General features: G+C 47.0%; 1 protein-coding gene and 1 pseudogene across 1 annotated transcript; one reads left to right on the top strand and one right to left on the bottom strand.

Annotated features, from left to right (window-relative positions):
- Window positions 1–95,252: 95,252 nt before the first annotated feature.
- LOC147107461 (U2 spliceosomal RNA) lies at window positions 95,253–95,385 on the top strand (annotated as a pseudogene).
- A 957-nt stretch (window positions 95,386–96,342) lies between these two features.
- On the bottom strand, window positions 96,343–224,160 carry ccdc122 (coiled-coil domain containing 122). The gene is made up of 5 exons (XM_086007412.1): window positions 223,976–224,160; window positions 222,841–222,959; window positions 187,030–187,428; window positions 157,203–157,319; window positions 96,343–97,054 (listed from the first exon to the last, which is right to left on the bottom strand). The coding sequence occupies exons 2-5, from the start codon at window positions 222,955–222,957 to the stop codon at window positions 96,905–96,907; spliced, it is 783 nt and encodes a 260-aa protein (XP_085863538.1). The 5' UTR covers window positions 222,958–222,959; window positions 223,976–224,160; the 3' UTR covers window positions 96,343–96,904.
- Window positions 224,161–288,358: the final 64,198 nt, after the last annotated feature.

Genomic DNA, 288,358 nt, shown 5'->3' with positions numbered 1-288,358 from the left:
CTCCAAACTCCAAACTCCAAACTCCAATCTCCTAACTCCTAACTCCAAACTGCAAACTCCAAACTCCTAACTCCAAACTCCAAACTCCAATCTCCTAACCCCTAACTCCAAACTCCAAACTCCGAACTCCAAACTCCAATCTCCAATCTCCTAACTCCTACTACAAACTCCAAACTCCTAACTCCAAACTCCAAACACCAATCTCCTAACTCCAAACTCCAACCTCCAAACTCCAAACTCCAAACTCCAATGTCCAATCTCCTAACTCCTAACTCCAAACTCCAAACTCCAATCTCCTAACTCCAAACTCCAAACTCCAAACTCCTAACTCCTAACTCCAAATTCCTGACTCCAAACTCCAAACTCCAATCTCCTAACTCCTAACTCCAAACTCCAACCTCCTAACTCCAAACTCCAAACTCTAAACTCTAAACTCTAAACTCCTAACTCCAAACTCCAAACTCCAAACTCCTAACTCCAAACACCAACCTCCAAACTCCAATCCCCTAACTCCAAACTCCAAACTCCTAACTCCAAACTCCAAACTCCAAACTCCAATCTCCTAACCCCTAACTCCAAACTCCAAACTCCTAACTCCAAACTCCAAACTCCAATCTCCTAACTCCAAACTCCAAACTCCTAACTCCACACTCCAAACTACAAACTCCAACCTCCAAACTCCTCACTTCTGACTCCAAACTCCTAACTCCAAGCTCCAAACTCCAATCTCCTAACTCCTAACTCCAAACTCCAAACTCCTAACTCCAAACTCCAAACTCCGAACTCCAACTCTTAACTCCAAACTCCTCACTCCTAACTCCAAACTCCAAACTCCTAACTCGTAACTCCTAACTCCAAATTCCAAACTCCTAACTCAAAACTCCAAACTCCAATCTCCTAACTCCTAACTCCAAACTCCAATCTCCTAACTCCATACTCTAAACTCTAAACTCCAATCTCCTAACACCTAACTCCAAACTCCAATCTCCTAACTCCAAACTCTAAACTCTAAACTCCAATCTCCTAACACCTAACTCCAAACTCCAAACTCCTAACTCCTAACTCCAAACTCCAATCTCCTAACTCCAAACTCTAAACTCTAAACTCCAATCTCCTAACTCCAAACTCCAAACTCCAAACTCCTAACTCCAAACTCCAATCTCCAATCTCCTAACTCCTACTACAAACTCCAAACTCCTAAATCCAAACTCCAAACTCCAATCTCCTAACGCCAAACTCCAACCTCCAAACTCCAAACTCCAAACTCCAATGTCCAATCTCCTAACTCCTAACTCCTAACTCCAAACTCCAAACTCCAAACTCCAATCTCCTAACTCCAAACTCCAAACTCCGAACTCCTAACTCGTAACTCCAAACTCCGAACTCCAAACTCCAAACTCCAATCTCCTAACTCCTAACTCCAAACTCCAACCTCCTAACTCCAAACTCCAAACTCCAAACTCTAAACTCTAAACTCCTAACTCCAAACTCCAAACTCCTAACTCCAAACTCCAACCTCCAAACTCCAATCTCCTAACGCCTAACTCCAAACTCCAAACTCCTAACTCCAAACTCCTAACTCCAAACTCCAAACTCCAATCTGCTAACTCCAAACTCCAAACTCCTAACTCCACACACCAAACTACAAACTCCAACCTCCAAACTCCTCACTCCTGACTCCAAACTCCAAACTCCAAACTCCAAACTCCTAACTCAAAACTCCAAACTCCAATCTCCTAACTCCTAACTCCAAACTCCAATCTCCTAACTCCAAACTCTAAACTCTAAACTCCAATCTCCTAACACCTAACTCCACACTCCAAACTCCTAACTCCTAACTCCAAACTCCAATCTCCTATCTCCAAACTCTAAACTCTAAACTCCAATCTCCTAACACCTAACTCCACACTCCAAACTCCTAACTCCTAACTCCAAACTCCAACCTCCTAACTCCAAACTCCAAACTCCAAACACTAAACTCTAAACTCCTAACTCCTAACTCCAAACTCCAACCTCCTAACTCCAAACTCCAAACTCTAAACTCCAAATCTCCTAACTCCAAACTCCAAACTCCAAACTCCTAACTCCTAACTCCAAATTCCTGACTCCAAACTCCAAACTCCAATCTCCTAACTCCAAACTCTAAACTCTAAACTCCAATCTCCTAACTCCTAACTCCAAACTCCTAACTCCAAACTCCAAACTCCGATCTCCAATCTCCTAACTCCTACTACAAACTCCAAACTCCTAACTCCAAACTCCAAACTCCAATCTCCTAACTCCAAACTCCAACCTCCAAACTCCAAACTCCAAACTCCAATGTCCAATCTCCTAACTCCTAACTCCTAACTCCAAACTCCAAACTCCAACCTCCAATCTCCTAACTCCAAACTCCAAACTCCAAAGTCCTAACTCCTAACTCCAAACTCCGAACTCCAAACTCCAAACTCCAATCTCCTAACTCCTAACTCCAAACTCCAACCTCCTAACTCCAAACTCCAAACTCCAAACTCTAAACTCTAAACTCCTCACTCCAAACTCCAAACTCCAAACTCCTAACTCCAAACTCCAACCTCCAAACTCCAATCTCCTAACGCCTAACTCCAAACTCCAAACTCCTAACTCCAAACTCCTAACTCCAAACTCCAAACTCCAATCTCCTAACTCCAAACTCCAAACTCCTAACTCCACACACCAAACTACAAACTCCAACCTCCAAACTCCTCACTCCTGACTCCAAACTCCAAACTCCAAACTCCAAACTCCTAACTCCAAACTCCAAACTCCAAACTCCTAACTCCAAACTCCAAACTCCAAACTCCTAACTCCTAACTCCAAACTCCAAACTCCAAACTCCAATCTCCTAACTCCAAACTCCAAACCCCAAACTCCAATCTCCAGTCTCCTAACTCCTAACTCCAAACTCCAAACTCCAAACTCCTAACTCCTAACTCCAAACTCCAAACTCCAAACTCCAAACTCCAAACTCCAATCTCCTAACTCCTAACTCCAAACTCCAAACTCCAATCTCCAGTCTCCTAACTCCAAACTCCAAACTCTAAACTCTAAACTCCTCACTCCAAACTCCAAACTCCAAACTCCTAACTCCAAACTCCAACCTCCAAACTCCAATCTCCTAACGCCTAACTCCAAACTCCAAACTCCTAACTCCAAACTCCTAACTCCAAACTCCAAACTCCAATCTCCTAACTCCAAACTCCAAACTCCTAACTCCACACACCAAACTACAAACTCCAACCTCCAAACTCCTCACTCCTGACTCCAAACTCCAAACTCCAAACTCCAAACTCCTAACTCCAAACTCCAAACTCCAAATCCTAACTCCAAACTCCAAACTCCAAACTCCAAACTCCAAACTCCTAACTCCTAACTCCAAACTCCAAACTCCAAACTCCAATCTCCTAACTCCAAACTCCAAACTCCTAACTCCAAACTCCTAACTCCAAACTCCAAACTCCAATCTCCTAACTCCAAACTCCAAACTCCTAACTCCAAACTCCAAACCCCAAACTCCAATCTCCAGTCTCCTAACTCCTAACTCCAAACTCCAAACTCCAATCTCCTAACTCCTAACTCCAAACTCCAAACTCCAAACTCCAAACTCCAATCTCCTAACTCCTAACTCCAAACTCCAAACTCCAATCTCCAGTCTCCTAACTCCTAACTCCAAACTCCAAACTCCAATCTCCAGTCTCCTAACTCCTAACTCCAAACTCCAAACTCCTAACTCCAAATTCCAAACTCCAAACTCCTAACTCCTAACTCCAAACTCCTAACTCCAAACTCCAAACTCCAATCTCCTAACTCCAAACTCCAAACTCCTAACTCCAAACCCCAAACTCCAATCTCCAGTCTCCTAACTCCTAACTCCAAACTCCAAACTCCAAACTCCAATCTCCTAACTCCTAACTCCAAACTCCAAACTCCAAACTCCAAACTCCAATCTCCAGTCTCCTAACTCCTAACTCCAAACTCCAAACTCCTAACTCCAAATTCCAAACTCCAATCTCCTAACTCCTAACTCCAAACTCCAAACTCCTAACTCCAAACTCCAAACTCCAAACTCCAATCTCCTAACTCCTAACTCCAAACTCCAACCTCCTAACTCCAAACTCCAAACACTAAACTCTAAACTCCTAACTCCTAACTCCAAACTCCAACCTCCTAACTCCAAACTCCAAACTCTAAACTCCAAACTCCAATCTCCTAAACCTAACTCCAAACTCCAAACTCCAAACTCCAAACTCCAAACTCCTAAACCCTAAGTCCAAACTCCAAACTCCAAACTCCGAACTGCAAACTCCAAACTCCAATCTCCTAACTCCTAACTCCAAACTCCAACCTCCTAACTCCAAACTCCAAACTCCTAACTCCAAACTCCAAACTCCAAACTCCAATCTCCTAACTCCTAACTCCAAACTGCAAACTCCAAACTCCTAACTCCAAACTCCAAACTCCAATCTCCTAACCCCTAACTCCAAACTCCAAACTCCGAACTCCAAACTCCAATCTCCAATCTCCTAACTCCTACTACAAACTCCAAACTCCTAACTCCAAACTCCAAACACCAATCTCCTAACTCCAAACTCCAACCTCCAAACTCCAAACTCCAAACTCCAATGTCCAATCTCCTAACTCCTAACTCCAAACTCCAAACTCCAATCTCCTAACTCCAAACTCCAAACTCCTAACTCCTAACTCCAAATTCCTGACTCCAAACTCCAAACTCCAATCTCCTAACTCCTAACTCCAAACTCCAACCTCCTAACTCCAAACTCCAAACTCCAAACTCTAAACTCTAAACTCTAAACTCCTAACTCCAAACTCCAAACTCCAAACTCCTAACTCCAAACACCAACCTCCAAACTCCAATCTCCTAACTCCAAACTGCAAACTCCTAACTCCAAACTCCAAACTCCAAACTCCAATCTCCTAACCCCTAACTCCAAACTCCAAACTCCTAACTCCAAACTCCAATCTCCTAACTCCAAACTCCAAACTCCTAACTCCACACTCCAAACTACAAACTCCAACCTCCAAACTCCTCACTTCTGACTCCAAACTCCTAACTCCAAACTCCAAACTCCAATCTCCTAACTCCTAACTCCAAACTCCAAACTCCTAACTCCAAACTCCAAACTCCGAACTCCAACTCTTAACTCCAAACTCCTCACTCCTAACTCCAAACTCCAAACTCCTAACTCGTAACTCCTAACTCCAAATTCCAAACTCCTAACTCAAAACTCCAAACTCCAATCTCCTAACTCCTAACTCCAAACTCCAATCTCCTAACTCCATACTCTAAACTCTAAACTCCAATCTCCTAACACCTAACTCCAAACTCCAATCTCCTAACTCCAAACTCTAAACTCTAAACTCCAATCTCCTAACACCTAACTCCAAACTCCAAACTCCTAACTCCTAACTCCAAACTCCAATCTCCTAACTCCAAACTCTAAACTCTAAACTCCAATCTCCTAACTCCTAACTCCAAACTCCTAACTCCAAACTCCAATCTCCAATCTCCTAACTCCTACTACAAACTCCAAACTCCTAAATCCAAACTCCAAACTCCAATCTCCTAACGCCAAACTCCAACCTCCAAACTCCAAACTCCAAACTCCAATGTCCAATCTCCTAACTCCTAACTCCTAACTCCAAACTCCAAACTCCAAACTCCAATCTCCTAACTCCAAACTCCAAACTCCAAACTCCTAACTCGTAACTCCAAACTCCGAACTCCAAACTCCAAACTCCAATCTCCTAACTCCTAACTCCAAACTCCAACCTCCTAACTCCAAACTCCAAACTCCAAACTCTAAACTCTAAACTCCTAACTCCAAACTCCAAACTCCTAACTCCAAACTCCAACCTCCAAACTCCAATCTCCTAACGCCTAACTCCAAACTCCAAACTCCTAACTCCAAACTCCTAACTCCAAACTCCAAACTCCAATCTGCTAACTCCAAACTCCAAACTCCTAACTCCACACACAAAACTACAAACTCCAACCTCCAAACTCCTCACTCCTGACTCCAAACTCCAAACTCCAAACTCCAAACTCCTAACTCAAAACTCCAAACTCCAATCTCCTAACTCCTAACTCCAAACTCCAATCTCCTAACTCCAAACTCTAAACTCTAAACTCCTATCTCCTAACACCTAACTCCACACTCCAAACTCCTAACTCCTAACTCCAAACTCCAATCTCCTATCTCCAAACTCTAAACTCTAAACTCCAATCTCCTAACACCTAACTCCACACTCCAAACTCCTAACTCCTAACTCCAAACTCCAACCTCCTAACTCCAAACTCCAAACTCCAAACACTAAACTCTAAACTCCTAACTCCTAACTCCAAACTCCAACCTCCTAACTCCAAACTCCAAACTCTAAACTCCAAATCTCCTAACTCCAAACTCCAAACTCCAAACTCCTAACTCCTAACTCCAAATTCCTGACTCCAAACTCCAAACTCCAATCTTCTAACTCCAAACTCTAAACTCTAAACTCCAATCTCCTAACTCCTAACTCCAAACTCCTAACTCCAAACTCCAAACTCCGATCTCCAATCTCCTAACTCCTACTACAAACTACAAACTCCTAACTCCAAACTCCAAACTCCAATCTCCTAACTCCAAACTCCAACCTCCAAACTCCAAACTCCAAACTCCAATGTCCAATCTCCTAACTCCTAACTCCTAACTCCAAACTCCAAACTCCAACCTCCAATCTCCTAACTCCAAACTCCAAACTCCAAAGTCCTAACTCCTAACTCCAAACTCCGAACTCCAAACTCCAATCTCCTAACTCCTAACTCCAAACTCCAACCTCCTAACTCCAAACTCCAAACTCTAAACTCTAAACTCCTCACTCCAAACTCCAAACTCCAAACTCCTAACTCCAAACTCCAACCTCCAAACTCCAATCTCCTAACGCCTAACTCCAAACTCCAAACTCCTAACTCCAAACTCCTAACTCCAAACTCCAAACTCCAATCTCCTAACTCCAAACTCCAAACTCCTAACTCCACACACCAAACTACAAACTCCAACCTCCAAACTCCTCACTCCTGACTCCAAACTCCAAACTCCAAACTCCTAACTCCAAACTCCAAACTCCAAACTCCTAACTCCAAACTCCAAACTCCAAACTCCTAACTCCTAACTCCAAACTCCAAACTCCAAACTCCAATCTCCTAACTCCAAACTCCAAACTCCTAACTCCTAACTCCAAACTCCTAACTCCAAACTCCAAACTCCAATCTCCTAACTCCAAACTCCAAACTCCAAACTCCTAACTCCAAACTCCAAACCCCAAACTCCAATCTCCAGTCTCCTAACTCCTAACTCCAAACTCCAAACTCCAATCTCCTAACTCCTAACTCCAAACTCCAAACTCCAAACTCCAAACTCCAATCTCCTAACTCCTAACTCCAAACTCCAAACTCCAATCTCCAGTCTCCTAACTCCTAACTCCAAACTCCAAACTCCAATCTCAAGTCTCCTAACTCCTAACTCCAAACTCCAAACTCCAATCTCCTAACTCCAAACTCCAAACTCCAAACTCCTAACTCCAAACCCCAAACTCCAATCTCCAGTCTCCTAACTCCTAACTCCAAACTCCAAACTCCAATCTCCAGTCTCCTAACTCCTAACTCCAAACTCCAAACTCCAATCTCCAGTCTCCTAACTCCTAACTCCAAACTCCAAACTCCAAACTCCTAACTCCAAATTCCAAACTCCAATCTCCTAACTCCTAACTCCAAACTCCAAACTCCTAACTCCTAACTCCAAACTCCAAACTCCTAACTCCAAACTCCAAACTCGAAACTCCAATCTCCTAACTCCTAACTCCAAACTCCAACCTCCTAACTCCAAACTCCAAACTCCAAACACTAAACTCTAAACTCCTAACTCCTAACTCCAAACTCCAACCTCCTAACTCCAAACTCCAAACTCTAAACTCCAAACTCCAATCTCCTAAACCTAACTCCAAACTCCAAACTCCAAACTCCAACCTCCTAACTCCAAACTCCAAACTCTAAACTCCAAACTCCAATCTCCTAAACCTAACTCCAAACTCCAAACTCCAAACTCCAAACTCCTAAACCCTAACTCCAAACTCCAAACTCCAAACTCCGAACTGCAAACTCCAAACTCCAATCTCCAATCTCCTAACTCCTAACTCCAAACTCCGAACTCCAAACTCCAATCTCCTAACTCCAATCTCCTAACTCCTAACTCCAAACTCCAACCTCCTAACTCCAAACTCCAAACTCCAAACTCTAAACTCTAAACTCCTAACTCCAAGCTCCAAACTCCAAACTCCAAACTCCTAACTCCAAACTCCAAACTCCAAATTCCAATCTCCTAACTCCTAACTCCAAACTGCAAACTCCAAACTCCTAACTCCAAACTCCAAACTCCAATCTCCTAACCACTAACTCCAAACTCCAAACTCCGAACTCCAAACTCCAATCTCCAATCTCCTAACTCCTACTACAAACTCCAAACTCCTAACTCCAAACTCCAAACTCCAATCTCCTAACTCCAAACTCCAACCTCCAATCTCCAAACTCCAAACTCCAATGTCCAATCTCCTAACTCCTAACTCCTAACTCCAAACTCCAAACTCCAAACTCCAAACTCCAATCTCCTAACTCCAAACTCCAAACTCCAAACTCCTAACTCCTAACTCCAAATTCCTGACTCCAAACTCCAAACTCCAATCTCCTAACTCCAAACTCTAAACTCTAAACTCCAATCTCCTAACTCCTAACTCCAAACTCCAAACTCCTAACTCCAAACTCCGATCTCCAATCTCCTAACTCCTACTCCAAACTCCAAACTCCTAACTCCAAACTCCAAACTCCAATCTCCTAACTCCAAACTCCAACCTCCAAACTCCAAACTCCAAACGTCCAATCTCCTAACTCCTAACTCCTAACTCCAAACTCCAAACTCCAACCTCCAATCTTCTAACTCCAAACTCCAAACTCCAAACTCCTAACTCCTAACTCCAAACTCCGAACTCCAAACTCCAAACTCCAATCTCCTAACTCCTAACTCCAAACTCCAACCTCCTAACTCCAAACTCCAAACTCCAAACTCTAAACTCTAAACTCCTCACTCCAAACTCCAAACTCCAAACTCCTAACTCCAAACTCCAACCTCCAAACTCCAATCTCCTAACGCCTAACTCCAAACTCCAAACTCCTAACTCCAAACTCCTAACTCCAAACTCCAAACTCCAATCACCTAACTCCAAACTCCAAACTCCTAACTCCACACACCAAACTACAAACTCCAACCTCCAAACTCCTCACTCCTGACTCCAAACTCCAAACTCCAAACTCCTAACTCCAAACTCCAAACTCCAAACTCCTAACTCCAAACTCCAAACTCCAAACTCCAAACTCCTAACTCCTAACTCCAAACTCCAAACTCCAAACTCCAATCTCCTAACTCCAAACTCCAAACTCCTAACTCCAAACTCCTAACTCCAAACTCCAAACTCCAATCTCCTAACTCCAAACTCCAAACTCCTAACTCCAAACTCCAAACCCCAAACTCCAATCTCCAGTCTCCTAACTCCTAACTCCAAACTCCAAACTCCAATCTCCTAACTCCTAACTCCAAACTCCAAACTCCAAACTCCAAACTCCAATCTCCTAACTCCTAACTCCAAACTCCAAACTCCAATCTCCAGTCTCCTAACTCCTAACTCCTAACTCCAAACTCCAAACTCCAATCTCCAGTCTCCTAACTCCTAACTCCAAACTCCAAACTCCTAACTCCAAATTCCAAACTCCAAACTCCAAACTCCTAACTCCTAACTCCAAACTCCTAACTCCAAACTCCAAACTCCAATCTCCTAACTCCAAACTCCAAACTCCTAACTCCAAACACCAAACTCCAATCTCCAGTCTCCTAACTCCTAACTCCAAACTCCAAACTCCAAACTCCAATCTCCTAACTCCTAACTCCAAACTCCAAACTCCAAACTCCAAACTCCAATCTCCAGTCTCCTAACTCCTAACTCCAAACTCCTAACTCCAAATTCCAAACTCCAATCTCCTAACTCCTAACTCCAAACTCCAAACTCCTAACTCCAAACTCCAAACTCCAAACTCAAATCTCCTAACTCCTAACTCCAAACTCCAACCTCCTAACTCCAAACTCCAAACACTAAACTCTAAACTCCTAACTCCTAACTCCAAACTCCAACCTCCTAACTCCAAACTCCAAACTCTAAACTCCAAACTCCAATCTCCTAAACCTAACTCCAAACTCCAAACTCCAAACTCCAAACTCCTAAACCCTAAGTCCAAACTCCAAACTCCAAACTCCGAACTGCAAACTCCAAACTCCAATCTCCTAACTCCTAACTCCAAACTCCGAACTCCAAACTCCAAACTCCAAACTCCAATCTCCTAACTCCTAACTCCAAACTCCAACCTCCAAACTCCAAACTCCAAACTCCTAACTCCAAACTCCAAACTCCAAACTCCAATCTCCTAACTCCTAACTCCAAACTGCAAACTCCAAACTCCTAACTCCAAACTCCAAACTCCAATCTCCTAACCCCTAACTCCAAACTCCAAACTCCGAACTCCAAACTCCAATCTCCAATCTCCTAACTCCTACTACAAACTCCAAACTCCTAACTCCAAACTCCAAACACCAATCTCCTAACTCCAAACTCCAACCTCCAAACTCCAAACTCCAAACTCCAATGTCCAATCTCCTAACTCCTAACTCCAAACTCCAAACTCCAATCTCCTAACTCCAAACTCCAAACTCCAAACTCCTAACTCCTAACTCCAAATTCCTGACTCCAAACTCCAAACTCCAATCTCCTAACTCCTAACTCCAAACTCCAACCTCCTAACTCCAAACTCCAAACTCTAAACTCTAAACTCTAAACTCCTAACTCCAAACTCCAAACTCCAAACTCCTAACTCCAAACACCAACCTCCAAACTCCAATCTCCTAACTCCTAACTCCAAACTCCAAACTCCTAACTCCAAACTCCAAACTCCAAACTCCAATCTCCTAACCCCTAACTCCAAACTCCAAACTCCTAACTCCAAACTCCAAACTCCAATCTCCTAACTCCAAACTCCAAACTCCTAACTCCACACTCCAAACTACAAACTCCAACCTCCAAACTCCTCACTTCTGACTCCAAACTCCTAACTCCAAACTCCAAACTCCAATCTCCTAACTCCTAACTCCAAACTCCGAACTCCAACTCTTAACTCCAAACTCCTCACTCCTAACTCCAAACTCCAAACTCCTAACTCCTAACTCCTAACTCCAAATTCCAAACTCCTAACTCAAAACTCCAAACTCCAATCTCCTGACTCCTAACTCCAAACTCCAATCTCCTAACTCCATACTCTAAACTCTAAACTCCAATCTCCTAACACCTAACTCCAAACTCCAAACTCCTAACTCCTAACTCCAAACTCCAATCTCCTAACTCCAAACTCTAAACTCTAAACTCCAATCTCCTAACTCCTAACTCCAAACTCCAAACTCCTAACTCCAAACTCCAATCTCCAATCTCCTAACTCCTACTACAAACTCCAAACTCCTAAATCCAAACTCCAAACTCCAATCTCCTAACGCCAAACTCCAACATCCAAACTCCAAACTCCAAACTCCAATGTCCAATCTCCTAACTCCTAACTCCAAACTCCAAACTCCAATCTCCTAACTCCAAACTCCAAACTCCAAACTCCTAACTCCTAACTCCAAACTCCGAACTCCAAACTCCAAACTCCAATCTCCTAACTCCTAACTCCAAACTCCAACCTCCTAACTCCAAACTCCAAACTCCAAACTCTAAACTCTAAACTCCTAACTCCAAACTCCAAACTCCTAACTCCAAACTCCAACCTCCAAACTCCAATCTCCTAACGCCTAACTCCAAACTCCAAACTCCTAACTCCAAACTCCTAACTCCAAACTCCAAACTCCAATCTGCTAACTCCAAACTCCAAACTCCTAACTCCACACACCAAACTACAAACTCCAACCTCCAAACTCCTCACTCCTGACTCCAAACTCCAAACTCCAAACTCCATACTCCTAACTCAAAACTCCAAACTCCAATCTCCTAACTCCTAACTCCAAACTCCAGTCTCCTAACTCCAAACTCTAAACTCTAAACTCCAATCTCCTCACACCTAACTCCACACACCAAACTCCTAACTCCTAACTCCAAACTCCAATCTCCTATCTCCAAACTCTAAACTCTAAACTCCAATCTCCTAACTCCTAACTCCAAACTCCAAACTCCTAACTCCAAACTCCAAACTCCAATCTCCAATCTCCAATCTCCTAACTCCTACTACAAACTCCAAACTCCTAACTCCAAACTCCAAACTCCAATCTCCTAACTCCAAACTCCAACCTCCAAACTCCAAACTCCAAACTCCAATGTCCAATCTCCTAACTCCTAACTCCTAACTCCAAACTCCAAACTCCAATCTCCTAACTCCAAACTCCAAACTCCAAACTCCTAACTCCAAACTCCGAACTCCAAACTCCAAACTCCAATCTCCTAACTCCTAACTCCAAACTCCAACCTCCTAACTCCAAACTCCAAACTCCAAACTCCAAACTCTAAACTCTAAACTCCTCACTCCAAACTCCAAACTCCAAACTCCTAACTCCAAACTCCAAACTCCAATCTCCTAACTCCAAACTCCAAACTCCTAACTGCACACACCAAACTACAAACTCCAACCTCCAAACTCCTCACTCCTGACTCCAAACTCCTAACTCCAAACTCCAAACTCCTAACTCCAAACTCCAAACTCCAAACTCCTAAACCCTAACTCCAAACTCCAAACTCCAAACTCCGAACTGCAAACTCCAATCTCCAATCTCCTAACTCCTAACTCCAAACTCCGAACTCCAAACTCCAAACTCCAAACTCCAATCTCCTAACTCCTAACTCCAAACTCCAACCTCCTAACTCCAAACTCCAAACTCCAAACTCTAAATTCTAAACTCCTAACTCCAAGCTCCAAACTCCAAACTCCTAACTCCAAACTCCAAACTCCAATCTCCTAACTCCTAACTCCAAACTGCAAACTCCAAACTCCTAACTCCAAACTCCAAACTCCAATCTCCTAACCCCTAACTCCAAACTCCAAACTCCGAACTCCAAACTCCAATCTCCAATCTCCTAACTCCTACTACAAACTCCAAACTCCTAACTCCAAACTCCAAACTCCTAACTCCTAACTCCTAACTCCAAACTCCTAACTCCAAACTCCAAACTCCAATCTCCAATCTCCTAACTCCTACTACAAACTCCAAACTCCGAACTCCAAACACCAAATTCCAATCTCCTAACTCCTAACTCCAAACTCCAACCTCCTAACTCCAAACTCCAAACTCCAAACTCTAAACTCTAAACTCCTCACTCCAAACTCCAAACTCCTAACTCCAAACTCCAACCTCCAAACTCCAATCTCCTAACGCCTAACTCCAAACTCCAAACTCCTAACTCCAAACTCCTAACTCCAAACTCCAAACTCCAATCTCCTAACTCCAAACTCCAAACTCCTAACTCCTAACTCCAAACTCCAAACTCCAAACTCCAATCTCCAATCTCCTAACTCCAAACTCCAAACTCCAAACTCCTAACTCCAAACTCCAAACCCCAAACTCCAATCTCCAGTCTCCTAACTCCTAACTCCAAACTCCAAACTCCAATCTCCTAACTCCTAACTCCAAACTCCAAACTCCAAACTCCAAACTCCAAACTCCAATCTCCAGTCTCCTAACTCCTAACTCCAAACTCCAAACTCCAATCTCCTAACTCCTAACTCCAAACTCCAAACTCCTAACTCCAAATTCCAAACTCCAATCTCCTAACTCCTAACTCCAAACTCCAATCTCCTAACTCCAAACTCCAATCTCCTAACTCCTAACTCCAAACTCCAACCTCCTAACTCCAAACTCCAAACTCCAAACTCCAAACTCCTAACTCCAAACTCCTAACTCCAAACTCCAAACTCCAATCTCCTAACTCCAAACTCCTAACTCCACACACCAAACTACAAACTCCAACCTCCAAACTCCTCACTCCTGACTCCAAACTCCAAACTCCAAACTCCAAACTCCTAACTCCAAACTCCTATCTCCTAACTCCAAACTCCAAACTCCAAACTCCAATCTCCTAACTCCAAACTCCAAACTCCTAACTCCAAACTCCTAACTCCAAACTCCAAACTCCAATCTCCTAACTCCAAACTCCAAACTCCAAACTCCTAACTCCAAACCCCAAACTCCAATCTCCAGTCTCCTCACTCCTGACTCCAAACTCCAAACTCCAAACTCCATACTCCTAACTCAAAACTCCAAACTCCAATCTCCTAACTCCTAACTCCAAACTCCAGTCTCCTAACTCCAAACTCTAAACTCTAAACTCCAATCTCCTAACACCTAACTCCACACACCAAACTCCTAACTCCTAACTCCAAACTCCAATCTCCTATCTCCAAACTCTAAACTCTAAACTCTAAACTCCAATCTCCTAACTCGTAACTCCAAACTCCAAACTCCTAACTCCAAACTCCAAACTCCAATCTCCAATCTCCAATCTCCTAACTCCTACTACAAACTCCAAACTCCTAACTCCAAACTCCAAACTCCAATCTCCTAACTCCAAACTCCAACCTCCAAACTCCAAACTCCAAACTCCAATGTCCAATCTCCTAACTCCTAACTCCTAACTCCAAACTCCAAACTCCAATCTCCTAACTCCAAACTCCAAACTCCAAACTCCTAACTCCAAACTCCGAACTCCAAACTCCAAACTCCAATCTCCTAACTCCTAACTCCAAACTCCAACCTCCTAACTCCAAACTCCAAACTCCAAACTCCAAACTCTAAACTCTAAACTCCTCACTCCAAACTCCAAACTCCAAACTCCTAACTCCAAACTCCAAACTCCAATCTCCTAACTCCAAACTCCAAACTCCTAACTCCACACACCAAACTACAAACTCCAACCTCCAAACTCCTCACTCCTGACTCCAAACTCCTAACTCCAAACTCCAAACTCCTAACTCCAAACTCCAAACTCCAAACTCCTAACTCCAAACTCCAAACTCCAAACTCCAAACTCCTAACTCCTAACTCCAAACTCCAAACTCCAAACTCCAATCTCCTAACTCCAAACTCCAAACTCCTAACTCCTAACTCCAAACTCCTAACTCCAAACTCCAAACTCCAATCTCCAATCTCCTAACTCCTACTACAAACTCCAAACTCCGAACTCCAAACTCCAAATTCCAATCTCCTAACTCCTAACTCCAAACTCCAACCTCCTAACTCCAAACTCCAAACTCCAAACTCTAAACTCTAAACTCCTCACTCCAAACTCCAAACTCCAAACTCCTAACTCCAAACTCCAACCTCCAAACTCCAATCTCCTAACGCCTAACTCCAAACTCCAAACTCCTAACTCCAAACTCCTAACTCCAAACTCCAAACTCCAATCTCCTAACTCCAAACTCCAAACTCCTAACTCCTAACTCCAAACTCCAAACTCCAAACTCCAATCTCCAATCTCCTAACTCCAAACTCCAAACTCCAAACTCCTAACTCCAAACTCCAAACCCCAAACTCCAATCTCCAGTCTCCTAACTCCTAACTCCAAACTCCAAACTCCAATCTCCTAACTCCTAACTCCAAACTCCAAACTCCAAACTCCAAACTCCAAACTCCAATCTCCAGTCTCCTAACTCCTAACTCCAAACTCCAAACTCCAATCTCCTAACTCCTAACTCCAAACTCCAAACTCCTAACTCCAAATTCCAAACTCCAATCTCCTAACTCCTAACTCCAAACTCCAAACTCCTAACTCCAAACTCCAAACTCCAAACTCCAATCTCCTAACTCCTAACTCCAAACTCCAACCTCCTAACTCCAAACTCCAAACTCCAAACACTAAACTCTAAACTCCTAACTCCTAACTCCAAACTCCAACCTCCTAACTCCAAACTCCAAACTCTAAACTCCAAACTCCAACCTCCTAAACCTAACTCCAAACTCCAAACTCCAAACTCCAAACTCCAAACTCCAAACTCCTAAACCCTAACTCCAAACTCCAAACTCCAAACTCCGAACTGCAAACTCCAATCTCCAATCTCCTAACTCCTAACTCCAAACTCCGAACTCCAAACTCCAAACTCCAAACTCCAATCTCCTAACTCCTAACTCCAAACTCCAACCTCCTAACTCCAAACTCCAAACTCCAAACTCTAAATTCTAAACTCCTAACTCCAAGCTCCAAACTCCAAACTCCTAACTCCAAACTCCAAACTCCAATCTCCTAACTCCTAACTCCAAACTGCAAACTCCAAACTCCTAACTCCAAACTCCAAACTCCAATCTCCTAACCCCTAACTCCAAACTCCAAACTCCAAACTCCTAACTCCTAACTCCAAACTCCGAACTCCAAACTCCAAACTCCAATCTCCTAACTCCTAACTCCAAACTCCAACCTCCTAACTCCAAACTCCAAACTCCAAACTCCAAACTCCTAACTCCAAACTCCTAACTCCAAACTCCAAACTCCAATCTCCTAACTCCAAACTCCTAACTCCACACACCAAACTACAAACTCCAACCTCCAAACTCCTCACTCCTGACTCCAAACTCCAAACTCCAAACTCCAAACTCCTAACTCCAAACTCCTATCTCCTAACTCCAAACTCCAAACTCCAAACTCCAATCTCCTAACTCCAAACTCCAAACTCCTAACTCCAAACTCCTAACTCCAAACTCCAAACTCCAATCTCCTAACTCCAAACTCCAAACTCCAAACTCCTAACTCCAAACCCCAAACTCCAATCTCCAGTCTCCTCACTCCTGACTCCAAACTCCAAACTCCAAACTCCATACTCCTAACTCAAAACTCCAAACTCCAATCTCCTAACTCCTAACTCCAAACTCCAGTCTCCTAACTCCAAACTCTAAACTCTCAACTCCAATCTCCTAACACCTAACTCCACACACCAAACTCCTAACTCCTAACTCCAAACTCCAATCTCCTATCTCCAAACTCTAAACTCTAAACTCCAATCTCCTAACTCCTAACTCCAAACTCCAAACTCCTAACTCCAAACTCCAAACTCCAATCTCCAATCTCCAATCTCCTAACTCCTACTACAAACTCCAAACTCCTAACTCCAAACTCCAAACTCCAATCTCCTAACTCCAAACTCCAACCTCCAAACTCCAAACTCCAAACTCCAATGTCCAATCTCCTAACTCCTAACTCCTAACTCCAAACTCCAAACTCCAATCTCCTAACTCCAAACTCCAAACTCCAAGCTCCTAACTCCAAACTCCGAACTCCAAACTCCAAACTCCAATCTCCTAACTCCTAACTCCAAACTCCAACCTCCTAACTCCAAACTCCAAACTCCAAACTCCAAACTCCAATCTCCTAACTCCAAACTCCAAACTCCTAACTCCACACACCAAACTACAAACTCCAACCTCCAAACTCCTCACTCCTGACTCCAAACTCCTAACTCCAAACTCCAAACTCCTAACTCCAAACTCCAAACTCCAAACTCCTAACTCCAAACTCCAAACTCCAAACTCCAAACTCCTAACTCCTAACTCCAAACTCCAAACTCCAAACTCCAATCTCCTAACTCCAAACTCCAAACTCCTAACTCCTAACTCCAAACTCCTAACTCCAAACTCCAAACTCCAATCTCCAATCTCCTAACTCCTACTACAAACTCCAAACTCCGAACTCCAAACTCCAAATTCCAATCTCCTAACTCCTAACTCCAAACTCCAACCTCCTAACTCCAAACTCCAAACTCCAAACTCTAAACTCTAAACTCCTCACTCCAAACTCCAAACTCCAAACTCCTAACTCCAAACTCCAACCTCCAAACTCCAATCTCCTAACGCCTAACTCCAAACTCCAAACTCCTAACTCCAAACTCCTAACTCCAAACTCCAAACTCCAATCTCCTAACTCCAAACTCCAAACTCCTAACTCCTAACTCCAAACTCCAAACTCCAAACTCCAATCTCCAATCTCCTAACTCCAAACTCCAAACTCCAAACTCCTAACTCCAAACTCCAAACCCCAAACTCCAATCTCCAGTCTCCTAACTCCTAACTCCAAACTCCAAACTCCAATCTCCTAACTCCTAACTCCAAACTCCAAACTCCAAACTCCAAACTCCAATCTCCAGTCTCCTAACTCCTAACTCCAAACTCCAAACTCCAATCTCCTAACTCCTAACTCCAAACTCCAAACTCCTAACTCCAAATTCCAAACTCCAATCTCCTAACTCCTAACTCCAAACTCCAAACTCCTAACTCCAAACTCCAAACTCCAAACTCCAATCTCCTAACTCCTAACTCCAAACTCCAACTTCCTAACTCCAAACTCCAAACTCCAAACACTAAACTCTAAACTCCTAACTCCTAACTCCAAACTCCAACCTCCTAACTCCAAACTCCAAACTCTAAACTCCAAACTCCAACCTCCTAAACCTAACTCCAAACTCCAAACTCCAAACTCCAAACTCCAAACTCCAAACTCCTAAACCCTAACTCCAAACTGCAAACTCCAATCTCCAATCTCCTAACTCCTAACTCCAAACTCCGAACTCCAAACTCCAAACTCCAAACTCCAATCTCCTAACTCCTAACTCCAAACTCCAACCTCGTAACTCCAAACTCCAAACTCCAAACTCTAAATTCTAAACTCCTAACTCCAAGCTCCAAACTCCAAACTCCTAACTCCAAACTCCAAACTCCAATCTCCTAACTCCTAACTCCAAACTGCAAACTCCAAACTCCTAACTCCAAACTCCAAACTCCAATCTCCTAACCCCTAACTCCAAACTCCAAACTCCGAACTCCAAACTCCAATCTCCAATCTCCTAACTCCTACTACAAACTCCAAACTCCTAACTCCAAACTCCAAACTCCAATCTCCTAACTCCAAACTCCAATGTCCAATCTCCTAACTCCTAACTCCTAACTCCAAACTCCAAACTCCAAACTCCAATCTCCTAACTCCAAACTCCAAACTCCAAACTCCTAACTCCTAACTCCAAATTCCTGACTCCAAACTCCAAACTCCAATCTCCTAACTCCAAACTCTAAACTCTAAACTCCAATCTCCTAACTCCTAACTCCAAACTCCAAACTCCTAACTCCAAACTCCAAACTCCAATCTCCAATCTCCTAACTCCTACTACAAACTCCAAACTCCTAACTCCAAACTCCAAACTCCAATCTCCTAACTCCAAACTCCAACCACCAAACTCCAAACTCCAAACTCCAATGTCCAATCTCCTAACTCCTAACTCCTAACTCCAAACTCCAAACGCCAAACTCCAATCTCCTAACTCCAAACTCCAAACTCCAAACTCCTAACTCCTAACTCCAAACTCCGAACTCCAAACTCCAAACTCCAATCTCCTAACTCCTAACTCCAAACTCCAACCTCCTAACTCCAAACTCCAAACTCCAAACTCCAAACTCCTAACTCCAAACTCCTAACTCCAAACTCCAAACTCCAATCTCCTAACTCCAAACTCCAAACTCCTAACTCCACACACCAAACTACAAACTCCAACCTCCAAACTCCTCACTCCTGACTCCAAACTCCAAACTCCAAACTCCAAACTCCTAACTCCAAACTCCTATCTCCTAACTCCAAACTCCAAACTCCAAACTCCAATCTCCTAACTCCAAACTCCAAACTCCTAACTCCAAACTCCTAACTCCAAACTCCAAACTCCAATCTCCTAACTCCAAACTCCAAACTCCAAACTCCTAACTCCAAACCCCAAACTCCAATCTCCAGTCTCCTAACTCCTAACTCCAAACTCCAAACTCCAAACTCCAAACTCCAAACTCCAAACTCCAATCTCCAGTCTCCTAACTCCTAACTCCAAACTCCAAACTCCAAACTCCAATCTCCTAACTCCTAACTCCAAACTCCAAACTCCTAACTCCAAACTCCAAACTCCAAACTCCAATCTCCTAACTCCTAACTCCAAACTCCAACCTCCTAACTCCAAACTCCAAACACTAAACTCTAAACTCCTAACTCCTAACTCCAAACTCCAACCTCCTAACTCCAAACTCCAAACTCTAAACTCCAAACTCCAATCTCCTAAACCTAACTCCAAACTCCAAACTCCAAACTCCAAACTCCTAAACCCTAACTCCAAACTCCAAACTCCAAACTCCGAACTCCAAACTCCAAATTCCAATCTCCTAACTCCTAACTCCAAACTCCAACCTCCTAACTCCAAACTCCAAACTCCAAACTCTAAACTCTAAACTCCTCACTCCAAACTCCAAACTCCAAACTCCTAACTCCAAACTCCAACCTCCAAACTCCAATCTCCTAACGCCTAACTCCAAACTCCAAACTCCTAACTCCAAACTCCTAACTCCAAACTCCAAACTCCAATCTCCTAACTCCAAACTCCAAACTCCTAACTCCTAACTCCAAACTCCAAACTCCAATCTCCAATCTCCTAACTCCAAACTCCAAACTCCAAACTCCTAACTCCAAACTCCAAACCCCAAACTCCAATCTCCAGTCTCCTAACTCCTAACTCCAAACTCCAAACTCCAATCTCCTAACTCCTAACTCCAAACTCCAAACTCCAAACTCCAAACTCCAATCTCCAGTCTCCTAACTCCTAACTCCAAACTCCAAACTCCAATCTCCTAACTCCAAACTCCAAACTCCAAACTCCTAACTCCAAACCCCAAACTCCAATCTCCAGTCTCCTAACTCCTAACTCCAAACTCCAAACTCCAAACTCCAATCTCCTAACTCCTAACTCCAAACTCCAAACTCCAAACTCCAAACTCCAAACTCCAATCTCCAGTCTCCTAACTCCTAACTCCAAACTCCAAACTCCAAACTCCAATCTCCTAACTCCTAACTCCAAACTCCAAACTCCTAACTCCAAACTCCAAACTCCAAACTCCAATCTCCTAACTCCTAACTCCAAACTCCAACCTCCTAACTCCAAACTCCAAACACTAAACTCTAAACTCCTAACTCCTAACTCCAAACTCCAACCTCCTAACTCCAAACTCCAAACTCTAAACTCCAAACTCCAATCTCCTAAACCTAACTCCAAACTCCAAACTCCAAACTCCAAACTCCTAAACCCTAACTCCAAACTCCAAACTCCAAACTCCGAACTCCAAACTCCAAATTCCAATCTCCTAACTCCTAACTCCAAACTCCAACCTCCTAACTCCAAACTCCAAACTCCAAACTCTAAACTCTAAACTCCTCACTCCAAACTCCAAACTCCAAACTCCTAACTCCAAACTCCAACCTCCAAACTCCAATCTCCTAACGCCTAACTCCAAACTCCAAACTCCTAACTCCAAACTCCTAACTCCAAACTCCAAACTCCAATCTCCTAACTCCAAACTCCAAACTCCTAACTCCTAACTCCAAACTCCAAACTCCAAACTCCAATCTCCAATCTCCTAACTCCAAACTCCAAACTCCAAACTCCTAACTCCAAACTCCAAACCCCAAACTCCAATCTCCAGTCTCCTAACTCCTAACTCCAAACTCCAAACTCCAATCTCCTAACTCCTAACTCCAAACTCCAAACTCCAAACTCCAAACTCCAATCTCCAGTCTCCTAACTCCTAACTCCAAACTCCAAACTCCAATCTCCTAACTCCTAACTCCAAACTCCAAACTCCTAACTCCAAATTCCAAACTCCAATCTCCTAACTCCTAACTCCAAACTCCAAACTCCTAACTCCAAACTCCAAACTCCAAACTCCAATCTCCTAACTCCTAACTCCAAACTCCAACCTCCTAACTCCAAACTCCAAACTCCAAACACTAAACTCTAAACTCCTAACTCCTAACTCCAAACTCCAACCTCCTAACTCCAAACTCCAAACTCTAAACTCCAAACTCCAACCTCCTAAACCTAACTCCAAACTCCAAACTCCAAACTCCAAACTCCAAACTCCAAACTCCTAAACCCTAACTCCAAACTGCAAACTCCAATCTCCAATCTCCTAACTCCTAACTCCAAACTCCGAACTCCAAACTCCAAACTCCAAACTCCAATCTCCTAACTCCTAACTCCAAACTCCAACCTCCTAACTCCAAACTCCAAACTCCAAACTCTAAATTCTAAACTCCTAACTCCAAGCTCCAAACTCCAAACTCCTAACTCCAAACTCCAAACTCCAATCTCCTAACTCCTAACTCCAAACTGCAAACTCCAAACTCCTAACTCCAAACTCCAAACTCCAATCTCCTAACCCCTAACTCCAAACTCCAAACTCCGAACTCCAAACTCCAATCTCCAATCTCCTAACTCCTACTACAAACTCCAAACTCCTAACTCCAAACTCCAAACTCCAATCTCCTAACTCCAAACTCCAATGTCCAATCTCCTAACTCCTAACTCCTAACTCCAAACTCCAAACTCCAAACTCCAATCTCCTAACTCCAAACTCCAAACTCCAAACTCCTAACTCCTAACTCCAAATTCCTGACTCCAAACTCCAAACTCCAATCTCCTAACTCCAAACTCTAAACTCTAAACTCCAATCTCCTAACTCCTAACTCCAAACTCCAAACTCCTAACTCCAAACTCCAAACTCCAATCTCCAATCTCCTAACTCCTACTACAAACTCCAAACTCCTAACTCCAAACTCCAAACTCCAATCTCCTAACTCCAAACTCCAACCACCAAACTCCAAACTCCAAACTCCAATGTCCAATCTCCTAACTCCTAACTCCTAACTCCAAACTCCAAACGCCAAACTCCAATCTCCTAACTCCAAACTCCAAACTCCAAACTCCTAACTCCTAACTCCAAACTCCGAACTCCAAACTCCAAACTCCAATCTCCTAACTCCTAACTCCAAACTCCAACCTCCTAACTCCAAACTCCAAACTCCAAACTCCAAACTCCTAACTCCAAACTCCTAACTCCAAACTCCAAACTCCAATCTCCTAACTCCAAACTCCAAACTCCTAACTCCACACACCAAACTACAAACTCCAACCTCCAAACTCCTCACTCCTGACTCCAAACTCCAAACTCCAAACTCCAAACTCCTAACTCCAAACTCCTATCTCCTAACTCCAAACTCCAAACTCCAAACTCCAATCTCCTAACTCCAAACTCCAAACTCCTAACTCCAAACTCCTAACTCCAAACTCCAAACTCCAATCTCCTAACTCCAAACTCCAAACTCCAAACTCCTAACTCCAAACCCCAAACTCCAATCTCCAGTCTCCTAACTCCTAACTCCAAACTCCAAACTCCAAACTCCAAACTCCAAACTCCAAACTCCAAACTCCAATCTCCAGTCTCCTAACTCCTAACTCCAAACTCCAAACTCCAAACTCCAATCTCCTAACTCCTAACTCCAAACTCCAAACTCCTAACTCCAAACTCCAAACTCCAAACTCCAATCTCCTAACTCCTAACTCCAAACTCCAACCTCCTAACTCCAAACTCCAAACACTAAACTCTAAACTCCTAACTCCTAACTCCAAACTCCAACCTCCTAACTCCAAACTCCAAACTCTAAACTCCAAACTCCAATCTCCTAAACCTAACTCCAAACTCCAAACTCCAAACTCCAAACTCCTAAACCCTAACTCCAAACTCCAAACTCCAAACTCCGAACTCCAAACTCCAAATTCCAATCTCCTAACTCCTAACTCCAAACTCCAACCTCCTAACTCCAAACTCCAAACTCTAAACTCTAAACTCCTCACTCCAAACTCCAAACTCCAAACTCCTAACTCCAAACTCCAACCTCCAAACTCCAATCTCCTAACGCCTAACTCCAAACTCCAAACTCCAAACTCCAAACTCCAATCTCCAGTCTCCTAACTCCTAACTCCAAACTCCAAACTCCAATCTCCTAACTCCAAACTCCAAACTCCAAACTCCTAACTCCAAACCCCAAACTCCAATCTCCAGTCTCCTAACTCCTAACTCCAAACTCCAAACTCCAAACTCCAATCTCCTAACTCCTAACTCCAAACTCCAAACTCCAAACTCCAAACTCCAAACTCCAATCTCCAGTCTCCTAACTCCTAACTCCAAACTCCAAACTCCAAACTCCAATCTCCTAACTCCTAACTCCAAACTCCAAACTCCTAACTCCAAACTCCAAACTCCAAACTCCAATCTCCTAACTCCTAACTCCAAACTCCAACCTCCTAACTCCAAACTCCAAACACTAAACTCTAAACTCCTAACTCCTAACTCCAAACTCCAACCTCCTAACTCCAAACTCCAAACTCTAAACTCCAAACTCCAATCTCCTAAACCTAACTCCAAACTCCAAACTCCAAACTCCAAACTCCTAAACCCTAACTCCAAACTCCAAACTCCAAACTCCGAACTCCAAACTCCAAATTCCAATCTCCTAACTCCTAACTCCAAACTCCAACCTCCTAACTCCAAACTCCAAACTCCAAACTCTAAACTCTAAACTCCTCACTCCAAACTCCAAACTCCAAACTCCTAACTCCAAACTCCAACCTCCAAACTCCAATCTCCTAACGCCTAACTCCAAACTCCAAACTCCTAACTCCAAACTCCTAACTCCAAACTCCAAACTCCAATCTCCTAACTCCAAACTCCAAACTCCTAACTCCTAACTCCAAACTCCAAACTCCAAACTCCAATCTCCAATCTCCTAACTCCAAACTCCAAACTCCAAACTCCTAACTCCAAACTCCAAACCCCAAACTCCAATCTCCAGTCTCCTAACTCCTAACTCCAAACTCCAAACTCCAATCTCCTAACTCCTAACTCCAAACTCCAAACTCCAAACTCCAAACTCCAATCTCCAGTCTCCTAACTCCTAACTCCAAACTCCAAACTCCAATCTCCTAACTCCTAACTCCAAACTCCAAACTCCTAACTCCAAATTCCAAACTCCAATCTCCTAACTCCTAACTCCAAACTCCAAACTCCTAACTCCAAACTCCAAACTCCAAACTCCAATCTCCTAACTCCTAACTCCAAACTCCAACCTCCTAACTCCAAACTCCAAACTCCAAACACTAAACTCTAAACTCCTAACTCCTAACTCCAAACTCCAACCTCCTAACTCCAAACTCCAAACTCTAAACTCCAAACTCCAACCTCCTAAACCTAACTCCAAACTCCAAACTCCAAACTCCAAACTCCAAACTCCTAAACCCTAACTCCAAACTCCAAACTCCAAACTCCGAACTGCAAACTCCAATCTCCAATCTCCTAACTCCTAACTCCAAACTCCGAACTCCAAACTCCAAACTCCAAACTCCAATCTCCTAACTCCTAACTCCAAACTCCAACCTCCTAACTCCAAACTCCAAACTCCAAACTCTAAATTCTAAACTCCTAACTCCAAGCTCCAAACTCCAAACTCCTAACTCCAAACTCCAAACTCCAATCTCCTAACTCCTAACTCCAAACTGCAAACTCCAAACTCCTAACTCCAAACTCCAAACTCCAATCTCCTAACCCCTAACTCCAAACTCCAAACTCCGAACTCCAAACTCCAATCTCCAATCTCCTAACTCCTACTACAAACTCCAAACTCCTAACTCCAAACTCCAAACTCCAATCTCCTAACTCCAAACTCCAATGTCCAATCTCCTAACTCCTAACTCCTAACTCCAAACTCCAAACTCCAAACTCCAATCTCCTAACTCCAAACTCCTAACTCCTAACTCCTAACTCCAAATTCCTGACTCCAAACTCCAAACTCCAATCTCCTAACTCCAAACTCTAAACTCTAAACTCCAATCTCCTAACTCCTAACTCCAAACTCCAAACTCCTAACTCCAAACTCCAAACTCCAATCTCCAATCTCCTAACTCCTACTACAAACTCCAAACTCCTAACTCCAAACTCCAAACTCCAATCTCCTAACTCCAAACTCCAACCACCAAACTCCAAACTCCAAACTCCAATGTCCAATCTCCTAACTCCTAACTCCTAACTCCAAACTCCAAACTCCAATCTCCTAACTCCAAACTCCAAACTCCAAACTCCTAACTCCTAACTCCTAACTCCAAACTCCGAACTCCAAACTCCAAACTCCAATCTCCTAACTCCTAACTCCAAACTCCAACCTCCTAACTCCAAACTCCAAACTCCAAACTCCAAACTCCTAACTCCAAACTCCTAACTCCAAACTCCAAACTCCAATCTCCTAACTCCAAACTCCAAACTCCTAACTCCACACACCAAACTACAAACTCCAACCTCCAAACTCCTCACTCCTGACTCCAAACTCCAAACTCCAAACTCCAAACTCCTAACTCCAAACTCCTATCTCCTAACTCCAAACTCCAAACTCCAAACTCCAATCTCCTAACTCCAAACTCCAAACTCCTAACTCCAAACTCCTAACTCCAAACTCCAAACTCCAATCTCCTAACTCCAAACTCCAAACTCCTAACTCCTAACTCCAAACTCCAAACTCCAAACTCCAATCTCCAATCTCCTAACTCCAAACTCCAAACTCCAAACTCCTAACTCCAAACTCCAAACCCCAAACTCCAATCTCCAGTCTCCTAACTCCTAACTCCAAACTCCAAACTCCAATCTCCTAACTCCTAACTCCAAACTCCAAACTCCAAACTCCAAACTCCAAACTCCAATCTCCAGTCTCCTAACTCCTAACTCCAAACTCCAAACTCCAATCTCCTAACTCCTAACTCCAAACTCCAAACTCCTAACTCCAAATTCCAAACTCCAATCTCCTAACTCCTAACTCCAAACTCCAAACTCCTAACTCCAAACTCCAAACTCCAAACTCCAATCTCCTAACTCCTAACTCCAAACTCCAACCTCCTAACTCCAAACTCCAAACTCCAAACACTAAACTCTAAACTCCTAACTCCTAACTCCAAACTCCAACCTCCTAACTCCAAACTCCAAACTCTAAACTCCAAACTCCAACCTCCTAAACCTAACTCCAAACTCCAAACTCCAAACTCCAAACTCCAAACTCCTAAACCCTAACTCCAAACTCCAAACTCCAAACTCCGAACTGCAAACTCCAATCTCCAATCTCCTAACTCCTAACTCCAAACTCCGAACTCCAAACTCCAAACTCCAAACTCCAATCTCCTAACTCCTAACTCCAAACTCCAACCTCCTAACTCCAAACTCCAAACTCCAAACTCTAAATTCTAAACTCCTAACTCCAAGCTCCAAACTCCAAACTCCTAACTCCAAACTCCAAACTCCAATCTCCTAACTCCTAACTCCAAACTGCAAACTCCAAACTCCTAACTCCAAACTCCAAACTCCAATCTCCTAACCCCTAACTCCAAACTCCAAACTCCGAACTCCAAACTCCAATCTCCAATCTCCTAACTCCTACTACAAACTCCAAACTCCTAACTCCAAACTCCAAACTCCAATCTCCTAACTCCAAACTCCAATGTCCAATCTCCTAACTCCTAACTCCTAACTCCAAACTCCAAACTCCAAACTCCAATCTCCTAACTCCAAACTCCAAACTCCAAACTCCTAACTCCTAACTCCAAATTCCTGACTCCAAACTCCAAACTCCAATCTCCTAACTCCAAACTCTAAACTCTAAACTCCAATCTCCTAACTCCTAACTCCAAACTCCAAACTCCTAACTCCAAACTCCAAACTCCAATCTCCAATCTCCTAACTAATACTACAAACTCCAAACTCCTAACTCCAAACTCCAAACTCCAATCTCCTAACTCCAAACTCCAACCACCAAACTCCAAACTCCAAACTCCAATGTCCAATCTCCTAACTCCTAACTCCTAACTCCAAACTCCAAACTCCAAACTCCAATCTCCTAACTCCAAACTCCAAACTCCTAACTCCTAACTCCAAACTCCGAACTCCAAACTCCAAACTCCAATCTCCTAACTCCTAACTCCAAACTCCAACCTCCTAACTCCAAACTCCAAACTCCAAACTCCAAACTCCTAACTCCAAACTCCTAACTCCAAACTCCAAACTCCAATCTCCTAACTCCAAACTCCAAACTCCTAACTCCACACACCAAACTACAAACTCCAACCTCCAAACTCCTCACTCCTGACTCCAAACTCCAAACTCCAAACTCCAAACTCCTAACTCCAAACTCCTATCTCCTAACTCCAAACTCCAAACTCCAAACTCCAATCTCCTAACTCCAAACTCCAAACTCCTAACTCCAAACTCCTAACTCCAAACTCCAAACTCCAATCTCCTAACTCCAAACTCCAAACTCCAAACTCCTAACTCCAAACCCCAAACTCCAATCTCCAGTCTCCTAACTCCAAACTCCTATCTCCTAACTCCAAACTCCAAACTCCAAACTCCAATCTCCTAACTCCAAACTCCAAACTCCTAACTCCAAACTCCTATCTCCTAACTCCAAACTCCAAACTCCAAACTCCAATCTCCTAACTCCAAACTCCAAACTCCAAACTCCAAACTCCAAACTCCAAACTCCAATCTCCAGTCTCCTAACTCCTAACTCCAAACTCCAAACTCCAAACTCCAATCTCCTAACTCCTAACTCCAAACTCCAATCTCCTAACTCCTAACTCCAAACTGCAAACTCCAAACTCCTAACTCCAAACTCCAAACTCCAATCTCCTAACCCCTAACTCCAAACTCCAAACTCCGAACTCCAAACTCCAATCTCCAATCTCCTAACTCCTACTACAAACTCCAAACTCCTAACTCCAAACTCCAAACTCCAATCTCCTAACTCCAAACTCCAATGTCCAATCTCCTAACTCCTAACTCCTAACTCCAAACTCCAAACTCCAAACTCCAATCTCCTAACTCCAAACTCCAAACTCCAAACTCCTAACTCCTAACTCCAAATTCCTGACTCCAAACTCCAAACTCCAATCTCCTAACTCCAAACTCTAAACTCTAAACTCCAATCTCCTAACTCCTAACTCCAAACTCCAAACTCCTAACTCCAAACTCCAAACTCCAATCTCCAATCTCCTAACTAATACTACAAACTCCAAACTCCTAACTCCAAACTCCAAACTCCAATCTCCTAACTCCAAACTCCAACCACCAAACTCCAAACTCCAAACTCCAATGTCCAATCTCCTAACTCCTAACTCCTAACTCCAAACTCCAAACTCCAAACTCCAATCTCCTAACTCCAAACTCCAAACTCCTAACTCCTAACTCCAAACTCCGAACTCCAAACTCCAAACTCCAATCTCCTAACTCCTAACTCCAAACTCCAACCTCCTAACTCCAAACTCCAAACTCCAAACTCCAAACTCCTAACTCCAAACTCCTAACTCCAAACTCCAAACTCCAATCTCCTAACTCCAAACTCCAAACTCCTAACTCCACACACCAAACTACAAACTCCAACCTCCAAACTCCTCACTCCTGACTCCAAACTCCAAACTCCAAACTCCAAACTCCTAACTCCAAACTCCTATCTCCTAACTCCAAACTCCAAACTCCAAACTCCAATCTCCTAACTCCAAACTCCAAACTCCTAACTCCAAACTCCTAACTCCAAACTCCAAACTCCAATCTCCTAACTCCAAACTCCAAACTCCAAACTCCTAACTCCAAACCCCAAACTCCAATCTCCAGTCTCCTAACTCCTAACTCCAAACTCCAAACTCCAAACTCCAATCTCCTAACTCCTAACTCCAAACTCCAAACTCCAAACTCCAAACTCCAAACTCCAATCTCCAGTCTCCTAACTCCTAACTCCAAACTCCAAACTCCAAACTCCAATCTCCTAACTCCTAACTCCAAACTCCAAACTCCTAACTCCAAACTCCATACTCCAAACTCCAATCTCCTAACTCCTAACTCCAAACTCCAACCTCCTAACTCCAAACTCCAAACACTAAACTCTAAACTCCTAACTCCTAACTCCAAACTCCAACCTCCTAACTCCAAACTCCAAACTCTAAACTCCAAACTCCAATCTCCTAAACCTAACTCCAAACTCCAAACTCCAAACTCCAAACTCCTAAACCCTAACTCCAAACTCCAAACTCCAAACTCCGAACTGCAAACTCCAATCTCCAATCTCCTAACTCCTAACTCCGAACTCCGAACTCCAAACTCCAAACTCCAAACTCCAATCTCCTAACTCCTAACTCCAAACTCCAACCTCCTAACTCCAAGCTCCAAACTCCAAACTCTAAACTCTAAACTCCTAACTCCAAGCTCCAAACTCCAAACTCCAAACTCCTAACTCCAAACTCCAAACTCCATACTCCAATCTCCTAACTCCTAACTCCAAACTGCAAACTCCAAACTCCTAACTCCAAACTCCAAACTCCAATCTCCTAACCCCTAACTCCAAACTCCAAACTCCGAACTCCAAACTCCAATCTCCAATCTCCTAACTCCTACTACAAACTCCAAACTCCTAACTCCAAACTCCAAACACCAATCTCCTAACTCCAAACTCCAACCTCCAAACTCCAAACTCCAAACTCCAATGTCCAATCTCCTAACTCCTAACTCCTAACTCCAAACTCCAAACTCCAAACTCCAATCTCCTAACTCCAAACTCCAAACTCCAAACTCCTAACTCCTAACTCCAAATTCCTGACTCCAAACTCCAAACTCCAATCTCCTAACTCCTAACTCCAAACTCCAACCTCCTAACTCCAAACTCCAAACTCCAAACTCTAAACTCTAAACTCCTAACTCCAAACTCCAAACTCCAAACTCCTAACTCCAAACTCCAACCTCCAAACTCCAATCTCCTAACTCCTAACTCCAAACTCCAAACTCCTAACTCCAAACTCCAAACTCCAAACTCCAATCTCCTAACCCCTAACTCCAAACTCCAAACTCCTAACTCCAAACTCCAAACTCCAATCTCCTAACTCCAAATCCAAACTCCTAACTCCACACTCCAAACTACAAACTCCAACCTCCAAACTCCTCACTTCTGACTCCAAACTCCTAACTCCAAACTCCAAACTCCAATCTCCTAACTCCTAACTCCAAACTCCAAACTCCTAAATCCAAACTCCAAACTCCGAACTCCAACTCTTAACTCCAAACTCCTCACTCCTAACTCCAAACTCCAAACTCCTAACTCCTAACTCCTAACTCCAAATTCCAAACTCCTAACTCAAAACTCCAAACTCCAATCTCCTAACTCCTAACTCCAAACTCCAATCTCCTAACTCCAAACTCTAAACTCTAAACTCCAATCTCCTAACACCTAACTCCAAACTCCAAACTCCTAACTCCTAACTCCAAACTCCAATCTCCTAACTCCAAACTCTAAACTCTAAACTCCAATCTCCTAACTCCTAACTCCAAACTCCAAACTCCTAACTCCAAACTCCAAACTCCAATCTCCAATCTCCTAACTCCTACTACAAACTCCAAACTCCTAACTCCAAACTCCAAACTCCAATCTCCTAACTCCAAACTCCAACCTCCAAACTCCAAACTCCAAACTCCAATGTCCAATCTCCTAACTCCTAACTCCAAACTCCAAACTCCAAACGCCAATCTCCTAACTCGAAACTCCAAACTCCAAACTCCTAACTCCTAACTCCAAACTCCGAACTCCAAACTCCAATCTCCAATCTCCTAACTCCTAACTCCAAACTCCAACCTCCTAACTCCAAACTCCTAACTCCAAACTCCAAACTCCAAACTCCTAACTCCAAACTCCAACTTCCAAACTCCAATCTCCTAACGCCTAACTCCAAACTCCAAACTCCTAACTCCAAACTCCTAACTCCAAACTCCAAACTCCAATCTGCTAACTCCAAACTCCAAACTCCTAACTCCACACACCAAACTACAAACTCCAACCTCCAAACTCCTCACTCCTGACTCCAAACTCCAAACTCCAAACTCCAAACTCAAAACTCCAAACTCCAATCTCCTAACTCCTAACTCCAAACTCCAATCTCCTAACTCCAAACTCTAAACTCTAAACTCCAATCTCCTAACTCCTAACTCCAAACTCCAAACTCCTAACTCCAAACTCCAAACTCAAATCTCCAATCTCCTAACTCCTACTACAAACTCCAAACTCCTAACTCCAAACTCCAAACTCCAATCTCCTAACTCCAAACTCCAACCTCCAAACTCCAAACTCCAATGTCCAATCTCCTAACTCCTAACTCCTAACTCCAAACTCCAAACGCCAAACTCCAATCTCCTAACTCCAAACTCCAAACTCCAAACTCCTAACTCCTAACTCCAAAATCCGAACTCCAAACTCCAAACTCCAATCTCCTAACTCCTAACTCCAAACTCCAACCTCCTAACTCCAAACTCCAAACTCCAAACTCTAAACTCTAAACTCCTCACTCCAAACTCCAAACTCCAAACTCCTAACTCCAAACTCCAACCTCCAAACTCCAATCTCCTAACGCCTAACTCCAAACTCCAAACTCCTAACTCCAAACTCCAAACTCCTAACTCCAAACTCCAAACTCCAAACTTCTAACTCCACACACCAAACTACAAACTCCAACCTCCAAACTCCTCACTCCTAACTCCAAACTCCAAACTCCTAACTCCAAACTCCAAACTCCAAACTCCTAACACCAAACTCCAAACTCCAAACTCCTAACTCCTAACTCCAAACTCCAAACTCCAAACTCCAATCTCCTAACTCCAAACTCCAAACTCCTAACTCCTAACTCCAAACGCCTAACTCCAAACTCCAAACTCCAATCTCCTAACTCCAAACTCCAAACTCCTAACTCCAAACTCCAAACCCCAAACTCCAAACTCCAGTCTCCTAACTCCTAACTCCAAACTCCAAACTCCAATCTCCTAACTCCTAACTCCAAACTCCAAACTCCTAACTCCAAACTCCAAACTCCAAACTCCAATCTCCTAACTCCTAACTCCAAACTCCAACCTCCTAACTCCAAACTCGAAACTCCAAACACTAAACTCTAAACTCCTAACTCCTAACTCCAAACTCCAAACTCCTAACTCCAAACTCCAAACTCTAAACTCCAAACTCCAATCTCCTAAACCTAACTCCAAACTCCAAACTCCAAACTCCAAACTCCAAACTCCTAAACCCTAACTCCAAACTCCAAACTCCAAACTCCGAACTGCAAACTCCAAACTCCAATCTCCAATCTCCTAACTCCTAACTCCAAACTCCGAACTCCAAACTCCAAACTCCTAACTCCAATCTCCTAACTCCTAACTCCAAACTCCAACCTCCTAACTCCAAACTCCAAACTCCAAACTCTAAACTCTAAACTCCTAACTCCAAGCTCCAAACTCCAAACTCCAAACTCCTAACTCCAAACTCCAAACTCCAAACTCCAATCTCCTAACTCCTAACTCCAAACTGCAAACTCCAAACTCCTAACTCCAAACTCCAAACTCCAATCTCCTAACCACTAACTCCAAACTCCAAACTCCGAACTCCAAACTCCAATCTCCAATCTCCTAACTCCTACTACAAACTCCAAACTCCTAACTCCAAACTCCAAACTCCAATCTCCTAACTCCAAACTCCAACCTCCAATCTCCAAACTCCAAACTCCAATGTCCAATCTCCTAACTCCTAACTCCTAACTCCAAACTCCAAACTCCAAACTCCAATCTCCTAACTCCAAACTCCAAACTCCAAACTCCTAACTCCTAACTCCAAATTCCTGACTCCAAACTCCAAACTCCAATCTCCTAACTCCAAACTCTAAACTCTAAACTCCAATCTCCTAACTCCTAACTCCAAACTCCAAACTCCTAACTCCAAACTCCAAACTCCAATCTCCAATCTCCAAACTCCTACTACAAACTCCAAACTCCTAACTCCAAACTCCAAACTCCTATCTCCTAACTCCAAACTCCAACCTCCTAACTCCAAACTCCAAACTCTAAACTCCAAACTCCAACCTCCTAAACCTAACTCCAAACTCCAAACTCCAAACTCCAAACTCCAAACTCCAAACTCCTAAACCCTAACTCCAAACTCCAAACTCCAAACTCCGAACTGCAAACTCCAATCTCCAATCTCCTAACTCCTAACTCCAAACTCCGAACTCCAAACTCCAAACTCCAATCTCCTAACTCCTAACTCCAAACTCCAACCTCCTAACTCCAAACTCCAAACTCCAAACTCTAAATTCTAAACTCCTAACTCCAAGCTCCAAACTCCAAACTCCTAACTCCAAACTCCAAACTCCAATCTCCTAACTCCTAACTCCAAACTGCAAACTCCAAACTCCTAACTCCAAACTCCAAACTCCAATCTCCTAACCCCTAACTCCAAACTCCAAACTCCGAACTCCAAACTCCAATCTCCAATCTCCTAACTCCTACTACAAACTCCAAACTCCTAACTCCAAACTCCAAACTCCAATCTCCTAACTCCAAACTCCAATGTCCAATCTCCTAACTCCTAACTCCTAACTCCAAACTCCAAACTCCAAACTCCAATCTCCTAACTCCAAACTCCAAACTCCAAACTCCTAACTCCTAACTCCAAATTCCTGACTCCAAACTCCAAACTCCAATCTCCTAACTCCAAACTCTAAACTCTAAACTCCAATCTCCTAACTCCTAACTCCAAACTCCAAACTCCTAACTCCAAACTCCAAACTCCAATCTCCAATCTCCTAACTCCTACTACAAACTCCAAACTCCTAACTCCAAACTCCAAACTCCAATCTCCTAACTCCAAACTCCAACCACCAAACTCCAAACTCCAAACTCCAATGTCCAATCTCCTAACTCCTAACTCCTAACTCCAAACTCCAAACTCCAAACTCCAATCTCCTAACTCCAAACTCCAAACTCCTAACTCCAAACTCCGAACTCCAAACTCCAAACTCCAATCTCCTAACTCCTAACTCCAAACTCCAGCCTCCTAACTCCAAACTCCAAACTCCAAACTCCTAACTCCAAACTCCTAACTCCAAACTCCAAACTCCAATCTCCTAACTCCAAACTCCAAACTCCTAACTCCACACACCAAACTAGAAACTCCAACCTCCAAACTCCTCACTCCTGACTCCAAACTCCAAACTCCAAACTCCAAACTCCTAACTCCAAACTCCTATCTCCTAACTCCAAACTCCAAACTCCAAACTCCAATCTCCTAACTCCAAACTCCAAACTCCAAACTCCTAACTCCAAACTCCAAACTCCAAACTCCAATCTCCTAACTCCAAACTCCAAACTCCAAACTCCTAACTCCAAACCCCAAACTCCAATCTCCAGTCTCCTAACTCCTAACTCCAAACTCCAAACTCCAAACTCCAATCTCCTAACTCCTAACTCCAAACTCCAAACTCCAAACTCCAAACTCCAAACTCCAATCTCCAGTCTCCTAACTCCTAACTCCAAACTCCAAACTCCAAACTCCAATCTCCTAACTCCTAACTCCAAACTCCAAACTCCTAACTCCAAACTCCAAACTCCAAACTCCAATCTCCTAACTCCTAACTCCAAACACCAACCTCCTAACTCCAAACTCCAAACACTAAACTCTAAACTCCTAACTCCTAACTCCAAACTCCAACCTCCTAACTCCAAACTCCAAACTCTAAACTCCAAACTCCAATCTCCTAAACCTAACTCCAAACTCCAAACTCCAAACTCCAAACTCCTAAACCCTAACTCCAAACTCCAAACTCCAAACTCCGAACTGCAAACTCCAATCTCCAATCTCCTAACTCCTAACTCCGAACTCCGAACTCCAAACTCCAAACTCCAAACTCCAATCTCCTAACTCCTAACTCCAAACTCCAACCTCCTAACTCCAAGCTCCAAACTCCAAACTCTAAACTCTAAACTCCTAACTCCAAGCTCCAAACTCCAAACTCCAACCTCCTAACTCCAAACTCCAAACTCCATACTCCAATCTCCTAACTCCTAACTCCAAACTGCAAACTCCAAACTCCTAACTCCAAACTCCAAACTCCAATCTCCTAACCCCTAACTCCAAACTCCAAACTCCGAACTCCAAACTCCAATCTCCAATCTCCTAACTCCTACTACAAACTCCAAACTCCTAACTCCAAACTCCAAACACCAATCTCCTAACTCCAAACTCCAACCTCCAAACTCCAAACTCCAAACTCCAATGTCCAATCTCCTAACTCCTAACTCCTAACTCCAAACTCCAAACTCCAAACTCCAATCTCCTAACTCCAAACTCCAAACTCCTAACTCCTAACTCCAAATTCCTGACTCCAAACTCCAAACTCCAATCTCCTAACTCCTAACTCCAAACTCCAACCTCCTAACTCCAAACTCCAAACTCTAAACTCTAAACTCCTAACTCCAAACTCCAAACTCCAAACTCCTAACTCCAAACTCCAACCTCCAAACTCCAATCTCCTAACTCCTAACTCCAAACTCCAAACTCCTAACTCCAAACTCCAAACTCCAAACTCCAATCTCCTAACCCCTAACTCCAAACTCCAAACTCCTAACTCCAAACTCCAAACTCCAATCTCCTAACTCCAAATCCAAACTCCTAACTCCACACTCCAAACTACAAACTCCAACCTCCAAACTCCTCACTTCTGACTCCAAACTCCTAACTCCAAACTCCAAACTCCAATCTCCTAACTCCTAACTCCAAACTCCAAACTCCTAACTCCAAACTCCAAACTCCGAACTCCAACTCTTAACTCCAAACTCCTCACTCCTAACTCCAAACTCCAAACTCCTAACTCCTAACTCCTAACTCCAAATTCCAAACTCCTAACTCAAAACTCCAAACTCCAATCTCCTAACTCCTAACTCCAAACTCCAATCTCCTAACTCCAAACTCTAAACTCTAAACTCCAATCTCCTAACACCTAACTCCAAACTCCTAACTCCTAACTCCAAACTCCAATCTCCTAACTCCAAACTCTAAACTCTAAACTCCAATCTCCTAACTCCAAACTCCAAACTCCAATCTCCTAACTCCAAACTCCAACCTCCAAACTCCAAACTCCAAACTCCAATGTCCAATCTCCTAACTCCTAACTCCAAACTCCAAACTCCAAACTCCAATCTCCTAACTCGAAACTCCAAACTCCAAACTCCTAACTCCTAACTCCAAACTCCGAACTCCAAACTCCAAACTCCAATCTCCTAACTCCTAACTCCAAACTCCAACCTCCTAACTCCAAACTCCTAACTCCAAACTCCAAACTCCAAACTCCTAACTCCAAACTCCAACTTCCAAACTCCAATCTCCTAACGCCTAACTCCAAACTCCAAACTCCTAACTCCAAACTCCTAACTCCAAACTCCAAACTCCAATCTGCTAACTCCAAACTCCAAACTCCTAACTCCACACACCAAACTACAAACTCCAACCTCCAAACTCCTCACTCCTGACTCCAAACTCCAAACTCCAAACTCCAAACTCAAAACTCCAAACTCCAATCTCCTAACTCCTAACTCCAAACTCCAATCTCCTAACTCCAAACTCTAAACTCTAAACTCCAATCTCCTAAACCTAACTCCACACTCCAAACTCCTAACTCCTAACTCCAAACTCCAATCTCCTATCTCCAAACTCTAAACTCTAAACTCCAATCTCCTAACTCCTAACTCCAAACTCCAAACTCCTAACTCCAAACTCCAAACTCAAATCTCCAATCTCCTAACTCCTACTACAAACTCCAAACTCCTAACTCCAAACTCCAAACTCCAATCTCCTAACTCCAAACTCCAACCTCCAAACTCCAAACTCCAATGTCCAATCTCCTAACTCCTAACTCCTAACTCCAAACTCCAAACGCCAAACTCCAATCTCCTAACTCCAAACTCCAAACTCCAAACTCCTAACTCCTAACTCCTAACTCCAAAATCCGAACTCCAAACTCCAAACTCCAATCTCCTAACTCCTAACTCCAAACTCCAACCTCCTAACTCCAAACTCCAAACTCCAAACTCTAAACTCTAAACTCCTCACTCCAAACTCCAAACTCCAAACTCCTAACTCCAAACTCCAACCTCCAAACTCCAATCTCCTAACGCCTAACTCCAAACTCCAAACTCCTAACTCCAAACTCCAAACTCCTCAAACTCCAAACTCCTAACTCCAAACTCCACACACCAAACTACAAACTCCAACCTCCAAACTCCTCACTCCTAACTCCAAACTCCTAACTCCAAACTCCAAACTCCAAACTCCTAACACCAAACTCCAAACTCCAAACTCCTAACTCCTAACTCCGAACTCCAAACTCCAAACTCCAATCTCCTAACTCCAAACTCCAAACTCCTAACTCCTAACTCCAAACGCCTAACTCCAAACTCCAAACTCCAATCTCCTAACTCCAAACTCCAAACTCCAAACTCCTAACTCCTAACTCCAAACGCCTAACTCCAAACTCCAAACTCCAATCTCCTAACTCCAAACTCCAAACTCCAATCTCCTAACTCCTAACTCCAAACTCCAAACTCCTAACTCCAAACTCCAAACTCCAAACTCCAATCTCCTAACTCCTAACTCCAAACTCCAACCTCCTAACTCCAAACTCCAAACTCCAAACACTAAACTCTAAACTCCTAACTCCTAACTCCAAACTCCAACCTCCTAACTCCAAACTCCAAACTCTAAACTCCAAACTCCAATCTCCTAAACCTAACTCCAAACTCCAAACTCCAAACTCCAAACTCCAAACTCCTAAACCCTAACTCCAAACTCCAAACTCCAAACTCCGAACTGCAAACTCCAAACTCCAATCTCCAATCTCCTAACTCCTAACTCCAAACTCCGAACTCCAAACTCCAAACTCCTAACTCCAATCTCCTAACTCCTAACTCCAAACTCCAACCTCCTAACTCCAAACTCCAAACTCCAAACTCTAAACTCTAAACTCCTAACTCCAAGCTCCAAACTCCAAACTCCAAACTCCTAACTCCAAACTCCAAACTCCAATCTCCTAACTCCTAACTCCAAACTGCAAACTCCAAACTCCTAACTCCAAACTCCAAACTCCAATCTCCTAACCACTAACTCCAAACTCCAAACTCCGAACTCCAAACTCCAATCTCCAATCTCCTAACTCCTACTACAAACTCCAAACTCCTAACTCCAAACTCCAAACTCCAATCTCCTAACTCCAAACTCCAACCTCCAATCTCCAAACTCCAAACTCCAATGTCCAATCTCCTAACTCCTAACTCCTAACTCCAAACTCCAAACTCCAAACTCCAATCTCCTAACTCCAAACTCCAAACTCCAAACTCCTAACTCCTAACTCCAAATTCCTGACTCCAAACTCCAAACTCCAATCTCCTAACTCCAAACTCTAAACTCCAATCTCCTAACTCCTAACTCCAAACTCCAAACTCCTAACTCCAAACTCCAAACTCCAATCTCCAATCTCCAAACTCCTACTACAAACTCCAAACTCCTAACTCCAAACTCCAAACTCCTATCTCCTAACTCCAAACTGCAACCTCCAAACTCCAAACTCCAAACTCCAATGTCCAATCTCCTAACTCCTAACTCCTAACTCCAAACTCCAAACTCCAACCTCCAATCTCCTAACTCCAAACTCCAAACTCCAAACTCCTAACTCCTAACTCCAAACTCCGAACTCCAAACTCCAAACTCCAATCTCCTAACTCCTAACTCCAAACTCCAACCTCCTAACTCCAAACTCCAAACTCCAAACTCTAAACTCTAAACTCCTCACTCCAAACTCCAAACTCCAAACTCCTAACTCCAAACTCCAACCTCCAAACTCCAATCTCCTAACGCCTAACTCCAAACTCCAAACTCCTAACTCCAAACTCCTAACTCCAAACTCCAAACTCCAATCTCCTAACTCCAAACTCCAAACTCCTAACTCCACACACCAAACTACAAACTCCAACCTCCAAACTCCTCACTCCTGACTCCAAACTCCAAACTCCAAACTCCAAACTCCTAACTCCAAACTCCAAACTCCTAACTCCAAACTCCAAACTCCAAACTCCTAACTCCTAACTCCAAACTCCAAACTCCAAACTCCAATCTCCTAACTCCAAACTCCAAACTCCTAACTCCTAACTTCAAACTCCTAACTCCAAACTCCAAACTCCAATCTCCTAACTCCAAACTCCAAACTCCTAACTCCAAACTCCAAACCCCAAACTCCAATCTCCAGTCTCCTAACTCCAAACTCCAAATCCAATCTCCAGTCTCCTAACTCCTAACTCCAAACTCCAAACTCCAATCTCCAGTCTCCTAACTCCTAACTCCAAACTCCTAACTCCAAATTCCAAACTCCTAACTTCAAACTCCTAACTCCAAACTCCAAACTCCAAACTCCAAACTCCAAACTCCAAACTCCTAACTCCAAACTCCAAACCCCAAACTCCAATCTCCAGTCTCCTAACTCCAAACTCCAAACTCCAAATCCAATCTCCAGTCTCCTAACTCCTAACTCCAAACTCCAAACTCCAATCTCCAGTCTCCTAACTCCTAACTCCAAACTCCTAACTCCAAATTCCAAACTCCTAACTCCTAACTCCAAACTCCTAACTCCAAACTCCAAACTCCAATCTCCTAACTCCAAACTCCAAACTCCAAACTCCTAACTCCAAACCCCAAACTCCAATCTCCAGTCTCCTAACTCCTAACTCCAAACTCCAATCTCCTAACTCGTAACTCCAAACTCCAAACTCCAAACTCCAAACTCCAATCTCCAGTCTCCTAACTCCTAACTCCAAACTCCAAGCTCCAATCTCCAGTCTCCTAACTCCTAACTCCAAACTCCAAACTCCTAACTCCAAATTCCAAACTCCAATCTCCTAACTCCTAACTCCAAACTCCAAACTCCTAACTCCAAACTCCAAACTCCAAACTCCAATCTCCTAACTCCTAACTCCAAACTCCAACCTCCTAACTCCAAACTCCAAACTCCAAACACTAAACTCTAAACTCCTAACTCCTAACTCCAAACTCCAACCTCCTAACTCCAAACTCCAAACTCTAAACTCCAAACTCCAATCTCCTAAACCTAACTCCAAACTCCAAACTCCAAACTCCAAACTCCAAACTCCTAAACCCTAACTCCAAACTCCAAACTCCAAACTCCGAACTGCAAACTCCAAACTCCAATCTCCAATCTCCTAACTCCTAACTCCAAACTCCGAACTCCAAACTCCAAACTCCAATCTCCTAACTCCTAACTCCAAACTCCAACCTCCTAACTCCAAACTCCAAACTCCAAACTCTAAACTCTAAACTCCTCACTCCAAACTCCAAACTCCAAACTCCTAACTCCAAACTCCAACCTCCAAACTCCTAACTCCAAACTCCGAACTCCAAACTCCAAACTCCAATCTCCTAACTCCTAACTCCAAACTCCGAACTCCAAACTCCAAACTCCAATCTCCTAACTCCTAACTCCAAACTCCAACCTCCTAACTCCAAACTCCAAACTCTAAACTCTAAACTCCTCACTCCAAACTCCAAACTCCAAACTCCTAACTCCAAACTCCAACCTCCAAACTCCAATCTCCTAACGCCTAACTCCAAACTCCAAACTCCTAACTCCAAACTCCTAACTCCAAACTCCAAACTCCAATCTCCTAACTCCAAACTCCAAACTCCTAACTCCACACACCAAACTACAAACTCCAACCTCCAAACTCCTCACTCCTGACTCCAAACTCCAAACTCCAAACTCCAAACTCCTAACTCCAAACTCCAAACTCCTAACTCCAAACTCCAAACTCCAAACTCCTAACTCCAAACTCCAAACTCCAATCTCCTAACTCCAAACTCCAAACTCCTAACTCCTAACTCCAAACTCCTAACTCCAAACTCCAAACTCCAATCTCCTAACTCCAAACTCCAAACTCCTAACTCCAAACTCCAAACCCCAAACTCCAATCTCCAGTCTCCTAACTCCTAACTCCAAACTCCAAACTCCAATCTCCTAACTCCTAACTCCAAACTCCAAGCTCCAAACTCCAAACTCCAATCTCCAGTCTCCTAACTCCTAACTCCAAACTCCAAACTCCAATCTCCAGTCTCCTAACTCCTAACTCCAAACTCCAATCTCCAGTCTCCTAACTCCTAACTCCAAACTCCAAACTCCTAACTCCAAATTCCAAACTCCAAACTCCAAACTCCTAACTCCTAACTCCAAACTCCTAACTCCAAACTCCAAACTCCAATCTCCTAACTCCAAACTCCAAACTCCAAACTCCTAACTCCAAACCCCAAACTCCAATCTCCAGTCTCCTAACTACTAACTCCAAACTCCAAACTCCAAACTCCAATCTCCTAACTCCTAACTCCAAACTCCAAACTCCAAACTCCAAACTCCAATCTCCAGTCTCCTAACTCCGAACTCCAAACTCCAAACTCCAATCTCCAGTCTCCTAACTCCTAACTCCAAACTCCAAACTCCTAACTCCAAATTCCAAACTCCAATCTCCTAACTCCTAACTCCAAACTCCAAACTCCTAACTCCAAACTCCAAACTCCAATCTCCTAACTCCTAACTCCAAACTCCAACCTCCTAACTCCAAACTCCAAACTCCAAACACTAAACTCTAAACTCCTAACTCCTATCTCCAAACTCCAACCTCCTAACTCCAAACTCCAAACTCTAAACTCCAAACTCCAATCTCCTAAACCTAACTCCAAACTCCAAACTCCAAACTCCTAAACCCTAACTCCAAACTCCAAACTCCAAACTCCGAACTGCAAACTCCAAACTCCAATCTCCAATCTCCTAACTCCTAACTCCGAACTCCGAACTCCAAACTCCAAACTCCAATCTCCTAACTCCTAACTCCAAACTCCAACCTCCTAACTCCAAACTCCTAACTCCAAACTCCAAACTCCAAACTCCAATCTCCTAACTCCTAACTCCAAACTGCAAACTCCAAACTCCTAACTCCAAACTCCAAACTCCAATCTCCTAACCCCTAACTCCAAACTCCAAACTCCGAACTCCAAACTCCAATCTCCAATCTCCTAACTCCTACTACAAACTCCAAACTCCTAACTCCAAACTCTAAACACCAATCTCCTAACTCCAAACTCCAACCTCCAAACTCCAAACTCCAAACTCCAATGTCCAATCTCCTGACTCCTAACTCCTAACTCCAAATTCCAAACTCCAATCTCCTAACTCCAAACTCCAAACTCCAAACTCCTAACTCCTAACTCCAAATTCCTGACTCCAAACTCCAAACTCCAATCTCCTAACTCCTAACTCCAACCTCCTAACTCCAAACTCCAAACTCCAAACTCTAAACTCTAAACTCCTAACTCCAAACTCCAAACTCCAAACTCCTAACTCCAACCTCCAAACTCCAATCTCCTAACTCCTAACTCCAAACTCCAAACTCCTAACTCCAAACTCCAAACTCCAAACTCCAATCTCCTAATCCTTAACTCCAAACTCCAAACTCCTAACTCCAAACTCCAAACTCCAATCTCCTAACTCCAAACTCCAAACTCCTAACTGCACACTCCAAACTACAAACTCCAACCTCCAAACTCCTCACTTCTGACTCCAAACTCCTAACTCCAAACTACAATCTCCTAACTCCTAACTCCAAACTCCAAACTCCTAACTCCAAACTCCAAACTCCGAACTCCAACTCTTAACTCCAAACTCCTCACTCCTAACTCCAAACTCCAAACTCCTAACTCCTAACTCCTAACTCCAAATTCCAAACTCCTAACTCAAAACTCCAAACTCCAATCTCCTAACTCCTAACTCCAAACTCCAATCTCCTAACTCCAAACTCTAAACTCTAAACTCCAATCTCCTAACACCTAACTCCAAACTCCAAACTCCTAACTCCTAACTCCAAACTCCAATCTCCTAACTCCAAACTCTAAACTCTAAACTCCAATCTCCTAACTCCTAACTCCAAACTCCAAACTCCTAACTCCAAACTCCAAACTCCAATCTCCAATCTCCTAACTCCTACTACAAACTCCAAACTCCTAACTCCAAACTCCAAACTCCAATCTCCTAACGCCAAACTCCAACCTCCAAACTCCAAACTCCAAACTCCAATGTCCAATCTCCTAACTCCTAACTCCAAACTCCAAACTCCAAACTCCAAACTCCAATCTCCTAACTCCAAACTCCAAACTCCTAACTCCTAACTCCAAACTCCGAACTCCAAACTCCAAACTCCAATCTCCTAACTCCTAACTCCAAACTCCAACCTCCTAACTCCAAACTCCAAACTCCAAACTCTAAACTCTAAACTCCTAACTCCAAACTCCAAACTCCAAACTCCAAACTCCTAACTCCAAACTCCAACCTCCAAACTCCAATCTCCTAACGCCTAACTCCAAACTCCAAACTCCTAACTCCAAACTCCTAACTCCAAACTCCAAACTCCAATCTGCTAACTCCAAACTCCAAACTCCTAACTCCACACACCAAACTACAAACTCCAACCTCCAAACTCCTCACTCCTGACTCCAAACTCCAAACTCCAAACTCCAAACTCCTAACTCAAAACTCCAAACTCCAATCTCCTAACTCCTAACTCCAAACTCCAATCTCCTAACTCCAAACTCTAAACTCTAAACTCCAATCTCCTAACACCTAACTCCACACTCCAAACTCCTAACTCCTAACACCAAACTCCAATCTCCTATCTCCAAACTCTAAACTCTAAACTCCAATCTCCTAACTCCTAACTCCAAACTCCAAACTCCTAACTCCAAACTCCAAACTCCAATCTCCAATCTCCTAACTCCTACTACAAACTCCAAACTCCTAGCTCCAAACTCCAAACTCCAATCTCCTAACTCCAAACTCCAACCTCCAAACTCCAAACTCCAAACTCCAATGTCCAATCTCCTAACTCCTAACTCCTAACTCCAAACTCCAAACTCCAAACTCCAATCTCCTAACTCCAAACTCCAAACTCCAAACTCCTAACTCCTAACTCCAAACTCCGAACTCCAAACTCCAATCTCCTAACTCCTAACTCCAAACTCCAACCTCCTAACTCCAAACTCCAAACTCCAAACTCTAAACTCTAAACTCCTCACTCCAAACTCCAAACTCCAAACTCCTAACTCCAAACTCCAACCTCCAAACTCCAATCTCCTAACGCCTAACTCCAAACTCCAAACTCCTAACTCCAAACTCCTAACTCCAAACTCCAAACTCCAATCTCCTAACTCCAAACTCCAAACTCCTAACTCCTAACTCCAAACTCCAAACTCCAAACTCCAATCTCCAATCTCCTAACTCCAAACTCCAAACTCCAAACTCCTAACTCCAAACTCCAAACCCCAAACTCCAATCTCCAGTCTCCTAACTCCTAACTCCAAACTCCAAACTCCAATCTCCTAACTCCTAACTCCAAACTCCAAACTCCAAACTCCAAACTCCAATCTCCAGTCTCCTAACTCCTAACTCCAAACTCCAAACTCCAATCTCCTAACTCCTAACTCCAAACTCCAAACTCCTAACTCCAAATTCCAAACTCCAATCTCCTAACTCCTAACTCCAAACTCCAAACTCCTAACTCCAAACTCCAAACTCCAAACTCCAATCTCCTAACTCCTAACTCCAAACTCCAACCTCCTAACTCCAAACTCCAAACTCCAAACACTAAACTCTAAACTCCTAACTCCTAACTCCAAACTCCAACCTCCTAACTCCAAACTCCAAACTCTAAACTCCAAACTCCAACCTCCTAAACCTAACTCCAAACTCCAAACTCCAAACTCCAAACTCCAAACTCCAAACTCCTAAACCCTAACTCCAAACTCCAAACTCCAAACTCCGAACTGCAAACTCCAATCTCCAATCTCCTAACTCCTAACTCCAAACTCCGAACTCCAAACTCCAAACTCCAAACTCCAATCTCCTAACTCCTAACTCCAAACTCCAACCTCCTAACTCCAAACTCCAAACTCCAAACTCTAAATTCTAAACTCCTAACTCCAAGCTCCAAACTCCAAACTCCTAACTCCAAACTCCAATCTCCTAACTCCTAACTCCAAACTGCAAACTCCAAACTCCTAACTCCAAACTCCAAACTCCAATCTCCTAACCCCTAACTCCAAACTCCAAACTCCGAACTCCAAACTCCAATCTCCAATCTCCTAACTCCTACTACAAACTCCAAACTCCTAACTCCAAACTCCAAACTCCAATCTCCTAACTCCAAACTCCAATGTCCAATCTCCTAACTCCTAACTCCTAACTCCAAACTCCAAACTCCAAACTCCAATCTCCTAACTCCAAACTCCAAACTCCAAACTCCTAACTCCTAACTCCAAATTCCTGACTCCAAACTCCAAACTCCAATCTCCTAACTCCAAACTCTAAACTCTAAACTCCAATCTCCTAACTCCTAACTCCAAACTCCAAACTCCTAACTCCAAACTCCAAACTCCAATCTCCAATCTCCTAACTCCTACTACAAACTCCAAACTCCTAACTCCAAACTCCAAACTCCAATCTCCTAACTCCAAACTCCAACCACCAAACTCCAAACTCCAAACTCCAATGTCCAATCTCCTAACTCCTAACTCCTAACTCCAAACTCCAAACTCCAATCTCCTAACTCCAAACTCCAAACTCCAAACTCCTAACTCCTAACTCCTAACTCCAAACTCCGAACTCCAAACTCCAAACTCCAATCTCCTAACTCCTAACTCCAAACTCCAACCTCCTAACTCCAAACTCCAAACTCCAAACTCCAAACTCCTAACTCCAAACTCCTAACTCCAAACTCCAAACTCCAATCTCCTAACTCCAAACTCCAAACTCCTAACTCCACACACCAAACTACAAACTCCAACCTCCAAACTCCTCACTCCTGACTCCAAACTCCAAACTCCAAACTCCAAACTCCTAACTCCAAACTCCTATCTCCTAACTCCAAACTCCAAACTCCAAACTCCAATCTCCTAACTCCAAACTCCAAACTCCTAACTCCAAACCCCTAACTCCAAACTCCAAACTCCGAACTCCAAACTCCAATCTCCAATCTCCTAACTCCTACTACAAACTCCAAACTCCTAACTCCAAACTCTAAACTCCAAACTCCAAACTCCAATCTCCAATCTCCTAACTCCAAACTCCAAACTCCAAACTCCTAACTCCAAACTCCAAACCCCAAACTCCAATCTCCAGTCTCCTAACTCCTAACTCCAAACTCCAAACTCCAATCTCCTAACGCCTAACTCCAAACTCCAAACTCCTAACTCCAAACTCCTAACTCCAAACTCCAAACTCCAATCTCCTAACTCCAAACTCCAAACTCCTAACTCCACACACCAAACTACAAACTCCAACCTCCAAACTCCTCACTCCTGACTCCAAACTCCAAACTCCAAACTCCAAACTCCTAACTCCAAACTCCAAACTCCTAACTCCAAACTCCAAACTCCAAACTCCTAACTCCAAACTCCAAACTCCAATCTCCTAACTCCAAACTCCAAACTCCTAACTCCTAACTCCAAACTCCTAACTCCAAACTCCAAACTCCAATCTCCTAACTCCAAACTCCAAACTCCTAACTCCAAACTCCAAACCCCAAACTCCAATCTCCAGTCTCCTAACTCCTAACTCCAAACTCCAAACTCCAATCTCCTAACTCCTAACTCCAAACTCCAAGCTCCAAACTCCAAACTCCAATCTCCAGTCTCCTAACTCCTAACTCCAAACTCCAAACTCCAATCTCCAGTCTCCTAACTCCTAACTCCAAACTCCAATCTCCAGTCTCCTAACTCCTAACTCCAAACTCCAAACTCCTAACTCCAAATTCCAAACTCCAAACTCCAAACTCCTAACTCCTAACTCCAAACTCCTAACTCCAAACTCCAAACTCCAATCTCCTAACTCCAAACTCCAAACTCCAAACTCCTAACTCCAAACCCCAAACTCCAATCTCCAGTCTCCTAACTACTAACTCCAAACTCCAAACTCCAAACTCCAATCTCCTAACTCCTAACTCCAAACTCCAAACTCCAAACTCCAAACTCCAATCTCCAGTCTCCTAACTCCGAACTCCAAACTCCAAACTCCAATCTCCAGTCTCCTAACTCCTAACTCCAAACTCCAAACTCCTAACTCCAAATTCCAAACTCCAATCTCCTAACTCCTAACTCCAAACTCCAAACTCCTAACTCCAAACTCCAAACTCCAATCTCCTAACTCCTAACTCCAAACTCCAACCTCCTAACTCCAAACTCCAAACTCCAAACACTAAACTCTAAACTCCTAACTCCTATCTCCAAACTCCAACCTCCTAACTCCAAACTCCAAACTCTAAACTCCAAACTCCAATCTCCTAAACCTAACTCCAAACTCCAAACTCCAAACTCCTAAACCCTAACTCCAAACTCCAAACTCCAAACTCCGAACTGCAAACTCCAAACTCCAATCTCCAATCTCCTAACTCCTAACTCCGAACTCCGAACTCCAAACTCCAAACTCCAATCTCCTAACTCCTAACTCCAAACTCCAACCTCCTAACTCCAAACTCCTAACTCCAAACTCCAAACTCCAAACTCCAATCTCCTAACTCCTAACTCCAAACTGCAAACTCCAAACTCCTAACTCCAAACTCCAAACTCCAATCTCCTAACCCCTAACTCCAAACTCCAAACTCCGAACTCCAAACTCCAATCTCCAATCTCCTAACTCCTACTACAAACTCCAAACTCCTAACTCCAAACTCTAAACACCAATCTCCTAACTCCAAACTCCAACCTCCAAACTCCAAACTCCAAACTCCAATGTCCAATCTCCTGACTCCTAACTCCTAACTCCAAATTCCAAACTCCAATCTCCTAACTCCAAACTCCAAACTCCAAACTCCTAACTCCTAACTCCAAATTCCTGACTCCAAACTCCAAACTCCAATCTCCTAACTCCTAACTCCAACCTCCTAACTCCAAACTCCAAACTCCAAACTCTAAACTCTAAACTCCTAACTCCAAACTCCAAACTCCTAACTCCAACCTCCAAACTCCAATCTCCTAACTCCTAACTCCAAACTCCAAACTCCTAACTCCAAACTCCAAACTCCAAACTCCAATCTCCTAATCCTTAACTCCAAACTCCAAACTCCTAACTCCAAACTCCAAACTCCAATCTCCTAACTCCAAACTCCAAACTCCTAACTGCACACTCCAAACTACAAACTCCAACCTCCAAACTCCTCACTTCTGACTCCAAACTCCTAACTCCAAACTACAATCTCCTAACTCCTAACTCCAAACTCCAAACTCCTAACTCCAAACTCCAAACTCCGAACTCCAACTCTTAACTCCAAACTCCTCACTCCTAACTCCAAACTCCAAACTCCTAACTCCTAACTCCTAACTCCAAATTCCAAACTCCTAACTCAAAACTCCAAACTCCAATCTCCTAACTCCTAACTCCAAACTCCAATCTCCTAACTCCAAACTCTAAACTCTAAACTCCAATCTCCTAACACCTAACTCCAAACTCCAAACTCCTAACTCCTAACTCCAAACTCCAATCTCCTAACTCCAAACTCTAAACTCTAAACTCCAATCTCCTAACTCCTAACTCCAAACTCCAAACTCCTAACTCCAAACTCCAAACTCCAATCTCCAATCTCCTAACTCCTACTACAAACTCCAAACTCCTAACTCCAAACTCCAAACTCCAATCTCCTAACGCCAAACTCCAACCTCCAAACTCCAAACTCCAAACTCCAATGTCCAATCTCCTAACTCCTAACTCCAAACTCCAAACTCCAAACTCCAAACTCCAATCTCCTAACTCCAAACTCCAAACTCCTAACTCCTAACTCCAAACTCCGAACTCCAAACTCCAAACTCCAATCTCCTAACTCCTAACTCCAAACTCCAACCTCCTAACTCCAAACTCCAAACTCCAAACTCTAAACTCTAAACTCCTAACTCCAAACTCCAAACTCCAAACTCCAAACTCCTAACTCCAAACTCCAACCTCCAAACTCCAATCTCCTAACGCCTAACTCCAAACTCCAAACTCCTAACTCCTAACTCCAAACTCCAAACTCCAATCTGCTAACTCCAAACTCCAAACTCCTAACTCCACACACCAAACTACAAACTCCAACCTCCAAACTCCTCACTCCTGACTCCAAACTCCAAACTCCAAACTCCAAACTCCTAACTCAAAACTCCAAACTCCAATCTCCTAACTCCTAACTCCAAACTCCAATCTCCTAACTCCAAACTCTAAACTCTAAACTCCAATCTCCTAACACCTAACTCCACACTCCAAACTCCTAACTCCTAACACCAAACTCCAATCTCCTATCTCCAAACTCTAAACTCTAAACTCCAATCTCCTAACTCCTAACTCCAAACTCCAAACTCCTAACTCCAAACTCCAAACTCCAATCTCCAATCTCCTAACTCCTACTACAAACTCCAAACTCCTAGCTCCAAACTCCAAACTCCAATCTCCTAACTCCAAACTCCAACCTCCAAACTCCAAACTCCAAACTCCAATGTCCAATCTCCTAACTCCTAACTCCTAACTCCAAACTCCAAACTCCAAACTCCAATCTCCTAACTCCAAACTCCAAACTCCAAACTCCTAACTCCTAACTCCAAACTCCGAACTCCAAACTCCAATCTCCTAACTCCTAACTCCAAACTCCAACCTCCTAACTCCAAACTCCAAACTCCAAACTCTAAACTCTAAACTCCTCACTCCAAACTCCAAACTCCAAACTCCTAACTCCAAACTCCAACCTCCAAACTCCAATCTCCTAACGCCTAACTCCAAACTCCAAACTCCTAACTCCAAACTCCTAACTCCAAACTCCAAACTCCAATCTCCTAACTCCAAACTCCAAACTCCTAACTCCTAACTCCAAACTCCAAACTCCAAACTCCAATCTCCAATCTCCTAACTCCAAACTCCAAACTCCAAACTCCTAACTCCAAACTCCAAACCCCAAACTCCAATCTCCAGTCTCCTAACTCCTAACTCCAAACTCCAAACTCCAATCTCCTAACTCCTAACTCCAAACTCCAAACTCCAAACTCCAAACTCCAATCTCCAGTCTCCTAACTCCTAACTCCAAACTCCAAACTCCAATCTCCTAACTCCTAACTCCAAACTCCAAACTCCTAACTCCAAATTCCAAACTCCAATCTCCTAACTCCTAACTCCAAACTCCAAACTCCTAACTCCAAACTCCAAACTCCAAACTCCAATCTCCTAACTCCTAACTCCAAACTCCAACCTCCTAACTCCAAACTCCAAACTCCAAACACTAAACTCTAAACTCCTAACTCCTAACTCCAAACTCCAACCTCCTAACTCCAAACTCCAAACTCTAAACTCCAAACTCCAACCTCCTAAACCTAACTCCAAACTCCAAACTCCAAACTCCAAACTCCAAACTCCAAACTCCTAAACCCTAACTCCAAACTCCAAACTCCAAACTCCGAACTGCAAACTCCAATCTCCAATCTCCTAACTCCTAACTCCAAACTCCGAACTCCAAACTCCAAACTCCAAACTCCAATCTCCTAACTCCTAACTCCAAACTCCAACCTCCTAACTCCAAACTCCAAACTCCAAACTCTAAATTCTAAACTCCTAACTCCAAGCTCCAAACTCCAAACTCCTAACTCCAAACTCCAAACTCCAATCTCCTAACTCCTAACTCCAAACTGCAAACTCCAAACTCCTAACTCCAAACTCCAAACTCCAATCTCCTAACCCCTAACTCCAAACTCCAAACTCCGAACTCCAAACTCCAATCTCCAATCTCCTAACTCCTACTACAAACTCCAAACTCCTAACTCCAAACTCCAAACTCCAATCTCCTAACTCCAAACTCCAATGTCCAATCTCCTAACTCCTAACTCCTAACTCCAAACTCCAAACTCCAAACTCCAATCTCCTAACTCCAAACTCCAAACTCCAAACTCCTAACTCCTAACTCCAAATTCCTGACTCCAAACTCCAAACTCCAATCTCCTAACTCCAAACTCTAAACTCTAAACTCCAATCTCCTAACTCCTAACTCCAAACTCCAAACTCCTAACTCCAAACTCCAAACTCCAATCTCCAATCTCCTAACTCCTACTACAAACTCCAAACTCCTAACTCCAAACTCCAAACTCCAATCTCCTAACTCCAAACTCCAACCACCAAACTCCAAACTCCAAACTCCAATGTCCAATCTCCTAACTCCTAACTCCTAACTCCAAACTCCAAACTCCAATCTCCTAACTCCAAACTCCAAACTCCAAACTCCTAACTCCTAACTCCTAACTCCAAACTCCGAACTCCAAACTCCAAACTCCAATCTCCTAACTCCTAACTCCAAACTCCAACCTCCTAACTCCAAACTCCAAACTCCAAACTCCAAACTCCTAACTCCAAACTCCTAACTCCAAACTCCAAACTCCAATCTCCTAACTCCAAACTCCAAACTCCTAACTCCACACACCAAACTACAAACTCCAACCTCCAAACTCCTCACTCCTGACTCCAAACTCCAAACTCCAAACTCCAAACTCCTAACTCCAAACTCCTATCTCCTAACTCCAAACTCCAAACTCCAAACTCCAATCTCCTAACTCCAAACTCCAAACTCCTAACTCCAAACTCCTAACTCCAAACTCCAAACTCCAATCTCCTAACTCCAAACTCCAAACTCCTAACTCCTAACTCCAAACTCCAAACTCCAAACTCCAATCTCCAATCTCCTAACTCCAAACTCCAAACTCCAAACTCCTAACTCCAAACTCCAAACCCCAAACTCCAATCTCCAGTCTCCTAACTCCTAACTCCAAACTCCAAACTCCAATCTCCTAACTCCTAACTCCAAACTCCAAACTCCAAACTCCAAACTCCAAACTCCAATCTCCAGTCTCCTAACTCCTAACTCCAAACTCCAAACTCCAATCTCCTAACTCCTAACTCCAAACTCCAAACTCCTAACTCCAAATTCCAAACTCCAATCTCCTAACTCCTAACTCCAAACTCCAAACTCCTAACTCCAAACTCCAAACTCCAAACTCCAATCTCCTAACTCCTAACTCCAAACTCCAACCTCCTAACTCCAAACTCCAAACTCCAAACACTAAACTCTAAACTCCTAACTCCTAACTCCAAACTCCAACCTCCTAACTCCAAACTCCAAACTCTAAACTCCAAACTCCAACCTCCTAAACCTAACTCCAAACTCCAAACTCCAAACTCCAAACTCCAAACTCCTAAACCCTAACTCCAAACTCCAAACTCCAAACTCCGAACTGCAAACTCCAATCTCCAATCTCCTAACTCCTAACTCCAAACTCCGAACTCCAAACTCCAAACTCCAAACTCCAATCTCCTAACTCCTAACTCCAAACTCCAACCTCCTAACTCCAAACTCCAAACTCCAAACTCTAAATTCTAAACTCCTAACTCCAAGCTCCAAACTCCAAACTCCTAACTCCAAACTCCAAACTCCAATCTCCTAACTCCTAACTCCAAACTGCAAACTCCAAACTCCTAACTCCAAACTCCAAACTCCAATCTCCTAACCCCTAACTCCAAACTCCAAACTCCGAACTCCAAACTCCAATCTCCAATCTCCTAACTCCTACTACAAACTCCAAACTCCTAACTCCAAACTCCAAACTCCAATCTCCTAACTCCAAACTCCAATGTCCAATCTCCTAACTCCTAACTCCTAACTCCAAACTCCAAACTCCAAACTCCAATCTCCTAACTCCAAACTCCAAACTCCAAACTCCTAACTCCTAACTCCAAATTCCTGACTCCAAACTCCAAACTCCAATCTCCTAACTCCAAACTCTAAACTCTAAACTCCAATCTCCTAACTCCTAACTCCAAACTCCAAACTCCTAACTCCAAACTCCAAACTCCAATCTCCAATCTCCTAACTAATACTACAAACTCCAAACTCCTAACTCCAAACTCCAAACTCCAATCTCCTAACTCCAAACTCCAACCACCAAACTCCAAACTCCAAACTCCAATGTCCAATCTCCTAACTCCTAACTCCTAACTCCAAACTCCAAACTCCAAACTCCAATCTCCTAACTCCAAACTCCAAACTCCTAACTCCTAACTCCAAACTCCGAACTCCAAACTCCAAACTCCAATCTCCTAACTCCTAACTCCAAACTCCAACCTCCTAACTCCAAACTCCAAACTCCAAACTCCAAACTCCTAACTCCAAACTCCTAACTCCAAACTCCAAACTCCAATCTCCTAACTCCAAACTCCAAACTCCTAACTCCACACACCAAACTACAAACTCCAACCTCCAAACTCCTCACTCCTGACTCCAAACTCCAAACTCCAAACTCCAAACTCCTAACTCCAAACTCCTATCTCCTAACTCCAAACTCCAAACTCCAAACTCCAATCTCCTAACTCCAAACTCCAAACTCCTAACTCCAAACTCCTAACTCCAAACTCCAAACTCCAATCTCCTAACTCCAAACTCCAAACTCCAAACTCCTAACTCCAAACCCCAAACTCCAATCTCCAGTCTCCTAACTCCTAACTCCAAACTCCAAACTCCAAACTCCAATCTCCTAACTCCTAACTCCAAACTCCAAACTCCAAACTCCAAACTCCAAACTCCAATCTCCAGTCTCCTAACTCCTAACTCCAAACTCCAAACTCCAAACTCCAATCTCCTAACTCCTAACTCCAAACTCCAAACTCCTAACTCCAAACTCCATACTCCAAACTCCAATCTCCTAACTCCTAACTCCAAACTCCAACCTCCTAACTCCAAACTCCAAACACTAAACTCTAAACTCCTAACTCCTAACTCCAAACTCCAACCTCCTAACTCCAAACTCCAAACTCTAAACTCCAAACTCCAATCTCCTAAACCTAACTCCAAACTCCAAACTCCAAACTCCAAACTCCTAAACCCTAACTCCAAACTCCAAACTCCAAACTCCGAACTGCAAACTCCAATCTCCAATCTCCTAACTCCTAACTCCGAACTCCGAACTCCAAACTCCAAACTCCAAACTCCAATCTCCTAACTCCTAACTCCAAACTCCAACCTCCTAACTCCAAGCTCCAAACTCCAAACTCTAAACTCTAAACTCCTAACTCCAAGCTCCAAACTCCAAACTCCAAACTCCTAACTCCAAACTCCAAACTCCATACTCCAATCTCCTAACTCCTAACTCCAAACTGCAAACTCCAAACTCCTAACTCCAAACTCCAAACTCCAATCTCCTAACCCCTAACTCCAAACTCCAAACTCCGAACTCCAAACTCCAATCTCCAATCTCCTAACTCCTACTACAAACTCCAAACTCCTAACTCCAAACTCCAAACACCAATCTCCTAACTCCAAACTCCAACCTCCAAACTCCAAACTCCAAACTCCAATGTCCAATCTCCTAACTCCTAACTCCTAACTCCAAACTCCAAACTCCAATCTCCTAACTCCAAACTCCAAACTCCAAACTCCTAACTCCTAACTCCAAATTCCTGACTCCAAACTCCAAACTCCAATCTCCTAACTCCTAACTCCAAACTCCAACCTCCTAACTCCAAACTCCAAACTCCAAACTCTAAACTCTAAACTCCTAACTCCAAACTCCAAACTCCAAACTCCTAACTCCAAACTCCAACCTCCAAACTCCAATCTCCTAACTCCTAACTCCAAACTCCAAACTCCTAACTCCAAACTCCAAACTCCAAACTCCAATCTCCTAACCCCTAACTCCAAACTCCAAACTCCTAACTCCAAACTCCAAACTCCAATCTCCTAACTCCAAATCCAAACTCCTAACTCCACACTCCAAACTACAAACTCCAACCTCCAAACTCCTCACTTCTGACTCCAAACTCCTAACTCCAAACTCCAAACTCCAATCTCCTAACTCCTAACTCCAAACTCCAAACTCCTAAATCCAAACTCCAAACTCCGAACTCCAACTCTTAACTCCAAACTCCTCACTCCTAACTCCAAACTTCAAACTCCTAACTCCTAACTCCTAACTCCAAATTCCAAACTCCTAACTCAAAACTCCAAACTCCAATCTCCTAACTCCTAACTCCAAACTCCAATCTCCTAACTCCAAACTCTAAACTCTAAACTCCAATCTCCTAACACCTAACTCCAAACTCCAAACTCCTAACTCCTAACTCCAAACTCCAATCTCCTAACTCCAAACTCTAAACTCTAAACTCCAATCTCCTAACTCCTAACTCCAAACTCCAAACTCCTAACTCCAAACTCCAAACTCCAATCTCCAATCTCCTAACTCCTACTACAAACTCCAAACTCCTAACTCCAAACTCCAAACTCCAATCTCCTAACTCCAAACTCCAACCTCCAAACTCCAAACTCCAAACTCCAATGTCCAATCTCCTAACTCCTAACTCCAAACTCCAAACTCCAAACGCCAATCTCCTAACTCGAAACTCCAAACTCCAAACTCCTAACTCCTAACTCCAAACTCCGAACTCCAAACTCCAATCTCCAATCTCCTAACTCCTAACTCCAAACTCCAACCTCCTAACTCCAAACTCCTAACTCCAAACTCCAAACTCCAAACTCCTAACTCCAAACTCCAACTTCCAAACTCCAATCTCCTAACGCCTAACTCCAAACTCCAAACTCCTAACTCCAAACTCCTAACTCCAAACTCCAAACTCCAATCTGCTAACTCCAAACTCCAAACTCCTAACTCCACACACCAAACTACAAACTCCAACCTCCAAACTCCTCACTCCTGACTCCAAACTCCAAACTCCAAACTCCAAACTCAAAACTCCAAACTCCAATCTCCTAACTCCTAACTCAAAACTCCAATCTCCTAACTCCAAACTCTAAACTCTAAACTCCAATCTCCTAACTCCTAACTCCAAACTCCAAACTCCTAACTCCAAACTCCAAACTCAAATCTCCAATCTCCTAACTCCTACTACAAACTCCAAACTCCTAACTCCAAACTCCAAACTCCAATCTCCTAACTCCAAACTCCAACCTCCAAACTCCAAACTCCAATGTCCAATCTCCTAACTCCTAACTCCTAACTCCAAACTCCAAACGCCAAACTCCAATCTCCTAACTCCAAACTCCAAACTCCAAACTCCTAACTCCTAACTCCAAAATACGAACTCCAAACTCCAAACTCCAATCTCCTAACTCCTAACTCCAAACTCCAACCTCCTAACTCCAAACTCCAAACTCCAAACTCTAAACTCTAAACTCCTCACTCCAAACTCCAAACTCCAAACTCCTAACTCCAAACTCCAACCTCCAAACTCCAATCTCCTAACGCCTAACTCCAAACTCCAAACTCCTAACTCCAAACTCCAAACTCCTAACTCCAAACTCCAAACTCCAAACTTCTAACTCCACACACCAAACTACAAACTCCAACCTCCAAACTCTTCACTCCTAACTCCAAACTCCAAACTCCTAACTCCAAACTCCAAACTCCAAACTCCTAACACCAAACTCCAAACTCCAAACTCCTAACTCCTAACTCCAAACTCCAAACTCCAAACTCCAATCTCCTAACTCCAAACTCCAAACTCCTAACTCCTAACTCCAAACGCCTAACTCCAAACTCCAAACTCCAATCTCCTAACTCCAAACTCCAAACTCCTAACTCCAAACTCCAAACCCCAAACTCCAAACTCCAGTCTCCTAACTCCTAACTCCAAACTCCAAACTCCAATCTCCTAACTCCTAACTCCAAACTCCAAACTCCTAACTCCAAACTCCAAACTCCAAACTCCAATCTCCTAACTCCTAACTCCAAACTCCAACCTCCTAACTCCAAACTCGAAACTCCAAACACTAAACTCTAAACTCCTAACTCCTAACTCCAAACTCCAACCTCCTAACTCCAAACTCCAAACTCTAAACTCCAAACTCCAATCTCCTAAACCTAACTCCAAACTCCAAACTCCAAACTCCAAACTCCAAACTCCTAAACCCTAACTCCAAACTCCAAACTCCAAACTCCGAACTGCAAACTCCAAACTCCAATCTCCAATCTCCTAACTCCTAACTCCAAACTCCAAACTCCAAACTCCTAACTCCAATCTCCTAACTCCTAACTCCAAACTCCAACCTCCTAACTCCAAACTCCAAACTCCAAACTCTAAACTCTAAACTCCTAACTCCAAGCTCCAAACTCCAAACTCCAAACTCCTAACTCCAAACTCCAAACTCCAAACTCCAATCTCCTAACTCCTAACTCCAAACTGCAAACTCCAAACTCCTAACTCCAAACTCCAAACTCCAATCTCCTAACCACTAACTCCAAACTCCAAACTCCGAACTCCAAACTCCAATCTCCAATCTCCTAACTCCTACTACAAACTCCAAACTCCTAACTCCAAACTCCAAACTCCAATCTCCTAACTCCAAACTCCAACCTCCAATCTCCAAACTCCAAACTCCAATGTCCAATCTCCTAACTCCTAACTCCTAACTCCAAACTCCAAACTCCAAACTCCAATCTCCTAACTCCAAACTCCAAACTCCAAACTCCTAACTCCTAACTCCAAATTCCTGACTCCAAACTCCAAATTCCAATCTCCTAACTCCAAACTCTAAACTCTAAACTCCAATCTCCTAACTCCTAACTCCAAACTCCAAACTCCTAACTCCAAACTCCAAACTCCAATCTCCAATCTCCAAACTCCTACTACAAACTCCAAACTCCTAACTCCAAACTCCAAACTCCTATCTCCTAACTCCAAACTCCAACCTCCTAACTCCAAACTCCAAACTCTAAACTCCAAACTCCAACCTCCTAAACCTAACTCCAAACTCCAAACTCCAAACTCCAAACTCCAAACTCCAAACTCCTAAACCCTAACTCCAAACTCCAAACTCCAAACTCCGAACTGCAAACTCCAATCTCCAATCTCCTAACTCCTAACTCCAAACTCCGAACTCCAAACTCCAAACTCCAATCTCCTAACTCCTAACTCCAAACTCCAACCTCCTAACTCCAAACTCCAAACTCCAAACTCTAAATTCTAAACTCCTAACTCCAAGCTCCAAACTCCAAACTCCTAACTCCAAACTCCAAACTCCAATCTCCTAACTCCTAACTCCAAACTGCAAACTCCAAACTCCTAACTCCAAACTCCAAACTCCAATCTCCTAACCCCTAACTCCAAACTCCAAACTCCGAACTCCAAACTCCAATCTCCAATCTCCTAACTCCTACTACAAACTCCAAACTCCTAACTCCAAACTCCAAACTCCAATCTCCTAACTCCAAACTCCAATGTCCAATCTCCTAACTCCTAACTCCTAACTCCAAACTCCAAACTCCAAACTCCAATCTCCTAACTCCAAACTCCAAACTCCAAACTCCTAACTCCTAACTCCAAATTCCTGACTCCAAACTCCAAACTCCAATCTCCTAACTCCAAACTCTAAACTCTAAACTCCAATCTCCTAACTCCTAACTCCAAACTCCAAACTCCTAACTCCAAACTCCAAACTCCAATCTCCAATCTCCTAACTCCTACTACAAACTCCAAACTCCTAACTCCAAACTCCAAACTCCAATCTCCTAACTCCAAACTCCAACCACCAAACTCCAAACTCCAAACTCCAATGTCCAATCTCCTAACTCCTAACTCCTAACTCCAAACTCCAAACTCCAAACTCCAATCTCCTAACTCCAAACTCCAAACTCCTAACTCCAAACTCCGAACTCCAAACTCCAAACTCCAATCTCCTAACTCCTAACTCCAAACTCCAGCCTCCTAACTCCAAACTCCAAACTCCAAACTCCTAACTCCAAACTCCTAACTCCAAACTCCAAACTCCAATCTCCTAACTCCAAACTCCAAACTCCTAACTCCACACACCAAACTAGAAACTCCAACCTCCAAACTCCTCACTCCTGACTCCAAACTCCAAACTCCAAACTCCAAACTCCTAACTCCAAACTCCTATCTCCTAACTCCAAACTCCAAACTCCAAACTCCAATCTCCTAACTCCAAACTCCAAACTCCAAACTCCTAACTCCAAACTCCAAACTCCAAACTCCAATCTCCTAACTCCAAACTCCAAACTCCAAACTCCTAACTCCAAACCCCAAACTCCAATCTCCAGTCTCCTAACTCCTAACTCCAAACTCCAAACTCCAAACTCCAATCTCCTAACTCCTAACTCCAAACTCCAAACTCCAAACTCCAAACTCCAAACTCCAATCTCCAGTCTCCTAACTCCTAACTCCAAACTCCAAACTCCAAACTCCAATCTCCTAACTCCTAACTCCAAACTCCAAACTCCTAACTCCAAACTCCAAACTCCAAACTCCAATCTCCTAACTCCTAACTCCAAACTCCAACCTCCTAACTCCAAACTCCAAACACTAAACTCTAAACTCCTAACTCCTAACTCCAAACTCCAACCTCCTAACTCCAAACTCCAAACTCTAAACTCCAAACTCCAATCTCCTAAACCTAACTCCAAACTCCAAACTCCAAACTCCAAACTCCTAAACCCTAACTCCAAACTCCAAACTCCAAACTCCGAACTGCAAACTCCAATCTCCAATCTCCAATCTCCAAACTCCTACTACAAACTCCAAACTCCTAACTCCAAACTCCAAACTCCTATCTCCTAACTCCAAACTCCAACCTCCTAACTCCAAACTCCAAACTCTAAACTCCAAACTCCAACCTCCTAAACCTAACTCCAAACTCCAAACTCCAAACTCCAAACTCCAAACTCCAAACTCCTAAACCCTAACTCCAAACTCCAAACTCCAAACTCCGAACTGCAAACTCCAATCTCCAATCTCCTAACTCCTAACTCCAAACTCCGAACTCCAAACTCCAAACTCCAATCTCCTAACTCCTAACTCCAAACTCCAACCTCCTAACTCCAAACTCCAAACTCCAAACTCTAAATTCTAAACTCCTAACTCCAAGCTCCAAACTCCAAACTCCTAACTCCAAACTCCAAACTCCAATCTCCTAACTCCTAACTCCAAACTGCAAACTCCAAACTCCTAACTCCAAACTCCAAACTCCAATCTCCTAACCCCTAACTCCAAACTCCAAACTCCGAACTCCAAACTCCAATCTCCAATCTCCTAACTCCTACTACAAACTCCAAACTCCTAACTCCAAACTCCAAACTCCAATCTCCTAACTCCAAACTCCAATGTCCAATCTCCTAACTCCTAACTCCTAACTCCAAACTCCAAACTCCAAACTCCAATCTCCTAACTCCAAACTCCAAACTCCAAACTCCTAACTCCTAACTCCAAATTCCTGACTCCAAACTCCAAACTCCAATCTCCTAACTCCAAACTCTAAACTCTAAACTCCAATCTCCTAACTCCTAACTCCAAACTCCAAACTCCTAACTCCAAACTCCAAACTCCAATCTCCAATCTCCTAACTCCTACTACAAACTCCAAACTCCTAACTCCAAACTCCAAACTCCAATCTCCTAACTCCAAACTCCAACCACCAAACTCCAAACTCCAAACTCCAATGTCCAATCTCCTAACTCCTAACTCCTAACTCCAAACTCCAAACTCCAAACTCCAATCTCCTAACTCCAAACTCCAAACTCCTAACTCCAAACTCCGAACTCCAAACTCCAAACTCCAATCTCCTAACTCCTAACTCCAAACTCCAGCCTCCTAACTCCAAACTCCAAACTCCAAACTCCTAACTCCAAACTCCTAACTCCAAACTCCAAACTCCAATCTCCTAACTCCAAACTCCAAACTCCTAACTCCACACACCAAACTAGAAACTCCAACCTCCAAACTCCTCACTCCTGACTCCAAACTCCAAACTCCAAACTCCAAACTCCTAACTCCAAACTCCTATCTCCTAACTCCAAACTCCAAACTCCAAACTCCAATCTCCTAACTCCAAACTCCAAACTCCAAACTCCTAACTCCAAACTCCAAACTCCAAACTCCAATCTCCTAACTCCAAACTCCAAACTCCAAACTCCTAACTCCAAACCCCAAACTCCAATCTCCAGTCTCCTAACTCCTAACTCCAAACTCCAAACTCCAAACTCCAATCTCCTAACTCCTAACTCCAAACTCCAAACTCCAAACTCCAAACTCCAAACTCCAATCTCCAGTCTCCTAACTCCTAACTCCAAACTCCAAACTCCAAACTCCAATCTCCTAACTCCTAACTCCAAACTCCAAACTCCTAACTCCAAACTCCAAACTCCAAACTCCAATCTCCTAACTCCTAACTCCAAACTCCAACCTCCTAACTCCAAACTCCAAACACTAAACTCTAAACTCCTAACTCCTAACTCCAAACTCCAACCTCCTAACTCCAAACTCCAAACTCTAAACTCCAAACTCCAATCTCCTAAACCTAACTCCAAACTCCAAACTCCAAACTCCAAACTCCTAAACCCTAACTCCAAACTCCAAACTCCAAACTCCGAACTGCAAACTCCAATCTCCAATCTCCTAACTCCGAACTCCGAACTCCAAACTCCAAACTCCAAACTCCAATCTCCTAACTCCTAACTCCAAACTCCAACCTCCTAACTCCAAGCTCCAAACTCCAAACTCTAAACTCTAAACTCCTAACTCCAAGCTCCAAACTCCAAACTCCAAACTCCTAACTCCAAACTCCAAACTCCATACTCCAATCTCCTAACTCCTAACTCCAAACTGCAAACTCCAAACTCCTAACTCCAAACTCCAAACTCCAATCTCCTAACCCCTAACTCCAAACTCCAAACTCCGAACTCCAAACTCCAATCTCCAATCTCCTAACTCCTACTACAAACTCCAAACTCCTAACTCCAAACTCCAAACACCAATCTCCTAACTCCAAACTCCAACCTCCAAACTCCAAACTCCAAACTCCAATGTCCAATCTCCTAACTCCTAACTCCTAACTCCAAACTCCAAACTCCAAACTCCAATCTCCTAACTCCAAACTCCAAACTCCTAACTCCTAACTCCAAATTCCTGACTCCAAACTCCAAACTCCAATCTCCTAACTCCTAACTCCAAACTCCAACCTCCTAACTCCAAACTCCAAACTCTAAACTCTAAACTCCTAACTCCAAACTCCAAACTCCAAACTCCTAACTCCAAACTCCAACCTCCAAACTCCAATCTCCTAACTCCTAACTCCAAACTCCAAACTCCTAACTCCAAACTCCAAACTCCAAACTCCAATCTCCTAACCCCTAACTCCAAACTCCAAACTCCTAACTCCAAACTCCAAACTCCAATCTCCTAACTCCAAATCCAAACTCCTAACTCCACACTCCAAACTACAAACTCCAACCTCCAAACTCCTCACTTCTGACTCCAAACTCCTAACTCCAAACTCCAAACTCCAATCTCCTAACTCCTAACTCCAAACTCCAAACTCCTAACTCCAAACTCCAAACTCCGAACTCCAACTCTTAACTCCAAACTCCTCACTCCTAACTCCAAACTCCAAACTCCTAACTCCTAACTCCTAACTCCAAATTCCAAACTCCTAACTCAAAACTCCAAACTCCAATCTCCTAACTCCTAACTCCAAACTCCAATCTCCTAACTCCAAACTCTAAACTCTAAACTCCAATCTCCTAACACCTAACTCCAAACTCCTAACTCCTAACTCCAAACTCCAATCTCCTAACTCCAAACTCTAAACTCTAAACTCCAATCTCCTAACTCCAAACTCCAAACTCCAATCTCCTAACTCCAAACTCCAACCTCCAAACTCCAAACTCCAAACTCCAATGTCCAATCTCCTAACTCCTAACTCCAAACTCCAAACTCCAAACTCCAATCTCCTAACTCGAAACTCCAAACTCCAAACTCCTAACTCCTAACTCCAAACTCCGAACTCCAAACTCCAAACTCCAATCTCCTAACTCCTAACTCCAAACTCCAACCTCCTAACTCCAAACTCCTAACTCCAAACTCCAAACTCCAAACTCCTAACTCCAAACTCCAACTTCCAAACTCCAATCTCCTAACGCCTAACTCCAAACTCCAAACTCCTAACTCCAATCTCCTAACTCCTAACTCCAAACTCCAACCTCCTAACTCCAAACTCCAAACTCCAAACTCTAAACTCTAAACTCCTAACTCCAAGCTCCAAACTCCAAACTCCAAACTCCTAACTCCAAACTCCAAACTCCAAACTCCAATCTCCTAACTCCTAACTCCAAACTGCAAACTCCAAACTCCTAACTCCAAACTCCAAACTCCAATCTCCTAACCACTAACTCCAAACTCCAAACTCCGAACTCCAAACTCCAATCTCCAATCTCCTAACTCCTACTACAAACTCCAAACTCCTAACTCCAAACTCCAAACTCCAATCTCCTAACTCCAAACTCCAACCTCCAATCTCCAAACTCCAAACTCCAATGTCCAATCTCCTAACTCCTAACTCCTAACTCCAAACTCCAAACTCCAAACTCCAATCTCCTAACTCCAAACTCCAAACTCCAAACTCCTAACTCCTAACTCCAAATTCCTGACTCCAAACTCCAAACTCCAATCTCCTAACTCCAAACTCTAAACTCTAAACTCCAATCTCCTAACTCCTAACTCCAAACTCCAAACTCCTAACTCCAAACTCCAAACTCCAATCTCCAATCTCCAAACTCCTACTACAAACTCCAAACTCCTAACTCCAAACTCCAAACTCCTATCTCCTAACTCCAAACTCCAACCTCCTAACTCCAAACTCCAAACTCTAAACTCCAAACTCCAACCTCCTAAACCTAACTCCAAACTCCAAACTCCAAACTCCAAACTCCAAACTCCAAACTCCTAAACCCTAACTCCAAACTCCAAACTCCAAACTCCGAACTGCAAACTCCAATCTCCAATCTCCTAACTCCTAACTCCAAACTCCGAACTCCAAACTCCAAACTCCAATCTCCTAACTCCTAACTCCAAACTCCAACCTCCTAACTCCAAACTCCAAACTCCAAACTCTAAATTCTAAACTCCTAACTCCAAGCTCCAAACTCCAAACTCCTAACTCCAAACTCCAAACTCCAATCTCCTAACTCCTAACTCCAAACTGCAAACTCCAAACTCCTAACTCCAAACTCCAAACTCCAATCTCCTAACCCCTAACTCCAAACTCCAAACTCCGAACTCCAAACTCCAATCTCCAATCTCCTAACTCCTACTACAAACTCCAAACTCCTAACTCCAAACTCCAAACTCCAATCTCCTAACTCCAAACTCCAATGTCCAATCTCCTAACTCCTAACTCCTAACTCCAAACTCCAAACTCCAAACTCCAATCTCCTAACTCCAAACTCCAAACTCCAAACTCCTAACTCCTAACTCCAAATTCCTGACTCCAAACTCCAAACTCCAATCTCCTAACTCCAAACTCTAAACTCTAAACTCCAATCTCCTAACTCCTAACTCCAAACTCCAAACTCCTAACTCCAAACTCCAAACTCCAATCTCCAATCTCCTAACTCCTACTACAAACTCCAAACTCCTAACTCCAAACTCCAAACTCCAATCTCCTAACTCCAAACTCCAACCACCAAACTCCAAACTCCAAACTCCAATGTCCAATCTCCTAACTCCTAACTCCTAACTCCAAACTCCAAACTCCAAACTCCAATCTCCTAACTCCAAACTCCAAACTCCTAACTCCAAACTCCGAACTCCAAACTCCAAACTCCAATCTCCTAACTCCTAACTCCAAACTCCAGCCTCCTAACTCCAAACTCCAAACTCCAAACTCCTAACTCCAAACTCCTAACTCCAAACTCCAAACTCCAATCTCCTAACTCCAAACTCCAAACTCCTAACTCCACACACCAAACTAGAAACTCCAACCTCCAAACTCCTCACTCCTGACTCCAAACTCCAAACTCCAAACTCCAAACTCCTAACTCCAAACTCCTATCTCCTAACTCCAAACTCCAAACTCCAAACTCCAATCTCCTAACTCCAAACTCCAAACTCCAAACTCCTAACTCCAAACTCCAAACTCCAAACTCCAATCTCCTAACTCCAAACTCCAAACTCCTAACTCCAAACCCCAAACTCCAATCTCCAGTCTCCTAACTCCTAACTCCAAACTCCAAACTCCAAACTCCAATCTCCTAACTCCTAACTCCAAACTCCAAACTCCAAACTCCAAACTCCAAACTCCAATCTCCAGTCTCCTAACTCCTAACTCCAAACTCCAAACTCCAAACTCCAATCTCCTAACTCCTAACTCCAAACTCCAAACTCCTAACTCCAAACTCCAAACTCCAAACTCCAATCTCCTAACTCCTAACTCCAAACTCCAACCTCCTAACTCCAAACTCCAAACACTAAACTCTAAACTCCTAACTCCTAACTCCAAACTCCAACCTCCTAACTCCAAACTCCAAACTCTAAACTCCAAACTCCAATCTCCTAAACCTAACTCCAAACTCCAAACTCCAAACTCCAAACTCCTAAACCCTAACTCCAAACTCCAAACTCCAAACTCCGAACTGCAAACTCCAATCTCCAATCTCCTAACTCCGAACTCCGAACTCCAAACTCCAAACTCCAAACTCCAATCTCCTAACTCCTAACTCCAAACTCCAACCTCCTAACTCCAAGCTCCAAACTCCAAACTCTAAACTCTAAACTCCTAACTCCAAGCTCCAAACTCCAAACTCCAAACTCCTAACTCCAAACTCCAAACTCCATACTCCAATCTCCTAACTCCTAACTCCAAACTGCAAACTCCAAACTCCTAACTCCAAACTCCAAACTCCAATCTCCTAACCCCTAACTCCAAACTCCAAACTCCGAACTCCAAACTCCAATCTCCAATCTCCTAACTCCTACTACAAACTCCAAACTCCTAACTCCAAACTCCAAACACCAATCTCCTAACTCCAAACTCCAACCTCCAAACTCCAAACTCCAAACTCCAATGTCCAATCTCCTAACTCCTAACTCCTAACTCCAAACTCCAAACTCCAAACTCCAATCTCCTAACTCCAAACTCCAAACTCCTAACTCCTAACTCCAAATTCCTGACTCCAAACTCCAAACTCCAATCTCCTAACTCCTAACTCCAAACTCCAACCTCCTAACTCCAAACTCCAAACTCTAAACTCTAAACTCCTAACTCCAAACTCCAAACTCCTAACTCCAAACTCCAACCTCCAAACTCCAATCTCCTAACTCCTAACTCCAAACTCCAAACTCCTAACTCCAAACTCCAAACTCCAAACTCCAATCTCCTAACCCCTAACTCCAAACTCCAAACTCCTAACTCCAAACTCCAAACTCCAATCTCCTAACTCCAAATCCAAACTCCTAACTCCACACTCCAAACTACAAACTCCAACCTCCAAACTCCTCACTTCTGACTCCAAACTCCTAACTCCAAACTCCAAACTCCAATCTCCTAACTCCTAACTCCAAACTCCAAACTCCTAACTCCAAACTCCAAACTCCGAACTCCAACTCTTAACTCCAAACTCCTCACTCCTAACTCCAAACTCCAAACTCCTAACTCCTAACTCCTAACTCCAAATTCCAAACTCCTAACTCAAAACTCCAAACTCCAATCTCCTAACTCCTAACTCCAAACTCCAATCTCCTAACTCCAAACTCTAAACTCTAAACTCCAATCTCCTAACACCTAACTCCAAACTCCTAACTCCTAACTCCAAACTCCAATCTCCTAACTCCAAACTCTAAACTCTAAACTCCAATCTCCTAACTCCAAACTCCAAACTCCAATCTCCTAACTCCAAACTCCAACCTCCAAACTCCAAACTCCAAACTCCAATGTCCAATCTCCTAACTCCTAACTCCAAACTCCAAACTCCAAACTCCAATCTCCTAACTCGAAACTCGAAACTCCAAACTCCTAACTCCTAACTCCAAACTCCGAACTCCAAACTCCAAACTCCAATCTCCTAACTCCTAACTCCAAACTCCAACCTCCTAACTCCAAACTCCTAACTCCAAACTCCAAACTCCAAACTCCTAACTCCAAACTCCAACTTCCAAACTCCAATCTCCTAACGCCTAACTCCAAACTCCAAACTCCTAACTCCAAACTCCTAACTCCAAACTCCAAACTCCAATCTGCTAACTCCAAACTCCAAACTCCTAACTCCACACACCAAACTACAAACTCCAACCTCCAAACTCCTCACTCCTGACTCCAAACTCCAAACTCCAAACTCCAAACTCAAAACTCCAAACTCCAATCTCCTAACTCCTAACTCCAAACTCCAATCTCCTAACTCCAAACTCTAAACTCTAAACTCCAATCTCCTAAACCTAACTCCACACTCCAAACTCCTAACTCCTAACTCCAAACTCCAATCTCCTATCTCCAAACTCTAAACTCTAAACTCCAATCTCCTAACTCCTAACTCCAAACTCCAAACTCCTAACTCCAAACTCCAAACTCAAATCTCCAATCTCCTAACTCCTACTACAAACTCCAAACTCCTAACTCCAAACTCCAAACTCCAATCTCCTAACTCCAAACTCCAACCTCCAAACTCCAAACTCCAATGTCCAATCTCCTAACTCCTAACTCCTAACTCCAAACTCCAAACGCCAAACTCCAATCTCCTAACTCCAAACTCCAAACTCCAAACTCCTAACTCCTAACTCCTAACTCCAAAATCCGAACTCCAAACTCCAAACTCCAATCTCCTAACTCCTAACTCCAAACTCCAACCTCCTAACTCCAAACTCCAAACTCCAAACTCTAAACTCTAAACTCCTCACTCCAAACTCCAAACTCCAAACTCCTAACTCCAAACTCCAACCTCCAAACTCCAATCTCCTAACGCCTAACTCCAAACTCCAAACTCCTAACTCCAAACTCCAAACTCCTCAAACTCCAAACTCCTAACTCCAAACTCCACACACCAAACTACAAACTCCAACCTCCAAACTCCTCACTCCTAACTCCAAACTCCTAACTCCAAACTCCAAACTCCAAACTCCTAACACCAAACTCCAAACTCCAAACTCCTAACTCCTAACTCCGAACTCCAAACTCCAAACTCCAATCTCCTAACTCCAAACTCCAAACTCCTAACTCCTAACTCCAAACGCCTAACTCCAAACTCCAAACTCCAATCTCCTAACTCCAAACTCCAAACTCCAAACTCCTAACTCCTAACTCCAAACGCCTAACTCCAAACTCCAAACTCCAATCTCCTAACTCCAAACTCCAAACTCCAATCTCCTAACTCCTAACTCCAAACTCCAAACTCCTAACTCCAAACTCCAAACTCCAAACTCCAATCTCCTAACTCCTAACTCCAAACTCCAACCTCCTAACTCCAAACTCCAAACTCCAAACACTAAACTCTAAACTCCTAACTCCTAACTCCAAACTCCAACCTCCTAACTCCAAACTCCAAACTCTAAACTCCAAACTCCAATCTCCTAAACCTAACTCCAAACTCCAAACTCCAAACTCCAAACTCCAAACTCCTAAACCCTAACTCCAAACTCCAAACTCCAAACTCCGAACTGCAAACTCCAAACTCCAATCTCCAATCTCCTAACTCCTAACTCCAAACTCCGAACTCCAAACTCCAAACTCCTAACTCCAATCTCCTAACTCCTAACTCCAAACTCCAACCTCCTAACTCCAAACTCCAAACTCCAAACTCTAAACTCTAAACTCCTAACTCCAAGCTCCAAACTCCAAACTCCAAACTCCTAACTCCAAACTCCAAACTCCAATCTCCTAACTCCTAACTCCAAACTGCAAACTCCAAACTCCTAACTCCAAACTCCAAACTCCAATCTCCTAACCACTAACTCCAAACTCCAAACTCCGAACTCCAAACTCCAATCTCCAATCTCCTAACTCCTACTACAAACTCCAAACTCCTAACTCCAAACTCCAAACTCCAATCTCCTAACTCCAAACTCCAACCTCCAATCTCCAAACTCCAAACTCCAATGTCCAATCTCCTAACTCCTAACTCCTAACTCCAAACTCCAAACTCCAAACTCCAATCTCCTAACTCCAAACTCCAAACTCCAAACTCCTAACTCCTAACTCCAAATTCCTGACTCCAAACTCCAAACTCCAATCTCCTAACTCCAAACTCTAAACTCCAATCTCCTAACTCCTAACTCCAAACTCCAAACTCCTAACTCCAAACTCCAAACTCCAATCTCCAATCTCCAAACTCCTACTACAAACTCCAAACTCCTAACTCCAAACTCCAAACTCCTATCTCCTAACTCCAAACTGCAACCTCCAAACTCCAAACTCCAAACTCCAATGTCCAATCTCCTAACTCCTAACTCCTAACTCCAAACTCCAAACTCCAACCTCCAATCTCCTAACTCCAAACTCCAAACTCCAAACTCCTAACTCCTAACTCCAAACTCCGAACTCCAAACTCCAAACTCCAATCTCCTAACTCCTAACTCCAAACTCCAACCTCCTAACTCCAAACTCCAAACTCCAAACTCTAAACTCTAAACTCCTCACTCCAAACTCCAAACTCCAAACTCCTAACTCCAAACTCCAACCTCCAAACTCCAATCTCCTAACGCCTAACTCCAAACTCCAAACTCCTAACTCCAAACTCCTAACTCCAAACTCCAAACTCCAATCTCCTAACTCCAAACTCCAAACTCCTAACTCCACACACCAAACTACAAACTCCAACCTCCAAACTCCTCACTCCTGACTCCAAACTCCAAACTCCAAACTCCAAACTCCTAACTCCAAACTCCAAACTCCAAACTCCTAACTCCAAACTCCAAACTCCTAACTCCTAACTCCAAACTCCAAACTCCAAACTCCAATCTCCTAACTCCAAACTCCAAACTCCTAACTCCTAACTTCAAACTCCTAACTCCAAACTCCAAACTCCAATCTCCTAACTCCAAACTCCAAACTCCTAACTCCAAACTCCAAACCCCAAACTCCAATCTCCAGTCTCCTAACTCCAAACTCCAAATCCAATCTCCAGTCTCCTAACTCCTAACTCCAAACTCCAAACTCCAATCTCCAGTCTCCTAACTCCTAACTCCAAACTCCTAACTCCAAATTCCAAACTCCTAACTTCAAACTCCTAACTCCAAACTCCAAACTCCAAACTCCAAACTCCAAACTCCAAACTCCTAACTCCAAACTCCAAACCCCAAACTCCAATCTCCAGTCTCCTAACTCCAAACTCCAAACTCCAAATCCAATCTCCAGTCTCCTAACTCCTAACTCCAAACTCCAAACTCCAATCTCCAGTCTCCTAACTCCTAACTCCAAACTCCTAACTCCAAATTCCAAACTCCTAACTCCTAACTCCAAACTCCTAACTCCAAACTCCAAACTCCAATCTCCTAACTCCAAACTCCAAACTCCAAACTCCTAACTCCAAACCCCAAACTCCAATCTCCAGTCTCCTAACTCCTAACTCCAAACTCCAATCTCCTAACTCGTAACTCCAAACTCCAAACTCCAAACTCCAAACTCCAATCTCCAGTCTCCTAACTCCTAACTCCAAACTCCAAGCTCCAATCTCCAGTCTCCTAACTCCTAACTCCAAACTCCAAACTCCTAACTCCAAATTCCAAACTCCAATCTCCTAACTCCTAACTCCAAACTCCAAACTCCTAACTCCAAACTCCAAACTCCAAACTCCAATCTCCTAACTCCTAACTCCAAACTCCAACCTCCTAACTCCAAACTCCAAACTCCAAACACTAAACTCTAAACTCCTAACTCCTAACTCCAAACTCCAACCTCCTAACTCCAAACTCCAAACTCTAAACTCCAAACTCCAATCTCCTAAACCTAACTCCAAACTCCAAACTCCAAACTCCAAACTCCAAACTCCTAAACCCTAACTCCAAACTCCAAACTCCAAACTCCGAACTGCAAACTCCAAACTCCAATCTCCAATCTCCTAACTCCTAACTCCAAACTCCGAACTCCAAACTCCAAACTCCAATCTCCTAACTCCTAACTCCAAACTCCAACCTCCTAACTCCAAACTCCAAACTCCAAACTCTAAACTCTAAACTCCTCACTCCAAACTCCAAACTCCAAACTCCTAACTCCAAACTCCAACCTCCAAACTCCTAACTCCAAACTCCGAACTCCAAACTCCAAACTCCAATCTCCTAACTCCTAACTCCAAACTCCGAACTCCAAACTCCAAACTCCAATCTCCTAACTCCTAACTCCAAACTCCAACCTCCTAACTCCAAACTCCAAACTCTAAACTCTAAACTCCTCACTCCAAACTCCAAACTCCAAACTCCTAACTCCAAACTCCAACCTCCAAACTCCAATCTCCTAACGCCTAACTCCAAACTCCAAACTCCTAACTCCAAACTCCTAACTCCAAACTCCAAACTCCAATCTCCTAACTCCAAACTCCAAACTCCTAACTCCACACACCAAACTACAAACTCCAACCTCCAAACTCCTCACTCCTGACTCCAAACTCCAAACTCCAAACTCCAAACTCCTAACTCCAAACTCCAAACTCCTAACTCCAAACTCCAAACTCCAAACTCCTAACTCCTAACTCCAAACTCCAAACTCCAATCTCCTAACTCCAAACTCCAAACTCCTAACTCCTAACTCCAAACTCCTAACTCCAAACTCCAAACTCCAATCTCCTAACTCCAAACTCCAAACTCCTAACTCCAAACTCCAAACCCCAAACTCCAATCTCCAGTCTCCTAACTCCTAACTCCAAACTCCAAACTCCAATCTCCTAACTCCTAACTCCAAACTCCAAGCTCCAAACTCCAAACTCCAATCTCCAGTCTCCTAACTCCTAACTCCAAACTCCAAACTCCAATCTCCAGTCTCCTAACTCCTAACTCCAAACTCCAATCTCCAGTCTCCTAACTCCTAACTCCAAACTCCAAACTCCTAACTCCAAATTCCAAACTCCAAACTCCAAACTCCTAACTCCTAACTCCAAACTCCTAACTCCAAACTCCAAACTCCAATCTCCTAACTCCAAACTCCAAACTCCAAACTCCTAACTCCAAACCCCAAACTCCAATCTCCAGTCTCCTAACTACTAACTCCAAACTCCAAACTCCAATCTCCTAACTCCTAACTCCAAACTCCAAACTCCAAACTCCAAACTCCAATCTCCAGTCTCCTAACTCCGAACTCCAAACTCCAAACTCCAATCTCCAGTCTCCTAACTCCTAACTCCAAACTCCAAACTCCTAACTCCAAATTCCAAACTCCAATCTCCTAACTCCTAACTCCAAACTCCAAACTCCTAACTCCAAACTCCAAACTCCAATCTCCTAACTCCTAACTCCAAACTCCAACCTCCTAACTCCAAACTCCAAACTCCAAACACTAAACTCTAAACTCCTAACTCCTATCTCCAAACTCCAACCTCCTAACTCCAAACTCCAAACTCTAAACTCCAAACTCCAATCTCCTAAACCTAACTCCAAACTCCAAACTCCAAACTCCTAAACCCTAACTCCAAACTCCAAACTCCAAACTCCGAACTGCAAACTCCAAACTCCAATCTCCAATCTCCTAACTCCTAACTCCGAACTCCGAACTCCAAACTCCAAACTCCAATCTCCTAACTCCTAACTCCAAACTCCAACCTCCTAACTCCAAACTCCTAACTCCAAACTCCAAACTCCAAACTCCAATCTCCTAACTCCTAACTCCAAACTGCAAACTCCAAACTCCTAACTCCAAACTCCAAACTCCAATCTCCTAACCCCTAACTCCAAACTCCAAACTCCGAACTCCAAACTCCAATCTCCAATCTCCTAACTCCTACTACAAACTCCAAACTCCTAACTCCAAACTCTAAACACCAATCTCCTAACTCCAAACTCCAACCTCCAAACTCCAAACTCCAAACTCCAATGTCCAATCTCCTAACTCCTAACTCCTAACTCCAAATTCCAAACTCCAATCTCCTAACTCCAAACTCCAAACTCCAAACTCCTAACTCCTAACTCCAAATTCCTGACTCCAAACTCCAAACTCCAATCTCCTAACTCCTAACTCCAACCTCCTAACTCCAAACTCCAAACTCCAAACTCTAAACTCTAAACTCCTAACTCCAAACTCCAAACTCCAAACTCCTAACTCCAACCTCCAAACTCCAATCTCCTAACTCCTAACTCCAAACTCCAAACTCCTAACTCCAAACTCCAAACTCCAAACTCCAATCTCCTAACCCCTAACTCCAAACTCCAAACTCCTAACTCCAAACTCCAAACTCCAATCTCCTAACTCCAAACTCCAAACTCCTAACTGCACACTCCAAACTACAAACTCCAACCTCCAAACTCCTCACTTCTGACTCCAAACTCCTAACTCCAAACTACAATCTCCTAACTCCTAACTCCAAACTCCAAACTCCTAACTCCAAACTCCAAACTCCGAACTCCAACTCTTAACTCCAAACTCCTCACTCCTAACTCCAAACTCCAAACTCCTAACTCCTAACTCCTAACTCCAAATTCCAAACTCCTAACTCAAAACTCCAAACTCCAATCTCCTAACTCCTAACTCCAAACTCCAATCTCCTAACTCCAAACTCTAAACTCTAAACTCCAATCTCCTAACACCTAACTCCAAACTCCAAACTCCTAACTCCTAACTCCAAACTCCAATCTCCTAACTCCAAACTCTAAACTCTAAACTCCAATCTCCTAACTCCTAACTCCAAACTCCAAACTCCTAACTCCAAACTCCAAACTCCAATCTCCAATCTCCTAACTCCTACTACAAACTCCAAACTCCTAACTCCAAACTCCAAACTCCAATCTCCTAACGCCAAACTCCAACCTCCAAACTCCAAACTCCAAACTCCAATGTCCAATCTCCTAACTCCTAACTCCAAACTCCAAACTCCAAACTCCAAACTCCAATCTCCTAACTCCAAACTCCAAACTCCTAACTCCTAACTCCAAACTCCGAACTCCAAACTCCAAACTCCAATCTCCTAACTCCTAACTCCAAACTCCAACCTCCTAACTCCAAACTCCAAACTCCAAACTCTAAACTCTAAACTCCTAACTCCAAACTCCAAACTCCAAACTCCAAACTCCTAACTCCAAACTCCAACCTCCAAACTCCAATCTCCTAACGCCTAACTCCAAACTCCAAACTCCTAACTCCAAACTCCTAACCCCAAACTCCAAACTCCAATCTGCTAACTCCAAACTCCAAACTCCTAACTCCACACACCAAACTACAAACTCCAACCTCCAAACTCCTCACTCCTGACTCCAAACTCCAAACTCCAAACTCCAAACTCCTAACTCAAAACTCCAAACTCCAATCTCCTAACTCCTAACTCCAAACTCCAATCTCCTAACTCCAAACTCTAAACTCTAAACTCCAATCTCCTAACACCTAACTCCACACTCCAAACTCCTAACTCCTAACACCAAACTCCAATCTCCTATCTCCAAACTCTAAACTCTAAACTCCAATCTCCTAACTCCTAACTCCAAACTCCAAACTCCTAACTCCAAACTCCAAACTCCAATCTCCAATCTCCTAACTCCTACTACAAACTCCAAACTCCTAGCTCCAAACTCCAATCTCCTAACTCCAAACTCCAACCTCCAAACTCCAAACTCCAAACTCCAATGTCCAATCTCCTAACTCCTAACTCCTAACTCCAAACTCCAAACTCCAATCTCCTAACTCCAAACTCCAAACTCCAAACTCCTAACTCCTAACTCCAAACTCCGAACTCCAAACTCCAATCTCCTAACTCCTAACTCCAAACTCCAACCTCCTAACTCCAAACTCCAAACTCCAAACTCTAAACTCTAAACTCCTCACTCCAAACTCCAAACTCCTAACTCCAAACTCCAACCTCCAAACTCCAATCTCCTAACGCCTAACTCCAAACTCCAAACTCCTAACTCCAAACTCCTAACTCCAAACTCCAAACTCCAATCTCCTAACTCCAAACTCCAAACTCCTAACTCCACACACCAAACTACAAACTCCAACCTCCAAACTCCTCACTCCTGACTCCAAACTCCTAACTCCAAACTCCAAACTCCAAACTCCTAACTCCAAACTCCAAATTCCAAACTCCTAACTCCAAACTCCAAACTCCAAACTCCTAACTCCTAACTCCAAACTCCAAACTCCAAACTCCAATCTCCTAACTCCAAACTCCAAACTCCTAACTCCTAACTCCAAACTCCAAACTCCTAACTCCAAACTCCAATCTCCTAACTCCAAACTCCAAACTCCAAACTCCTAACTCCAAACTCCAAACCCCAAACTCCAATCTCCAGTCTCCTAACTCCTAACTCCAAACTCCAAACTCCAATCTCCTAACTCCTAACTCCAAACTCCAAACTCCAAACTCCAATCTCCAGTCTCCTAACTCCTAACTCCAAACTCCAAACTCCAATCTCCTAACTCCTAACTCCAAACTCCGAACTCCAAACTCCAAACTCCAAACTCCAATCTCCTAACTCCTAACTCCAAACTCCAACCTCCTAACTCCAAACTCCAAACTCTAAACTCTAAACTCCTAACTCCAAGCTCCAAACTCCAAACTCCAAACTCCTAACTCCAAACTCCAAACTCCAAACTCCAATCTCCTAACTCCTAACTCCAAACTGCAAACTCCAAACTCCTAACTCCAAACTCCAAACTCCAATCTCCTAACCCCTAACTCCAAACTCCAAACTCCGAACTCCAAACTCCAATCTACAATCTCCTAACTCCTACTACAAACTCCAATCTCCTAACTCCTAACTCCAAACTCCAAACTCCTAACTCCAAACTCCAAACTCCAAACTCCAATCTCCTAACCCCTAACTCCAAACTCCAAACTCCTAACTCCAAACTCCAAACTCCAATCTCCTAACTCCAAACTCCAAACTCCTAACTCCACACTCCAAACTACAAACTCCAACCTCCAAACTCCTCACTTCTGACTCCAAACTCCTAACTCCAAACTCCAATCTCCTAACTCCTAACTCCAAACTCCAAACTCCTAACTCCAAAATCCAAACTCCGAACTCCAACTCTTAACTCCAAACTCCTCACTCCTAACTCCAAACTCCAAACTCCTAACTCCTAACTCCTAACTCCAAATTCCAAACTCCTAACTCAAAACTCCAAACTCCAAACTCCTAACTCCAAAATCCAAACTCCGAACTCCAACTCTTAACTCCAAACTCCTCACTCCTAACTCCAAACTCCAAACTCCTAACTCCTAACTCCTAACTCCAAATTCCAAACTCCTAACTCAAAACTCCAAACTCCAATCTCCTAACTCCTAACTCCAAACTCCAATCTCCTAACTCCAAACTCTAAACTCTAAACTCCAATCTCCTAACACCTAACTCCAAACTCCAAACTCCTAACTCCTAACTCCAAACTCCAATCTCCTAACTCCAAACTCTAAACTCTAAACTCCAATCTCCTAACTCCTAACTCCAAACTCCAAACTCCTAACTCCAAACTCCAAACTCCAATCTCCAATCTCCTAACTCCTACTACAAACTCCAAACTCCTAACTCCAAACTCCAAACTCCAATCTCCTAACGCCAAACTCCAACCTCCAAACTCCAAACTCCAAACTCCAATGTCCAATCTCCTAACTCCTAACTCCAAACTCCAAACTCCAAACTCCAATCTCCTAACTCCAAACTCCAAACTCCAAACTCCTAACTCCTAACTCCAAACTCCGAACTCCAAACTCCAAACTCCAATCTCCTAACTCCTAACTCCAAACTCCAACCTCCTAACTCCAAACTCCAAACTCCAAACTCTAAACTCTAAACTCCTAACTCCAAACTCCAAACTCCAAACTCCTAACTCCAAACTCCAACCTCCAAACTCCAATCTCCTAACGCCTAACTCCAAACTCCAAACTCCTAACTCCAAACTCCTAACTCCAAAGTCCAAACTCCAATCTGCTAACTCCAAACTCCAAACTCCTAACTCCACACACCAAACTACAAACTCCAACCTCCAAACTCCTCACTCCTGACTCCAAACTCCAAACTCCAAACTCCAAACTCCTAACTCAAAACTCCAAACTCCAATCTCCTAACTCCTAACTCCAAACTCCAATCTCCTAACTCCAAACTCTAAACTCTAAACTCCAATCTCCTAACACCTAACTCCACACTCCAAACTCCTAACTCCTAACTCCAAACTCCAATCTCCTATCTCCTATCTCCAAACTCTAAACTCTAAACTCCAATCTCCTAACTCCTAACTCCAAACTCCAAACTCCTAACTCCAAACTCCAAACTCCAATCTCCAATCTCCTAACTCCTACTACAAACTCCAAACTCCTAACTCCAAACTCCAAACTCCAATCTCCTAACTCCAAACTCCAACCTCCAAACTCCAAACTCCAAACTCCAATGTCCAATCTCCTAACTCCTAACTCCAAACTCCAAACTCCAAACTCCAATCTCCTAACTCCAAACTCCAAACTCCAAACTCCTAACTCCTAACTCCAAACTCCGAACTCCAAACTCCAATCTCCTAACTCCTAACTCCAAACTCCAACCTCCTAACTCCAAACTCCAAACTCCAAACTCTAAACTCTAAACTCCTCACTCCAAACTCCAAACTCCAAACTCCTAACTCCAAACTCCAACCTCCAAACTCCAATCTCCTAACGCCTAACTCCAAACTCCAAACTCCTAACTCCAAACTCCTAACTCCAAACTCCAAACTCCAATCTCCTAACTCCAAACTCCAAACTCCTAACTCCACACACCAAACTACAAACTCCAACCTCCAAACTCCTCACTCCTGACTCCAAACTCCTAACTCCAAACTCCAAACTCCTAACTCCAAACTCCAAATTCCAAACTCCTAACTCCAAACTCCAAACTCCAAACTCCTAACTCCAAACTCCAAACTCCTAACTCCAATCTCCTAACTCCAAACTCCAAACTCCTAACTCCAAACTCCTAACTCCAAACTCCAATCTCCTAACTCCAAACTCCAAACTCCAAACTCCTAACTCCAAACTCCAAACCCCAAACTCCAATCTCCAGTCTCCTAACTCCTAACTCCAAACTCCAAACTCCAAACTCCAATCTCCTAACTCCTAACTCCAAACTCCAAACTCCAAACTCCAAACTCCAATCTCCAGTCTCCTAACTCCTAACTCCAAACTCCAAACTCCAATCTCCTAACTCCTAACTCCAAACTCCGAACTCCAAACTCCAAACTCCAAACTCCAATCTCCTAACTCCTAACTCCAAACTCCAACCTCCTAACTCCAAGCTCCAAACTCTAAACTCTAAACTCCTAACTCCAAGCTCCAAACTCCAAACTCCAAACTCCTAACTCCAAACTCCAAACTCCAAACTCCAATCTCCTAACTCCTAACTCCAAACTGCAAACTCCAAACTCCTAACTCCAAACTCCAAACTCCAATCTCCTAACCCCTAACTCCAAACTCCAAACTCCGAACTCCAAACTCCAATCTCCAATCTCCTAACTCCTACTACAAACTCCAAACTCCTAACTCCAAACTCCAAACACCAATCTCCTAACTCCAAACTCCAACCTCCAAACTCCAAACTCCAATGTCCAATCTCCTAACTCCTAACTCCTAACTCCAAACTCCAAACTCCAAACTCCAATCTCCTAACTCCAAACTCCAAACTCCAAACTCCTAACTCCTAACTCCAAATTCCTGACTCCAAACTCCAAACTCCAATCTCCTAACTCCTAACTCCAAACTCCAACCTCCTAACTCCAAACTCTAAACTCTAAACTCCTAACTCCAAACTCCAAACTCCAAACTCCTAACTCCAAACTCCAACCTCCAAACTCCAATCTCCTAACTCCTAACTCCAAACTCCAAACTCCTAACTCCAAACTCCAAACTCCAAACTCCAATCTCCTAACCCCTAACTCCAAACTCCAAACTCCTAACTCCAAACTCCAAACTCCAATCTCCTAACTCCAAACTCCAAACTCCTAACTCCACACTCCAAACTACAAACTCCAACCTCCAAACTCCTCACTTCTGACTCCAAACTCCTAACTCCAAACTCCAAACTCCAATCTCCTAACTCCTAACTCCAAACTCCAAACTCCTAACTCCAAACTCCAAACTCCAAACTCCAAACTCCAAACTCCTAACTCCTAACTCCTAACTCCAAATTCCAAACTCCTAACTCAAAACTCCAAACTCCAATCTCCTAACTCCTAACTCCAAACTCCAATCTCCTAACTCCAAACTCTAAACTCTAAACTCCAATCTCCTAACACCTAACTCCAAACTCCAAACTCCTAACTCCAAACTCCAATCTCCTAACTCCAAACTCTAAACTCTAAACTCCAATCTCCTAACTCCTAACTCCAAACTCCAAACTCCTAACTCCAAACTCCAAACTCCAATCTCCAATCTCCTAACTCCTACTACAAACTCCAAACTCCTAACTCCAAACTCCAAACTCCAATCTCCTAACTCCAAACTCCAACCTCCAAACTCCAAACTCCAAACTCCAATGTCCAATCTCCTAACTCCTAACTCCTAACTCCAAACTCCAAACTCCAAACTCCAATCTCCTAACTCCAAACTCCAAACTCCAAACTCCTAACTCCTAACTCCAAACTCCGAACTCCAAACTCCAAACTCCAATCTCCTAACTCCTAACTCCAAACTCCAACCTCCTAACTCCAAACTCCAAACTCCAAACTCTAAACTCTAAACTCCTAACTCCAAACTCCAAACTCCTAACTCCAAACTCCAACCTCCAAACTCCAATCTCCTAACGCCTAACTCCAAACTCCAAACTCCTAACTCCAAACTCCTAACTCCAAACTCCAAACTCCAATCTGCTAACTCCAAACTCCAAACTCCTAACTCCACACACCAAACTACAAACTCCAACCTCCAAACTCCTCACTCCTGACTCCAAACTCCAAACTCCAAACTCCAAACTCCTAACTCAAAACTCCAAACTCCAATCTCCTAACTCCTAACTCCAAACTCCAATCTCCTAACTCCAAACTCTAAACTCTAAACTCCAATCTCCTAACACCTAACTCCACACTCCAAACTCCTAACTCCTAACTCCTAACTCCAAACTCCAATCTCCTATCTCCAAACTCTAAACTCCAATCTCCTAACTCCTAACTCCAAACTCCAAACTCCTAACTCCAAACTCCAAACTCCAATCTCCAATCTCCTAACTCCTACTACAAACTCCAAACTCCTAACTCCAAACTCCAAACTCCAATCTCCTAACTCCAAACTCCAACCTCCAAACTCCAAACTCCAAACTCCAATGTCCAATCTCCTAACTCCTAACTCCTAACTCCAAACTCCAAACTCCAAACTCCAATCTCCTAACTCCAAACTCCAAACTCCTAACTCCTAACTCCTAACTCCTAACTCCAAACTCCAAACTCCAAACTCCAATGTCCAATCTCCTAACTCCTAACTCCAAACTCCAAACTCCAAACTCCAATCTCCTAACTCCAAACTCCAAACTCCAAACTCCTAACTCCTAACTCCAAACTCCGAACTCCAAACTCCAAACTACAATCTCCTAACTCCGCCAGGTGGTGGGCGCCATGACCAGCGGCGATGCTGACCCCCTTGGGGACAAGAACGGTATGTTCATCCCTACTTCTTCTTCTCACATCCCACTTCTCCCTCACCCCAGAAGCCTTTCCCACTTTCCAGCTAATCATGCTGTTTGCATGCCTTTCTCCCTTCCTGACCCCCTCTCATCACCTTAACCCAACTCTTGTGCCTTTATGCTTTCAGGTAAAGAGAAAGCAGCTGAGCAGCCTGTCCCATAGGGTACCATAGAAAGCGAGGCAGAAGAGGAGGACGAAGAACACACCGCATCACTACATGTCTCACCCGCAGGCACCAGCTCAGATACTGGCACTACACCTTCTTTAGAGGCTAGCATAGTAGCAGGAACTGCACAGGATGATGCACTGGGGACAAGCAGGCTGCAGCTAGGCCAGGGGGAAAGGGTAGCTTGGGAGTCGGGCGAGTTCGGCTGCACAGGACTCAGATGAGGACCTCGATGGGGAGGCCTTCAGAAGAAGGGTGATAGGCATGCACTCAGAGATGATAGGTGCAATGGCAAGGGTGCCCGAGAGCCTATCGGCAATGATAAGGAGCACAGAGCTCTACACACACCATGGAGCCCATCATTTCTGTTATGTTCATGAATAAATTGACATTATCATTATGAACAGCTAGCTTGAGCTAGTCACTTTATTCAGCCATGTGGACTTCGTGTGCAGGCATCCATCTTGACTACTGCCTTGTGGGTAACCTAGTGCATTGTGGGTAGCTCACTCTTATATACATACAGCTCCACCTAGTGTACCATTCTAGAATGACATGTTACTGATCATTACATCCCACTTCCTTAGAGGTTAAACAAAATTAATATCAATCAATTATAATGACATAAACATCTTCACAACAGTCAATACATTTTAAACTAGCTGAAGTGCCCGGCGGTGCCGAAGCTTTTTCGAGGGCATGTTGTTGCTGGAAGAGAGAGAGAGTGAGCGACTGGGGGGAAGAGAGAGAGCGACTGGGGGGAAGAGAGGGAGGGGGAGGTGGAGGGGAGGGGGAGGGGAGGGGGGAGGGGAGGGGGAGGGAGGGAGGGGAGGGCAGAGGGGAGGGCGGGGGGAGGGGAGGGGAAGGGAGGGGGGAAGGGGGGGAAGGGAGGGGGGAAGGGAGGGCGGGGGGAGAGGGGGGGAAGGGGGAATGGGGGGAAGGAAGGGCGGGGGGAGGGGGGGCGGGGAGGGGGGGAGGGAGGGGTGGGGGTGTTGGGAGGGGAGGGGGGCGGGGAGGGATGGCGGGGGCCCCCCCCGAGGGTCGCGGCCCCCCCCCCGAGGGTCGTGGCCCCCCCGAGGGTCACGCCCCCCCCGAGGGTCGCGCCCCCACCCCCGAGGTGAAGTCCGCCGATTGCGGCTGTGCGAGACGGCCGGCGGGCCCGGTTGCCAGGGTAACTGTTGACGCTCAGCAAGCCCCGCCCCCCGGCCGAGCCAGAGAGAGATGCCGCATCTCAGCTCCTGCTGCGTGCGCACCCGAGGGTCGCACCCCCCCCGAGGTGAAGACCGCCGATTGTGGCTGTGCGAGACGGCCGGCGGGCCCGGTTGCCAGGGTAACCGTTGACGCTCAGCAAGCTCCGCCCCCCGGCCGAGCCAGAGAGAGATGCCGCGTCTCAGCTCCTGCTGCGCGTGCACCCTTTAGTAACGTAGCGGCGCTGGGCTGAGGCCGGCCCCTGCAGCCTTCGAGTGGGGCCGGGAGGTGCCTAGCTCGGGCGTGGGTGCGGAGGAGAAGCCGAGGCTTCGAGGCCTACCTAGAAAAATGGGGAAAGGTAGGAAAATTAATGAGGTTAGATAAGTTAATTCGTTTCTAAATCATTTTTTAAAAAAACAATATGTGTTTTAAAAGCAACGTTTTTTTTAAAGACGCAGAAAGCGGGAAAAAGAAAGGAAAAGTTTGGAATCAAGATGGCGGCGACTCACCTCGGTTCAAAACGATAAGGCCCGCCCACACACGCACCGATTGGCCCGGCCGCACGCGGCAGCAAGCCGCCGTACGATTGGTCGACCTCAAGGTCACTCTGTCGCTAATGAGCGGATAATGAGATGCTAATGAGCAGAATGTTGAAGGTTTTTGGGATACCGCGGGTGCGATTTTAGCCCGGCCGAAACGTAATACGCTTAAAACCGTCTCGGAAGCGTAAGCTTTCTTTGGCGGTAACGCGCGCGCAGGTACGCCCTGTAACTTTCGAGCGCATAGCCCGCCAGACGCACAGGCAATGACAGACAGAATGACAGACAGAATGACAATGACAGATCGACCGATTTATATATATAGACTTGCTGAAGTGCCCGGCGGTGCCGAGGCTTTTTCGAGGGCATGTTGTTGTTGGAAGAGAGAGAGAGAGAGAGCGACTGGGAAGGGGGGGAGAAGAGAGAGAGAGAGCGCGACTGGGGGTGAAGAGAGAGAGCGACTGGGGGGTAGAGAGAGAGCGACTGGGGAGAAGAGAGAGAGCGACTGGGGGGAAGAGAGAGAGCGGGTGGGGGGAAGAGAGCGGGGGGGAAGGGAGGGCGGGGGGGAAGGGGCGGGGGGAAGGGAGGGGGGGAAGGGGCGGGGGGGAAGGGTGGGGGGGAAGGGAGGGTGGGGGAAGGGAGGGGGGGAAGGGGCGGGGGGGAAGGGAGGGGGGAAGGGGGGGCGGGGGGGTGAGAAGGGGGGGAGAAGGGGGGGCGGGAAGGGGAAGGGGGGAAGGGGGGGAAGGGGGGGTGGCGGGGGGGGAAGGGGGGGCGGGAAGGGGAAGGGGGGGCGGGGGTGGGGGGTAAGGGGGGGCGGAAGGGGGGGCGGGGGGGGGAAGGGGCGGGGGGCCCAGGCCGAGAGCCCCGCCCCCCCCGGCCGAGAGCCCCGCTCTCTGAGCCCCGCCCTCCCCGGCCGAGCCCGATTGTGGCTGTGAGAGACGGCCGGCGGCCGAGCCCCGCCCCCCCTGGCTGAGCCCGATTGCGGCTCTGAGAGACGGCCGGCGGCCGAGGCCCGCCCCCCCCGGCCGAGCCCGATTGCGGCTCTGAGAGACGGCCGGTGGCCGAGCCCCGCCCCCCCCCCAGCCGAGCCTGATTGCGGCTCTGAGAGACGGCCGGCGGCCGAGCCCCACCCCGCCCACCCCCGGCCGAGCCCCACCCCCCCTCCCCCGGCCGAGCCCGATTGCGGCTCTGAGAGATGGCTGGCGGCTGAGCCCCGCCCCCCCCGCCTGAGCCGAGCGCGGAACAGAGACGCCGCGTCTCATCTGCTCCTGCTGCGCGCGCACCCTGACCGTCGTGGCTGACGCCGTTGCCCCGGGTAATGTGACGCGTGGGTGGGGGCGGGGGGGTGAGGAGCTTAGCAGAAGCCCTAGCTCGGGCCTGGCTGGGCAAGAAATGCCCAGGCTTTCAGGGCCTAACAAAAAAACGGGGAAAGGTTACCTCAAAAAGAATGTTGAGGTTAGAAAAAATATTTACAAATGAATGAAGTTTTTTTTAAAACAATTTAACAAATTCAATGTTATTTTGCTGGAAATGTATATTTGAAAAGAAAGACGCAGAAAGCAGGAAAAAGAACGGAAGCAAGATGGCGGTGACTCACCTCGGTTCAGAACGATAAGGCCCGCCCACACACGCACCGATTGGTCGACCGTCAGGTCACCAAAGCGTAGGATTGGTCAATCGTCCCGTCACTCGACCGTAGGAGGGCCCGGCCGCACGCGGCAGCAAGCCGCTGTACGATTGGTCGACCTCGAGGTCACTCTGTCGCTAATGAGCGGATAATGAGAGCTAATGAGCGGAACGTTGAAGGTTTTTGGAATACCGCGGGCGCGATTTTAGCCCGGCCGAAACGTAAATATGCTTAAAACCGTCTCGGAAGCGTAAGCTTTCTTTGGAGGTAACGCGCGCGTAGGTACGCCCTGTAACTTTCGAGCGCATAGCCCGACAGACGCACACGCGATGACAGACAGAATGACAGAATGACAGAATGACAGACAGAATGACAGAATGACAGATATAGTTTTCTTTGTACTCAAAGATTAAGTCTATCAGGCTTTTTTACTTCACGTGTGGATCTTCTCAGCACAGGTAAGTCTGATGTGTTTTCATGAGATTGTTCTGGTGGTGAGTGACAAGATTCAGTTGCGGCATTGTCATCGATTTGCTTTTGGATAGTCTCTTGTGTTTTTAGGAGGGAACGGCGGTTCCTCCTGAGAATCTGTCCTTCCTCAGTTCTAACAGTGTATGACCTTGGTCCTACTTCCTCAAGAACTGTAGCTTTCCTGTTCCATGCATCTGGATCCTCAATCCTGACAACATCATCCCTTGTCAATCGTTTCAGAGTTTTGGATGACTTGTCAGAGTATGATTTCTGTTTCAGCTTTAACAGTTGAAGTCTCTGTCTCAGTTCCTTACTCTACTTTTCTTTTGCATAGCAGGGTAGCGTGGTACACAACTTGCGACCCATTAGGAGTTCAGCAGGTGAAGAACCAGAGTCTAAAGGTGAGGCTCGGTAGCTCAGCAGGGCGAGATAAGGGTCAGACTTGCTTTCTGTTGCTTTCTTCAGTAGCTGTTTGAGAACTTGAACACCTTTCTCTGCCTTACCATTCGACTGAGCATACAAAGGACTGGATGTGATGTGCTGAAAGTCATACTGTGCTGCAAACTGTTGCCATTCCTTACAGTTGAAGCACCGACCATTGTCGCTAACGGCAATCCTGGGAATTCCATGTCTGGCGAAGATGGATTTCACATGTATTATGACACTGCTTGCTGTGGTGCTTGAGAGCAGTGCCATCTCAGGATAGTTAGAATAGTAGTCAGTCACTATTAGATAGTCTTTACCATTCAAATGAAAGAGGTCCATACCAACCTTTTGCCATGGTGCTGTTGGTAAGTCAGTTACTATCATTGGTTCCTTTGCTTGTTTGTTTTGGTGTTTCTGACATGTCTCACATTCGCCTATCATGTTCTCAATGTCCTTATTTATGCCAGGCCAATAAATAATGTCTCTTGCTTTCCTTTTGCATTTTTCAATTCCGAGGTGTCCCTCATGAATCCTTTTGAGCATGTCTTGATGTAGAGCCTGTGGAATGACTATTCTGTTCTGTTTTAGTAATAGTCCACTTGCGACACTCAATTCTGACCTTATGTGATAGTACTTTGGACAGGAACCTTTTGGCCAACCATTTTGAATGTTCTCTATTACTGTTTGTAACACTGTATATTTTACTGTTTCTTCTGCTATTTGCTTTGATTTTGTGTCTGACATGGGCAGCACAGCAGTGACCATACTCACATGAACATCCACGTCTTCCTCAGTAGAGCTCACATGACTCATTGTGGGTGCTCGGGACAGTGCATCTGCTAACACTATGGCCTAGAAATTCAGTGGTGTTAGCGCCCACTTAGCACCTAAAGAGGTCTTTAGCGCCGGCGCTGTTGGTAGCCTGGAATTCAGTGTAGCACAAATGGTGGCGTTAGCCGGTAGCGCTATGCCGGCAACGATGACGTCATCGGTGTGCGCAGCGCCCCGGTTTCAATGCGATGCCGGCCCAACGCCCAAATTCACTTGCCGCCGCCTCACCCGTAGCGGGCACAAGGAGCGTTTGTAAAACGGGGCCTTGCAGCTCCGAGAGGCCGGGGTGTTAAGGTGGAGGTGCGGCCGTCCGCTTTACCGGCGGCCGCTTGGCCGCTCCTTCCTCCCCGGACTCCCACACCACCCCCCCGCGGCATTGGTGTCTGACCCCTGCGAGCCCGGCACTTCTCCGTGGTGCCGGGCTCATTTGCCGGGGGAATCCAGCGGCGGTCTCACGGCTGCAGGCAGCTCCTCCTTAAGAGAAGGAGGAGGCCTGCAGTACCCCAGCCTGCTGCACCACATCGGGTGGCGCAGCGGCAGCTGGACGCCTGAAACTGACTTTCAGCACCCCAAGTGAGGCGGCCAAACCCTGCAATAGCGCCCGCCTCCCTCTTGGGGCGCTGCAACTGAATTTCAGGCGGGCGCTACGGGAATCCGGGCGAGCGCTAAATTTCGGGCGCTAAACACCTGGCGCGGCGATAGCGAAATTCTAGGCCTAGGTGTTTGCCTGGTGTGTAGATCAGTTCAAAGTCATATCTTTGCAGCTTCATCATGAGTCATTGAATCCTTGGAGACATCTCATTCAGATTTTTTTTAATGATGGCAACCAGTGGGCAGTGGTCTGTCTCAACTGTGAAGGTGGGAAGGCCATATATGTAGCCATGGAACTTTTCTAGTCCAACTACCAAGCCTAGACATTCCTTTTCAATCTGGGCGTATCGACACTCAGAATCAGTCATAGACCTGGAGGCATAGGCAACAGGCTTCCAATCTTCACCCTCTGCTTGTAGCAAGACCGCCCCTAGGCCATCTTTTGATGCATCCATTGACACTTTGATTCTCTTTGTTGGGCCAAAGAAGGTGAGTACAGGTGTGGTTGTCAGCACTGTTTTAAAGTTCATCCACTCTTGTTCATGGCTTTCTGCCCATACGAACTCAATTGTTTTATGTAGCAGGTCTCGCAGACAGGCTGCCTTGGCTGACAAGTTAGGAATGAACTTTCCAATGAAGTTTATCATCCTCATGATGCGTAGCACTCCTTTTTTGTCAGTGGGTCGGGGCATGTTGAGTATGGCGTTTACTTTTTCCATATCTGGCTCTATTCCTTTACCGGATAGATTATCTCCTAGGAAAGTGACTTCCTGGATGCCAAACTGACACTTGGCTTTGTTGAGCTTCAGTCCATTCCGGTGTATGCTCTGTAGCACTTTAGTCAGTCTCTCATTGTGTTCTTTCAGTGTGGAGCCCCAGATGATGATGTCATCAACATAGACCCAAACTCCTTCCAGAGCTTCAATTATGTATTCCATCACTCTATGAAAGATTTCAAATGCAGATATTATCCCGAAAGGCATTCTGAGGAAACATTACCTGCCAAATGGTGTGTTGAAGGTACAGTATTTGGTGCTCTCTTCATCCAGTTTTAGTTGCCAAAATCCTTGTGAGGCATCAAGCTTTGTGAAGTATCTGGCACCTGATATTTCAGTGGTGATTTCTTCTCGCTTGTAGTGTTCACGGTTTATGTTTGCATTTTATAAGTCCTTTGAATCCATGCATATTCTTAGATCATTGTTCTTTTTCTTTACACATACCATGGAGTTAACCCAGTCTGTTTGTTCTTCAACTTTCCTGATGACTCCAAGTGTGGTCATTCTGTCCAGTTCTTTCTTGAGCCGGTCACGCAGGGGTGCTGGAACTCTCCGTGGAGCATGTACCACTAGCTGAGCATCCTCCTTTAGCTGGATCTTGTAAGTGAATGGTAGAACTCCAAATCCTTTGAACACATCCTGGAAATTACTCATTGCAGAATCCACCGAGTCATCTGGTCTGCTTATGGCACAATTTATATGGTAGACTCACTTGACCAGTTCTAAGTCCTCACAAGCTTTGTCACCTAGTGTTGAATCAAGTCCTTCAGCCACAATAGAAAACATGAGATGATGCACTTTGTCTTTGACTGTCACTTTAAGTCTGCATACACCTAAGCTATCTATTTTCTGTCCATTATAGTCCTTCAGTTGCACTGACTTTTTCTGTATTTTGGGCTTTTCTTTCATATTTTTAATGTCACTCATACTGATTAAGTTTGCTTTTGCCCCAGTGTATAGTTTCAATGTAACGAATGCTCCATTTACCTGCAGTGACATTATCCATTTGTCCTCTTTTACTGCATTAACTTTATGTTCAGCATTGTCCATTCCTGAGGGCTGCACATTTTCTGTATCCTTTTCTATATTGTCACATGACACCATTCCTACAAAAAATGTCTCACTTAAATCAGTGTCCTCTTTTACTGCATTAGCGTTATGTTCTTTCTTTGATTTTACTTTTGAAAAGCATTGTTTGGCAAAGTGATTCTTTCCATTACATTTTGTGCACATTTTCCCAAATGCTTGGCATTGTTTTAACTGGTGTTTGTAACCACAGCGTTTACAATTAAAAATTCCTTCCTCCGATTGCTTTTCATTTCTGTTCTGCCCACGTTTCTGTCCTTTGTAGGACACAGCACCAACAGCAGCACAGTCACTCATTACAATCGCATTATTATTAATTTCACTGAAAGTCTTTACGTGCTTTTGAGCTAGCTCACTGGCTTGGCATATTTTCACAGCATTTTCCAATGTTAGTTTGGTTTCTCTCAACAGATGTTCCCTAACCTTTTTATCATGAATATCAAACACAATCTGGTCATGAATCATGGATGATTTCAGAGCAGAGAAATTACATGTCTGTGCTTTCAGTTTCAGATTGGTCACAAAGCTATCAAAAGTCTCATTTTGCTGCTGTGTCCGTGAACGGAACATGTACCTCTCATAGGTTTCGTTCTTTTTGGGAGAACAATGTGTATCAAATTTCTTTAGCACATCGTCAATTTTTTCTCTGTTCTCCTCTTGATTAAATACAAATGTATTAAATACCTCTATCGCCTGTGGGCCTGCAACCGTGAGCAGCAACACTATTTTCCTTGCATCTGGCATCGTACCGAACCCAATGGCAGCAATGTAGAGTTCGAATTGTTGTTTGAAAGTCCGCCAACTGCAGTCGACATTCCCCATGAGTTTCAAACCCTCCAGTGGCTTCAAATTCTGCATGTTGCGTTTCACAATATTCAGCAGATTTTACCAATCCTGGTACCATGTTATGTTCATGAATAAATAGACATTATCATTATGAACAGCTAGCTTGAGCTAGTCACTTTATTCAGCCATGTGGACTTCATGTGCAGGCATCCATCTTGACTACTGCCTTGTGGGTAACCTAGTGCATTGTGGGTAGCCCACTCTTATATACATACAGCTCCACCTAGTGTACCATTCTAGAATGACATGTTACTGATCATTACAATTTCCAGTTTGCAAAGGATGGTGGACTCCCAGAGACCGTGGCAACCCAGACCTCATGCTGTGTGTGATGAGTGATGTCGCAGCTTCCATTGCAGCACAGTCCAAACCACGCTACGTCTTAGTGCTGTAATGGAGCCTATGGTTGGTGCCATTGATTCTCAGACTGCTCTCATGCAGTCTCAGCTTGATGCCATGCAAGCTCTGACTGCTGCCATCATGGCTGGATCAACCAATGTCCACCGGGGCTTTCACAGTGCCTCATTGGTAATGATGCTGAGGTGCTGCCCCGGGGGAGTGCCAGTGGGTCAGTGGAGCAGGAAGCTGCTGTCCTCTCTGAAGATGACAGCATTCCTACTCCCAGTACTGGCACTCTGCTATTGCCCTTGTTGCTGCGTGTCATCCAGCCAGCCCAGACTGCTTCCGCCCATGCTGAGATGGTGCAGTCTACAGCCGGGCCTTCTAGGCCCAGAGCTGGTCCAGGGCGTACTTCAAGGCAATCTGAAGTCTCCCGCATGGACACTCAGCAGCCTTCCACCAGCCCTGCTGCAGCCACTGGGCCAACACTTCATAGGAGCGCAAGAGTAGGCAAAGGCACTGGCACTGTAATGAGAGGCACTAAGAGAATGCACTAGAGTGAATCTATATATATAAATCGGTACTTCTGTCATTCTGTCTTTCTATCTGTCTATCTGTCTATCTGTCTGTCATCGCGTGTGCATTGCGGGTATGCACTCGAAAGTTACAGGGCGTACCTATGCGCGCGTTACCTCCAAAGAAAGCTTACACTTCCGAGACGGTTTTAAGCATATTTACGTTTCGGCCGGGCTAAAATTGCGCCCGCGGTATCCCAAAAACCTTCAACATTCCGCTCATTAGCATCTCATTATCCGCTCATTAGCGACAGAGTGACCTCGAGCTCGACCAATCGTACGCCGGATTGCTGGCGTGTGCCGCCGGGCCAATCGGTGCGCGTGTGGCCGGGCTTTATCGTTCTGAACCGAGGTGAGTCGCCGCCATCTTGATTCCAAACTTTTCCTTTCTTTTTCCCGCTTTCTGCGTCTTAAAAAAAAACGTTGCTTTTAAAACACATATTGTTTTAAAAAAAAATGATTTAGAAAGTAATTAACTTATCTAATCTCATTAATTTTCCTACCTTTCCCCGTTTTTCCAGGTAGGCCTAGAAGCCTCGGCGTCTCCTCCGCACCCACGCCCGATCTAGGCACCTCCCGGCCCCACTCGAATGCTGGAGGGCCGAGCCTCAGCCCAGCGCCGCTAGGGTGCGCGCGCAGCAGGAGCTGAGATGTCTCTCTCTGCCGGGGCTTGCTGAGCGTCCAGTGTTACCCTGGCAACGGGCGCAATCGGCGGTCTTCACCTCGGGGGGAGGGGGGGGCGGCTGCGACCCTCGGGGGGGGGGGGCCGCGACCCTCGGGGGGGGGGGCCGCGCGCGCAGCAGGCGCAGCTGAGACGTGGCGTCTCTCTCTCTGGCTTGGTCAGCGTCACGGTTGCCCTGGCAACCGGGCCCGCCGGCCGAGAGAGACGCCGCGTCTCAGCTCCTGCTGCGCGCGCAATCGGCGGTCTTCACCTCCGGGGGGGGGGCGACCCTCGGGGGGGGGGGGGGGGGGGTCGCGACCCTCGGGGGCCGCGACCCTCGGGGGGGGCGCCCGCCGCCCTCCATCCCCCCTCCCCCGCCCTCCCTCCCCCTCCCCCCCGCCCTCCCTTCCCCTCCCTCCCCTCCCCCCCCGCCCTCCCTTCCCCTCCCCTGCCCTCCCTTCCCCCCCTCCCTTCCCCTCCCCTGCCCTCCCTTCCCCCCCTTCCTCCCTTCCCCCCTCCCTCCCTTCCTTCCCCCCTCCCCTCCCCCCACCCTCCCTTCCCCGCCCTCCCTTCCCCTCCCCCCTCCCCTCCCCCCACCCCTCCCCTCCCTCTCTTCCCCCCAGTCGCTCTCTCTCTTCCCCCCAGTCGCTCTCTCTCTTCCCCCCAGTCGCTCTCTCTCTCTCTTCCAACAACAACATGCCCTCGAAAAAGCCTCGGCACCGCCGGGCACTTCAGCTAGTAGTTAATATTGTTGTTGTAAATATGTGTTCATCAATTATTGATAAATTTATTAATTGGCTTTGGATGATTTTGTGGTGATTCTCATTTCAGCTTTAAGCTGTGGTATGGGCTGCAACAGGGATGGAATGATGGGGATGTGGTGAGCAATGGGGATCTGGAGTATAATTTATTGGAACTGCTGTCTGATGAGGCAGTCACACACCACCCTTTCAGAAGACTGATTGAGTGGCTGCCTCCTCCCTCACTCCTGTTCCTCCTCCTCGTCTTCCTCTTCCTCCTCATCCTCGTGCTCCTCCTCCTCTCCTGCTTCCTCCACCTCAGGTGATCCCGCAATCCCAGGTGGCAAGGGTTGGGCCCTCATAATGGCCAGATTGTGGAGCATGCAGCAGACCACGGCGAAATGGAACAGCTGCTCTGGCGAGTACAGGAGGGCTCCTCCCGAGCGGTCAAGGCAGAGGAACTGTTGCTTGAACACCCTGATGCTCTGCTCGATGATGTTCCTGGTGGCAGCATTGTTCTCATTATATGAGCGCTGAGCAGGAGTGCTGAGGTTGTGGAGGGGAGTCATGAGCCACGTGGAGAACGGATAGCCCTTTTCTCTGACCAGCCAGCCGCGAGCTTGATGTGGCAGCTAGAAAAGTGCTGGCACACCAGTCTGGCACAGGATGAAGGCATCGTGGATGCTGCCAGGATAATGGGCACTGATGGTGAGGATTCGCTGTCTGTGGTCGCACACCAACTGCAAATGAAGTGAGTGGTAGCCTTTGCGGTTACGGAAGACCTCAGGATTGTTATGTGGTGCCCGTAAACCCATGTGGGTGCAGTCAATGGTGCCCTGCAGCATGGGGAATCCCGCTGTCATGGCAAAGCCACATGCACATCAGTCCTGCTTCTCTCTGGTGATGGGGAAGGAAATGTAGTCCCTTCTCCTACTGTAGAGAGCCTAGGTGACCTCCCGGATGCAGTGATGGATGGGGATCTGCGAGATGTTCACTATATCTCCTGTTGCAGACTGGAAGGAACCACTGGCGAAGAAATTGAGGGCAACGGTGACCTTGACTGCCACTGAGAGAGCCGTGGATGACCTGATCTGAGGCTCGAGGTTTGGTTGCAGGAGGTGGCAGAGTTCACTGACCACATCCTTGCTGAAGCTTAATTGGAGGTAGAAGCAGTGCTCTCGGAATACCCTTAAAGGGTAAGGCCTCCTATTGAGAGTCCTGATGGCCCTCCTCCTCCCTCTGGCCACATCTTGCAATCTTTCTCACTGCCTCTGCTCTCTCCGCTGTAGATCCTGGAGGGCGAGGTTGACTGTCAGTACAGCTCCCATTAATATAACTGTGTAGCTCTTTGAAATTTTGTCAGAATAAATGTAACAAATATTTAGTAGCCAGAACACTCCTGATGCTAAAGAATCTTTAAATGACTGAATTAAACTCTTTCACAATCACAAACTGGCAAGGAAGCAATGAAACAGCACTAACCTGACAGCTGCGACTGATCCCTTTAAATAGCACCCGTAGAGCCGCCATCCGCCTGCTACACGCCTCCTATTCCTGTCGTTGTCGGGGCGAGGTGCTTATGCAGGGGTCGATAATGAACTTGGCAGATTGGCTGCTGAGTGAGCGTTGCACATTCACTGATGTCATGATTTGCCTGGTGCTAAAGCCCCAGGCGCTAACTATTAGCGGCGGCACTAACTGTTAGTGGCGGCGCTAAGCGGCGACAGGATTTGGCATGCGGCACTGGATTTGCTTCGCCCCAGCGCTATTTCATTAGCCCCACCGCCAGGCACTAATGGGAGGTGCTAACCAACCAAATTTGTCCCCCACTATGTCTTCATTATGTGTGGACATGAGTTCATGGTAAGACAGTTATAGAAGGGTAACTATTATTGTTGAGTAGTCAATGATGAAGTTGGAAACTTTTTAAAGGTGTTAAAAAAGAGATTGTGTAAGTGTGAAAGAAACAGGGGACGAGTTTCAGCAGCGCATTCAGGCAATAAAGATCCTCCAAAGTGGCCAAGATGGGGTCTTGAGCTGAAATGCAGGTTTAGCCTACGCTTAGTGCAAGACACCATCTTGGTAAAGGAGTTAAAGCCTGCACTAGGGCCACCACTTAAAATGTCTGCTAGCACTCATCAAAAAGGCTGCATGGCATTTTGGTGGCTAGCGTTTGCCCTAACGCCCTCTTCTAACAATGAACTCCTGTTTGGTAGTAAACACGGTGTTGATGTGGATTTCAAAAGCTCCTTAAAGGGATACTCACCATTTCATGTTCACTTGCTGCTGGCGGTGTGAAGAGGAGCTCTGAAGCACATCGGAGGCTTTCTGGAACAATTTGTCAAGTCGTCACCAAATCTCTAGTAACATTTAATCAGGAAATTCTCTGAGGACTTCACCTAAAAAGAGTAAGTCCTGAGCTACTCCACTGTATGAGTTGCCAGGAGCAAGGGAGTGCTTGGTCATGGCCATTTTGCTAGGGGTCCCCCCTTGTTCTGGTCGAGGAATGGGAGGAAGGCATGAGGCCAGGCAGAGCAGCACCAGTTTCTGCAAAAGGGACAGGAGGGCATCCTGCAGGTACAGGACATCCCTCCTCCTCTGGACCTCCTCCACCAGGACCGCCAATGCTGTATCCGAGAACCTACACACCCTCTCCCTCGGTCCGAGTCAACCTGCAATGTGCCACTGTGTGCCAGCCAAAGCACACCACACCTTCAGTGGAAGTGGGTGCGAGGACCCAAACATATACTGCTCCACGAAAATTGCGTCTAATCAGCACTTGAGTGCTAAACCTGTAGATGTCTAGTTTAGCACATCCAGGCAAGTTTATCCAAGTGTAGTATCTGTTCTTATCAGTTTAATATCTGATATATCCCCTATCTGCGGACCAAATATTAAATTGATTTTTGGAACAGGGAGATGGGACAGGGGAGAAAAAAAATTATGGTAATCAGCAATTAGGACCAAAATTGTCCGCTATATCTAGACTTTCAATCAGGCATATCTTATTAGCACAGCACCCATTTAATACTTGTATTCATCCTTTGGCCAAAATAATCTCCACAGTGTTCTGATTGCATACTTATAGCTTTTGTTTACTAAGTACATTAAGCTAAGAGGCAGAGAGACAGGCAGAAATGGAGAGAAAGAGAGTAAAGACAAATAGAGAGAAAGGTAGATATTTTCCTCATTCTAATTTGATTTCTTCAAAATAGAACAAGTTGAATTTTGAAAACAAATAAACCTCCTTTGAGAGAACCAGACAAGAAAGGAGGGTAGGAGAAGAGGAGGAATGTATCTCATTGAGGGTAAATAGGCTTCTTGTTTCTCAGCAACCACCTTTAAGAAAAGTGATGGAGGATTAAGAGCAAGGTCAATGACAATAGAGCCATGGGAGGTAAGGATTTAAAGGTTGCGTGGGTAGTTCAAATGTGAAGAGGTGTGAATAGGGATGAGTGGGTGGTAGGAATGAGAACAGATAGTGGGAAGGTGGATGGGTAGGGGAAATAATGGGGACAAGAGAGTGAAAGAAGCACAAATGATTGGAGGAGGGAATGGGAAGGGAGCCATTGAGGGCAGCATTTTCTCTGTAACATTTACCCCAAATGCACCTATCAATGTCACCTTTCCCTGCCACATCATGCCATATGATCCGACACCTCCCACCTGAAAGGAAAATGAAAAAGATGAAGAAGCAGATGCAGACATAGATAGAAGCAAAAAGAGGTAAAGAGAGAGAAGCAACAGAGAAAAGAAAGATAGACAGATGAATAAGAGGAAATACAGTAAGAAACAGCAACACAAAAATGCCAGAGATGGGTAAGAGAGTGACTATATTCTTTGAAGTACCATGTGCAATGCCAAAGGAGTTTGACTAATATTTATGAAAATTGAAAACTATGTGCTCTTTAAATCTTTTATTTGAAGCCCAACAAAAATAAAATGATCTAACACGGAAATAATAAAATAAAATGCCCTTAATAGAATATAAGTGGCATTACTTAACTGAGCTGAAAGCTGAGAAAAATCTAATATGCACAGACAAAAGCATCAAAACATTAATATCAAATGCATATTTTAAAAACATTTTTCAAGGTTTGGTTCACTTTAACAAATTTAACTTTTAACCAACTTGCCAACAAACTAACTTTACATACTCAAATTCATGCATTCATTTAAAAAACATATCCAGACTGAAATCACTCCATGCTATGTTAGTAACACATGCATTAATACACGCATGGATTTCCTTTGTCCACTATTTTAAAGAAAACATTATAAAATAAAGTGCTAACACTTTTGTTAAAATACTGACAAATACTGATATTTGTTACTAATATCCCCCGGTGCAATTTCAGCCCAATTTTGAACCTTGTTCACAATATCAACATTGTTAAACAGTATTTAACGCTTGTTCATTGTATTTTAAATCTAGTATGATTTCTAAATCTTGATTGAAGTTATTTACTCTGTAATTCCAAGACATCGTCTCAGGTGTGCTGCAGTTTTTTCCATCTGTTGCATGTCCCAAGTCAACTGGCGTTTGTTAGACTGAACTTTATTTAATTGGCAATATAAACGCTTAAGTATGGCTTCGCACCGTTTGTTCTGCACCTGAAGAAATTAAATGAAAATAGATTTTTAGATAGAATCAGAGCAAGAGCAATAGTTGAACAGTGTGTTGCTGTTCCAACTATCGAGAAATTCCAATGTATGTTTACATATACAGGTAAGTAACTGTATATATCTATATATTGAGTAGCGCTAGAGTGCAGGAATAATTAGATCAAGCCGAGCGATTTAGAAAGAGGTGAAACAAGGAGGTAGATGTGATGTGTGTGAACGGGGAAGGGGCAGATGAGGGAAAGGGCAGGGTGGAGGGGAGAACGGGAGGAAGGAGGGAAGAAAGAGAGGGGTGGAGGGACAAGAAAAGGGGAGGGACTAGAAGTGAGGAAAGGAAGGGGAAAAATGGGAAAGGTTAAGTGGGCATGGGGAAAATGGAGTAAGAGAAGGGGTGGCAGAAAGGACACGAGGACGAAGGAGAGGGGGTAGGGAGAGTGGGAGGGGGAAATTGCCAGATGGAGGGAAAGAGAGGGGAGAGAGGAAGGGGCAAAAATGGAGGGAGGGGGAAGAGGGCAGGGAGGGAGAAGTTGGATGGGTAGTTGGGGACAGGAAAAGGGAAAGGAGAGGACGAGAGGATGGGGATCGGTAAGGGAGGGGGAGATGTGGGAGGGCCGAGGAGGATAGAGTGAGGTAGAGAGAATGGAGGAACAGAGAGGAGAGATGGGGAGAGGATGAGAATGAAAGAAGGGGGCAGCGGGAGAGGAGGATGGTGAGGAAGAGTAAGGTAAAGTGAACAGAGAGAAGGGGGGTTAGTGGGTAAAAAGGGACAGGTGAGCAAGTGGTTGGAGGGGTTGCAAATGGGGGAGACTATGGGAGAGGAATGAGGATTTGGTAGTGTCGACACAGATGGGGTTAGATGAGCAGAAGCCAGGAAACTCGTGCGTGGTACAATGCCCACAATCTGTCTCAGCAGCGGGTGAGGGTCAAAAGCTCACAATCTGTTTCAGTGGGGAGCCATTGGTCACAAAGCTTTTTAATGGGGGGGTGGGAGGGAAGGAAAAGAATCCAGTAAAATCATGTGATCTCTACCTTAAGTACAGAGCAGAGCGGTAAGCCCAGGGCAAAAAGAGCATTCCTCACTCGATCGTACTCTTCACTGGGTGTTAAAACTTACACCCTCTGTGACAGTACTGAGCAAAAGAATATGGGGTATAATTGGGCTCGGTAGCACTGTTTTTGGGTGCTGAGAGGCCCCTTACAGTTCCAAAAATGGCGTCTGCAGCACGCACGCACACTTCTGCCACTAAGTGTGCCGGACGCCATATTGGTAAAGGGGTTCGCGAGCACACCTAACATCCACCAGAAGCATGTAGAGCAGGCAGATAACACTGATTGACACCAGCACTGCCATTTTGGAGCTACCCACTCCAGCCTACGTTCTCTCTTAACCTCCCACAACTGAACACGCATTCAACAGCATGAAGGACCACCCCACAGCAGCAGTATTTAAAGGGATCATCAGATACTTACAGGTTAGTTGCTCAATTACTTTTTCTGGCTATTGCTGCAATCCTACATGTTTTGGGTACATTTCCATTCCTGTTAAAAATTTCTACAGGGCGTGATCTGGCTGGTGCTGAAGTATTTATTTTACTTAAAGGTTTGTGCCCAATCAGTTACTTCCAGACATGGGTGGCCTAGTAGGGCCTCCTCCTGGCATTGAGCATGACTGGGAGCATGAGCAGAGACCACGCAGAGCTGGACAAGCTGCTGGAAGAGGGAGGAAGAAGAGGAGGGGCAGAAGAGCTCTCAGCAGGAGGCCATATCCGCGGATAGTCTTTAGGGAGCACAATGGAATCTAGAGCCATGATGGCAGCAGTCCTAACTTCCACTGCAGCACTCAGACGTTGGGTGGATGCTGGTTGTGCTGCAATTGAAGCTGAGACATCAGCCATCATGGTTGATTCCACAGGTGCATTAATGGAGGTGACCACCTATTCCATGATGGAAAGAATGGGCTCCAAGCTCTGCACAAAGCCCTGTGCCAAGTTGGTGCCAGACTCCTCCATGCTCCTTGACTTTCTGGCAGGCACCAAGCATTTGGGTGTGTACCCCCATCAGTCATCTTTTGTAGCTGGCCAATCAAAGTCATCATCTGAGTCCTCCGTAGCATAACTAGTGTCCGACCTCGCCCTCCAGCAAGCTGGCACCTGCACTACCCTTTCCCCCTGCCCTGGCTGCAGCGCACTTGTGCCTCATGTCTCACCACATGCAGATCCCGGTTGCGTAGAGTGCTGAATTGGATCCAAAATGGTGTCTGAGCAGCGTGCGCACACTTCTGGTGCGGGCCACACCAGAGGCCATCTTGGTGAGGGTGGTAGGGCGGCCATTATGAGTGTGCACTGGAAGTATGGTAAGGAGGCAGACTGTTATATCAATCAGCGTGCAACGCCGATTTGACACCAGCGCTGCCACTTCTGTCGTCATTGCTGGAACAAACACCCTGTGTTAACCTCACACAGATGTTCAGCAGCAGGGAGGACCACTCCACTAGTGCTATTTAAAGGGACCATTAACAACTTGCTTTTTGATTTCTACTGGCTGTTTAATTTGAGGAACTGTTTGGAGCTTTCTAGAGTTCTTTAAGGTTGATGAGGTGACAGGGAGTGGTGCTGCAAGTGGAGAAGGCCTTGGTTCTGACTTCAAGGGATCTGGTCAGGGCACTTGCTTCCAGTCATGGGTGCTCTCTTTATCATTCCCCTTGCCCTTCAGAATGAAAGGGAGGTGGAGCAGAGGCAGCAAAGAAGAGGACAAGCTGCTCACAGAGGGAGGAGGAGGAGGGGAGAAGGGCTCTCAGCAGGAGGCCTTACTCACCTAGGGTCTTTCGAGAGCAATTCTCTTACCTCAACCTGAGTCAGTGTCTGAGGTGTCTGCGCTTTACGACAGAGATGCTCAGAGAACTCAGCCACCTCCTGCAGCTAGGCCTGCAGCCTTACTCCAGGACAAGGACAACGCTGCTAGCGGCTGTAAAGGTGACCGTGGCCCTGTATTTCTTTGCATTGGGAACCTACCAGGCTGGAGCAGGCGACATCTGTAACAGCTCACAGTTCACCGTCCACTGTGGCATAAGAGAGGTGACAGGTGACCAAGGTTGGGAGCTAAATATTCCAGGGTACTTGACGTTCAGAAGGATGTAACTAGCAGGATAAATAAAGGGAAGCCAGTTGATGTAATATATTTGGATTTCCAAAAGGCATTCGATAAGGTGCCACATAAAATGTTGCTACACAAGGTTGCTACGCATGGATATTAGCATGGATAGAAGGATGGTTAACAGACAGAAAACAGAGAGTAGGGATAAACAGGTCATTTTCGATTTGGCAGGCTGTAATTATTGGAGTGCCACAAGGATCAGTGCCTTGCCCTCAGCTATTTACAATCTATAATAATGATTTAGATGAAGGGACCATGTGCAATGTATCCAAGTTTGCTGATGGTACAAAGCTAGTTGGGAAAGTAAGCTGTGAGGAGGACACAAAGAGCCTGCATATAGACAGACTAAGTGAGTGGGCAATAAGGTGACAGATGGAGTATAATGTGAGGAAATGTGAGGTTATTCACTTTATTAGGAAGAATAGAAAAACAGAATATTTTTTAAATGGTGAGAAAGTATTAAGTGGGGAACATTGGGTTGGTTAGCGCTTCTCGTTAGCTGGGACGCTAATCATGGTGCAAATCCCCTAGCGCCTGTGCTGCTAACGCCTCCCACTAAATTCAGCGGGAGGTTAGCGGCGGCGGTAGCTGGTAGTGCCCCGCGGCACTGCGCCGCCGGCGATAACGTCATCGCCGTGCGCAATGCCCTGCTTGCACACCAGCCACAAATTTTCCTTGTGCCTCCAGACTTATCACCATCTGCAAGGCACAAGTCAGGAGTGTGATGGAATACTCTCCACTTGCCTGGATGAGTGCAGCTCCAACAACACTCAAGAAGCTCGACACCATCCAGGACAAAGCAGCCCGCTTGATTGGCACGCCATCCACCACCTTAAACATTCATTCCCTCCACCACCGGCATACTGTGGCTGCAGTGTGTACCATCTACAAGATGCACTGCAGCAACTCGCCAAGGCTTCTTCGGCAGCACCTCCCAAACTCGTGACCTCTTCCACGTAGAAGGACAAGGGCAGCAGGTGCATGGGAACACCAGCATCTCCAAGTTCCCCTCCAAGTCACACACCCAATCCTGACTTAGAAGTATATCGTCGATCCTTCATCGTCGCTGGGTCAAAATCCCAGAACTCCCTACCTAACAGCACTGTGGGAGCACCTTCACCACATGGACTGCAGCGCTTCAAGAAGGTGGCTCACCACCACCTTCTCAAGGGCAATTAGAGATGGGTAATAAATGCTGGCATTGCCAGTGATGCCCACATCCCACAAATGAATAAAAAATAAAGGGTCATGGGGCATTTATGCAGCGATGGCAGCGCTATTTAAAGGACAGGCGTCGGGCGGCCATCTTTGTTTTGGCCGACTGCCCTTTCCATTTTTTACGCGGGGTGCCAGCTGCGATCGCTCAGCCTGGATACTCTCTAGTTTCAGGCTGTTTTCATGGCACGCCGGTGGTCCATCAGGGCTAAGCCCCTCCCCTTTAATCAGGGAGGAAGCCTGCAATGACAAGAGGCTACGTGCTGCCGTGCATGGCACAGTTGCACGTAGCGCTGCGAACCTCAGTAATAGCGCCCTAAAAAGGAGGTAGAGCAGTTGCAGTAGTGCCCCACCTCCTGCTTGGGGTGCTACTACTGAATTTTCAGTGGAGGGGCGCTAACTTATTTTGGGTGGTAAGATTAGTGCCCTGGCGACGTTAGCGCCCCAAAAGAGGTGCCACCCAAATTTTCGCCCTAAATGTTGGTGTTCAGAGAGATTTAGCTATCCTTGTACAGGAAACACAGAAAGTTAGCATGGAGGTACAGCAGGCAATGAGGAAGGCAATGGCATGTTGGCCTTTATTACAAGGCGGTTGGAGTACGAGAGTAAGAAAGTCTTACTGCAATTGTACAGGGCATTGGGGAGACCACATCTGGAGTACTGTGCACAATTTTAGTCTACTTATCTGAGAAAGGACGTACATGCATTAGAGGCGGTGCACCGAAGGTTCACTAGATTGGCCCCTGGGATGAGAGAGTTGTCCTATGAGGAGAGATTGAGTAGATTGAGCCTATACTCTCTGGGGTTTAGAAGAATAAGAGGTGATCTCATTGAAACATATAAGATTCTGAGGAGGATTGACAGGGTCGACAGAAACATAGAAGATAAGAGCAGGAGTAGGCCATTCGGCCCCTCGAGCCTGCTCTGCCATTCAATGAGATCATGGCTGATCATCCAAATTCAGTACCCTGTCCCTGCCTTCTCCCCATATCCCTTGATCCCTTTAGCCTTAAGAAATATATCCAACTCCTTCTTGAATATATTTAATGAATTGGCCTCCACTGCCTTCTGTGGTAGAGAATTCCACAGGTTCACCACTCTCTGGGTGAAGACATTCCTCCTCATCCCTGTCCTAAATGACTTACCCCTTATCCTTAGACTGTGACCCCTGGTTCTGGACTCCCCGGCCATCGGGAACATCCTTCCTGCATCCAGTCTGTCTAGTCCTATTAGAATTTTATAAGTTTCAATGAGGACAAAGTCAGCATGGTTTTATGAAGGGGAAGTCATGTTTCACAAATTTGCTGGAGTTTTTTGAGGAAGTAACATATAGGGTGGATAAAGGGGAACCAGTGGACATAGTGTATTTAGACTTCCAAAAGGCATTTGACAAGGTGCCACACAAAAGATTATTGCTTAAGATAAAAAATCACGGGATTGGGGGTAATATTCTGACATGGATAGAGGATTGGCGATCTAACAGAAGGCAGAGAGTTGGGATAAATGGTTAATTCTCAGACTGGCAATCAGTAACTAGTGGTGTTCCGCAGGGGTCAGTGCTGGGTCCCCAACTCTTTACAATCTATATTAACGATTTGGAGGAGGGGACCGAATGTAACATGTCAAAGTTTGCAGATGATACTAAGATGGGAGGGAAAGTAGTGAGTGAGGAGGACATAAAAAACCTGCAATGGGACATAGACAGGCTAAGTAGGTGGGCAGAGATTTGGCAGATGGAATACAATACTGGAAAGTGTGAAGTTATGCACTTTGGCAGGAAAAATCGTAGAGCAAGTTATTATCTTAATGGCAAGAAACTGGAAAGTACTGAAGTACAAAGGGATCTGGGGGTCCTGGTGCACGAAACTCAAAAGGTTAGTATGCAGGTGCAGCAAGTGATTAAGAAGGCCAATGGAATGTTGGCTTTCATTGCTAGGGGGATAGAATATAAAAATAGGGAGGTATTGCTTCAGTTGTACAAGGTATTGGTGAGACCGCACCTGGAATACTGCGTACAGTTTTGGTGTCCATACTTAAGAAAGGACATACTTGCTCTCGAGTCAGTACAAAGAAGGTTCACTCGGTTAATCCCGGGGATGAGGGGATGAACATATGAGGAGCGGTTGAGTAGATTGGGACTCTACTCATTGGAGTTCAGAAGAATGAGAGGCGATCTTATTGAAACATATAAGATTGTGAAGGGGTTGGATCGGGTGGATGCGGGGAGGATGTTCCCGATGATGGGTGAAACTAGAACTAGGGGGCATAGTCTTAGAATAAGGGGCTGCTCTTTCAAAACTGAGATGAGGAGGAACTACTTCGCTCAGAGGGTGGTAGGTCCATGGAATATGCTGCCCCAAAAAGCTGTAGAAGCTACATCATTACATAAATTTAAAACAGAAATAGAGTTTCCTAGAAGTAAAGGGAATTAAGGGTTACGGGGAGCGGGCAGGAATTTGGACATGAGTCTAGGTTCGGATCGGTCATGGCCCTGTGGGTAGCGGAGCGGGCCCAGGGGCCGTGTAGCCTGATCCTGCTCCTATTTCGTGTGTCTAATTCGGTTAGATTCAGGAGATGGTTCTGTGATAGTGGATTGGCGGTTAGGGTCAGATCAGCCATGATCTTATTGAATGGCGGAGCAGGCTCGAGGGGCCAATTGGCCTACTCCTGCTCCTATTTCTTATGTTCTTATCCCCTCTCATTCTTCTAAACTCTAGCGAGTATAAGCCCAATCGACCCAATATCTCCTCATACGTCATTCCTGCCATCCCAGGTATCAGTCTGGTGAAACTTCGCTGCACTCCTTCCATGGCAAGAACATCCTTCCTCAGATAAGGCGACCAAAACTGCACACAATACTCAAGGTGTGGTCTCACCAAGGCCCTGTACAACTGCAGCAAGACATCATTGTTCTTGTACTCAGCATGGTGGCATAGTGGTTAGCACTGTTGCCTCACAGCGTCAGGGACCCGGGTTCAAATCCGGCCTCGGGTGTCTGTCTGTGTGGAGTTTGCACATTCTCCCCGTGTTTGCGTGGGTTTCACAGAAATCACAGAAATCACAGAAACCCCACAGTGCAGATAGAGGCCATTTCGGCCCATCGAGACTGCACCGACACATATCCCACCCGATCCCCGTAACCCCTACACATATCCCACTCTATCCCCGTAACCCCACGTATTTAATCCCCCTAACACTAAGGGTCAATTTATCATATCCAATCAACCTAACCCGCACATCTTTGGACTGTGGGAGGAAACCGGAGCACCCGGAGGAAACCCACGCAAACACGGGGAGAATGTGTAAACTCCACACAGACAGTCACCCGAGGCCAGATTCGAACCCGGGTCCCTGGCGCTGTGAGGCAACAGTGCTAACCACTATGCTACCGTGCTGCCCTAACCACTATGCCACCGTTTCCTCCGGGTGTTCCGGTTTCCACCCACAGTCCAAAGATGTGCGGGTTAGGTTGATTGGCCATGATAAAAAAAAAATTGGCCCTTAGTGTTAGGGGGGATTAAATACGTGGGGTTACGGGGTTACGGGGATAGGGCTTGTGTGGGATGGCTGTTGGTGTAGGGACCGGGTGCTAGGGTTTGGATGATCAGCCATGATCTCATTGAATGGCGGAGCAGGCTCGAAGGGCTGAATCTCCTGCTCCTATCTTCTATGTTTCTGTGTACTCGAACCCTCTCGCTACGAAGGCCAATATACCATTAGCCTTCTTAACCGCTTGCTGCACCTGCACGCTTACCTTCAGTGACTGGTGCACAAGGACACCCAGGTCTCGTTGCACTTCCCCTTCTCCCAATCTATTGCCGTTCAGATAATAATCTGCCTTCCTGCTTTTGCCACCAAAGTGGATAACCTCGCATTTATCCACATTATACATCACCCAACCTGTCCAAATCATACTGGAGTTTCTCGGCACCCTCCTCACAGCACACACGCCCACCCAGCTTTGTGTCGTCTGCAAACTTGGAGATATTACATCTAGTTCCCTCGTCTAGATCATTTATATATATTGTGAATGAATAGCTGGGGTCCTGGGACTGATCCCTGCGGCACCCCACTAGTCACTGCTTGCCACTCGGAAAAAGACCCGTTTATTCCAACTCGTTGCTTCCTGTCTGCCAACCAGTTCTTTATCCAAGTCAGTACCTTGCCCCCAATCCCATGTGCCTTAAATTTACATCCTAATCTCTTATGCGGGACCTTATCGAAAGCCAAATACACCACATCCACTGGTTCTCCCTTATCTATTGTACCAGTTACATCCTCAAAAAATTCCAATAGATTAGTCAAGCATGATTTACCTTGCGTGAATCACAGAATCACAGAATCACAGAAACCCCACAATGCAGATAGAGGCCATTTCGGCCCATCGACACATATCCCACCCGATCCCCATAACCCCTACACCAACACATATCCCACCCTATCCCCGTAACCCCACAAATCCATGTTGACTTTGTCCGATCCTGTCACTGTTTTTTGACAGATGAATCATCATCGTTTGACAGCTCTGTGAAGCTGTAAAACACTGACATTCTCTGTAGTTTGATGAGTTCTTGAATTCAAGACCTCATCAAACCTCTTTCTTTTGCAGAAATTAGATGGTTGTTGCATTGGAGAATGCAACAGCCATCTGTCATCTCTGTTGCGGAGGTGCGAGACTCTCCGCATACCCAACTCTTGAAGCCTGCAGGAAGAAACCAAGGTAAGTAAACTTTTTCTAACACTTTCCACTTACCTCATACTCACCTCTTCACACTTGCACCCATCACTTACCTTCACAGCGCACTTTTGCACCCCTCTGACCCCCGCAGATCCACTACTCGCTTCGGTGACCCTAGCGGGGTTCGGAGCCTTCAGGAAGCCCGCACTTGTGTGGGCAAAATGGGGATAATGCTCTTATCTGCCTGTTAACAGGCAGTTAAGTGGCTGTAATCCCCTTCCCACCTCCAAGGAGACGGGACCCGGTGTGGGTCAGCTACCCACCTCCTGGCAAGATGGCACGGAGGAGGTTTGGACACCCACCCCCAGATTCTGCCATTTTCCCGGCAGTCCCGCCTCCCCAGGGCTGGCAAGATTGTGCCCATACTCTCATATAAGGGGTCCACCATTTAAGACTAAGATGAGGAAGAATTTCTTCACTCAGAGGGTTTTGATCCTTTGGAATTTTCTGCCCTAAAGGACTGTGGAAGCTGAGTCGTTGAGTATATTCAAGTCAGAGATAGATAGACTTTTGGACTGTTGGGGAATTGAGGGATATCGGGATCAGGTGGGAAAGTGGAGTTGAGGTTGATGGTCAGCCATGAACTTATTGAATGGCAGAGCAGGCTCGAAGGGCTGCACAGACTATTCCTGCTCCTAATTCTTATGACAGACTGTCTTTATGCCAGAAGAGGGGACTTCATAGTCTTCTCTCTGACCAGAGAAAAGTGGGCAAAGTGTACACGAGGCTTTGCCAGGATAGCGGATCTTTCCCAGGGTGTCATTGACTGCAAGCACATGACTTTGCGGGCACTGATGCTGAGATATATACCGCAACCGCAAAGGTTAGCACTCACTGAATGTACAGTTGGTGTGCGATCATGCTCAGCACATCATGGTGGTGAATACCCAGTATCATGGCAGCTGTCATGATGCTTTTATTCTGCATCAGTCCACTGTTCCCTCAGTCTTTGAGCCACCAAGACAAACCAGAGGGTGGCTACTGGGTGACAAGGGATAGCCCTTGACCACCTGACTCATGACTCCACTCTGCAACCCAAGCACACGTGGTCAGCATGCATACAATGAGAGCCATGCTGCCACACAAAACATCATAAAGCAGATCATTGGGGTGCTGAAGCAATGGTTCCGCTGCTTGGACTGCTGTGGAGGAGCTCTACAGCACTCACCGGAGTGTGTGTCCCAATTTGTGGTGGCCTGCTGTATTCTTCCCAACCTGGCAATCATGAGGGCACAGACTTAGGCACCAGGGATATACTCACCATCTCAAGAGCAGAAGGAGGAGGAAGAGGAAGAAATGGAAGAAGAGGAAGCAGAAGAAGAGGAAACGGAAGGAAAGAGGCAACCCATACAGCCCTTTAATAGCTGGGATATCCGGGATTGAATCATCCACTTGTGGTACCAGTGAACGTTACCCCAATTCCCCATTCAACATTAGTCCCACACCTTACCTCCCCGCTGTTAATGTCCATCACAGCGTCTTCTTGGCCACAATGCTGAAATAAAAGCCACCACAAAGCAAACATTCCAATCCAAGTTTATATATCTATCCATCCAATACAACATCAAAAAATCAACATCACCCATGTATATTCCCTTAGTGACTGTCTTGTGTGTGCCTTTGCCTATCCTAGTCCTCCTTTGCAGTGCTACCCCAGTGGCTGCCGCATGGCTGGTGGAAGGCTGTGGGGGTGACTGCAGATGGCCTTGCAGGACGACCTCAAGGAGCTCTGAGCCTAGTAGGCGTGGCTTCGGAAGCCACCTTGGCATGGGAGGCAGCAGTCTGGGCTGGCTGGCTGACAGCAAGGGCACTGGCACTGTGGCAGTGTTGAGAGGACATATGCTGTCATCCTGAGAGAGGACAGCAGGGTCGGCCTCCATGGATCCACTGCCACTCCCCCGGAGCAGCGCTTCAGCAATCATAGTAATCTGATGGAGTACAGAATGCTGGGCTACTGTGACCCCCTGCCAGCCCCTTTCAACACTGGTAAACCCAGCCATGATGGCAGCAGTCTGTGCTTGCGTGGCAGCAAGCTGAGCTTGCATGGCTTCAGTCTGAGCTTCCATTGCAGCACTCCGACGTTCACAGAATCACAGAAACCCCACAGTGCAGATAGAGGCCATTTCGGCCCATCGAGCCTGCACTGACACATATCCCACCCGATCCCCGAAACCCCTACACCAACACATATCCCACCCGATCCCCGAAACCCCTACACCAACACATATCCCACCCTATCCCCGTAACCCCACGCATTTAATCCCCCTAACACTAAGGGTCAATTTATCATAGCCAATCATCCTAACCCGCACATCTTTGGACTGTGGGAGGAAACCGGAGCACCCAGAGGAAACCCACGCAAACACGGGGAGAATGTGCAAACTCCACACAGACAGTCACCCGAGGCCGGATTCGAACCCGGGTCCCTGGCGCTGTGAGGCAACAGTGCTAACCACTATGCCACCGTGCCGACGTTGGGTGGTTTCAGCTTGTGCTGCAATGGAAGCTGAGACTTCAGCCATCAGATGTGGCACGATGGTTGGGTCCAAAAGTGCATTAATCGATCTGCCCAACCCTTCCACGTTGGAAAGGATGGTTTCCAAGTTCTACTCAAAGCCCTGTAAAAGGCTTGACATTGCATCCAGGCTTTCTGGCAGGCCTGACAATGCACCAAGCATTCCATTGTGCCGACCCATCAACCTTCTTCTGTAGGCTGCGCCATTGAAGTCCTGCGCAGAACTCGTGTGCGACCTTGCCCTCTGGGGAGTTGGCATCTGAGGTACCCTTTCCTCCTACCCTCACCATGTGCAGATCCCGCACTGTACCTATCCTCTAAATTAGGCAGAGTGTCAGTATCTGAGGTGATGGCTGGAAGTGTGAATTCGAGTGACAGTGTTTCTCCTTCTTCGCTTTCCTCTCCCTCTTCATGCTGATCCACTGGCTGGGCAGGCTGGATTTCTTCAGTGTCTGATATGAGAAAGGTACAAGGGTAGGATTGTGATGAGGGGAGGAGGGAAAGCAAGAGGTGCATGCTTATACCATGTGCAGATTGAAAATCAGAAGACATTGTGGGATGAGGGGGAAGCGGAATGTGAGAAGGAGGATAACGTGTGAAGATACCGACATGGTCTATTCTTTCAGCCCCGCCGCTGGCCATGGGCTCAGCCATGCCCCAGCCAAGAATGGCCAGCACCGTCTCCTCCAAGGGGGTGAGGTGATGCAGGCCAGCCTGTCCCATGCTGGTTAAAGTCTGCTGGTGTTGGTTACGTGCCACCTTTTCCTGCAAGAGAAGGGGAAGTAATGTGTTTGGGTGATGTGCCGGTCATGATTCAATAGCTGACTGTGTTTATGCTATGAGATGTGGGTTTGAGGCTTGCAACAGTGCTAAGTGTGTGAGGGTGAGGTGAAGCATATGAATGTGATGTATGAGTCCGGATTGATAGAGATTGTTGGTAGATGAGTAATGGGGGTGTGGTGAATTGAGCAGTGGCTGAGGCTAGTTACACAGTTGGTAGGATATGGCATTTGAAGATTAATTCACTGACCTTGACCATTCGTGTGAGATCATTAAACTTCTTCTTGCAGTGCTTCCAGGACCTAGAGGCCACTGCCTTCTCCTTCACTGTCTGGAGGGCCTCCTGCCCCCCTGAGGATACAGGACATCTCTCTTCCTTTCCACCTCCTCCACCAAGACCTCCAGTGCAGCGTTCGAAAACCTGGGTGCCCGCGCTCTCCCATGGTCATCCATTCTTCACTCTCTCCCAGGTCAGATTCACTTGTAGAACGACTCAAAGCATCTGCTTCAGCTGCAATGCACCTATCCTTTAAGAAGTGCAGGCTACCTTTAAGTAAAGCAGGCTAGCATTAAGTAGTGTAAGTTAGTAACAATATTGGGCCCCTGCTGATGCGTGAAGCCAATGAATAGCACTGGCTGCATGCAGAAATTATTATAATGAGCAGGCAGCACAAAGTTGGCATGCTGCCTGCATTCCACTCAACAGGCGCATGTTAATTGTGTATCAGGATCCCTATGCCAGTTTTCAAGGGCTGGCTAATCAATTTGAACCCCTACGTCTTGAATAAATAATTGATAATCAAGCCAGTACGGAAGAAGACCCACCTCCACTACTGAGGAGCACCTTCTTTGCTTCCACCCCCAGTGTCGGCATTCTTCTCTGCCCTCAACTTTGTCCCTTAACAACGAGAAGGACTTGAATTTTAATGTGGTAGGAACTCCATCACCTCCAACTTTCCCTCCACGTCACACACCATCCTGACTTGGACATTTATCACTAATCCTTCACCGTCGCTGGATCAATTTCCTGCTGAACACCGTTGTGTGAGCACCATCACCATGGCAGCTCAAGGTGTAAGCCCACTACCATCTTCTTAGGCAATAAGGGATGGGATATAACTGGGCCTTGTCAGTGTAGCCCACGTGCCTCAATCCACAATCCTACTGAGCATGATATTCCAAGCCCTCCACCTCCCTTGAGGTACAATCAGGTCGACAAAGCACCACCTTGAGACCATACAAGGAGGAGCATTCTGGCAGTGGAATCTCCAGCCACTCTCCTTCTCCCCCATCCTCTCCACTGCCTCTCTCCCTGTCCCCCTCCCCTCCTCTCCTCAATGCTGCTCTTTCTCTCCTCTCCCTACTCCTTTCCTTCATTTCCTCTGTCCCGATGGACCATCATTCCTGGTTCCACAAACACAAGTTTTAAACTGACCTTCCAAGGCCTTTGTTGCTCCAACCAGGTTGTTGTCATTGAGGCAGCCACTGCGGGAGCCCCGCTTCCTTCTGGGTTAACATGTCCTCAGGGTCCTATTGATGTAATAGAGTCCCAATTTACATGAATGTATGAGGCTCCCGTTTGACTCAGGCCAATGCCCTCCACCTCCCTTGAGGTACAATCAGGTCGACAAAGCACCACCTTGAGACCATACAAGGAGGAGCATTCTGGCAGTGGAATCTCCAGCCACTCTCCTTCTCCCCCATCCTCTCCACCGCCTCTCTCCCTGTCCCCCTCCCCTCCTCTCCTTGCAAGAAGGTTTTAAGTCGGTTCATGGGCTCCTAGGCCGCCTGCCTTTTCTGCGGCCTGGAGGAGTCCGTGTTCCACATTGCAGCCTCTCTTCCACTACTTGAAGGGGCTGCTTCTCGATTTTTGGTTGCAATTCAGTCCCACACTCCTGATCTTTAGGGTCCGGTGATTGGGGGGGGGAAGCGGGCCATAGTGGCATAGTGGTTAGCACTGTTGCCTCACAGCGCCAGGGACCCGGGTTCAAATCTGGCCTCGGGCGACTGTCTGTGTGGAGTTTGCACATCCTCCCTGTGTCTGCGTGGGTTTCCTCCGGGTGCTCCGGTTTCCTCCCACAGTCCAAAGATGTGCAGGTTAGGTTGATTTGGCTATGATAAATTGACCCTTAGTGTTAGGGGATTAAATACGTGGGGTTACGGGGATAGGGTGGGATATGTGTCGGTGCAGGCTCGATGGGCCGAAATGGCCTCTATCTGCACTGTAGATTCTGTGATTCTGTGATACTCCGAAAAATCAGGGGCATAAAATCCCAGCCAAACAGGAATGGAGTGGGCAGTCGAGTCAGCAAAAACATTGCCTGAGGAGTTCAATTACAGGAAACTCTTTGGTATCCGGCACCGACGGGACCGGCGTGGTGCTGGTTTATCAAAAAGTCCGGATTACAGAGAGGTATAGTTAAAAGGTACGAGAGCTCCGTACACAGCAACAAATCCAGGCTTCCCTGTTGCTTAGCAACATGTGCAGGAACTCCGGCCACAGACCAAGCATCCCTGTTGCTTAGCAACAAGTGTAGGAGCCCCAGTTACACAGCCACAGATCCAGGAACTGCCACTAATATGAAGTAAAACTTACCTGAACCTACTCCTGAATTTTGCCGGTTAACAGAGTTTTCCGGTTATTTAGGTGCCGGTAAATCGAGAGTTTCCTATATGTGTTTGATGATGATTCTGGTGGTTTTGATTGTATCTCATCTCTGTGGGTGAGCTCAGGCTATGGACATGTGTCATGAGCCATGTGAGCAGGGAATGGCTCTTGTTCCCTAGCAGCCACCTACTGATGTTGCAAAATAGTGGAATTGTGGTTAGATGGGGAATAAAAGGAAACCAAGCACAGACCTGCTGCTGACTCTTCTTCATGTGGCAATTGCCAATTAAAAGTCAACCATGTGCCCCTTTTTAAAGAGGCACAACCAATAAAAAAACCTGTAGCTGAACAAAAAAAAACATTAAAGGAAAATTAACAAATCAAAATAAAATTCTATTTCCAGTGGTGATGATACACTCCAGTCCCTCCGTCACGGAAGGTCTCAAGAGTGCCGGTGGACACCACATGCCCCATCTCCAGGGACACCCGGGTGCGGACGTAGCCGCAGAAGAGAGGCTGGCAGTCGGGCTGAACAACCCCCTTGACCGCCCGCTGCCTGGACCAGTTGATGGCCAATTTGGCCAGGCCCAGGAGCAGCCCTATGAGGAGGTCCTCCGACTGGCCCGCTTCCCCCCCCCAATCACCGGACCCTAAAGATCAGGAGTGTGGAACTGAATTGCAACCAAAAATCGAGAAGCAGCCCCTTCAAGTAGTGGAAGAGAGGCTGCAATGTGGAACACGGATTCCTCCAGGCCGCAGAAAAGGCAGGCGGCCTAGGAGTCCATGAACCTACTTAAAACCTTCTTGCAAGGGACTGCCCCATGCAACACCATCCAGGCCAAGTCCCCAATAGATAAAAGGAGGAGTCCCACATAGAGAGCCCTCCACTGGGGATTCTGTGCGTCTGATCACTGATCCTTTCCTGTTGACAAAGGCTGCTGGCTGATTGTTAGGTGACCTAATGGCTACATGTGTGCAGTCTATGACACCCTGCACTCGTGGGAAGCCTCCTATGGCAGCAAAGCCCATAGCCATTTCCTGCTGACTACTGGCATCCATTGGTTAAGAGATGCTGTTGTTGGCTCTGGCAAAGAGGGCATTGGTGAGTTGCTTTATGTATGTGTGGACTGCATACTGACTTCTGCAGCCTGAAAGGAGCTCGAGGCAAAAATGTAAGAGCTGTGGTCACTTTGACTGTCATAGGAAATGCATACCACCTGGCAGAGTGGGTTGCAGGTCTTGTTGTAAGATGCTGTACAGGTCTGTGACAGCCTCTCTGGAAAAACATAAGAACATAAGAAATAGGAGCAGGAGTAGGCCAATCGGCCCCTCGAGCCTGCTCCGCCATTCAATAAGATCATGGCTGATCTGATCCTAACCGCCAATCCACTATCACAGAACCATCTCCTGAATCTAACCGAATTAGACACACGAAATAGGAGCAGGATCAGGCTACACGGCCCCTGGGCCCACTCCGCTACCCACAGGGCCATGACCGATCCGAACCTAGACTCATGTCCAAATTCCTGCCCGCTCCCCGTAACCCTTAATTCCCTTTACTTCTAGGAAACTGTCTATTTCTGTTTTAAATTTATGTAATGATGTAGCTTCTACAGCTTTTTGGGGCAGCATATTCCATGGACCTACCACCCTCTGAGTGAAGTAGTTCCTCCTCATCTCAGTTTTGAAAGCCTCCTCATGCACAGCTCCTCAGATAATTCCAGGGAAGTGACTCTGTTATGTCTGACATTTGGTGGTAGGTACTCGATTGCCTTGGCCTGAGCACATGGAGTTTGATAGTGCTGTGATCATTGTATTGTGTACAGGTATTTGATTGCTTGTGCCTGGAAGTGTGTGTGTGTGGCAGCCATATTAAAAGCAGCATGAACTGAACTCACTGATGGTCTCTGGATTATCTTTGCAAACGCAACATTTGGCGACAAGGATGGCTGAAATCTCTCTTCCACCACCTCCTCCCTTCCATGCACTACCCAGTGAGCTCCCAATCCCATGGGTTCGCTGGTTACAGTCCTTTGAAACCTACCTCATTGCTCTTGGACTAGAAACTGTGAATACGGCTCGGAAAAAGGCACTGTTATCCCATTGCTTGGGAGTGGAGGGCCAGCGTGTTCTTGAGACATTATGCACAGCAGACTCAATCCAAACATATGATGAGGCTGTGGCTCTGTTAAGCACACACTTCTCTGCCCCACAAAGTGCCCTCCTGCGGCGATTCATTTTTAGACAGCGTCACCAACTCCTCGGCGAGTCAGTGCATCAATACGTGGCTAATTTGAGGGGGTTAGCTAGCTCATGCAAGTTTGGTGCATTACAAGATGAGATGGTGCGTGATCAACTAATAGAGCACACAAACAACGTGAGAGTGCGTGAAAGACTGTTACTCGAGTCCGACGATCTGTCGTTGTCATAGGCAGTCAACATTGCCTTTCAAGTGGAGTCTGCAGCCGAATGTGCAGCAAAACTAGCACACACACCGACAGCGCCCTCGGCGCCAACAGCTCTGACACGGTAATGCTCGCGCGACGGCAGCAACGTGCGCTACCGCGGCAACAGTGTGGAAACTGCGGATCTCGTTCACATGCTACCAGAGCGCAGAATTGCCCCGCGCGCGGCCAAGTCTGTCGCAATTGTGGAAAACAAAATCACTTTGCCAACGTCTGCCGCTCTGCCCCGGTTGCTACAAATGAATACTCTCAGTCCTCAAGCACTATAATTCACAACGTGAGCTCTGGGCCAGTAGTGGCTTTCAAATCATGCACAATTAACCTGAATGATGTGTGCATCCCGCTGTTGTTGGATACCGGTGCCAGCGTCTCACTGCTGAATGTGGACACATTCAAACGCTTTTTCAGCTCCCTGCCACTCTCTGCGCCCCCTTTGCAGGTATGGTAATTAGAAAATTGGACTAGTGGGCTCAGTCAACCTCACAGTACGCTATGGAACAAAAGTTTTGCCAGATTTTTGTTTTCATGTGGCACGCCAAGGAGCTAACCTGATGGGACTGGATCTTTTCGCTGACCTGGGTTTTTCTCTCTTGGACACCGGCGGGTCTGCGATTCTGCATGTCGCCTCACCGTGGCGCCAAACATGGCCAGCACTCTTCGAGGGTCTGGCCTGCCTGACTGCCTTCACCCACCAGCTCATGGTTGACTCCACCGTTACTCCTGTCATACAGCCACTGCACTGCATCCCGCTTGCTCTCCATGACGGGGTCACAGCTGAACTATAGCAGCTACTGGAAGCCAGCATCATCGAACCAGTTGATGCCTCCCCATGGGTCTCCAACCTGGTGGTCGCAACGAAAAAGTCAGGTGGTCTACGCGTCTGTGTCGATCTTCGAGCAGTGAATAAGACCGTAATCCCGGACAAGTATCCACTGCCCACGTCAGAGGAACTCACAGCGCAGTTCTATGGTTCCATCATGTTCTCGAAACTGGACCTTCGACAGGGCTATCTACAGGTTCCCCTCCACCCCAGCAGCAGGGACCTCACTGCTTTTGTGACACATGCTGGCGTCTTTTGGTACACCAGGATGCCATTTGGACTTAGCTCTGCACCCAGCTGCTTCCAAAAGGTGATGGCCTCTGTGCTCGCGGGCATTCCTGGGGTGGCCATCTACCTGGATGACATCATCGTGCATGGGCCCTCGACCTCCACTCACGACGAACGCCTTCACAGAGTTTTCACAGCTCTAGCAAAACACAAGCTCACACTGAATGGCGAAAAGTGTGTCTTTGCTGTTTCAGAGATCGAATTTGTGGGGTTTCGGTTGTCGGCTGACAGTATATCCCCACTCCAGTCAAACATGGATGCCATTCACAGCATCCCAGAACCCAGCTCTGCAGCACAGGTTGCCTCCTTCCTTGGCATGACTGGGTACTACCTGAAGCTTTTGCCCCAGTACTCAGCCACCACAGCCCCACTGCACCAGCTCCTGCGAAAGGATGAGCCCTGGGTGTGGTCACAAGCCTGTATGGAAGCTGTTCGCCTCCTCAAATCGCAGCTCACGTCGCCTCCAGTGTTGGCTCACTTTGACATCGCCAGCCCCACCCTCGTCACCTGCGACACGTCCGCTGCAGCTGTGGGGGCGGTGTTATCACAGATACAGAATGGAGTGGAGAAACCAATCGCCTTTGCCTCCCAAGCCCTTAGCCCCACCAAACAGAAGTACTCAGTAGGCGAGCGTGAGGCGCTGGCGTGCTTCTGGGCATGTGAGCGGTGGCACCTGTACATGTATGGCTGTGCCTTCACCCTGCGAACCGATCACCAGGCTCTCACTGCCCTGCTGTCGACATCCGGCACGGGCCACAGACCACTGCGTCTACACCGCTGGTCTGACCGCCTCCGCCAATACAATTTCAGTCTCCAGTTCACACCAGGACGTGACAATGTTGTTGCAGATCTGCTCTCCCGCACTGTCTCTGCCCCAGCCCCACTCGTCGGGTCTGAACAAGTGGAACAGGATATCGTCCAGATGCTGCACACACCTCTCCAAACCACAGTCTCTCCCCAGGAGCTCAAAGAGGCCTCTGAACAGGATCCGGCCCTCTCCCAGCTGTGCACCTTCATCAGAGATGGCTGGCCTCGCAAGGTGCCTGAGGAACTGTCTGCCTACTCCAGAGTTAAAGAGGAGCTCTCCTGCTGGAATGACTCCTGTGTTGCACGTTGGCTCTGCACTGTGGTCCCAAGTGCCCTTTGTGATGAAATATGTCATTCATCAGACTCTGTATTTAGCTACATATATTGTATTGCCTGCTCCTGTGTTTGTATTGCCTGCTCCCGTGTTTTACCTTGTATTGTATATAGTGCACCGCCCCCTTTCTCCCCATTGGGTGTGTCGGCTCCGCCCATACCTGGCCCTACTTAAGACAAGCCCAGGCTTGTCTTGCAGCAGAACAGCAGAATGCTAGGTGAAGCTAGGTGAAGACACAGGCATCTTTCTTTGCTAATAAAAGCCTTGTTTTATCCAGTTAACTTTGAGCCTTGAAGTTATTGAGGCGCATCAATTTTATTAGCAAACTTTCAATGATGGATCAACTTTTGAAACCGGAACGCTTGGATTTGGACCCGCATGCTTCGGATGCATCGGCACGGTTTGGACACTGGTTCCAGTGCTTGGAATTTTTTATGGCCAACTCCGAAGCCGTCACAGCCTCTAAAGCCACCGGAGATGTGAAACTTGGGATCCTGCAGAATCGGGTAAGCCACCGGGTTTTTCCACTCATCCAAGACGCCGCCACCTACCTGGATGCCTGCAACATTCTAAAGGCCCACTATCAGCGGCCTACCAACGAAGTGTACGCCAGGCATCTGCTTGCTACCTGCACACAGCGACCCGGAGAGTCGCTAGAGGACTTTCTAGTCACCCTAAAAGTGCTTGGCAAAGACTGCAAATGTAAAGATGTGAAAGCCACGGTATACACAGACGAGCTTATTCGGGATGCCTTTATCGCAGGCCTTAGCTCTAATTAGATCCGGCAGAGACTGCTAGAGAAAACGGGCCTAGATCTGACACAGGCTGTGGACACAGCGCGACCGCTGGATGTGGCTCAGAAGAACTCTGACTCCTACTCTTCAGGCCCACGCCGCCTCTGCTTCCCCGCCCGGTAGCCCAACACCGTTGGGGCCCTGCTCTCCCCCCAGAAGCCCTACGACCGCCGCGACACATCGGGGCCCCAAATGCTACTTCTGCGGGCAGCCGAAGCACACCAGGAACCTGTGCCTGGCGAAAGGCACCACCTGCTGTAAGTGCGGTAAGAAGGGGCACTTTGGGAAGGTGTGCAGAGGGAACCCCGCAGGCAAACCTGCCACCGCCGCGTGCGTGCCGTGGGAGCGGCCATCTTGGACGCCATCTTGTCCGACCTCGTGGGGTCCGCCATCTCGCGAGCAGACATCGTGGACGCCATCTTACCCGGCCTCATGTGGCCCACCATCTTGTCCAGATCAGGGCCCTACAGTGGCGTCGATCACAGTGGACCAGTCCAGACCGCACCCACTATCCAAATCGATGGTGGACATCGAGGTAAACGGGTGCAAGGTTAAATGTTTAATTGACAGCGGGAGCACAGAGAGCTTCATTCACCCTGGTCTGGTACAACGACTCTCTGTAACTATAGTCCCTACTCAGGGCACGATCTCTATGGCTGACAAAACCCAGATATCGACTATTGCGGGTTACTGCGCGGTACGATTGTCCGTTAAAGGCACTGTATATAATAATTTTAAACTGTTAATTATGAAGGATTTATGTGTGAGCGTGATCTTGGGCCTGGATTTTCAGTGCCACCACCAAAGCATCACGCTCAATTTCGGTGGGACCCAGCCGCCCCTCACAGTGTGCGGTCTGGCTACCCTGAAGGTAAAGCCGCCTTCGCTATTCGCGAACCTTACCCCTAACTGCCAGCCAATAGCGGCCAAAAGCAGGAGGTACAGCTGGGAGGACAGGCGGTTTAACGCGACCGAGGTAGACAGGCTCCTGAGGGAGCGCATTATTGAACGCAGCAACAGCCCGTGGCGCGCCCAAGTGGTGGTGGTGAGGGGTAGCGAGAAGAAGCGGATGGTGATTGACTATAGTCAAACAGTCAACATCTATACCCAACTAGACGCCTACCCGCTACCCCGCATATCCGAGATGGTGAACCAAATCGCCCAATACCGGGTGTTCTCCACTATCGACCTCAAGTCAGCGTACCACTAGCTCCCTATCAGACCAGAGGACCATTCGTACACCGCCTTTGAGGCAAACGGACGCCTCTACCAGTTCCTCAGAGTCCCCTTTGGGGTGACGAATGGGGTCTCGGTCTTACCTTCCCCTATCTCGACAACGTCACCATCTGCGGCCACAACCAACAGGACCACGACTCAAACCTCGCGAGGTTTCTGAAAACCGCACAAAAACTCAACCTCACTTACAACGAGGACAAGTGCATTTTCAACACCACGCGCCTCTGCATACTAGGCAGCGTGGTGGAGAATGGGGAAATCGGACCAGACCCCGACCGATTGCACCCCCTACGGGAGCTGCCCCTGCCCAACACTCCCAAAGCCCTGAAAAGGTGCCTGGGGTTATTCTCGTATTATGCCCAATGGGTCCCTAACTACTCCGATAAAGCCCACCCCCTCTTGAAAGCATCTTCTTTCCCGCTCTCTGCTGAGGCCCATGCTGCCTTCAAAAGCATTAAGCAGGATATTGAGCGGGCCACGCTACAGGCAGTGGACGAGAACACTCCCTTTCAAGTGGAAAGTGATGCATCTGACTTTGCCTTGGCGGCCACTCTCAACCAGGCGGGGCGGCCCGTAGCTTTCTTCTCGAGGACCCTCCAGGGGCCCGAGATCAGACACACCTCCATGGAAAAGGAGGCCCAAGCCATCGTGGAGGCAGTACGCCACTGGCGGCACTACCTAGCCGGCAAACGCTTCACCCTACTTACCGACCAGTGGTCGGTAGCGTTTATGTTCAATAATAAACAGAGGGGGAAGATTAAAAATGATAAGATTCTTAGGTGGCGGATCGAGCTCTCCACCTTCGAGTACGACATCATATACCGGCCGGGGGCCCTTAACGAATCCCCCGACACCCTCTCACGAGGGATGTGTGCCAACGCCACCGGGGATCGGCTACAGACCCTCCACAACGACCTCTGCCACCCAGGGGTCACACGGCTGTTCCACTTCATAAAGTCCCGCAACTTACCCTACTCGATTGAGGAAGTTCGGTCTCTGACCAGGAACTGCCGCACTTGCGCTGAGTGCAAGCCTCGGTTCTACCGCTCTGATAGAGCCCACCTAATCAAAGCTACACGGCCCTTTGAGCGGCTTAGCTTAGGTTTCAAGGGCCCCCTCCCGTCCGTCGACCGCAATGTTTACTTCCTGAACATTGTGGACGAATACTCCCATTTCCCATTCGCCTTCCCCTGCCCAGACATGACCAGCGCCACGGTCATTAAATGCCTCAACAGCCTGTTCTGCCTGTTCGGTATGCCAAGCTATATCCACACGGATAGGGGGGCGTCCTTCATGAGTGAAGAGCTACGCCAGTAAATGCTGTCCAAGGGGATTGCCATGAGCCGTACCACCAGCTACAACCCCCGGGGTAATGGTCAGGTGGTGCGAGAGAATGGGAAAGTATGGAGGGCAGTCACCCTAACTCTAAGGACCAAGGGCCTCCCTGTCTCCCACTGGCAGGAAGTCCTCCCAGATGTGCACCACTCAATACGGTCACTATTGTGTACCGCCACTAATGCCACGCCTCATGAGCTAATGTTTGTGTTTCCCCAGAAATCCACCTCAGGCGTATCCATACCGTCATGGCTCTCCACCCCAGGTCCGGTACTTTTGCGGAAGCATGTGAGGGGCCACAAGACAGACACTGTCGTGGAGCCAGTGCACCTGCTCCACGCCAACCCACAATATGCGTATGTCCGGCACGCCGACGGATGGGAGGGCACTGTGTCCATAAAAGACCTCGCCCCAGCCGGTAACAACAGCAACAACGACAATGACTACAACAACAACAGCAACAACGACAACAACCACAACAACTATTACCCACCCACTCCACCCACTATTCTTTCATCACCCCCGGAAGAACACCAGCCAATGGTACCCCCACCACCTACTCCTTCAACAACCCCGGTGGCGCCCCTGGCAGAGACCCAGGAGGTCACCCGGGACACCCAGCCGGCACCAGCGGTACCGCAACCGTTACGTCGGTCACAGAGGACTATCACACCCCCGAACAGACTAAATCTCTAGAAGGGGTGAATGTGATGAAATATGTCATTCATCAGACTCTGTATTTAGCTACATATATTGTATTGCCTGCTCCTGTGTTTGTATTGCCTGCTCCCGTGTTTTACCTTGTATTGTATATAGTGCACCGCCCCCTTTCTCCCCATTGGGTGTGTCGGCTCCGCCCATACCTGGCCCTACTTAAGACAAGCCCAGGCTTGTCTTGCAGCAGAACAGCAGAATGCTAGGTGAAGCTAGGTGAAGACACAGGCATCTTTCTTTGCTAATAAAAGCCTTGTTTTATCCAGTTAACTTTGAGCCTTGAAGTTATTGAGGCGCATCACCCTTCGTGCGCATGTTTTATCCATGGTGCATGAGGGCCACTTGAGCATAGTGAAGCTCAAACAACGATGCCGAGACCTAGTGTGGTGGCCGGGTATCGACAGGGAAATCGAGGCCCTGGTCAAGGACTGTGCAGCCTGCCTTGTAAGTGGCAAGACTGGCCACCAAGCTCCCCCACCCCTGCAACCCCTTGCCTGGCCCTCTCAGCCCTGGGAGCACCTGCAGCTGGATGTCTGCGGGGAGATCCATGGTGTCCCCCACCATCAACGGTTCCTAGTGGTGACCTATGACCTGCACTCAAAATGGCCGGAGGTCACTGCCGTGGGCTCCATCACCTCTCGGGTCATCATTGATATCCTTGAGTCCCTCTTCTCCCGCTGGGGGCATCCAAAGGCCATCACCACAGACAATGGCCCCCAAATGGTCTCTTCGGAACTCTCCTCTTACCTTGAGAGCAAGGGCATCCATCACATTCGCACAGCGTACTACCACCCTGAGTCAAATGGGGGGGGGTGGAGTGTTTTAACCAGACACTGAAAAATGGCCTCACAGCACACCTATCCCAGGGGTGTGCGTTTGACAAGGCCCTCCTCCACACACTGCTGCACTACAGAGCCTCCCAGCATTCCACTACAGGGGTCTCACCCGCATCCCTCATGCTAGGCCGTGAGCTCATGCTGCCCCTTGGCAGGCTCCACCCCTCGCTAGCTCAGAGCCCTGCTCCACCGGCTCAAGCCACAGTTGCTAGACAGCAGGAGAAGATGAAACTCCGCTTCGACCAGTCAAAGAGGGCCAAGGCGCCCAACATCTCAGTCTCCGATTGGGTCAGAGTCCGCAGGCCTCACCGCAATAATAAGATGGCGTCATTCTGGTCCTCCCCTCTCCAAATCAGCCGCCAACTTGGACCAGCCACTTTCTGCCTCACCGACGGCTCTCGGTGGCATGCCAGCCGCCTTCGGAAGGTGCCAGCACCCCCTGATGCGGGATTATACGGACCTAACCCCCAAGCCTTACCCCCAGAGTGGCGGGATGCACATGTGGCTCAGCCAGCCAACCCTCAAGCAGATGTTGTGCCTCAGCCTGCTCCTCACCAGTCCACACCTCGGCCTGTTCGTACACGTTCTCGCCCTGGCCACCTACAGGACTTTGTCACTACATTTCATGTTTGAAACTCTGTGAGGGGGGAGGAAATGTTATGTCTGACATTTGGTGATAGGTACTCGATTGCCTTGGCCTGAGCACATGGAGTTTGATAGTGCTGTGATCATTGTATTGTGTATAGGTATTTGATTGCTTGTGCCTGGAAGTGTGTGTGTGTGGCAGCCATATTAAAAGCAGCATGAACTGAACTCACTGACGGTCTCTGGATTATCTTTGCAAACGCAACAGACTCAAGGCCTATAATGGCCACGGGCCGGGTAAGGGCTTCTGTGAGCAGCCCCCCTCATGCATGGTTTACCGAGAGATCCAACTACTGCTCCTTGTGGCCCCCCCAGCCTGCTGCTCCTGAAGCTCTTCTTCCTCCAACCAAACTAGTGTGCCCAGGATGACACTCATCTTGAGCCCTGTCCTGCTTGAGGGTGTAGAAGCAGAATAATGTGCAAGGAAGCAATTGCCAAAGTCTCCTGTGGAAATCCAGCCAATACTATAGCAAACAGCTACCAATGATTTGTGTGCTTGCAGATGAGAGCCCCTTTAAATACCCCTTACCACTGCGGTTTGACACCTGTTCCGCCCAGTATTGCTGAGTGGGTTTAGCGCTAGGCAGCACTTCCGTTCCGACAAGTTAACATAAGAACATAAGAAATAGGAGCAGGAATAGGCCACTTGGCCCCTCGAGCCTGCTCCGCCATTCAATAAGATCATGGCTGATCTTAGGCTCAAAGCTCGCTTCCCATAACCCTTCACTCCCTTATCTTTCAAAAATTTGTCTATCTCCACTTTAAATGTATTTAATGAACCAGCCTCCACAGCTCTCTGGGGCAGAGAATTCCACAAATTTACGACCCTCTGAGAGAAGAAGTTCCTCCTTATCTCAGTTCTAAAAGGGCGACCCTTTATTCTGAGACTGTGCCCCCGAGTTCTAGATTTCCCCATGAGGGGAAACATCCTCTCTGCATCTACCCTGTCATAAGAACATAAGAACATAAGAAGTAGGAGCAGGAGTAGGCCACATGGCCCCTCGGGCCTGCTCCGCCATTCAATAGGATCATGGCTGATCCAAACCTAGACTCACATCCACTTCCCTGCCCGCTCCCCGTAACCCCTAATTCCCTTATCAGCTAGGAAACAGTCTATCTCCATTTTAAATTTATTTAATGTCGCAGCTTCCACAGCTCTCTGAGGTAGCAAATTCCATAGATTTGCTACCCTCTGAGTGAAGAAGTTTCTCCTCATCTCAGTTTTGAAACGGCAGCCTTTATTCTAAGATTATGCCCCCTAGTTCTAGTCTCACCTATCAGTGGAAACATCCTCCCCGCATCTACCCGATCAAGCCCCCTCACAATCTTATATGTTTCGATAAGATCGCCTCTCATTCTTCTGAATTCCAACGAGTAGAGGCCCAACCTACTCAATGTAGTGTATGTAACCTGTACCAGCTTAAGAGGATACCTTAAGGTGATGGACTACATTTTGATAGCTCCTATTGTACATTGTAGTACCGGTGGTGACCACACCGGTATATAAACCCTGCGGAGCAAAGTGTATCCCAGTTTAGCCCTGACCCTCAATCACTAAAGACCTGTTTATTACTTCTGTAGTCTGTGTCCTGTTATTCAGCATAACTACATTTGAAAACACAGACTCAACACTCAACTTTTCCTCATAAGTCAACCCTCTCATCTCCGGGATCAACCGAGTGAACCTTCTCTGAACTGCCTCGAGAGCAAGTATATATTTTCTTAAATAGGGAAACCAAAACTGTACGCAGTATTCCAGGTGTGGCCTCACCAGTACCCTGTATAACTGAAGCAAGACTTCCCTGCTTTTATACTCCATCCCCCTTGCAATAAAAGCCAAGATTCTATTGGCCTTCCTGATCACCTGCTGTACCTGCATACTAACCTTCTGTGTTTCATGCACCAGGACCCCCAGATCCCTTTGTACTGTAGCACTTTGCAGTTTCTTTCCATTTAGATAATAACTTGCTCTTTGATTTTTTCTGCCAAAGTGCATAACCTCACACTTTCCAACATTATATTCCATCTGCCAAATTTCTGCCCAATCACTTAGCCTGTCTATGTCCTTTTGCAGGTTTTTTATGTCCTCCTCAGTCACTGCTTTCCCTCCCATCTTTGTATCATCGGCAAACTTGGATACATTGCACTTGGTCCCCTCCTCCAAATCGTTCATATAGATTGTAAAGAGTTGGGGTCCCAGCACTGACCCCTGTGGAACACCACTGATTGCCAACCCGAGAATGAACCATTTATCCCCACACTCTGTTTTCTGTTCGATAGCCAATCTTCCACCCATGCCAGTATATTACCCCCAATCCCGTGATTTTTTATCTTGTGCAGTAATCTTTTGTGTGGCACCTTGTCAAATGCCTTTTGGAAGTCCAAATACACCACATCCACTGGTTCCCCTTTATTCACCCTGTTTGTTACGTCCTCAAAGAATTCGAGCAAATTTGTCAAACATGACTTCCCCTTCATAAAACCATGCTGACTCTGTCCGATTAAATTATGCTTATCCAAATGTCCTGTTACTGCTTCCTTAATAATGGACTCCAGCATTTTCCCAATGACAGATGTTAGACTAACTGGTCTATAGTTTCCTGCTTTCTGTCTCCCTCCTTTCTTAAATAAGGGTGTTACATTAGCGGTTTTCCAATCCGCTGGGACCTCTCCAGAGTCCAGGGAATTTTGGTATATTGCAACCAATGCATCCACTATCTCTGCAGCTACTTCCTTTAAGACCCTGGGATGCAGGCTATCTGGCCCAGGGATCTTGTCGTCTTTTAATCCCATTATTTTACCGAGTGCTATTTACTTAGTGATAGTGATTGTCTTTAGTTCCCCACTCCCTGTGGCCCATTGATTATCCATTGTTGGGATGTTGTTAGTGTCTTCTACAGTGAAGACAGATGCAAAATATTTGTTCAGAGTCTCTGCCATTTCCCCGTTCCCCATTAATTCCCCAGTCTCATCCTTTAAGGGACCAACGTTTACTTTAGCTACCCTCTTCCTTTTTATATATCTGTAGAAGATCTTACTATCTGTTTTAATGTTTCTTGCCAGCTTACTCTCATAATTCATCTCTCTCTGTATTATTGTTTTAGTCATCCTTTGCTGGGTTAAAAAATTTTCCCAATCCTCTGGTCTCCCACCAATCTTGGCAACATTGTATGCCTTCATTTTCAATTTGATACCATCCTTTCCTTCCTTAGTTAGGCACGGATGGTGCTCCCTTCTCTTAAAATCTTTCTTTCTCACTGGAATATATTTTTGTTGAAAGTTATGAAATATCTCCTTAAATGTCCGCCACTGCATTTCAACTTTCTTACCCTTTCATTTGTTTTTCCAGTCCACTTTAGCCAGTTCTGCCCTCATGCCATTATAATTGCCTTTGTTTAACATCAGGACACTGGTTTGGGATACAACTTTCTCACCCTCCAACTGAATTTGAAATTCAACTCTTTCCTAGAGGATCCTTTACTATGAGATCATTTATTCATTCTGTCTCATTACATAGTACATGGTACCAGATCCAAGATAGCCTGCTCCCTGGTCTGTTCCATTACATACTGTTCAAGGAAAAGATCCCGGATGCACTCTATGAATGCCTCCTCCAGGCTACCATGGCCAATTTGATGTGTCCAATCAATATGGTGATTAAAATCACCCATGATTATTACCGTACCTTTTTTACAGGCCTCCATTATTTGTTGATTTATACTCTGTCCAACAGCATTGCTACTGTTCGGGGGCCTGTAGACTACGCCCACCAGAGACTTTTTCCCCTTATTTTTTATCTCCACCCAAATCGATTCTACATCTTGATCTTCTGAGCCAATATCACTTCTCACCACTGCACCAACCTTTCCTTTCTTTCTATCCTTCTGAATTATCATATACCCTGGAATATTCAGTTCCCAGCCCTGGTCACTTTGCAACCAGTCTCTGTAATGGCGATTAGATCATACCCATTTATATCTATTTGTGCCGTCAACTCATTTATCTTGTTACGAATGCTGCGTGCATTCAGATATAGAGCTTTTAACTTTGTCTTTTTACCATTTTTCCTTGTTTTGGCCTTTTTTTCTGTTACACTCTTATTTTTAAACATTCTGTCCTTTCCTGTCATACTCTGGTTATTATTTCCCCTATCTCTAGCCTGCTCTATTGCTTTCTCATTTCTCACTGACTTTTTATTTTTCCGCTTACCTGGATCTCCCCCCTACCCCGCCACCCCACCACTATTTAGTTTGAAGCCCTCTCTACAGCCCTAGTTATTCGAATTGCCAGGACTCTAGCCCCAGCATGGTTCAAGTGAAGCCCATCCAAACGGAACACTATCCCAGTACTGGAGCCAGTGCCCCACAAATCGAAACCCAGTTCTCCCACACCAGTCTGAGTCACTCGTTCATTTCTCTGATCTTATTTACCCTATTCAAATTCGCACGTGGCTCAGGTAGTAATCCAGAGATTATTACCTTACTGGTTCTGCTTTTTAATTTAGCCCATAACTGCTCATACTCTCTCAGCAGAACCTCTTTCTTTGTCTTACCTACGTCATTGGTACCTACGTGGGCCATGACAACTGGATCTTCCCCCTCCCACTTCAAGTTTCTCTCCAGCCCAGAGGAGATGTCCTTAACCCTGGCACCGGGCAGGCAACACAGCCTTCAGGACTCACGCTCTCAGCTGCAGAGAACAGTATCTATCCCCCTCACTATACTGTCCCCAATCACTACAACATTTATTTTTGCTCCCCCCACTTGAATGGCTCCCTGTGCCACGGTGCTGTGGTCAGTTTGCTCATCCTCCCTGCAGTCCCTGGCCTCGTCCACACAGGGAGCAAGAATCTCATGCCTGTTGGACTGAGGCTCCTCCACCACTACCTCCTGGAACCCAATACCTGCCTCACTTGTAGTCACACCCTCCTGTCCCTGACCTTGGGCCAAATTGGAAGTAATTATTCTAGTGGGTGTGACTGCCTCCTGGAATATAGAGTTCAGGTAACGCTCCCCCTCCCTAATGTGTCGCAGTGTCTGAGGCTCGGACTCCAGCTCAACAACTCTGAGCCGAAGTTCCTCGAGCAGCCAACATTTGCTGCAGATGTGGTCGCCCTGGACCTCAAAGGTGTCCACGAGCTCCCACATGCAATAACAACACATTGCCTGGTCTCCCAAATGGAGTTTGGGTCCGAATGATGTCATAGGCCTCCGATTTGAATGCAGTAATGATACTCCTGCCAGCATCCGGTAAATCCTTGGCTACCCTTCAAAACTCTGTAGGTAATATGGTGACGGGTAAGAAGTCAGTGTCAGCGGTGGGAAAGGCGAGCGGCGAGGCTTTAAAAGGCCCCCAGAGACCAGGTAGGCCTTACAGCGTCAGCGGCGGGAAACGCGAGCGGCGAGGCTTTAAAAGGCCCCCAGAGACCAGGTAGGCCTCACAGCGTCAGCGGCAGCAGTGGGAAACATGAGCGGCAAGGCTTTAAAAGGCCCCCAGAGACCAGGTAGGCCTTACAGCGTCAGCGGCGGGAAACGCGAGCGGCAAGGCTTTAAAAGGCCCCAGAGACCAGGTAGGCCTCACAGCGTCAGCGGCGGGAAACACGAGTGGCGAGGCTTTAAAAGGCCCCAGAGACCAGGTAGGCTTACTAATCTCCAATCTCAGAGAGGGAGAGAAGTAAAAAGTAATCAAAATGTGACATCACCAGAAAGCAGGTAAGTATTTCTTTTTTTTTTAAACTCTAACTCTGTGGTTTATAGTTTCTAGGGTCTCTGTGGTGTAGTGGGGAATGTTGGTAAACCAGGGCCCTAAAATATATCATTTATCTGTAGTGTAATTGGTGGGATTGATTTGATTTAATTTAATTTCAATTAATTAAAGGGTAAGTCATGGCAGGACAGCCCGGTGCCATGGTATGCTCCTCCTGTGCTATGTGGGAACTCAGGGACACTTCCTGTGTCCCTGGCAACTATGTGTGCAGGAAGTGTGTCCAGCTGCAGCTACTGGCAGACCGCCTTGCGGTGCTGGAGCAGCGGTTGGATACATACTGGACCATTCGTGATGCTGAGGATGTTGTGAATAGCACGTTTAATAAGTTGGTCACACCGCAGATAAAGGTGGCACAGGCAGAAAGGGAACGGGTGACCAATAGGCAGAGTACTAGGCACAGGCAGGTAGTGCAGGGGTCCCCTGTGGCAATACCCCTCTCAAACAGATATACCGCTTTGGATACTGATGGCGGGGATGCCTTACCAGGGGAAGGCAGCAGCAGCCAACTTCCTGGCACCAGGGGTGGCTCTGCTGCACAGGACGGGAGGAAAAAGAGTGGGAGAGCTATAGTAATAGGCGATTCTATTTTAAGGGGAATAGATAGGCGTTTCTGCAGCCGCAAATGAGACTCCAGGATGGTGTGTTGCCTCCCTGGTGCAAGGGTCAAGGATGTCTTGGAGAGGCTGCAGGGCATTCTGGAGGGGGAGGGTGAACAGCCTGTTGTCGTGGTGCATATAGGTACCAACGATATAGGTAAAAAAACGGGATGAGGTCCTAGGGAGTTAGGAGGTAAATTAAAAAACAGGACCTCAAAGGTAGTAATCTCAGGATTGCTACCAGTACCACGTGCTAGTCAGAGTAGAAATAGAAGGATATTTCAGATGAATACGTGGCTAGAGGAATGGTGCCAGGGGGAGGGATTCAAATTCCTGGGACATTGGAACCGGTTTTGGGGGAGGTGGGACCAGTTCAAACCGGACGGTTTGCACCTGGGCAGGGCCGGGACCGATGTCTTGGGGGAGTGTTTGCTAGTGCTCTGGGGGAGGGTTTAAACTAAAATGGCAGGGGGTTGGGAACCTGAGCGAGGAAACAGAGGAAAGGGAAACAAGGATAAAAGCAAAAGACAGGAAGGAGAAAAACAAAAGTGACAGGCAGAGAAATCAGGGGTTTAAATCAAACATGGCCACAGTAAATAATAATTCTAAAAGATCTAAGAGTGTTAAAAAAACAAGCCTGAAGGCTTTGTGTCTCAATGTGAGTGGCATTCGTAATAAGGTGGATGAATTAGCTGCGCAAATAGCGGTAAACGAATATGATACTATTGGGATTACGGAAACATGGCTCCAGGGTGGCCAAGGCTGGGAACTCAACATCCAGGGCTTTTCAATATTCAGGAAAGATAGGCAGAAAGGAAAAGGAGGTGGGGTATCATTGCTGGTTAAAGAGGGGATTAACACAATTGAAAGGAAGGATATTAGCTCTGATGATGTGGAATCTGTATGGGTAGAACTGAGAAATACCAAGGGGCAGAAAACGTTAGTGGGAGTGGTATATAGACCTTCAAACAGTAATGTGGACGTCGGGGATGGCATTAAATGAGAAATTAGAGAAGCGTGCAATAAGGGCACGGCAGTTATCATGGGTGACTTTAATCTACATATAGATTGGGCTAACCAAATTAGTAACAATACTGTGGAGGAGGAATTCCTGGAGTGTATACGGGATGGTTTCCTCGACCAATATGTCGAGGAACCAACTAGAGATCAGGCCATCTGAGACTGGTTATTATGTAATGAGAAAGGAGTAATTAGCAATCTTGTTGTGCGAGGCCCCTTGGGTCGGAGTGATCATAATATGATAGAATTCTTCATTAAGATGGAGAGTGAAATAGTTGACTCAGAGACTAGGGTCCTGAATTTAAATAAAGGAGACTACGATGGTATGAGGTGCGAGTTGGGTAGGATTGATTGGGGAATGTCACTCAAAGGGTTGACGGTGGACGGGCAATGGCAAGCATTCAAAGATCGCATGGATGAACTGCAGAATTTGTTCATCCCAGTTTGGCATAAAAATGAAGCAAAAAAGGTGACTCAGCCGTGGCTAACAAGGGAAATTAGGGATAGCATAAGATCCAAGGAGAGGACATAGAAATTGGCCAGAAAAAGCAGTAAACCTGAGGATTGGGAGCAGTTTAGGATCCAACAAAGGAGGACAAATGGATTAATTAAGAGGGGGAAAATAGAGTATGAGAGTAAGCTTGCAGGGAACATAAAAACTGAATGTAAAAGCTTTTATAGATATGTGAAGAGAAAAAGATTGGTGAAGTCAAGCGTAGGTCCCTTGCAGTCAGAATCAGGGGAATTTATCATTTGGAACAAAGAAATGGCAGACCAATTAAATACATACTTTGGTTCTGTCTTCACAAAGGAGGACACAAATAACCTCCCAAAGATATCGGGGAACATAGGGTCTAATGAAAGGGAGGAACTGATAGAAATCAGTATTTGTAGGGAAATGGTGTTAGGGAAATTGATGGGATTGAGGGCCGATAAATCCCCAGGGCCTGAAAATCTACATCCTAGGGTACTTAAGGAAGTGGCCCTAGAAATAGTAGATGCAATGCTGGTCATCTTCCAAAATTCGATAGACTCTGGAACAGTACCCATGGATTGGCATTTAGCTAATCCATTATAAAGGATGTAATAGCAGAGCACTTGGGAAAAAGTGACCGGATCGGACAAAGTCAACATGGCTTTACAAAAGGTAAATCGTGCTTGACTAATCTACTGGAATTTTTTGAGGATTTAACTGGTAAGATAAGGGAGAAAAAGTGGATGTGGTGTATTTGGATTTTCAAAAGGCTTTCGATAAGGTCCCGCATAAGAGATTAGCGTGTAAAATTAAGGCACATGGGATTGGGGGCAAGGTATTGACTTGGATAGAAAACTGGTTGGCAGACAGAAAGCAAAGAGTTGGAATAAACGGCTCTTTTTCCGAGTGGCAGGCAGTGACTAGTGGGGTACTGCAGGGATCGGTCCCTGGACCCCAGCTATTCACAATATATATTTTAGATCTGGACGAGGGAACTAGATGTAATATCTCCAAGTTTGCAGATGACACAAAGCTGGGTGGGTGTGTATGCTGTGAGGAGGATGCTGAGAAACTCCAGTATGATTTGGACAGGTTGCGTGATTGGGCAGAAGCATGGCAGATGCAATATAATGTGGATAAATGCAATGTTATCCACTTTGGTGTCAAAAACAGGAAGGCAGGTTATTATCTAAATGGCAATAGATTGGGAGAAGGGGAAGTGCAATGAGACCTGGGCATCCTTGTGCACCAGTCGCTGAAAGTAAGCATGCAGGTGCAGCAGGCGGTTAAGAAGGCAAATGGTATGTTGGCCTTGGTAGCGAGAGGGTTTGAGTACAGGAACAAGGATGTCTTGCTGCAGTTGTACAGGGCCTTGGTGAGGCCACATCTTCAGTATTGTGTGCAGTTTAGGTCGCCTTATCTGAGGAAGGATGTTCTTGCCATGGAAGGAGAGCAGCGAAGATTCAGCAGACTGATACCTGGGATGGCAGGAATGACGTATGAGGAGAGATTGGGTCGATTGGGCTTGTACTCGCTGGAGTTTAGAAGAATGAGAGGGGATCTCATCGAAACTTATAAAATGTTAACAGGACTAGACAGACTAGATGCTGGAAGGATGTTCCCAATGGTCGGGGAGTCCCGAACCAGGGGTCACAGTCTAAGGATAAGGGGTAATCCATTTAGGACAGAGATGAGGAGGAATTTCTTCACCCAGAGAGTGGTGAACCTGTGGAATTCTCTGCCAAAGAAGGCAGTAGAGGCCAATTCATTAAATATATTCAAGAAGGAGTTGGATATATTTCTTAAGGCTAAAGGGATCAAGGGATATGGAGAGAAGGCAGGAACAGGTTACTGAATTTGGATGATCAGCCATGATCTCATTGAATGGCGGAGCAGGCTCGAGGGGCCGAATGGCCTACTCCTGCTCCTATCTTCTATGTTTCTATGAAGTGAGTGGGGCGGTAAGTCGACTGCTATGATTTTAACATTGCTTCCAACCCACTTCCGGAGTTAAAATTGTCCCTAATATTTCTAACTCAAAGAAAAAACATACACCAATACTTTTGTTAAAGCCTATTATTCGGTAAAGTTATCTGCAGCAAAATAAATTTGACATGGAAGGGGTGATCCCCAATGGCACATATTTGAATTTTTCCCTTCAAAATAGGTATGTATTTCACAATTTAAATTTTACACATTGTGTACTATTTATTTTATGGGGCAGTTAGAAGTTCTAAGTTTTCTTTCTAGTTTATTAAATTTCAATCTCCAACACTTTAATTTCCTAATTTTCTCCCCCTGCCACCCATTGGCAAAGCAGATTACTTTATCTCTCATGTATGTTTTACAGGCATCCCATAGGCACTGATCCAGCAATAACAAATATTTTCACATAGTTACTGATTACATTTTTTTACAGACCCAAACACCAGGGCCAGAAGTTTGCCAGCGCTCAGCAGATGGGATTGGTGGCGGGTCAGCTGTTAAATTTAAAATGATTGACAGCGGGTCAGGAACCTGCTGTTAAAATGCGCACATTGGACTTTCCCGATGTCGGGACTGCCAACGCTGAGTAGACCTGGCAGGCAGCGGTGGGGGAGGCAATTAAAATCATTAGTGGCTTGTTTACAGACAGTTATCAATGTTTTTCCCAGCTTTTTGAATTTGACAGGTCGCCCACCAGTTTCCTGCTGTGCCTAGACCTCATCTGTGAAGCTGAGGTGGGAGGTCACTTGCCATTGAATCAGCTGATGAGTTGACAGCTTCAAATGTCGAGTCAAAGCTCCCAGCTGATTGAGAAATGTTCCCTTAGCCACTAGCTTCTCTAAACTGCATTTCCACTACAGATTCAGAATGCTGCAAGTCTTTGCACAAGTCTCCATACAGTTTGACCTCAATACCTCTCCCACCATTGACAGATCGTTTCTGTCATCTCTACTTTACCTGTCATCTAGTCCATCAGCAAGGCTGCATTTTATACTCTCTCACCTTGGTCTTCAGAATCCCACCACTATCAGTCGCAACACCAGCATCACCAACATTCTCCACAATCAACTGATGCTGCACAGGACACAGGGTATCAGCATCCGACCACATTGCTGCCTGGGACGCCAGGGATGGACTCACTATAGCCAGTTTGAATTCATTTGATGCTGCACACCCTGACTGGCAGGTTGGCATCACCCCACACCAACAACATAAAGCATCCCTACAATGCCCAAACCATTCCTTTCTCACACTCATCAGCATTGCAGCCTTTATGTCTCACCATTCACTGCACAACTCACAAAGCTACTTCCAAAGGTGCACACAAACCTGTCTAAGAACGTAACGTGTTGAAAATAAAGATTTCAATTTTTGACAGCACATTAACAGAAACGTCACCTGAACATTGGCTAGAACATACAAGTGCCTACCCTTGTGTGATGTTAGTTGGTATGATTGGACTAGGATGAGGGTGAGTGTGAGGGGTGGCTGGTGAGATGGGGATGTGATAATATAGATAGAGAGGAATGGGTGGAGCTGCAAGGTAAGTTGGTGTGAGTAAGGAAGTGCAGGAGTAGGGTAGGGAAGGCAGAGTGATGGAGATGTAATGAGTGGCACAGCAGGATGAGGTTGAATGTGGCTTTGCAGTAATGTTTTGTGATCTACTGAGATCATTGAAAGGTTTGTGCCACTGCAGCCAGGGATCCCTGATGACATCCCTGCTTGTGCCCTCCTGTGCAATGTGCGTTGGTCTCCTGGGGAGGTCTCTCCCGGCCATTGGAAGGGAAGAGAACCTCCACGCTTGCTGTGACTCCCTCCATAAGCATATGGAGGGTGTCATGGGAGAGCCTGGTTGCAGCCCTGCACCTTTGTGCAGTGCTTGTCAGTGTTTGCAGCACCTCAATGCTCTAGAACATTGACAGCACAAATGTCAAAGTAAATTTGCACATGGTCCCTTTAACGAAACCAAATTACATCAGACCCGCTTCCTTCAATTGGCTGGGAAATGCGCAAGGCAGGCTTAACATGCCCAATCAATGGAGAGTGATGTCAGAGGTCGTGATGGAGACAGGAGCCGGGCCATGACCCACCACCGACATCACCCGCCCTGGACCCACCGAGGTTGGGGAAATCGCGGCCCAGATTTGAAGTCTTCATCTAATGGTTGTTTATAAATGTAAATGTGCACTTTGTAAAGGAAGTTGGATAAGTATCTGAAGGAAAACAATTGCTGGGCTTTGGGGAAAGGGCAGGGGAGTGGGACTAGCTGAGAGTCGGCAAGGGCTCGAAGGGCCAAATGGCCTTCTTCCATGCTGTAACCATTCTATGATTCTATTCTATGAATGACCAGATAATATGTTTTTTTAGTGATGTTGGTTGAGGGATAAATATTGGCCAGGACACCAGGGAGAACTCCCCTGTTCTTTGAGCACAGGCCAGCAGCGGCCCACAGTAGTGCTGTCCACCTGGGAGGAACACACCTGCTCCTCCATGCTCCACAGAAGGGGAAGTCAAAAAAACTTTCCTAACTATCTCTTTAGCGGCCTCCAGTGTTCCCTTTGAGGACTGCTGTTTCGGCCACTGCAGAACTGCAAAAGCTTGTCAGAGCTTGCTAGTTTTTCACACATTTTGCGAAGGGTGCTGAAACAGGTGCAGGACTCTTCCTTGCATATTTAAATCGATCCAACGTTTATTTCAAGTAGCTGTCAGAGACGCCTAAAAACAATGAGGACCAATATGGTGGCAGCCATGCTGCTGGCACGGATTAGATGCAGGACCTTGTGTCCAGGGTATACATTGCGTCCGTTCAATGCCCAAAAACCGGGCAAACTGCGCACCAATTTCTACCCAAGTGTGTAGCCCTAGCCTCTCCAGTTTTTCCATATAATTCAGACCCTAACACTAGGGTTTAGCTTTGTGGCTTTGCATTACTTCCATGTGAAGGCCTTAGAGAGGGTGCAGAAAAGATTTACGAGAATGATTCTAGGGATGAGGGACTTCAGTTACGTGAATAGACTACAAAAGCTGGGGTTGTTCTCCTTAGAGCAGAGATGGTTGAGAGGAGATTTGATAGAGGGATTCAAAATCATGAGGGGTCTGGACAGAGAAAATAGAGAGAAACTGTTCCCATTGGCAGAAGGGTCGAGAACCAGAAGGCACAGATTTAAGAGGTGATTGGCAAAAAAAACAAAGGCAACATGAGGAAAAACATATTTACGCAGTGAGTGGTTAGGATCTGGAATGAAAGGGAATTGGATAAGTACTTGAAGGAAAAACATTTGCTGGGCTAAGGGGAAAGGGCAGGGGAATGGGACTAGCTGAAGTGCTTTTGCAGAGAACCGGCATGAGCTCGATGGGCCGAAAGGCCTCCTTCTGTGCTGCAACCATTCTATGATTCCAGCGCTTGTATATCTCCCTTACTTTTCAGCTACTAGAACTGGACATAGTACTCAAGATGTGGTCTGACTAAAGCACTGTACAGTTTGATCACAACATTCTCTGACTTGTATTCTGCTGTTTTGGCTATGTAGTTCAACATTCTTTTGGCTCTGTCGATTGCTACTCTTCATTGGTTGGACATATTGAACATTGAGTCCAGTAGGATTTATCCTTATCCTTGGCCATTTCAACACCATTCATGGAGGACCTCATGCTAAGCTATTTCAACATTGTTCATGGAGTATGTCACCTTTAGCTATTTCAACACCATTCATGTCACACATTTTTGCTTGCTATGTGCAATACTTCACACTTATCTGCATTAAATTTAATCTACCAATGCTTTGATTCCTCATTTGTTTTTAGCTCATTCCTTAATTTCTGGGCTGCCTCCTTCGAGTCCTCCACAATTAGTTTGGTATCATCTGCAAATCTGACCAATTTGCAATTGGCCCAGAAATTCGGGTCTCCATGGGTGAGTACGCACGGGGTACTCACCCGATGGCCCTGCATGCACTGAGCATGTGCAGGAATCCGGCACTTCCGTTCCTCTGAAAGCAGGGGTTCAGAGGTCGAACGTGTGCGCGCGGGAGTCTGCACGTGCGCATTGAACTTAGGTTTTTTTTACAGGTTTTTCAGGGAGAGTAAGTCTTTAGAATTTAGAAATTTAAAAAGCAGGCGTAAGGCCTGCTTTTTACAAGGTAAGTGGTGAATTAATTCAAATTAAAACATTTTTTCCACAGGTTTATTATTTTTAAATAGTTTAAAGCAAGGTAAGTTTATTTTTAGCCCCGTTAGAATATAAAATTAATTTTTTCAAAAATTTATATTGTTTAAAATAGTTATTTCATGTAATTTATAGTTTATTTAAAAAATGTGATTAAAAAAAAAATTATTTGAAGGTTTAGTACTGTTAAGTATGTGTATTGTATTGAACAATTAACACAAAGACTTAAACGTATAACTCAAACAGGTCTTTACTGGTTGGAGGTAGGGACTATACATAGGTCTTTACTTCATGCCCACAGGCGGGAACTGAGGGGAGATCAGTACCCACAGTACTATTTATACCCCTATGGCCAGGAGTGGTACTGCGTATCACTACGCCCTACAAGTAGTGCAGTCCTGTCCATAGGTTCAAAGTAGCACACATATTACATACACAACATTCCTCCCTTCTTAGCTTTACAGTCATCTCCCCATTTAACATAACGTAATAACATATATATATAACTTCAGGTTTACATAACAGAATAACATAGATACATAGATAACTTCATGTCAAAACAGATCACAGATTCAGTCTCTGCGGAAAACAGTTCACAGATTCAATCTCTGTGGTGTAGTCGGTTCACGTTGCTGGAGTGACTCATTCAATAGTCCTTCCATGGATTTAACAGTTTGAACTTCCGAACTGAATTGGCTCCGTTCGGAGGGACCACGTGTGTGATCTGGTAGAGGTAATAATGGTTCAGATGGGTCATCTTCTGTTTCGACTTTTCCTTTTCTGCTTCTTGGAGACTCTCTGGGCTCCACTGTCAGCTGCCAGCTGCATGCGCAGTTCCTCCTCCTCTTCCTCCTTTTTCCGTAGTAGAGCCACCTTCTCCCGATGTTCCGTAGACTTTCGGTGCTCCTCCATGATTTCTGTATGGTGGGAGTCGAAGTTACAAGTTGGGCAGGACAGGACATAGTAATATTCGGTGTCGTCCTGATCTAGGCCAGCGAGAGGGTCTTCTATTTCCTCCATACCCAGCTGCTTCTGTTGTCTTTCCAGATTCTCCAACTTTATATCAAAGAACTCTTTCGTTGCATTCAACTCTTGCTCAAAACGGCGAAGCATTTGTTCTAATTGCTGTTGTAGTTTGAAATGGAGTTGAGTTCGAGCCCGGTGTCCCTCAGAAATGGGCACATCAGTAGACTTGCCAGACTCAGAATCCACAGTTAAACTATGTTGTTGTTGCTCAGTGGAATTCTGTGCTGAAACTTTGTCTTTTGCACCTGAGTTGGGCTTACCATCATCCGTTCCAGAGTCTGGGCCGACTATCTTCACCGAGTTCTCACTCGTTATTGTTTGTAGGAAATGCCAGTCCATATTCATTTTCCTAATCCACTCCCGTCCTAGTAGTGGAGGACCTCCTTCAGATATCACATATAAGTCCATTATTTGACTGTCTTCGCCCTTGTGGACCACTGCAACCTCTATTTTCCCGATGGGGTACACTCTTTGCCCCGTGTATGTTTTCAATATAATCCCCGTATCCTGTAGGGGAATATGTTGGAATAACTTTCCGTAATCTTTCTTATTTATGACCGTCAATGCCGATCCAGTGTCCAATTCCAGTTTTACTTGGACTCCTTCTATCTGAAGAGTGACCCAAATTGTCTGGAGGTCTGCACCCTTACCAGCGTTGAGTACTCTTAAGCTAGCCAGTTCATTACAGCTTAAGCTAGCCAGTTCATTACTGCTAGCGTCTGAATCGGACTCCTGTTCGGTCACCTTGTGTACCTTTGCGTATTTTCCTTGCGGTGACTTCTTGTTGCTGGTCTTCTTCCCTGACCTGCATACTCTAGCTATATGTCCAAGCCTACCACAAGTTCTACATTCTTGGTTTTTAAACCAACACTGGTTCTGATCATGCGTTGTCTTTCCACAACGATAACATTTGCCAGAACTCACACCCAATTTGTGTGCACTGAGCTCCGGTGACCGTAGCTGCATTACTGCCGTGCCTCTCGCTGCGGCTTCGTGTGCTGCTGCCATAGTGACCGCCTTCTCAAGCGTCAGCTCATTCTCCTCGAGCAGTCGCTTTTGTGTATCCTGTTTAAATAAACCACACACAAATTTGTCTCGAAGTGCCTCTGTCAGTCCCGTTCCAAACTGGCAATATTTCGCTAATTTACGCAATTCCAGCAAATAATCAGCATTGCTTTCATGCTGTAGCTGCCTTCTGTCATAAAATTTAAATCGTTCCGCTAGCATCAGCGGCGTGGGGTTTAGATGATCTTTCAGGACAGTAACAATCTCATCGAACGTCTTATCCGCCGGTTCATCTGGTGATAACAGGTGTTTCAATTGCCCGTATGTCTTCGCACCCATTAAATTTAATAATGTTAGAGCTTTATCTTGGTCATGAATTTTATTGGCCTTACAATAATTTTTTACTCTTTCAACATATATGGCCCAATCTTCGAGGTCACTATCAAAGGTGCTAATATTCCCGTGTTTAGGCATTGTAGATTTGCAATTTCTCAGATTTTATTTTGTTTACTTGTTATCAAAGATGGCGGCTTCCCGCTCTTGCCGTCGTCCTCCGCCCACAAAATGGCGGTTTTCCCACGCTTGGCGGTCTTCACCCGTCCCCCGACGCCGTCTCCCTTCAGCCCCCGAGTGCGGCCCTTATCTTTGGTTCCGATCGCTGGCCCGCGCTGTGCCTCGCACTTGAAGCGGCTCCCGGCCTCTGGCTCACCCGCTCGCGCGTTTCACCGCGGCTCTTATCAGGGATTGCGATCGCCCTTATCTTCTCCAACTTCCCCAGCCCTGTCTTTGCAGCCAACACTGCACGGCTTACCCCACCACCTAGGTTGAACAAGGAAACTGCAGAAAGACTCCTGTCAGTCGCTGGGAGCTGTCAGGATGTTTGCTGCACTCCAGTGCTCAGTCGCTGATGGAGGCTTCAGAGTCCTAAAGCCTGTCGCTTCTAGTGGGGTGGTGATGTTTGAAACCTCTCTTCAACTGCCGCAGGGTAAGAACCTGACTCGTCGCCAGTGTTAAGTATGTGTATTGTATTGAACAATTAACACAAAGACTTAAACGTATAACTCAAACAGGTCTTTACTGGTTGGAGGTAGGGACTATACATAGGTCTTTACTTCATGCCCACAGGCGGGAACTGAGGGGAGATCAGTACCCACAGTACTATTTATACCCCTATGGCCAGGAGTGGTACTGCGTATCACTACGCCCTACAAGTAGTGCAGTCCTGTCCATAGGTTCAAAGTAGCACACATATTACATACACAACAAGTACTATTTTGGGGCCGTAGTATTTCTAAGTCTTGACAGCACTTCCTGTCAAGACTTATGAATGGAGCATTTCCCTGCTCCGATTGGCTGCCTATGGCCCACGTGATCCCAGGGGACGCATCGAACTAACTGCGCCCCTGGGATACACAAGCACTGCGTGCCGGCAGCAGGAGCAGGCCCCGGATCGGAATTCCACGTGGGCCCACAGCTCAACGGCCGGCGCGCAAGTTAAGTGCAGATCGGAGGCTTGCACCCGCGGGAAGCCCCCGACCCGAATTTCTGGGCCATTGAGTTTCTGAATCCAAGTCATTGATGTAAAAGAGAGGCCGCAGTTGTCTAAAACTGAGCACTGGGGCCCACAACTCAGTACTCACCCCACCTCCTTCCAACATTACACCTCCAACCAGTACGTGTTGTTTCTACCCTTTAAGCAATTTCCTTTTCATACCAAAGTTTTGCCTGGAATCCTCACAGCTATAAGTTTAACACCTTTCGTAAAGAGCTTTATTAGCTCCAAATGACTGATTTTATTTTAAAAATGAAAAGCTTGGATATGTCATATCTGAGAACTGAAAGAATAGTCCTCGTCAACTCAGTCCAGAAACCTCCACTATACAACACAGATCTCATTTATTTTTAACTAAGAACTGACCAAACTTTAAAGGCTGACAGCAAATCAGTTGAACTGATAATCCAGCATCTGATAAAAATTTCCTTGACTGAGAAATGTTTTTTCCCTGCTTTGCCCCTCCAGCCCTTCTTCTTTTCCCTTCCTAAAGGCACTGACTCATGTTGAAGATTAGTAACACAGGTGCTGCCAACCTTTCAGTACTTTGTCCATGTGGCCATTCTTCATGTGGCTTGGAAAGTGATTCTAAACGGCTGTGATTCTGGACCATGGGGATACACAGTACACTTCTAACAGGGGTCACTGGATAGCGATCGGAAGCAGGAATCTTGGCCCAACTTTTCTCCTCTTTAAGAGAAAACACATACTGGTTAGCAACAACACTGAGGTCATTTGCAGTGCTCTATTGAGTAGATTGGGCCTATACTCTTTGGAGTTCAGAGGAATGAGAGGTGCTCTCATTGAAACATATAAGATTCTGAGGGGGATTAACAGGGTAGATGCTGAGAGGTTGTTTCCCCTGGCTGGATAAGGGGTCGGCCATTTAAAACAAAAATGAAGGGCAATTTCTTCACTCAGAGAGTTGTGAATCTTTGGAATTCTCTACCCCAAAGGACTGTGGAAGCTGAGTCATTGGGCTCGAATTTCATCGGGCCGTTGAGGCGGGATTGGAGGCGTGTGGGGGGTTAAAATTGCAAAAACTGGTGGGCGGGCCCAACCCCGATTCCAAGCAATTTTCATTAAATCGTGTCTACTGGTCCCGTCTCCGTCCCGCCAAGAGGCGGGATAGGCCATTAAGGCCCTTAACAAGCACTAAATTGTCTCTATAATGCCATTTTGATAGGCCTTTGTGATTTTAACCCTTTTCCCACGTGAAGCACGCCTGTTCTGAAACATGACGGTGAAACCTGGCGGTAGCACAATTGGATTGCTGACTATCAGCTGCAGCTCAACCATTAAATAGGAGATTTGATCAGCCATCATTTGCAGGTGGCAGGACTCTGTTGTCTCAGGTCTGGGGGAACTTTTAGAAGGCATAACCACAGCGGTGGAATTTTGGAGCCTGACACCCATCTCCAGTGTGACCTCCTGGGAAACCCATCTCGCCACCTTGACTGAGCGCTTCCTCAACTGAGGCATATACCAGAAGCATGGGAGCCATTTATTTCCTTCCTTTCTGGACATCAGATTAGGACGAAGTCCAGCTGCGGCACCAGCAGAACCATGAACAACAGCAGCACCAACAACAGGAGCGCCAAGCTGCTGCTCACCCACCTGAAGCTCCACAGGCCAGAAGGGGCCAGCGCATGGAAGTCCATCAGCACAGGAGATACCCCCCAAACAGGGTCTACAGACACAGGGTCAGCTACCTCAACATGTCTGAGCAGCAGTGCCAAAGGCAGCTCCGACTTTCGCGAGAGGTAGTGGGTGACATCTGCGCAATGCTACAACAAGACCTGGAGCCCAGAGGACCAGGTGGACAACCCTTACCAGTGGCCGCCAAAGTTACCACTGCACTCAACATTTTTGCCTCAGGCTCATTCCAGGGATCAGCAGCAGACATCAGCGGCATCTCCCAGGCGGCCGCACACACTTGCATCACGCAGTTAACCGATGCCCTCTTTGCCATCGCACACAATCACATCCATTTCACCAAGGATCAAGCAAGTGTCACGGCGCGTGCAGTTGGATTAGCTAATCTGGCAGGCTTTCCAAGGGTGCAGGGTGTCGTTGACTGCACACACGTAGCCCTTAAGGCACCCCATCGCAATCCAGGTATTTTTGTCAAACGCAAGGGCTTCCATTCCCTTAACGTTCAGCTGGTGTGTGACCACAAGAAGGAAATTTTGCATGTTTGTGCCAAATATCCTGGCAGTTGCCATGACTCCTTCATACTGTGCCAGTCTAGTGTGCCTCCGCTATTCAGGCCACAAGACCAATTTAACAGATGGCTACTTGGAGATAAGGGCTATCCCCTGAAGACGTGGCTAATGAAGCCGTTGAGGAGCCCATCCAACGAAGCTGAGGAGAGCTACAACACCAGCCACATGTTCACCAGAGCCATAATCGAGCAAACCATCAGTTTGCTGAAGATGCGCTTCAGATGCTTGGCTAGATCAGGTGGAGCCCTGCAGTACTCAGCAGCCGGGGTCTCCAGAATCATCGTGGTTTGCTGTGCACTTCACAACATGGCACAGCGTCGTGGCTTGCAGATTCCTGAGGACCAAGTGGCTCATCACATATCCTCCTCAGATGAGGAGAGCGAAAACAAACATCTTGCAGAGGCCCATCAACCAGCGGCAGCAGTACGCGAGAACAATGCTGCCCGGGATGTAAGGAACGCACTCATCTTGGCCAGATTTGCTTAGCCTAGCCAATCAAGCACTTTTGCCTCGCAGCTTCTTACCTGAGTATCGACAATGGCCAAGAACCAACGGATTCCTAGCAATTTGACCACCATACTGACAATTGCAAGTAATCCTAAGCCCTCAATGTGGAAGTCCCATTCGCGAAATGACACACGCCACAACTACAGCAGTAACCATCAGATTTTTTATTTACAGTAATCATCTGATGGCTTTTAACATAAAACATCAATTTTCACCCAAGTGACTACCCTAGTGACTATTTGTGCACTATCTTTCTCTTATGTGTGCTCCTACGTGGTGCTTCCCCTGTGGCTTCAGCAGATGTGAAGGCCCCTTACTCACTTTCTTGCTGCTCCTGTCTCGACACCTTTGGCCGGCATCCTCTGGGGTTGCGAAACTGTGAGGGCTCACCAACAGTCTGCTGCTCCTGCAGTTGTGCAGGGGTTGAGACGCTGATCTCAGTTGGGTGTGGACTCTGGTGGGGCTCTGACCGAGGACTTGTCAGTGGCATGGAAGTGTGAGCGCTTGGAGAGGAGCCCCCACTTCCTTGTTCTCTGTAAACAACATCCCTCTCATGGGCCAGGTCCACCTCAGCACTTGCAAGTGGATTGAGAGCACCTTGCTGCACATCAGGGGGGTCATGGGGACCCGTATCTGCACTGGAAGTCCTACTCAGAAGAACTTCCATGAAGGACTGGTTTCTGTGTTCAATAGATGACCATCGCTCCTCCACAGATGTCATTCTATTCTGAACACTCACCATGTTTTCTGCACTCTGGCGACATATCTCCTCCATGGCCGCAGCCATTCTCTCGTCTACTGTAGCCATCCTTTCGACGGAGGTTGCCATCATTTGCACGGAGGTTGCCATCCTTTCCGTGGTGATGCGTTCATGCGCCAATGAATCCACAAAGGCTCTGCTCATGATCGCAATGGGCTCCTCCATTCGCTCCACACTCGCAGTGACCCTGGAGACAGAACCTGCCAGAGACTCCTGCATCTGTTCCTGGAGTTCCAGCACCGCTGATCTTATGGATGGACACAGAGGCAGAGGGTCAACATGCAGCTGAGCCGAGCTGGGAGAGTCCTGCGCCCTCTGACTAGGACTCTCCACTGCTGTCCCGGTCTCCACAATCTGCTGATGCTCACTTGTGAGCTGTGATACACCAGGTGACAACACTACTCTATCTCACGATGTTCCCTCCGAGGTGTGACTGTCTGCGCTGGTGCTGGGTGCACTGAATTTTGCTGATGCTGCGCCCTCAGAGGTTGCAGCTTCCTCTGAGGAGTCTTGAGGCTCATGCTCTTCCTCCTGGATAGTGGAGATGGGTGCTTGCGATGGTCCTGTGGGGGAGTAAAGAGTCAGAGATGCGATGCCAAGGCTACATGCACATTGCAGATGATCATAAGTCCATCTGTTCGAGCTTCAGTATCATTATCAGCGACTCATGCAATGTCATTGAGAGAGATGGAAAACTATTCTGTCACCAGCTTGCTGTGATGCGCCCGTCTGTCCGTCCCCCACTTGGGAACCTTCCTCCACTCCCACGATCTCCAGGACCGCCTCCTCCCAGGTGGTGAGCTGGCCCTCCTCCTGTCCTCACTCTTTCCCTCTTATTGTGAGCTCTCTTTTCTTGCAATGAGGGAGACAAGTGGAGTTTGAGTGAGAATGAAGGAGTGTAGAGAATCCATAGCATAGCTGCTTAGAAGGAGACAAAGATGGAGTGAGGTGGCAAGACCAAGGGCCCTCCCTGTGTGTTGTAAGATGTAATTGCATCACAGTAATAGGGAGTGTGAGGGCTGCATAGTCGAATAGTTAGGTGGTGTGAGGGCTGCATAGTCGAATAGTTAGGTGAATGTGACCATAGAGAGGGAATGGGTAAGGGTGCATGGATGTCAGTGTCAAGTGGGATGTGGAAGAAGAGATTGCTAAAGCTGAGTGCTCGTGAGGAGAGGCAATGGGGATCAGATTGAAGGTGATGGGATATTCAAACTCACTTTTTCAGTGCGCAGAAGGTCATGAAACCTCTTCCTGCACTGAAGCCAGGTTCTGCGGGTTATTGACAAAGAGTTGACACCTCTGCCACTTGGATCCACACAGCCTTGGTTTGCTGGGGAGGCTTCTTCCTCCCTGAGGAAGGGAAGAGCACCTCTTTATTTGCTCTTGCTCCCTCTACTAAAGCCTGCAGGGCAACATCATCAAAGCGGGGTGCAGACCTAGGTCTCTGGCTGGCCATTCTTCCTGCAGATGCCTCTAACATGCAAGGGCAAAAGCTTGGCAGTCTGCAGAAGAAGCAAGGCTTGTTGCAGACCTTAAATGCAGCAGCAATGAAGATGTCATCGGAGGCAACTTTCAGACTGGAAAAACTCATTGGCCATGGGACTCAACTGGCCAATTAATTTTAAATGGCATCATTCTCCCACATCGATTTAGAATCGGGTGACTAACACGAAATGCGGATTACACGACCCCAGCCCACCTCAGTATCAAAATCCAGCTCATTGAGTATATTCAAGGCAGAGATAGATATATTTTTGGACTGTAGGGGAATTAAGGGATATCGGGATTGCGTGGGAAAGTGGAGTTGAGGTTGAAGATCAGCCATGAACTTATTGAATGGCAGAACAGGCTCTCTATCCCAAAGGACTGTGGAAGCTGATGGCAGCTGTACCATTTTCCAGTCCTGCCTCCACGTCATCCCCACCGACTTCAAGTGGGAGTCCATGTTGAGAAATTTAAATAAGATCTGGGATTTTAAATCTCCAGGGGAGGGTGGGGGGCAGTCGAATCGCCGTATGCTTTGGCTCCTTCACCCAACCCGCCCCGAGTTAAAATAGGTGCTCTGTTTTTAGTCAACGCTGATCCAAGGCACAACATTTTCCACAATTAAGTATGAGATTGATAATCTCACTCGGAGAGATTCTTGTATTTTCACAACTTTTAGTACTATCTTCTGTGTCAATGCTCTAACACTTCTTGCAAGCAGACCGTGGCCAAGAATTTGGATGTGTTAGCACTGGCCATTAAGGCCCATTTTGGCAAAAAAACTGACGGCCATTATTTTTGGCTGGGCAGCTGCGCTTTTATTGTCTGTGCTTGTTGCAATATGCAGATTATGCAGATCGTGGCATCAGTGAGTGTACAATGCCCACCTGACGGCCGATCTGCCATTCTGGCGTGCGCCACTCAACTTACTGGCCTGTGCTAATTATGACCAGCTGACTATGCGTTCCCAAGCAGGAAGGAGCCTGCAGCAGCGTTATTAAAAGGGATCATCAGCTACAACTTGCAGCTGCCATGTTTTCTGCAATTCTAGCAGCTTTCTAAAGTTCTTTCAAGGTCCTAAGGTGAGAGGGAGTATTGGTGCATGTGGAAAACACCTTCATTTTTATTTAAAGCCTTCGGCTCACAACACTTGCTCAGTCGTGGCAGTTCTACTGGCATCCCCCCTCACGCTTGAGGGAGAGGTGGCAGCGAAGGTACCCATGGAAGGAGGGGCAGGAGGGCTCTTAACAGGAGGCCTTACCCACCTACGGTCTTCAGAGAGTACTTCTCTTATACCACTTAAGCGAGGAGCAGTCTATTCGGAGATTTCATCAAGGAGGTGGTTACAGAACTCTGCCATCTCCTGCAACCAGACCTGCAGCCTCAGAGCAGGGCGACAATGGCTCTCACCGGCACTCAATTTCTTCACCAGCAGATCCTTCCAAACTGCAGCAAGAGACATAGCTAACATCTCTCAGCTTGCTGTCCATCGCTGCAACCGGGAGGTCACAGAGGCTCTCTACACCAAGAGGAGGGACTATGCTGTCTTCTCTCTGAACAGAGAGAAGGAGGAACACACATGAGACTTCGCCAAGATAGCGGGTTTCCCCATGGTTCAGGGCGCCATCGACTGCACCCACGTGGCCCTGCAGGCGCCATAACAATCCTGAGCTCTGCAAAGGCTACCATTCACTAAATGTGCAGTTGGTGTGTGACCATGCCCAGCACATCATGATGGTGAATGTCCAGTATTCTGGCAGCAGTCATGATGCCTTCATCCTGTGCCAGCAATCTTCCAGCCACCATGTCAAACTCGAGGGTGCCTGCTCGGAGACACAGATTATCCGCTCTACACCTGGCTGATGACTCCCCTTTACAACCCCAACACTTGTGCCCAGCACTCATATAATAAGAACCATGCTGCCACCAGGAACATCATCGAGCAGACCATTGGGGTGCTCAAGAAACGGTTCTGCAGTCTTCCAGTACTCGGCGGAACGGGTGTCCCATTTTGTGCTGGTCTGCTGCATGCTTCACAACCTGGCCATCATGAGGGCGCAGCCCTTGCCAGCAGGGATTGAGGGGCCACCTCAGGAAGAGCAGGAGGGAGAGGAGGATGAAGAGGAGTAGGAAGGGAGAAGGCAGGCAGCATATCCCCCTTCCGCACACGCTGTCCTTGAACGCCTCATCAGACGCCGATTCCAGTTGCTCACCACATCCCCATCAATCACATCCCCATCATACCATATGTCTGTCAGGGAATATCACAGCGCCCTCCTGGGCACAAAGCTGAAATGAGAGCTACCACAAAAAAAACATTCCAAACAAAATAAATACATTTATTACTATTCAATTTACATTACAATATCAACTAATCATCCTTGTGCAACCCTTTAGTGCCTGTCGTTTGTGTGCCCTTTCCTACTCTGGTGCTTCTATGCAGTGCTCCCACAGTGGCTGCAGCATGGCTGGTGGAAGGCTGCAGAGTTCCCATGGGAGGGATTTCAGATGGCCTTGCAAGATGAACTCAACCAGCTCTGGGCCTGAAAGGTCCGGCTGAGACGGCACCATCTCAGCAGGGGCAGCAGCAGTCTGGACTGGATGGCTGACAGGCAGTGGCAAAGGTAATGGCAGAATGGCAGTGGTAGGAATAGGAATGCTGTCATCCTGAGAGAGGACAGCAGGTCAGAAAGACAGCTTGTTGGAGGACAGATTGCTGGCCTGCTGCGACACCCTGCAAGTCCTTTTTGACACTGGTAAATCCAGCCACAATGGCTGCAGTCTCAGCTTGGGTGGCAACAAGCTAAGACTGCAGGAGGGCAGTCTGCGCTTCCACTGCAGCACTGAGATGTTGGGTCACTTCCGCTTGTGTTGCAATGGAAGCTGCGACATTGCTCATCACATGTAGCATCATGGATGGGTCCACAAGTTCTATCCTGGAGTTGGCCATGATTTCCACCCTGGAAATCAGGGGCTCCAAGCTCTGCACAAAGCCCCGTTCAATGTTGGAGCTGGACTCCTCCATGCTCCTTGGCATTGCCAAGAGGCTCTCTGGCAGGCTTGACATTGTACCTAGCATTTTGGTGTGCATGCCCATCACCCTTTTGCTGAAGGCCGATCCATCGAGGTCACCATCTAAGTCCTATGCAGCAGAGCCCACGCACAAACTACCCTACGGGGAACTGGCCCCCGAGCTATCCTTTTCCCCTGGCCTTGCTGCAGCCCACTCGTGCCCGGTGCAGATACTGCATCCATACTACCCTCTAAATTCCGCGCAGTTTCTGAGCAGATGCCTGCGAGTGTCAGGTGTAGTGACAATGTGCCATCTACTTCTCCTTCACTCTCTTCCTTTACTTTGGGGGCAGGCTGTGCAGGTGGCAGATCTGGTCATCTGAAAGCAGAAAGGCACAAGTTGGGTTATGGTGAAAGGAGCGGTGGAAAGCAAGATATCCGTGCATACAGCAGCTTGGAAGTGAGACCACAGACGTGACTCAGGATGGTATGTTGCCTCTCTGGTGCCAAGGTCAAGGATGTTACCGAGTGGCTGCAGAACATTCTGAGACGGGAGGGTGAACAGCCAGAGGTCGTGGTCCATATCGGTATCAACGACATAGGTAGAAAGAAGGATGAGGTCCTGCAGGCAGATTTCAGGGAGCTAGGAAAGAGATTAAAAAGCAGGACCTCAAAAGGAAGTAATCTTCGGATTACTCCCGTTGTCACATGCTAGTGAGTATAGAAGTAGGAGGATAGCGCAGATAAATGCATGGCCGGAGAGAGGGTGCAGGAGGGAGGGCTATAGATTACTGGGGCATTGGGACCAGTTCTGGGGCAGGTGGGACCTGTACAGGCCGGATGGGTTGCACCTCAACAGGGTTGGAATCAATATCCTCGCGGGGAGGTTTGCTAGTGCTGTTGGGGAGGGTTTAAACTAATTTGGCTGGGGAATGGGCACCAGGATGTAACATTAGAAAGGGGAAATAATGTGCTCAAAGGATTGGGAGAGGCAGAGACCACTAGAGTAAGAAATAGTAAGGTATTGGGGGGGGGGGGTCAAACTAAGAGAGAATATAGGATAGTCTAAGATGAGTTTACAGTGTATGTATGTGAAAGCATGAAGTGTAGTAAACAGGGTAAGTGAGCTGCAGGCACAAATAGTCACATGGGAATATGATGTTGTGGCAATAACAGAGACCTGGCTCAAAAAAGGGCAGGATTGGGTATTAAATATTCCTGGTTATAAAGTGTTCAGGAAAGATAAGGAAGGAAGGAGAGTAGGTGGTGTGGCAGTATTGGTCAAGGAGAATGTTACAGTGCTGGAGAAGGGGGATGTCCTGGAGGTGTCAAGGACAGAATCTATATGGCTAGAGTTGAGAAATATTAGATGTGCCATTACACTACTAGGTGTATTCTATTGACCACCAAATATTGGGAAAGATATGGAGGAGCAAATTTGCATTACCAAGAGGTGCAAGAATTATAGAGTAGTAATAATAGGGGACTTGAACTATCCTAATATAGACTGGGATCGTAATATTGTTAGGGGCAGAGAAGGGGAAGAATTTCTGAAGTGTGTTCAGGAGAACTTTATTGATCAGTATGTTTCCAGCCCAACGAGGGAGGATGCATTGCTGGATCTGGTTCTGGGGAATGAGGTAGGATAAGTGGAGCAAGGGTCAGTAAGTGAACCTTTAGGGCACAGCGATCATAATCTCATAAGGTTTAGATTAACTATGGAAAAGGACAGGGAGCAATCTAGAGTAAAAATGTTTAACTGGGGGGAAGGTCAATTTCAGTGGAATGAGAACAGATCTGGCCTGGGTAAACTGGAATTAGGAACTAAGATTGGCAGGTAAAACTGTAATGGAACAATAAAAATGAAATAGTTCAGGTACAGTTGAGGTACATTCCCACTAGAGGGAAAGGCAGGGCAACGAAAGCCAGGGCTCTCTGGATGAAGAAAGAGATAGAGAATATGAAGAAGCAGAAAAAGAGCAAGTATGATAGATGTCAGGTTGCAAATACATCTGAGAATGAGGCTATATATAGAAAGGTCATAGGAGAAGTGAAAAAGATAAGAGGGGCAAAGTGACGGTATGAGAATAGAATGGCAGCCAACATAAAAGGTAATCCAAAAGTCATCAATAGGCATATAAATAGTAAAAGGGTAGAAAGAGGAGGTATGGGACCAAATAGGGAGCAAAAAGGAGACCTATGCATGGAGGCAGAGGGTATGGCTGAGGTACTAAATGAGTACCTTGCATCTGTCTTCACCAAGGAAGAGGATGTTGCCATAGACATAGTAAAGGAGGAGATAGTGGATAAAAAATGATAAAGAATAGGTATTAGAAAGGCTGGCTGTACTTAAAGTAGATAAGTCACCAGGGGCAGATGGGATGCATCCTAGGATGCTGAGGGAATTGAGGGAGGAAATTGCGGAGGTACTGCGGGTAATATTCCAATCCTCCTTAGATACGGGGGTGGTGCCAGAGGACTAGAGAATTGCACATAGAGTCATAGAGTCATAGAGTTATACAGCACAGATAGAGGCCCTTCGGCCCATCGTGTCCGTGCCGGCCATCAAGCCCTGTCTAATCTAATCCCATATTCCAGCATTTGGTCCGTAGCCTTGTATGCTGTGGCATTTCAAGTGCTCGTCCAAATGCTTCTTAAATGTTGTGAGGGTTCCTGCCTCCACAACCCTTTCAGGCAGTGAGTTCCAGACTCCAACCACCCTCTGGGTGAAAAAGTTCTTTCTCAAATCCCCTCTAAACCTCCCGCCCTTTACCTTGAATCTATGCCCCCTAGTTATTGACCCCTCTACTGAGGGAAAAAGCTCCTCAGCATCCATCCTATCTATGCCCCTCATAATTTTGTACACCTCAATCATGTCCCCCCTCAGCCTCCTCTGCTCCAAGGAAAACAAACCCAATCTGCCCAGTCTCTCTTCATAGCTGAAGCGCTCCAGCCCTGGTAACATCCTGGTGAACCTCCTCTGCACCCTCTCCAACGCGATCACATCCTCACATATTCAAAAATTGTTCAAAAAGGGTGTAAAGATAAACCCAGCAACTACAGGCCAGTCAGTTTAACCTCAGTAGTGGGGAAGCTTTTAGAAACAGTAATCAGGGACAAAATTAACAGTCACTTGGACAAGTGTGCATTAATTAAGGAAAGCCAGCACGGATTTGTTAAAGGCAAATCGTGTTTAACTAACTTGATTGAGTTCTTTGATGAGGTAACAGGGGGTTGATGAGGGTAATGCAGTTGACGTAGTGTACATGGATTTCCAAAAGGCATTCAACAAAGTGCCACATAATAGACTTGCTAGCAAAGTTGAAGGCCATGGAATAAAAGGGACAGTGGCAGCAGGGATACAGAATTGGCTAAGTGATAGGAAACAGAGAGTGGTGGTGAATGGTTGTTTTTTGGACTGGAGGAAGGAATACAGTGGTGTTCCCCAGGGGTTAGTTTTAGGACAACTGCTTTTCTTGATATATATTAATGACTTGGAAGTGGGTGTACTAGGCACAATTTCAAAATTTGCAGATGACACAAAACTTGGAAGTATAGTGAACAGTGAGAAGGAGAGTGCTAAGACTTCAGGAAGACATAACAGGCTGGTGAAATGAGCGGACAAAGGGCAGATGAAATTTAATGCAGAAAAGTGTGAAGTGATACATTTTGGTAGAAAGAATGAGGAGAGGACATAAGGACATATAAACTAAATGGTACAATCCTGAAGGGGGTGCACGAACAGAGAGACCTGGGGATTTGTGTGCACAAATCTTTGAAGGTGGCAGGGCAGGTTGAGAAAGCAGTTAAAAAGGCTTATGGGATCCTGGGATTAATGAATAGAGGTATAGAGTACAAAAGTATAGAAATTATGATGAACCTGTATGAAACACTGATTCAACCCCAATTGCAGTACTGTGTTCAAATCTGGGCACCACACTTTAGGAAGGATGCGAAGGCCTTAGAGGGGTGCAGAAAAGATTTACGAGAATGATTACAGGAATGAGGGCTTCAGTTAAGTTGATAGACTGGAGAAGCTGGGGTTGTTCTCCTTGGAACAGAGAAGATTGAGATTTGATAGAGGTGTTCAAAATCATGAGGGGTCTGGACAGAGTAGATAGAGGAGAAACTGAAGCAGAAGGGTCGAGAACCAGAGGACACAGATTTAAGGTGATTGGTAAAAGAACCAAAGGAAACGTAAGAAAAAACTTTTTAACATGAGTGATTAAGATCTGGAATGCACCGCCTGAAAGGGTGGTGGAGGCAGATTCAATAAAAGCTTTCAAAAGGGAGTTGGATAAGCAAATGAAGCAAAGAAATTTGCAGGGCTATGGGGAAAGGGCGGGCGAGTGGGACTAGCTGAAGTGCTCTTGCAGAGAGATGGCATGGGCTTGACGGGCCGAATGGCCTTCTTCAGTGCTGTAACCATTCTATGATTCTAAGAGATTGTGGGATGAGGGGGAAGTGGAATGTGAGAAGAAGGATTGGGAATGAGCATACCGTTATTGTCCTCAAGAGCTTCAACTTCGCATGTTGCCATGGCCTCGTTAACCTCTCCACCAATTTTGTCCAGCACCAACTCCTCCAGTTGGCTCAAGGCCTGTATTGGGTTGGTCACCTCCCAACTGCCATTGTTCATACTGATTATGAGCCATCTTGACCTGCAAAAGAAATGGAAGTGTCAGTGTGGTGCAATGTGTTTGGGTGATGCGCCTGCCATGGTTGAATAGCTGTCAGTGTGTGCAAGGTGTGAGATGTAGGTTTGAGTGCTGCAACAATGTGGAAGGTTGTGAGGCTGAAGTGAAGCTATGATTACGAGGTCTTAGTGGTGATAGGTAGATATTGTTGGTAGGCGAGTGATGAGGGTGTGGTGCATTGAGCAGTGTGTGAGGCTTGTGGTGCAGATGGTAGGATTTGGCATTTGCTGAAGCCTTCAATCACCTTCACCTACCTTGTGAGGTCATTAAATTTCTTGCGGCGCTGGATCCTTGTTCCTGGTACCACACTGTTGGCCGTCATATACCCAGATATCTCACGGCACAGCCTTCTCGATGTATAGGTTGATGGCTTCCTGCCACCCTACAGGAACAGGACAGCCCACCTCCCCTCCACGGCCAGTACCAATGCCTTCAGGGCTGCATCGGAGAACCTTCTGGCTCGTGCTCTTTGCTGGTGCTCAGCCATGCATTCCAACTTCAACTGTGATTCCAATGCGAGCTCCAACTGCAATGACAATGAGGTCTTGCTGCACCAAAGCACCTCCCCTTTAAGTCGTGGAGAAAGACTAGACCAAATATTACTGGCCATTAGGCTGCACCCACTATTGGCCCACCTGTTGAGCGCTAAGCCAATCAGCAGCGCGTTTAGCACTGAGATCAGCATTACAATCATGTAAATAAGCACGTAGCACAAATTTTGCGTGCTGCCTAGACCACTTTGAACTAGCGCAGCTAAATGGCGCTGGGCCGTGACACTGCCCGTTTTCGGGCCATTTTCCAGTTTCTAGGCTCTCGCCTCCTTAGCCTAGAACATTGATCTTTTCTATATTCAATCCTCAAAGAACCAAATACATGAGAGGCGAACAATTGTTACGCTTCCAGTAATCTGCTTACTGGGTTTAATGTAGCCTCGTGTTAGTCCACCAAATTCTTCTCAAAATGAGTGATATCACAGACCAAATGGCTACAGACTAAAGCAGCCAGTATATTTGCATATCCACAAATGGGAATATGCAGTACAATAACATGCATACAAAAATAAGAGAAAGTTTGTAATGGATGCTTTTGTAAGCCAACTTCTGAAGGGTCTCTGTTAAATGATGAACAACATTCTCATCGCAGCACTGCGAATTCAGCCTAGTTTCATCTTCTCTTGCTCAAAATTTAATTCTCCTTCATGCAAGGCTTGTTTCTCTGTGGACTCTCATTCAGTTGAAACAATTTTTTTCCCAAGGTACAAGATGTTATTGCACCCATGTAGTCTCCCATGTGCTGATTAAACATGCAATAGCATACATGAACAAAACAGGATACTTTGCCATGAATGCTCAGAAGGTATGTGACACCCATAAGAGAATTATGAACATGAACACAAAATTTCGGGGAAGTTCACATTCAACCTCAAGTAATCAGGAGAAAAAAGGTTGGCGAGATGGCTCCTGAGAGATCCAGGTTCTCACACTGCTGCATAATCCTCAGAACACAATCAAGAACAGATACAAGAAGGTTCATAAGAACGTAAGAAATAGAAGCAAGAACAGGCCATTCAACCCTTCGAGCCTGCTCCGCCATTCAATAAGATCATGGCTGATCTACCTCAACTCCACCTTCCCGCACTATCCCCATATCCCTTGATTATCTTCATAACCAAAAATCTATTGTTCTCTATCTTGAATATAATCAACGACTGAGCTTCCACAGTTTGCAGATTATACTATCAACCACATGGACAATTTTTGTAAGAACATAAATAGGAACAAGAGTAGGCCATTTGGCCCTTCGAAGCTGCTCTGCCATTCATTAAGATCATGACTGATCTTCTAACTCATCTCCACTTTTCTGCACTATCTCCATTTCCCTTGATTCCCTTAATATTCAAAGATCTATTGCTCTCTGTCTTGAATATACTCAACGATTGAGCCCCCACAGCTCTCTGGGGTAGTGAATTCCAAAGATTCACAAACCTTTGAGTGAAGAAATTTCTTCTCATCTCAGTCCCAAATAGCCGACCCCTTATTCTGAGACTGACCGCTAGTTCTAGACTCCCAGCCAGAGGAAACATCCTCCCAGCATCTACCCTGTCAGAATGTTATATGTTTCAATGAGATCACCTCTCATTCTTCAAACTCTAGGGAATATAGGTCTAGTCTATTCAATTTCTCCTCATAGGACAATCCCCTCATCCCAAGAATCAGTCTGATGAACATTTGTTGCACTCCCTCCAAGGCAAATATATCCTTCCTTAGTTAAGGAGACCAAGACTGCACACAGTACTCCAGGTTTGGTCTCACCAAGGCCCTATATGATTGCAGTAAGATGTCTTTACTCTTATACTCCAATCCCTTTGTAATAAAGGCTAACATACCATTTGCTTTCCTCATTGTTTGCTGTACCTGTACGTTAACTTTCTGTGATTTGTGTAAAAGGACACCCAGGTCCCTCTTAATACCAATATTTCCCAGTCTCTCACCATTTATAAAATATTCTGCTTTTCTATTTTTCCTACCAAAGTGGAGAACTTCACACTTCTCCACGTTATATTCCATTTGCCATGTTCTTGCACACTCACTTAACCTGTCCATATCCCTTTGCAGCCTCTGTGAGGATAAAGTCATCAAGCAGACTTTTGGGTGTTAAAGCAACATTTTTGATGCTTGGAATTCTTTGGGGGGCAGGGGTCTTGCAGTATGCCCAGTAAGATTTGACAAAATAATTGTGGTTTGGTGTCTGTTTCATGTTATGGATCTCAATCGAGACATTTTCCTAGAAGGCAATGAGAAGCAACTGCAGCAAGAGAAAGTTGTAAAGGAGGAGGGGGCACATGATCCATATCAACTCAACAGCCACTGCCGAAGGGAAGGCAAGCACCGACTGCAAACTTTTCAGTGGAGACCAGCACAGCAATCTACCAGGTTAGTAGTGCAACAACTGAGCTACTGCAACAATCTTGTCTTTGCTATTTGGACATCTTACATACAAATAGAGGATTGTACAGGGACACAGGCCATTCAGTCTCTCGAGCCTGTTCCGCCATTCAATGACATCATGGCTGATTTGTATCTCAACTCCATCTACCTGCCTTGGTTCCATAATCCTTAAGACCCTTGCCTAACAAAAATCTATCAATCTCAATTTTAACATTTTAAATTGACCTCGCCTCAACAGCTTTTTGGGGGAGAGAGTTTGAAATTTCCACTACTCATTGTGTGAAGATGTGCTTCCTGACGTCACCCCTGAACGGCTGAGGTCTAATTTTAAGGTTATGTCCCCTTGTTCTGGACTACCCCACCAGAGGAAATAGTTTCTCTCTATCTATCCTATCAAGTCCTTTAATCATCTTAAACAATTACATCACCCATCATCGACTGTACTCAAGGGAATAGAAGCCTGGTCTATGCAACCTGTCCTCATACTTAACCCTTTTAGCCCTGGTATCAGTCTGGTGAATCTGCACTGCACCCCTTCCAAGGCCAATATATTCTTCCTGAGGTGCGGTGCCCAGAACTGAATGCAGTACTCTAAATGGGGTCTAACCAGAGCTTTATATAACTGTAGCATAATTTACACCCCTTGTATTCCAGCCCCCATCAGATAAACAGTGAAAAGCTGAGGCCCCAGTGCAGATCCCTGGGGGACACAACTAGTCACATCCTGCCAATTGGAGTACATGCCCATTATCCCTACTCTCTGTCTCCTACCTCCTAACCAATTCCCTACCCATGTCAATAGATTGCCTCCATTTCCATGTGCTCTCATTTTTGTGGACTGTCTCTGATCGAATGCTGTCTGGAAGTCCATATAAATAACCTCCATACTCATTCCCTTATCTACCACAAATATAAACAGAAAATGCTGGAAATACTCAGCAGGTCAGGCAGCATCTGTGGAGAGTTGGCATTCAGCCTCCGCAAGGTAGAGGTCTGTTCACCAAACAACAACAGCACCACCTTTTTCAGCAGGTTTAATGACAATGTCAGTGTTGGACCAGAGAGAACAGAGTGTTGCAAGTTTAGAGGGAGGTAGGTTAGAATGAGTGAGAGGAGCAGAGAAATTGAGATGGTCGATGTCACTCTGACAGCTCCCAATGAAAAGATTGAGAGGATAAGAGGCCTGAGGGAGGGCTCCTGGTGGAACGAGAATCCTGAAGACAGGAGAAAGACTCCTGGCCAAAGAAGTGAGCACGTAGGCGAAGGAAGAAGAGCTCCACATGGTGCCAAGCTCGAAATTCATTGAGGTGGGGGCGTAAGGGAATGAAGCTGAGGACTGATCATTTGATTCAGAGAGGGGAAGGTCAGAGGATTTGTGAAAACACGCAAAGAGTGAGGAGGGATGGGGTCAGAGGAAAGTGAAGGGAAGAAGGATCAGGAGGTACATTGGTATCTAAGAGTTGTTGAAGCTTTTGGTCCTTGACACCTGAAAGGAAGAAAAAAAGTTTTCTGTTAAAGCGCCGGAGGAGGTGAAGGATGAAATGGAACTGCAAACTAGGATGGCCCCATCAACTGTCGTTGGGGGATTAATATCAACCCCGTGAAGTTAGTTTCATTGTAGCTCAACTTACCTCTATTTCTTTCCTAAGTTGAACATGATGTTCTTGTTCCTTGATCAATAGAACTGATTTTTCATTAATCGCTTCCTTTATTTCTGAGATTTTGGCCTTTAATTCTGCAATTTCCACCTGTTTCAACAAGAGATTTTTTAAAATTCAATTCAGTAACAAAAGTAATTGTGTATAGAGAAGTCTAAATGAAGCATCTCAATTTGTATTCATTCTGGAGTGAAGGAAAATTTAGTTCATTTAAAAACACATAAGAATCTCAATCAGCAATTACTAAAACTTTATCTCAATTTTGTTCTTTTACTGGTAGATAATTCTATCTATTCAACTTCTAAAATGAAATCATAGCTTCCTGCTAAGCTGGATCCATTAATGTTTTGTGTGTAACTGGGAGTGTCTGAATTTGATACTGAAAGAGGATATGCTGGTCTTTCTCCAGTTTTATATTCTGCCCTAAATTCTGCAGGAAGTGAGGAAGGGTGTAAGAATGAGAAGTACATCCTAGCTAAGGAACAACCACGATGTCATCATGCGCTAAATTCTTGTCCCATTAGTGAGTCAGCGGTGAAGCAGGAAACGTCACCCGCCAATATGAATCCGCCATTAACTGAAAGAATTTCCTCCTGTGGCTCTCATTTGCGAAGCAGAGAGTTTTTTTTTATTCGTTCATGGGATGTGGGTGCTGCTGGCAAGGTCAGCATTTATTGCCAATCCCTAACTGCCCTTGAGAAGGCGGTGGTGAGCCACCTTCTTTAAACGCTACAGAGTTGTGGTGAACATACTCCCACAGTGCTGTTTGGAAGGGAGCTCCAGGGTTTTGACCCAGTGATGATGAAGGCACAGCAATATATTTTCAAGTCAGTATGGTATGTGACTTGAAGGGAAATGTGGAGGTGATTGTGTTCTCATGCCCCTGCTGCACTTGTTCTTGTAGGTGGTAGAGGTCGCGGGTTTTGGAGATGCTGTCGAAGAAGCCTTGTTGAGTTGCTGCAGTGCACCTTGTAGATGGTACACATTGCAGACACGGTGTGCTGGTGGTGGAGGGAATGAATGTTTAAGGTGTTGGTTGGCGTGCCAATTCAGCGGGCTGCTTTGTCCTGGATGGTGTCGAGCTTCTTGAGTGGTGTTGGAGCTGCACTCATCCAGGCAAAGGGAGAGTATTCCATCACACTCCTGACTTGTACCTTGTAGATGGTGGAAAGGCTTTGGGAAGTCAGGAGGAGAGTGATTCGCAACAGAATACCCAACCTGCTCTTGTAGCCACAGTATCTAAGTGGTTGTTCCAGTTATTTTGGGGCGTTTTGGTGCAGTACAGAGGGAAATACAGTTCTAATGCAGTCTTACAAAGGCTACAGCCAATTAAAGGGCAACTAACTTCTTGAGTAGCTGGAAGAAGCAGAGTGGCAGCAATATCTGAATCAGTACTAACAGCATCCTCGATGGGGGCTGGGCGGCGTCAGCAGTTGCAAGGTGCCCAGATTCTCAGATGCAACTCTGGAAATGTATCTGGCTAAAGTGAGGACCAGAAGAGGCAGACTGCTGGACACTGAGGGCAGAAAGCCCCTTAGAGGAATGGTGTAGGGAACTGCCAGAGGCAGTCAGTGCCTTCAATGAGAATGACAGAAGTACAACTTGTGGAAGGATTGCAGATGAAGAGGAGGTACTGCAAATGGTGAGCAGGCTGACAGGGCAACCTGCAGAAGAGGCAAGGTGGAAAAAAGTTGGTAAAAGCTGCAAAATGCTCATCATAGGTAGTCTCACTTCGTGTGCTTTATTAAAGTACTGTAATGCCCTTACTCTGGTTGTTATTTCTTCAAAGGAAACATCATGACGCGCAGCTAAACAAGGTATTCTGTGTGTTTTATATCACAGGAGGTACCTTGCAGAAAGAGGATGGCCACAATGATGCCCACCCAGGCATTGCCACTGGGGAATCTGCTGCCAAATCCACAACCTCAACTGTTGCCACTTTTCTACCAGCTCCGTCATAGCATCTTAGTTGTGCAAGCACGAGCACAGAGACACCAACTTGGGAGGAAATAGCTAGTCAGTCAGAATGGTTTTCACCAGGTGAGGCACTCAAAACTAGTGAGCAAGAGGAGCTGGGAGTGGAAGAGAGGAGGAAGTATCACCTTCTGAGGAACTGACAGTCAGAAAAGTCTAAGTGAGACCATCTTGATCTACAGACCCAGGCTGGTATGATACGGAGATCTTAAAGGTAAATTGCACTGTTTTGTTCTGTTTTTAGCTATGTTATGCTCATGTGCTAGGTTGGCAATTATTTAATTTATTTCTTAAGCTCCTTGCTTCATTTGGAAGTCTTTCTTGAGACTGATTCCTATTTGGGGCATTTCCCTAAAATGATTGGGAAGGTTCAAAATCAGGGAATACCAGGGAAATTCCCATTTTTATTACTTTGTTGGAGGAGGGACAGCAGGTAATCCAGGAAGGCAGGCTCATAAGACAGCACCACTGGGGATCCAGACCCTCCTACATATACACAGCCACAGAGTATATAGACTGAGATCATTCATCAATATATCCATAGAGTTATCTGTCAGGAGGCCTTTGTGTTCTGTAAGATGCCTACAGAAGTTGCAGGATGCTTGGCACTGTACAGAAGTCCCGTTTGATGGTGTCACAAAGAGTAGCATTGGAATCTGCCACACATTTTTGGAGAAACTTTGCAGTGCCTTCATATCATTCTGATGCCCTGCAAGCATTTGGAATTTTGTTGCAGAGCCTCCGAGAGCATCGTCTGAATTCTCAACAGCTAGGGTCTGACATCTCCTAAACTTCCAGTCAAGTGCATTATACTCCACCTCCAATACTTCATCCTACAACTTCCTTGTGAGTTGTGAATCACTCTATGTCAGTTCCTCATCGAGACCATCTATATTACCCTGAGTTAACCTATCTGCGCTGGTGAGTGCAAGTGATAGGATTCATAACAGAAATCTGTCAGAAGTGCCAGATGTTAAAGCTTCTGGTATTGGTTAGTTTCCTCACTCTGCAGCACCTTTCTTGCTTCTGTGGAAATAATATAAAATATAATTAGTTTCCTGCTGTCTAGTTTTTCCTTCAGTTATGCTAAGTTATGCTTGAGCATGAACCTCAAAAAAAGAGAAATCGTTTCTAATCTTGGATCATTAGCACTTAGTACAAACCGTCTTTGGATGCAGGCCTATTAGTCTGCTCCCGCTGCTCTTGCCCACTTACTTCCCGCTTTTGCATTGCTTGAGCTTGTTGTCTGTCATCCTCCACTCATAGCCATCGTCCGAGTTCATTAATGTGAAGCATGCAGTAGACTACCACTATCAGGGAGATGTGTGCTGGACTGCATTGCAAAGCACCACTAGACCTATCCAAGCACCTGAAGTGAGCCTACAGCATTCTAACCATGTACATTATCATCCTGGTGGCAGAATGGGTTTCAATATACCTTTCTTCCATAGTAGCACTGGGAATCCTCACAGGTATTATCAGCAATCCAAACACATGCCTGTTGTCTTCAGAGTCCTGGCACTGTTGACTGTTTCAGGTCGAATGAGTTAGTCCAGCTGCTAAAATACCGAGCATTAACACGCAGCATCCTGTGCCTGTGGTCACATACAATCTGCATGTTGATAGAGTGGTTCATATAGGATTAGGCATCCACAAGGGAGCCAAAGGCCATTGAATTTTGAAAAACTCTACTACTATGAAGAATCCCACTGCCCTTCCAATTGTCTGAGGCTAAGCCAGACCGTTTGCAACCTTGGTGTCGCATTTGACCCCAGGATGAGCTTCCAACCACATATCCGCTCCATCACCAAGACCGCCTACCTCCACCTCTGTAACATCGCCCAATTCCGCCCCTGCCTCAGCTCGTGTTCTGCTGAAATCCTCATCCACACCTTTGTTCCCTCTAGACTTGACTAGTCCAATGTTGTCCTGGCCCGCCTCCCATCTTCCACCCTACATAAACTTGAGCGCATCCAAAACTCTGCTGCCCATATCCTAACTCGCATCATGTCCCAGTCACCATCATACTCGCTGGCCTACATTGGCCCTTGGTCTGGCAACACCTTGATTTTAAAATTCTCATCCCTCCATGGCCTCACCCGTCCCTATCTCTGTAACCACCTCCAGCCCTACAACCCTCAGATCTCTGCACTCCTTCAATCCTGGCCTCTTGTGCATCCCCGATTTTAATCGCTCCACCATTGGTAGTTGTGCTTTCAGCTGCCTAGGCCCTAAGCTCTGGAATTCCCTCCCTAAACCTCTCCATCTCTCCTCCTTTAAGACGCTCCTTAAAACCTACCTCTTTGATCAAACATCTGTCCTAATATTTCTTTATGTGGCTTGGTGTCAAATCTTGTTTGATAACGCCCCTGTGAGGCGCCTTGGGACGTTTTACTATGCTATATGAATGCAAGTTGTTGCTGTTTAAGACCAATGCAAGGGGAAGGGGATGAATTGAGTAGCACAGCTGAACAATGTATCTTTGTTGTGCCAATCACTGTGTGATTTGGCACAAATCCTTTCAAGTAGCCTGAAAGGAGCGTGAGGCATAGAAATTTAGCGCCATTGTCAGTTTGAATGCCACCGGCATTGTGCCTGATGTGGTGGAAGTGGGCCTGAGGCTGGTTTCCAACACGTGGCATAATTCATGAAGCAGATGCTCCCAAGATACTGCTGCTCGCAGAGGTGCAGGAAGGATCTTTGCGATTGATACATGTGGATGCATAGATGTTTCTTGGTGGTCCACACATACTGTAGCGTTACTCATATATTCTCTCTGCTGCTCCTCATCAGCATCATCTTGTAAAAAAGCAAGATACAGGGGCCAAGGGGCAACAACACTTTCATTAGCATCTTAACTGCCTAGCATCCTTGTTTTTCATAGCTTGTCTGAAAATGCTATGCTTTAAAAAACCATAAAAATATCTTTATTTCCAAATCCTTTGTGAAATTTGGTTAAAAAAAATCCCAAAGTGCGACAAGCTAAGTTGAATACAATAACAAAATACTGTGGATGCTGGAAATCTGAAACAACAACAGAAAATGTTGGAAACACTCAGCAGGTCAGGCAGCATTGGGGAGAGAGAAACAGAGTTTACGTTTCAGGTCGATGACCCAGACTTGCTGAGTGTTTCCAGCATTTTCTGTTGTTGTTTAAGCTAAGTTGAATGATGTTCTTGTAAAATATGTATTTTTAACAGCTTTTCAAACATTATTTTGGGCATTAAAAATTCAGTTACTGAGGAAAGAAAAACATGTTGAGAATGACACTATTCACATTTCTTTTACTGGTAGGTTCTCTTGCAGGTCAATCACAACTAGTTTTTTTTTCAAATGTCCTTTGTGTTTTCTTATTGGCAGTTTTCTAGACACTTTCCTCACCTTTGATTTGTATGTACCCTACCTGTTTAATTCTTATTTGCTGCTGTGTTACCCAGCCACAACAGATGCAGAAGCCAATTTAGGGTTAGGGCAGGGAGAAACGGAGAGGAAGTAAGGTCTGGTGGGCTCGGGAAGGGAGGGAACTGAAAGCAGAAGCAGTTGAACAGATGTTGTCGATCTTTTTAACAAAGTAGTCCATGAGCTCCTCACATTTATTACTGGAGATCAGGGAGGAGGAGGCAGTTGAGGGTGGTTTGAGAAGACGGATAGTGGTGGAGACAAGAAGCCTGGTGTTATTTTTGCCATCCTGGATGATCTTAGAATAGTGGGAGGTTTTAGTGATGGAGAGCAGGACCCAGTAGTGCTTCATATGATCTGGCCAAATCTGGTGATGGATGATTAGACCAGTTGTCCGCCAAAGACGTTCTAGTCTGTGTCACTTGGATTTAAAGGGGTGGAGATGAGGGGTATACCAGGGGGAACGACTAGGGTGAGAGAGTGCAACCTTAGTGGGAACAAGGGCATCAAAGGTGGTGGAGAGGGTGTGATTTAGTAAGTCAGTAGCTGCAGAGATGTCATGGAGAATAGTAGGCCAAAGGCTAGATAGTTGGGAATTAGAAAGTGTAGTGGTAAGGGACTTGAGGGAGAGTTTTTTCCAGGAGCAGATGTGAAAAGAAGTGGATATTGGATGGGGAAGGGGAATGTGGGTAGAGAGTGATATAAGGAAATGGTCAGAGAACAAGAGAAAGTATCTGGAGAAGTCTAAATTATAACAGGCAGCTATTCTTTTAATACCTGTAAGGCTTGTAGAGAATTAAAACTGACAAAATGGAACTGTGAGAAATTGTAGGATACTCTCCATAAGGAGCAGACATAACACTAAATATAGACTATGTGCCATAATATGTATTGTTTTTTCCATCACTTTGTTTGTTACAGGCCAAGGCAACATTCCATGTCAGCACATGGGCAGGAATGGGTGGTGGCTGACTCAGGTTGAACCAGACTTCGGCATCCTATAGGACCTCAAGCTGAACTTCCACCCCCATATCCTCTCCATCACAAAGACGGCCAACTTCCACCTTTGTAACATCATCTGCCCCAGCCCATCTGCTGCTGAACCCCTCATCCATACTTTTGTCACCACTTGACTATTCCAATGCTCTCCCAGCTGGCCTCTCATCCTCCATCAACTTCAGCTCTTCCAAAACTCTGCTGCCCGTATCCTATCCCAGACCAAGTCCTGCTCACCCCTCAGTTCTGTGCTCATTGACCTACATTGGCTTTTCAATTCTCCAAAGGCTCAAATTTAAATTGAATATCCTTGTGTTTAAACGGCTTTCTTACCTCTAAACTTGACTAGTGCAATGCTCCCCTGGTTGGCCTTCCAACTTCCACTCTTCATGAACTTGAACTCATCCAAAACGCTGCTGCCTGTATCCTAACTCGCCCCATTCACCTATCACCCCTGTGCTCATTGACCTACATTGGTTTCCGGTCCAGCGCCTCGATTTGCCTGGGCTTTAAGGTCTGTAATTCCCTCACTAATCCTCCCCACCTCTCTCTCCTCCTTTAAGACACTACTTAAAACCTACCTCGACAAAGTTTTTTGTCACCTGTCCTAATATCTCCTTGGTGTCAAACTTTGTTTGATAACGCTCCGGTGAAGCACCTTGGGATGTTTTATTGGGTTAAAGGTGCTATATAAATGCAAGTTATTGCTGTAATCATGGCCACACCCCATCCCATTTATGCAATCTTCTCCAGTCATACAATCCTCCAAAAACTCTGCATTCCTCCAATTATGGCCGGGGGGGCGGGGGCTAATGAATCGCGCTGCATGCAAAATTCAGTGTCATCATTCAAAGAAAGGATGGTAGCGCTAAATTAGGCGCTAATGACTTGAGTTCAGTGGCGTTAGAGTCAAAGCGCTAAGCTATTTCAGGTGCAGTCTAATCGCTAGTCATCATTGCTAGAGGCTATTTCCAGTTCTTAAAGGGGTAGTTCAATCATGCTGCAGAATCTCATTCTCAGCAAGCATCAGAAGGCCAAGGCGAGGGATACTGACCACTGAAGGAGGTGTCATTATGGCAGATCAACAGTCGAGGGAGAGCGCTCACAGATTCTACGACCAGGCATTGGAAGTGTTGGTCTTCACTGTGGCGATAAGGAAGGCGATGCTGTAACCAGCCAGTGGCAGAGGGCCTTCGCCACAAGTCTTCCGCGCCATGTGGTGGAAGGTAGCCCAGCAGGTCTCGGGTAGCACTGTGATCCCCAGGATCCACACACAGTGCAAGAAGTTTAACGACCTCACTCGGCTGGTCAGGGTGAGTCAATGCTTCAGCAAATGCTACATACCAACATCTGAACCTCAGTCTGCACACACTGCCCAAAACACCACCTCCCAGCACTCACCCACCAACAATCTCCACCTACCAATACTCACACCCACATCTCACACCTTACAGAGTGGCAGGCACATCTCCCAAACATATTGCTCCACACGCACTCACACACTTTCCTTTCTCTAGCAGGCCAAGGTTGCTCACAGCAGGAGGGAGCAGGAGCGCACAGGCGGGGGACAACCTGACACCCGACCGCTGTCTGCACTGGAGGAAAAAGTGCTGCAAATCATTGAGCTCCAGGTAGTGGACACCATGGCCAGTGGCGACATTGACCCTCTTGGGGACAACAACGATATGTTCATCCCTACTCCTTCTCAAATCCCATTTCCCCTCACCTCACAAGCATTTCCCACTTTCCAGCTAATCATGCTGTTTGCATGTCTTTCTCCCTTCCTGCCCCCCTCCCATCGCCTTAACCCGACTCTTCTGCCTTTATGCTTTCAGATAATGAGCAAGCAGATGAGCAGCCTGTCCCTGAGGGTACCATAGAGAGCAAGGTGGAAGAGGAGGAGGATGAAGAACACACCGCATCTCTGCATGTCTCACCTGAAGGCACCAGCTCAGATACTGGCACTATGCATTCTTTAGAGGCTAGTATAGTAGCAGATCTGCAAACGGCGGTGCAATGGGGATGAGCGGGCTGCAGCAAGGCCGAGGGAAAAGGTAGCTCGGGAGTCAGCTTACCGGAGGGTGAGTTCGCGCACAGGACTCAGATGAGGAACTCGATGGGGAGGTCATAGGCATGCACTCTGAGGTGATAGGTGCAAAGACAAGGATGCCCGAGAGCCTATTGGCAATGGTAAGGAGTGGAGGAGTCCACCTCCAACATTGCAGAAAGCTCTGCACACACCATGGAGCCTATCATTTGCAGTCTGCAAAGGATGGTGGACTCGCAGAGAGACCATGGCAACCCAGACCTCATGCCGTGTGTGATGAGCAATGTCGCAGCTTCCACTGCAGCACAGGCGGAGGCCACAAAACATCTAAGTGCTGTAATGCAGTATATGCTTGGTGCCATCAAATCTCAGACTGCTGTCATGCAGTCTCAGCTTGATGCCATGCAAGCTCCGGCTGCTGGCATCATGGCTGGGTTGACCACCATCAACCGGGGCTTTCATGATGTTGCAGCAGGCCAGCAATCTGTGCTCCAGCAGATTGGTAGTGATGCTGAGGTGCTGCCTCGGGGAAGTGCCAGTAGGTCAATGGAGCAGGAAACTGCTGTCCTTTCTCAGGATGACAGCATTCCTACTCCCAGCACTGCAACTCTGCTATTGCCCTTGTCGCTGCCTGTCATTCAGCCAGCCAGACTACTTCCGCCCATGCTGAGGTGGTGCAGTCTACAGCCAGGCCTTCCAGGCCCAGAGCTGGTCGAGGACATCCTGAAAGGGCATCTGATGTCTCTCATACAGATACTCAGCAGCCTTCCACAAGCACTGCTGCAGCCACTGGGCCAACACTTCATAGGAGCACTAGAGTAGGCAAAGGCATTGTAATGAGGGAAACTAAGGGATAGCACAAAGGTGAATAGTTAGCATTGCTGTTGCAAATATGTGTTCACTGATTATTGATAAATGTATTAATTGGCTTTGGATGATTTTGTGGTGTCTCTCATTTCAGCTTTGCGCTTTGATATGGCCTGCAAAAGGGATGGAATGATGGGGATCTGGGTTTACTTTATTGGAATCACAGTCTGATGAGGCAGTCACAGACTGCTCTTCCAGAAGGCCAATTGAGTGGCTGCCTCCTCCCTCGCTCCTGTTGATCCTCCTCCTCGTCTTCCTCCTCATCCAGCTCCTCTCCCTCTTCCTCATCCTGAGGTGGTCCTGCAATCCCTGGTGGCAAGGCTGGGCCCTCATGATGGCTAGATTGTGGAGTATGCAGCAGACTACGACAAAATGGGACACCTGAGTACTCGAGGGCTCCACCAAAGCGGTCAAGGCAACGGAACTGTTGCTTGATGGTCTGCTCGATGATGTTCCTGGTGGCAGCATGGCTCTCATTATATGAGTGCTGAGCAGGTGTGTTGGGGTTGCGGAGAGGAGTCATAAGCCAGGTGGAGAGTGGATAGGCCTCGTCTCCAACCAGCCAGCCACAAGCTTGATGTGGCGGCTGGAAGTCTGGCGCAGGATGAAGGCATTGTGGCTGCTGCCAGGATAGCAGGCATTCACACTGGGCATTTGCTATCTGTGGCCGCACACCAACTGCACATTAAGTGAGTGGTAGCCTTTGTGGATTGTTATGCGGTGCCCGCAAACCCACGTGGGTGCAGTCAACGGCACCCTGCACCTTGGGGAAATCCGCTATCCTGACAAAGTGGCATGCACGTTCATCCTGCTTCTCTCTGGTGATATAGTCCCTTTTCATAATGTAGAGAGCATCTGTGACCTCCTGGATGCAGCGATGGATGGCGAACTGTGAGATATTCACTATATCTCCTGTTGCAGACTGGAAGGAACCTCTGGTGAAGAAACTGAGGGTGACAGTGACCTTGACAGCCACAGAGAGCCATGGCTGACCTGATCTGAGGCTGGAGGTCTGGTTGCAGAGTTCGGTGACCACATCCTAGCTGAAGCGGAGCCTTCGAATGCACTGCTTCTCCCTTAATTGGAGGTAGAAGTGCTCTCGGAATACCCTCGGGGGTACTGACGGCCCGCCTCCTCCCTCTGGCAACAACTTGCAATCTTTCTCACTGCCTCCGCTCCAGACTCTGGAGGGCGAGGTTGACTGCCAGTACAGCTCCCAATAGCAATGTCCTGAATTTAAAAAAAGGAAACTATATGAGTTGGCTAGAATGGATTGGGGAACATTACTTAAAGGGTTGACGGTGGATAGGTAATGGCAAACATTTAAAGGTCGCATGGATCAACAACAGAATTTGTTCATCTCTGTTTGGCATAAAAATAAAACAAAAATGGTGACGCAGCCGTGGCTAACAAGGGGAATTAAGGATAGCATAAGATCCAAGGAGAGGACATATAAATTGGCCAGAAAAAGCAGCAAACCTGAGGATTGGGAGCAGTTTAGGATTCAGCAAAGGAATTAATTAAGAGGGGGGAAATAGAGTATGAGTGTAAGCTTGCAGGGAACATAAAAACTGACTGTAAAAGCTTCTATAGATATTTGAAGAGAAAAAGATTGGTGAAGTCAAGCGTAGGTCCCTTGCAGTCAGAATCAGGGGAATTTATAACGGGGAATAAAGAAATGGCAGACCAATTAAATACATACTTTGGTTCTGTCTTCACAAAGGAGGGCACAAATAATCTTCGAGATGTTGGGGAACATAGGGTCTAATGAGAGGGAGGAATTGAATGAAATCAGTATTTGTAAGGAAATGGTGTTAGGGAAATTGACGGCATTGAAGGCCAATAAATCCCCAGGGCCTGATAATCTACATCCTAGGGTACTTAAGGAAGTGGCCCTAGAAATAGTAGATGCATTGCTGGTCATCTTCCAAAATTCTATAGACTCTGGAATAGTTCCCATGGATTGGAGGGTAGCTAATGTAACCCCCACTATTTAAAAAAGGTGGTAGAGAGAAAACGGGAAATTATAGACCGGTAAGTCTGACATCGGTAGTGGGGAAAATGCTAGAGTCCATTATAAAAGATGTAATAGCAGAGCACATGGAAAACAGTGACAGGATTGGACAAAGTCAACATGGATTTACAAAAGGTAAATCATGCTTGACTAATCTACTGGAATTTTTTGAGGATGTAACTGGTAGAATGGATAAGGGAGAACCAGTGGATGTGGTGTATTTGGACTTTCAGAAGGCTTTCGATAAGGTCCCGCATAAGAGATTGGCGTGTAAGGTGCACATGGGATTGGGGGTAAGGTACTGACTTGGATAGAGAACTGGTTGGCAGACAGGAAGCAAAGAGAGTTGGAATAAACGGGTCTTTTTCCGAGTGGCAGGCAGTGACTAGTGCAGTACCGCAGGGATCGGTGCTAGGACCCCAGCTATTCACAATATATATTAATGATCTAGACGAGGGAACTAGATGTAATATCTCCAAGGTTGCAGATGACACAAAGCTGGGTGGGCGTGTGTGCTGTGAGGAGGATGCAGAGAAACTCCAGTATGATTTGGACAGGTTGGGTGATTGGGCAGATGCAGTATAATGTGGATAAATGCGAGGTTATCCACTTTGGTGGCAAAAACAGGGAGATAGATTATCTGAACGGCAATAGATTGGGAAAAGGGGAAGTGCAACGAGACCTGGGTGTCCTTGTGCACCAGTCGCTGAAGGTAAGCATGCAGGTGCATCAGGCAGTTAAGAAGGCAAATGGTATGTTGGCCTTCATAGCGGGAGGATTCGTGTACAGGAGCAAGGATGTCTTGCTGCAGTTGTACAGGGCCTTGGTGAGACCACACCTCGAGTATTGTGTGAAGTTTTGGTTGCCTTATCTGAGGTAGGATGTTCTTGCCATGGAGGGAGTGCAGCGAAGATTCACCAGACTGATACCTGGTATGGCAGGAATGACGTATGACGAGAGATTAGGTCGATTAGGCTTATATTCGCTAGAGTTTAGAAGAATGAGAGGGGTTCTCATTGAAACTTATAAAATTCTAACAGGATTGGACAGACTCGATGTAGGAAGGATGTTCCCGATGGTGGGGGAGTCCAGAACCAAGGGTCACAGTCCAAGGATAAGGGGTAAGCCATTTAGGACTGAGATGAGGAGGAATTTCTTCACCCAGAGAGTGGTGAACCTGTGGAATTCTCTTCCACAGAAGACAATTGAGGCCAACTTATTAAATATATTCAAGAAGGAGTTAGATATATTTCTTAAGGCTAAAGGGATCAAGGGATATGGGGAGAAAGCAGGGACAGGGTAATGAATTTGGATGATAAGCCATGATCTCATTAAATGGTGGAACAGGCTCGAGGGGCCGAATGGCCTACTCCTGCTCCTATCTTCTATGTTTCTATGTGTAACACTTTGAAATTTTGTCAAAATAAGTGTAACAAATTTTTAGTACCACAACACTCCTGATACTAAAGAACCTTTAAATGACTGAATCAAACTCTTTCACAATTGCAAACTGACAAGGAAGCAGTGAAACAGCACTAACCTGACAGCTGCAACTGATCCCTTTAAATAGCGCCACTGGAGCTCCCATCTGCCTGCTTCATGCCTTCTCTTCCAGTCATTGTCGGGGTGAGGCGCTAAGGCAGTCGGCGATAATCAATTTGGCAGTTCAGGCACTGAGTGTTGCACGCTCACTAATGTCGTGATATGCCTGGCGCTAAAGCCCCAGGTGCTAACTGTTAGCGGCGACGCAAAGGGCCACTGGATTTGGCATGCGGCACTGGATTCGCCTCGCCTCGATGCTACTTCATTAGCGCCCCAACCAGTTGCTAACGGGAGGCGCTAACCAACTGAATTTCTCCCCTATGGTCTCTTGTGCGTCCCCCACTCCCTTTGCCCCATCAACAATGACCACGGCTTCAATGTCTAAGCCCTAAGCTCTGGATCTCTAACTCTCTTCCTTCAAGAACCTCATTAAAACCTAAATCTTTGACCAAGCTTTCAGTCACCCCTTCTAACATCGGCTTCTTTGGCCCACTGCCTATTTTTGTCTGATTATGCTTCTGTGAAGCACCTTGGGATGCTTTTTTATGTTAAAGGTGCTATATAAATGCATATTGTTGTTGTTGCATGTATGCTGACAAAGTGCAAACTGCATCCTCAATTTTTGAGGGTATATCTACAGCATATGCAAGTGTTATATCAACAGTCTGCATGCACTGGATGCTTTGGTGTCAAATTGCAAAAAAATGAGCAAGAGCAACTTTGCCATTGCTGTATGGTTTTTAGTTCCAAAGTGAAGGCAGCAACATTCCCAGCCAATCCCATTGAAAGGACTTCACAATGTTGTTTGAGCATAGAAACAATAGGCCTTCAGCATCTGGCAGCCCTCAGACATCATCTATGGTTAATATAATTTTTTGGGGTTTTACATTAGACATTCAACTTTGGTCTAGAATTGTCAACCACTCCATTAAGTGGAGCTTGCATACCCCATGAACTGGAGTAGGTCTTTACTTGACTAATATAGAATCATAGAAATTTATAGGCCATTCTGCCCATCTTGTCTGTGCCAGCTGAGGAAGAGGTATCCAGCCTAATACCACTTTCCATCTCTTGGTCCATAGCCCTCACCCCCACCACCCTCTGGGTGAAAAATGTTCTCCTCAACTGCCCTCTACCAATTACTTTAAAATCTATGCTCCCTGGTTATTGACCTCTCTGGGAAGGGAAATAGGTCCTTCCTCTCCACTCTATCTAGGCCCCTCATAATTTTATACAACTCAATTAAGTCTCAGCCTCCTCAGCTCCAAAGAAAACAACCCCTGCCTATCCAATCTTTCCTCAAAGCTAAAATTCTCCAGTCCTGGCAACATCCTCGTAAATTTCCTCTGAACCTTCTCTAGTGCATAGAAACATAGAAGATAGGAGCAGGAGTAGGCCATTCGGCCCCTTGAACCTGCTCCGCCATTCAATGCGATCATGGCTGATCATCCAAATTCAGCACCCGGTCCCTGCTTTCTCCCCATACCCCTTGATCCCTTTAGCCTTAAGAAATATATCCAACTCCTTCTTGAATATATTTAATGAATTGACCTCTACTGCCTTCTGTGGTAGAGAATTCCACAGGTTCACCACTCTCTGGGTGAAGAAATTCCTCCTCATTTCTGCCCTAAATGGCTTACCCCTTATCCTTAGACTGTGACCCCTGGTTCTAGACTCCCCAACCATCGGGAACATCCTTCCTGCATCTAGTCTGTCCAGTCCTGTCAGAATTTTAAGTTTCAATGAGATCCCCTCTCATTCTTCTAAACTCCAGCGAGTATAAGCCCAATCGACCCAATCTCTCCTCATACATCATTCCTGCCATCCCAGGTATCAGCCTGGTGAATCTTCGCTGAACTCCTTCCATGGCAAGAACATCCTTCCTCAGATAAGGCGACCAAAACTGCACACAATACTCAAGGTGCAGTCTCACCAAGGCCCTGTACAATTGCAGCAAGGCATCCTTGCTTCGGTACTCAAACCCTCTCGCTAAGAAGGCCAACATACCATTTGCCTTCTTAACCACCTGCTGCACCTGCATGCTTACCTTCAGTGACTGTTGCACAAGGACACCCAGGTCTCGTTGCACTTCCCCTTCTCCCAAACTATTGCCATTTAGATAATAATCTGCCTTCCTGTTTTTGCCACCTCACATTTATCCACGTTATATTGCATCTGCCATGTTTCTGCTCAATCACCCAACCTGTCCAAATCATCCATCATCCTGGAATTTCTCAGCATCCTCCTCACAGCACACACACCCGCCCAGCTTTGTGTCGTCTGCAAATTTGGAGATATTACATCTAGTTCCCTTGTCTAGATCCTTAATATATATTGTGAATAGCTGGGGTCCAAGGACCGATCCCTGTGGTACCCCACTAGTCACTGCCTGCCACTCGGAAAAAGACCCGTTTATTCCAACTCTTTGCTTTCTGTCTGCCAACCAACCAATCCACAAGTGCAATTACATCTTTCCTGTAATGCTGTGACCAGAACTGTGTGCAGTCTTCTATCTGTGGCCTAACTAGTGTTTTATACAGTTCAAGTACAACCTCCCTGCTCTTATAGTCTATGCCTCGGCTTATACAGGCAAGTATCCCATATGCCTTCTTAACCACCTTATCTATCTGTCCAGCTACCTTCAGTGATCTGTGGACATGCACTCCAAGGTCCCTCTGTTCTGCTATTGGCCCAGAAATTTGGGTCAGGGCTTCCCGCGGGTGCAAGCCCCCGACCTGCACGTACCTTGCGCGCTGGCAGTTGAGCTCTGGGCTCCCGTGGAATTCCGCTCCGGGGCCTGACCCAGCTGCCGGCGCGCTGTGTTTGCATGCCCCAGGGGCGTAGTTAGTGCGATGCGTCCCCTGGGATCACGTGAGCCATGGGCAGCCAATCAGAGGAGGGAAAAGCCCATTCATAAGATTGACAGGAAGACCTGTCTAAACTTATGAATATACGGGCCCCAAAATAACAGTAAACCTTCAAATAAATAAATTTTTAAAAATCACACTTTTTAAATAAACTATAAATTAAATTACTATTTTAAACAATAATTTAAATTTTTGAAAAAAAAATTCATAAAAAAACAGGGCTAAAAATAAACTTACCTTGCTTTAAAGTATTTAAAAATAATAAACCTGTGGAAAAAATGGTTTAATTTTAATTAATTGACCACTTACCTTTTAAAATGCAGGCCTTACGCCTGGTTTTTACATTTCTAAAATCTAAAGACTTACCCTCATGGAAAAACTTGTAAAAAAAACATAAGTTCAAAGCGCACGCGCAGACTCCCACCCGCACGCGTTCGACCTCTGAACCCCTTCGTTCAGAGGAACGGAAGTGCCGGTTTCCCGCGCATGCGCAGTGCATGCAAGAAACCGGCACTTCCATCGGGTCCACGCATGAGTACCCCATGCGTACTCATGCGTTGGGACCCGAATTTCTGGGCCAATATCTTACCATTTATTGTCTATTCCCTTGCCTTGTTGGCCCTTCCCAAATGCATTACCTTGTAAAAGTTTCTACAAGTATTTAAAAAGAGAAAGATTAGTGAAGATAAATTTAGGTTCCTTACAGTCAGAAACAGGAGAATTTATAATGGGGAACAAGGAAATGGTAGAGTAATTAATGGTTCTGCTTTCCCAGAAGAGGACACAAATAACTTCCCAGAAATACTAGGGAATCAAGGGTCTAGTGAGAAGGAGGAATTAAAGGAAATTAGTATTGGTAAAAAAATAGTGCTGGAGAAATTAATGGGACTGAAAGTCGATAAATCCACAGGGCCTGATAATCTGCAACCCAGAGTACTAAAAGAGGTAGCCATGGAAATAGTGGATGCATTGGTTGTCATCTTTCAAAATTCTATAGATTATGGAACAGTGCCTGCAGGTTGGAGGGTGGCAAATGTAACCCCACTATTTAAAAAAGGATGGAGAGAGAAAACAGGGAACTACAGACCGGTTAGCCTAACATCAGTAGTAGGGAATCTGCTAGAGTCTATTATAAAGGATGTGAAAACAGGACACTTAGAAAATATCAATGGGATTAGACAAAGTCAACATGGATTTATGAAAGGGAAATCGTGTTTGACAAACCTACTGGAGTTTTCTGGAGGATGTAACTGATAGAATATATAAGGGAGAACCAGTGGATGTGGTGTATTTGGATTATCAGAAGGCCTTTGATAAAGTCCCATATAAGAGGTTAGTGTGCAAACTTAAAACACATGGGATTGGGGGTAATATACTGGCATGGATTGAAAATTGGTTAACTGACAGGAAACAGAGAGTAGGAATAAATGGGTCTTTTTCAGGGTGGCAGGCGGTGACTAGTGGGGTACCGCAGGGATCAGTGCTTGGGTCCCAGCTATTCACAATATATATCAATAATTTGGATGAAGGAACCAAATGTAATATTTCCAGGTTTGCTGACGACACGAAACTAGGTGGGATTGGGAGTTGTGAGGGGGGATGCAAAGAGGTTTCAAGGCGATTAAGACAAGTTGAGTGAGTGGGCAAATACATGGTAGATGTAGTATAATGTGGATAAATGTGAAGTTATCCACTTTGGTAGGAAAAACAGAAAGGTAGAGTATTATTTAAATGGTGATAGATTGGGAAATGCTAATGTACAAAAGGGACCTGGGTGTCCTTGTACACCAGTCACTGAAAGCAAACATGCAGTTAGGAAGGCAAATGGTATGTTGGCCTTCATTGCAAGAGGATTTACGTACAGGAGCAATGATGTCGTACTGCAGTTGTACAGGGCCTTGGTAAGACCACACCTGGAGTAGTGTGTGCAGTTTTGGTCTCCTTACCTAAGAAAGGATATACTTGTCATAGAGGGAGCGCAGCAAAGGTTTACCAGACTGATTCCTGGGATGGCAGGACTGTCGTATGAGGAGAGATTGGGTCAACTAGACCTGTATTCACTAGGGTTTAGAAGAATGAGAGGGGATCTCATTGAAATGTATAAAATTCTGACTGGGCTAGACAGACTGGATGCAGGGAGGATGTTTCACCTGGCTGGGGGGTCTAGAACGAGGGGTCACAGTCTCAGGATACGGGGTAGGACATTTAGGACTGAGATGGGGAGAAATTTCTTCACTCAGAGGGTGGTGAACCTGTGGAATTCTCTACCACAGAAGGCTGTGGAGGCCAAGTCACTGAATATATTTAAGAAGGAGATGGATAGATTTCTAGACACAAAAGGCATCAAGGGGTATGGGGAGAGAGCGGGAATATGGTATTGAGAGAAGAGGATCAGCCATGATCATATTGAATGGCGAAGCAGGCTCGAAGGGCCGAATGGCCTACTCCTGCTCCTATTTTTCTATGTTTCTTAGTTTTCCAGACTGAATTCCATTTGCCTTTGCTTCTCCTAACAGCCTGGGATGCATTTCATCCGGGCCTGGTGAGTTATCTACTTTCAAAAATGCTAAACCCCTTAATATTTCCTCTCTTACCATGTTTATTTCACCTAATATTTCACACTCCTCTTCAACTACAATGTCTGTATCATCGCTTTCTTTTGTGAAGACAGACGCAAAGTATTCATTAGGAACCATACCCACGTCTTCCGCCTCCACACACTGGTTACCTTTTTGGTCTCTAATAGGCCCTCCTCTTCCTTTAGTTATCCTCTTGCTCTTTATGTATTTATAAAACAACTTTGTGTTCTCCTTTTTCAAGCCCTCTCTTTGCTTTCCTAATTTCCTTTTTAATTTCACCCCTGCATTTTCTATACTCCTCTCAGCTTTCTGCAGTATTTAACTCTCGGTATCTGACATAAGCTTCCCTTTTTTTCCTTTATCCTACCCTGTATACCGCTTGACATCCAGGGGGCTCTAGATTTGGAAGTCCCACCCTTTTTCTTTGTGGGAACATGTTTGCTCTGAACCCTCACTAGCTCCTCCTTAGATGCCTCCCACTGCTCAGACACTGATTCACCTTCAAGTAGCTGTTTCCAGTCCACCTTTGCTAAATCACATCACAGTTTAGTAAAATTGGCCTTTCCCCAATTGAGAACTTTTACTCCTGGTCTATCTTTGTCCTTTTCCATAACTATGCTAAATCTAATCTCAGAAAAGATTTAGCAAAACGCAGAAAACAAACAAACAGAAAGCCATTGCCCCTGTACTCCAACTTAATGGACTGCAACATGTGCTGCCACACAATTCGCCTCGTCTTTGGTAGGCAGATCGAATAAATACTTTATCAGACCAAAGCTTAGGCTATACACAAAGGCAATTTATTTAATCTCGAATAGGTAAATGAACAGTATAATTACAGTAGTTTACAAACCGTACTATTTTCCTAGTTAAATAAAAACAAAGACAATCCTGAGCTATCACCCATCAACAATTGACCTCCAAAAATGGTTGCTCTATTCGTACGCAGCAAAGCATTACCACAGAAACAAACGAGCCTAGTTACTCTGTTTGCTATAGATTAACTAGCCGGCTCAGGCAGCTTCAAATAAACCTACAACCAGAAGCCCTGACCACAGTGCAATTAAAGGAATAATTCACACTTAACTCTCACAGGCTCAACGCACCTCTTCAGCTCAAATACAGCTGTCAATCAAAACCACTACCCCAGGATGTCAATTACCGAGGATGTTTCGGAATTGCATGGAATATACTTGTACAAAGTACTTTGAATTACCTGTGATGACTGGTAGTTAACATGTTGCCCCGACAACTTTCAAAGATACTATTCAACCAATACACCCTAATGACTCTGCATTTAAACAACCAATAATTTAAATGCTGTAAATCTAAAAAAAGTAGAAAATGCTATAAACACTCAGGTGGGCAGGTAGCATCTGTGGAAAGAACAGAGGAGTTAACATTTTGGGTGTGATCCCTTCTTGAAGACTGAAAAGTAAGAGGTGGACAGGTGCATGAATACCATCAGAAAAAGGGCAGTGGAAAATATGTGTGTATAAAAAACACAACAGAGGAATTATTATATGTGGAATGAAGTAACAGATCACCTCAGGTAAGTAATGGACAAAAGCATTAAAACATTCAAGAAACAAAAGGAGGATATTATAGATGAACAGCATATACAGAGGAAAAGAACAAAGGGAAAGGGGGAGACACACAAACAGGTGATGACTAAATGACAACCACCTCAGGTTTTCTACTTAAGCACTTAACAGGTCATTCTATTTCTTTTCTTGTCTGCATGTTTGTTAACCCCTAGTATTGAAGGGAGGGGGTATCAAACCAAGCATTAGGGTTTATTTCTAGAGGGATAGAATTGAAAAGTAGTGAAGTTATGCTAAACTTGTATCGAACCTTGGTTAGACCACACGGTGTACTGCGTATAATTCTGGACGCCATATTATAAAAAGGATATAGAGGCACTGGAAAGGATGCAGAGAAGATTTACAAGGATGATACCAGAAATGCGAGGGTATACCGGTCAAGAAAGGATGGACAGGCTGGGTCGCTTTTCCCTTGAAAAGGGAAGACTGAGGGGTGAGAGATCTTTAAAAGTTATGAAAGGTTTTGATAGAGTAGATACAAAGAGAATGTTTCCACTTGTGGGGAAGAGCAAAACTAGAGGCCATCAATAATAGATAGTCACCAAGAAATCTAATAGGGAATTCAGAAGGAACTTCTTTACCCAGAGAGTGGGGAGACTGTGGAACTCGCTGCCACAGGGAGCGGTTGAAGCGAATAGAACAGATGCATCTAAGGGGAGGCTAGTTAAGCATATGTGGGAGAAGGGAATAGAGGGTTATGCTGATAGTTAGATGAAGAAAGAGGGGAGGAGGCTCAAGTGGAGCCTTCTTTAGGGAAGGAAATCTGTTATCCTTGCTTTGTCTGGCCTGTATGTGACTCCAGACCCACAGCAATGTGGTTAACTCTTAATTGCCCTCTAAAATGGCCTAGCAAGCCACTCAGTTGTACCAAACCGCTACAGAGGAGTATACTTCCCTCCCTAATAGCACTGTGGCAGTACCTTCACATCGACTGCAGCGGTTCAAGGCGGCAGCTCACCACTACCTTCGAGGGCAATTAGGGATGGGGAATAAATGCTGGCCTTGCCAGCGAAGCCCGCATCCTGTTAATAATAAAGAAAAGAATGCAAGCAGATCTATATCCAATGCTGAAAAGCAACACCAACATTGCATTCAAAGGAAGTACAATCAGTACTCATAAAATGAAGTGTGATCAGAAGTCTTCCAGAACTCGATAGACTCTGGAACAGTACCCATGGATTGGAGGGTAGCTAATGTTACTCCACTATTCAAAAAAGGTGGTAGAGAAAAAGCGGGGAATTATAGACCGGTAAGCCTGACATCAGTAGTGGGGAAAATGCTAGAGTCTATTATAAAAGATGTAATAGCAGAGCACTTGGAAAGCAGTGACAGGATCGGACAAAGTCAACATGGATTTACAAAAGGTAAATCATGCTTGACTAAGCTACTGGAATTTTTTGAGGATGTAACTGGTAAAATAGGTAAGGGAGAACCAGTGGATGTGGTGTATTTGGACTTTCAGAAGGCTTTCGATAAGGTCCCACATAAGAGATTAGCGTGCAAAATTAAGGCACATGGGGTTGAGGGCAAGGTATTGACTTGGATAGAGAACTGGTTGGCAGACAGAAAGCAAAGAGTTGGAATAAACGGGTCGTTTTCCGAGTGGCAGGCAGTGACTAGTGGGGTACCGCAAGGATCGGTCCTAGGATCCCAGCTGTTCACAATATATATTAATGATCTGGACGAGGGAATTCGATGTAATATCTCCAAATTTGCAGACGACACAAAGCTGGGTGGGAGGGTAAGCTGTGAGGAGGATGGTGTGAACTCCAGTACGATTTGGACAGGTTGGGTGATTGGGCAGAAACATGGCAAATGCACTATAATGTGGATAAATGTGAGGTTATCCACTTTGGTGGCAAAAACAGGAAGGCAGATTATTATTTGAATGGCAATAGATTGGGAGAAGGGGAAGTGCAAAGAGACCTGGGTGTTCTTGTGCACCAGTCGCTGAAGGTAAGCGTGCAGGTGCAGCAGGCGGTTAAGAAGGCAAATGGTATGTTGGCCTTCGTAGCAAGAGGGTTCGAGTACAGGAACAAGGATGTCTTGCTACAGTTGTACAGGGCCTTGGTGAGACCGCACCTTGAGTACTGTGTGCAGTTTTGGTCGCCTTACCTGAGGAAGGACGTTCTTGCCATGGAAGGAGTTCAGCGAAGATTCACCAGGCTGATACCTGGGATGGCAGTGTAAGAATTTGCAATAATTTACAGTTCTGAAGATTCATGTTTTTTGATTAAAGTATCCCTGGGCAATGTGCTTTTTTAATTTCCAGGGATAAAATGGCTGTCACACCACATGGCCGAATGACAAAAGAGGTTTGGAATGCAGCTTTCTGTGTCTGGAAGTAAGGTTCAATGAAGACAAAGGACATTGCTTTGTTTATAAAGCAATTGAATGCTATTAGCATTTGTTTGTATATCGAGTGGATACACCTAAACTGCAGAAGAGACTCTTTGTATCTTGAATGGGTTTCCAATCACCCAGTACTGGACTATAGAGCAGATGTATCTCCCTTTTGTTTCAGCAAAGGGAGCTCTGAAAATCACATTAACTCAATCTAACCACTTTGAGTTAGCCTATCACAGCTTTGGGGTTAATTTTGCACACAGCCCTTGTAAGGCAGGATGTGAGGGGCTCACCAGGTATAAAAAAGGCTGAGCAGCCAGCTCGCGCTCTTGGCTCTTGACTTCCTGGGATGATAGGTGAGCTCTCTCTCTCTTCGCTGGACCACATGTCGGCAGAGTTTCTGACTCCACACAAGGCAACCTAGCAGGAGTTAAGGGGGGGGATGGTGATTTAAGGGAATTGCTAAGATTGTTTAAATACATTGTAGCCATTGTATCCCTCGTTTTTGCCGTGTGTACCCCCTTGATATATAGTTTTACAATTTTACTGTGTTCGTGTGGGATAGTTTGATATTGTGATTATAGTTTCTTTTAGTTAATAAAGCTTGATTTTTTTCTCTCATCCAAACCACGTGTTCCATTTTAATATCATTAATTATAAGTTCCTCCACTCAGAACTAAAGGAGGGGTAGCGATTAGAAACCGCTGTTTTAAGACCAGGAAAATTGCTTTAAACCAGTTTAAAAGAAGCCCCCGTAATCCTTACAGCAGGAATGACGTATGAGGAGAGATTGTGTCGATTGGGCTTATACTCACTGGAGTTTAGAAGATTGAGAGGGGATCTCATCGAAACCTATAAAATTCTGTCAGGCCTGGACAGACTAGATGCAGGAAGGATGTTTATGATGGCCGGGGAGTCCAGAACCAGGGGTCATAGTCTAAGGATAAGGGGTAAGCTATTTAGGACTGAAATGAGGAGGAATTTCTTCACCCAGAGAGTGGTGAACCTGTGGAATTCTCTGCCACAGAAGGCAGTTGAGGCCAGTTCATTAAATATATTCAAGAAAGAGTTGGATATATTTCTTAAGGCTAAAGGGATCAAGGGATATGGGGAGAAGGCAGGGACAGGGTACTGAATTTGGATGATCAGCCATGATCTCATTGAATGGTGGAGCAGGCTCGAAGGGCCGAATGGCCTACTCCTGCTGCTATCTTCTATGTTTCTATGTAAGTGGACACAGGAATGCAGGAATTCAGGTTCCTGTGTCTGCAGGAGGCAATCGAGGGTGTACTGCTCCTTTGACCTCTTTCTGTTCATCCTTGCCATCCTAAAAATAGATGTAGGTTGGGATAAGATCAACTAATTTCAGATGAATTTATAGTACCATATGGGTAACTACTTTCAGCAATGCTGAAGCACTTTTGCCTTCCACTCCTACCAGGACCAGTGCCTTAAGGGTAAGAGCCATAGCTAGAGGAGATACTGTTCTGAAGCAAACCATATATTGGAAGAGACTCTTTATGCAGAAGACATACTACTGAAAGATTGTAGGTTAACACTGCTGTATGTATAAACAATGAAGTGTATCGCTTGCAATTTCCTTAGAGCTGCTCCCTCTCTGCCATCGTAACTACAGTGGAAACCTCATTTATGCATATGAATGAATGAGATTTTCACCGCACATCTGGTAAAGTTAGTGGTAGAGCGGGAGCGGCGCTGATGAAATTCCAGGTTTTGTAGGCTCCTCAAAACTTCATGACAAAGGGGGTGTTCTGATATCATGGTGTCACCAGAAGGTGGATAGGCTGAAACAGATGGCACATTTTTTTTATAATGAGCTAGGCTCTGACGCCCTATATCAAACCTCTTCCAATCTACACCGTAAGCCTTAAGTGTCGAGGATTTTCAGAATGACAGAAGGGGGTTTATCTTTTACTTTTTTCTAATTTTCTTCCCTCCCTTTCTGAAGATGGTGACACATGCCAGAGGATGACTCCATTTGTACCAGTAGCCCTTTGGTGCTTTGCCCAAACAGCCATTCTTCGTGCGTGAGGACAGATGGCGATTGTGTGCAAGTCATTCAACTCTTTATGGGGTCACAACTGAATCCAGTCCCGTTCTCAACCAACATCCATATATGCACACTTTCGGTGAGGGTCACAAGAGAATAATCAGCTGACTTTTGGATTTTAGTATGTGTCTTTTCTTCAATTCTTTTCAATCTTGGTTGTGCAGAGTGGACCTTTCTCCTTCATCTGAATTTCTTTAGCAATAACCTGTAGTTTTTGTGGGAAGACTTGACAAAAAATGAGGTACTTTTGTCCAGTTTTGATTTGGCAACTGTTATTTTCAATCCAGTTATTTTCATAGTCACTAGTAGTTAAAAAAGACTGCAGCTCAGATTCTTTGATAAACTGATTTTGATACAATATTGTAAGTTTCATTGGTTACAGGCTGGAGAGAAGAATAATTCTAATTTAAACAATACTGTCTGATTAATACAGATTGTGCAGCATTTTGTTTTTACATTTGAGGCGCCAAATGTCCAAAATGTAAGAAGTCCCGGCAACTCTCTTCCGGGATCTAAAAGAATGGGCTGAATTTTCATGTGCAGGAGTCGTGGGTTTGGGTGCAGGTTAAAACCGGTGAAATTGACAGCACGGTGGGAAGCCGGCTCCAACCCGCCGACTTCCGCATTTCACTGGAGTGTGTTAGGCTGCGTATGCGCAATCCCCTCGGGAGAGCCGGGTTGACAATTAACATATGTTAATCACTTAATTAGTATGATACTGACACAGGCTCAGTTTCCTTGACATATCTGAACACCAGTGTCTCAAGAGTCTTCAGGATGTCATGTGACATGGGGCTGGATTTTGCCAATGGGGAGCTTTTGGAGGCACGACTCCCACTTGTCGGGTTTTAGTTCCGCCTCCATCAACTTCTGGCCAACCCACGCTATTTTCCCTTGATTGACTTTGTTAAGCCCTACCAGCGGGCTTAGCAGGCCAATTAAGGGAAAGCCGGTTACAGAGAATGTCAGCTTATGACATTTCAATTTTTGACAGATGAATTGTCTCTGTGTAGCTGTCAAACACTGACATTCTCTGTAGTTGGAGGAGTTCTTGAATTCAAGACCTCATCAAACCTCTTTCTTTAGCAGAAATTAGATGGTTGTTGCATTGGAGAATGCAACCGCCATCTGTCATCTCTGCCGCGGAGATGCGAGACTCTCCGCATCCCCAACTCTTGAAGCCTGCAGGAAGATACAAAGGTAAGTAAACTTTTTCCTAACACTTTCCACTTACCTCACAACACTTGCACCCATCACTTACCTTCACAGCACACTTTTGCACCCCTCCGACCCCCTGCTCGCCTCGGTGACCCTGGCGGGGTTCGCAGCCTTCGGGAAGCCTGCACTTGTGTGGGTAAAATGGGGATAATACTCTTATCTGCCTGTTAACTACCTAATCCCCTTCCTGCCTCCAAGGAGACAGGACCCGGCGCGGGTTGGTTACCCGCCTCCTGGCAAGATGGCACGGAGGTGGGTTGGGGCAGGATGGGCACTCGCCCCAGATTCTGTCATTTTCCCAGCAGTCCCGCCTCCATACCCACCTCCCCAGGGCTGGCAAGATCGCGCCTATGGTGGCAGACATCTGCAGCCTTCTAGAAGACCTGCTGGACCAGGTGGCCACGCTGGACCAGGTGGCCACGCTTTACTAGTGGCTGTCAAAGTCACTACCCACCTCAACTTTTTTACATTCGGATCCTTCCAGGGCACTGCTGCAGCAGACATATCCAGGATCTCCCATTCAGTTGCTCACAAATGCACAAGACAGGTCACTGACAGGTTGTTTGCCAGGGCCAGCAATTATGTCAACTTTGCCTACGATAATGTCAGTCAGAATGAGCGAGCACTCGGGTTTATGGCTCTGGCTGGCTTGCCATAGGTGCAGGGTGCCATCGACTGCTCTCGTTTGATTGGAGCGATTGATGTTACAGAGCTGGCCAATCTATCCATGGAAGAACACATCATCGCAATGCCCTGCAACATCAAGCCACTCATGTTTGAGGCGGACTCCTCCATTCTCTCTGCAATTATGGTTAGTGTCCTTGGCCTGTCAGTGCATCGCAAATTTTCTGTTGCTGCTCAATGATTCTCCTTTTCATCGATGGACCCAGGGTACAACATTTGTGTCCAGCTGAGCAGAGCTTGTAGAGGGCTGTGCCCTCCACGTGGACTCTCCACTGCTGTCCCTGCCACCACGATCTGAACTTGCTCACTTGAAGTGTGAATCACCAGGTGAAAAGTCACCTGTTGCAGCAAAATGAGAGGCCTGGGAATTTGAATTCTCGGTACTCATTTAAATGTCGATGACAGCCTTACCATCTGTTCCGGGCGGGATGTCGACATGAAGTGGTGGAAATTCGCACAGCCTGCAGGCGATAGCAGGAAAGTAGTGGGATCGGCTGCTGGGCTGTCCTACCAGGGTCCCCATGATTGGGAGAAGGAGGGCAAGATCGTGGCAGGGGAGGCTTAAGATTTCCTTCTGAGGCCTGGAGGAGCACTCTGGCCCTGATCCACTTTTGCATTGGGTTGGCCTGGTGGGAAATTCACTGCCGTTAACCACTCAGGCCTCAGAGTAAAAATTGATTTTGGGCTCGATGACACCATTGGGACCCGACATGAATATGTTAAAAAGACACCAGCGACTTTGGGAGGACATTCTTGCCGCCTGTTCAGTGGAGCAGGTTAATTAGCAGCAGGCTAGCTTCCGGCTGCATGGTGGATAAGTGACTTGGGTGATTTTACCTGCCTACCTATCCAGTTTCTGCCAGGCCGGCAGGGTTAAAATTGCCCCCAAAATCATTTTACCATGTTGTTCACTCAAGGAGTTAGGTGGAAGGAATTCTGTTGTAAATGTATAGTTAGGCTATATGATGGTTACTTATGTGCTAGTTCATAGAATCATAGAAAGTTACAGCACTGAAGGAGGCCATTTCGGCCCATCGTGTCCACGCCAGCCAACAAAGAGCTATCCAGCCTAATCCCACTTCCCAGCTCTTGGTCCGTAGCCCTGCAGGTTAGAGCATCCCAAGTGCACATCCAAGTACTTTCTAAATGTGGATAGGGTTCCTGCCTCTACCACCTGTTCAGGCAGTGAGTTCCAGAACCCCACAACCCTCTGGGTGAAGACATTTCCCCTCAAATCCCCTCTAAACCTTCCCCCAATTATTTTAAATCTGTGACCCCCTGGTTTTTGACTCCTCTGCTAAGGGAAATAGGTCCTTTCTATCCACTTTATCTATGCCCCTCATAACTTTATACACCTCAATAAGGTCTCCCCTCAGCATCCTCTGTTCCAAGGAAAACAGACCCAGCCTATCCAGTCTTTCCTCATAGCTAAGATTCTCTACTCCCATCAACATCCTTGTAAATCTCCTCTGTACCCTCTCTAGTGCAATCACATCCTTCCTGTAATGGTGACCAGAACTGCACACAGTACTCTAGCTGAGGTCTAACTAGTGTTTTATACAGTAGAAGTATAACTCCCCTGCTCTTGTATTCTATGCCACGGCTAATAAAGGCAAGCATTCCGTATGCCTTCTTAACCACCTTATCTACTTGGCCTGCTACCTTCAGGGATCTGCACTCCAAGGTCCCTTTGTTTCTCTACACTACTCAGTGTCCTACCATTTAACGTGTATTCCCTTTCCTTGTTAGCCCTCCCCAAATACATTACCTCACACGTCTCCGGATTGAATTCCATTTGCCACTGTTCTGCCCACCTGACCAATTTATTGATATCTTCCTGCAATCTACAGCTTCCTTCTTCAGCATCAACCGCACAGCCGATTTTAGTATCATCTGCAAACGTCTTAATCATACCCCCTATATTCAAGTCAAGATCGTTGATATATACACCACAAAAAGCAAGGGACCCAGTACTGAGCCCTGTGGAACCCCACTGGAAACTGCCTTCCAGTCACAAAAACACCCATCAACCATTACCCTCTGTTTCCTGTCTCCAAGCCAGTTTTGAATCCAACTTGACACTTTGCCCTGGATCCCATGGACATTTAACTTCGTGACCAGTCTGCCATGTGGAACCTTATCAAAAGCCTTGCTAAAGTCCATATACACTACATCAAATGCACTGTCCTCATCTACCTCCTTGTTACCTCCTCAAAAAATTCAATCAAGTTCGTCAGACACGACCTTCCCTTAACAAATCCGTGCTGACTATCCTTGATTAATCCGTGTCTTTCTAAATGAAGATTTATCCTGTCCTTCAGAATTCTTTCCAATAATTTTCCCACCACCGAGGCAAGGCTGACTGGCCTGTAATTACTTGGTCTATCCTTTTCTCCCTTTTTAAACAAGGGTACCACATTAGCAGTCCGCCAGTCCTCCAGCACCACACCTGAAGCCAGAGAGGATTGAAAAATGATGGTCAGGGCCTCTGCTATTTCCTCTTTTGCTTCGCTTAACAGCCTGGGATACATTTCATCCGGGCCTGGGGATTTATCCACTCAAGCTGCTAAACCCCTTAATACTTCCTCTCTCACGATGTTTATTTCATCTAATATTTCACACTCCTCCCCTCCGATAGCAATGTCTGCTGCTTCGCCTCTCTTCTTTGTGAAAACAGACACAAAGTATTCATTAAGAACCCTACAAACATCTCCCGTCTCCACACACAGATTACCCTCATGATCTCTAATAGGCCCTACCCTTTCTTTAGTTATCCTCTTAATATATTTATAAAACATCTTTGGGTTTTTCTTGATTTTTCTTGCCAAGAATTTTTTATGCTCTCTCTTTGCTTTCCTAATATCATTTATAATTGCACCCCTGCACTTTCTGTACTCCTCTAAAGATTCTGCAGTATTTAGCCCTCGGTATCTATCATACGCCTCCCTTTTTTTCTTTATCCTACCTTGTATGTCTCTAGACATCCAGGGGGCTCTAGATTTGTTAGTTTCTCCTTTTTACTTTAAGGGCACATATTTGGTCTGAACCCTCCGGATCTCCTCCCTAAATGCCTCCCACTGCTCTGACACTGATTTACCTTCAAGCAGTGGTTTCCAGTCCACTATGGCTAAATCCCCTGAGCTTAGCAAAATTTGCTTTTCCCCCAATTTAGAATTTTTATTCCTTGTCCTTTTCCATAACTACCTAACAGAATTATGGTCACTCGCACCAAAATGCTCCCCCACTGATACGCCTTCTTCTGTAAAGTAAATTTGCTTTACATTTCAAACTTAAAATAAATTCTGATGTGTTGTTCTATTGCTTTCAAAGACTAGAGTGAGATCTTATGGAGATAAAATAAGTCCAGTTGCTAAAAGCAATTACCAAACAGCATTTGCAGTTCATTTCCCAGTCATGTTACTGAAAGCTTACCTTGATCGCAAAGAAAGAACACACACTCAAAGGTATGGGCAGTTGCGTCTCACCATAAAAGTAGTATAAGATATGAAAGTCAAAATAATCTAGGATAAGGTTAAAAATGATGCAAAAACATGACAACATATTACGTAATATCATGGAAAATGTTTCAAACCTGCACTTGTTTTATAATATTTCCTTCAGGATTCATAAGATCTGTCACTAGTTCTTCTTTCTTTGCTTTTAATTCTTTGACCATCAGTATTTTTTCTTCAAGTTCCATCGTTATTGGAGTTCTACTTTCCAGCTGACTAGTCAACTCCTTGTGAGCCAACATTTTCTGACGATATTTATCATATCCAGACAGTAATTTCACATATTTTTCTTCTTCTTCTTGTATAGCAAACTTGAGTTGCAAATTATCTGCATTAAGGCTCCAGAGCTGGGCCTCCAGCTCAGCACAGTGCTGCCGCCGACTTTCTGATTCATTCTCGAAATGGTAAATCTGTTTCTCAGTTGTCCTAAATTCCTGTAAAACAACTTCATTTTCTTTCTCCATTTCAAATAATTGTGCCTGTTAAATAAAACATACATTTTATATCGGAACTGTCGCGAAGAAAACAGTACTTTACGTCGTAACAATGTTTTTAGCAGTAATACCACATATTTAGATATTTAACACAAAGGGTAGACCATTACTAGTGTAATTGAAAAACACCAATATAGCCAAATCCCAGGAATGTTAGTCTGATATTTTAAATGTGTTACACCAACAGTAGAATAAGTCACAATCCAGTGAACTTTTATTACTGGTGACATGCATTAATTAAAAAAAATTAAAACCGAATCTGCATTGTTAAATGAATCGTTAGACCTTGGTGAAACATTACGAACCATCACAAAGCAATACAAATTATGCTTTATTACACTATGGCACAGTCCAATATGTCTAATTAATCTATTTATTACCTTGTAAAAAAAAATGCCTTTTTCTGAAAGAACATACTTGTGGTGAAATTAAGTTATATATTCCAATTGGCACAAGCCAGGCTGGCTTCTACAGGACTAGAATCAATGAAAACAAAATGCAGAAGAACCCTACTGTTACACTTTGGGATTTTTGAGTATTTGTCCACAAAAAATTTGCATTGAAATGTTAGGTTTTTAAAGCAAAGTATATTTTCACAACTTAAGTAAAAGAGCACTGACATAAACAGTACGTAAAATGTTAATGAGCTAAGTATTGAAGTTGTTTCCCCAAAGACCAAAAACAGTAAGAAATGTTAGCCTATCTCAGTAATGGACAAACATCTCATACCCATTGCTCACAGCACAGCACAGGTTGCCTGGCATAGAGCCTCCCTTCTGGTTGTGAACACAGGGAAATAATATTAGGGACAGAAACACACAATGAAAGTCAGCTTTTAAACAGAAATCTGATAGGGTAAACTTTCATGCAGATTTGGAAGGTTAGTACAGGAGGGTCATGAGACCTAGAAATTGGATAAAGCCCGAAAATGGGCGGGGGCATCAAAGTGGTGCAGGCACCACCCAAAATTCATGCTAGCTGCTCATTAAAATATGATTGCAGCACTGATCTCAGCGCTAAACGTGCTGCTGATTGGCTATGCGCTCAAAATGTGTGCCAACATCAGGTGCAGTCCACTGGCCAATAAAGTTTGGCATAGGCTCACTCCACTACTTAAAGGGGAGGTTCTTCATTGCAGAAGCATCTCATTCTCATTCTGAACAGAGCCATGGCCCAATAGCCAAAGGAAAGGCCAAGGAGATTTTCTGATGTGGCACAGGAGGCCTTGGTCCTAGGGGTACAAAGATGCCATGAGGTCCTCTGTAGGATTCGCAAAATTGGACTTTGTATTATAAAGGGTCAAATGGCAGAAGAGGCCATGATTTTAAAGACTGTTTTAAAAGAAGCCCAGAAAAAGGGGCATACAAAATGGCCACCATACCATGTGACCAGCTTATTGGGACACTTTAAAATGGTTCCTGCGCAACCTCAGACAGCTTTGTGGATTCAACCCACAGTAAGTTCTGGAAGCCGTTTGAGAGAACGAAACCAGACCCACACGTATACATATGGATTAGATGCAGATCCAGTCAAGATCGGCCTGGAGACAGAGGCCATCTAAATGCTGACCCAGACAAAAGGGGACAATTTCATATTCATGAGAACAGCACCTTCTTCTTCTGGATGTCGAGTTTGAATCCGGACACCCAGAAGAAGAAGCAGGCACTCGGAGGAGGAAAAAGAACCAAGCCAACATCAAGAAGGCCGTCTCGAAGCCGGCGTCCCGCCCCGGGGAAACACATCGGGAGATCATCGACCATCCCTGGGCTGTTGCCGGAATGAGAGGCCATCGACCCAACTTGGGAGAAGAAACAAAAAAATAAAACCCCAAGAGAAGAAACCTTCCAGCCACCCCGGTTGGAAGGAGAAGAGATAAAAATAAACTGAAGAAGCGATGGGAGCCAACCCAAGGCTCCTCTAAGCAGGGTCGAGCCGACGATCCTCGACCCCGCCGACATCCAGGCCGCCGGTGTCCAGCCGCCCCCGACCCCCACCTCAGGAGAGAGGTGTGGCGCAGCTCGCAGGGGCTCCACGATCCACGTGGAAATGGAAAGCCTGAAAGGATCAAACGCAGACTGGTTCAAAACCTTGCACTTCCTAGTGGGATTGGTGAGCATGTTTCTGGCCCTTCACAATCAGATCTAGATAGGTTTAATAAGGGGGTGGATTTAAGGGTACAATTAACATGAGTTGTTGTCCCTCGATGTTCCGTGTGTTTCCTTATTTCATGATGATCTTTGTAGAATATAAGATGCCTGTATTTGCCTTAGTTAGTACTGTGTCGTTATGATTTGTTTGTGTGTTTTTCCCTCCCATGTACTCTCTTATCTGCTTGCATTTGATTTAATATTTTTCCTTATGCAATAAAATTTCATTTTGTTTCATCAAACTTGGTCTACAAGAATTTTCTCTACATTGTAGTTCCTGCCCCTAAGTCCAGAGTATAGAATCTAAGGGGTGAGTGGGTCGAACCACTCAAGGTTTTACTGTGCAAGAGAGAGAGGCCTCTAGAGAGAGAAACCTCAGGGAAATCTCTCAAGGAAAACCCCTTACACCTCTACCCGTATAGGGGGGCAGGAGGCCTTCAAGGCTGAACACAAGCAGGCTGTGGGAGATCATCGCTCAAGTCATCACTGACGACTGTTGTCCACAGGACCTGGATCCAGTACTTCAAAAAGTTTAATGAGCTCACACGATGATCAAGGTGAGTGAATGCATCATCAAATGCCATTTCTCATCATCTGCACCACAAGCTTCACACACTGCTTAATACACCACACCCCCATCACTCACCTACCAACAATCTCTGGCAATCACCGCTCAGACCTCACCCTCACACATACCACTTCTGTGAGACTAACACTCACATCTCACACCTTGCATACACTGCCAGCTATTCGACCATAGCCGGCTCATCACCCAAACACTGCACCACACTCACTGACACACGTCCCTTTCTCTTGCAGGTAAAGGTAGCACACAACTGCTGGGAGCACCAGCAGACGGGTAGAGGGTAAGCTAGACTTCAGAACCTCATGGAGCTGGAGGAAGCAGGTCTCAAAATAATTGGAGGGGCAGTCAGAATGCGTGGCGAGCAGGGAGGTTGAAAGCATTGCTGCTGCTGATGATATGCTCAGATATAATCTTTCTTCTCACATCTCACTTTCCCCTCATCCCACCATCTCCTCACTTACAAGCTGCTGATGGTGCATGCATGGATATCTTGCATTCCCACCTCTCCCCTTACCACAACCCGGCCCTTGTGTATTTCTCCTGTCAGATACTTAAGAACTGCCAGCAGCCCCACCTGTCCGAAGTGATGGAGGACGACAGTGATAGAGGAAAAGAAAACACACCGGCACTCCACCTGACACTCGCAGACATTAGCTCAGAAAATGGCACTGTGTGTACTTGAGGCGGATCTGCACGTGGTGAGTCACCAGGCACGAGTGGGCTGCAGCCAGGCCTGGGGAAAAGGGTAGCTTGGGTGCCTTCGTGCACGAGTTCTGCTGCACAAGAATCAGATGATGATCTCGATGGGGTGGCCTTCAGAAGAAGGGTGATGGGCATGCACACAGAAATGCTTGATGCAATGGCAAACCTGCCAGAGTCTCTTGTCAGTGTCAAGGAGAATGGAAGAGTCTGGCTCCAACATTGCACAAGGCTTTGCGCGGAGCTTGGAGCCCGTGAATTCCAGGATGGAAATGCTGGTCAAATCCATGAGAGACCTTGTGGACCCAGCCATGATGCTGCATGTGACTGGCAATTCCACAGCTTCCATTGCAGCACAGGTGGAAGCGACCCCACATTTCAGTGCTGCAGTGGAAGCTCAGACTGCTGCCATCGTGGCTGGGTTTACGAGTGTGGAAAGGGGCTTGTAGATTCTCACAACACTCCAGCAGTCTGTCCTCAACAGATAGCTAGGAATGCTGAGGCACTGCCCCGGGGGAGTGGCAATGGCTGCAGCCACTGCATGAGCACTTTGTAGCAGCACTAGATTAGGGAAAGGTACACAAAAGACACACTAAGGGACAGCACAAGGGTGATCAGTTGACTTTGTTCTTTTGATTAATTTATAAATTATGTTTCAAATGTGTGTTGTGTGTCATTTGAGCTTTGTGCCCAGGAGGACGTTGTGATGTTCTGTGACAGAGGGACGGTAAGATGGGGAAGTGGTGAGCAATGGGGATCGGAGGTTTCATTTACTGGAACTGGAGTCTGATGAATCATAGAAAGTTACAGCACGGAAGGAGGCCATTTCGGCCCATCGTGTCCACACCAGCCAACAAAGAGCTATCCAGCCTAATCCCACTTCCCAGCTCTTGGTCCGTAGCCCTGCAGGTTAGAGCATCCCAAGTGCACATCCAAGTACTTTCTAAATGTGGTTAGGGTTCCTGCCTCTACCACCCTTTCAGGCAGTGAGTTTCAGACCCCCACATCCCTCTGGGTGAAGAAATTTCCTCTCAAATCCCCTCTAAACCTTCCCCCAATTATTTTAAATCTGTGACCCCTGGTTTTTGACCCTTCTGCTGAGGGAAATAGGTCCTTTCTATCCACTTTATCTATGCCCCTCATAATTTTATACACCTCAATAAGGTCCCCCCTCAGCCTCCTCTGTTCCAAGGAAAACAGACCCAGCCTATCCAGTCTTTCCTCATAACTAAGATTCTCTATGCCCAGCAACATCTTTGTGAATCTCCTCTGTACTATCTCACATCCTTCCTGTAATGTGGTGACCAGAACTGCACGCAATACTCTAGCTGAGGCCCAACTAATGTTTTATATAGTTGAAGCATAACTCCACTGCTCTTGTATTCTATGCCACGGCTAATAAAGGCAAGCAGTCCTCCAGCACCATACCTGAAGCCAGAGAGAATTGAAAAATGGTGGTCAGGGCCTCTGCTATTTCCTCTTTTGCTTCGTTTAACAGCCTGGGATACATTTGATCTGGGCCTGGGGATCCATGAGGCGCTCAGGGACATTCCGTTTGGAATAGGGATCTGCTGCCTGCCTCCTCCCTTCCTTCTCCTTCTGAGGTGGTCCTAGAACCCGTAGTGCCAAGGACTGCGCCTTCATGCTGGGAAAGTTGTGCAGCATGCAGCAGACCACCACAAAATGGGACACCTGCTCTGGTGTGTACTGGAGGGCTCCTGCCAAGCGATCAAGACAACAGAACCATTGCTTGAGCACCCCGATGATCTACTCGATTATGTTCCTCGTGGCAGCATGGCAGTCATTATTTGACACCTCAAGTGGCGGGGTTAAGGAGGGGAGTCATCAGCCAGGTGTGAGGCTGATTAGGACTAGTCTCTGAGCAGCCACCCTCGGGTTCGACGTGGTGGCTGGAGGATTGCAGGATGAAGGCTTCATGACTGCTGCCAGAATACTGGGCATTCACCATTATGATGCAACAACTGCACATTAGGTGTTTGCAGTTGCAGTACATCTCAGGATTGATATGGTGTGCCCGTAAAGCCACATGTGTGCAATTGATGCCACCCCGCACCATGGGGAAGCCCAATATCCCGACAGTCACATCTGCGCACCTCCTGCTTCTTTCTGTTGAAAAAGACAATGAAGTCCCATCTCCACGTACAGAGCCTCTGAGATCCTGGATGCAGCGATGGACGGCGATCTGGGAGATGTTAGCTATGTCTCCTGGTATATACTGGAAGGATCCGGTGGCGAAAAGATAGAGGGCCACGATGGCTTTGCAGGCCACAGGAGAACCGTCGTCGCCCTGCTCGGAGGCTGTAGGTCTGGTTGCAGGAAGTGTCAGAGTTCTATGGCCACCACCTTGATGAAGAAAAGCCACCCAATACACTGCTCCTGGCTTAAGTACAGGTTGGAGAAGTGCTCCCTGAAGACCCTAGGTGGGCAAGGCATCCTGCTGAAAGAACCTCCTGTTCCCCCCCCCCCCACCTCCGGAGCATCTTGTCCTCTTCTTCGCTGCCTCTGCTCCGTCTTCCGGTCATACTCCAGCACGGGAGGGACTGCAAGTAGAGCCCTCATGACTGGGAGAAAGTGGTGTGAGCAGAACCCTTTAAATGAGAAGCAAGGCATTCTCCACTTGCAGCAACATGCCCATTCAACCACCATCTGCCCCACCTGTGACAGAGACTGTTGGTCCCGCATTGGACTCAGTCACCTGAGAACTCATTTTTAGTGTGGAAGCAAGTCATCCTCGGCTCTGAGGGACTGCCTAAAAAGTACAATTGTAGCAAGACTTCCTTACTCTTATACTCCAACCCCCTTGCAATAAAGGCCAACTTGCCATTTGCCTTCCTTATTGCCTGCTCTACATGCATGCTAGCTTTCTGTGTTTCTTTCATGTGAACACCCAAATCTCTCTAAACATCAACATTTGAAAATTTCCCACCATTTAAAAAATATTGTTTTTCTATTCTTCCTACCAAAGTGAATAACCTCACATTGCCCTACATTATACTCCATCTGCCACTTTACTGCCCACTCACTTAGTCTATCTATATCCCTTTGCTGACTCTGTTCTCCTCACAGCTTACTGTCCCACCTAGCTTTGTATCATCAGTAAACTTGGAAACATTACACTCTGTCCCTTCATCTAGGTCATTAATATACAGGAAACTTTGGTTTATCCGGAGGTTAACTGTCCAGAATGCTCGAGCCACCGGCAAAAATCAGGAGCCGTTTCGTTAGGTTTTTTTTCTTTTCGTTGCTTTTTTTTCCCTACCAGTCAGGCTCTGCAAGGTCTCGCTGAAGCTGTTGCTAAGCTACAGAGACACTTGCAAGGTACGGCCGACTGTTTAGAAGCTGTTGCTAAGCAACAGGGTTTGTTGCCAGATACAGAGCTCAAAATCTCCGTATGTTTCAACATTAGCGCTGGTTTGTCCGGCAGTTTTGATGGGACGGCAACAGCTCGGTCCCGTCGGTGCCGGATAGCACAAAGTTTCCTGTAGATTGTAAATAGCTGAGGCCCCAACACTGATCCTTGCGGCACCCCACTAGTTACAGCCTGTCAACTTGAAAAAGATCAGTTTATCCCTACTCTCTGCTTTCTGTCCATTAACCAATCCTCTATCCATGCTACTATATTACCCCAACCCCATGAGCCCTAATCTTGTGTAATAACCTTTTTAATGTGGCACCTTATCAAAGCCTTTTGGAAATCCAAATACACTACATCCACTGGTTCCCCTTTATCTACCCTGCTAGTTACATCCTCAAAAAACTAATAAATTTGTCAAACACAATTGCCCTTTCATAAAACCATGTTGACTCTGCCTAATCATGTTATGATTTTCTAAGTGACTTGATACCACTTCCTTAACAATGGATTCCAGCATTTTCCCGACGACTAATGACAGGCTAACTGGCCTGTAGTACCCGGTTTCTTCTCTCGCTCCTTTCTTGAATAGGGGTGTTACATTTGCGACCTTCCAATCCGCTTGGACCATTCCAGAATCTAGGTAATTTTGGAAGATCAAAACCAATGAATCCATTATCTCTTCAGCCACCTTTTTTAGAACCCTAGGATTTAGGCCGTCAGGTCCAGGGGATTTGTCGGCTTTTAGTCCCATTAGTTTCTCTAATTATATTAATTACGTTAAGTTCCTCACCCGCATTAGGTCCTTGGTTCCCCACCAATGTGTTGACAAACACTGAAATCTTTATTTTCAACACTTTGCGTTCTTGGTCAGATTTGTGTGCATCTTTGGAAGTGGCTTACTGAGTTGCAGTGAATGGTGAAACCAAACAGCACCCCCCACATAGAAGACTGGTTAACAAAATTGAGGCTCATAGATAAGGAATTGGCTTAAGGGCAGAAAACATGGTAAATGGCTGTTTTTCAGAATGGAGGATGGTGGACAGTGGTGTTCCCCAAGTGTCAGTGCGGGGGCCACTGCTTTTTTTGATAAATGACCTGGATATTGGAATACAGAGTAGAATTTCTAAATTTGCCGATGACACCAAACTTGGGAGTGTGGCAAACAGCGAGGATGATACCAATCGACTGCAACAAGACATAGAAAGGCTATCAGAATGGGCAGACAAGTGGCAGATGTAATTTAATAGAGAGAAGTGTGAGGTGATGCATTTTGGCAGAAGGAAGAGGCAATATACACTTAATGATAGCAAAATACTGCAGATGCTGGAAATCTGAAATAACAGAAACTGCTGGAAAAACTCAGCACTGAATGGTACAGTTTTAAAGAGTGTGCAGGGACAGAGGGACCTGGGAGTTAATGTGCATAGGTCCCTGAAGGTGGCAGGACATATTGAGAGAGTGGTTAACAAAGCATATGAGATCTTGGGTTTCATAGAGGTATTGAGTACAAAAGTAGAGAAGTTATGCTGAACCATTATAAAGTGCTGGTTAGGCCATAACTGGAGTATTGCGTCCAGTTCAGGTCACCACACTTTGGAAGGATGTGAAGACCCTTGAGAGGGTGCAGAGGAGATTTAACAGAATGGTTCTGGGGATGGGGGAATCTTAGCTACAAGGACAGGTTGAAGAAGCTGGACTTGTTTTCAATAAAGAAGTGGTTGAAAGGTGATTTGATAGAGGTGTACCAGATTATGACGGGTTTGGATAGGCTAGACGGGGAAAGGCTGTTCCCACTAGTTGATGGTGCAAGGACTAAGGGACACAGATTTAAGGTTTTGGGCAAGAGATACAAGGGGGAATGTGAGGAAAAACTTTTTTATGCAGCGAGTGGGGATGACCTGGAATTCACTGCCGACAGAAGTGGTGGAAGCAGAGACACTCGGGGAGAAATTTGGTTGTTCGCGCCAGCGATTAGCGCCTAAAGAGGCCGAGAATTGGGGTGTTACGTAATTTTCGGGCGAGCGCAGTGAACCCAGCGCCTCTTGCCATCTTGAGTGGGCTTTTAGCGCCGGCGCTAAATCTTAGCGCCCACTCGCGGGCGCAGGCAGATCATGACGTCATTTCAGTGTGCAACGCCTTTTTGGCGCCCCGGACCGGAAATTCAGTGGCGCACCCCTCTGTTCCAACTGGCGCTAATAAGGACAGCTTCCTGGAATGTTCCCCAGTGGCTCTCGGGCTTAGTGGGGTGCTCTTTAAAGGGGACTGCACTGGTATAAAAGCGGCAGCCATTTTGGGAGCACAACCTATTTGAGATTTACACAGAGTTGCAAAGTTGAACTCTGAGCCATTTCACTAGTGACCCAGCGCTGCCAGCGGACCTTCAGCCTTCATACCATCACCCTGCTGCTGGTGAGCGTTTACACCCTATTTAATTTCTGCTGACCTATTATTATGGGGGCTGCTTTGGAGGGGAACGTCCTGCTGCTCGACCATCTGGAAAGGGCACAGGGACGGAGGGAGAGAGGGCCAGAAATGGCCAGACGGAGGAGGGCCAACAGACGTCGCCACACCAGACCTTACGCTGCCAGGGTATTCAGGCAGCAGTTCTCTTACCTCAACATGTCGGAGGAGCAGTGTGTTAGGAGGGTGCGATTCCAAAAGGAGGTGGTGACTGAGCTGTGCCACTTGCTTCAGGAAGATCTGCAGCCGCAGAGAAGGTGCAGGACCTCTCCGTCGGTGGTTGTGAAGATAACAGTGGCATTGAATTTCTATGCGACCGGCTCCTTCCAGTCAGCAACTGGGGACATTGCCAACATATCCCAGTTTGCGGTGCATAGCTGCATCCAGCAGGTTACAGATGCCCTGTTTAAAAGGCGGCGTCAGTACATATCCTTCAATGTGACACCGGAGAAGCAGCGGGAGCACACAGAGGGCTTCGCGGCAATAGCGGACTTTCCCATGGTGCAGGGTGCCATTGACTGCACGCACGTGGCTTTGCGGGCGTCTGTACAGAATCCTGAGGAGTTCCGCAACCGCAAGGGGTTCCACTCCTTGAATGTGCAGCTGGTCTGTGACCACTGGCAGCTGATCCTGGCGGTCAATGCACAGTTCCCAGGCAGCAGCCACGACGCTTTCATCCTGCACCAGAGTTCAGTCGTTGACCTTTGAGGCCCCGGCTCATCCAGAAGGCTGGCTTCTCAGCGACAAGGGCTATCCACTGTGCCCATGGCTGATGACCCCGCTCCGGATGCCCAGCACCCCTGCAGAAGAGCACTACAACGTCAGCCATCAGGCGACGAGGAACATTGTGGAGCACACAATCGGCGTGCTGAAGCAGCGGTTCCGCTGTTTGGACCATTTGGGAGGAGCCTTGCAGTACTCACCAGAGAGAGTCTCCCACTTCGTCGTTGTCTGCTGCATGCTCCATAACCTCGCCACCCTGCGCACCCAGCCAATGCCAGCAGACATTGAAGGACCAGCAGAGGAGGAGGAGGAGCAGGAGGAGGAGGACCAAGACGGGAGGGTCTGAGAAACTGGAAGGGCTGTCCGTCTGAGGCTGATAAGGAGTCGGTTCTAGGCCCCTCTCACGGACTGCTTGGTGCCATTCGAAGACCAGGAATGGAACCATTCAGATAACCAAAAGCCTATGAAGGCCACAATGATTTGTAAATAGCAGACATGGCCAATGACATTAACACTTTTTGTTTATTTTGAAAACTGTGCTTCCTTCCAACATGACAAAGCAATGGCAACAGAAAGCTTAACTAACACATACGTGCCTCGCACACCCGGGAGACTATCCAAAACATGACTAACATTCAGAACAACATCCACAGCCTTGATTTCTAGAAATAGGACGTTTCAGCAGCACCTTCTACTCTTTCCCCTTTGATGGTGATCTACTTCTCTTGCGAGAACGGCCCCTTCCCTCCCTGCAGCTCCTCCGTAACGGGACCCCAGTGGCTGCATGAAGGCTGGGGGACGCCTGCTGACTGTCCGAAAGCGCAGATGCCCCTGAGGGACGGCCTGGACGGACTCTGGGCTTGGAGGGGCCAGATGCTGACTGCTCCAAATGGGCATGGGTGGAAGCAGTCTGTCCTGCAGGTGATGGCAGCTGCAGTGGAGACGTGCCAGCGTTGGCATCAGGAATGCTGACATCCTGAGAGCGGACACCTGCTCCGTGGTCGGCCGACACACTGGCACTCCGATGGGGCAGCACCGCAGCATGCGGACCAATCGGCTGGTCCACAGATTGCTGGCCTGCTGTGGTGCTGCAAGGGCCCCGGGTAATCCTGCCTGATCCATCGAGGGTGGCAGCAGTCAGTGCTTGTGTGGCCTCAATCTGCCTCTGCATGAGGCCAGCGAGGGACTGCGTGGCAGCACTCAGCACTTGCGTGGCAGGTGCCAGTGCTTCGGTGAAGCCCTGGACAGTCCTTTCCAGTGATGTCGCAACGCCCTGGACAGTCCTTTCCAGCGATGTGCCGACGCCCTGGGCACTCCTTTCCAGTGCTGCCCCGAAGTCTTGCACAATCCTTTCCTGTGCTGCCCCGAAGTCTTGCACACTCCTTGCCAGTGTCTCAATGGATTCAGGCATCCTTGCAACTGCAGCCATCAGCTCAGTGTGCCTGAGCCGAGCCTGGGCGCTAATTTCTCTGAGGGAACGCACCTCTTCTGCGCAGCAGTCATCGTGGCCTGACGCGCCCTCCAGGGAGATGGTTCCCGAACTTCCCTACCCCTCTTGCGCTGCTGGAGGCCGCTGGTTCCTGCAACTGGTTCCTCCTCAGAGCCATCCCCCCCACTCCCTTCCAGGGAAGCACTATCCCCAGTCTGCAGATGGGCTGGCTTGCCTGAGGGTGGGACGGATGGTCCAGCTTCCTCCTGCTCATTGCCTCCGGAGTCAGTGTCCCTGGCAGCTTGCTGGCCTGGCTCCCGAGCTGGTGATGCAGCATCTGAAAGCAGGGAGGTTGAAGAGTGGCTTTAGCGAAAGGACAGGGTGGCAGCAAGGGATGCAAGAGTGCTGCAATGCTCTGACATGGGTCCAGACTGAAAAAGCATGCTGGTGGGGGGAACAAGTGGAAAGAGAGAGTTCAAAAAGGTGATGACCTTACCATCGCTGTGCACAATGGGGTCGGCAGCTCCAGTGGTGACAGGACCACTCATCCGGCCTCCAACAATCTGGTGGACTCTTTCCTCCAGGTCCGTGAGTTCCTGCAGCTGAGGAGGGCCCCCTCCAGTACGATTCTGTTCCCTCCGGTTCCTGGCCAGCTTGCCCTGCAGGAGAAAGGACGGGAAGTTCTGAAACATGCTGCCCTGAGTTGTCATCTCATGCCCCCCCATGGTGGATCAGCCCTTACATTATGTCCTGAGTTGTCATCTCATGCCTCCCCATGGTGGATCAGCCCTTACATTATGTCCTGAGTTGAATGTGCGTGTGCGTTCCCAGAAAGGGCCATGGGTGCTGGCTGACAGATGGCCATTGGGGCATCGCGCACCCTCTGGCCATAAAGTCAGGTGCAGATGGAGGGATGAAGAAGATTGCCAACAAGCCACTCACCCTAACGACCCGAGTGAGATCGTTGAATTTCTTCCTGCATTGCACAGGAGTCCTGGGCGCCACGCTGCTGGAGTTGAATCTTTGACAAACTTCCCTCCAAGCTCTGCGGTACGCGTTCTGATGAGGCCTCCTGCCATTTTCAGGGTACAGCACTGCTTGCCGGCACTCCACTGCGTCAACCAAAGCATCCAATGCCCTTTCGGAAAACCGCTCCGCTCTCTGCCTCACCCTCTCCATCTGGTCAGTTTGTAACGCCTCAGATTGCACAGCGCCGATTTTGAGGCCTACAGGGCGATGAGTCTGGCTGCTGAACCTAAATGACCTGCCCCTTTAAGAGCTGGCCGGCGCCAGCATGTCTCGTGGTCATCGATTATTGACAGCACCTGCGCTGCGCCCGTCCGCCCAGATATTGAGTAGCGCCACCAGGTTAGCGCCTTAGGAGTCCCGTGCAGCGCCTGATTTAACGCCACAATCACCTTCAGGGGCGCAGCAACCCAATATCGCTGGAGGTGGCGATAAGTTGCGCCTGGCGATAAAATTTGCGCATCGCCAATTCTAGCGCCCCGAGCGGGGCTATACCCAATTTTTCCCCCTCAATGTTTTCAAGGGGAGACTGGATAGGCACTTGAGAGAAATAAACTTGCAGGGCTACGACTGGATTGTTCTACAGAGAGCTGGCACGGACTTGATTGGCCGAATGGCCTCCTTCTGTGCCGTTATAACTGTATAACAATGGTGATGAGTGTGAAAGGAATCGGTTGACCATTGTAGGGAAGCTTCATGTTGTTGGTGTGGGGTGATGCCAACCTGGCGCATCGTGTGGCAGCCAACATGTGCAGCGTCAAGTGAAGTAAATGTGGCCATGGTGAGGCCATCCCTAGTGTCCTGGGCAACAATGTGGTCAGGTACTGATGCCCTCTGTCCTGTGCAGCATCAGGTGATTGCAGAGAAGGTTGGTGTGGTTGTTGGTACTGCTGGTGTGCCTGGTGATGCTGGTGTTGCAGCTGATCATGGTCAGATTCTGAGGACCAAGGTGAGAGAGTATAAACCATACCCATGCTGATGGAATAGATGACAGGTGAACTCGAGATGACAGAAGCGTTGTCAATGGTGAGAGAGGTTGTTCCAATGAGGTCTTAATGGATAGAGAGTTTGCTCCAAACAATGGAACCTGCATAAAACTCAATTTGTCTTCCAAATGCAGTAAGCAACAGCTTCTGAGCTTGGAAAGTAAACAGCTAGGAGATGGGAGCTTTTATAGCATATTTCAAGCTGTCACGTAATGACGTGATTCCCGAGCAGTGTGGACCCCGTTAGTGAGCTTGTAAATTCAAACAGTGAGCTCAAAATTGTTGTTAATCCTCTGTTAACAAGAGCATAATGACCTGAATTGCCTTCCCCGCCGCTGCGTGTCGGGTCTGCTCAGTGTTGACAGACCTGACATTTAGTAAAGGCACGTGGCAGCAAGTGGACAGCGGGGTCCCAACCCACTGTCCAAAAAAAAAAACACTTTCCCACCCGACCTGCCATCGATTGTGCCCGCTGACCGCCCCCACTGGAGAGTTTTCCCCAGTTTGTCCAATCGTAACTGTCGACCTGTGTGTTCACTTACCGTCTGAGAAATGAAAGGGGGAGAAATTTGTGTTAGCCAGTAAAGTTAACGGCCGCTGAAAAAGGCCGCAATGCTAACAGGGCAAAATTCATCTTGGGGATGGAGATTGTTGGCACAGTGCTTACCTTCCCAGTGGCGTTGCTGGAGGCATCTGACCCGAAGTTCCTGTGCAGGTGCGGCGTTCGAGCTTCGCACAGCCTCTGGAAGCAAGGCTGTAGAGCTCACAACGAATTGTGGGCAAAGAAAAGACCTGTGAATTAAAGGGGCCATGCCCTCTGAAGTAATGCAAATTCAAATCCAGTGAAACAATGCAGTTTTCAGCCCTTTATGATTTTCAAAAAAAGGAACATTACAAAGTCCCAAATGTGAATACTCAGCTTTCAAAAAATGGGAAAAGTGCTTCAGCACGAATACATATGGCTCAGCAAGCCAGGGAAGGGGCACCCAGGGTCTCGCATGCAGCCCTCCAGGGGGTCAACACTGCAAGACAGGCCCTCTACCCACAGCGGCCAAGAGGCCCTCCAGGAAGAACGATGTGGGAGTACATCACAGAGGCCGTCAGTGCCAGCAGTGTCAACCCACCACCTGACTCCAGTGCCCAAAGAAGCTTCATGACCTCAGACCACAGGTCAAGGTCAGCTAATGCATCTTCAAAAGCCGTCTCCTACCAACTGCACTACTAGCCTCACATACTGCTCATTGCATGACCTCCAATCACTCACCTACCAACAATCTACGGCAACCAGGAGGCACATCTCCCAATCCTAGCCTCACCTCACCACATTGGAGGAGACAGAACGCCCATTCTTGGCAGGGGCATGGCTGAGCCCTTGGCCAGCAGCGGGCCTGAAAGGATACAAGATGCTGGGATACAAGATGCTGGTATCCTCATATGTTATCCTCCTTCTGGCATGTACCTCATGCTTTCCCGCCCTCCAGTCACAACTCCACCCATGTGCGTTCCTCATTTCACACACCCAAGGAATGCAGCCTGCCCAGCCAGTGGATGCCCAAGAGGGAGTGGAGAGTGAAGAAGAACAAGAAGAGGAAGATTGATTTGACACTCCTAGCCACCAGCTCCTCAAGATCAACCAGTAATGCCATTTGCAGTGTCCCTCACTGAAAGTCAACAGCCTTCCACCAGCCATGCTGCAGCCACTGGGGTAGCACTGCGTGACATCAGTAGGATAGGCAAAGGCACACACAGACAGTCACTAAGAGAATGCATATGGGTGATGAGTTGATTTCTTGATGTCACATTTGATGGTAGACTTATATAATTGGATTGCAGGACATTCTGGAGGGGGAGGGTGAACAACCAGTTGTCGTGATGCATGTAGGTACCAACGATATAGGTAAAAAACAGGATGAGGTCCTAAAAGCTGAATATAGGGAGTTAGGAGGTAAATTTAAAAATAGGACCTCAAAAGGTAGTAATCTCAGGATTGCTACCAGTGCCACGTGCTAGTCAGTGTAGAAATAGAAGGATATTTCAGATGAATGTGTGGCTAGAGGAATGGTGCCAGGGGGAGGGATTCAAATTCCTGGGACATTGGAACCGGTTCTGGGGGAGGTGGGACCAGTACAAACTGGACGGTTTGCACCTGAGCGGGACCGGGACCAATGTCCTAGGGGGAGCGTTTGCTAGTGCTGTTGGGGAGGGTTTAAACTAAAATGGCAGGGGGTTGGGAACCTGTGCAGGGAGACAGATGAAAGGGAAGCAAGGACAGAAACAAAAGACAGGAAAGAGAAAAGCAAAAGTGGAAGGCAGAGAAATCAAGGGTGTAAATCAAACAGGGCTACAGTAAATAATAATTCTAAAAGGACTAAGTGTTAAAAAAACAAGCCTGAAGTCTTTGTGTCTTAATGAGAGGAGCATTCGTAATAAGGTGGATCAATTAGCTGCGCAAATAGATGTAAATGGATATGATATAATTGGGATTACAGAGACATGGCTCCAGGGTGACCAAGGCTGGGAATTCAACATCCAGGGGTATTCAATATTCAGGAAGGACAAGCAAAAAGGAAAAGGAGGTGGGGTAACATTGCTGGTTAAAGAGATTAACATTGAAGGAAGGATATTAGCTCTGATGATGTAGAATCTATATGGGTAGAGCTGAGAAATACCAAGGGGAAGAAAACATGAGTGGGAGTTGTATACAGACCCCCAAACAGTAATGCTGAGGTTGGGGATGGCATTAAATGGGAAATTAGAGACGCGTATAATAACGGCACAGCAGTTATCATGGGTAACTTTAATCTACATATAGATTGGGCTAATCAAATTAGTAACAATACTGGAGGAGGAATTCCTAAGAGTGTATACGGGATGGTTTCCTGGACCAATATGTCGAGTAACCAACTAGAGATCAGGCCATCTTAGACTGGGTATTACGTAATGAGAAAGGATTAATTAGCAATCTTGTTGTGCGAGGCCCCTTGGGGAGGAGCGATCATAATATGATCGAATTCTTCATTAAGATGGAGAGTGAAGTAGTTGACTCAGAGACTAGGGTCCTGAATTTAAATAAAGGAAACTATGATGGTATGAGGCGCGAGTTAGCTAGGATGAATTGGTGAACATTACTTAAAGGGTTGACGGTGGATAGGCAATGGCAAACATTTAAAGATCACATGGATGAACTACAGAATTTGGCATAAAATTTTTTAAAAGGTGACTCAACCGTGATTAATAAGGGAAATTAGGGATAGCATAAGATCCAAGGAGAGCACATATAAATTGGCAAGAAAAAGCAGCAAACTTGAGGATTGGGAGCAGTTTAGGATTCAACAAAGGAGGACAAAGGGATTAATTAAGAGGGGGGAAATAGAATGAGTGTAAGCTTGCAGGGAACATAAAAACTGACTGTAAAAGCTTCTATAGATATGTGAAGAGAAAAGGATTGGTGAAGTCAAGCATAGGTCCCTTGCAATCAGAATCAGGGCAATTTATAATGGGGAACAAAGAAATGGCAGACCAATTAAATACATACTTTGGTTCTTTCTTCACAAAGGAGGACAAAAATAACCTTCCAGAGATGTCGGGGAACATAGGGTCTAATGAGACAGAGGAATTGAATGAAATCAGTATTTGTAGGGAATGGTGTTAGGGAAATTGATGGCATTGAAGGCCGATAAATCTCCAGGGCCTGATAATCTACATCCTAGGGTACTTAAGGAAGTGGCCCTAGAAATAGTAGATGCATTGCTGGTCATCTTCCAAAATTCTATAGACTCTGGAATAGTTCCCATGGATTGGAGGGTAGCTAATGTAACCCCATTATTTAAAAAAGGTGGTAGAGAGAAAACGGGGAAGCCTGACATTGGTAGTGGGGAAACTGCTAGAGTCCATTATAAAAGATGTAATAGCAGAGCACTTGGAAAACAGTGACAGGATCAGACAAAGTCAACATGGATTTACAAAAGGTAAATCATGCTTGACTAATCTACTAGAATTCTTTGAGGATGTAACTGGTAGAATAGATAAGGGAGAACCAGTGGATGTGGTGTATTTGGACTTTCAGGAGGCTTTCGATAAGGTCCCGCATAAGAGATTGGCGTGTAAAGTTAAAGCACATGGGATTGCGGGTAAGGTACTGACTTGGATAGAGAACTGGTTGGCAGACAGGAAGCAAAGAGTTGGAATAAACTGCTCTTTTTCCAAGTGGCAGGCAGTGACTAGTGGGGTACCGCAGAGATCGGTGCTAGGACCCCAGCTATTCACAATATATATTAATGATCTAGACGAGGGAACTGGATGCAATATCTCCAAGTTTGCAGACTACACAAAGCTGGGTGGGCGTGTGTGCTGTGAGGAGGATGCAGAGAAACTCCAGTATGATTTGGACAGGTTGGGTGATTATAATGCATCTGCCATGCATCTGCCCAATGTGGATAAATGCAAGGTTATCCACTTTGGTGGCAAAAACAGGAAGACAGATTATTATCTGAACAGCAATAGATTGGGAAAAGGGGAAGTGCAACGAGACTTGGGTGTCCTTGTGCACCAGTCGCTGAAGGTAAGCATGCAGGTGCAGCAGGCGGCTAAGAAGGCAAATGGTATGTTGGCCTTCATAGCGAGAGGATTAGAGTACAGGAGCAAGGATGTCTTGCTGCAGTTGTACAGGGCCTTGGTGAGACCATACCTTGAGTATTATGTGCAGTTTTGGTCACCTTATCGGAGGAAGGATGTTCTTGCCATGGAGGGAGTGCAGTGAAGTTTCACCAGACTGATACCTAGGATGTCAGGAATGACCGGGATGGCAGGAATGACGTATGAAGAGAGATTGGGTCGATTAGGCTTATATTTGCTAGAGTTTAGAAGAATGAGAGGGGATCTCATTGAAACTTATTAAATTCTAACAGGACTAGACACAGGAAGGATGTGCCCGATGGCGGGGGAGTGCAGAACCAGGGGTCACAGTCTAAGGATAAGGGGTAAGCCATTTAGGACTGAGATGAGGAGGAATTTCTTCACCCAGAGTGTGGTGAACCTGTGGAATTCTCTACCACAGAAGGCAGTTGAAGCCAACTTATTAAATATATTCAAGAAGAAGGAGTTAGCTATATTTCTTAAGGCTAAAGGGATATGGGGAGAAAGCAGGGACAGGGTACTGAATTTGGATGATCAGCCATGATCTCATTAAATGGCGGAAAAGGCTCGAGGGCTGAATGGCCTATTCCTGCTCCTATCTTCTATGTTTCTATGTAGAGTTTGCTTTGTGGTGGCTTTTATTTCAACGTCGTGACCAAGAAGACATTGTGATGGCCAGTAACAGATGGACGCTAGGGCATGGGACTAATGTTGAACGAAGAATTGGGGTTGTGGTCATTGGGACCGCAGGTGGATGATTCCATCCCGGATATCCCGGCCACAAAAGGGCTGTCTGGAATGCATTCTTCCATCTGCTTCCTCCTCCTCTGTGTCTTATCATAGAATCATAGAAATTTACAGCACAAAAGGGGGCCATTCGGCCCATCTTGTCCATGCCGGCTGACAAAGAGCTATCCACCCTAATCCCACTTTCCAACACTTGGTCTGTAGCCTTGTAGGTTATGGCACTTCAAGTACATATCCAAGTACTTTTAAAATGTGATGAAGGTTTCTGCCTCTACGATCCTTTCAGGCAGTAAGTTCCAGACCCCCACCAAACTCTGGGTGAAAAAAAACTCCTCAAATCCCCTCTAATCCTTCTACCAATTACTTTAAATCTATGCCCCCGGTTATTGACCTCTCTGGGAAGGGAAATAGGTCCTTCTATCCACTCTATTTCAGCCCCTCATAATTTTATACACCTCAATTAAGTCTCCCCTCAGCCTCCTCTGTTCCAAAGAAAACAACCCCAGCCTATCCAATCTTTCCTCATAGCTAAAATTCTCCAGTCCTGGCAACATCCTCGTAAATCTCCTCTGTACCCTCTCTAGTGCAATCACACCTTTCCTGTAATGTGGTGTTAAGAAATGTGCACAGTATTCTAGCTGCGGCCTCACTTGTGTTTTATACAGTTCAAGCATAACCTCCCTGTTCTTATATTCTATGTCTCGGCTAATAAAGGCAAGTATCCCATATGCCTTCTTAACCACCTTATCTACCTGTCCTGCTACCTTCAGGGATCTATGGACATGCATTCCAAGGTCCCTCTGATCTTCTGCACTTCTCAGGTGTCCTACCATTTAGTGTATTCCCATGCCTTGTTAGCCCTCCCCAAATGCATTACCTCACACTTCTCCAGATTGAATTCCATTTGCACTGTTCTGCCCACCTGACTAGTCCATTGATATCTTCCTGCAGTCTGCAGCTTTCTTTTTCATGATCAACCACATGGACAATTTTTGTATCATCTGCAAACTTCTTAATCATACTTCCTACATTCAAGTCCAAATCATTGATATATAATATAAAAAGCAAAGGACCCAGTACTGAGCCCTTTGGCACTCCACTGGAAACAGCCTCCCAGTCACAGAAACACCCTTCGATCATCACACTTTGTTTCCTGCCTCCGAACTAATTTTGGATCCAACTTGCCACTTTCCCTTGGATCCCATGGGCTTTTACTTTCGTGACCAGTCTGCCATGTGGGACCTTATCAAAAGCCTTGCTAAAATCCATATCAAACGCACTACCCTCATCAACCCTCCTTGATACCTCCTCAAAAAATTCAATCAAGTTAGTCAGACATGACCTTCCCAAACAAATCCATGCCGACTGTTCCTGATTAATCTGTCTTTCTAAATGAAGATTTATCCTGTCCCTCAGAATTTTTTCCAATAATTTTCCCACCACCAAGGTATTCTTGCTCTTTCACTATGTTTATTTCATCCTCCTCCCTGATCGCAATGACCGCATTGTCCCGCTCTTTTGTGAAAACAAACTCAAAGTATTCATTAAGAACCATAACCATGTCTTCCGCTTTCACACACAAGTTACCTTTATGGTCCCTAATAGGCCCTACTCTTACTTGCTCTTTATGTATTTATAAAACATCTTTGGGTTTTCCTTGATTTTACTTGCCAATATTTTTTCATGCCCTCCATTTTAATTTCATCCCTGCACTTTCTATACTCTAAGCTTTCTGGAGTATTGAGTCCTTGGTATCTGTCATAAGCTTCCCTTTTTTTCCTTTATCTTACCCTGTATGCCCCTTGACATCTAGGGAGCTCTAGATTGGTTAGTCCCACTCTTTTTCTTTAAGGGAACATACTTGCTCTGAACCCTCACAATCTCCTCCTTGAATGCCCCCCACTGCTCTGACACTGATTTACCTTCAAGTTTCTGTCTCCAGTCCACTTTGGCTAAATCACCTCTCAGCTTAGTAAAATTTGCTCTTCCCCAATTGAAAACTTTTATTCCTGGTCTGTCCTTGTCCTTTTCCATAAGTATCCTGAATCTAACTGAATTATGATCACTACCACAATATGCTCTCCCACTGATACCTTTTCCACCTGCCCAGCTTCATTCCCTAAAACTAGGTCCAGAACTGCCCCCTCTCTTGTTGGGCATGCTAAAAAAAGTTCTCCTGGATGCATTTTAAGAACTCTGCTCTCTCTATACCTTTCACACTAATTTTATCCCAGTTAATATTAGGGAAGTGGAAATCCCCTATTACTGCCCTTTTTTTGCATGTCTCAAAATTTTCCTACATATCTGACTGTTCGGAGGTTTATACTACAGTCGCAGCAGTGTAATTGCTCCTTTTTTGTTTTTCAGTTCAACCCATATGGCCTCGTTGGATGATCCTTCCAAGATATCCTCCCTCCTCACAGCTGTAATGGTTTCTTTAATCAATATTGCAACCCCCCCTCCTTTTTTATCCCCCTCTCTATCTCATCTGAAAACCATGTAACCAGGCATACTGAGCTGCCATTCCTGCCCTTCTTTCAGCCATGTTTCAGTAATAGCTTTAATATCATACTCCCACGTGTGTATCTGTGCCCTCAGCTCATCTGCTTTATTCCCTAGGCTCCTTGCATTGAAGTATATACCATTTCACAGAAATCACAGAAACCCCACAATGCAGATAGAGGCCATTTCGGCCCATCGAGCCTGCAACGACACATATCCCACCCGATCCCCATAACCCCTACACCAACACATATCCCACCCTATCCTCGTAACCCCACGTATTTAATCCCCCTAACAGTAAGGGTCAATTTATCATAGCCAATCAACCTAACCCGCACATCTTTGGACTGTGGGAGGAAACCGGAGCACCCGGAGGAAACCCACGCAAACACGGGGAGAATGTGCAAACTCCACACAGACAGTCACCCGAGGCCGGATTCGAACCCGGGTCCCTGGCGCTGTGAGGCAACAGTGCTAACCACTATGCCACCGTGCTGCCACGGTGCCATTTAGCACTGCCAAACTCCCTTGTCTATTTTCTAGCCTTTGTTTCCTCAGTCTTCCAAACTCGCTTACTAATTTTCTGCCTTCCATTTCCAGCTTTGCTTCTCTCCCTTCTGAATCTACTCTCGGGTTCCCATCCCCCTGCCAAGCTAGTTTAAACTCTCCCCACCAGCACTAGCAAACCCCGCCATGAGGATATTGGTTCCGGTCCTGTTGAGGTGCAACCCGTCTGGCTTGTACAGGTTCCACCTCCCCCAGAAACGGTCCCAATGCCTCAGGAATCTGAAGCCCTCCCTCCTGCACCATCTCTCCAGCCATGCATTCATCTGCTCTATCCTCCTGTTTCTGTACTCACTAGCACATGGCACCAGGAGTAATCTAGAGATTACTACCATTGGAGGTCCTGCTTGTTAATCTTTTTCCTAGCTCCCTAAAATCTGCCTACAGGACCTCATCCCTCTTTGTACCTATGTTGTTGGTACCGATGTGGACCACGACCTCTGGCTGTTCACCCTCCCCCCCTCAGAATGTCCTGCAGCCATTCAGTGACATCTTTGAACCTGCCATCAGGTTTGAACCTGGAGTCACGTCTGCGGCCGCAGAAACACCTGTCTATTTCCCTAACTATCGAATCCCCTACCACTACTGCTCTTCCACTCTCTTCCTCCCGACCTGTGCAGCTGAACCACCCATGGTGCCGTGGACTTGGCTCTGGCTGCACTCCCCAGAGGAACCATTACCCTCACCAGTATTCAGAACCGAATACTGGTTAGTGAGCGAGATGCACTCAGGGGACTCCTGCTCTACCTGCCTCGTCGTCCTCTTCTGCCTAGCGGTCACCCATTCCCTCTCTGCCTGCACACACTTAAGCTATAGGGTGACCACCTCCAGAAATGTGCTATCCACGTAACTCTCATCCTCGTGGATGCACTGCAGTGACTACAGCCGCCACTCAAGCTCCGAAAACTGGAGCTCGAGCTGCTGTAGCTGCCGACACTTCCCGCACACGTGAGCGTCCAGGCCACGCAAAGCATCCAGGATTTCCCGCATGGCACAGGATGTGTATTCCACGGGACTGAGCTGCCCCGCCATGCCTTTACTTTATAGACTAATTAACTAGAAACACTTACCAGCTACTCACCAATCAGCTCCTTCCCTTGTGCTGACATCACTTTTTAATTCTGACATCACTTTCAAATTCTGCCTTTGTTGAGTCACTCCCGCTCAGGTCCGCTGCTTCCGCTCTCGGGCCTTACTCTGCCGCGCTCTTTATTTGCTCCGCCTCCACTCTAGCTCAGGTCTGCTGCCTCCGCTCTTGGGCCTTCCACTGTCGCGCTCTTTATCTTCTCCACCTCCGCTCTTGCTTGGTCCACTGCCTCCACTCTCGGGCCTACCTCTGCCATGCTCTTTATATTCTCCGCCTCCACTCTTGCTCACGCTCAGGTCTGCTGACATGCTCTGCCCTCTGTGAGTAGTTGCTGTAAATATTGACTGCCAGCATAAAATGGTGGAAATATTCAGCTTTTCTCTCCACGGATGTTGCCTGGCCTGTTAACCACTCAATATGTCCTGCCACCTATGCACATTAACTCCCAGGTCCCTGTCCCTGCAGACTCTTTAAAACTGTGCCATTAAGTGTATATTCACTCTCCCTGTTCCTTCTGCCAAAATGCATCACCTCACACTTCTCTCTATTAAATTCCATCTGCCACTTGTATGCCCATTCTGCTAGCCTTTCTATATCCTGTTGCAGTCGATTGGTAGCATCCTCACTGTTTGCCATACCCCCAAGTTTGGTGTCATCGGCAAACTTAGAAATTCTACGCTCTATTCCAATATGCAGGTCATTTATATATATCAATCAAAGCACTGACCCTTGGGGAACACCACTGTCTACCATCCTCCAGTCTGAAAAACAGCCATTTACCCCAACTCACTGTTTTCTGTCCTAAGCCAATTCCTTATCCAAGCTGCCACTGACGCACCTATTCCATGAGCCTCAATTTTGATAACCAGCTTTCTGTGTGGGGGGTGCCGTTAGGTTTCACCATTCGCTGCAACTCACTAAGCCACTTCCAAAGGTGCACACAAATCTGACCAAGAACCCAAAGTGTTGAAAATAAAGATTTCAGTGTTTGACAGCACATTGGTGGGGAACCAAGGGTCTAATGAGGGTGAAGAACTTAACGTAATTAATACAAGTAGAGAAAAAATACTAACTAATGGGACTAAAAGCCGACAAATCCCCTGGACCGGACGGCCTACATCCTAGGGTTCTAAAAAAGGTGGCTGAAGAGATAGCGGATTCATTGGTTTTGATCTTCCAAAATTACCTAAATTCTGGAAGGATCCCAGCAGATTGGAAGGTCGCAAATCTAACACCGCTATTCAAGAAAGGAGGGAGAGAGAAAACAGAGAACTACAGGCCAGTTAGCCTGACATCAGTCGTCGGGAAAATGCTGGAATCCATCGTTAAGGAAGTGGTATCAAGTCACTTAGAAAATCATAACATGATTAGGCAGTGTCAACATGGTTTTATGAAAGGGCAATTGTGTTTGACAAATTTATTAGTTTTTTGAGGATGTAACTAGCAGGGTAGATAATGGGGAACCAGTGAATGTAGTATATTTGGATTTCCAAAAGGCATTTGATAAGGTGCCACATTAAAAAGGTTATTACACAAGATTAGGGCTCATGGGGTTGGGGGTAATATAGTAGCATGGACAGAGGATTGGTTAATGGACAGAAAACAGAAAACAGAGTAGGGATAAACGGATCTTTTTCAGGTTGGCAGGCTGTAACTAGTGGGGTGCCGCAAGGATCAGTGTTGGGGCCTCAGCTATTTACAATCTATATTAATGACCTAGATAAAGGGACCAAGTGTAACATATTCAAGTTTGCTGATGATACAAGCTAGGTGGGACAGTAAGCTGTGAGGAGAACACAGAGTCAGCAAAGGGATATAGATAGACTAAGTGAGTGGGCAGTGTAGTGTATGTACCTTTAAGAGGAACTATGTTTTTTTGAAGCCCCTGTGTACTGTAGTACCGGTAGTGACCACTCGGGTATATAAGCCTGTATAGCGTCTTGTATAGTTAGTTCACCTCCAGACTTTGTTCAATAAACACTTGTTAAATCAACTCCTGCTTTCCGTGTCTCCATTAACACACAGATACAACAGTGGCGACAAGATAGAAATGAACTAACCTGCAGTTCGGCAGCACCTCAAGGAGATCGATTCCTCAGGCGAAGGTCGAAAAAAAAAACAAAAAAAAAAAACTGTGCTTTCACCAGCTAAACGGGCTGGTGGCAGGTAGTGCACTGATCCTTCCTGGGTGGCAGGCTGGGGCTCGATCGGGTAGCTCTACAGCGGAGCCGGGCAACGAGTCGTAAAGCAGAAGCAAACAGAGACAGAGGGTGGAGCACTCAGGGGACGGCCGGCGCTGCAAAGCAAGTCGGCGTTCGGACCAAGTAGAGGGAGGGGAAAGTCCCAGAGAGTCCGACGGGAACGATTCTCCAAGTGACGGAGAAACTGTTTAAAATATATGTGTAAATAAAAACCGCGGAGAACAGCGTTGGCAGCAGCGGCAAAGCACGGGAGGCGCCATCTTGACTCGGCAGGGAAGAAGGGAAAGCGCGGGAGGCGCCATTTTTGATTTTCAGGATGCCTAAGACTGGCAATATTACTGCTTTCGATAGTGATATAGAAGATTGGACCACATATGTGGAAAGAGTGGAGATATATTGCAAGGCGAATGAAGTAGCGGATGATAAAAAGGCATCGGTACTTCTAAATCTGATGGGCGCAAGGACATACGGGCTGTTACGAAACTTGATCACTCCAGCCAAACCGATGGACAAGAATTTTAAGGAGATTGTTGATACCCTACAGGAGCACTTAAACCCAACACCGCTGCTGATAGCAGAACGATTCAAATTCTTCAGGAGGAATCAGCACAAGAATGAAAGTAACGCTGATTACCTCACCGAATTACGAAAGCTGTCAAAGCACTGCCAATTCGGGGCAGGACTGGCAGATTCTCTATGAGACAAATTCGTCTGCGGTCTCCTAAGCGAAGGAACACAGGAAAGACTACTTTCTGAGAAAGATTTGACACTGGACAAGGCTTTCAGTGTGGCTGTATCATACGAAGCAGCAGCAAGAGGAGCTGCAGAGATACAGCAAAAGCCACAGGACTTCGGCACCCATGAAATGACATGGGGTTTCAAGAGATGTTATCGCTGCGGCAGATCCACCCATGACCAGAGGGACTGCTGGTTCAAGGACAAAGCATGCAGGCAATGCGGAAAGATGGGACACATTGCAGGTGTATGCCGGTCTGGGAAAAAATCCGCTGACAGTAAAAAGGTCAATAAGGAAAAGTACAGAAAGGTACAAATGATGATGGACAGTAGCTCCAAAGACCAGAAGAGCGATAGCGACTCCGGAAACAAGAGACTAAGCTGTCTCAAATTACATAATGTAATTGCCAAAGAAGATTACCAGACCATTTGGGTTACCCTCATGATAGCGGGGTCCCCAGTCAAAATGGAGCTAGATACAGGATCAGCTCTGACCATCATAAGTCGACGGGATTACGAGCGGCTATTTCTGCATATACTTTGAAAGACACATCCATTATCTTGAAAACATATACGGGGCAGAAAGTATACCCCAGAGGGAAAATAAGGGTGCCTGTTGTATACAACGGCAAGGAAATACAGAAGTTGTATTTATACATTCTGCAAGATGGTGGTCCACCGTTGTTGGGACGTGAATGGATCAGAAAGATACGTTTAGACTGGCACTCCATTCAGGCACTGACGGTGACCAGTAAGAAAAAAAATGATGATGACGTCATACCCGGACGATTAAAAGAAATCTTGGCTAACGCCAAAGAAGTGCTTCAACAGGAACTAGGAACCCTGAAAGGCGCCACCACCTCAATAAAAGTGGAAGATGCGGCAATTCCCAAGTTTTTTAAGGCAAAGCCGGTGCCATACGCAATTCGTCTAGCAGTTGAGGCAGAGCTGGAGAATTTGGAAAAAGCAGGCATGTTATCCAAGGTAGATTGGAGCGAGTGGGCAACACCCATCATCCCGGTCATGAAGAAAACGTTGAATAATGATAAATCTGAAGAACAGAGAAAAATTCGCATCTGTGGGGACTTCAAGGTGACTGTAAACCCGATTCTTCATATGGAAGATATTTTCGCCTCACCATCCGGAGGGAAACGTTTCACCAAAATTGACTTGGCAAAGGCATATCTACAGATGGAGGTTGAGGAGGCCTCTAAAATGCATCTTACGATAAACACACACAAAGGCCTGTACCAGTACAATCGACTGGTTTTCGGAGTAGCATCAGCTCCAGCTATCTGGCAAAGAGCTATGGAGCAAGTCCTGCAAGGGATTCCGGGGACTCAATGCTACCTAGATGACATCCTTGTAGCAGGAGAAAATGACAACGAGCACCTTGTCAATTTGGAGCAGGTACTCACGAGGCTGAGAGAACGGGGCCTACGAGCAAATCGCCCCAAGTGCGAATTTTTCCAGAAACAAATATCATATTGTGGCCATGTCATTAACGAAGAAGGGTTGCATAAATCACCTGAAAAAATTGAAGTGGTCGTAAAAGCCCCAGCACCTGAAAATGTCTCACAATTAAGGTCGTTCCTGGGATTAATAAATTACTATCATAAATTTTTACCGAACTTATCAACTCTTCTACACCCTCTTAATGAACTGCTATAAACAGGAGTAATTTGGAAATGGAGCGAAGACTGTAAACGTGCCTTCCATAAATGCAAAGGCTTGATCACGTCCAAGGAAGTGTTGGCTCATTACAACCCATCACTGCCAATCAGACTGGCGTGCGATGCATCCCCTTACGGCGTGGGAGCGGTATTATCGCATAAATTCCCTGATGGCTCGGAGCGGCTAATAGCTGAGCGTAACTATGCCCAGATCGACAGGGAGGCACTCAGCCTGGTGTGGGGGGTGAAGAAATTCAACCATTACCTACACGGACAAAAATTTACCTTGTTGACTGACCATCAACCCCTCGTCTCCATATTCAACCCTAAAAAGGGCGTTCCCATTATGACAGCGCAAAGGCTACAGAGGTGGTCCCTTTTCCTAGGGGCACACCAATATGACATAGAATACAAAGGAACAAAACAGCATGGGAATGCTGACGGTTTATTGCGCCTACCGTTGCCAATGGTAGAAGAGGCACCTACAGTGGACCCAGTGGAGATGTTCCACTCGACCATAGTGGAATGTCTACCAGTGACAAATTCTACCATTGAAAAGGAAACGAGAAATGACCCGACTCTCTCACGAGTCTACGATTTAACGGTGAAGGGAAGGCCAGCACATGGCAAACCACCGTTGCCAGCATTCTCGCAAAGAAGAGAACAGCTGTCAGTGTGCCGAGGAACCTTGATGTGTGGATCCAGAGTGGTGATTCCACCCAAACTCCAGGGCAAAGTGCTAAAGGAGCTTCACGAGGGGCATCTGGGTGGAGTGAAAATGAAGAACTTAGCCAGAGCGTTTGTGTGGTGGCCAGGTATCAATGGAGACAGCGAAGAAATGACCAAGAGCTGTCTAGGATGCCAGAACGTCCAAAATGCCCCACCACAAGCCCCTCTACATCCATGGGAGTGGCCCTCATCTCCCTGGCAAAGGGTACATATCGACTTTGCTGGTCCATTCATGGACTCAATGTTCTTAATCGCGGTTGATGCACACTCCAAGTGGCCGGAGGTAATAAAGATGTCCTCCACCACCACGGAAAAAACCATCACAGTATTAAGGACCATATTCGCCAGGAATGGGCTGCCTGAACAGATCTGTTCTGATAATGGACCGCAATTTGTATCTGAAGAATTCAGGAAGTTCTTAAAAAACAATGGGGTTAAGCACTACACGTCTGCCCCATACCATCCCACCACCAATGGATTAGCTGTTCACAATTTACATTAATGACCTGGATCAGGGAGTCGGATGCAGCATTTCCAAATTTGCAGACGACACTAAACTAGGAGGGGGGGTGGGCTCAGAGGAAGAGACCAGGAAGCTCCAGAGCGATTTGGACAGACTGGGCGATTGGGCGGATAAATGGCAGATGCACTATAATGTGGACAAGTGCGAAGTTATCCACCTTGGGTGCAGGAACGGGAGGGCAAATTATTATTTAAATGGCAATAGATTGGGAGAGGGGGAAGTACAGAGAGACCTGGGTGTTCTTGTACACCAGTCACTGAAGGCGAGCATGCAGGTGCAACAGGCGGTCAAGAAGGCAAACGGTATGCTGGCCTTCATAGCAAAAGGGTTAGAATACAGGAACAGGGATACCTTGCTGCAGCTGTACAGGGCACTGGTGAGACCACACCTCGAGTACTGTGTACAGTTTTGGTCGCCTCATCTGAGGAAGGATGTTCTTGCCATGGAGGGGGTGCAGCGGCGATTCACCAGGCTGATACCAGGAATGGCGGGAATGACCTATGAGGAGAGACTATGTAGTTTAGGGATGTACACACTGGAGTTTAGAAGATTGAGAGGGGACCTCATAGAAGTGTATAAAATTCTGACAGGTCTAGACAGACTGGATGCAGAAGGAATGTTTCCCTTGGCGGGTGAGAACAGAACTAGAGGACATAATTTGAGGATAAGGGCTAAACCATTTAGGACAGAGATGAGGGGGAATTTCTTCACTCAGAGAGTGGTGAACCTGTGGAACTCATTGCCACAGAGGGCAGTGTACGCCAGCTCATTAAATATATTTAAGAGGGAATTAGATATATTTCTACGGGCAAAAGGGGTTAAGGGTTACGGAGAGAAGGCGGGGACGGGATACTGAATTAAAAGATCAGCCATGATCTCATCGAATGGCGGAGCAGGCACGAAGGGCCGAATGGCCTACTCCTGCTCCTATCTTCTATGTATCTATCTATGTATCTATGTTTGTCCAGACCTTCAAGAAGGCCTTAAAGGTCATGGGTAATGAAGACATAAATCTACAACATAAGGTAGATAACTTCGTTTGCGTACAGGAATGCAACACATGCAAACCAAAACCCCGCCATGATGTTTTTCAATAGAAGACTAAGATGCCGGTTGGATTTGATCAAGCCAAACATCAGAAGGGACGTAGAGAACCGGCAATTTCAAGGCATGAATGAAAGGCCAACTAGAACCTTCCAGATAGGTCAACAAGTTTTGGCCCGGGACTACCGTACCAAGAAATGGCAGCCTGGAACTATTTGCACACGACTAGGACCGCTGATGTATACTGTGGACATTGGAGAAAGCATAATAAGGCGCCATGCTGACCAGATCATAGAGTCATCCGAAAAGGGACAACCTACACCACAACTCTATACGCCTAATGATGAAGCAGAGATACCCATAGTATCTACCTCCGATCCGGTGATACTGGAACCAGATGAACCCGACACTGGCATTCAAGCCGAATCGACCTTGCCAAAAGAACCTACTATACCACCGAAACCTACTACACCACCGAGGCGTTAACCGGACCGAGTCAGGAAGCTTCCAGAGAGACTGAATTTGTAATTGATTAATTTCAGCAAATGTGTAGATTATTGTTCTTGTAAAAATGTTAATTAATGATTACTTAAAATGTTATGTACTATTTATCTAAAAGGGGAGGAATTGTGGTGTATGTACCTTTAAGAGGAACTATGTTTTTTTAAAGCCCCTGCGTACTGTAGTACCGGTAGTGACCACTCGGGTATATAAGCCTGTATAGCGTCTTGTATAGTTCGTTCACCTCCAGACTTTGTTCAGTAAACACTTCACAGAAATCACAGAAACCCCACAGTGCAGATAGAGGCCATTTCGGCCCATCGAGCCTGCACCGACACATATCCCACCCGATCTCCGTAACCCCTACACCAACACATATCCCACCCTATCCCCGTAACCCCACGTATTTAATCCCCCTAACACTAAGGGTCAATTTATCATAGCCAATCAACCTAACCCGCACATCTTTGGACTGTGGGAGGAAACCGGAGCACCCGGAGGAAACCCACGCAAACACGGGGAGAATGTGCAAACTCCACACAGACAGTCACCCGAGGCCGGATTCGAACCCGGGTTCCTGGCGCTGTGAGGCAACAGTGCTAACCACTATGCCACCGTGCTGCCCTTTGTTAAATCAACTCCTGCTTTCCGTGTCTCCATTAACACACGGATACAACAGGCAGTAAGGTGGCAGATGGAGTATAATGTAGGGAATGTGAGGTTATTCACTTTGGTAGGAAGAATAGAAAAACAGAATATTTTTAAATGGCGAGAAACTTTCAAATGTTGGTGTTCAGAGAGATTTGGGTGCTCTCGTGCAAGAAACACAGAAAGCTTGCATGCAGGTAGAGCAAGCAACAAGGAAGGCAAATGGCATGTTAGCCTTTATTGCAAGGGGGTTGGAGTATAAGAGTAAGGAAGTCTCTACAATTATACAGGGCCTCGGCGAGACCACACCTGGGGTATTCTGCACAGTTTTGGTCTCCTTATCTCCTTGGAGGCAGTGCAACAAAGATTCTCTAGATTGATTCCTGGGATGAGAGGGCTGTCCTCTGATGAGAGATTGTGTAGAATGGACCTATACTCTCTGAAGTTTAGAAGAATGAGAGGTAATCTCATTGAAACATACAAGGTTCTGAAGGGGATTGACAGGGTAGATGCCGAGAGGTTGTTTCCCCTGGCTGCTGTTGCCTGTTAGCCAGCCAGCCCAGACTGCTGCCACCCATGCGGAGGTGGTGCAGTCCGAAGCCAGAACTAGGGGGCATAGTCTCAGGATAAGGAGTCGGCCATTTAAGACTGAGATGAGGAGGAATTGGTTCACTCAGAGGGTTGTGAATCTTTGGAATTCTCTACCCCAGAGAGCTGTGAATGCTGAGTCTTTGAGTATATTTAAGGCTGAGATAGATTTTTGGACTCGAGGGGAATCAAGGGATAGGGCGATCGGGAAAGTGGAGTTGAGGTCAATGATCAGCCATGATCTTATTGAATGGCGAAGTAGGCTTAAGGGGCCATATGGCCTACTCCTGCTCTTATTTCTTATGTTCCACCCAAGATACAGCAAACAAGTAGGAGAATCCCTGCAGAACTTCATTGATTCAGAGATTCGTTGCGCTCTGTTGCATGCTCCACAACCTCGCCATCATGAAGGCACAGCCCTTGCCACCAGGCATACGCCGACCAGCTGAGGAAGAGCAAGAAGAGGAGGAGGAATGCTGCAATAAAAGCCATCACAAAACAAACATTCCAAATAAATTTTATGAATAACACCATTACAATATTTCATTCAAAAGTCAACTAATCACTTTTGTGCATTTCCTTAGTGCCTGTCTTCAGTGTGCCTTTGTCTGGCCTAGTGCTCCTACGCAATGCTATCCCAGTGGCTTCAGCATGGCTGGTGGAAGGCTGCTGACTTTCAGTGGGGGACACTACAGATGGCGTTGCAGGACGACCTCAAACAGCTCTGGGACTAGTTGGTCTGGCTTCGGACTGCACCACCTCAGCATGGGTGGCAGCAGTCTGGGCTGGCTGGCTGACAGGCAACAGCAGGGGCACTGGCGGAGTGGCAGTGTGGGAGGACTAGTGCTGTCCTTCTGAGACAGGACAACTGGTTCATCCTTCACCGTGGCGGCGCCTCAGCAATCCTAGTAATCTATTGCAGTACAGATTGCTGGACTGCTGTGACACCCTGCAAGCCTCTTTCAGCAATGGTAAACCCAAGCATGAAACATTAATTCTGTTTCTCTCTACAGATGCTGCCTGACCTGCTGAGTGTTTTCCATTTATTTCCTGTTATTCCTACATTACAACTTCAAAAGTACTTCATTGCTTTGGGACACTCCGAGGTCATGAAAGGCGCTTTACAAGTGAAAGTTTAAAAAAAAAAAATTATTTCGGATTGGAAATTTTGTAATTGCACTGTAGATAATTTGGAATTGGGTCTGATATTCCAGTAAACAAACTACTGTGGGGGTGATTTTCCATGAGAGCTCTCCCACTTGTCTGCTGTAACTTTAGCCGAAAAGCCATTTCTCCACGGTTTCCCCAGCTCTTGTACCAAACTTTTGGTGGATGATTAAGGGAACGCCGGCAGACATTCATCCTCAATCTTCTTTACTACTCTTGTGAGTCTCAGTGATTCTTTTACATTTAAATGTCACCAGAATAATAACTTGTGCATAAACTCCAATGTACGTTTTATTTCAGCTTCCTTCTAGCCGCAGCCCTGATTTTACTGACTCTCGACGTCTAATCCCGTAATCCGCCTGCCTTTCCCGCCTCAAATACACACAGACCCACTCCAGGTCCAATAATTGTCTCATTTACACAGGAATAATAATAATGAATGCAATTATGATGCAGGCAATCCACAGCATTAATAATAACAAAGAAAATGATTCCTTTATCTATTTGTTATTCTGTGAAAGGTTGAAGCAAATGGCCATTATATTTTATATACATTCCTTTACCTATAATCAATAAATTTCTGCAGGGATTATCCTACTTGTTTGCTGTATGGACATTTATTCCGTGGAGGTGGAACCTGGAGTTTGGCAGATCGCTGGAAGCTGAACTCAAGGTTTGCCTCAGCTGAGGGTTGAATGTGAGGATTGGCTTGCTGATGGATTCCTGGGGCTGGATATTTATTGGGACAGGGTGTGTAGGCTGGGGGGTTGGGTGGAGTGTCAGACAGGAAACCCGGAAGTCTGGGTTTCCCCACGTGCTGTGGAGTTTTAACTCTACAGCGTACGACTTTTGGCCCTGACAGGTTCCCCACCCGGAAGTCAGCCTGATTCACTCCGGAGAATGCCACAGGACCAGTCAAGTCTGATGCCCGACCCCGGGGAGAGGTGGGGGGGCCGTCTGATCACGGGGATGGTGGGGAGAAGGGTCTGATCCGGGGTGGGTGTCCGATCCCTGACTTGGGAGGCGGGAGGTCAATCCCGAGGGGGGTGTTTGTATGCGGGGGGAGGTCTGATAGTGGGGGAACTTGGGTGGCTGGGAGGATGCACATCATCTGCTCCTGGCCCACTTACTTTCTCCCCGAGCTGTCCTCACCTTGCTGCGGCTGCCGGGTTTCCCGAGGCCCGGGAAACCTGGCCGGCCACAGTAAAGCAGGTTAAATCCGAGGCTTCCAGCCTCATTAACGTATTTTAAATGCCCACCCACCTCCTGGGAACAGGTTGGCTGCCTGCCCCTTGGCCTGCCTCATTAAAGCCTAGAAATCAGCGGGTGGAGCCAATCCCACCCACTCACCCATGTTAAAATTCCCCCTTGGTATCTATCAGCAGTGAGGGAGGGACAAGGTATGGACCTGACTTAGAAGAAATCCGGGATGGAAAATTGGTCTTCACCGAAAGCGTGAAACGGACTTTAGCGAATCAGCAGCCCGTTTTACACTGCTTGATTTGCTTTCCAATTGACTTCTATTTCACGTCCCCTGTGTCTAGCAACACTGGTTACTGACTTTCTAAGATTGAATTTGGTATTTTCTGATTGGTTGCTGAATCTGTGGGGGTAATTTTAATCCCCAAAAACGGGTTGTTGTGTCGGGTGGGAAGTTAAATTAAAAAAAATCTAAAACACGAACCTAACCCGCCTCGAACCTGCTCACTACTGGTTTTAACAAAGGCAGGATGAGAGGCAGGCGTCCAATCCGCTCTCAGGAGACGGGTCGGTGGTTCAAACCTTTTAAGGAAGCTACATGCCTCCATTTTAACAGGAATTCTATTTTTAACCACATCAGCCAGGTTTCCTGCTAACGTTGCAGTGACCCTCAGGTAAGTGAGGACTGGGTTAGGGAGATCGGTGCCATGGGTGCGGAGGCGTAGAAATCAGAAGGCGCGATGGAGGGAGATCAGACACTGCAGTGGTAGATAGATCACGGGCCGGGGGGGTGGAGGCTGAGGTCCGGCCGAGGGGGGCGGCTCAGAGGTCCGGCCTAGGGTGGGGTGGGGTGGGGTGAGGCGCTCAGAGGTCCGGCCAAGCCGGGGGGGGGGGTGCTCAGGGGTCCGGGGGTGGTGCCAGAGATCCGGCCGAGGTGGCGAGGGGGGCCAGAGATCCGGCCGAGGGGGGTGCAAGGGGCCAGAGATCCGGCCGAGGTGGCGGGGGGGCCAGAGGTCCGGCCAAGGGGGGGGAGGGGCGGGGGGCAGAGATCCGGCCGAGGGTGATGATTGAAGTGGCCGGCAGCAGCCTGCATTCTTTAAATGTGGGGTTGGGAGAAGCAATCCTGCCTCTCCGGGCTCCAGTCAGGTAAGTTGCTTCTTAGCTATTCAAATCAGGAGGAATCACATTTTGTCCTCACTAATTTATCATAAAAATCTATACATCAGTGCAAGTTTTTTGACTATGATTCTTGTCAGGAATAAGTAATAAACAACAGCTTGTCATTTGAACTTTGCATAGCAAGTTACTTACCTTAGATTTGCAGCCACAGTATATGTTTTTCAGTACTTGATTTTATTTTGTATGATCCTCAGAAATTAACTTATGATCTTGTTCCCTCAATGCAATATAAACCAATTTACCTGTAAGTGATGAAGAATGTTCTTGTTTTTTTCTGCTTCCACTGCCTGTTGTTGTTGTTGTGCTGCTACTTCTTTAACTATCTGCGAAAGAGAAAGCTGTGTGCTTTGTCCAGCCATACCTCAAAACGCAAAAAAAATACACAATACAATTAGTAGGTGTCAATTACGTTAGCTCAGCTAAATCCTGCGTAAATGGATTTGGCACACTGCATTGGTGAATAAAGGGGTAAATTTTCCTCGTCATTTTTAGTGTATTAGTGGCGTTTAAACGGTATAGGAAATTTTTTTATTGAAGAAATTGGGGTGGGAAACGTTTCTGCCACTTTTGCGCCTTTAAAATGCTACCGTTTGAATTTCCTTTTGGTTTTTGAGTCTTCCTGCGACCTGCCTGCCGAGTCCCAAGTAGCTTTATTTTCATTTGTCAATGTAAGGGCCGTGGCGTAGCAGCTGCGAGCTTCCTGGGTTTGCACTACGAATGCACTCTGGTAACTTAGACTGAGATTTAGGAGGATCACCTGATATAGGGAGAAGTGAGGAGTGCCTGACATAGAAAAGAGTGGAGATTTTGAATAGATTTCTGTAGGTCCAAAATGCTTTTCAGCCCATTTTTTGCCATCTGCCTACAAACACCTGGACTCGCTTCTCACAGGGACAGACCACCAGCAGATGTCTGGACCCGGTGAGAACCTACCTTCTTCCACCCTCTACTTTCAAATAAATACACACTCCTTCAAGTCATGACCCAACATACCACATGACAACACATCAGCCCTCTTTGCCCCTACATGACCATGCCAATCATCATCATCTGACTGAAGACTTCAGCGCCACATAATTGCAGCCTTTGCTACATGTCTCTAACCTCCATCAATAACAAAGAGTCATTACAGTGAATTGCAAAGTACACACAATCAACCTACTAAATATTGTGCATCTCCAGGGTGCTTATATGTGCCTTTGAAATTTTTATCCTGTACTATTCTAGGTGTCACCTGAAGAACAGGATTGTGGAAGGTTCTTGCCTCCTCATCACAAAAACCTCATGGGATTGAGGTGTCCCTTGTCTCATAGCAATTTGTTCCAACCAAATACTCAGCCTGACAGCCAGACTAATGAAATCACACCAAATACACACCTTGATGCTCAAACTAATGACATCACGCCAAATACTCAGACTGATGTAGCTCCAACCCGCTCTCACTCTCCGGCTCTCTCACGCCGGCTCCGGTTAAAAGGGCCGCCAACCGCCGGTAACGAGCGTCCCATTCTTAACCAATTGCGGGAGCAGGCGCTCGTGACCCTCGGCCATTGGCTGCTGCGGTGGCGGCAGCAGGCGCACGTGACCCTCGGCCATTGGCGGTTGCGGTGGCGGCAGCAGGCGCACGTGCCTCTCGGCCACTGGTGGCGGCGGTCTGCGGGCTCGCGCTGCCGTTTGAATCCCGGCTGTTAGAGCGTGCCTTCGCGCCGCGTGCTGCGCATGCGTCCCGAGACCTAGTTTGCGCGCAAGTAGAAGCCCCACCCCGTCCGAGGCCGCGCCCCTTCTGCCAGCCTCTGGCTGATTGGCGCAGGCCTACAGGCCCCGCCTCCCCCTGAGAGCAGATGGGCCTCGGTTTCAGGGCTGACGCAAAAGCTGGCCTGCTCCTCTGTAAATTGCTGGTTGAGCGGCTTCCGTCCATTCTGGTCGGCTCTCCCCATTCCCTCTGTGCCCTCAGGAGCGGGGCTCAGGCTCAGTTGGCCATGTGAGACCACATCTTGAGTATTGTGTGCAGTTTTGGTTGCGTTATCTGAGGAAGGATGTTCTTGCCATGGAAGGAATGCAGCGAAGATTCACCAGACTAATATCTGGGATGGCAGGAATGACGTATGAGGAGAGATTGGGTCGATTGGGCTTATACTCGCTGGAGTTTAGAAGAATGAGAGGGGATCTCATTGAAACTTATAAAATTCTAACAGGACTAGACAGACCAGATGCAGGAAGGATGTTCCCGATGGTCGGGAGTCCAGAACCAGGGGTCACAGTCTAAGGATAAGGGGTAAGCCATTTAGGACAGAGATGAGGAGGAATTTCTTCACCCAGAGAGTGGTGAACCTGTGGAATTCTCTACCAAAGAAGGCAGTAGAGGCCAATTCATTAAATATATTCAAGAAGGAGTTAGATATATTTCTTAAGGCTGAAGGGATCAAGGGATATGGAGAGAAGGCAGGAACAGGGTACTGAATTTGGATGATCAGCCATGATCTCATTAAATGGCGGAACAGGCTCGAGGGGCTGAATGGCCTACTCCTGCTCCTATCTTCTATGTTTCTATGATCCGTTTTCACAGCTCGCAGAGCCACGGCATTTGGGCCTTTCTCAGCTCCGTGGCAACTATGTCTGTGGACCCAATTGTTCTGGACGGCGGAGCGTTTAGGGCAGAAACGGCCATTGCAACAATCTCTGGCAGGAAAATTACAAGTGGCAAAAGGTAAACTAAAGAGAGAATTTGCATTTCTATTCATTCAGTCAGTGAAGAACTTTTAAAATGTATTCACTTGTAATATAGGCAAAGGCAGCAACCAACTTGCAGACAGCAAGTGCTGACAAACATGTTGGCCAGGAGAACTCCTGCCCTTCAAATAGTGTCACGGGAGTTGGGGAAGCAGTGGTAGAAAAAAGAAAGTACTTGCATCTATATATATAAATCAGTACATCTGTCTGTCTGTCTGTCTGTCATTCTGTCATTCTGTCTGTCATTCTGTCTGTCATTGCCTGTGCGTCTGTCGGGCTATGCGCTCGAAAGTTACAGGGTGTACCTACGCGCGCGTTACCTCCAAAGAAAGCTTACGCTTCCGAGACGGTTTTAAGCGTATTTACGTTTCGGCCGGGCTAAAATCGCGCCCGCGGTATCCCAAAAACCTTCAACGTTCCGCTCATTAGCATCTCATTATCCGCTCATTAGCGACAGAGTGACCTCGAGCTCGACCAATCGTACGCCGGGTTGCTGGCGTGTGCCGCCGGGCCAATCGGTGCGTGTGTGGCCGGGCCTTATCGTTCTGAACCGAGGTGAGTCGCCGCCATCTTGATTCCAAACTTTTCCTTTCTATTTCCCGCTTTCTGCGTCTTTAAAAAAAACGTTGCTTTTAAAATACATATTGTTTTAAAAAAAAATGATTTAGAAATGAATTAACTTATCTAATCTCATTAATTTTCCTACCTTTCCCCGTTTTTCCAGGTAGGCCTCGAAGCCTCGGCTTCTCCTTCACACCCACGCCCGAGCTAGGCACCTCCCGGCCCCACTCGAAGGCTGGAGGGCCGAGCCTCAGCCCAGCGCCGCTAGGGTGCGCGCGCAGCAGGAGCTGAGATGCGGCGTCTCTCTCTGGCTCGGCCGGGGGGCGGGGCTTGCTGAGCGTCAACCATCACCCTGGCAACCGGCCCCCCGGCCGTCTCGCACGGCCGCAATCAGCGGTCTTCACCTGTGGGGGGGCGCGACCCTTGGGGGGGGCCGCGACACTCGGGGGGGGGCGCGACCCTCGGGGGGGGCGCGACCCTCGGGGGGGGGGCGGCGACCCTCGGGGGGGGCCGCGACCCTCGGTGGGGGGGGCCGCGACCCTTGGGGGGGCCGCGACACTTGGGGGGGGCCGCGACCCTCGGGGGGGCCGCGACCCTCGGGGGTGGGCCGCGACCCTCGGGGGGGGCCGTGACCCTCGGGGGGGCCCCCCTCCCTCCCACCCCTACGCCCCCCCTCCCCTCCCTCCCCCCCTCCCCCTCCCCTTCCCCCCTCCCCCTCCCCTCCCCCTTCCCTTCTCCCCTTCCCCCCTCTCCCCCGTCCCTTCCCCCCCTCCCCCCTTCCCTTCCCCCCCTCCCCCTTCCCTTCCCCCCTTCCCTTCCCCCCCGCTCTCCCTTCCCCCCCCGCCCTCCCTTCCCCCCCCCGCCCTCCTTCCCCCCCCCGCCCTCCCTCCCCCCGCCCCAGTCGCTCTCTCTCTCTTCCAACAACAACAAGCCCTCGAAAAAGCCTCGGCACTGCCGGGCACTTCAGCTAGTCTATCTATATATATGAATCAATACTTCTGTCATTCTGTCATTCTGTCTGTCATTCTGTCTGTCATCGCGTGTGCGTCTGGTGGGCTATGCGCTCGAAAGTTACAGGGCGTACCTACGCGCTTTACCTCCAAAGAAAGCTTACGCTTCCGAGACGGTTTTAAGCGTATTTACGTTTCGGCCGGGCTAAAATCGCGCCCATGGTATCCCAAAAACCTTCAACATTCCGCTCATTAGCATCTCATTATCCGCTCATTAGCGACAGAGTGACCTCGAGCTCGACCAATCGTACGTCGGGTTGCTGGCGTGTGCCGCCGGGCCAATCGGTGCGTGTGTGGCCGGGCCTTATCATTCTGAACCGAGGTGAGTCGTCGCCATCTTGATTCCAAACTTTTCCTTTCTTTTTCCCGCTTTCTGCGTCTTTAAAAAAAACGTTGCTTTTAAAACACATATTGTTTTAAAAAAAAATGATTTAGAAACGAATTAACTTATCTAATCTCATTAATTTTCCTACCTTTCCCCGTTTTTCCAGGTAGGCCTCGAAGCCTCGGCTTCTCCTCCGCACCCACGCCCGAGCTAGGCACCTCCCGGCCCCACTCGAAGGCTGCTTACTAAAGGGTGCGCGCGCAGCAGGAGCTGAGACGCGGCGTCTCTCTCTGGCTCAGCCAGGGGGCGGGGCTTGCTGAGCGTCAACGGTTACCCTGGCAACCGGGCCCGTCGGCCGTCTCGCACCCCCGCCCCCCGCCCTCGCCCCGCCCTCCCTTCCTTCCCCCCGCCCTCCCTTCCCCCTCCCTTCCCCCCCTCCCTTCCCCCCCTCCCTTCCCCCCCGCCCTCCCCCCCTGGCCGAGCCAGAGAGAAACGCCGCGTCTCAGCTCCTGCCCTCCCTCCCCCCCCCCAGTCGCTCTCTCTCTCTCTCTTCCAACAACAACATGCTCTCGAAAAAGCCTCGGCACAGCCGGGCACTTCAGCTAGTTGGTATATAAGATGAAATGGTCGAATGTGGTGCCCATATTCTGAAAAGGGGACAAAACCGACTACAGACAGACCCATCAGTCTTACTTCAACTCCATGTGAAATAATGGGATAAATTATTGAGAATAAACTCAGAATTATCTGTAGTAGTAACAGCAGCGAGACTAGATTCAGAAGGGGTGCATTCTGCCTGACCAAACGCTTCACTTTGAGGAAGTGACAACCCAAGTGGACTGTGAAAAGCCCTGTGAAATGGTACATCAAAATTCCCAAAGACATTTCTCGAAGTTCCACACAAAAGGCTATTCAGTAAACTCAAAATTCTGAAGATAAATGGATAAAAAATTGGCTGAAGGTAGAAAACACCGAGTTCTTGTTATGTCAGGATGGTGGGGGAAGAATTGTTTGGGCTGCCTTTGAGCTGTTTGTTGGGGCCACGATTGTTTCTAGTTTACATCAGTGTCTTGAATTCAGAAACTCCATGCAAATTGGTGATATTGGCAGATGATCCCAATCGAGGAGGGACTGCCGAATCAGACGAGGCAGCTCAGAAATTACAGAATGAGTGGAACAGAATATGTGAGTGGGCTGAACAATCGCAGATTAAATTTAATGTTGTGATAGGAAAGAAAAATGGACAACGCATGATTATTGTTAAATATCTATGGATGAAGCTGAAAGAGAACCAATAATCTTAGTAGACTTGACACTCAACATCTCTAACCAATACAGATGAGTAATTGACAAAGCCAGCAGAACGTTGAACGATATAGTTAAAACAGTAGAATACAAGACAAAGGGAATGAAACTATATAGTGCTCTGGTCAGACCACACCTTGAGAACTGTGTCCAGTTCTGGTCACTGAGGAACAAGGCAGACATTCAAGGACTAGAGGCAGAGCAGAGAAGAGCCACAAGGCTGATCACTACAAGGAAAGACCGAAGAAACTTTGGCCGCAAAATTCAGTATGTTAGTGCCTCCTGTTAGTGCCTGGCGGGGGCGCTAAGGGGTTAGCGCCTGGGCGCAGCGAATGCAGTAACACTCGTGAACTTCAGTGCCGGTTTAGTGCTGGCACTAACTCCTAGAGCCTGGGCCACTAGTGCCTCGCAGATCATGACTTCATAAAGTGCGCAGCACCCCGCTATCATCCCGGATGGAAAATTGACTCTCTCCCCTTTATCGCCTCGTGCCAAAAACGCAAGCAAGAGGACGCGTTTTGAAGTCAGCTGGCCGCTTCAGAGTGGTAATTAAAGGGAATGCTTTTCAGCTAGCACAACCTTTATTATTTGCAGCAGTCTGATGCCTGCGGCAAGTTTTTAATGTTTCATTGGTGCAAGATGTCCAAGCCCTCCACTTTGTGAGTGTATTTGGGGCTCTACTGGCAGTCGCCCAGGTCGCCTTGCAAAACAGAACTGACGACAACTAGCTTGTGCAGCATCATTGGCCCTTCCCTTTAAATGAGGGACGCAGCATCTGTGATGAAAGAATGCTGTTTACAATGTGCTTGAAATTGTTTATAGCGCTCTGCCGTTACCGTCCCGCTCTTGGACTTTAGCGCCCTAAGAGAAGTGGTTAAAACTTGATCTAGCGCTCCACTTCCCTCTTGGAGAGCTGAAACTGAATTTCATGGGAGGCAAGAATAATTAGCGCTTGCCGCTAATTTTTCAACTTTTAAAGTTTTAGCGCCCCAAACGGGGCTATACCGAATTTCTCTCCCATTGAATATAAGAGCAAGAAGGTTATGCTTAAACTGTATAAAACACCAGTTAGGCCACAGCTAGTGTACTGCATACAGTTCTGGTCACCACACTACAGGAAAGATGTGGTTGCACTAGAGAGGGTACAGAGGAGATTTACGAGGATGTTGCCAGGACTGGAGAATTTTAGCTATGAGGAAAGATTGGATAGGCTGGGGTTGTTTTCTTTGGAACAGAGAAGGCTAAGGGGAGACTTAATTAAGGTGTATAAAATTATGAGGGGCCTAGATAGAGTGGATAGATAGGACCTATTTCCTTTAGCAGAGAGGTCAATAACCCGGGAGCAAGGATTTAAAGTAATTGGTAGAAGGGTTAGAGGGAAGTTGAGGAGAAATTAACCTACAAGGCTATGGACCAAGAGCTGAAAAGTGGAATTAGGCTGGATTATTCTTTTTCGGCCGGCACAGACAAGATAGGCTGAAAGTCCTCCTTCTATCCTACAAATTTCTATGATTCTATGGGGGAGAAATTCGGTTGGTTAGCACCTCCCATTAGTGCCTGCAGAGGGCGGTAATGGGCGCTGATGCAGAAGCGTTGGAGCAAGGAGAGTCCAGCGACGCACGGCAAATTCAATCCCCCCCACCCGTTACGCCGCCGGTACAAGTTACTGGTGTGGACTTCAACGCCAGGCAGATCTGCAAAAATTGAATTTCGTCACCTACCTTAGCATCTCATCCCGACAGCAACAGGGAGAGGAGGTGTCAAGCAGGTGGAAGCCGGCTCCAGGAATGTTATTTAAATGGATCATGAGAAATGAGTCGCAGCTATCAGGTTAGTGGAGCTTCAGTGCTTTCTTGTCAGTTTGACATTGTGAAACAGTTTAATTCAGTAATTTAAAGGTTCTTTTGTATCAGGAGTGCTGTGGTAACTAAAAAGTAGTTACATTTATACGCTTAGTTACATTAATTGCGGCTGTCGACTTCGCCCTCCAGGATCTACGGCGGAGGGAGTGCAGTCAGCAAGACAGAGTGGAACATGTGGCCAGAGGGAAGAGGAGGGCCATCAGGGCTCTCAACAAGAAGCCTTACCGTCCAAGGGTATTCCAAGAGCACTTCTCCTACCTCCAATTAAGCCAGGAGCAGTCCATTAGGAGGCCCTGCTTCACCAAGGAGGTGGTCATTGAACTCTGCCACCTCCTGCAACCAGACCTCCAGTCTCAGATCAGGGCGACCACTGCTCGCTCAGTGGCAGTCAAGGTCACTGTCGCCTTCAATTTCTTCACCAACGGATCCTTCCAGTCTGCAACAGGATAAATTGGTAACATCTCGCGTTTGCTGTCTGTTGCTGCATCCAGATCACAGAGGTTCTCTCCAGTAGGAGAAGGGACTACATTTCTTTCCCCATCACCAGAGAAAAGAGGATGAGCGTGCATGAGGCTTTGCCAGGATAGTGGGATGCCCCATGGTGCAGGGTGCCATTGACTGCACCTATGTGGCTTTGTGGGCACCGCATAACAATCCTGAGATCTTCCGTAACCGCAAAAGCTAGCACTCACTTAATGTGCAGTTGGTGTGTGACCACACACAATGAATCCTCATTGTGAATGCCCGCTATCCTGGCAGCAGCCACGATGTCTTTATCCTGTGCCAGATCAGTGTGCCAGCACTCTTCCAGCCACCACCTCAAGCTTGCGACTGGCTGCTCGGAGACAAGGGCTACCCGCTCTCCCCCTGGCTCATGACTCCCCTCTGCAACCCCAACACTCCTACCCAGCACTCATATAATGACAGCCATGCTACCACCAGGAACAGCATCAAGCAGACCATCGGGGTGCTCAAGCAATGGTTCCGCAGCCTTGACCATTCGGGAGGAGCCCTCCAGTGCTCAGCTGACCGGTGTCCCATTTCGTGGTGGTCTGCTGCATGCTCCACAACTTGGCCATCATGATGGCCCAGCCCTTGCCACCAGGCATTGTGGGACCATCTCAGGAGGAGGAAGAGGGAGTGGAGGAGGAGGAGAACGAGGAGGAAAAGGAAGATGAGGAGGAGGAGGAAAAGGAGCGAGGGAGGAGGCAGCCACTCAGTTGGCCTTTCGAAAGGTCGGTCCATGACCACCTCATCAGGCTGCGGTTTGAATAAATTAAACCCCAGATCCCTGTTACTCACCAGATCTCCATCATTGCATTCCTGTTGCATGCCATATCATAGCACAAAGCTGAAATGAGAGACTCCACAAAAGAATCCAAACTGAATGAATAAATTTATCTAATAATCAGTCAACACATATTTACAACAGCAATATTAACTATTCAACCTTGTGCAATCCCTTAGTGCCTCTCGTTACTGTGCCTTTGCCTACTCTAGTGCTCCCACAAAGTGTTGGCCCAGTGGCTGCAGCAGGGCTGGTGGAAGGCTGCTGATTGTCCATGCGGGAGACTTCAGATGGCCTTGCAGGCCGCCCTTGACCAGCTCTGGGCCTGGAAGGCCCGGCTGTAGACTGCACCACCTCAGCAAGGGTGGCAGCAGTCTGGGCTGGCTAGATGACAGGCAGTGACAAGGGCAATGGTGGAGTGGCAGTGGTGGGAGCAGGAATGCTGTAATCCTGAGAGTGGACAGCAACTTCCTGCTCCACTGATCCACTGCCACTGCCCCGGGGCAGCACCTCAGCATCACTACCAGTATGTTGGAGCGCAGATTGCTGGCCTGCTGCGACATCATGAAAGCCCCCGGTCGACGGTGGGAGACCCAGCCATGATGGCAGCAGTCAGAGCTTGCGTGGCATCAAGCTGAGACTTGCGCCGAGCAGTCTGAGTTTGGGTGCCACCAAGCATGGACTGCATTACAGCACTAAGATGTTGTGTCACTTCCACCTGAGCTGCAATGGAAGCTGCCAGATCGGCCATTACATGTGGCATGAGGTTTGGGTCGCCACAACAATAACAACAACTTGTATTTATATAGAGCCTTTAATGTAGTTAAACATCCCAAGGCGCTGCACAGGCGTATTTTAAGACAAAATATTTGACACCGATGCCACGGTCTCTCTGGGAGTCTACCATCCTTTGCAGACTAGAAATGATGGGTTCCATGGTGAGCGCAGTCCCTTGTGCAATATTGGAGGTGGATTCCTCCATGCTCCTTGCCATTACCGAGAGGCGCTCGGGCACCCTTGCCATTGCATCTATCATCTCCGCGTGCATGCCCATCACCCTTCTTCTAAAAATCTCCCCATCGATGTCCTCATCTGAGTCCTGTGCAGCGCGTATTTGCCCTCTGGAGAGTTGGCCCCCAAGCTACCTTTTCCCCTGGCCTTGCTACAGCCCGCTTGTCCCCAGTGACTCACCCTGTGCAGATCCCGTTACTATACTAGCCTCGAAAGAACGCATAGTCCCAGTATCTGAGCTGGTGCCTGCAGGTGAGACATGTGTTCTTCCTCATCCTCTTCTCCTACCTTGCTCTCAAGGCTGCCTTCAGGGACAGGCTGCTCAGGTGCTTGCTCATTATCTGAAAGCATAAAGGCATAAGAGTCGAGTTATGGTGAGGGGAAGGGGGCAAGAAGGGAGAAATGCATGCCTACAGCATGACTAGCTGGAAAGTGCGAACGCATGTGTGGTGAGGTGGAAGTGGGATGTGAGAAGGTGGTGTAGGGATGAACATACCGTTGTTGTCCCCAAGGGGGTCAATGTCGCCGGTAGCCATCTGGCACTCAATAATCTGCAGCACACTATCTTCCAGCACAGACAGTGGTTGGGTATCAGCTTGTCCCCCACCTGTGCGCCCCTGCTCCCTCCTGTTGTGAGCCACCTTGGCCTGCAAGAGAAAGGAAAGTGTGTGTGAGTGTGGTGCAATGTGTTTGGGTGATATGCCTGCCATAGTTGAATAGCTGTCATTGTGTGCAAGGTGTGAGATGTGGGTGTGAGTGTTGGTAGGTAGAGATTGTTGGTGGGTGAGTGCTGGGGGGGTGGTGCTTTGGGCAGTGTGTGAAGATTGTGGTTTAGATGGTGGTATGTAGCATTTGTTGAAGCATTGACTCACCCTGACCACCTGAGTGAGGTCGTTAAATTTCTTCCTGCACCATGTGTCCTGGGGACCACAGTGCTGCCCAAGACATGCTGGGCTACCTCCCTCCACCTGGTGCAGAAGACTTGTGGCGAGGGCCTGCTGCCCTCCTGCTCTCTCCACAGCGAACACCAATGCCTCCAATGCTTGATCGCAGAATCCGCGGGCTCTCTCCCTGGAGCGTGGATCTGTCATCAGTATTGCTGCTTGTGTCATCTGGCTCCTTCTACTTGGCCTGTTCGTGCTTCCTGAGGCAGCTGCAGAGCCCGCAATGCTGAAAATAAGGTTCTGCAGCATCAATGAACCTCCCCTTTAAGAACTGGAAATAGCCTGCGGCAATGATTACTTGCGATTAGACTACACCCAATATTGGTTCACCCTTTGATTGTAACGCTAATTAGCTTGGGCTTTAATGCTTGATTTAGTGCTCCAATCATTTCTTTGAGCAGTTAGCACAAATTTTGCATGCACTCTAAAGTATTAGCGCCTGGCGCTAATTCTCAAACTCTTCTAAAGATAGCGCCCATTCCTGGGCTACAATGAATTTCTAGCCCAATGCCTCGGCTAATAAAGGAAGGTATCCTGTATGCCTTCTTAACCACCTTATCTACCTGTCCTGCTACCTTCAGGGATCTGTGGACATGCACTCCAAGGTCTCGCTCTTCCTCTACACTTTGCAGTACCCTACCATTTATTGTGTATTCCCTTGCCTTGTTGGCCCTCCCCTTATGCTCCAGCTTCAAACTAGTAAAAGATAAATCTAGGACAGACATCAGGATAAACTACTAACAACAAAGAGTGGTCAGCACATGAAATGGATTCCTGAAACAATCAGATGCTGCAATGAAGGAATGTTCAAATTGCTCTGGAGGGATGAATTAAGATAGAAAGAAAGACTTGCATTTATATCCTTCATCTTCTTAGGCAGTCCCTCGGAACCGAGGATGACTTGCTTCCACACTAAAAATGAGTTCTCAGGTGACTGATGAGTCCAATGCGGGACCTACAGTCTCTGTCACAGATGGGGCAGATGGTGGTTGAAGGCAGGTGGGTGGGGTTCTTGGGTTGATGTGCACTCCTTCCACTGTTTGCACTTGGCTTCCGCTTGCTCCCGGTGAAGAGACTCGAGGTGTTTGGTGCCTTCCCGGATGCTTCTCCTCCACTTTGTGCGGTCTTGGGCCAGGGATTCCCAGGTGTCGGTGGGGATGTTGCACTTTTTCAAGGAGGCTTTGAGGGTGTCCTGGGGCTCTCTTGCCATGTTGGAGCTCCGAGTAGAGCGCTTGTTTTGGGAGTCTCTATCGGGCATGTGGACGATGTGGCCCATCCATCGGAGCTGATCGAGCGTGGTCAAAGCTTTGATGCTGGGTGACATGAATCAGCCATTCATGAAAGAAAGACTTAAGAAATAATACTGAGCGGCCTGCGGGTGGTGCTGTCCAGGGAGAGTATAAATACTCGGGCACGGGCCCAGCTTGTGCAGGACATTCTTAACAGGAACTAGTGAAGGACATAACTAGACCTCCATGTTGTAAAACAGTTAATTAAAGCTTTGTTTAATGCTTTGACCAAGTGCCTAGTAGTTTTCTTACGCCACTGGGGATGTTGGCCTGAGCGAGAACACTGACGTTGGTGCGCCTATCCTGCCAATGGATTTGCAGGATCTTGCGGAGTCAGCGTTGGTGGTACCTCTCCAGTGCTTTGAGGTGCCTGCTGTACATGATCCATGTCTCTGAAGCATACAGGAGGGCGGGTATCACTACTGCTCCATACACCATGAGCTTGGTGCTGGGTTTGAGGTACTGGCCTTCAAATACTCTCTTCCTCAGGTGATCGAAGGCTGCACTGGCACACTTCATCATTGATGTCTTCCCTTGTTGACCGTAGGCTCCCGAGGTATGGAAAGTGATCCACGTTGTACAAGTTCTCGTCATGGATTTTGATAATCGGGGAGCAGTACTGTGTGGCAGGGGCAGATTGGTAGAGGACCTTTGTGTTACGGATGTTTAGTGTAAGCCCTATGCTCTTGTATGCTTCGGTGGAGGTGTTGACGATGGTTTGGAGTTCAGCCTCCAAGTGTGCGCAGATGCAAGCGTCATCTGCATACTGTAATTCAGTGACAGAGGATGGGACGACCTTGGATCTGGACTGGAGGTGATGGAGGTTGAACAGTTTCCCGTTTGTTCTGTAGATTAGCTCCACTCCAGCGGGGAACTTACTGAGGGTGAGATGGAGCATTGCAGCAAGGAAGATTGAGAAGAGTGTTGGTGCGATGACACAGCCTTGCTTTACCCCGGTCTGTACGTGAATTGCGTCTGTAGTGGATTCGTTGATCAGGATCACGGCTTGCATGTCGTCGAGAAGCAGGTGGAGAATGGTGACAAACTTTTGAGGGCAGCCGAATTTGAGGAGGACACTCCATAATCCCTCATGGTTGACAGTGTTGAAGGCCTTTTGTGAGGTCAAAGAAGGCCATGTACAGCGGTTGGTGCTGTTCCCTGCATTTCTCTTGTAATTGATGTGCGGTGAAGATCATGTCCATTGTGCTCCTTAGTGGGCGGAATCCACATTGCGACTCTAGGAGGAGCTCTTCAGCCACTGGGAGAAGGCGATTGAGGAGGATTCTTGCAATGACTTTCCCTGTGGCAGACAGCAGGGAAACTCCTCTGTAATTACCGCAATCGGAATTGTCACCTTCCTTGAAGATGGCCACGATTACGACATCTCTGAGATCCCCTGGCATGCTCTCCTCCTTCCAAAAAAGATTAATGAGTTCATGTATTCACGCCAATAGTGCTTCTCCGCCATGCTTTAACGCCTCGGCAGGGATTCCATCTGGTCCTGAGGCCTTGTTCTTCTATTGTCGGATGGCCTTTTCAACCTGGGGTTGTGCTGAGGTGGTGGTGGGTAGCATGCAGTGGGATGGAGTTGAGGACACTCACGTCGAAGACAGAGTCTCGGTAAAGGAGATCTTTGAAGTGATCCTTCCAGCAGGCACTGACTGCCTCTCTGTCCTTGATGAGTACCTCCCCGTTCTTGGCCCACAGTGGGGTAGGACCTTGGGTGTGTAATGAAATCTGTTTGTTCTTGCCTGTATTCGTTCTTGCCTGTATTCGTTTTGCACTCATCTATATTACCCTCCCCCACATGGTGTATAGTTTCACTTCCTCTTTCCTGACTAACCTGTATGACTCATTCCTGCGAGCCAGTCAGTGTGTTGAGATGTTAGCTCTGATCTTAGTGATTAAAAGCCAACTTGTTAAAGTCTATAACTTCTAGTTTTGTGGTTATTGAAGGCACATCAGGGTGCTTGGGCCGTAGGTGGTCTTGACTGCGCTAAAGAATCCACGCATGTCGTGGTTGTTGGCTAGCTGCTGGATCTCCTGCGCTTTCGCCACCCTCCATCTGTTCTTTAGGTCGTGAGTTTTTTGTTGGACCTCGGCCTTCAGGCGTCTGTAGAGCTGCTTTCTTGCACTCGAGTTGTGTTCCTGTTTCCAGATCAGGTTGCTTGCGGCTTATTAGCTCCTGGATCTCCTGGTCATTCTCGTCGAACCAGTCCTGGTGTTTCCTGGTCGAGTGACCGAGTGTCTCTTCACAGGTGCTGATTATAGTGGACTTGCGTGCAGACCAGGCGCTGTGGACACTCTGGGGGAGAAATTCGGTGGGCTGTGCCACCAGTTAGCACCTAAAGAGGGCACTCAGTGGCTTTAGTGCCACTGGCCATGCCTCCTGTGATATTTAGCTGGGGCGCTAATGGCGGCGTTAGCCTGTTGCGCTGCGCCGCCACCGATGACGTCATCGGTGTGCGCAGCGCCCCGCTACTGCCCCGATCATGATATTTGGCAGTGACCGCCTCTGTAGCGCTGCTCGCTAATCGCGCCCGGTTCACGGGGCCTACCTGTGGCGGCAGTGGCGCAAATTAAGGTGGAGGTGCGGGGCGGCCGTTTTTTTCGGCGGCTGCCTGCCAGCACCTGCGTCCCCAGCCTCCTGTTCTCCCCCCGCAACATTGCCAGCTGTTTTCCGAGAACCCGGCACTTCTCAGTGCCGGGCTCTTTTACCAGCACTCGCGCTGGTGCAGGCCCCTCCCCCCTAAGAATGGGAGGAAGGCCTGCAGTACCGCAGCGCGCCGTGCCGCAGCGTGTGGCGCTGTGGCACGTTGCGCTGCGATATTCAGTTTCAGCGCCCTAAGAGGGACGCAGAGCGCCTCGAGCCTCGCCCCGTGTCCCTCTTGGGGCACTCAAGCTGAATTTCCGGCGATCGCTGCTGCTCCGATCGCAGCGCAAAATCTGGCACCCAGGCGAGCTTGGCGCCCCGTTTGCGGCTCAACCCAATTTCTCCCCCTCTGTGTCTCTGAATCATCTCTATCCCCGACTCCCTGGGGAGAGAGAGCGGAAGCCAGGGAGAGAGAGCGGGAGCCAGGGAGAGAGAGCGGGTGCATTTATATAGCGCCTTTCACGACCACCGGATGCCCCAAAGCGCTTTACAGCCAATGAATACTTTTTGAAGTGTAGTAACTGTTGCAATGTAGGAAAGATAGGCCTTCTTAATCCGTAATAATCCTGAAATCATCAGCCACATAGTGTGGGAATGAAATGTGATTAGAACCAATTGAATCTGAGGAATGCCCTGGGAATGAGGAATGTTTTCTGAATGTTTTGTTGTCTTGTGTAGGTCAAGATTGGGTGATTGGGCAGAAACATGGCAAATGCACTATAATGTGGATAAATGTGAGGTTATCCATTTTGGTGGCAAAAACAGGAAGGCAGATTATTATTTGAATGGCAATAGATTGGGAGAAGGGGAAGTGCAAAGAGACCTGGGTGTTCTTGTGCGCCAGTCGCTGAAGGTAAGCGTGCAGGTGCAGCAGGCGGTTAAGAAGGCAAATGGTATGTTGGCCTTCGTAGCAAGAGGGTTCGAGTACAAGAACAAGGATGTCTTGCTGCAGTTGTACAGGGCCTTGGTGAGACCGCACCTTGAGTATTGTGTGCAGTTTTGGTCGCCTTACCTGAGGAAGGACGTTTTTGCCATGGAGGGAGTGCAGCGAAGATTCACCAGGCTGACACCTGGGATGGCAGGAATGACGAACGAGGAGAGATTGTGTCAATTGGGCTTATACTCACTGGAGTTTAGAAGATTGAGAGGGGAGCTCATCGAAACCTATAAAATTCTGTCAGGCCTGGACAGACTAGATGCAGAAAGGATGTTTCTGATGGCCAGGGAGTCCAGAACCACGGGTCATAGTCTAAGGATAAGGGGTAAGCCATTTAGGACTGAAATGAGGAGGAATTTCTTCACCCAGAGAGTGGTGAACCTGTGGAATTCTCTGCCACAGAGGGCGGTGGAGGCCAGTTCATTAAATATATTCAAGAAAGAGTTGGATATATTTCTTGAGGCTAAAGGGATCCAGGGATATGGGGAGAAGGCAGGGACAGGGTACTGAATTTGGATGATCAGCCATGATCTCATTGAATGGCGGAGCAGGCTCGAAGGGCCGAATGACCTACTCCTGCTCCTATCTTCTATGTTTCTATGTTTCTATGACCCCTCCAAGACATCCTCCCTCTCCAGCACTGTACCATTCTCCTTGACCAATACTGCCACACCACCCCCTATCTTTTCTCCCCTATCTTTCCTGAACACTTTATAAGCAGGAATATTTATTTCCTAATCCTGCTCTTTTTTGAGCCAGGTCTCAGTTATTGCCACAACATCATATTCCCATGTAGCTAGTACCTGCAGCTCACTTGCCTTGTTTACTATGCTTTGTGCGTTCACATACATACACTGTAAACCCATCTTAGACCATCTTGTATTCGCTCTTAGTTTGACCCCTCCCCAATACCTTACTATTTCTGACTTTAGTGCTCTTTGCCTCTCCCAATCCTTTGATGAACTTTATTTCTCCTTTCTAATGTTACATCCTGGTGCCCATCCACCTGCTAGATTAGTTTAAACCCTCCCCAACAGCACTAGCAAACCTCCCCATGAGGATATTGGTTCCAGCCCTGTTGAGGTGCAACCCGTCCGGCCTGTACAGTTCCCATCTCCCTCAGAACCAGTCCCAATGGCCCAGGAATCTAAAGCCCTCCTTCCTGCACCCTCTCTCCGGCCATGCATTCATCTGCCTGCAGGACCTCATCCCCCTTTCTACCTATGTCGTTGATACCGATATGGACTATGACCTCTGGCTGTTCACCCTCCCGCCTCAGAATCTTCTGCAGCTGCTCGGTGACATCTTTGACCCTGGCACCAGGGAGGCAACATACCCTCCTGGAGTCACGTCTGTGGTCTCACTTAGAAGCTGCTGTATGCACAGATTTCTTGCTTTCCCCCCCTCTTTTCACCATAACCTGACTTGAACCTTTCTGCTTTCAGATGACCAGATCTGCCACCCGCACAGCCTGTCCCTGAAGTAATGGAGGAGAGTGAAGGAGAAGAAGATGGCACATCGTCACTACATCTGACACTCGCAGACACTAGCTCAGCGATGCGCGAAATTTAGAGGATAGCATAGATGTGGGATCTGCATGTGGTGAGGCTGCAGCAAGGCCAGGGGGAAAGGGTAGCTCAGGAGCCATCTCCCTGGAGGATAGTTCGCGTGCGGGTTCTGCTGCATAGGAGTCAGATGGAGACCTCGATGGATCGGCCTTCATCAAAAAGGTGATGGGCATGCACACCAAAATGCTAGGTACAATGACAAGCCTGCCAGAGAGCCTCTTGGCAATGCCAAGGAGCATGGAGGAGTCCAGCTCCAACATTGAACGGGGCTTTGTCCAGAGCTTGGAGCCCCTGATTTCCAAGATGGAAATGATGGACAACTCCAGGAGAGAGCGTAAAGACCCAGCCATGATGCTGCGTGTGATGAGCGATGTTGCGGCTTCCATTGCAACACAGGCGGAAGTAACCCAATATCTCAGTCCTGCAGTGGAAGCGCAGACTGCTCTCTTGCAGTCTCTACTTTCTTCCACCGAAACTCAAACTGCTGACATTGTGGCTGGGTTTACCAGTGTCAAAAAGAGTTTGCAGGGTGTCGCAGCAGCCCAGCAATCTGTCCTCCAACAAGCTGTCCTCCTGACCTGTTGTCCACTCTCAGGATGACTGCGTTCCTATTCCTACCACTGCCATTCTGCCATTGCCCTTGCCGCTGCCTGTCAGCCATCCAGTCCAGACTGCTGCCGCCCATGCTGAGATGGTGCAGTCTCAGCCGTACCTTCTAGGTCCAGAGTTGGTTGAGTTTGTCCTGCAAGGCCATCTGAAATCTCTCCCATGGAAACTCTGCAGTCTTCCACCAGCCATGCTGCAGCCACTGGGAGCACTGCATAGAAGCAGCAGAGTAGGAAAGGGCACACAAACGACATGCACTAAAGGGTTTCACAAGGATGATTAGTTGATATTGTAGTATAAATTGAATAGTAAGAAATGTATTAATTTTGTTTGGACTTTTTGTTTTGTGGTGGCTCTCATTTCAGCTTCGTGTCCAGGAGGGAGCCATGATATTCCCTGACAGAGGGATGGTATGATAGGGATGTGGTTAGCAACTGGAATCGGAGTCTGATGAGGCATTCATGGAAAGCATGTGTGGAAGGGGGATATGCTGCCTGCCTTCTCCCTTCCTCTTCCTCTTCATCTTCCTTCTCCTCTCCCTCGTGCTCTTCCTGAGGTGGCCCCGTAATCCCTGCTGGCAAGGGCTGCACCCTCATGATGGCCAGGTTGTGAAGCATGCAGCAGACCACCACAAAATGGGACACCCATTCCGCCGAGTACTGGCAGGGTGCAGAACCATTTCTTGAGCACCCCAATGGTCTGCTCGATGATGTTCCTGGTGGCAGCATGGTTCTCATTATATGAGTGCTGGGCACAAGTGTTGGGGTTGTGAAGGGGACTCATCAGCCAGGTGTAGAGCCAGGTCCCTGTCTCCGAGCAGGCACCCTCGAGTTTGACATGGTGGCTGGAAGATTGCTGGCACACTGGACTGGCGCAGGATGAAGGCATCATGACTGCTGCCAGAATACTGGACATTCACCATCATGATGTGCTGGGCGTGGTCACACACCAACTGCACATTTAGTGAATGGTAGCCTTTGCAGAGCTCAGGATTGTTATGCGGCACCTGCAAGGCCACGTGGGTGCAGATGATACCAAACTAAGAAGGGTGGAGGATTCAAAGCAAGCAGCCTAGAAAATACAGAATGAGCTGAAAAAAAATGTGGAATCCAAGCAATGGTAGCTGAAATGTAATGCAGACAAGTGTGAAGTATTGCACATAGCAAGCAAAAATGTGTGACATGAATGGTGTTGAAATAGCTAAAGGTGACATTCTCCATGAACGGAGTACTTTAAATAGCCAGAGCGGCAGAATACTTTAAACAGAGCGGGAGCAGAGAGCCAGAGTGGCAGAGTACTTTAAACAGAGCAGCAGAGTACTTTAAACAGCGGGAGCGGAGAGCCAGAGCAGCAGAGTACTTTAAACATAGAATCATAGAAAGTTACAGCACAGAAGGAGGCCATTTCGGCCCATCCTGTCCGTGCCGGCCAACAAAGAGCTATCCAGCCTAATCCCACTTCCCAGTCTTGGTCCGTAGCCCTGCATGTTACAGCATCCCAAGTGCACATCGCAGTACTTTTTAAATGTGGTTAGGGTTGTTGCCTCTACCACTCTTTCTGGCAGTGAGTTCCAGACCCCCACAACCCTCTGGGTGGACATATTTTCCCTCAAATCCCCTCTAAACCATCCACCAATTACTTTAAATCTGTGCCCACTGGTTTTTGACCCCTCTACTAAGGGAAATAGGTCACTTCTATCCACTTAATCTAGGCCCCTCATAATTTTATACACCTCAATAAGTTCTCCCCTCAGCCTCCTCTGTTCCAAGGAAAACAAACCCAGCGGGAGCGGAGAGCATGAGCACCAGAGTACTATAAACAGCTCGGGAGCAGTGAGTTAGAGCGGCAGAGTACTTTAAACAGCAGGAGCGGAGAGCCAGAGCGGCAGAGTACTTTAAACAGCAGGAGCGGAGAGCCAGAGTGGCAGCATACTTTAAACAGAGAGGGAGTAGAGAGCCAGAGCGACAGAGTATTATAAAAAGAGCGGGAGTGGAAAGCCAGAGCGACAGAGCACTTTAAACAGAGTGGGAGCGGAGAGCCAGAGCAGCAGAGTATTATAAACAGAGTGGGAGCGGAGAGCCAGAGCAGCAGCGTACTTTAAACAGAGAGGGAGCGGAGATCCAGAGCAGCAGAGTATTATAAACAGAGCGGGAGCGGAGAGCCAGAGCGGCAGAGTACTTTAAACAGAGCGGGAGCGGAGAGCCAGGGCGGCAGAGTACTTTAAACAGAGCGGGAGCGGAGAGCCAGGGTGGCAGGGTACTTTAAACAGAGCGGGAGCGGAGAGCCAGGGCGGTAGAGTACTTTAAACAGAGCGGGAGCGGAGAGCCAGGGCGGCAGAGTACTTTAAACAGAGCAGGAGCGGAGAGCCAGAGCAGCAGAGTATTATAAACAGAGTGGGAGCGGAGAGCCAGAGCAGCAGCATACTTTAAACAGAGAGGGAGCAGAGATCCAGAGCAGCAGAGTATTATAAACAGAGCGGGAGCGGAGAGCCAGAGCGGCAGAGTACTTTAAACAGAGCAGGAGTGGAGAGCCAGGGCGGCAGAGTACTTTAAACAGAGCGGGAGCGGAGAGCCAGGGTGGCAGAGTACTTTAAACAGAGCGGGAGCGGAGAGCGAGGGCGGTAGAGTACTTTAAACAGAGCGGGAGCGGAGAGCCATAGCGGTAGATTACTCAAAACGGAGTGGGAGCGGAGAGTCAGTTTGGCAGAGTACTTTAAACAGAGCAGGAATGGAGAGCCAGAGCGGCAGAGTACTTTAAGCTGTGAGTGAGCAGAGAGCCAGAGCGGCAGAGAACTTTATACAGAGCGGGAGCAGAAAGCCAGAGCGGCAGAGTACTTTAAAAAGAGCAGGAGTGGAGACAGAGTGGCAGAGTAGTTTAAGCAGAGAGGGGTCAGAGAGCCAGAGTGGCTGAGTACTTTAAACAATGCGGGAGCTGAGATCCAGAGTGGCAGAGTATTTTAACAGAGCAGAGAGCCACAGTGGCAGAGTACTTTAAACAGAGCGGGAGCGGGAGCAGAGAGCCAGAGCGGCTGAGTACTTTAAACAAAGCGAGAACTGAGATCCAGAGCGGCAGAGCACTTTAAACAGAACGGAGAGCCAGTGTAATGTATATACCTTTAAGGGGGGAACTACTTTTTACAGCTCATGTATACTGTAGTACCGGCAGTGACCACACCTGTATATAGCACTGTGTAGTAATCTGTACAGTTCAGTTCCAGAGTGAGCCACGTTGAGTAAACACCTGTTGTGCCGTTCTCCTGCAGTCTGTGTCTTACTACTGACGGACACAACATTGGCGACGAGGCAAATTCGATCCTACCTGCAACTCTGCATCACCTCCCAGGGATTCATTCCTGGAGACCAGTAGATTGGAGGTCAAGGCCAGAGACACGGGCATCGACCACGGGCAACCACCCAGTCATCCAGCAGAGACTCGAGAATTGCGGGGGAGGCTGTTGAGAGCCAGGCTTGGCTTTCCAGTCGGGGTGGTCCAGCGAAACAGGCTGGCAACAGGTAGTGCGCAGACCCTTCCCAGACAGCGGCAGGCTAGAGCTCGACCGAGCGACACAGCAAAGGGCCGAGCAGCATCGACGGGAGAGAGAGAGAGGGCAGGGCGCAGAGGGCGCAGCCGGTGTTCAGGGGCCGAGCAGCGTCGAGGAGAGGGAGAGAGATGCGCAGAAACCCACGAGGTGCCGCCATTGCCACGAGAACCTCCGAGAGCGGCGTTGGCAGCAGCGCAGGAGAAGCGCACGAAACCTACAGGGCACCGCCACTGCCACGAGGACCGCCGAGAGCAGCGTTGGCAGCAGCGGGGGAGGAAGGAAAGCACGGGAGACGCCATTTTAAGCCATTTTAAACCACACCCAAAATGCCGAAGAGTGGCAGTATCACCGCATTTGACAATGAAGTTGAAGATTGCACTAAATATGTCGAACGAATAGAGGTATACTGCAAGGCAAATGAGGTGTCAGATGACAAGAAAGCGCCGGTATTGTTAAATTTAATGTGTGCAAAGACGTATGGCTTATTACGAAATCTAGTAACCCCAGCGAAGCCAGTGGAAAAGAGTTTTGGAGACATAGTGACGATACTACAGGAACATTTAAACCCCACACCGCTGCTGATAGCAGAAAGATTCAAGTTTCACAAACGGAACCAGCATAAGGATGAAAGCAATGCTGAATATTTAACAGAACTGCGCAAACTATCGAAACACTGCCAGTTTGGAACGGGACTGGCAGATACCTTAAGGGACAAGTTTGTGTGTGGGCTTCAAAGTGAAGGAACCCAGAAACGGCTTTTATCTGAAAAGGACCTTACGCTGGACAAGGCTTTCAGCATTGCAGTATCATATGAAGCAGCAGCACGGGGCGCTGCAGAGATACAACAGAGACCGCAAGAATATGGCACAAACGAAATGTCATACAGAACAGAGAAGTGCTATCGCTGCGGCAGAACAACACACGACCACAATGATTGCTGGTTCAAAGACAAAGTGTGCAGACAGTGTGGAAAAGTAGGACACATAGCATGAGTCTGCAGGTCGGGAAAGAAAACCAGCAATAAGAAATCTCCAAAAGAAAAGTACAAGAAGGTACATAAGGTGACGGAGAATAGTTCAGACGAACAAAAGAGTGATACCGACTCCGAAAACAGGGAGCTGAGCTTTCTGAAACTACATAATGTGACCAAAACGGAGGATCACCAAACCATTTGGGTCACTCTCAAGATAGCAGGAGTCCAGGTAAAATTGGAATTGGACACAGGATCAGCCCCAACAGTCATAAACCGACGGGACTATGAGCGGCTATTCTCACACATACCCTTGAGAGACACAAAAATTATTTTGAAGACGTACACGGGGCAAAAAGTCTACCCCAAAGGAAAAATAAGGGTGACCGTTATATATAACGGTAAGGAAACACCAAAACTAGACCTGTATGTATTGCAAGATGGAGGACCACCATTACTGGGACGTGAATGGATCCGGAAAATACAGCTGGATTGGCATTCCATACAAGCACTGACTGTGGCTGCCAAAAAGGATGACGACGTCACACCTGGGCGACTGTCAAAGATCCTAACCGACGCGCAAGAAGTGTTCCAGCAAGGACTCGGAATACTAAAAGGCATGACAGCAACAACTAAAATCGAAGAAAACGCAAGCCCAAAATTTTTTAAGGCCAGACCGGTACCTTATGCGGTCCACCCAGCTGTCGAAGCAGAGGTGGAGAGTTTGGAATGTTCAGGAGTACTGTCCAAGGTAGACTGGAGCGAGTGGGCTACACCCATCATCCCTGTGATGAAAAAGTCATTGAGCAGCATGCCTGGGGAACCAAGGAAGGTTCGCATCTGTGGGGACTTTAAGGTAACAGTGAACCCAGTCCTTCACACCGTGCAATATCCACTTCCGCGGATTGAAGATATTTTCGCCTCGCTATCTGGAGGGAAACGCTTCACTAAGATTGATCTGGCCCAGGCATATCTGCAAATGGAGGTAGAAGAAGCATCGAAAAAATACCTCACAATCAACACCCATAAAGGTCTCTACCAATACAACCGGCTGGTATTCGGGGTAGCATCAGCTCCGGCTATTTGGCAAAGGGCAATGGAACAAGTCCTGCAAGGGATCCCAGGGACCCAGTGTTATTTGGACGACATCCTGGTCACGGGCGAAAATGACAGTGATCACCTCGCCAACCTGGAGCAGGTGCTCACAAGATTGAAGGAATATGGGCTCCGAGCTAACCACCCCAAATACGAGTTTTTTAAAAAACTGATCTCGTATTGTGGCCACGTTATCGATAAAGAGGGGTTACATAAGTCCCCAGAAAAGATTTAGGCAGTAGTCAAGGCTCCAGCACCAGAAAACATGTCACAACTGAGGTCGTTCCTCGGGCTGGTAAACTACTACCATAAGTTCTTGCCAAATTTGTCTACAATACTACACCCACTGAACACCCTACTGCAAACTGGAGTGCCATGGAAGTGGAGTGACGAATGTAAACGAGCTTTCCAGAAGAGCAAAACACTAATCACATCGAAAGAGGTATTGGCCCATTTCAACCCAGCACTACCAATTCGGTTGGCGTGTGATGCATCACCCTACGGCATTGGAGCGATGCTGTCGCACAAATTCTCGGATGTCTCAGAGAGGCCAATAGCCTTTGCGTCACGATCACTAACCTCAGCCGAGCGTAACTACGCCCAGATTGACAGGGAGGCCCTCAGCCTAGTGTGGGGAGTGAAAAAGTTCAATCACTATCTGCACGGGCAGAAATTCACCTTGCTGACTGACCACCAGCCTCTTGTCTCCATTTTTAATCCAAAGAAGGGCGTTCCGGTGATGACTGCACAACGACTACAAAGATGGTCACTCTTTCTAGGGGCGCACCACTATGAGATTGAATATAAGGGCACGAAACAGCATGGAAATGCTGATGGGCTTTCACGCCTGCCACTGCCTACTGCGGAGGAAGCACCAGCAGTGGATCCTGTCAAAATATTTCATTCGACTATAGTTGAATACCTACCAGTAACTAACGCTCATATAGAAAAGGAGACCCGAAATGACCCGACACTGTCTCGGGTATATGATTTGATGGTGAAGGGATGGCCAGCACATGGCGACTCACTGTTGCTAGCATTCGCGACAAGAAGAGAACAGCTGTCAGTGTGCCGGGGGACCTTGATGTGTGGATCCCGAGTGGTAATTCCACCCAAGTTAAGGGATAGAGTGCTCAATGAGCTTCATGAGGGTCATCTGGGAGGGGAAAAAATGAAAAGCCTTGACAGGGCTTATGTGTGGTGGTCGGGAATCGATAAACAAATTGAGGACCTGACCAAGAGCTGCTCAGGATGCCAGAAAGTCCAAAATGCACCACCACATGCCCCTCTACACCCATGGGAGTGGCTCTCATCTCCATGGCAACGGGTGCATATTGATTTTGCTGGTCCATTCATGGGCTCAATGTTTTTAATAGCCATGGATGCTGTGGTAAACCACTGTCATACCTGTCTGTGTCTGTATGTGTATTCCACTAGGTACAGGTCTGGACATGCCTCGGCTGACTCCTCCCACTATTCCAGGTATATAAGTGACTACCTCCCAGTCCCTTAGTATTCTGGACGGGTCGACCACTCGAGACAAGACCTTCATTCTTTAGTTAATAAAAGCCTGATTGTTACTCGCTCAACTTCAGTCTTTTGAGTAATTGATGGCGCATCAGATGCGCACTCGAAATGGCCTGAGGTCATCAAAATGTCGTCCACCACCACAGAGAAAACTATTGCAGTCCTACAGACCATTTTTGCCAGGAACGGCTTGCCAGAACAGACTTACTCCAATAACGGACCACAGTTTGTGTCCGAAGAGTTCCGGAGGTTTATGCAGAAGAATGGGATAAGGCATTACACATCCGCCCCGTATCATCCAGCCACAAATGGATTGGCTGAGAGGTTCGTACAAACCTTTAAGAAGGCAATAAAGGCTATGTACAATGACAACATTCCGCTGCAGCATAGGGTGGACAATTTCCTGTTCGCCTACCGGAATGCGACACATGCAGTCACCAACCAGGCCCCGGCCTTGATGTTCTTTAACCGAAGGTTAAGATCTCGCCTGGATTTGCTCAGACCAAACGTACGAAGAGATGTTGAGAGTAAGCAATTCCAGCACATCCATGAGAAGCCAACAAGGAGCTTCAATGTAGGGCAACCAGTCTTGGCCCGCGACTACCGAACAGAAAAATGGCAGCCAGGAACGATATGCACACGGCAGGGGCCACTAATGTACACAGTGGACGTTGGGGAGAACATCGTGAGACGCCATGCTGACCAGATCCTAGAGTCACAGGAACAAGTCGACCCCATGCTTCTCCCATACGTACCTGGTGAGGAACCCGACATACAGGTCGCATCTACCCTAGAAACAGTAGCATCGGAAGCTGATGACCCAACCGACGACACGGTGCCAGAATCGCCTCCGCACCAACAGCGAGACACTCGGGAAAGGCGCTATCCAGAAAGGATCAGAAAGCCTCCCCAAAGACTGAATATATAAATGGACTATTTTCAGCTAACGTTGTATGTTAAAAGTGTTAATTGTAATTAGTTTGATATTTAATTGTTAAATGAGTGTTATGGTACTGTTAATCTAAAAGGGGAGGAGTTGTAATGTATATACCTTTAAGGGGGGAACTACTTTTTACAGCTCATGTATACTGTAGTACCGGCAGTGACCACACCTGTATATAGCACTGAGTAGTAATCTGTACAGTTCAGTTCCAGAGTGAGCCACGTTGAGTAAACACCTGTTGTACCGTTCTCCTGCAGTCTGTGTCTTATTACTGACGGACACAACAGCCAGAGCGGCAGTTTACTTTGAACAGAGTGGGAACGGAGAGCCAGAGTGGCAGAGGACTTTAAAAAAGAGCGGGAGCAGAGAGCCTGTGTGGCAGAGTACTTTAAACAGAGTGGGAGTGGAGATACAGAGCTGCAGGGTACTTTAGGCAGAGTGGGAGTGGAGTTACAGAGCTGCAGGGTACTTTAATCTGAGCAGGAGTGGAGATCCAGAGCGGCAGAGTACTTTAAACAGAGCTGAGAGCCAGAGTGGCAGATTACTTTAAACTCGGCAGAAGCGGAGAGCCAGAGCAGCAGAGTTTTTTTTAAAAAGTGGGAGCGGAGTGACAGAGCGGCAGAGTATTTAAACAGAGAGGGAGCGGAAAGCCAGAGCGGCAGAGTACTTTAAGCAGCGGGAGCGGAGAGCCAGAGCGGCAGAGTACTTTAAGCAGAGAGGGGCCAGAGAGCCAGAGCGGCTGAGTACTTTAAACAAAGTGGGAGCTGAGATCGAGAGTGGCAGAGTACTTTAAACAGAGTGGGAGTGGGAGCAGAGAGCCAGAGCGGCTGAGTACTTGAAGCAGAACGGGAGTGGAGATACAGAGATACAGGTTGTTTTAAACTGAGCGGGAGTGGAGAGCCAGAGTGGTAGAGTACTTTAAGCAGAGATGAAGCGGAGAGCCAGAGCGGTAGAGTCATTTAAACAGAGCGGGAGTTGAGAGCTAGAGCGGCAGGGTACTTTAAACTTGGCGGGAGCGGAGAGCCAGAGCGGCAGAGACATTTAAACAGAGTGGGAGTGGAGAGCCAGAGCGGCAGGTTACTTTAAAAAAAGAGTGGGAGCGGAAGCCAGAGCAGCAGAGTACTTTAAACAGATGAGGAGAGGAGAGCCAGATTGGTAGAGTACTTTAAGCAGAGCGGGAGTGGAGATACAGAGCTGCAGGTTGCTTTAAGAGTTGAGCGGCAGTGGAGAGCCAGAGCAGCAGAGTTCTTTAATTAGCGGGAGTGGAGAGCCAGAGTGGTAGAGTACTTTAAACAGACCGGGAGCGGAGAGCCAGAGCGGCAGGGTACTTTAAACAGAGCGGAGAGCCAGAGCGGCAGAGTACTTTAAACAGAGCGGTAGCGGAGAGCCAGAGCAGCAGAGTATTTTAAACAGAGCGGGAGCGGCAGACGGGCTCTTCCTCCTCCCCTGTCAGCTTCCTGGTACAGGTTGTACGTGACCTTCTGGAAGAAAGAATAGAGGGGGAGAACACAGGAGCAGGAGTAAGCCATTCAGCTCCTTGAGCCTGCTCCGCCATTCAATGAGATCATGGCTGATCTGCGACCTAACTCCATATGCCCGCCTTTGGCCCATATCCCTTAATACCTTTGGTTAACAGAAAGCTATCAATCTCCAATTTAAAATTAACAACGCATCGAGCATCAATTGGCATTTGTGGCAGAGAGTTCCAAACTTGTACCACACTTTGTGTGTAGAAGTGTTTCCTAATTTCACTCCTGAAAGCTCTTGCTCTAATTTTTAGACTATGCCCCCAGTCCTAGAATCCCCAACCAGTGGAAATAAGTTTCTCTCTATCTACCCTATCTGTTCCCCTTAATATCTTGGAAACTTCAATCAGATCGCCCCTTAACCTTCTAAATTCTAAGGAATATAACACTAATTTGTGTAATCTTTCCTTGTAACGTTACCCTTGAAGTCCGGGTATCATTCTGGTAAACCTATGCTGCACTCCCTCCAAGGCCAATATATCTTTCCTAAGGTGTGGTGCCCAGAACTGCTGTCAGTACTCCAGGTGCGGTCTAACTAGGGTTTTGTGTAGCTGCAACATAATTTCTGCCCCCTTGTACTCTAGTCCTCCAGATAAAAAGGCCAGTATTCGTTTAGCCTTTTTGATTATTTTCTGTACCTGCTCATGACATTTTAATGATCTATGCACCTGGACCCCCGAGTCTCTTTGGACCTACACTGTTTTTAGCCTTTCACCATTTAGAAAGTACCCTGTTCTATCCCTTTTAGGTCCAAAGTGGATGACCTCACATTTGCCTACATTGAAATCCATTTGCCATAGTTTTGCCCATTCACTAATTCTGTCGATATCCCTTTGTAATTTTATGCTTTCATCTGCACTGTCTACAATTGCACCCATCTTTGTGTCATCGGCAAATTTGGATATATGACTTTCTATGCCATCAACTAAGTCGTTAATAAATACTGTGAATAGTTGAGGCCCCAATATAGATCCCTGTGGGACACCATTAGTCACCTCCTGCCAATTTGAGTACCTACCCATTATCCCTACTCCCTGTCTCCTGCCGCTCAGCCAATTTCCTAACCAGGTCAATAACTTGCCCTTAATTCCATGGGCTTCTACCTTACTTAACAGTCTCTTATGTGGGACTTTATCAAATGTCTTCTGGATGTCCAAATAAATGACATCCATAGACATTCCCCTGTCCAGTACTTTAGTCACCTCTTCAAAAATTCAATCAGGTTTGTCAGGCATGACCTACCTTTCACAAATCCATGCTGGCTCTCTCTGATCAACTGAAAATTTTTGATTATATATTCCTTAATTATAGACTCTAGCAATTTCCTGACAACAGATGTTAGGCTAACTGGTCTATAATTCCACGGTTTCCCTCTCTCGCCATTCTTAAATAGCAGAGTGATATGTGCAATTTTCCAATCTAAATGAACTAATCTAGAAATTCATGTGTTTCGCGCCACACATTAGCACCACGAGATTGTGCTAAAATGCCGTTCAGAGCTCTACAGAGCTGATGCCATTTCCAGCACCGCACGCCATATCGGTGTTGCCAGTAGCGCTGCTGGTAACCTTGATCATCAGGGACATCACTATCATGGAGATTGTGACATCAGTGAGTGTGCAACTCTCACTTGATGCCCGATCTCACAACTTCCTTTTAGCCAATGAATTTACTGACTGGAGAAAGCAATGACAGCTTCAGGAAGCCAGCTCCAGCGACACTATTTAAAGGGATCGTCACCAATCACTCGCACCTGACAGCGTTTTGAAGTTTGAGTGGCTGGGTGCTACTTCCTGCTACTGCAAGAGTTTTCCTTAGTCATTTCAAGGTTCTTTGGTATCAGGGAGTATTGTGGCAAGTACAAAACTGCATAATTATTTCTGAAACGCTTCAACCTACAACACTTGCTAAAAGTCATGGGGGCTGTATTGGCAGTCGACCTCGCCCTCCAGCATCTACGATGGAGGGAGTGGAGGCAGTGAGAAAGACGGGAAGATGTGCATGGAAGGAGGAGGAGGGTCATCAGGGGTCTCAACAAGAGGCCTTACCCTCCGAGGCTCTCCCGACATTACTTTTCCTACCTTCAATTAAGTGAGGAGCAGTGTATTAGAAGGCTTCACTTCACCAAGGAGGTGGTCACAGAACTCTGCTACCTCCTTCAACCAGACCTCCAGGCTCAGACCAGGGCGACAATGGCTCTCCCAGTGACAGCCAAGGTCACCATGGCCCTCAATTTTTTCACCAGTGGAGCCTTCCAGGCTGCAGCAGAAGACATAGCGAACATCTCACAGTTCGCCGTCCATCGCTGAATCCAGGCTCTCTACAGTAGGAAAAGGGACTACATTGGCTTCCTGATCACCAGAGAGAAGCAGGACGAGCATGCATGTGGTTTGCCAGGATAGTGGGCTTCCCCGTGGCGTAGTGCACCATCGATTGCACCCACGTGGCTTTATGGGCACCGCATAACAATCCTGAGATCTTCCGTAACCGCAAAGGCTACCACTCACTTAATGTGCAGTTGGTGTGCGACCACACACAGTGAATCCTCAATGTGAATGCCTGCTATCCTGGCAGCAGCCATGATGCCTTCATCTTGTGCCAGCACTCTTTCAGCCACCACGTTAAGCTCGAGGATGGCAGCTCATAGACAAGTGCTATCCGCTCTCCACCTGGCTCATGACTTCCATCCACAACCCCAGCACTTATGCTCAGCACTCATATAATGAGAGCCATGCTCCAACAGGAACATCATCAAGTGGACCAGCGGTCTACTAAGCAATGGTTTCACTGCCTTGACCGTTCAGGAGGAGCCCTCCAGTACTCGGCTGAGCGCGTGTCCCAATTCGTGGTGGTCTGCTGCATGCTCCACAACTTGGCCATCATGAGTGTGCAGCCCTCACCAGCAGGGATTGCGGGACCACCTCAGGAGGATGATGAGGGAGAGGAAGTGGACAAGGAGGAAGAGGGCGAGGAGGAGGAGGATGAGGAGGAGGAACAGGAGGGAGGGTGGAGGCAGCGAGAAAATTGGCCTTCCGGACGGGCGGTCCGTGACCGGCTCATCAGACTCTGATTTGAATGAATGAAATCCCAGATCCCCATTGCTCACCACATCCCCATCATACCATCCCTGTCTCATGACATATCACAGCATCCTCCTGGGTGCAAAGCTGAAATGAGAGACACCTCAAAATATTCCAAACTCTATTAATAAATTTATGCATAAACATATCACACATATCACATAAATTCTAATAGCTAATCACCCTTGTGCAATCACTTAGTGCTTGTCATTCATGTGCCTTTTCCTACTCTAGTGCTCCGACACAGTGCACCCCAGTGGCTGCAGAAGGTTGGCGGAAGGCTGCTGCGTTTCCATGCGGGACACTTCAGATGCCTTGCAGGATGACCTTGACCAGCTGTGGACCTAGAAGGCCCAGCTGTAGACTGGACCACCTCAGCATGTGCGGCAGCAGTCTGGCCTGGCTGGCTGACAGGCAGCTGCAAGGGCAATGGTGGAGCGGCACTGGTGGGAATAGGAATGCTGTCATCCTGAGAGAGGACAGCAGGTTCCTGCTCCACATACCCACTGCCACTCCCCTGGGGCGGTACCTCAGCATCCCTAGCAACCTGTTGGAGCACAGATTGCTGGCCTGCTGTGACACCATGAAAGCTCCAGTCGACGGTGGTAATGGTGCCGGTGACCTGAGGCCCAATGATTTCTCAGCTCTTCAATCTGGCCTTGGCCTCCCCCCGCAGAAATTATGTGCCACCTAGCTGCAAGGGAAAGGAAAGTGTGTGAGTGAGTGTGGTGCAATGTGTTTCAGTGATGTGCCTGCCATAGTTGAATAGCTGTCATTGTGTGCAAGGTGTGAGATGTGGGTGTGAGTGTTGATAGGTAGAGATTGTTGGTGGGTGAGTGCTGGGGGTGTAGTGCCTTGAGCAGTATGTGAAGCTTGTGGTACAGATTGGTGATATGCAGCATTTGTTGAAGCCTTCACTCACCATGGCCACCCGTGTGAGGTCGTTAAACTTCCTCCTGCACTGGGAGTGGGACCTGGGGACCACAGTGCTGCCCGTGATGTGGTGTGCCACCTACCTCCACATAGTCTGGCAGACTTGTGACGAGGGCCTCCTGCCAGTTGCCAGGTACAGGACGGCCCGCCTTTTCTCTACCGCAAAAACCAATGCCTCCAAAGATCCATCCAAAAACCTGTGGTCTCTCTCCTTGGGGCGGCGATCTGCCATCAGGATTTGTAAGTAAGTGCTCCTCTTCTTGTCCTTCCTCTTATGGTTGTTGGGGCAGCTGCATACCCAGCAATGCTGAGAATGAGGTGCTGCAACATCAACGAACCACCCCCTTAAATAGTGAAAAAAGCCTGTGGCAATCATTACTTGCATTTAGATTACTCCCAATATTGGTCCAGCTTTTCAGTGTAACGCCAGTGAGCTTGGGTTTTTAGAGAAGAATCATGACTACAACCATTTTAATGAAGAGTGAGGATGAATTTTGCATGCATCCTAGATGATTTTCAGGTGGCGCTGCTTAGCCATTTTTACGCTGAACACTGCCCATTTCTTGCTTATAATGAATTCCTAGCCCAGAGTGTGCTAGTTACAGTCTTGTGAGGCGTTTAGACAATGTGCCTGTGATGGTGCAATAGCTGGTATGCAGTATGTCAGATGTGAGTTATGGGGTAAATGAGGTTGAAATATTGGTGAGTGTGTGAATGTGAGGAGAAGGAGGTATAGTGAAGTATGATGCAGTTATTGTGTGAGAGTGAAGGGACATGGGGAAGAGGGAGCATTGTGAATAGTTAAGCTGTAGGTGGTGGAGGTGTGAGCAGAGAGTAAGATAACATTGTATTGTATTGTTACCTTGACAACTCTGATGAGGTCATTGAACTTTTATTGCCATTGCAGCCATGTTCTCGGAGCTGAACTGTTCGCATTCACAGGCTCTGCCAGCCCTTCCCACTGTTGACATAGTTGATGCCTAAAGGGCCTCCTGCCCCTCGGGGGAAAGAGGATTTCCGTCCTCTTGTCCACTACCTGGACCAGGGCCTCTGAGGCAGCATCTGAGAACCCGGGGCACGATCTGCCAGTCTCGCAGCCATTCCTTTGCTAAGAAGTGCTTCCTAGCTTCCTCTATGTAGCCAGAGTGCACCTCCCCTTTAAGAGGTGCTGAATGCTTTTAAGTTTTTTTTATTCGTTCATGGGATGTGGGCATCGCTGGCGAGGTCAACATTTATTGCCCATCCCTAGTTGCCCTTGAGAAGGTGGTGGTGAGCCGCCTTTTTGAACCGCTGCAGTCCGTGTGGTGAAGGTACTCCCACAGTGCTGTTAGGGAGGGAGTTCCAGGATACTGTGTGCTCCATTTCTATGGCACCGCCCTAGCATGCTTCCATTCCTATGTGTCTCAATGTGCGGGCACATCTCCTACAGTGGCTTTCTCCTGTCTGTACAGTCACCAACTGAGAGGTTTGCTCGGCCACTTCAGAGACCAGGCGAGGACAGTTTGGATTTTATGACAATTTGATGGTTCATGTTCACTTTTCCTGATACTAGTTTGTTATTTCCATATTTTAAAAACTGAGTTCAAGTTCTCAAACTGCTGTGGTGAGCTTGAACTCTGAATTACTAGTCCAGTAACATAACCCCACTACACTATCATACCCATATCCTGATATTCCATCTTAGTAACATTATCCATAAACATGGAGTCAGCTTTTATATTCATGTTAAATATCCAGCTTACTTCTCCACCATTGCCCTTGATTGCACAATTGTCACTGTACTGCCCAACTGCCTGTCCAACCAAGCCATGGATCCGCTGGATCTTTCTCAAGCTTGATATTGGCCAAACCAAAGCCATCTATATGGTTTCTGCCAGAAACTTCATGCATTAGCCCCTGATCCCGTCCTCCTTCCTGCATGAGATCCTGATCCAGAGCTATATATTCGGTTTTTGAAATCTGGTTCTGGTCAGAGGGACTGAAATGGTTTTACTGGTGCTTTGCATTCCTGTGTTTCTATGAAGCTTGCTGAAGCTCAACACAATGGCGGGCACAACCTTGGTCTGTTGCTTAACCAGGAGCTTCAAACTCCACCTCCAAACCATTACCAAGACAGCCTGCTTCCACCTCGGAAATATTATTTATCTCTTTCTCTATCTCACCCTAACTGCCGTTGAGCTGAAATCCTTAACGATAAATATGTCACCTCCAAATCCGACATGTCGAATGCCATCTTCATGGGCAAGCTGAGCTTCCTCCTACATAAACTCCAACTTATCTAGAGACTCCACTGCCTTAATGCTATCCCACAGTAGGTCTTGCTCACCTATCCACTTGCCAACCTCCATCAGAACACCGACCATTAACCTCAAAACACTTAGGCCTAGAAATTCAGTTGTTTGCGCCAGCCGCTAGCGCCTTAGGAGGAGGAGATGTGGGGCGCTAGGCGGCTAGCGGCCGGGCGCAGCGAGATCTGTGCCTCTCCCCAACTTCAGTAAAGATTTAGCGGCGGCGCAAAGCCTTTGCGCGCGCTCAGCTGCGTGTGCAGATCCTGACGTCATTTCATGGTGCAACGCCCTTTGTGCGCCCCGACCCGGAAATTCAGTGGCGCCGCCCTTCTTTGCGCCTGGCGCCCCCAGCGACTGGTAGAGGGGAACGGTTCCCAGTCGCTGCGGGGCGCGGGGGGCGCTATTTAAAGGGGACTCCTCCTGCAGTATAAGTGGCAGCCATTTTGTGCCAATCCCTCTGTGTGAGAGACGGATATTTGGAGAGAGACAAAGGCAGAGAGCTTTCTGCTTTGACTCAGCACTTGCACAGGTACTTGTGGCTTCAGGCCAGAGCTTTGCACTTGGATTGCACTTTCAGTGCCATAGCCTTGAGTCGCCACATATAATGGGGGCTGCAATGGGTGGAAACATTGGCTTTCTGCATTGCATTCAAAGGGATCAGAGACACCGTGAGAGAGTGCCAGTCATGGCCAGACAGAGATTGGCCAACAGGCGTCGGCACAGGAGGCCTTACCCACCCAGGGTATACCGCCAGCAGTTCTCATATCTGAACATGTCTGAGGAGCAGTGTGTTCGGAGGATGCGATTCAGAAGGGAGGTGGTCACTGAGATCTGCCACCTGCTTTGCAGAGATCTCCAGCCACAGCTGAGGAGCAGGACATTTCTGTCAGTGGCAGTGAAGGTGACGCTGGCTCTCAACTTCGATGCCACTGGCTCCTTCCAATCCACTACTGGGGACACTGCCAACATCTCCCAGTTCGCGGTACATTGCTGCATCCGCCAGGTGAACAATGCCCTTTTCAGAAGGAGACGTCAGTACATCTCCTTCCCCATGACCCTGGACAAGCAGCAAGAGCGTGCAATCGGATTTGGAAGAATAGCGGGCTTCCCCATGGTTGAGGGCGTAGAACTGATGAACCAGCAATGGTCAGGCCTTGCTTCAGGGCTGCAGTGTGCAGGGCATGGCAGCCAAACAAGTCGACCCTTCCCCTTTAAGAGCTGACCGGCGCCAGCGTGTCTGCCTTCATTGAGCAACTCGCCGCACCTGCGCTGCGCCCGTCCTCGGTGTTAGCGCCCCGGATCGCCGGCTTAGCGCCTAATGATAGTCGTGCATCGCCTGCTTTAGCGCAGCAGCAACGTCTTGGGGCGATGCGACTGAATATCGGCGAAGGTGGCGCGAAGTTGTGCCGGGCGCAAACTTTAGCGGCCGCCCGGCTGTAGCGCCCCAAACGTGGCTATACTGAATTTCTAGGCCTTATTCTCTACAAATCCCACTATGGCTTTGTAGAACTCTACCTCATAGAATTATAGAATGGTTGCAGCATGGAAGAAAGCCATTTGGCCCATCGAGCCCAATTCTCAGCTAGACCCACTCCCCTGCCCTTTCCCCGTAGCCCTGCAATTTTTTTCCCTTCAGATACTTATCCAAATCCCTTTTGAAAGCCATGATTGAATTTGCCTCCACCATCCTTTCAGGCAGTGCATTCCAGATCTTAACCACTCACTGCGTAAAAAAGTTTTTCCTCATGTCGCCTTTGGTTCTTTTGCCAATCAACTTAAATCTGTGTCCTCTGGTTCTCGACCCTTCTGCCAATTGGAACAGTTTCTCTCTATCTACTCTGTCCAAACCCCTCTTGATTTTGAACACCTCTATCAAATCTCCTCTCAATCGTCTCTGCTCCAAAGACAACAACCCCAGCTTCTCCAGTCTATCAATGTAACCGAAATCCCTCTTTTCTGGAATCATTCTCGTAAATCTTTTCTGCACCCTCTCTCAGGCCTTCACATCCTTCCTAAAGTGCAGTGCCCAGAATTGGACACAGTACTCCAGTTGAGGCCGAACCAGTGTTTCATACAGGTTCATCATAATTTCTACACTTTTGTACTCTATACCTCTATTTATGAAGCCCAGGGTCCCGTAAGCCTTTTTAACTGCTTTCTCAACCTGCCCTGGCACCTTCAACGATTTGTGCACACATACCCCCAGGTCTCTCTGTTCATGCACCCTGTTTAGGATTGTACCATTTAGTTTATGTGTCCTCTCCTCATTCTTTCTACCAAAATGTATCACTTCACACTTTTCTGCGTTAAATTTCATCTGCCACGTGTCCGCCCATTTCACTAGCCTGTTTATGTCTTCCTGAAGTCTATCACTCTCCTCCTCACTGTTCACTACACATCCAAGTTTTGCGTCATCTGCAAGTTTTGAAATTGTGCCCTGTACACCCACATCCAAGTCATTAATATATATCAAGAAAAGCAGTGGTCCTAGAACTGACCCCTGGGGAACAACACTGTATTCCTTCCTCCAGTCCGAAAAACAGCCATTCACCACTACTCTCTGTTTCCTGTCACTTAGCCAATTCCGTATCCATGCTGCCACTGTCCCTTTTATTCCATGGGCTTCAACTTTGCTGGTGAGCCTATTATGTGACACTTTGTCGAATGCCTTTTGAAAATCCATGTACACTACCACCTGTGCAATCTCTTCCAGCCCTGTGTCCTTGCTCACACCCTCCACTGTTCTGAGTGTGGTATACTATTCTACCAGTATACTCCCCCCGCCCTTTTCACCATCAGTGGCAGAGCCTTCAGCCATCTTGCCTCTTCACTCTGGAACTCTCCCCCAAAACTCATTGGTGGTTAATTTGGGTCACGTGGCATCCCTTTTTGTAGGTGCTACACGGCCACCCAAGCTTTCAAAATTGGGTCCAAGATTTGTGTGTACACGTTCAACCAGATGTGCGCAGGACACCATCTATGTAAAGGTGTTTGCGACACGCACCACGACCACCGGCTGCATGCAAAGCAGGAAGATCATGCAGGTCAGTGTACAACACTGATTTGAAGCCTCTGCTGCCATTTTGGAACTCCAGATTTGAGCCAACAACCTGTCTTAACTTCGCTCACATGAACACTATCTTAAACTGCATGAAGGACCCCCCAGCAGCGCTATTTAAAGGGATCATGTGTAACATTTGCATATTGGTTTATCATTGGCCCGCAGGCATCTGTAAGGAATACCTATTGTTTAGAAGACCCAGGGGATCCTGACTCCATCTTTTCCACACGATGCTGGATGATTGAGAAAGCTTACAGACCTGATGCTTCATTAAAAGCATTTAAACTGTAATACTCCGTTGACCTGCAATTTATTATTTTTGTACAAAGTGTGCAAAACAAGACATGGTGTCAGAACAGGGATTTGAAATGGACATCGTTGGAGCTTCCTTACCTCGAATGAATTGGGAATCTTTGAACTTACCTAGAGAATGGAGCAAGTTCAAGCAACACGTGGAGTTGATGTTTTCGGGTCCACTGAAAAGCAAAGGGGAGGAAGAAAGATGCAGCTGCCTACTCCTGTGGATCGAAGAAAAAGGGAGAGACATTTTTAACACATGGTCTCTCACCGCGGATGAAGCAAAGGTACTGAAAAGTTATTTTGACCATTTTGAAGCATATGTGATGCCCAAGACAAATACGATATTCACTAGGTACAAGTTTCAGGAGAAAGTACAAGGAGCTAATGAGTCGTTTGAACAGTTCGTGACTGAGTTAAAACTGCTGGTAAAAGACTGCGAATATGCAGATAAAGATGAGATGGTCAGAGACCGCATCGTGTTTGGAATACATTCAGCTAAAGTGAGAGAGATCTTTTGAATGTTGGGTCCGGGCTAACGCTGGACAAAGCTATGGACATAGCTAGATCGCACGAGATAGCCCAAGCACAGTTGAAAACCATAACCGGCGCCATGAGCAGCTCTAGTGAACAGACAGTGCACGCAGTTAATAGATACACACCAAAGAACACTGCCCAGAGAGAGTGTTTCAGAACAGAAAGAACAGCGAGAGTTCTAAAAATGGGCGACACAGACATAAAATGCTTCAAAAACTGTGGCTATTGTGGAAACAACTGGCATGGAGAAAAGGAGTACTGTCCTGCCAAAGGAAGGCAATGTACTAAATGTGGTAAACAGAACAACTTTGCTGAAGTTTGCAGGACTGTTTTTGGAAAACAGTACACACAGTGTACAGCCAAATGCCAGATAGAGAGCCAAATGCAGAGGAACTGTTTATTGATTCTGTGTCACAGAAAATACAGATTTCAGGGACTGAGCAAGCCTATGCCGATATTGAGATAGGAAAACAGGGCAAAGAGCTTAAGTTTAAACTAGACACTGGATCTCAGGTTAATGTAATTCGTCTAAGTGAGTATCACAGCTTGAAGGATGAGACCGGCTATGGGGGTGAGCATCTCATTGTAAAAGGCACATGCGTGATGAGATGCAAGTACAAAGAAAGCGACATGATGTTAGATTTATACATTATTGACACTCAAGCACCTCCAGTGCTAGGTCTAAAGGCATGTTTAGACATGGACCTCGTCAAGCTAGTAATATCATTGACAGCACCAGTTGATAAGCAGACAGTCATGGAGGAGTTTGCTGACGTTTTCAAAGGATTCGGACTATTTCCAGGTGAATGCACTATTCACCTTGACCCAGCAGCAACCCCTGTGGTTTGCCCACCAAGAAGGATACCGCTTGCTCTGCGTAGTCGCCTGAAGGAGGAGCTGCAGAGCATGGAGAATACAAAAATCATCGTCCGGGAAACAGAACCGACAGAGTGGGTCAACACGTTAGTAGTGGTTGAGCAACCACGTACAGGCAAGCTCAGAGTCTGTCTCGACCCCAGAGATTTGAACAAGGCTATCAAACGCCCTCACTACTGTAGGGGTTCGCAAAATCCCCTCAGTCCCTGAAGATCGGGAAATATCGTGGACGAAGACTTTGCATGATTTAAATTGCCTCTGGGTTGGACAATGTTTTAAAACATGCCCAGAACCACAAAAGGCTGCATTGAGCTAGGCAGCACTCGAGCAATACCGCAATCAAAGAACTTTGTAAAATAAATTTCGCACACTTTAAGACAGTATATTTTATTAAAAATTTGCACTCTTGAGGTTGGTAAATTGCCCAGGGATAAAATGGCCATTGGAATGTGTGGCCAAGGACAAGGGAAGCAGCTTTTGTGTCTGTGAAGCAGTGGCAGTCAAATTCTGTCAATCAAAAGGGGAAATTTCCCCTCCCTCCAGAGACAATCGATGTTTATTTACAAGGATGTTGACACAAAGGATTATCCACTTAGGCTGCGGTTTCGAGTGACCACAAGAGAATCGGTTTCTGTTTACATAGTAATCCAACTCCATTCAAACCCCATCACACACAATGAAGAGACATTTTAGACTAAGAAAAGGAACAGTTTAAGAATGAATGGGTTTGAATCACCCATTACTCGACAATGGGACAGTTGTATCCCTTTTGTTAGCCCAGAAAACTCCGGATGTGGGCGGGAACATTTCAGCCCCAGAATGAAGACACATTCAAACCACTCCAAGCTTTATTCGAAACCCATCCCAGACAATAGGGCAGTTGGATCCCTTTTGTTTTAGCCAGATGAACTTGGATTTGGGCGGGAACATCTCGGCCCCAAAATTGGGGTATATAAAGATAGCTTCTGAGAAGCATCTCTCTCTCTCTGGCCTGCCTCCGTGTGCCTTTCTCTACAGCGTGGGAACCTGTCTGAAGAAATTAAAACACCAGCAGTTTACTTTTAAAACACTTGGGTGTTTCTTTACTTCAGGACAGTGAAGGTCTCGTGGGGCACGGAGCTGGCATTATAGTGGTGAGCATACATTTTTCTGACCTTCCAGAAGGCAACTTAGGATAGGCATAGGGGTGGGGAGTAAAGTGGGATTTTGTTAAAATTGTGATTTTAGTCGTTCTCCCTCGTTATGCTCATTTTTCCTCCCCTATCTAAGCAATTTTACTGTGATTACATTGATCGTGTGGTGTAGTTTATTTAGTTAATAAAGTTTGACTTTCTTACATCCAGATCATTTGTCCATTTTTAATACATCATTAATTATAAGTTCCTCCAATCAGAACTGGAAGGGTGGGTTTAGCGATTCGAAACTGTTGATTGGTATTGGTCTCAGTCTGTGAAACAAAAGGCTGCCTGACCAGGTAAATTACCGTAAACCAGGTAAAGGAAGGTAAATTACCGTAAACCAGGTAAAAGATGCCCCCTACAAATTGATGACCGCGGCAGTACTGGAGGCAGTTCTTGATATGATGAGTGGTCTGGATCTGGAGAAAGCATCAGCTATTGCTTTTCTTGCTTTCAGTCTGTGGGTAGCCCTGCAGAAGTTAGCGGCAGCGTGTAAGCTGACCTATTATGATATAGGTGGCTGGTTTAAGAAGGGTGAGATGAGGGTGCGGGAGGCGGTTACAGAGGCCAACAATCGGGAGTCCGAGTTTGCAAAATGCCAGGCGGAGGTAGAACCCCTAATAAGAGAGGTGAACGAGGCCAGAGATAGTGGGATGCGGGTGTGGGAAGAGAATGCACGCCTCACACTAGAGGTCACAAAATGCCAGGCAGAGAAGTCACAGAGGCTAGGGACAGTGAGATGAGGCTACACGAGGAGAACGCACACCTCACCCAAGAAGTTGGCGAGGGCAAAAGCCATGCGAGGCACAAGATAGAGTTCCTAAAGTGCCAAATTACAGATGCAAAGAGTAATCAGATGAGACTGCGGGAAGAGAATGCCCGCCTAACCTTGGAAGTAACAGAGCAGGAGGAAATGGTTAGGGAGGTAAAGGCAGCTTATAAGCTGGCCTGCGACCAAAGGTTTTGTGGAGCAGATTATACCCCATGTAACAGAAGGATAGAGAGTTTGGGTATGGAGTTATTAAGGACTAAAGGGATGGTATGTCTCGTAAGTCCGAAGGGAAGTCCATCGGGCAGTACCAGCCGCCCAAACCAAACCGCCCCACAGGCAACACCCAGGGAAGAGCTGGCCAGGGAATTAGAGATCCCAAGACCACAGCCCACAGCTCCGAGTTTTGAGGAGCTCTGGCAGCAAGAATTGATGGACAATGGGGTGGTAGGAGAATGCCAGCAGGTCCCGCTAGGCAGGCGGGGATCAGGACCAGTGTACCCCCTCCGACAATGGAGGTACGGTCCGCCCGTGAATGATAATGACCCTGGGGCTGTTCAGCATACCTATCTTGTACCCTATGATACCCCACAGCTCAGAGGCCTGGTGAAACATATTCCCCTGCTCTCTGAAAAGGGAGACCCCTCAATGCACTTCCAAGGGATAGAACAGGCAGCCTGTGTTAACGGCTGTGATGATGAAGAGAAAGCCAAAATGTTGCTTTTCTCTGTAGATAGTAAGCTCTATCAGACCCTTTGAGATGAGGCTAAGAGAGGGCAGAAGGGTTTTGAGGACCTAAGGGAGGAAATACTGGAAGCCATGGGTGCGAACGACAGCAATCCATTCGATCGCATAGGGAAAACACTGCAGAAGGAAGGGGAGACCCCACAGGCATTTGCAGACAGGCTGTGGCCTGTCTACAACAGCGCGTGTACAGGGGGAGAAAATAGGGTACAACTGAACCAGCAGCAGTGGACCCAATGGTTTCGTTGCCTGGTGTCCAATTGCCTGCCCCAGATAAAAGTTAAGGCTGATACTTGGTTTGACCACCGAGATCCCCTAGCAACTGAAGAGACTGTAATCCGGCAGCTCACGGTAGCATATAGGAACGGTAGGAATAGTGGGACCCCCCAACAAAAGGGTGAGGTCCACGAGGTTAAACCTGGGGCTCAATACAAGAAAGAGTGGTGCCAGGAGGGGAGCCATCCCTCCCAGAACAAGGTCACTTGTTACAGGTGCGGGGAGGATGGCCACTGGTGCAGGGATTGTAAAAAGCCCGGGAGAGATGATAAAGCCAGGACCCCCGCAGCCCCAACTCAGAAGGCAGAGACAGAAACTCCTCCCGATACAGTCGAGTCCGTCATGGAGGCGATAAAATCTTTCCTCAGGGCCAATCAGGGAAAGATAGCAGCCATCAGTGGTGCTGCAGCCCCCTCGCCCACCTCTGCCTCCCCACAATGACTGGAGAGAAAGGGGTTTAAAGTCAACCCCAAGCAGGCAGCAGACCGCATGGGGAAGCAACATCGGAATAACCGGCTGCTGCTCGAGCCTAGCAAAAGCCATCAGTGGGAGATAGGAGACCTAGTGACGGTAAGAAACTATGCCCGGGTGGGAAGTTTAGAGCCACTCTACATGGGACCCTATAGTATAGTTGATAGGGCCAGCCCCATGGTCTATGCAGTAAAACTACCCCGGTGCACAAAGTGGTTCCACGCCAACCAATGTAAATTGTATAAATCTGACTAAGTTCAAGTTCACAGGCGGTAAAGACAGGCACTGTGGCTTGTTCCATGGGAAAAGTTGTCCGGCCCACCAATTGGGACACTTCCCCGCCCCAGTGGGACCTAAGTTTTGGCCAAAGTTTAAATTTGAACCAGTTATCTAGTTCAGAAACAGAGAAACAGAGTAGAAATCTGCAGGCTGCTGCGAGTCCATTCACAGAAAATCGCCTGGGGGGCTCCAGGGAGGAGCAGCCCTTTGATAGGACTGCCCGCGCATGCGTAGTCGCTGGTCTGGAGACAGGAATTCCCCAGTCTTTTGAACGGCCTATTTGCGCAGGCGCAATTCCCCAGCCCATGCCCCAGCCCTTTGAAGAGATTGTTCATGCAGGCGCAGTTGCCTGCGGGACAACGGCAGCTCTTCTTCAGTTTTCCCGTGCAGGCGCAGTCGCGCGCCTGAGTGGAGAGGTTTCCCAACACCGGGTTCGTGCAGGCACAGGCATGGACTTGGAACCCCCAACGACTCATTTTCTCTATGAGGCCACGTGCGCAGGCGCAGTCAGCCGTTTAAAGGTCCCTGCTTCCCAGTCTATACGCGCAGGCGCAGTAGCCTGCTTGGAAGACCCAGCGGTTCTTCCTACCCTTTTCAGCAAAATCGAACACGCAGGCGCGGTTGCCTGTGATAATATAACAGTTCCCCAGCCCTTTGAAGAGATTGTTCATGCAGGCGCAGTTGCCTGCGGGACCACAGCAGCTCCTTTTCAGTTTTCCTGCACAGGCGCAGTCGCCTGTTTGAATACAGAGGTTTCACAGCCTCTGCCGTGGGACTCCAGGGAGGAGGTTCATGCAGGCACAGTCACCTGTTCAAAGGGACAAGCTTCCCAGCCCACTTCTAGAGTGGTTCCCCCATAGGTGTGGGACCCTGGGGAGGCAGGGATTGCAATTTCTCTTGCAGGGGACATAGGGAAGGAGCTGGTAACAGGTTTTGGACCTGGAGAGGAAGATTTGCAGCCACCAGCAGTGGGTGGTGAGGGAATACCTGCCCCCAGTACAGGAGTGGGTAGGGAAAAGGAGACAAACCCGGAGTACCGGCAGGCTGCCAGGTATATTATACATCAGGGATCAGGGGCAGAAGGTTCCCAGCCAGCTAGGGCTGTGACCCAGGCTCAGGGTCCGTCAGCCAAAGTTTCCCCCACAGAGACGCCCCTCAGAAGGTCTCAGCGGGTCCGCAAGCCCGAGATAAGTTAGTCACCCACTTTACAGTGGAGTAGGGTGGGCTCCCGAACCAGGGAGAAGCCAAAGGGCAGATGTCCCCAATCAGCAGCCATAAGCTGCCAGGGACCAGAAGCAGGAGGCAGTCCAGCTTCGCTGCAGGCAGCAGTAATCTGCGACAGTGACACCAGAGATTAGCCTGGCCGCCCGGAGATGGGCGGCACTTGTATTATAGCTTTGTGTTAAGTAACCAATGTTTATAGCTTGCTTTTAAGGTGTTTGAATTTTAAGTTTTGATGTAACTAGTAGTTTTGAGTTTAAGTTTAAAGTTTAAGTTTATAAGTGTGCCAAATGCTTGTATTTTGGTCCGAGGTCGAGGGACCTGACCATGTCTCCACCTAAGGCAGCCGGTCAGTGAGAGACCTGGCTGCATGTCCTTTTAAGTTTTTTTGCAGGAGAGTGGACAAAGGAGCAGCCCTGTTCTCCCAGCCTGAGCTGGGCATCGAATGAAGATATGGATATAGAATGTTGGGGATCACCTCACCACTGGACAAATCCAGGAGGAGACCTCGCAGCGACCTTCGGGAGAAACCGGACAGGGTCTGGAGGAACCTGCCTACTCATCCTACGCAGAAGAGATGGCCCCAGCTGGGTGGGGCATGGCCCCCAACCCAGCACTATCCTGACCGAATTTCACTTGCAGGAGACCTCGCTGTTTAGGAGTCATGGTGGGGAAGCGCGGGCACCTTGTCAGATAGGGACGAGTTCCCCGGGAGTGGGTGGTGATGGCCCGGGAAAGATTGTAAAGGGGAGAGGGAGACACAAGCGTCGCGTGGGTGCATTCAGGGAAGGGAGGAACTCACTCGGGGACCATCGGCAAGGTTGGAGTGTAAGTGTGGCTGGGGAGGATGAGTGGCTGGCTGGATCTGGGATCCAAGTTTGAGTGTGGGGCCAGTGAGAGCCGCCACACAGGCACCCATCATTTTCTGCAGCCATCGAGGGAAGACGGGAGGAGGAGGGACTGGGAGTCGTGATCCCATACTCTCCGGTCTTGGTCTGTGATACATGAGGGGTACCCCGCCTCCACAAAGGGACAAGGGAGTGGCTCGGGGCTGGCGGATCAGACTGTTCTGAAAAATCCATTCTGTATGTTTTAAAAGTTTAAGACCACTAAAGGTGGGGTGGTGGAAGGAACATTTACTGCCTGGGTGGGAGGAGCAATACCCACTCGAATTTTGCGACCCATCATTGGCACGCGATGGTCGGGGTTTATTTCAGCATTTTGTTTCAAATGTTTAATGAAGATTTTTTTGTATTTTGTTTTACAGTTCCAAGCTGTGCAGAGGCGTAGGACCCTCTCCGTGCTTCGGATCATTTTGATTACATTGTATAACCAAGATTGTAACATTTTGTAATATGTTATAATGTAACAAGTGGTGCAGGGGTATGAGATCCCTTATTGTAACATTTTGTAGTTGATGTATCTGTGGATGCCTACCGTAGCACGGTTTTTTTTCCTCGGATTTGAGGGGAATAGACAGGTCGGGGAATCAGTGATAGGTAGCTATAGGTAAATACAGGGGATGGTTGTTTGTCGGGGGTCGGAAAATTATGATCACTTCTTCAAGTGCATACTACAAGCAAGTTGGAAGTATTCAAAGGGGGAATGTAGGGGTTTGCAAATTCCACTCAGTCTCCGAAGATCAGGAAATATTAATCCACATCGTGGACGAAGACTTTGCGTGATTTAAATTGCCCCTGGGTTGGACAATGTTTTACAATGTGCCCAGAACTGCAAAAGGCTGTGTTGAACTAGGCAGCACTCGGGCAACACCGGAATCAAAGAACTTTGTAAAAGGAATTTCGCACACTTTAAGACAGTACATTTTATTAAAAAATTTGCACTCTTGAGGTTGGTAAATTGCCCAGGGATAAAATGGCCATTGGAATGTGTGGCCAAGGACAAAGGAAGCAGCTTTTGTGTCTGTGAAGCAGTGGCAGTCAAATTCTGTCAATCAAAAGGGGAAATTTCCCCTCCCTCCAGAGACAATCGATGTTTATTTACAAGAATGTTGACACAAAGGATTATCCACTTAGGCTGCGGTTTCGAGTGACCACAAGAGAATTGGTTTCTGTTTACATAGTAATCCAGCTCCATTCAAACCCCATCACACACAATGAAGAGACTTTTTAGACTAAGAAAAGGAACAGTTTAAGAATGAATGGGTTTGAATCACCCATTACTCGACAATGGTGCAGTTGTATCCCTTTTGTTAGCCCAGAAAACTCCGGATGTGGGCGGGAACATTTCGACCCCAAAATGAAGACACATTCAAACCACTCCAAGCTTTATTCGAAACCCATCCCAGACAATAGGGCAGTTGGATCCCTTTTGTTTTAGCCAGATGAACTTGGATTTGGGCGGGAACATCTCGGCCCCAAAATTGGGGTATATAAAGATAGCTTCTGAGAAGCATCTCTCTCTCTCTGGCCTGCATCTGTGTGCCTTTCTCTACAGCGTGGGAGTCTGTCTGAAGAAGTTAAAACACCAGCAGTTTACTTTTAAAACACTGGGGCACGGAGCTGGCATTATAGTGGTGAGCATATATTTTTCTGACCTTCCACAAGGCAACTTAGGATAGGCATAGGGGTGGGGAGTAAAGTGGGATTTCGTTAAAATTGTGATTTTAGTCGTTTTCCCTCGTTATGCCCGTTTTTCCTCCCCTATCTAAACAATTTTACCATGATTACATTGATTGTGTGGTGTAGTTTATTTAGTTAATAAAGTTTGACTTTCTTACATCCAGATGATTTGTCCATTTTTAATATATCATTAATTATAAGTTCCTCCAGTCAGAACTGGAAGGGTGGGTTTAGCGATTCGAAACCGTTGATTGGTATTGGTCTCAGTCTATGAAACAAAAGGCTGCCTGACCAGGTAAATTACCGTAAACCAGGTAAAGGAAGGTAAATTACTGTAAACCAGGTAAAAGATGCCCCCCCTACACTACCCTCTACCAACGCTAGATGACATCACAACCAAGCTAGTGGGAGCACGTTACTTCAGTGTCATGGACGCATGATCAGGATACTGGAATATCAAGCTCACGGGAGAGTCATCTAAGCTAACAATGTTCAACACACCATTTGGACACTACCGATTTCTACGTTTACTATTTGATCTTATCTCAGCTCAGGATGAATTCCAGCGGAAGATCGACGAAACCTATGAAGGCCTCGACGGAGTAGTCGCAATCGTAGACGACATCCTCATCTATGGCAGGAATAGAGAGGAACATGACAGGAATCTCCGTGCGATGTTACAAAGATCACGGGAGAAAGGTATCCGGCTCAACTCCGAGAAAAGCATAATCGGATCCACCGAGATCAGTTATTTCGGGCATGGCCTCTCAACTGATGGCATTAAGCCGGATCCAGAGAAAATCTCCGCCATCAAGAAGATGGAGCCGCCGAAGAACCGCGCAGAGCTAGAGATAGTACTAGGCATGGTTAACCACTTAGCCAAGTTTGCCCCGAGCCTCTCCGAAATCAACGCACCCATGCGTCAGTTGCTCAAACAATCCAATGAGTTTCTGTGGGACAAACAACATGACACAGCATTTCAGAAAATGAAAGACCTAATCACCAGAGAATCAGGACCAGTTCTTGCCTACTTTGACCCCAACAAAGAGTTCAGACTACAAGTGGATGCGTCAAAGTACGGACTAGGTGCAGTATTACTGCAAGAAGGAAAGCCCATTGGCTATGCTTCCAGATCTCTCACAGACAGTGAAATCAACTATGCTCAAATCGAGAAAGAGGTTTGTGCAATTCTGTTTGGATGTAAGCGTTTCCACCAGTACGTCTATGGCCGACAAGTCATTGTGGAATCTGACCACAAGCCCCTCGAGCCAATCATGAGGAAACCACTAGCTGCAGCCCCACCAAGGCTACAAGATTGATCCTTCAGCTACAGAAGTATGACTTCACAATCATTCGCCGTCCAGGCAAAGACATTCCTGTCACAGACACGCTCCCCAGAAAGTCTCTTAGCTACCAGGACAGCAGCCTCAGTGAAGGCATGGATGTGCAGGTGCACATGATGTACAACAGCTTACCTGTGAGTGACGCAAAACTGAAGGAGATCCGAGCAGAAACAGAGAAAGATGCACAACTCACACTGCTGAGCAAAGTCATACATGAAGGATGGCCTGAGGAAAGGAGGAAATGCCCTCAGAGCATATCTGAATTCTGGAACCACAGAGACGAACTGTCACAAATCAACAGAATCATCTTCAAAGGGGAGAAAATCATCATTCCTACCAGTCTCAGAGAAGAGATGTTGACAAAAATTCATGCTGGACATATGGGCATGGAAAAATGCAAACAAAGAGCACGTGACATTATGTTTTGGCCCAGAATGTGCAAACACATTGAGGACATTGTCGGAAAATGTTCCATTTGTCTAGAACGCTGCCCATCAAATGTCAAAAGAGCCCATGATACCTCACCGTATCCCAGACAGGCCCTGGCAGGTCGTCAGCTGCAAGCAAGTGCATGCAAAATGTGTACAGAGACAGCAACACCAAAAGAGATACTATGACAGGTCAGCTAGACTACTGCCGCCGCTGCACAATGGAGAATCTGTCAGAATCCAGGAGCATGACTACTGGAAATCCAGCAGTCATCATCCAGCCAGCTGACACTGAGCGATCGTATCACGTCCGCACCCCAGAAGGACAGGTGTACCGCCGCAATTGCAGGCACCTTCTGAACACCAAGGAACAACACCGTCATTCTGATGAGAGGTCAAGCCTAGAGTTATCCTTGCCTTGTGAACTGTCAAAGGGTGTAGGCGGATCGCTGCCCTAAAAAAAAATCTGTACATCGTTATTGAAACATTGAGATGTTTACAGTGCTAGTTAAATGTTGAGTTTACTTATATGTTGATGCTACTGAGAACATTATGTAGAAGAATGGTTCAAAAGTAATGCATAACATTTTTCTTTTAAAAGAAAGGGGATGTAACATTTGCATATTGATTTATCATTGGCCCGCAGGCATCAGTAAGGAATACCTATTATATTCACACGTGATCACATGCTGAGTTGTCATTGGCCTGCAGGCATCTGTAAGGACTGCTATTGTTTAGAAGACCCAGGGGGTCCTGACTCCATCTTGTCCACATGGTGCTGGATGATTGAGAAAGCTTACAGACCTGATGCTTCATTAAAAGATTTTAAACTGTAATACTCCATTGTCCTGCAATTTATTATTTTTGTACAAAGTGTGCAAAACAAGACATCATTAAGTACTTATTGATTAGTTGCTGAATTAGTTCTTCTAGCTGCTGGTGTAATTGTACATTTTTTTAGGAAGTTTCCTATACTTGGCTAAAGTTTCAGTACTCTACAGGGAGTGGTCTGGCTGGTCTTGTAGTCCTTTTCGTGTCATTTAAAATATTCTGTTGAAAGAAGTTGCTTCCAGATATGGGTGTCCTGGTAGGGCTTCCTCTGGGAATTGAATATGACTGGGGAGAATGAAAAGAGGCCACACAGAGCAGGCCAAGCTGCTAGAAGAGGGAGGAGGAGGGGGAGCAGGGCACTCAGAAAAATGCCGAATCCGCCGAGGGATTTCAGGGAGCAATTCTCTTACCACAACTTCAGTGAGGACCAGTGCATGAGACGTTTTCAGATCACAAAAGAGGTTGTGAGTGAAATCTGTCAACTGCTGCAGCCACAATTGCAGCCTCAAAGCAGGGCAAGACTGCATTTCTTGTGGTTGTGAAGGTGACCATGGCTCTTAATTTTTATGCCTTTGGCTCCTTTCAGGCTGCTGTTGGAGATATAAGTAACATCTCGCAGTTTGCGGTTCACTGCTGTGTAAGGGAGGTCACTAAGGCTCTCAATATAATGAGAAACACATACTTCTCATTCCTCAGACGCTGTCCACTGGGTGACATGGGTCACCCATGCACACGTGCACAGCAGGCCTACAATGAGACCAAACTGCCACAAGGAATATTATAGAGCAGACCATTGGCATTGTCAAGTAACGCTTCTGCTGCCTGGACCGCTGTGGAGGAGCACTGCAGTACTCAGCTGATTGGTATTGAGATTTGCAGTAGTATGCTGCAAGCTGCACAACCTGGCTATTATGAGGGAATACCCCTTGCTACCACCTATCAGGAGAGAAGCTGAGGAGCAGGAGCACGAGGAGGAAGTGGAGGAGGAGGATGTTCAAGACAAAATGGAGGAAGAGAAGCTACAACCCTTTATACCTGAGCTCTACATGATCAGATTATTCATGAGCGGTACCAGTAACCTCGACTACACCTCCGCATTCACCAGCAGTCCCACACTCCTTATCTTTCCTCTCTCACTGACCATCAGTCGTCCTCTTTCTGACAACACTTGGTTCCTACCTCAGTTCACCGCAGAAATAAAAACCATCACCAAGTACAAATACAAATACAAATTTATCAATTCAATCATTAAATAATACATACAAAATGAAGGACAGAATCCATTCGGTTAGAGTTGAGGGGCAAAAAGGGTATGATCACGCTATTGGGGGTATTCTCCGCACCCGTGGTGCCGTGGACTTGGCTCTGGTTGCATTCCCCAGAGGAACAATCGCCCCCACCAGTACTCAGAACAGAACATTAGTTGGAGAGCAAGATGCGATCAGGGGACTCGTGCACTACCTGCCTGGTCTTCCCCTTCTGTCTGGCGGTCACCCATTCCCTCTCTGCCTGCACATTCTTAAGCTAAGCATCCTTGTGAATTCCCATAATGCCTGTCTTCCATGTGCTTTTACCTTTCCTAGTGCTCCTACGAGGTGCTTCCCCAGTGGCTGCAGCATGCGAGGTGGAAGGCTGCTGACCTTCAATTGAGGAGACTGCAGATGGCCTTGCAGGATGACATCGAGCAACTCTGGGCTTAGAGGGCTCGGCTTCAGACTGCACAATCTCGGCCTGGGCTGCAGCAGTCTGGGCCGGTTGGCTGAAAGGCAATGGCAAGGGCACTGGCAGAGTGGCGGGGTGGGAGCAGGAATGCTGTCACCCTGAGAGGACAGCAGGTTAGTGTTCCATGAAGCCACTGCTGCTCTCCCTGGGTGGCGCCTCAGCAATTCTGGTGATCTGTTGGAGAGAAAAAGAAAGACTTGTATTTATGTCGAGCCTTTCACGCCCTCAGGATGCCACAAATAGCTTCACAGCCCATGAAGTACTTTTGACGTGTAGTCACTGTTGTAATGTAGGAGAACATATTGCTGGACTGCTGTGATGCCCTAGAAACCCTTTTCAACAGTGGCATCCAGAGCCATGATGGCAGCAGTCTGAGCTGCAATGGAAGCTGTTTGTGCAGAAAAGGAAGCTATAACATTGGTCATCAGATGCTGCATCTTGGTGGGTTCCATTGCTGTGCTGATGGAGGTAGCCACCCATTCCACGTTGGAAAGCATGGCTCCAAGCTCTGTGCAAAGCCTTGTGCCATGTTGGAAGTGGACTCCTTCTGACATGTTGCTTGACATTGTGTGCAGGCTTTCTGGCAGGTTTTCCAATGCACCAAGCATTTGCTTGTGTACACCCAGCAGCCATCTTCTCATAGAGTCATAGAGTTATACAGCACAGAAAGAGGCCCTTTGGCCCATCGTGTCCATGCCGGCCATCAAGCCCTGTCTATTCTAATCCCATTTTCCAGCACTTGGTCCATAGCCTTGTATGCTATGGCATCTATATCCCGTCTATATCATCCTGTAGCCTGAGGGTCACAGGGTCAAATCACCACCAGATTTTCGGACCCTCTGACCATTGTGACTTAGGCAGCATTTACTGCAAAAAGCACTCAACACTTGTCATCACTGAAGTTTTTCATTCTGTATAACAAAATCTACTTTTGATACACAACATTGCCTTCTTCCCCCACAGCACATATTTTCCAATTTGCCTCGCAAGTAGATAGAGTGAATGAGGGTAAGGCTGGCAGTTGAGTGTGTGCCAAGTGGCCTGGAAGAGGTGAATTTAAAGAAGTGTGGGTGAAATGCTGGTTTAGCCCGCGTTTAGTGCAAGACACCATCTTGGTAAAGGAGTTGAAGCCAGCACTAGGAACAGCTGCCCACAGGCTGGTTAAACAGCTAATTGCCTCTTAAAATGCCTACTAGCATTTATAAAGAGGGTGCTCAGCATTTTGGTAGCTTACGCTTCAAATAAAGTCCTCTCCTAAGAGCGACCAGCGTTGATGTCAATTTCAAGTGCTACTTAAAGGGATACTCACCATTTCACGGTCATTTCTGCTGGAGTTGTGAAGAAAACCTCCGAAACACACTGGGAGACTTTCTGGGACACTTTGTCAGGACTTCACCAAAATTCAAGCAACATTTATTGGGAAATCCCCCTCAGTCTGGATGAGGATTGGAAGGAGGACATGAGGCCAGGCAGAGCAGCACCAGCTGCTGTAGGAGAGAGGGACAGGAGGGCCATGAGGGCGAGGTGGCGTCCTTCCCCTCTGCGGGTACAGGACATTCCTCCTCCTGTTAGCACCTCCAGCCAAGTTCAAATTATGGTAGTCAGCAATAAGGACCAAAATGGAGTGCAAAATCCGGATTTTGAAACAGGCTAATCTTATTAGCACTGGACCCATTTAGGGCCTGTTTTCACCCTTTGGCCAAGATAACCCACCCCCTCCCCTCGCCCCCATCACATCTCTCTTACTATCTGCACAGTCCTGCTACTTCCCCATCTTACCCACACTTACTGCTTTTCCTTCTTACCAGATCATCAAAACCTTTACCCAGAGCACACACTAGCTCACTGCCACTCTTTCTGCAGGAGAAGCTCACACACAACAGAAGTGAGGGTGCAAGAACAGCAAGAGGTCCTACCTCAGGGCACATGCTCACAGCAAGGGCATGCAGCAGGCTGAAGGCCCCGCACAGCAGGGGGTTTGAATACTTTCCTTTCCTTCTCGCCTGGTTGTGCATTGTGCAGCCACTCACTTGCCACTGGTTATCCTCGTCACTATGTGCTTACCCTTGTCCTTCTCCCCTACTTCTGGATCCATCAGACATCGCACATTTTGCTGCACACACACTGGGGGTAATTTTTACCCCCCAAAAATGGGTGCATTTGGTTCAGGTGGAAGGTTAAATAGTTAAAAATCTGAAACTTGAGGCCAATCAGCATTGAACCCGCCCACTTCCAGTTTTAACGAAGGCGGGATGAGAGGTGGGTGACTAAACTGCTCACAGGAGGCAGACCGGGCATTGAAACGTTTTAAGGAGGAAGCGTGCCTCCATTTTAAAAATGTTTCTATTCTTATCCACAGTCAGCCTGGTTTCCCAGGCCTCGGGAAATCCGGCAGGTAAAGGGAGGCGAGAAGGGCTGCATCCATAAGTTAAGTGCCTTTACAGCACTGCTTGTAGGCGAGGTGTAAGGTTCGCAAAATTCTGCAGATTCCCCAAACCAAGAAGATTACCCCAAAGAAGAGATTGTTGGATTTTTTAAAAGAATGCTGGGCCAAAAGGGGGGCTTAAAGTCAAAACCCCAGGATTTTGGTTATTTTAAAAGGACATGTCCAGGCCTGTGGAAGGCTGTGACAAAGGGGTTGGGATGGGCCTCTGTACAACAAGCAGTTTGGGTATTGGCATAGGCCAAACTGTCTGGGAATGTTCTGGACTGTCTCAGTCATTTTACATAATGACAATAGACCTACGGAAGAGCAGTTCCCACCAAAATTACAGAGCCATCAAGAGTATGCATAATGCAGTACATGCCACTGACCAACAAAAGGGGCCCTGACCCCAGCAGGAGAAGACAAAACTTACTAATCGGACCAAAGATTAAACAGTCATTTAAAGCCAATTTAGATTTCGATAGACCATCCTGAACCTAGTTTACACGAACTTTCCTTTCCTTCTCTCTTTATACTGAACTCTCTCACTCACACACTCAGCATGACCGCCTTGTGCATTGTGCAGTCAATTAAGATAGATGGGACCAGCTCAAAACCCATTAAAGAATTTAAAAACTATTAATGTTAATGAGCCCACCAAAATTGATAATGGGCCAGAGAAGATTTGGCGGGCAGATAAGCAAGGCCTCAAATGGTATAATTGAGGCCTGCTTCTTCAGTGGAGGCAGTCATTCGGAATTCAACAGTCAATCGGTGAGAGCGAAACCATTCGGAGATTGACGGAAGGACAACAGAAGGAGAACGGAAGGAAAGGAGAAAGGAATCGTGGCAACCAAGGGCCCCAAGAAACAAACAACCAACAATATTACCAACAACTAGGTAATATTGGGCCACTGCGACCAACAAGAAGCCAACCTGGAAGAAACCGAAGATTCATAAGTTTGTTTCCACTCTACAAACTATTCTGACTTACACCTGGGTAAGATTTGATGAAAAGACTCTAAACCCTATTTCTGACCAAAGGAAATTGGGTACTTACCCGATAGACCCAATACGCACCTGACTGCATCAGCGGACACGCGAAGACTGAAAAAGCAAGTCTTCTACCGCATCTGGGGTATGGCAGGCCCCAACCACCACACCTAGAGAACCCCGAAATCGTGAACCTCTACAACTGTCAAGAGAGTCGTTTGGTGAGCATTATCCCTGGTCCTCTGGAGTCCAACTTAGTTAGTGTAGTGTCTGCTCCCCCACACCCCCATAATGGGACCCCTCCCAACACGATCTCACTCCTCCACCACCACCATCAGCTCTCCTCTGACCACGTTTTACTCCCCACGACCACCATCTCTTCTCCCACTCCCCCTCACTAGATCCCCGACAGCGATCTCTCCCTACCTGCTGCTCTGTTCCCATCCTGCTGCTGTAGACTTTCCCACCCGACAGATAGTTGGCCTGTCAATCAGGCTGGCTGTTGGGTGGGAAACCTGGAGAAAAAATTTAAAAATCGACCTGCAATTATAAACTGCAGGATGTTGGGGAAATCCGTACTTCCAGGTTTCCACCATAACTCCACCCGCTTCCCCGCACCGAACGCACCTCCGAGAAAATATCAGAAAACCAAGACAGCTTGGCTGCAAGTTGCTGAGGAGGTAAGTTCGAGGTCTGTGTGCAGACGCACATGGGTTCAGTGTGGAAAAAGGTTTAATGATATGCTGAGATCACCTAAAGTGTGGCCTCTGTGTTCTGGGAAATGGAAATTCAAAAATGAGGGCTCAGAGAGAATTCCATTTAGAATGTTGGTGGTGACACTGAGTGCAAACCACCATTTATTGGACAAATGATGCCTGGGGTTTTGAGAATGTCGGACTTATATTCATCTCCCTGTGCCAGCCACCTGTGGTTGAAGCGTAACCTTATGTGAATCTGGCATGGATGAGTGCATCCCTTGAATGGCGGCCAGCAATGTGGTCGCCTGCTGCTTGATTGGCCACATGCGGACCCGCAAGGCGTCGCTCCCCATCCTCCTCTTCATCATCCTCCTCGTCCTCTTCCTCGCCCTCCTCCTCATCCTCTTCCTCATCCTCTTCCTCTTCTTCCGAGGAGGCTGTGTGCTGAGCCACTTGTTCATCTGGCAGCACTAAGCCACGCTGCTGTGCGGTGTTGTGTGGGGCACAGCAGACCATGATGAATCTGGACACCCTGGCTGGTGCATACTGCAAGGCGCCTTCAGATCTGGCTAGGCATCGGAAGCGCATTTTCAGCAAGCCGATGGTTTGCTCGATGATGCTTCTGGTGGATCTGTGACTCACATTGTACCGCTCCTCAGCATCGTTTGATAGCCTCCTCATCGGTGTCATGAGCCACTTTTTCAGGGGATAGCCCTTGTCGCCAAGAAGCCATCCAGAAAGTTGGGTTGGCAGATGGAAGAGCTGAGGCAGGGTGAAGGAGTCATGGCAACTGCCAGGGTACTTTGCGCAAACATGCATGATGATCTTCCTGGGGTTACACACCAGCTGGACGTTCAGAGAGTGGAATCCCTTGCGGTTGACAAATACAGCATGGTTGCAATCGGGGGCCCTAATGGCTACATGTGTGCAGTCTATGAAGCCCTGCACCATTGGCAAGCTTGCCATATTGGCAAAGCCAACTGCGCACGCCGTCACACTTGGGCCATCCATGGAGAAGTGGATGTAATTGTGCGCCTTTGCAAAGAGGGCATCGGTGACCTGCGTGATGCAGGCGTGTGCGGCCGACTGGGAGATGCCGCTGATGTCTGCAGCTGATCCCAGGAAGGAACCCGAAGCAAAGAAGTTGAGGGCGATGGTGACTTTGACAGCCACTGGTAAGGAGTGTCCCACACGCTCCTCGGGGCTCAGGGTGTTGGTGCAGCATTGCTCAGATGTCAGCGACTACGTCTCTTGAATGTCTCAGCCTCCTTTCGCACTGCTGCTCAGTCATGCTGAGGAAGCCGATCCTCTGCCTGTAAACCCTCTGTTGGGGGTATCTCCTGCGGTGAGGTGCAGCCCTGTGCTGACGCCCTCCGCCCTGTGCAGCATCAGGTGGGTGAGGAGAAGGTGGGCACTTCTGGTGCTGGTGTTGCTGTTGTGGCTGGTTGTGGTGCTGCTGCGATGAGGGGATGTAAATGGTTCCCATTCCGTTGCTATAGATTTCAGTTGAGGCAAGAAGCTTGCAAGCGCACAGTTGAAGTGGCCTGAAATTATTTCGATCAGGTCACAGTGCAGACGGCTGTCAGCTTGCACAGTCATAAGGTCAGTAGATTTGCAAAATCTTATCCCAAACCTCCAACAACAAAGTTGTTGCATTTGAATGTTATCCATGTTACAGGAGCACTTTTAAAGTGCTGCACCAATGATTACAAATCATGTCCTCCAGCAACTCATCCCCTTGCAGCTGACCTGTTTCTGACAAGATGGGAAACAGGAGCCAGAAGCACAAAAATGGGAAACCACTATAAAAATAGGATTAGCAAGGCAGTTAACAGGCTGTTAACTGTCTTAACTATCTGTCCCACCAGTTCCCGTCTGGTCAGTTTGGGAGCGGCTGACCCAACACTCCCGAAAATCGTGTGGGGGCGGGATGGAGGCGGTTTGGGTCTCTGAAGCCATTTTTCCAATTTTTGCTGTCAACCCGCCTCTGAACCCGCCTCCTCAGGGCTATTAAAATCGAGCCCCTACAGTCTGCAGCTAGGCCTGTTCAGGCCCGAGCTCCTGGAAGTCACCGACCATGAGCATCTCAGGAGCCCTTGACTAAGCCACGGTATCCCTTCACCTCCCGTGCTGCAGCCATTGGAGGAGCACCTTGTGGGAGCATTAGAGTCAGTAAGAGAGTACTTAAGATAATCACTAGCCTCTCTTACCAGGGCGATAATTAGTATTAGGAATTAGTATTACAGCCATGACAATAATCATCCTTTTTAAAATCTTTGTGTGCGAAGTTCTCCTGCAATATTAGTTGACATGAATAACAATGGTGGTCTTTGAGCGGATTAAGTTTATTTGAGGGTAAAATGACTGGGAGAGATGTTGGATATGATTGTTAATGCAGGGGAGCAGGGATTGTTCAGTTAAAGCTCTCTTCAGTGAGCTGCCGCCAAAAACCTCTGACTGCACACAACTGTTGGAGCTCTCCTACTTCCTTGCCATCCTCTATATCATCAGTGTCATCTCCCTCATCATGCTGAAGATTACCATCCAGTGGTGGCTCCATGTGTTGTTCCCTTTGCAAAGCAACGCTATGCAGCACACAGCAAACTGCTGTCATACAGGACATTATTTATGGTCGGTGTTGTAGGAAGCCTGACCTGTCCAGACAGTGGGATCATTGCTTAAGGACTCCAATGGCCTGTAGTGAAGTGATAGATCTGATTGTAGCACTGCTCAGCCACCAAGTGGGGGTTACTGAGAGAAGTCATGAGCCAAGTGTGCAACGGATAGCTCCTGTCCTCAAGCAGTCAGCCTCTCACTAGCTGTGCAGGGGCAAAGAATGGGGAAGGGATGGAGGATTGGCATAGTATAAAAGTCTCATGGCAACTGTTGGAAAAGTCTGCACAGACCTGCTAGATGCCCTGCTGGGAAATTCTGCATAGTACTGCAAGATGCAGGATATATTTCTTAAGGCTAAAGGGATCAAGGGGTATGGGGAGAAAGCAGGGGACCGGGTACTGAATTTGGATGATCAGCCATGATCGCATTGAATGGCGGAGCAAGCTCTAGGGGCCGAATGGCCTACTCCTGCTCCTATCTTCTATGTTTCTATGTGAGCTCGGGGCCAGGGATCGTGAGTGGAGCTCGGAGCCAGGGATCACGAGTGGAGCTCGGGGACAGGAATCGCGAGGTGAGCTCAGGGCCAGGAATCGCGAGTGGAGCTCTAGGTTTGCACCTGACTGACTGAAACAAATACTTATGCAATCAATTTGGCCAAACATAATTCTTCTGACACTCAGTAAATGTGTGACAATAAAAAAACCTAAAAAAATGAATCTAATATGAAGCAAAGTTTGAGTCTGTCAGTGCAGCACAGACACTTTCAAAATGGGGACCGCAGACCATATGGAGATCAATGAGTGGATCAGTAATTTTGTACTTTTTAGCATTTTGCTTCTGTTCTGTATTTCAAATAAAAATCTTGGGCATAAAAATCAGTAGCATAAATCTGCAGTGAAACTTGGGCCAGGAGCTGGGTAGGCCTCTGCTCACAGTTTCTGGGAAGGCATATTTGAAGTGGGACCTCCATCTGCCTCAAGCATGGTGCCTGACATCAGAGAGGTGGGACTGATGGTGAGCAAAATCCCAGGCCAGAAATGTCCCCATCCTCAGCCTGGTACAACACTAAGCTCCAGCAGGTGTACTGGCTTTCAGCTTGTCAGATGTGGGGGCCACCTGAGGATTCTGACCTGGACACCTGTTATTTTGGTTCCCTCATTAAGGGGTGGATGTGATTTCATAAATATTCTGCCAATAACAGGTCCTCCAGCTACAGAACCAGGGGCTGCCCAATGCCATATTACCCATCCCCCTCCTGAGACCCCACCTTCCACATACAGGAGAGGGATCAACCCCTTGTCCCCAGGTACATTGGCGGGGTTACAAGTGGAGTTCTCAGCACTTACTGTGGAAGAGCAGTCCAATAAATTTGCTGGGTTATCGACAATAACAAAATAGTTTTCCTTTGGGTAGTTAGGTGTCAGCCTTGGCTCCTTGGTAGGACTCTCATCTCTGAGTCGGAGGATGCTGGCTTCAAGTCCCAGTCCAGAGACTTGAGCACATAATCTAGGCTGACACTTCAGTGCAGTGCTGAGGGAGTGCTACACATAGAATTATAGATTCATAGAATGGTTAAAGCACAGGAGGATGCCATTCAGCCTGTCTAGCCCGTGCCGGCTCTCTGCAAGAGCACTTCAGCTAGTCCCACTCCCCTGCCCTGTCCCCGTAGCCCTGCAAAAAAAAAATCTTTAGGTACTTAGCCAATTCCCTTCTGAAAGCCACAATTAAATCTGCCTCCAGCACCCTTTCAGGCAGTGCATTCCTGATCCTAACCACTCGCTGAATAAAAAAGTTTTTCCTCATGTCGTCTTTGGTTATTTTGCCAATCACCTTAAATCTGTGTCCTCTGGTTCCCAACCCTGCTGCTGGCTCCATCCCGGCCCCTGAAATAAATTTACCGTGATTGGGCTTTGTAAGCATCATGAAAGTTTAAGAAAGTGTAAAGAAGAAAGTAAATACTTTAAAATATTGGTTAAATATTATGGTACAGTATGTATGTACATTTGTTTATTATTGATGCATATTCTAGTATAATATAGTTAATTTACCTGACTGACTTATTGTATTGAGAACCCCCCTCTTTTCTTGTTCCAATAGTATAGTCTGAGAGACCCCCTTTATTCTTGTTACAATGGTACAGTCCTTAAGCTTGTCACATGATATCCAGCCATTTTTACAGTTCAAGCTCCACGAGGCTGGAAAAGGTAAAAGCTTTGAGGGCTGTGGTGCAATGCAGTTTTTGACCGTGTGCGTGTTTAACGTGTTTTACTTTGAAATCCTGTTTAAAATGTACTACAGTAAACAGTTAAAAGACAAAGTTATGTTTTGGAACGTTTTATTTCGACACACGTCTACTCATTGCTAAAAGCCTCAAAGCTCAGTGGCTGCACATTGGAAACTACGGAGCGCCACTATAGGCTTGTTAAGCTGGCCCAGGGCATTTCCCAGCCAATTAGAGGAAGTGGGTCTGCTGATGCCATTTGATGACGTGTTATCAGCCAGTTTCTTTAAAGGAAACATATCCAACTTTATTTTGACATTTGTGCTGTCAGTGTTCTCCAGCATTGAGGTGCTGCAAACACTGACAAGCAATGCACAGAGGTGCAGGGCTGCACCCAGACTCTCCCATGACTACCACCATATGCTTAAGGAGGGAGTCACAGCACGCAGGGAGGTCCTCTTCCCTTCCCATGGGCGGAAGAGACCTCCCCAGGAGATCAACACAGCCTGGTTGCACATTGCACAGGAGGGCACAAGCAGGGATGTGGTCAGGAGGACCAGACTGCAGTGACGCAACCCTTTCAATGATTTCAGTAGATCATGAAACGTTAGTACAAAGCCACACTCAACTCATCCTGCTGTGCCACTCATCACATCCCCATCACCCTGTCTTCCCTACCCTACTCCTACACATCCTTACTCACACCAACTTAGCTTGCACCTCCACTCATCCCTCTCTATCTATATTATCACTTCCCCATCTCACTAGCCACCCCTCAATCTCACCCTCATCCTAGTGCAATCATACCAACTAACAATACACAAGAGTAGGCACTTGGGTGTTTTATGCAATGTTCTTGTAATCTTTCTGTTAATGTGGTGTCAAACATTGAAAACTTTATTTTCAACGCTTTGTGTTCTTGTACAGATTTGTGTGCACCTTTGGAAGTGGCTTAGTGAGTTGCAGTGAATGGTGAGGCATAACGGCACCCCCCGCAATGGTGGTGAGTGTGAAAGTAATGGCTTGGGCATTGTAGGGATGCTTTATGGTGTTGGTGTGGGGTGGTGCCAACCTGACACATCATGTGGCAGCCAGGGTGTACAGCATCAAGTGAAGTAAATCTGGCCTTGGTGAGGCCATTCTTGGCCTCCCAGGCAGCAATGTGGTCGGTTGCTGATGCCCTGTGTTCTGTGCAGCATCAATTATTGCAAAGAAGGTTGGTGTTGTTGTTGGTTCTGCTGGTGTGACTGGTGATGCTGGTGTTGGGGCTGATCGTGGTGGGATTCTGAGGACCAAGGTGAGAGAGTTTGAAGGGCACCCATGCTGATGGAATAGATGGCAGGTGTAGTAGAGATGACAGAAGCTATCTGTCAATTGTGGGTGAGGTAATGAGGTCAGACTGGATGGAGACTTGTGTAAAGACTTACAGCATTCTGAATCTGCAGTGGAGATGTAGTTTATAAAAGCTAGTGGCTAAGGGAACATATCTCAATCAGCTGGGAGCTTTGAGTTGACATTTGAAGCTGTCAACTCATCAGCTGATTCATTGACCACTGACCTCCCACCTCAGCTTCACAGATGATGTCTAGGCACAGCAGGAAACTGGTGGGTGACCTGTCAAATTCAAAAAGCTGGGAAAAAAACAAACAAGCCACTAATGATTTTAATTGCCTCCCCCATCATGGCCTGTCGGGCCTGCTCAGTGCTGGCAGACCCGACATTTGGTAAAGGCACGTGGTGGTGGGTTCACAGCGGGGTCCTGACCCACTGGGGAAAAAAACACTTTCCCACCCGACCCGCCACCGATTGCGCCCGCTGATCCCCACGCAAAATCCAGCGCTAAGTGTCTAAATTGGGCAGAGCAACAGAGCGATCTGTGGGTAAAATACACAAATCACTAAAATTGGTGATGCAGGTTAATAAAGCCATAAAAAAAAACAAAGCACTGGGGTTCAATTCTAGAGGGATAGAATTGAAAAACAGAAACGTTATGTTAAACTTGTATAGAACCTTGGTTAGACCACACTTGGAGTACCGTGCACAGTTCTGGTCTCCGTATTATAAAAACGATATAGAGCCACTGGAGAAGTTGCAAAAAAGATTTTGCAAGAATTATATCAGAACTGAATGGTTGTACCTATCAGGAAATATTGACAAAGATTCTCCAGAAGAGAGACAGCTGAGGGGTGGCCTGATAGCGGTCTTTAAGATTATGAAAAGGTTTGATAGGGTAGACGTAGAGAAGATGTTTCCACTTGCAGGCAAGACCAGAACTAGGGGCCATAAATATAAGATAGGCCTAGAAATTCAGTTGGGCTCGCCAGCCGTTAGCGCCTTAGGAGATCTCGAGTGCTAGGCACTTAGCACCCGGGCGCAGCGCGATCTGCACCTCGCCCCAACTTCAGTACACATTTAGCGCCGGCGCAAAGTCTTAGCGCGCGCCCTGCTGTGCGCGCAGATCATGACGTCATTTCGTCGTGCAACGCCCTTTGGGCGCCCCGAACCGGAACTTCACTTGCGCCGGCCCATTGTGCGCCGGGCGGCCCTAACGACTGTGAAGTGGAACGGTACACAGCCGAGACGGGCCGCGGGGAGCGCTAATTAAAGGGCACTTACCCTGCACTATAAAGGCCAGCCATTTTGCAGCATTCACTGTTGTGCAACGGTTTTTTGGAGAGAGACCAAGGAGGAGAGCTTACTGGTTTGGACCAACACTAGGACAGGTATTTTTGGCTCAGGCCAGAGCTTAGCAATTATCTTTGCCTTCATTGAGAGCTCAGTGTTTGCCAGCATATAATGGGGGCTGCATTGGGTGCCAACGCTGACTTTCAGCCTTATGCCAGAAGGGCTTACAGACGCCATGAGAGAGTGGCAGCCCTGGCTAGATGCAGAGGGGGCAACAGGCGTCGCCAACTGAGGCCTTACCCACCCAGGGTATACCGCCAGCAGTCCTCCTATCTGACCATGTCTGCTGCAATGTGTGTTAGGAGGCTGCGATTCAGAAGGGAGGTGATTGCAGACATCTGCCAGCTGCTTCACAGAGATCTGCAGCCACAGCTGATGCACAGGACGTCTCTGTCGGTGGCAGTGAAGGTGACGGTGGCTCTCAACTTCTATGCCACCGGCTCCTTCCAAACCGCTGCTGGGGACATCGCTAACATCTCCCAGTTCGCCGTGCATTGCTGCATTCGCCAGGTGACCGAAGCCCTTTTCAGAAGGAGACATCAATTCATCTCCTTCCCCATGACCCTGGACAAGCAGCAGCAGCGTGCAGTGGGATTTGCAAGAATAGCAGGCTTCCCCATGGTGCAGGGCGCCATTGACTGCACGCATGTGGCTTTGCGGGCACCTCTGGAGCATGCCGAGGATTACCGCAACCAGAAGGGCTACCATTCCCTCAACGTACAGCTGGTGTGTGACCACAGGCAGCGCATCCTAGCTGTCAATGCCCGCTTTCCAGGCAGCAGCCACGATGCCTTTATCCTGCGACAGACAACTGTGGCTGACATGTTCCAGGCACAGCCTCACCCAAGAGGATGGCTTATCGGAGACAAAGGCTATCCTTTGTGTACCTGGCTCATGACCCCGCTCCGCGCGCCCACGGCCCCTGCTGAAGAGGCATACAACGAGAGCCATCAAGCGACTAGGAACATCATAGAACAAACAATCGGCGTCCTCAAGCAACGGTTCCGCTGTCTCGATCGCTCCGGGGGAGCCCTCCAGTATTCGCAGGAGCGAGTCTCCCAATTCGTCGTCGTTTGCTGCATGCTGCACAACCTGGCTATCCGCAGGACTCAGGCACTGCCACCTCACGTTGGACCACCACCTCAGGAGGAGGAGCAGGAGGAGCATGAGGAGGAGGAGGACGAGGAGTACCAGCCCAGGAGGGAGGCACAAGGTCCAAGGGCCGCCCGTCGGCGGCTTATTGAACGTCACTTCTAGGCCCCCTGTCAGGGAATGGCTTGTGCCAATGAAAGAACATGATTGCAGCTGCTCCGCAAGCCCTCAGCTGGTTAAGGCAACAAACACTTCAAAGATCAAACATGGACAATGTTAATAAATAAAATGCTTTATTGTACAAACTCAGGGCCCTTCCCACATGAAAACCAAAAACAGACGAAACCCCCAAAAAACACTCAAACACATTACTCGCTCCCACAACCTGGAGAGGATTAACAAAACAGTGCAACTAAAATGGCCGTCATCCTCGGCCTTCGTAAAAAACAAACATCACATCCTCGGCCTTCAAAAAGCAAACATCCAATTCTCGGCCTTCAAAAAACAAACATCCAATTCTCGGCCTCAAAAAACAAACATCCAATTCTCGGCCTCAAAAAACAAACATCCAATTCTCGGCCTCAAAAAACAAACATCCAATTCTCGGCCTCAAAAAACAAACACAACTGGCCACACATTCGACTTTTTGGCCCGCTAGGGCAATGCCTTGGCCATCTTTGTGTGGCCCCTGCCCGCCCTGCTGCTCCTCCTCAAAGTAAGGCCATTGGCTGCTGCAAGGCTGGGGGCAGGCTCCAGAGGGGCACATGTCATGACGGCAGATGCCCTTGGGGGTCGGCCTAGTCGAGGTCTGGCCGTCGAGCGGGCAGCTGTTGAATGCTGCAGCTGTGGCTGGCCAGCATCAGTCGCTGCAGCAGCTCCTGGCAGCTCCACTGGGGGAGTGGCAGTGGCGGCTGGAGGAATGGGGGCAAGCTGGCGGATGGCAGGTGCTCGCTGGTCGCCTGAGACACTGGCACTCGCCCGGGCCAGCACTGCAGCATGCGCACCAATCTGCCGAGGGACAGACCGCTGTGCTGCTGCAGCGCGCCGGGTGCCCTGGCGATGCCTGGCTGACACAGCGAGTGTGGCAGCAGTGAGTGCCCGTGTTGACCTGTTCAGTGACCTCATCAGAGCACCCAGTGACTGCACGGCACCACTGATCAGCTGCCCACTCGCTGCCTGAGCTGCCCCGAATGCCGCCCGACTCGCTGCCTGCTCTGCCCCGAATTCCGCAAACTGATGGCCTGTGAGGCCCCGACGTTGGTCACACTCCGAGAGAGGGACTCGATGGCCTCAGGCAACCGTGCCACTACCCCCATGAGCTCCGTGTGCCGGCGCTCCGAATCCGCGGACAAGTCCTCGAGGCGTTCCATCTCCTCGGCGAAGACCATCTCCGGACTGGAGGCCGGACTCTCCCTCTGGGGAGAAGGCCGCCAAGCTGGCCGACCCTTCCTGCGTTGCTGGACGCCGCTGGGCCCAGCAATTGGACTCCCCTCCGACCCTTCCCCCCTCTGGGGAGAAGGCCGCCGAGCTGGCCGACCCTTCCTGCGTTGCTGGACGCCACTGGGCCCAGCAATTGGACTCCCCTCTGACCCTTCCCCCCTCTGGGGAGAAGGCCGCTGAGCTTCCAGCCCCCTCCCGCGTTTCTGCAGGCCGCAGGTCCCATGAGCTCCCCTCCCCTCCGACACTTCCGCCACGCTCCCCTCCAGGGAAGACGTGTCCCCTACATTGGCATGGGTTGTCGCGTCTGAGGGTTCCCCTGATGGGCCGCCTTCCTCTTGCTCCTCCTCCTCCTCCTCTTCTGAGGGGCTGTCACTGGCAAGTTCAGGGACCTCCGCCTCACCATCTGAAAGCAGAAAGGCACAAGAGTAGCTTTAGAGTGAGGAGAAGGCGTCAGCGAGGGATGCATGAGTGGTGGCATTCAGCGCATTGGTCGGACAGTGGCAAAGGATGTAGATCTGATGCGCAAGTGGGACGAGAGAGGTCCAAAAGGTGATGTCCTTACCATTGGTGCCCAGAACAGGGTCGGCATCTCCACATGCAACGGGGCCAATCACCCGGCCACCCATGATGCGCTCCATGCGATGCTGCAGCTCGGTGAGCGGCTGGGTCTGGGGTCGGCCTCCCCCGGTCACAGTCCGGCTCTTCTTATTATTGGCCAGCTTGGCCTGCAAGAGAAAGGACGGCCTCTAAGTACAGTGTGTAGCCCTGATCTTGTGTGCACTGCCTCCCATGGTGGAATAGCCTGGCCAGTGTGTCGCCCTGATCTTGTGTGCACTGCCTCCCATGGTGGAATAGCCTAGCCAGTGTGTCGCCCTGATCTTGTGTGCACTGCCTCCCATGGTGGAATAGCCTGGCCAGTGTGTAGCCCTGATCTTGTGTGCACTGCCTCCCATGGTGGAATAGCTTGGCCAGTGTGTTAAGTG

The sequence above is a fragment of the Somniosus microcephalus genome, chromosome 14, assembly GCF_052327205.1.
Source record: "Somniosus microcephalus isolate GS21.2 chromosome 14, FLI_Smic_1.0, whole genome shotgun sequence".
NCBI classification, from domain to species: domain Eukaryota; kingdom Metazoa; phylum Chordata; class Chondrichthyes; order Squaliformes; family Somniosidae; genus Somniosus; species Somniosus microcephalus.
Note: the sequence above shows the minus strand (reverse complement) of the source record. Positions and strands in the feature narration are given on the sequence as shown.

Bases quoted from the DNA above. Each gene is read 5' to 3' on its own strand.
- ccdc122 (XM_086007412.1), bottom strand. From the start codon at position 222,957: ATGGCTGGACAAAGCACACAGCTTTCTCTTTCGCAGATAGTTAAAGAA. The intron at 187,429-222,840 runs GTAAATTGGTTT...TTTATTTAACAG, and splicing joins ACATTCTTCATCACTTACAG to GCACAATTATTTGAAATGGA. The intron at 97,055-157,202 runs GTAAGTTGAGCT...TAATTTCTTCAG, and splicing joins AACTTAGGAAAGAAATAGAG to GTGCAGAACAAACGGTGCGA.